The sequence below is a fragment of the Pygocentrus nattereri genome, chromosome 7 (genome assembly GCF_015220715.1).
Source record: "Pygocentrus nattereri isolate fPygNat1 chromosome 7, fPygNat1.pri, whole genome shotgun sequence".
NCBI classification, from domain to species: domain Eukaryota; kingdom Metazoa; phylum Chordata; class Actinopteri; order Characiformes; family Serrasalmidae; genus Pygocentrus; species Pygocentrus nattereri.
The window spans coordinates 10,031,991-10,275,783 of record NC_051217.1 but is presented as its reverse complement, the minus strand read 5'-3'; the positions used below and the strand labels follow the sequence as shown (position 1 = coordinate 10,275,783).

General features: G+C 40.9%; 12 protein-coding genes across 32 annotated transcripts in view; 8 read left to right on the top strand and 4 right to left on the bottom strand.

The window, feature by feature from the left end:
- The first annotated feature begins 1,636 nt into the window (after nt 1–1,636).
- arsa (arylsulfatase A) lies at nt 1,637–8,590 on the top strand. The gene is made up of 8 exons (XM_017719842.2): nt 1,637–2,131; nt 3,104–3,344; nt 3,564–3,782; nt 5,774–5,943; nt 7,280–7,404; nt 7,493–7,620; nt 7,733–7,835; nt 7,975–8,590. The coding sequence occupies exons 1-8, from the start codon at nt 1,911–1,913 to the stop codon at nt 8,283–8,285; spliced, it is 1,518 nt and encodes a 505-aa protein (XP_017575331.1). The 5' UTR covers nt 1,637–1,910; the 3' UTR covers nt 8,286–8,590.
- A 772-nt stretch (nt 8,591–9,362) lies between these two features.
- Nucleotides 9,363–112,261, bottom strand: mapk8ip2 (mitogen-activated protein kinase 8 interacting protein 2). Of its 2 annotated transcripts, none has more exons than XM_017719975.2 (13): nt 111,792–112,261; nt 33,308–33,413; nt 19,897–20,133; nt 19,685–19,763; nt 19,088–19,282; nt 16,209–18,557; nt 15,770–15,845; nt 15,380–15,552; nt 14,825–14,934; nt 14,586–14,708; nt 14,403–14,473; nt 13,913–14,011; nt 9,363–12,406 (listed from the first exon to the last, which is right to left on the bottom strand). In XM_017719975.2, exons 1-13 carry the CDS (start codon nt 111,854–111,856, stop codon nt 12,334–12,336), a joined length of 3,756 nt encoding a protein of 1,251 aa, XP_017575464.1. In that variant the 5' UTR covers nt 111,857–112,261; the 3' UTR covers nt 9,363–12,333. The 2 variants fall into 2 exon arrangements, with proteins under 2 accessions (XP_017575464.1, XP_017575545.1); XM_017720056.2 differs by having other exon boundaries at nt 19,190–19,282.
- Nucleotides 36,767–42,956, top strand: LOC108440932 (gastricsin-like). The gene is made up of 9 exons (XM_037540268.1): nt 36,767–36,853; nt 38,087–38,231; nt 38,625–38,742; nt 38,910–39,028; nt 39,158–39,357; nt 39,575–39,691; nt 39,909–40,062; nt 41,936–42,031; nt 42,701–42,956. Exons 1-9 carry the CDS (start codon nt 36,798–36,800, stop codon nt 42,854–42,856), a joined length of 1,161 nt encoding a protein of 386 aa, XP_037396165.1. The 5' UTR covers nt 36,767–36,797; the 3' UTR covers nt 42,857–42,956.
- LOC119263749 (gastricsin-like) lies at nt 58,856–65,304 on the top strand. The gene is made up of 9 exons (XM_037540266.1): nt 58,856–58,942; nt 60,205–60,349; nt 60,819–60,936; nt 61,104–61,222; nt 61,349–61,548; nt 61,760–61,876; nt 62,101–62,254; nt 64,103–64,198; nt 64,864–65,304. Exons 1-9 carry the CDS (start codon nt 58,887–58,889, stop codon nt 65,020–65,022), a joined length of 1,164 nt encoding a protein of 387 aa, XP_037396163.1. The 5' UTR covers nt 58,856–58,886; the 3' UTR covers nt 65,023–65,304.
- LOC108441008 (gastricsin-like) lies at nt 85,180–89,835 on the top strand. The gene is made up of 9 exons (XM_017720298.2): nt 85,180–85,266; nt 86,359–86,503; nt 86,973–87,090; nt 87,258–87,376; nt 87,503–87,702; nt 87,889–88,005; nt 88,229–88,382; nt 88,694–88,789; nt 89,441–89,835. The coding sequence occupies exons 1-9, from the start codon at nt 85,211–85,213 to the stop codon at nt 89,597–89,599; spliced, it is 1,164 nt and encodes a 387-aa protein (XP_017575787.1). The 5' UTR covers nt 85,180–85,210; the 3' UTR covers nt 89,600–89,835.
- A 2,391-nt stretch (nt 112,262–114,652) lies between the features above and the next one.
- chkb (choline kinase beta) lies at nt 114,653–124,526 on the top strand. The gene is made up of 11 exons (XM_017720425.2): nt 114,653–115,303; nt 115,867–115,975; nt 116,081–116,194; nt 116,689–116,822; nt 117,074–117,178; nt 118,436–118,494; nt 119,457–119,544; nt 119,664–119,772; nt 121,001–121,095; nt 121,255–121,336; nt 122,359–124,526. Exons 1-11 carry the CDS (start codon nt 114,822–114,824, stop codon nt 122,413–122,415), a joined length of 1,434 nt encoding a protein of 477 aa, XP_017575914.2. The 5' UTR covers nt 114,653–114,821; the 3' UTR covers nt 122,416–124,526.
- A 205-nt stretch (nt 124,527–124,731) lies between these two features.
- Nucleotides 124,732–128,833, top strand: LOC108424236 (kelch repeat and BTB domain-containing protein 11). Of its 2 annotated transcripts, XM_037539883.1 has the most exons (5): nt 124,732–125,395; nt 125,613–125,801; nt 125,898–126,332; nt 127,156–127,455; nt 128,371–128,833. In XM_037539883.1, exons 1-4 carry the CDS (start codon nt 125,105–125,107, stop codon nt 127,366–127,368), a joined length of 1,128 nt encoding a protein of 375 aa, XP_037395780.1. In that variant the 5' UTR covers nt 124,732–125,104; the 3' UTR covers nt 127,369–127,455; nt 128,371–128,833. The 2 variants fall into 2 exon arrangements, with proteins under 2 accessions (XP_037395780.1, XP_037395779.1); XM_037539882.1 differs by having other exon boundaries at nt 125,613–126,332.
- Nucleotides 128,834–132,489: 3,656 nt separating this feature from the next.
- On the top strand, nt 132,490–145,470 carry cpt1b (carnitine palmitoyltransferase 1B (muscle)). Its single transcript, XM_017720548.2, has 19 exons — nt 132,490–132,880; nt 134,172–134,320; nt 134,747–134,886; nt 135,640–135,811; nt 135,932–136,033; nt 136,431–136,568; nt 136,652–136,729; nt 137,379–137,486; nt 137,923–138,007; nt 140,227–140,422; nt 140,632–140,817; nt 141,033–141,138; nt 142,532–142,648; nt 142,754–142,918; nt 143,017–143,151; nt 143,535–143,687; nt 143,772–143,885; nt 144,087–144,179; nt 144,648–145,470. The coding sequence occupies exons 2-19, from the start codon at nt 134,180–134,182 to the stop codon at nt 144,729–144,731; spliced, it is 2,313 nt and encodes a 770-aa protein (XP_017576037.1). The 5' UTR covers nt 132,490–132,880; nt 134,172–134,179; the 3' UTR covers nt 144,732–145,470.
- Nucleotides 145,471–145,961: 491 nt separating this feature from the next.
- sephs1 (selenophosphate synthetase 1) lies at nt 145,962–152,603 on the bottom strand. Of its 2 annotated transcripts, none has more exons than XM_017720664.2 (9): nt 152,325–152,603; nt 150,532–150,761; nt 150,248–150,351; nt 149,224–149,331; nt 148,862–149,016; nt 148,663–148,753; nt 148,036–148,135; nt 147,718–147,930; nt 145,962–147,105 (listed from the first exon to the last, which is right to left on the bottom strand). In XM_017720664.2, the coding sequence occupies exons 2-9, from the start codon at nt 150,722–150,724 to the stop codon at nt 146,891–146,893; spliced, it is 1,179 nt and encodes a 392-aa protein (XP_017576153.1). In that variant the 5' UTR covers nt 150,725–150,761; nt 152,325–152,603; the 3' UTR covers nt 145,962–146,890. The 2 variants fall into 2 exon arrangements, with proteins under 2 accessions (XP_017576153.1, XP_017576234.1); XM_017720745.2 differs by lacking the exon at nt 152,325–152,603 and adding an exon at nt 151,588–151,859.
- Nucleotides 152,604–156,869: 4,266 nt separating this feature from the next.
- On the bottom strand, nt 156,870–172,820 carry bend7 (BEN domain containing 7). 8 transcript variants are annotated; one of them, XM_037539745.1, is made up of 10 exons: nt 172,758–172,820; nt 171,037–171,111; nt 170,552–170,827; nt 168,886–169,017; nt 163,699–163,997; nt 162,632–162,857; nt 160,707–160,820; nt 160,535–160,591; nt 157,745–157,795; nt 156,870–157,655 (listed from the first exon to the last, which is right to left on the bottom strand). In XM_037539745.1, exons 3-10 carry the CDS (start codon nt 170,805–170,807, stop codon nt 157,606–157,608), a joined length of 1,185 nt encoding a protein of 394 aa, XP_037395642.1. In that variant the 5' UTR covers nt 170,808–170,827; nt 171,037–171,111; nt 172,758–172,820; the 3' UTR covers nt 156,870–157,605. The 8 variants fall into 8 exon arrangements, with proteins under 8 accessions (XP_037395642.1, XP_017576756.1, XP_017576594.1 ...); XM_017721267.2 differs by lacking the exon at nt 172,758–172,820 and adding an exon at nt 172,592–172,735; XM_017721105.1 differs by lacking the exon at nt 172,758–172,820 and adding an exon at nt 172,548–172,734.
- A 1,675-nt stretch (nt 172,821–174,495) lies between these two features.
- On the top strand, nt 174,496–182,581 carry prpf18 (PRP18 pre-mRNA processing factor 18 homolog (yeast)). Of its 2 annotated transcripts, XM_017721465.2 has the most exons (11): nt 174,496–174,657; nt 177,282–177,359; nt 177,684–177,710; nt 178,502–178,606; nt 180,340–180,453; nt 180,548–180,694; nt 180,979–181,047; nt 181,169–181,309; nt 181,394–181,465; nt 182,058–182,213; nt 182,309–182,581. In XM_017721465.2, exons 1-11 carry the CDS (start codon nt 174,592–174,594, stop codon nt 182,387–182,389), a joined length of 1,056 nt encoding a protein of 351 aa, XP_017576954.1. In that variant the 5' UTR covers nt 174,496–174,591; the 3' UTR covers nt 182,390–182,581. The 2 variants fall into 2 exon arrangements, with proteins under 2 accessions (XP_017576954.1, XP_017577033.1); XM_017721544.2 differs by lacking the exon at nt 177,684–177,710 and having other exon boundaries at nt 174,497–174,657; nt 182,309–182,449.
- Nucleotides 182,582–192,292: 9,711 nt separating this feature from the next.
- Nucleotides 192,293–243,793, bottom strand: part of frmd4a (FERM domain containing 4A) — a 175,958-nt gene continuing 124,457 nt past the window's right edge. For 4 of the 10 annotated variants that reach the window (XM_017722136.2, XM_017722217.2, XM_017722050.2 and 1 more), the window contains exons 3-23: nt 230,921–231,015; nt 229,862–229,954; nt 225,106–225,190; nt 223,200–223,256; nt 222,498–222,520; nt 221,662–221,745; nt 221,222–221,287; nt 220,333–220,390; nt 219,896–219,982; nt 210,714–210,790; nt 207,976–208,117; nt 206,688–206,829; nt 202,875–203,008; nt 201,683–201,805; nt 200,416–200,647; nt 199,142–199,198; nt 198,598–198,835; nt 198,198–198,353; nt 196,185–197,032; nt 195,280–195,376; nt 192,295–193,159 (exon numbers count right to left, since the gene is read on the bottom strand). In XM_017722136.2, the coding sequence (XP_017577625.1) occupies nt 193,057–193,159; nt 195,280–195,376; nt 196,185–197,032; nt 198,198–198,353; nt 198,598–198,835; nt 199,142–199,198; nt 200,416–200,647; nt 201,683–201,805; nt 202,875–203,008; nt 206,688–206,829; nt 207,976–208,117; nt 210,714–210,790; nt 219,896–219,982; nt 220,333–220,390; nt 221,222–221,287; nt 221,662–221,745; nt 222,498–222,520; nt 223,200–223,256; nt 225,106–225,190; nt 229,862–229,954; nt 230,921–231,015 (2,997 nt within the window). In that variant the 3' untranslated portion in view covers nt 192,295–193,056. Of the gene's footprint in view, nt 193,160–193,346; nt 193,415–195,279; nt 195,377–196,184; nt 197,033–198,197; nt 198,354–198,597; nt 198,836–199,141; nt 199,199–200,415; nt 200,648–201,682; nt 201,806–202,874; nt 203,009–206,687; nt 206,830–207,975; nt 208,118–210,713; nt 210,791–219,895; nt 219,983–220,332; nt 220,391–221,221; nt 221,288–221,661; nt 221,746–222,497; nt 222,521–223,199; nt 223,257–225,105; nt 225,191–229,861; nt 229,955–230,920; nt 231,016–243,793 lie in introns of all 10 variants that reach the window. The other 6 variants (XM_017721821.2, XM_017721662.2, XM_037539947.1 and 3 more) reach the window with 4 other exon arrangements.

The window sequence follows — 243,793 nt, the reverse complement described above, 5'->3', positions numbered from 1 at the left end:
CATGCATCACATTACTTTTACTTTTAGTGCCAGAATACATACCAAAATGAAAAACAAACCCTCTGCTACATTGTTTTCATGTCACTTGATCTCTTACTGAAAAAACAACACACAAGGATTTACGTTTTAAAAATGAAATGCTGAATTTGTGAGAATTGAATACAACCCACTTTAAAATGTAATGGGGCAAGGCTATATCGCTTTCTACTATGCTGTACAGATCATCCTAATTGAAATGCCAACGTCCCAGTGAAATATATTTGTGTCTTTATTACATTTCAAAGCAGGTTGTATTCAATTCTGACACAAATTCAGAATTCGTTTTTAAAAATGCAAATGTTTTACAGTAAAGAGGTCAAGTTATATGAAAACATTTTTTCATTGTGGCACATATTCTGAATGATGGAAAAGCAATGGAAAAGCAATTTGGCACAAATTCCTCTTTATAGTTAACAACTACTAACTGGGGCAGTGTTAATCCAGGACCTGTGTTCCTCCAACCTGTCTGTCTGGTCACAGCCTGTCTTATGGTCACAATTTTACTAACACTGGTGCATGTGTTCTCCTCGTTAGCCAAGAATCAAGTTGGTATAGTGTAGTTTAGGGTAACGTCTCTGCCCTCCATGCTGTAGGCTGGGGTTCTATCCCCGCCTGGGCAAACACCCTACACTATACCAATAAGAGTCCTTGAGCAAGACTCCTAACACCACCTTCACCTACCTGTGTAGAAATGATCAAATTGTAAGTCGCTCTGGGTAAGAGCATCTGCCCAAATGCCGTAAATGTAAGCACCTCCACACGGGACAACAGGACATCACTTTGGACAAAATTATCCTTGGCCTGGTTGGTGAGTATTAAAACATCATTAGTAGCGGTTGCTAATGCTCCAGTACCACTAAAGCTTAGACTTTTTCATCACATCCTCTTAAAACACTCTCCAAACTAAAAAAGCTCACTCTGAAGTCCCGCCCACAGCGTTTGATTGACAGATGCCTTGCTGACAAGGAAAGTGCAACTGCAACCAGGGCTCCAAATAAATTTTCATTTGGGCCGAGCTGGAGGGCAACGATGAGGAAACGCAGTTACAAACGGCCAACGGTTATTCTGCTTTTCATGCGTCACTAAAGCCAATGAAATGAAATATCAAAGATATGTTTCATATCAACCTTTTCTAGCCATTACACACAGAAATGCAAACACCAATACACACATTGCATTTGAATGTCTTTAATAATGGACCTCTATTTAGCTTTTTCTATTAAAAAAAAAAGCAGATATTTTTTCTGTGCAGTATTTTCAATGTTCTCTAGTGTCAAGTTTACATTTCCTGTTGCATATATATATACATGTTACACAGTCTTGTTCAGCTGTGCACTCCTCATACAGTCTGAATGACAAAGTTCACTTTGACCTTTTTAAATGTGCACTTAAATTTGGACAAAGGATGTGCTGCCAAAGTATAGCTTTAGAGTACAGCTTTAAAATCATGAACACGTTAGTCATCATATAACCCAGAAATGCTGAACATCACAATAGGCCGCTGCTGATACAGACGTGCAGCCTTCTCTACAAAGAAACTACATATCCCATCAACCCTTAAAAATGACCTATGGTGTTTGATCACGCGACTCTTTTCACGTGACTGTAACGAGGAAATAACTTTGATATTTATTGTACATGGCTGTAAATAATCTCATAATGTAATTTATGGAAACTTGATCAGTCCAGAGTTCATTTAGTGCTGATGAAAGCTTTACAATGCATTAGACTCGGCAGTCAGAGCGCAGTAGCGTTACTCGCAGTGCTTCTCGCTTTCGGCCAAGCGTGTAGCCTGTGTCTCAGTTCATGAGGCGCTCCTGTAGTTTTACACTTTATAACCTGGACATTCAAGGAGCTTCTCTGGTCAGAACATGGAGTGGGTGACTGCAGCTCTGCTGGCGCTTCTGGTCCCGGACTGCCTGGCTGCGACTCGGCCGAACTTCGTCCTTCTATTTGCGGATGATTTAGGATACGGAGACCTGGGATTTAGCGGACACCCCAGCTCACTGACCCCTAATTTGGACCGATTGGCCGCAAACGGGCTGCGCTTCACCGACTTTTACGTCACGAGCCCCGTATGCAGCCCCTCCAGGTGTGACGTCGCTTGCAAGTTTTTGAACTGTGATGATGTCAGTGGCCTCAGACTGCAGTTCTGGCCGTTCTATTTACTCTGAATTAGAAGTGATGTAGCCCACCAGTCTGATAGTCTTGAAAGAAAAATTTAAATGAATCAGCTTTCACCCCAAAAGTAGCTCGTCAGCCAATTGGGTCCGAAGGTTGCTTCATTATTCTACCCTGGAACCGTGAGACTGATAGCTAATAAGTGATAGAAGCTTATGGAACCTATTATCAACAAACTGCCTGTTATCACACATTTGTTTTGAACCAAGTCAAGTTGCTTATATGGTTTCTGGCACTGTATCCATACAGCTATACATGAAGAAAAGTACATCTCGCAGCTTAAAACAGAGTGGCAGCATTTTAAAACCTGAATTTGTATTATATATTTGTGCATTTGTGTATAACAGTATACAGTGGGAACGATAAGAGAAATGTGTACAGTGTAAACATATGTATATTGCTCCTGTCAGAAGAAAACCTTGTATCTCCAAAATGGTAACTTTACAGGAGAAGCAAAAAGCCTATTTTACTTTTAATGTAAGTCAGTGGAACCAGACTTTTTTACTAGTAATTCTGGGCAGTTTCTTTTGGTCCATTCCTCAGGAAATTTACACACAATGTAAAGAGTAACATGTACTTTTAAATTATGTCAAAAGCTGAAAAACGACAAAAATGGAGATACAAGGTTATATTCTGACAACAGCGATATGTTGTATGCATATATGTGTACAACCTATGCATATAAACATATAGTGTCAGAGGCCTTTATTTTATGGTTTATATATATATATGTATGTGTGTGTGTGTGTGTGTGTCTGTGTGTGTCCAATGGTCACTTACTCATTCTTTGCTGCTTGTTGTGATATTACGGCCAGTCAGTCTAACAGCCACAAGGTGGCTCCAAACCGTAAACTGACCAAAATCGTTGCTGCTTCTTTTGTAGAGCTTCCCTCTTGACGGGTCGTTATCAGACACGCTCTGGGATCTATCCAGGTGTGCTCTACCCGGGCTCACGTGGTGGGCTCCCACTGAACGAGACCACCATTGCAGAGGTCCTAAAGCCATTGGGTTATGCCACAGCCATAATGGGGAAATGGCATCTTGGGTATGGAGCAAATGGCACTTACCTGCCCACAAGACAAGGCTTTGACCACTACCTTGGCATCCCATACTCTCATGACATGGTAACCTATCTGTCTATCATGATGTGATATCATAATGTATAACTTCTTGGCTAAACATATCTGACTTTTGACTGATGTATCGCTTGGCTTTTTCACAGTTCAGTCTGCGAATAACACATATTGACTGTCATAATATTGAGGCAGTAATCTCTCAAGAGAAAAAGACTATACAGTACAATCAATAGGTTTCTACAGTTTTCTCACCTGATATTTTTAAAGGGTCCCTGTCAGAATCTGACGTGCTTCCCTCCTGATGTGAAGTGTTTTGGCTACTGTGATCAAGGTGTGGTAACAGTGCCTCTGATGTCCTTGGACACCATCATACAGCAGCCTGTAGATTTTGTAAATCTGGACGATGCTTACAGAGATTTTGCCACTCGGTTCATTCGCACAGCAGCTGAGGCACAGCAGCCCTTCTTCCTCTATTATCCGTCTCATGTGAGTAGCAGCCTCGCCTTCAACTGTACATGTCATCTTTTACTATGTTTGCACAATATGAGCAAAATAACATGTTGCAATTTTACTGCTATGTACTACACCATTTCCACAAAAATTGGGACACTGTGCAAAATGGTAATAAAAACAGGATGCAATGATAAGCAAATCATGTAAACCATATTTTAAAGAAAAATACTACGAAGACAACATATTGCAACTGAGAAATGTTATTGTTTTTTGAAAAAAAAGCCCATTTTGAATTTGATGTCAACAACAAAAAAAAAGTTTCCAAAAAAGTTGGGACAGAGGCATGTTTACCCCTGTGTTTCATCACCTCTTCTTTTAACAACACTCTGTACGTTTTTAGTAAAAGTTTTCCGGTTCTCGTTTGATAAAGGATTTCAGCTGCTCAACAGTTCGGGGTCTACTTTGTCATATTTTTCATTTCATAGTGGGCCAGATGTTTTCAGTTATGGCAGGTCTGGACCGCAGGCAGGCCTGTTTAGCATCTCGGCTCTTGTAATACGGAGCCATGCTTTGTAATACATGCAGAATGTGGTTTGACATTGTCTTGCTGAAATAATCAAGAACTTGCCTGAAAAAGACGTCGTCTAGATGGCAGCATATGTTGCCAAAACATGTATAAAAGTGCCTCCACAGATGTGTCACCCATGCCATGTGCAGTAATGCACCCCTATACCATCATGAATACTGGCTTTTGAACTGTACACTGATAACAAGCTGAGTGGTCAAAAGCCCGGGGGACACCACAGTGTCCATGATTTCCAAAAAGAATATTAAATGATGATTCGTCAGACCACAGGACACTTTTCCATTTCAACTCAGTTCATTTTAAATTGGCTCAGGCCCAGAGAAGGTGGCAGCGTTTACGGATCCTTCTGGGTTATCTGTGGATTCTTTTTTGTGTTTTAGAGTTTTAACTTGCATTTGTGGATGCAGCGGCAAACTGTTTTCACAAGCAGTGGTTTTCCATGAAAGTCCATGCAGTGATTTCTACTGCAGAATCATGCCTTCCATAGAGTTTTCTCCAGATTCTCTGAAATCTTTTAATGACATTATGTACCATAGATGATAAAAATCATAAGTTCTTTGCTATTTTATGTTGAGAAACATTATTCTTGAATTGTTGAACTATTTGATCATGCAGTCTTTTAGAGTGGTGAACCCCTCATCTTTACTTCTGAAAGATTCTGAGATGCTCTTTTTATACCCAATCATGTTACTGACCTGTTGCCAATAACCACCAGGTGTTTTTTTTAGCATTGCACAAGTTTACCAGCCAACAGTTTCAACGAACCATTTCAACATTTGATTTGTTGTCTTTGTATTTTCAAGGAATTTTCAGTGAAATATTGGGCTTAAATGATTTGCACATTATTGCATTTTGTATTTATTTACATTTTGCACAGCATTCCGACGCTGGGAAATGGGGAAATGGGGATGTATTACAATTACGATATCTCTTTCAATACGATAATAATGCCTTCATATAACGAGGTTAAAGGTTCACCTGTGTTATTTTGACCAAAACTATATATTTTTATTGGAATGTGCAAGTTCCTTGATATTCCTTGAATAGAAGCTACTCTGGAACAGCTAATATTTTTTAGGTTCCTCTCTGCACAAATTTAACAAATGTGTTATTTATGAAACAGTACCAAACAGTAAAAGTTACAGTCTCAATTGTATTATGTGTTATTATGTAGTATTATGCATCTGATGTGGCATACAAAGTATAGCTAGCAAAAGAAAATACTGCTCACCTTGACAGTTTTACTGCTCACCTTGACAGTTTTACTGCTCATCTTGACAGTTCTACTGCTCATCTTGACAGTTCTACTGTTCATCTTGAAAGTTCTACTGTTCATCTTGACAGTTCTACTGTTCATCTTGAAAGTTCTACAGGTGAAAAAGCTTTATTTACACAAAGTCTATATATCCTCTTCTCTGTCTCGTTCCGTACCCTGTAGCACACTCACTACCCGCAGTTTGCGGGGTGGAAGTCTGTGGGTAGGTCTCTCAGAGGGCCATTTGGGGATTCCCTGCTGGAGTTTGATTCTACTATAGGAGACATTCTACAGACCCTGGATGAAACTGGTGTCCTCAAAAACACACTCGTCTTCTTCACATCTGACAATGGGTAAGAGTGGTACGATAAAACAAGCTATTGAGCTCCATCACTCTTGGTGCATTATGTTTGTTGCTAGCTATTTTTCAAAATTAGTGTCAATCCTGCAAGATATGGAACAAAAACAGATTATGTGCTGAATTTTGTGATTGGGACATGTCTCAAAATATACAATACTGTGCTAATGTCAAAGACCCTTCATTTATTTAATTTCTGGTCAAAATGTCCAAGTACAAGATATTATTTTTTCTGCATAGGGTAAATAAGCAGAAAACATATTTAACTGAAAATTACAGTCAGCATGTAGTGTATACACCCTTTGTCTTTATTTCAACCTAGATTCTTTTTAGGAGACTTGCTTTGTTATTCAAAGAAATCTGAAAGGATTCTATCCCTCCGTAGTTCAGTCTTATGTTGTATTTTCTGATTCTCACAATCCAGGTAATACCAATTACAAATTTAGACTTATCATTCAATAAAATCTTATTCCACATCTCAGATGTCCAGTTTTGATGTTCTAGTGAAGATTTTCTCCTTCTTGAAGACTACACATCCTTTCAGACTCAGTGTTGAGTTGTCCTCTCTCAGCGGAAGGATGGATAGAAACACCTGTGGATGTTTTCAGCCCTGTAGCAAAAGTGGACATTTTTTATTTTGTCTCTCAAAAATTGAGAGGTTTATGTATGATGGTGACAGTTGTTATGGTCTTCCAGGTCTTACATGGATCTGTTTTATAAATCTTTTAATAATTCCCTGGAACTCCAATTTTAGAAACTCCTATTTTTTTTCTTTATTTTCATTTCTCTCTCCCTTTACTCATGCAAGTGGATTATCTTATATCTAATCTGCTCAGAAATATCTCCTGAAAATTAATAGCCTGTAATAACTTGGAAATTGGGGGTTCTCCGGCTTCCTCCCACAGTCCAAAGACATGCAGTCAGGCCAATTGAACATGCTACATTGCCTCTAGGTGTGAGTGTGTGAGTGATTGTTTGGGTGTGTCTGTCTGCCCTGCAATGGACTGGCGACCTGTTCAGGGTGTGTCCTGCCTTCCGCCCAATGACTGCTGGGATAGGCTCCAGCACCCCCCGCAACCCTGAGGGAGAAGCGGCTTGGAAAATGAATGAACTTGGAAATTAAATACATGAAGTGTGATCTCTGACTTGAAACGTGCTATGTTAAAAGAGAATGGGAGAATCCAGGATTTTATCTGAAAAATTAGCAGTATTGATATAATGATAAACAAATTCTATATTGTATACCCCTGTTATATCTGTGTTTTTTCTCTTATGGATTGCTTGATGTCTTTACATGTTTTTAATTCTAAATGTGGTTTTTCCACTCTTAGGCCAGAGCTTATGCGAATGTCTCGTGGAGGAAATTCGGGGTTGCTGAAGTGTGGTAAAGGCACCACATATGAAGGAGGAATGAGGGAACCTGCCATTGCATACTGGCCTGGAGTCATAAAGCCAGGTACAGAAGGTTCACTGGACTAAGCATCATACATGTCTTTTAGAATTTCTGTGACCATTTTGGTGTTGTGTCTGCTCACATTTTCTAGGCGTTACTCATAGCCTGTCCAGTACTCTGGACATCCTGCCTACCTTTGCCAAACTGGCTGGAGCTCCACTGCCCAAAGTTCAACTGGATGGTGTGGAAATGACTGATATTTTGTTCAACCATGGACCAGTAAGGAGAAATGACTTTATAATCCGGTTACTGCGCTGCTCTGAGTATTTGATTTAGACGGCTCATAAAAAGTGATGGGTTTATTGACCTCACCTTGTCCTGTGTGTTTCAGGGAAAGAGGGAAGCTATGTTTTTCTACCCAACTGACCCTAGTGAGAAGTATAGTGTGTTTGCAGTGAGATGGGGAAAATACAAAGCTCACTATTACACACGGGGTAAGTCCTTGCTTAGTTCTGTGATCTACAAAGACCTGAATAAAATGAGTAAGTACTTTAATATATTAATATCTTTTACTCCTTTTAACTAAACTTCCTTATGTCCTTCTCTTTTTATTTTCCTGTCTTTTTCACTTAGGAGCAACGCACAGTGGCACCACTCCAGACAAGGACTGCAGTGTGTTTGCTTTTTTGCGGCAGCATGACCCTCCTCTTCTGTTTGACTTGGAGTCAGACCCTTCTGAGAACTATAACCTGACACTGAAAAATTTCCCGGAGTGGGCCACAGTGCAGAATAAGATCCAGGACCTAAAGGCTGCATTTGAGGCTTCAATGGAGTTTGGGGAGAGCGAGATTGGTAAAGGAACAGACCCTACGCTGGAGCCCTGCTGTAACCCAGAGTGTTCACCTAAACCTAAATGCTGCCAGTGTGGGACAGTGGGGTACTAACAGCTTTTTTATTTTACTCAGTACTGTGAATGTTTTTCTGCTGTGGTCTTTGGTCTGCACAGAAGCCCTCAGGCCTCTTTTACAAGGGAAACAGACGAGAGACACCTTTATATCTTGCAATCACTGCCTCACACATCTCCCATTTGCAATCAGCAGAAACCCTGGTGATCAAATTACCCAGGTTTTAGATTTATTCGGATCTAACAGTGGATGTAATTATTTTTTTAAATTATGGAAATTAATCTGTAACAATAACACCTCAATTTGTAATTATATAATAAAATATGATCTCTGTTTCAGCCATATGTTTTCTTTTTGCTAACTTCTTTTGGTTTGGGTTGTTCCTAAAGCTATAGACCACAGGCAGTCCTCATGGGCCAAAACAATACAGACTTCAGTACACTGCCTCATTAAACACACCTAATTCAGCTCTTTGGCTAATTTGCGAGGCCTTCATGAACTGAATTCAGAGCATTAGTTGAGGGTAAACACTAATCTCTGTAGCCCAGAAGGTATGCCGTTTGACGTGCCTGCTGTAGAGGGTGCACAAAATAATGTAAACACCATCAGTATAACAGTAATAAAACATTGGGGCTGCCCTTTGTCTTTAAAGTAGCTTCACTTCACTTTTTTCCACAGATGGAAAACCCATGAATATTTACTACAGTGAGAATTTACATGAAGATCAGACCACACTGTTTTGTCCTAAAAGGAACAACCTAGAATTGATATTCTATTACAAATACTGTGAGTTTTTTATGTACAGTATTGGTTTAAGTAAGGTTTCACTGTTTTGTGATTATTTGAATCTTTGAAAGTGATCAGTTCATTCCAAGGAGTAGCTCATCCAAATGTTTCTCATTGAGACTTTATAAGTGAACTAAAGGAAAATCAGCAAAACAGAGCTTGTCTACAGTAAAGTAACTGAATTCTGAACAGGCACATGAGCCTATGTTTGCCACTTGGTGTCAACTGAGGGTGCGACCACTGTTTAGAGGCACGTTTTCAGATACTTGTACACCAAAATAAGCAATACAAATGTCCTGCACACACGGACAAACTACACAAACACTTTGATGACATCAAGCATATAGTATTTTATTCATAAGACCAAATCCATGACAAGGCAGTGAATTTTTTTGTTTTTTTGATTTTTGTTTTTACAAGTTTCATTTTTAAAGATACAAGATAGATAAGTTGTCATAATGCTGCTGTTGGTCTTGTTATACAGTGAAGGACTGCATTATGTACTTGAAGTCCAGAGGTTCATATTTATTGTACTCATTTGGCTACCCAAGCTTATGTAATCCAGTTATTAGGTGTTCTGATTCAATACATAAGGGGTTTTGTGGGCAATCCATGATTGTAAAATGCTAAAATGTAGACAAAACTTTTTTTTCTGAGAAATTCATTTCATCTCTGGACGAACATTTATGAAGTAATGTCTTAATGGAAAACAGTCGCAAGTTTGAATCTGGAATTCTGATGAGTATCCTGAAGAATCTGAACAGCCTATGCTCACCTCAGCGATCAATTAGATCAAGCTGATTGTACCGATAATGTCAAGTGTTGGACAGGTAGCATAAATGATTGTGTGAGGTGTTGACGTGTGTATGAATGATACTGCACACAGCTGATTCACAGGCATGTGTCTTAGCACTTACATGTTACTCAGCACACTGTGACGACACATCCAACCACAGATGTACAGCGATGAGAAGCAGTTTAAGGAAGATATACAAATGCTAATTTAAATAAATTTACAATTTTCATTTTTTTAACCCCCGGTTGCGGTTGCCTTTTGGTTGCGATAGGTTATCATTGTCACCATTATTATTTTCTTTAAATTTACATATTTATTTCAGTAACATACTCAACAGAAAGGACACAGCATGGTCATCTCAACTCTAGAGTATTTACAGCAACCTAGCTGAGAGCAAATCACATTGAAAGTCTTAAAACTGCAGCCCTCCCCTACATGTATCATCAGCACAAATGAACACGTAACGATGGATTCGGATTGCAGGGGCAGTCATGTGACTAGGGTGAGCAGGACGTGAGTGGCCTCAACGTTTTATCCACAGCTGTGTTGAAGTCCTGCCTAAAAGATACATAGTTATTATTATCTACCGACACTGGGATAATGAAGCCAGCCTGTTGTAGGCAAATCCTCTGTTAAATAGGAAGCAGGAAAATAGGAAAGCATCAGCACATTGAGAAGCAGTTTGGCTTATTTGTCCATGTACTATCATTCATGACCACTGAGACTATTCACTTCCCATCTGTCCATGCAAGAAATGCAATTTCATTGTTGCAGTTAATGTTCATCTATGACATCAGTTAATGTTCTTTATCATATCAGTAGATGGGTTCTGCAGTACTGCTGTTGTTAAATCATCAAATTATGTGGGACATTAACATTACCAGGCCAGCAGAGGGCTCCCTGCTCTGTAAGAAATGACTCCGTTGTGTATAGCTTAGTGATATTGGAGTCAAGGTTAGGGCAAGGACTAGAGACAATGCCAAGAAGCAGAAAAACACATTTACTCTGTCAGATAAGACTGACGTGGTGCAAAAAGACGAAGTACTGCACTGCCATTGTCCTGTATTTCACTAGAAACATACAGAGTAGCTCATTTTGCACTGCAAAATTCTTGGTAGAATATGCTCTATGTAGTAAGCTTTATTCTATTTTAAACTGAACAGTGCAAGCAGGTTAGGACTGAAATTGTCTGAAATTTCTCATCCTTTCCCTTCATGCCTGGCACTGGTATTTATTCATTCTGATGCATGCCTGCTGCTGCTGCGGCCTAATATTACTCTGCTAAGTATGCTGACTATGAGTGGACCATGACTAGAATATCTAACACAGGCTGTAAAATACTCCTTTCAATATTCTGAAGTGACTTCATGTTCAAAGATGCAAGGACTTAATTTAAACAGATAGTAGATTTTAACTACGCCTTTAATAGACTGACAGTAGATTGCAACTAGGCTTTTGCCATTTGCTGAGTAATTTGTCAAATACGTTCTGCACCCCACTGGCTGTTTACACATCTACCTGTTAGCCTTCAATGCATGGAGGACGGGGGCCTAAGACGCTTAGCAGTGTAAAGCACTGAAGCACAGCCTGAGATTTAGCCTACACAAGAATGGTCAGGGGATGGCCTGCTAAAGTTTGAGTGATTTAGTACAGTTTAGTATCTACAGGACCGTGCATGGTCAACACTACCCGGCTCTCCATTCTCAGGCTAACACACAGGCCTTCCTGGTCACCTGCAATCCTCTCCACTCTTCTGTTTGCTGATGGAGTGTGCTACTTACATACAATAATGTAATGAAGCATCTGTAGTAGTCACCTACTGTCTCTAAATATACAGTATTTACATGATGGTAGAATAAGAATGCACATTAAACCTTCTACTACAGCGAGCAGACATTACATTACTAATCCCTGTTCGTACCGATGCCTGTCCAGTTGTCCATTTCAGTACAAATCGGCATTATTTCGGAATCAAACTAATACATATTTACATACGAAACCCATCCTTCCAAAATGAATTTCAAATTCATCTTTGTTTTCAGTTTTTCCTGTGTGTGTGAGTGTATATGTGTATATATGTGTCTGTGAGCATAACCCTCAAAGCCATGCATTAAAACATGTGAAGTCATATTTTTGTCATTTTTGAATCAGGAGGAAAAAAAAAAGAAGAAAAAAAACCCAATGCATTGGTAATATCTCAACCAAGCCATGTCCCTAGGAACTACATCATACAAAAGTTAAACAAACAGGCAATCCAATTCAAGGATGAGAATAAATAAAAGAGTAAACAAACAGATAGGTAAATAAATGGACGCATCACTAAGATCGAGCCTATGTGTTCTGCTCAGTTCATGTAGAGGCAAAGAGAGAAAAAGAGAGAGTGACAGAGAAAAGTCGAGGCCTATGTTACATCCAGTAGGCCACCAGTCGCCCCCAAGTGGCCGAACCCGAAAACAGACGTCTGTCGTTAAGGACAGTGGTTGCCGTAGTAACCTCTCTCCTCCTCTACTCCAAGTAGATGTCCTCAGTGGGACAGGCATACTCCAGATGCTCCTGATAATATTCCTGAAATGCCCGTCTGCAACAAAATAAAAACACAGCTAGGTCCAGGACAAATTCTCCTTCAATTTCAGCCAAGATCATTAGACATGAATTTTACCAGTTGTTAACACCTGTGTAAATAAATGGTTGAGATGTAAACAAAGTCATTCAGAGTAGTTTAACATGAAATGCTCCGTTCCAGAAACTTGCACAGTGGTGGTGAGAGGAACCAGATGTCTAGAGTTTAACCCCTCTAAAAGCTACCTTACAAAAAATATGACATGAAATGGTTATGAATGTCCTGCCTCATGTCTGGGACACTGTTTTACTGTTTTAGAAATTAAAATGGCTATATTCATTTTGTAAACATTGTGACCTCTGGTTCATATTAGATTAAGTTCCCCACAATTAATTCTTTCACATCAAGCCACTCTTTAAGACTATATATATTTCAATTTAGGAATTATGGTGGATTAAGTTTTCTGTTTCATTCCATTATTTTATGGTCATTTTATGCTTCGGTGGTTTTGGAAAACTGGATGTAATCAAACATAATCAGATATGTCTGGTACTGAATGGGAAAGTTATTATAATCAAAACCTACTTTGCATAATGAACTAGTCATTAACAGTCTTAATGTCATGAATTTTTATAAGTGCACAGTAGCAACCAAAACATTTCCCTGCTGACATTCAAATACATAATATGAAAATATATTGTCTCTTTTAATAACACCCTAACATCCTTTTCTGTAGGAAAATAATCTTCCTGATATGTGATGCTACTCAATAGATGAAACTTTCCAAAATCACAGTTTCTTCCTTTTCCTCTCGACTCTTTGAGAGTAAGTGATATGTCTCTTAATGAGGTCATATTAATGTGACAGGGCTGGGTGTCTTGCACTGATGTTGAGAGGTCATCGCTCATTTTCTGTGCCTATTTCCTATGTTCAGGGATTCAGAGGAATCTTTAATTATTCACAATACAGTCTGCTCTATGGGTCTGTGATGAAGCACAGAGCCATGAGTCTCATTAGCATCCTCCCATCCATCCCTCCCTTTTGCCCTACCTCTCCCATCTCGCTACCTTTTATCCCTCCAAAGTCCCACTATCCAGGCTCTTTCTGCTCTTGTGCTCCTCCTTTCCTCTAAAGTCTTTGTCCTGTCTAGGGCTAGGGAATTTTTTTTTCAATACCAGTATTGATACTTTGATGTCTGTTCTTGCGTTCCACAAGTTCCAGTCACAGCAATGTGACTGCTACTTGAATTTGTACTTGTATCTGTTCAAGTGATTGAAGACATTTACATGCTTATCAGTCTAGATTTAAGAACAAGTATAATTACTTGTTCTATCACTGACGCTAGTAAGATTTACTACTGAAGTATTGAAATTTGGTGCTGAACAACACAGAACTTTTCAACAGTTTGTGGTATTGAAGTACATTATATACTACCATAGTCAAGCCTTCATCCTTAGTCCTGTCCTCCTGTCTGTGTGGCAGGAGTGTTCCAAGAAAACAATACAAAAGGAGCCTTCCACTTACCCCACACACTCAGCTACACGCCTCATAGACTCCTGAGAGACGAACACGTGACAAGCAAATCTGTTCAGCATTGGGTGTTTAGTGATGAAGCCAAAGTAACTGCAGAACAAAAAATAAAAGAGACAAAAAATAGATCATCAGATATAGATAGATATCATATCAATGCTTAGTTGGTAAAGAAGCTTTTTCAGCTGTAATATATTCTGTCTGTGAAAGGTCTGGGGACATCTTGTCTGTTTTAACACTTTCCAAGAACATATAATAAAAAGTTTCAAGCCAAATATGGCTTAAACATCTGAAAGGTTTTGAGTGACCATTGTAAAGAGAAACATTAAGATCTACACAGCTTTCCAGTCCATCATATTCAGTTATTGTAAACTGGCTAATAAAACATGCTCATTTACTAAACATCTTGAACAGCTAGATGTAAAACTAAACAGCTAGAAGTAAACTAATGTTTACTAAAATGTGGATATAACTTTATTTCTACCAGTTGTTTTTTGGATGACATCCACAGAAGGAGATATTCTTCATCTGGAAAAAGTGACTACATCTGTCGAACTGGAACAGCAAAGAGAAGAGAAGCATTACATACCATATAAACACTTTGTATTACCATATTACCATTTTCATAACTTTTCTCCCTCTCTCTAACTCTCTCTCTCTCTCTCACCTCCTCCGACAGGTCATACTCATCATCCAGACTCATGACCAGTTTGACTCCTTGTAAGCTAATCTCCAGTTCACACAGGGATGGGGGACGAAGGTGCACTGTCCTCTTCCTTGCCATTGCAATCTGGAGCACACAGACATAAACCACAGATTTAATTCATTTCAATGTTAACTCTATTAGTGTTAATTGTACAATATCTTCGTTAAGATGATGTGTTAACTTTTTACTGTTTACAACACCTTCTGCATGGCAGCACATAGGATGCCGTTGCCTTGGTGATAAGGCACCTCCACCGAGCCCAGGAACTGCACAGTAAAACTCTCCATCCAGGCTGGGTTTCTCTTCATTGCTATGGAAACAAGGAAGTAGGGATTCCTCAATTACTCTGAGATGCTAAACATAATCAACACAACAAACAAGAACTTCTACACTGCCTCCTTACGTACAGTAAGTGTTTACAGTACATTTACACTACACAGGCAAGTAAGCATGGACCTTGATGTTTTAAATGCCTGAAATAAAAAATGAGACCATTTCCACGTCTGCTCCGTGCATGCCTCCGTGCCACGTACAGCAGTACCATGGTTGCTTCTAAGGTGACATTTTCTCGTTTAAAAACTAGGAAATTACTCTTCTGATGATGACGCTAGAAATACATTTTTAAAGTGCTTCAGGTGGGCTGTTTGATTTTTAAAAAGCTTTAACTTAATTATTCCTTTAACAAAGAAATTTTTGACAACAAACTGAGTTTAGTGCTATCACTAGGATTTGTTGAGTGTCCTATGGGCTCTCACCCATCAGGTCTTTGGTTTGACCGATGACTTCGTGAGCATAGTAGGCAGGAAAGATGCCTCTAGCCCCAGTGCGCATGTTGTAGCCACGGTACCAGTAGTCATCCTCCTCTTCCTCCACAAAAAGTGGGTCATCAACATCTAGTTCCAGTTCATCTGTATGTCTTGGGATAAACCTGTAAGAGTAAAAGTCAGAGCGTGGAAGCAGAGATGACTAATGTGGGTGGGTTTCAGACTGGACACCGTAGAGCAAAGCCTGATCTTTAACCTTTTTTCATTGAGGACCTTTGTTTCTGCCTTATTCTGCTACTTGGTGCTTCTCAGTTTAGAAACTGAAGAAAAGTTGTGCCAAATCAGCACAGAATGAGCTGCATGCCAGGTGGCCAAACTCACCTGAAGACCGCTCTGTGAGTCTGGTCTCTTTCTTCTCCATTTATAGTGCAGGAGAACAAACCAAATGACTCTGTGCCTAAAACAGAAACAAAAAGCAAGTCTTTTCTGAGATGAACTAAAGGTGAATGAGTGTGTTATTGTGCGCTAGAAGCATAAGTAGTTACTTAAACAGAACTTCATTAAACTTCATAAAAGTCCTACTTTGGACAAAGCCACTATTAAATATCTCTTCTGGCATTTTGTCAGGCATATAAATTATGCAATCATCTAAATGCTCAGAAGTCACACTGAAATTAGGCAACAGTGGTAAATGTTTTAGTCAAATATTTTTGGCTTGCTGGGAGTATTTTTTTCCTGTTTTCAAAACATTTGATGGCATTACTGCTAAATTTACATTTGGATTTAATTCTGCATGGATCCGAGTGGACAGATCACTCACTGGAAGATCGCGATGTGCTGTTGACAAACACGTTGAGGAACTTCTTGGAGAATGGTAAGTCTGCCTCAGGCGAGGAGTCTTCTTCGGAGGAGGAGCTTAGTAACAGATCAGGCCGCACTCCTCCCACCGTCTGGTTCCGCTCATACACATCTTCTTCCTCATCGGCTACCTCATCACAGACTGTGGAGAGTCCATCGCTGTCCTCACTAAGCACTGAGGTGCAGCGCTTCAGACTCACCAGTTCCAGTGTAGTATTCTCATCCACCACTAGAGTGTACTTCATTGAGTCATACGCCAAGGAGTCATCTACTGGTTTACTCCCCACTGAGTCAAAGGTGCTTCTCAGGTCCCGAACACTCTCATCGATAGGTGGGGAACTGTCCAGGTAAGTGTCATTTCCATAGGGTGAGGGTGGCTTGTGAAGCCCATCTAGGAAAGGTGAGGCATCCTGATCATCTTCATCATTGTCTGTGGAGTAGGTGAGGCTGAAGCAACGATTGGTCTGCGCTGTGGGAATGTCGAGTGTCAGACTGTTTTTAACTTCTGTGATTTTGTCCAGAGATAGAGGGTCCACCCTTGTCTCCCGTCCTTCATCCTTGTCACTGACAATGCTTTCACTTAGGCTAGGGGAGTCCAGATCCTTCATCCTCTCCATTGTCAAGTCATTATTTGGCTCCTCTTCTTCTTGATTCCGTTGATTTTTCAGCGATTTCTGGGATGTAAATTCATCCTCATTTGTGTTCTTGGGCTGGTACCGCTCTAAGAAGACAGGAGTGATGGTGTCATTTGTAGGGTTGCTCATGTAAAGACACGAGCTGAGTCTCTTGCTGTCTTCTTCCTCTTCTTCTGATCCACCACTGGATTTCCTGTCTTCTTCCTCTCCCTGCACCTGCACCGAGCATTTGGGTAGTTGTTCCAGGCAGCCTTCCTCAGCTTTCTGCGTTTGCATCTTTTGGCCTTCACTCTCGTTAAAGGTATCTGTCTCCAGGTCTGATGAAGGTGAGATGGTGTCAGAGATGGAAGCAGAACGCTTGAGGCACTCCTCTGGACAACTGATTGGGTAGGATCCCTCTGAGATCATCTTGTTGACCAGGTTGCTGAGTAACCATGGAGAATCAGAGTTCTCACTGAGCTCATCCTCTGACTCTGACTCAGAGTCTCCCTCACTGTTCCCATCATAGTCATCAACCGAGGGCATGAGCCTGGGTCCAACAGGCAGGTAGAAAGATCGTTTGAAACTCTCCAGGCTGTGGTCTGGTTCAATCTTCAGTAGTAGTTGCTGGGATGCACTATCCTCGCAGGGCACAGCAGGAGGCAGAGTCTCATCGGGATCTGCTTGGTGCTCATAACCCTGCTCATCATCCACACTCTGCAGCCCCATCAATGCCTGACCATCATCCAGAGGATGGATGTGTGGACTGTGCTCCATTGTTGGTGAAAGGTCCTGTTTAATGGGCTCAGGCTGGCCTAGAAGAAGAGATGCCTTCAGACCCACAATGCCACTGTCCTGCTCAACATCAAGCTCTTGGTCTAGCTCTGGGTCAGAGGTTGGTGAGCTGGCTTCCTCAATGGAGTTGGTCAGATGTGAGGATCTTCCACTGCTAGATTCACTAGTCAAATCCAGTTCAGTCTCTGAGATAGACGAAATCATATTACTGACCAGTGGACCACCACAGGCAAACGCAGCCTCAAGTTCCCCTTCAATATCAGAGTCAGATCCAGGGGAGCTGAGGTCATCACTGTGCCGGTCTGACTCTGCATAGCGCTTAGCATTCATGTCTGCAATGCCAGGGTCAGAAGAAGGAGATGTTGTGTCATTTTCCATAGCAGCAGCAGCAGGCTGATTCTGATGCAAAGCATCTGCTGTATTAACCTCTGATCGACTGGATGACGAATGGCTGGAGACTGAGGCTGGGTCTGCAGGTTCAATGCTGGGAAACTCCACATAGGATAAGCCATCTGGTTCCTTACAGGGCAGATCATAGGTCTCCTTGCTCATGAAGTCAATCTCAAACTCTTTATCCAGCTCCTCATCTGACAGTGGGGTCTCAGCATCATTGCCAAGTGGTGCCGTAGAGGACAGGCACTTACTGGTGCCATCCAGAGTAAGATCATTCTCCAGCTCTGGGTCATCAGCTGTTTCTGTAGTGATCGTGTATGTGTCATTAGGTCTGGGGCGGCACAGTCGGTGTTTAGCATGGCCATTGAGGTCATGGTCGACCTCAGTGTCTGAGCACTGGGAAATGCAGTCTTCACCTGAGGCTACATGTTCCTCAAGAGTTCCTTCAACAGTGGGCCTTACATCAGTGGCCTCAGGGCCAGCAGAGGAATTATGCTGACCAAAGGAACCTTAATACAGAAAAGGAAGAGACAGGAAGAAACAGAAAAAGAGGAAAGAACATGGAATTAGAAATGAACGGAAACATGAAGAGGTCTATATTGGCTGAAACAAACTTTTTTTAATTGAAATGATCTTATTCTATTTGGCTGGTTTATGTAAATAATGCTTGAACGCTTTGAAACATTACGATTTGCCAACGAAGTAAGATAAACACAACTGATAAGTAAAACAAATAAATTACATTAAAAAGTCTATAAATCTTATACCTTTTACAATCTCAAAATGAGAATTAATAGATATATCAGTTAGATTTAAGATGTTTTCAATTGCATATATACTTTTTTTGCAGTGTAAGAGGACAGCTGAATATAATTGGCCTATATATTCTATTGTTGGTAAACCTTTAAAAATATTTTACACACAGAATGAAGATGATGGTGACGACACTTAGAGGAGTAAGTTGACAACTTCACGTTTACAGTTATGACTGTATGTTCATGTTGATGAGCCTCTAGCAACAGGCCCAGACATTTTTTACCGTATTCGGGACGCTCGCGTCTGTTGCCCTCAAAGTCGTACAGCAGTGGCCTGCCAGGTGACTGATTGAGACCACAGTGCCCAGGTGGGTTTGAGGGAGTACCTTTGGCAGAGATTGCGGTGCCAGGAGCCCCTGGGCATGTACCAGTTACATGGGTACCATCTTCAAGGCAAGTATGGGCTGGAGATAAACGACCTGAAGCAAAGGGGAGAAAAGGGGAACAAAATGTCTAACAGCAAAATGTAACTCAAAGAAAGTGGAGAAAAAGAGTATGAGGACATCTTCTTCACTCTTGAGTGCATTTTGAGTCTGAATATTCTGTGCATTATTTTATGCCTACTACTATTTTATGCTACTATGGATATTCCAAAAAAGCCTTACTTGAACTGCCCTTAATTTAATTATGTAACTAGTGCCAATACATGCAATCAATCAAGGCAGTCACTATTAGCAAACAGACCGCAGAAAACAAACAGCTGAAGAGTACAGAAAAAGAAATGAACACAAACAAATGAAGTGTAAATTGCCTGTATTCAGCTCCTGGTCAATTTGCCAGCTAAGATTAGCTTAGCAAAATAAAGCACTAGCAATAGTCACCCTGTGAAGTGGGATTGCGAAGCGAATCCTGCCAGCTTGATTTTCGTGGAGAGACGCTACTGTTGTTGTTCAAGGAGTCCTAGGACATGAAAAAATGACAGAGATAAATGCCTCACATGCGCACATTTCCAGGTAAGTTTAGTTCATTTTAAGTATTTTAAGTACTCATTTATTTGTACTATAATCAGCTAATATACTGTGGGCATACGTACCTGTGAAACTGTGGTGGTCAGGTTGAGAGTTGTGGGACGGCTTTTAAGGGAACCTAAAGTTGGTGAGGGAGGAGGAGATACAGAGGGAGAGGGCGGAGCATCAGGATCTGCCTCTCCTTCCTCTTCATCATCATCATCATCCTCATCTTCATCATCAATCATCTCAAACTCCTGAAAGTCATCTTGGAATGAACACACTGGGTGGTGGAAATCATTCTTCTCCAGAATGAGGGAATCCTGCAGAGACAGAGAGATTCATGTTAAAGTGCTCTTAGCAAAGCTTTGTGGTATGGCACTAAAGCAAACTTCCAGAAAGACGTTTATTCACAGGAGGCTTAGGAGTTCAGGATTTTTCACTCAACTGTCAAACTCTTGCTGTCAAAAGTAAATCCTGGCTATGAAAGAGCCCAGCAAGGTGCTAAAAATTCAGGAATATAGCAAGGCAAGCGCCGAACAGGGTTTTAACAAGTTCTTGGTAAGGTGTATATTAAGTATGGAGATCAAAGAATCAATACTGTGTGTGAGATTGGTGGAATGTGCAAAAGTCTGGGCACTCCTGGACAAAATAAGTTTTGCTGGAGAAAAAATTAAGTTACATTCCCTACAGAGAACAAACGACTACGCATGTACATACTGCATTCATAATTATTGTGTATTTGCTTAATTTAACATATTGGGAATGTGGCACATTTCATATTTTATATTATGCTAGACCTAGCAAATAAATATACACTGTTCAGTAAAATTGTCAGTTACCTGTAGAGGTTGTTTTGTGTATGACTTCAACTTTCCCTTTCATAAAACAGGAAATTTTCTTATTGACCAGTAAACCTTTTCACAAAGATTCTACCAGATCAGAGAAAGCTTATACTTTCTGTCTCTTAAAAGTGGAAAACAGCTCTACAAACTGAGATCTCAGAGTTATAGGGAAACCCAGGTTATGAGCAAAACAAAATATTTGTGGACAGCAAAAATTCCTTTTCATGCTTGAGGAAGCTGTGTAGGAGCTTAAATCATAAATCACTGGGCCAACCTTAAACATCAGCAACTAGAGCAAGGTGCTTGCAAAACAGATTATAACAAAAAAAGGTTAAAAGAAAAAAAGACAAACTGTGGGGAACAGTTGAGGACATAGAGAGAAATGAAAATTACAGAAATGAAAACCCAACCCTGCTCAGAGAAAATGCCTCTGTGCCCACTCTGCATGATTAGAGGCGTTAATCTCTCAGTGCAACTGTCTGAGATATGGGGGGGGATTTGAGTTCTTGCTCTGTCTGGGCATTAGCGCACCCTAAAACTAGATCATCAGATGCTTAACCAATCAGAAGAGCAGGATGCAGATTTGGATATGGGGCTGTTGTCAGAGGCAGGTTAGTGCCCGGTTGTGTGATTTTATGTGAGGAAAATGAAGCATAATTTCATGGATATTGCAGTTAAAAAAAAAACAACAAAAAGAATGAACAGAAATTCCCAATGTGCTGCACATCTTTTCCAGACAAAGATCCAGAGACAGTCTAGAAGCGAATTTAATCCAGACATGACATAAATCCCTAAAAAGTACAAGGTAAGAAAGAGCAAGAGAGAAAGAAAGAAGAGGGAGAGAGAGAGAGAGAGAGAGAGAGAGAGAGAGAGAGAGAGAGAGCTAAGAGACAGCTAAGAGAGAAAATCAATAATAAACCTTCTCAGGTTTTTTATAGATAAGATTTCCAGTAAAATAAATGGCACTCCAAATGTAGGCCTTCTACCTATTTGTAATGCAGGGGCAGAGGCAGGTTGCAAATGCAAAGTAGCTTTATTAGGGCAGTCCAATACTCATAGTCACAGCTGGCAGGGGTCCAAACACAGGCAGGCAAAATAAGAAGTCCATACTCAAAAAAGCAGAGGGGGTCAAAAACCAACACAGAGAAAAAGGTTTGATACTTAGTTAGGAAACAAAAAGATGTTGCCAAAATTGAAACAAACAATGGGGTACATATATATTCAAGACTTAACATCCTAGAAATGAGCTGTAGGTGTGTGAGAGAGAAGGAGAGTGGGCAGAGCCAGGGAGAGTCCAAGTCGAGTCACTCCAGAGGGAGGAGAGACAGGCACTATATTGCGGTATGTATTGCTATACAATTAGAAATTATTATTATTTAAACAAGGAGAATAAATATCATAAATGTTTAATCTTCTGATATTATATAGGACATATACTACATGCCATTTAATATTTAGTTTCTGTTTAATATACAATTTCTGTTTATTTCCTAAGTTTATTCATTTGGAAAAAAAATCAAACATAAAATATAAAAGGTGCCATAACTTTTGCACAGGTCACATTTCCAGTATGTCAAAATCAACAATAATAATAAACAATACTTGCGTATTAAAATTGGCAGAGATGTGAAGAAGATGTATTTACTTATTTTTTACTTTAAAATTAAAAAAAACAAAACATGTAATCTGACTGGGGTGGGGAGGCAAACTTCTACATACAACTACAGATATTACTGTCAGTTGTACTGTATAAAGTGCTTCTCAGTTTGAAAATGCAAATTTCTGCCAACCCAGGATCGCAATGCAGTTTCATTATGCTGCAACTGAGGGGATGAAATGAGTCCCACAGTGCATCAGATGCACACAGCCCTTCCATCAGCAGCACTGCAAGGTCCCAAATCCATAATCAATGCAGTTCCATGACCTGATCAATAACTCTAACCACCAGCAATCTAGCAGGCCAATCACCATCAGCTACTCACACATCAGACAGAGTGAAAAACAGACACCACACACTGCCATACTGTGTGTATCAGCACAGCACTTGTGATGAAGGTTTTCTGCTTGTGTGTTCTCATATTTCCAAGGACGAGGCCTAACCCTGACCAGACCTGCCTTCACTGCTCTGCTGAGAGGCCGAGTCAGCCTTACGCCAGCAAAACTATTCTGCTGACACGGCTGAACTCGAGGGAGAACTCATGAATGAATGCACCCTCTAAACACAGGCTGCATACAAGACGGAGCAGGAGGCCAAGAGGAGAGAGAGAGAGAGAGAGAAAAGCAGAAGACGTGGAGAAAATAGACAAATGGCTGAATAAAGGAAAAAGAAGGGGGAAAAAAGAGAATGACCAAAAACCAGAACAAGAGAATGAAATGTATACAGTATATTCAAATGCCTCTGAAGATAGTGATTAAACTTCACTAATTCTGGAGTGAATAATATTAAAACAATATTTAAAAGAGCAAGTAATTTTTGTTATTATTTTTTCCAGATGCAAAAATCCACACTCTCAAAATCAAAACAACAATAAAAAAAGCATCATGTATTCTTTGTATTGCCTGCATTAAACTACTGTGTAAGTTGCTCCTCCAGTCATGTGCGTGTTTAGTGTATTTCTTTAAAAGAGTCTATTCGAATTGTGGTGAAATTTGAGATTTCACAATGCACTAATACATGTACTAAGGGTTCATAATCAAAATGAAAATGAAACATGCTTTCATACTTTTGCCTCCATGTTAAGACATGCAGATTAGGGCTGTGAAACGAATAATTAATCAGGATTAATAAAATGTTTTATATAGTTAATTGCATTTTAAAAATTGCATTTGTCTTATTCACTCAACCTCTTTTTTATTTAAAAAGCACTGCATTTTGCTATATGAGTGGGCAAAATTAGCTTAATTGGTACACATTTTTTACTTTCAATAATTCAGTAACATTATGTTCACATTAACCGAACATGACAATAAGGTGAACACAGTTTCAATATTCATCAGCAATTCCCAGTGAGAACAACAGTGGCTGCATGTTCCAACTCCTCTTCAAGTGTAGCCTTTTCGCTCACACACAGCATAGTGTGCTAAATTACTGCCATTGCCACATCAGAGCTTCAGATTCAGTGTGCATTGGCGATGAACAAATTCACATTATGGCAGGAGTTGTTAATAACTAAGAGCCCATCAATGGAACCTGCTATTTAAAAGCAGAATCTGAATGAGAAGACTACAGCTGCAGGTTACATCAGACAACACACAGCATGCAAGCAGCTATGCTTCAGGAACTATGGATGGTTTATTGGGCCAAACTAGGAAATGGCATTGAAAAAAGAGAGGCGTTAATCATTTCTCACATTAACATACTAACTTGTTACTTTGACACAGCTAATGTACATACAGACAGACGTATTCATACACAAAACATGCACTTATAGACCTTTTCAGTCTCCCCACTTTCAAACATTTACCTGATTTAATAAACGCACGCACGCACGCACGCACGCACGCACGCACGCACGCACGCACGCACACACACACACTAAAGCAGTATCAGATGACAGTCAAATGCTGCAGTGTGGGCAGAGAGGATGTTCAGTATTGGTAGTGATAAACCATGACTGCTTGCACACTAAATCCACACCCAACGCTCCAGAGGAGAAACTGTTAAGTTTCTTTTGCAGGTAGGAAAGAAGTGTTAAACAGTGGCTGATCCTTGCCATAAAACCCCTAAATATACTCAGCTGAATATTAACATTTAGGAATGCAATGATATAATACTACAAAACTGCCTGTATTCTCAGTGTTTCTGCCTTAACAGCAGGCAGCATTGTGGTTGTGGATGGATACGAATTAGACTGTGACTATCACGAGCCTAGCCTAGATGACACACTAAAGATACTATTGCTGTGGTAGGGTACAGTAGTGTTTTTAGCTACAAACCCAATTCCAACAAAGTTGGAAAAAATGCATGCAAATAAAAACAGAAAAGTGTGATTTCTTCTTTATACATTTATTTTGACCTTTATTTGAAGAAAAACAGTACCAAAACTATATATATATATATATATATATATATATATATATATTATATTATATATATATAATGCTTTGTTTTATCAACTTCATTGTTATTTTGTAGAAATATGCTCATTCTGAAATTGGTGCCTGCAACATGTTCCAAAAAAGTTGGAACAGGGGCAATTTAAGACTAGGAACATTGTGAAATGGTCCAAAACATCTTAAACAGGTAATGCAATGATACCTGGGTATAAAAGTAGCATTGAGAAAAGGCCTAGTCCTTTAGAAGCGAAGGTGGGTTGAGTGTTTGCAACAATTCACCCTCCATAGTGCATAACTTCAAATCTGAAGAAATCTCTCTATGTAAAGAACAAGAGAAGGCTGTGTACGGCTGCACAGCTGAGTACTTGTACAACAGAAGAATGGCAAAAAAAATATTTTTCCCCTCAGTCCCTAAAACTATTATTAAGTGTTGTTAAAAGGAAAGGTGATGTAACACATTAGTAAATATGCTCCTGTCCAAGGAATTAATAAATAATAACCTTAATTTAAGGTTATTATTTTTTAATTGGCAAATGCCACGCAACATATGGCAACACTCCAAGCATGAAATCGTGTTTTGTGAGCACATGACAATTCCTGTAGTTTCTGGTGTGATCAACATGTTTAAAGCAAATAAAAACTGTTGATTAAAAAAATCATTGAAAAGGGACTAAGCCAGTGTGTCCTGTATGAGTGCAAGAGTATTAAAGATTGTCAAGGGTATTTCCTCCTTCACATCCTCACAAGTCTTGAAGATTACGCAATTCATGCAGTTCAGGCTCCATCAGCTGTCTAAGCACTCAGCAAGGGAATTTTACAGGAAAAGTTCCACAAAATATTTCCATATCTTTCCCTCTCATCACAAACATCTACTGTATTGAACTAATTTTGATATTTGAACAACCATAATGAAGGTATTTCTGGTTTTCTGCAGGGAAGGAAAAAGCAATAAAAAAGGTAAAAAAAACACTGACTTTGGCTAAAATGAGCTAAGCCTGCTCGTAGGCTTAGTTTAGATGATGGTACTGGAGGTTAAACAATTGAAAATGTGTTTTATTATTTAAAAACAGCCGTGTGAAAAAGGTAGGTATTCATGTTTTAGACGAGCCAATGAGTTAGTTAGCTAGTAATAAAGCCACAGCAGAGCCAGCTGCACTATTTCTGACTTCTCCGTCACGTCCTAAACAGCGTGTCCTTTACAAGCTGCCCACGTTCAGGCACTGACAAAACTGTCATTTTACAGTCCCATTAAAAACACAAAATTGGTGTTTTCCACAAATTATTCATCAGTTTGTTTTCTTTATCTTCCTGTGAAGGAAAGTAAAGAATAACTGAATACTGATTTCAGTCCTCAAATTCTGGCACCTCAACCAGTTAACAGAGTACCCAGGTCTCCAATACACTATCAGTAATTTTATGAAAACTGCCCATATGAAAATCTGATATATGGCTATATATGGACTTACATAGCTATATATATATATATATATATATATATATATATATATATATATATATATATATATATATATAATTTCATATACATATTCCCATATATCGATTTCCCTTTATCCAAGTTATTATTGCCACACATGGACATACATGCCAACTTATTTATTTATTTATTTTTCACATTTTCAAACATGGGGCATATTTTAGCCAACACACACAAACATGCAGTATACGTAACATATTTAACAATACATAATAGGAAACATTCATATATGGATGACATATATTACTCATATATGCCACTTTCAGGTTACATAATATAAGACTTCTATACATCTTCTTTGATTCTTCCACATAATTCCAAAGTGAAAATTAGTGTAACAGCTACATTACATAACTTACAATTACAAAACATTACATGTCTACATTACAAAAACATGCACCTTGTAAACTATACAATAAACTCAAACTTAAAACATGACTATAAATAAAAATATTATTCCCATGACAAATTTAAATAATTTAGTATATATAAAGTACAGATAACATAGTAATAACTGTACTAGGATGTATTCAACCATGTATCACACATATGTATGATCCATATATACTGCATAGATGTTGAATATTTGATACTTACATATATGTACATAGCATATATCTAAAATATATGCCAGATTCTTTATGATATGTGCACATATATGGCCATATATCAGCTTTCCATCCTCCAAAGTTTAGTAAACTGAATGGAATATCTAATCAGCTGTACCTCAATCTCCATGCACACTTTGCGTGATTCTCCTTCAATATTCAATTCAATGTTCATGTATGATGGAGGTAAAGCATTTTGCAGGCGCAAGGACAATATTAAGGCCTGTATGCCAGTTTCATACATTTCACATGGTCTGTCTTATTAATGCCTGAAACTGGGATAAAATGCTTAGTGTATCTGGCCCTCTGTCTCACGTTGTCTCCCTCCCGCTCTCTCAGGGCAGAGATTTAGAGGGAAGACAGCTCAGCTCCAGCCTTTGATCTCCTATTATGACTGCTTCTTAGATGGACACTAATGCCTCAGATTACACACTGAAAAGCTTATTCCACACTTACACACCCAAACACACACTTTTAAAACAGCTTTACTCACTAGCACACCTCATTGCCCTTACAAAGCCGCTTTAACATTACCATTCAAATCATCTGCTCATGGGTTTCTCCAACTAACATCAGCTTTGAACCATTAAGTCCAAATTTTCAAAAATCCAGTCTCTAAGTACAAGCTCAGCAGGTGATACATATGACAGACTGAATGAATAAATCATGAAAGCACTGACAAAGATGAGCGAGACACAGTGAGAAAGAGAGAGAGTGGAGCTTTAAAGCAAAAAAAAGAACAGCTTCTTGTATTCTTGTCTGCTGCAGAGGGGAGTGGGTAAGTGGCTTTGTGCCATCTCAGTCTAACTTAATTATACTTTAAACATTATTCCAAGACTGTAAGCCCTTATTAACTTGCCTGGCCTTTTGACCCATTGTTCAGCATCACAAACACTAGCTATAACTATAGATGCAGACATGAAATATGAGAAATATACATACACATTTCTGCACAAGAGTCTAGAGCACTGCCCAAGCACAAATCCATCAGACTACTACACCTCGCTCAGGATTAGAACGCATACAAGCATTTGCTACTGTTGGATCTTCAAACACGTATTTTTTACTTTTCTACTGCACTTTCTAAAAGAATAGGATGAATATATGCTCTCACACATTAATATACAGCCATGCCTCCTATATTCACAATTTTTTAGTAAAAACATAGTCACTAACAGAATCAGAGACCATTCACCTTTCCTTTCAATTTTCCAGTCAAAACAGCTATTAAATTAATTTTTTAGGGGATGTTTTAGGGGAAATTACACATAAGATATTTCACTTGCATAAAGAAAAGCAAAGTCAAAAGACAATAAACAGGAGTTTTTTCAAATTTAGTGTCCAGAAAATTATTAAAAGGTATCACCAAAAAAGGCACTCCTAACAACCGTGCAAGACCGGGTAGACCACCAAAACTGTCAGCATCAGATAAACTGTACTTCTTTTATCTTTGAGAGAGGAGAGAAAATCAAGCTCCACTCTTGCTTCAGATCTGAAAAAATCCACAGGTGTCTCTGTCCATCCTTCCACTGTGAGAAGACAACTCAACACTATGAGTCTGAAAGGATGTGTAGCTGCTACTGAGAAAAATACTTACAAAAAAAGAACATCTGAAAATGAAAAGAAAAGCTGATCATGTTCTTAGAATAAGGGACTGATCACCCCAGAGCCCAGACCTCAATATCACCTGAATGTGTTTGGGATTACTTGGATTGTTAAAAGCAGAAAATTCAACTAATTTCTAAGACTGAACTGTGGAAAAATATCCCTGCAAGTTACTTTGTAAAACTGAAAGCAAGCCTGCCAAAGAGAATGGAAGGTGTAGTAAAGGCAAAAGATGGACATATTAAACACCAAAACTACATTACATTCTGTTGTTGAGGCTTCTGTTGATTATATTTTTCTGCTTTCTTCCTGAAGCTAATTTGATGAAAGGTGGTAAAAAACTGGAGTGCTAATAGAGCTGGGAGCTATGGTTAATTATATTTCAATATTACTGCATTTTATTTGGTTTAAAAATGAAAAATCACTCTTTTAAGAATTTTTCAATCAGAACTAAAGTGTGTGATAACTAAACAGCCTTTATTTAATGCAATGAGTTACACTAAATGTTTCCTGTAATAAGAACTAAAATACAGAAAAAAATAAATGACGTTCATCACTAGGAGTTTTTCCATTGACATCTATTTTTTTACTAATGAACAAAAAGAAGGATATAGAGGTATAGAGATGTAGTAGAGATGTAACAACACAACATACACTGTTTTGAATCATTACATCACAGCATATCATATTGTATTTCTTCATATAGATGTCCTGTGAGTAACATGTTAGCTTACACATTAGCTTGTGGCTAGAGTTGTTAATTTCCTTCAGGATCAATAAAGTATCTACAACCTCAATTCCAATGAAGTTGGGATGTTTTGTAAAGCAAATAAAAACAGAATACGATTATTTGCAAATCCTTTTCAACCTATATTCAATTGAATACACTACAAAGACAAGATAGTTAATGTTCAAACGCCACACATTTTCAATGGGAGACAGGTTGTAACACGTGCAGAATGAAATAAGCAGGGAAGCCCCCGAAAAAGACGTTGCTTGGATGGCAGCATATGTTGCTACAAAACCTGTATGTACCTTTCAGCATTAATGGTGCCTTCACAGATGTGCAAGTCCATGCCATGGGCACTAACACACCCCCTACACCATCAGAGATGCTGGCTTTTGAACTTTGCACTGATAACAATCCAGACAGTCCTTTTCCTCTTTGGCCCGGAGGACACGACATCCATGATTTCCAAAAACAATTTGAAATGTGGACTCGTCAGACCACAGGACACTTTTCCACTTTGCGTCAGTCCGTCTCAGATGAGCTCGGGCCCAGAGAAGCCGGCGGCGTTTCTGGGTGTTGTTGATATATGGCTTTCGCTTTGCATGGCAAGAGTTTTAACTTGCACTTGTAGATGGAGCAACAAACTGTGTTCACTGACAGTGGTTTTCTGAAGTGTTCCTGAGCCCATGTGGTAATATCCGTTACAGAATGATGTGGGTTTTTAATGCAGTGCTGCCTGAGGGATCAAAGGTCACTGGCATTCAGTGTTGGTTTTCTGCCTTGCCGCTTACTTGCAGAGATTTCTCCAGATTCTCTGAATCTTTTGGTGATATTATGGACTGTAGATGAACAGGTGTTTTTTGAGCATTCCTCAACTTTCCCAGTCTTTTGTTGCCCCTGTCCCAACTTCTTTGGAACGTGTTGCATGCATCAAATTCAAAATGAGTGAATATTTGCAAAAAACAGTAAAGTTTATCTGTTTGAACATTAAATATATTGTCTTTGTAGTGTATTCAGTTGAATATAGGTTGAAAAGGATTTGTCTATCTATCTATCTATCTATCTATCTATCTATCTATCTATCTATCTATCTATCTATCTATCTATCTATCTATCTATCTAGAACCCAACACTATAGAACCCAAGTTTTGTTTCAGGTATTTTACTTTCATAATAATGAATGCATTACTACTGCAGCATCAGAAAACTAACCGAATACCGAAGTCTTGATATTGCATCAAAAGCTAAATAATGCATTTTGTGCATTGTTACACCCCAAGTACAGAGTCATATTTCCTTTGTACTTGTTTTATGCATTCCTTGTACTATAAAAGACGCTGTCTGAAGTTGTGAAATAGTTGTTTTTTTTTGTATTTTGCATAAATATACTGTGACATCTGTAATGCATTAGACAAATTTGGGTGCTAGATCAAATGAAGTATTTAAAATGCTCATAACCTATATCCATTTATGTATGTGGTTAATATACCAAAAACAGTCAGAATTCAATTTACTAACTTAAAAATAAACAGGCAGTTTTAGTAAATGTCATTCCAATATTACTGCGCATCTATATATGTGCCTTGCATTATAGTCACATTAAATGTCTAAGCAGACACACATATGGCTGATGTGAAATATGAAATATATCTGTTCTGACTGTTTGTCCTGTATTGTGCCTCAATCAAAAAGCAGTCAGGGCGGAAACTTGCCTGATTACTTCAGCATGAATGGGCAGAGATAAACTGATGTAGGTTGTTTGTTCATTTTTGTGACATCACAAAAATGCAGCAAGTTTTCAAAGTGAGGAAAATTCTGTTTACCGTGTTATGGGTGCTTTAAACAAATATTTTGTCAACTAGCGGTTGAGTGTGACTGCTGACTATGAACATGTGCACATTAATTCTTCAATCCATCAATCATATAATCATATCATCAGTCATAATGGTTCAATCACAATAGCCAGTTAAATGAAAATTATGATTTTAAGCAGTTTTCCCAATGTTATGTCAAAATGACTGTGTGTACATATGTGCCTTACATTATGGTCAGATTAAAAGTCTACGCAGACATGCAGCTGTGTTTGGCTGAAGAGACTATTAATGAAGGAAAAACGCTAGCTGTGGATTTTTACCTTAAAGCACTGTTATGCAATACTGGTGCTGAAATGAATCTGTAAAACACAGCTAGTCAGTGTGATGAAAGACGCGGTGAATTGTGAATACAGTTCTCTGTAGCTGCAGTGTCTCCTGGACGTATCAGCTACGCAGCAGAGCTCTGTGCGTGGTGGAGGAGGGTGGGTGAGGGTGGGTGGTGGGATTACTGCTTCTAGATTTAGTGGAATATCAGCTCTGACGCACTGCACAGACCAACCAACCAATCAAATGACCAGTATGCAAACCAACCAATCAACAGCCAGAGTCAACTAATCTATCTGTCCATGAAGTGAACAATCACTGGGGTCAAGACACCACAGTGCGACTTAAAGCCCACAGCCTGAGCAACCATGAGGTTTGAGTCATCACACTTAAGCAGACAAACACTAGCCTCGAGTGAAGAAAATGAGGCAAAACAGTTTCCTAGCTGAGTGAATAAAGATGCTCTGTTGCTTTGTGCTTTTGAGCAAGCAAACATATAAATAGGCATCTACTTAACACTTCAGTGTCTTTTATCACTTCTCTGAAATAAATAACTGATAGAAAGTAGAAAATACAGCACACAGAAAGCTTCAATTCCACATGATGATCCATTTTGCTATGAGCAAAATTTACATGCATGTGTTCCTACAACTCTGGTGGCAGATTTGAATGAGCTAAGGGGGTTACGTCCTGAGTTTTTACTTTGCTTTGTTGTTATTCTCTGTCTTGCTGCATTGCATTATGTTGGCCACACATGGCCGCAATAATCAATTATTCTAAACAGGAGTGATTGTGTAAACATTGGTGCAAGCAAGGTGACATCCATCTTTCAAAAATAATAGGAAAAACAAGGAATAACCCTGGTGACTGGCTGTATATGAGCTGATATATTATGTGCAGTCATCATGTAGCAGTCAGATTTCAATCTGATTAATGAGACTACTAAGTGTAAATGCATGTGATTAAAATCTTATCTAGCTACAATCCAGATATAAGCCAAATAAAATGACCAAGAGTGCATTTCCAAAAAGTGTCATTGAACAACTACCATAGTTAAACGTCTACACTGCAAAAAATATTATCTTGTCAAGTAAAATCTGATTCATTCTAGTCATACCTAATATTTCTTATTCTGACATGGTTGTGCACTTGTTATGAAATTATTTAGGTTGTTTCTAGACATTATTGCCTGCTTTAGGTAATTTTATTACATAAAAGAAAAGAGAAGAGACAAGAAGAGAAGAAGGAAAAAGGGAAGCTGTTCATAGCAGCAGACTTCACTGGGTCACCAGCCCTCTCCACTGCGGCCATGGCACACAGCCACTGCAATAAAACATTTACAACCCCTAGCTAAAATCACACACACACATACACAGAAAAAACCTGCCCAAGCAATATTCCTGAGCACACAGACTTACAGCCAACACATACCCTGCTTTTGTGAACGTATAGTTCTGGGTAAAACAGTGTTTAGCACATTATATGCTCAATCTGCTCTCTAGAAAATTGAAGTGTTTGCTATCAGATAATAATCAGTATGATTCAACCCACCATGGCGAAACAAAGCCTACACATTCCTTGAGCCTCCTTGCATTTCTGCCCTTTTATCTTCACGCTAGGACTGATACACATATGTGCATATTTTAAAGCCTCATCTGAAGAGGTTGTTAAGATGTAAATTACCCCGAATGAGATGCAAGTGAATGGTGCAGAGCACAACACACACTGAGAGAGTAAACAGAAACGCATATAAATTACAGCAAAATTACAGCAATGTGTGCAATTCTCGCAAGATGACTTTAACCCACTGAAGTCTATGTGTATTATTTCTTTATGAATCTTAAGGCTTAGGCAGTAACTCAGTCAGTAACTACTGTGGAATTATTTTGTGTGGTATTATCAGAATGAAAAACAGAAGTTGACAGGCTTAAACAGTACAGACTCTCACCTCCTGTCTACAGACTACAGAACTACAGACTAGAATAGAATAGAATAGAATAGAATAGAGCTGATGTGGTACCTTTTCATAAGGATCAGAGTCGTAGTTGAGGCCAATGCCACAGTCATCTGTGATCTCAGACAGGTCTTCATCATCAAACTCCTCCAGACTGATGTCATGAGCTGGCCTGAGGAAAAAAAGCAAATTAAAAACTTTAGGATTATTTTGAGGATATTCTTTAAAGACTAAGAACATATTCAAATACAATCTGCACAGTTTGGTGCATAACCAACAATTGGTTATTGAAACAGATTTGAAAATTATTTGCATATAATTACATGTGTGCATACCAGAAATAAATGGGATACATTTAATGACAATTCCAATCAATCCAATCCAATTCGATCTCCTAAAGTGCAGTCGTTTTATGTTTCAACATGCTTATGTCTTAACATGGTTGTGCTGTTGGTTTTTTCACTAGCTAGATTAACTTCTCTGATGTTATCTAGCTGCAGAAAGAGTAAAAATATTTTTCTGATAAACTGACATGTTAGCACACTAAAAAGAAAAAGAAAAAAGCTACAATCAGCATCTGACCGTGTAACTGTTAGCTCTAGTGTTAGCTCATCTGAAGAGGCTGCCTCATCCGACACAAAAACCTGCTACTTTTTGTTGGCTATTTTAAAATACTAAAACATATTTACATTTTAGCCTGCTAACACCAAAGCTGTCCTCTAAGAATAGGCCTAAACCCAATGCTAATTTAGTCAATCTGTTTATTAACTTTTACGGACACTTGAATATCAAAATTAGTTGGAATGCACATCTCTAGTGTCTGCTGTCAGGTTAAATCATTTTTTATAGACTAGTCTTCAGGGATTTCAGGGTACTGATGGTTAGCTTGGAGTCTTTTATGGGATATAAAAGGTCAAAAATGTTATGGTAAATTCTAAACAGTATCATTATACTCAGAGGTTGAACTGTAAAAATATTTCAAAGGGGATGGTGGATCAAACTTACAACCTGAGGGGTTGACTATCTCACTGGTTTATACCATATAGTAAAAACAGCTAATCTGCATTTACTAACTCACTGTGAAGTTTGAGTCACTGTTTAATGGACAGGCTAATCCCTGAGATGCTCTGAGAGAGATAGTGTCTGTGTGTATGTCCTGGTGAGGCCCAAGTTGAAATCTGAGCTGTCATGATCTATCAGCTGATGTTCCAGCAGCCTAGCCACATTCAAAGGGACCATGAAACCCCAAACACACACACGCACACACACACACACGGACATTTCAATAGAATACACACATGCACTGCAAAACCAAACAATGCCATGACTAAGACTCTATCTGACAAGCCCACAGTAAATGAATGGCCTGCCCTTGACAGAGTTTACATTCTTCCTCATCTGATGTCAGATATCTATCAGTAGCATTTACAGTAGCTGCAACTCATCCACTGTCCCTGTTAGTGGACAGATATGTGGGTTAGCATGCTGCTAAATGAGGACAACGTCTGTTATGGCTCATCGCAGCAGCAGAACACATTACCCTAAGCCTGAGCTACACTCACTGCTATTACAGAGATGGCACTAGTTCTGCCGTGCCCCACTCAAAAGGAATACTGCAATGCAGCTTTTCAGAGCCAGAAGAAGTCAGTCACAAATCCCTGCAATCTATAGATGGAGAGAGAGAAAGAGCAAAAGAGAGACAGAGAGAGCGAGAGAGCGAGAGAGAGAGAGAGAGAGAGAGAGAGAGAGAGAGAGAGAGAGAATGAGTGAGAGACTTAATCTGGCACTGGTCTTCTTTTGGAAAATCTATGATCTGAATTATTAACTGTATCATAGTCAAGTCACATTGTACATTAAAACCCAGTTTTTATTTATATCAACCCTTTAAGCTGTGTAAACTTGTATATATATATATATATATACACAATATATATATATATATATATATATATATATATATATAATTCAATTAAATGGATATTCAATTGTATGTTTCATATAAGAAATAATAAGCACATTGTGTTTAGACTGAAAACAGAAACTTAACACATTTCAATGAAATGTTCATCCAAAAGCCAAAGAATTTCAAATAGTAGCATTTAGTGTGGAAAGGCATATTGAGTGATTCTCTGCTTGTTTACTGAATGTTTCACATAAAGCTTATTAGTACTACTTACTTTCTTCTTGACCAGTGGTTTAATTATTCCCAATTTTTGTTTTAAAAGATTAGGCATTTTTCTCATAAAATGAGCTCCAATATAAAACACTGTCAGGTGTGAAACAAAACAGTTCTCAGCAAATCTCTGATCTTTTTCAGAGTAAAATCTGGTACAATACACACTTAATTTACTTGCAATATACAGTCTGTATTACTATTATACTGTAATTAGCATCCAATAGCATTTAGTTGATTGAAAAATGTAGTTTACATTAGTAAAGCACCAACCTTGAGCTTCTGGTTTTAAGTTGTGACTGAAAGGTTTTTGATAAGAAAATAAATAGTTATTTTTCCTTTTGCCAAGACATGCAATCATATTTAAACACTGATACAGAGATAGTTGTAACCTTGACAAAGCCCTTATGATAACTGCAGTGGAGATAAGCAAACAATAGGCTGTGCCTATGACGAGCTTTACTAGCTGTACATTTTGCCAGTTGAACCTAAAACTCTTCACTTCATGCAGCAACAAGCAGTTTAATTTCTTGCATGGCCAAAGCCTGTCTGCAGTTTTATTACACACTTTTATAACCATATAGCTCAACAAGTTTGCATTGAAGTTCATGTAGTTGTTGAATAATACGCCTTTTTTTCAAAGCAAGTGAATTCTCTAAATAAAATCAAGCAAAGCAACACTTCAGATGAACAAACGCCACAAACACTTCGAATTCAACTCTGTGCCCTCTGTGTATGTAAAAAAGCTAGGAGTCTCCCGAATGCTAGAGAAGCCGTATGTCTTCTGTATTTCTGTTTGTATCTGTTGCTCAGAAAAAATGCCAGAAAACATCAAACCAGTGTCAGTTCCCTTCCACATCACTGGCATTTCATCAGGGCCATTAACAAATTTCACTCAAACCTCTTTTCTCTCCTACTTTTTTTCATGTTCATTTTCCTGCCACACGAAGAGAAACCGCTATTCACACTCAATTGAATTTATCTACTGGAACCCCAAATAAAGTACACGTTCAAATACTCGGAATATTTATTTTCTAAGAAACGCTATTCCATCACAGTCCTGTCTGATCTTACAGAAGGTTTAGGATGAAACTAATTAGGAAGCATTTGTCTAAGTAGGATCTTTCTTTCATTCTTCTATAGGGTTTTCTCCATTAGTCTGTCCATTTCTTTTTCCATGCCTTATCAGTGTTATCATATGGAAAGCCAGGAGTGCGGCAAGTATGTTCACAGCTTATAGCCATCAAAGTGCTGACTCCGGTAAAAACGTGTGTGCATGTTATAGGGACAGAGAGATATGAGGCCCCTGCTATAAGTATATAAGGGCCTCGGTGTGTTAGGGGCCGGCGTGTTCTTTCAGCTAGACGGAGAACAGAAATCACCATGAAGAGTCTGATCGTCCTCGTGGCGTGCCTCGTCCTCTCAGAGGCCATCATCAGGTAGAGTTACGCTTTCTTGTCTCTCATCCTCTTTTGCTTTAACATTCACTCTCACTCTAAGTCACATTCTAGAGGCAGCATAGGGATAGGAACTTTGTCAGTCATTGCTTTAGGGAAACTTTGGGTGCTGTGGAGCAATGCGGTAAAAGAACCACTTAGATTTCCTAAAGAACCTTTCAATAAATGGTTCTTCATAAAACCATTTTTGTAAGGATGTGAGATCTGAATGTGAAGAACTGCTTACAAGTTTTAAAAAACTCCACATCATGTAATGGTTCTGTACCAATTACAGGCCATTTAGGAGCCACTATTTTAAGACTGTAGCATGCTTTGAACGTGATACAGCTTTACTCACACTTCTCAATTTAGCTGACGGCAGCTACCAAGCTACATATGCTGTCTGTCAGGTTGCAATGCTGCCATGATGTTTGCTGAAAATACGGTATTTTAGAAGACAGCTGTCTTGGGCTACTTTAGAGGTGTAACAGAATTTATTACAGGAGCACTCCAATGCTGATCAAAACTGCTGGCTCGGCGACTGCCTCCTAAATGGAATGTAACTTTAATGTTTATAATGTAACATCAAATGAAAATGTTTCTAAATATTTTATTTACATTTTTTACTTTAAAATGAATTTGGTTTCATTTTTTGCACTACTGCATTAACTGTGTTTATTTACTGAAGCTCTTAATAAAAATCAATTGAAATACTAAAAGGCCTTTCATACAAATATCACAGTTAAATTCTTATTTCATAGTAAGGTGTGTTAAAAGCTGATCCTGCCCAATCTGACAAACCTGATCTGGCATCATTTCAACCATCAACCTTAAAATAAAGTTCTACCTTCTGGGTGCCAGAGTTAACAGAACTGGGTTCATTGAAGCAGCTAACATAATATTCAAATGGCCTTTCCACTTTTTTATATTTTAATGATCAAATTTATCAAATATTATTGATTACAGCTGTAATCAATAGCAGTGAAAAAGTGGGCTATCATGCTGAAACTACCCCACAGGAGCAAATACACAGCTAATTACCTAACATTACCTAATGAAAACGTGAGCTCTTTCAGACTAGACTTGTTACTCTTTCCCCTCCGAAATCCCATCTAGCATTTTCTACCAATATTCATTCTACTCTTGTTCACTCTAGCCTATTTTTATTTTATTTCTGAGTTCAAGTAAAAGTTCCAGTGGTCTCATACGTGAACCAGGCTTTGTTCCTTTCTGAAGGGTTCCCCTGAAGAAGTTTAAGTCAATCAGAGAGACTCTGCGGGAGAAGGGAATCCATCTGCCCTACAGCGATCCCGCCCTCAAATATCAGAGCCCTGAGGTCCTGGCCACCAGCACCATCGAGCCCCTGACCAACTACGCTGATGTAAGTCAAAATACAAACCCTTATTTTTGAAACAATCCACTAGAGGTGTACATTTCTGATCTGACAACAAATTGATTACAATTATTTAAGAATTGTTTCCATGCATCATGAAACCCCAAATTTCACTACAACACCAACTGTTTTGGATTATTTTCAGAATAATTCAGAACATCAAGACTTTTTGGGGGGATTTTTGCATTTGAAAAAAGCCTGAGAATATTATTTTGACCAAAAAAATAAGCATGTGCTCTACTGAATATTATTATAACAATCCATTAGATTGTTACAGCATTCCAAAAGTAGCATTGCCACCTTCTGATCAATGCACTGTGATGCATCAGTACATGCTAAGACAATTACTGTTCAGCTGATCTTTTTCAATGCCTGTTTCAGTCGTCCTACTACGGTGTGATCAGTGTTGGCACTCCGCCCCAGTCCTTCCAAGTTCTGTTTGACACTGGGTCTTCCAACCTGTGGGTTGACTCTGTCTATTGCACCACCCAGGCATGCAGTAAGTCATTCTACATACAACCCCTAACACTGTCTCAAGCACCTTAATGTATTAGACACACTGAGGTACCTGGCATGTGGTACAGTGATACCACCACTGCCAACAGGAAACAGGAGATCTTTGTATTTGAGCAATGAGACTCAGCTACTGTGGCCTTTTCTCCACAGCCACTCATACCCAGTTCAACCCTCAGGAGTCCTCCACCTACCAATCCACCTCCCAAACCTTCTACCTGCCCTATGGAGCTGGATCCCTTAATGGCGAATTTGGATATGACACAGTGACTGTGAGTTTGAAAGCAAATTCAAAGTATATTCTGATGTGTTATGATAATCCCATGCTCCATGGTGTTAGACAAACAAACATAGTTTGTTAGAGATCTCACAATTGTTCAACTTCACTTTGCCTTCATTAGCTGTCTGGCATCACAATCAGCAGCCAAGAGATTGGTCTGAGCACCAGTGAGCCTGGTGAGAACTTCGTGGTGGCTAAGTTTGATGGAATCCTTGGTCTGGCTTACCCATCCCTTGCTGCTGCCAATCAGATGCCCCTTTTTGATACAATGATACAACAGGGTCTCTTGGAGCAAGACTTGTTTGCTGTCTATCTGAGCGCGTGAGTAATACTGGCATAGAGGTTTACAACAAAGATAAACCCACTCCTCAGTATACATTACAACAGGCATTCTGATCAAGCATAATACAGTATACAAACAGCGTTACATACCATTGCATGGAGCTCTGAATAATATGTACTGTCTAACCAAAAGACTATCTAGAATGTTGTTGACATGAGCTTATACTTAAACTGTGCATTGCCTCTCCTTGTGCAGGAATGAGGAATCCGGCAGTGAGGTGGCTTTCGGTGGAGTGGACCAGAACATGTATCAGGGTGAGATCTACTGGACCCCCGTGACTGCTGAGACGTACTGGCAAATTGGCATTCAAGAGTGAGCTCATTTATACCATATTATACTACTTAATGGCCATCTCTTAAACTCTTAAAATAAGGAGGAATACTATTTTAGAGGCTTTTAGAGATGTAAACTACTTCTTAAGCTTTCGTTTCTGTACAGATTTGGTGGAAATAACAGACTATTATTATTTTGCAATTGATCTTTGGGTTCTTGAGCTACAACTCAAAACTATTGACATCCTCTTTACTAGGTTTCTGATTGGAGGACAACAGACTGACTGGTGCTCCCAGTACAGCGGCTGCCAGGCCATTGTGGACACTGGTACCTCTATGCTCACTGCCCCTCAGTCATACCTGTCCAGCCTGATGCAGTCTATTGGAGCACAGGAGAACAGTTATGGAGAGGTAAAGCACAACACTACAGACTCTAAACAGCGATTGATTTAAAAACATTGACAGTCTTATAAAGTAAGACAAGTGTAACTGACATTAAATCACCTACAGTGAGGAAAAAAAGTATTTAGTCAGTCACCAATTGTGCAAGTTCTCCCACTTAAAAAGATGAGAGAGGCCAGTAATTGACATCATAGGTAGACCTCACCTATGAGAGACAAAATGAGGAAAAAAAAAATCAGAAAATCACATTGTCTGATTTTTAAAGAATTTATTTCTTATTAAATGTATTAAATAATGGTGGAAAATAAGTATTTGGTCAACAACAAAAGTTCATCTCAATACTTTGTTATATAGCTTTTGTTGGCAATGACAGAGGTCAAAGGTATGTTGGCCCATTCCTCCATGCAGATCTCCTCTAGAGCAGTGATGTTTTGGGGCTGTCGGTGGGCAACACGGACTCCAAAGGTTTTCTGTGGGGTTGAGATCTGGAGACTGGCTAGGCCACTCCAGGACCTTGAAATCCTTCTTACGAAGCCACTCCTTTGTTGCCCTGGCAGTGTGTTTGGGATCACTGTCATGCTGACAGACCCTGCCACGTTTCATCTTCAATGCCCTTGCTGATGGAAGGAGGTTTGCATTCAAAATCTCACAATACATGGCCCCATTCATTCTTTCATGTACACGGACCAGTCGTCCTGGTCCCTTTGCAGAGAAACAGCCCCAAAGCATGATGTTGCCACCCCCATGCTTCACAGTTGGTATCATGTTCTTTGGATGCAACTCAGCATTCACTCTCCTCCAAACACGACGAGTTGTGTTTGTACCAAACAGTTCTACTTTGGTTTCATCTGACCACATGACATTCTCCCAATACTCTTCCGGAACATCCAAATGCTCTCTAGCAAACTTCAGATGCGTCCGGATATGTACTGGCTTAAGCAGGGGGACACATCTGGCACTGCAAGATCTGAGTCCCTGGTGGCGTAGTGTGTTACTGACAGTAGCCTTTGTAACGTTGGTCCCAGCTTTCTGCAGGTCATTCAATAGGTCCCCCCGTGTGGTTCTGGGATTTCTGCTCACCGTTCTTGTGATCATTTTGACCCCACATGGTGAGATCTTGCGTGGAGCCCCTGATCGAGGGAGATTAGCAGTGGTCTTGTAGGTCTTACATTTTCTGATTATTGCTCCCACAATAGATTTCTTCACACCAAGCTGCTTGCCTATTGCAGATACAGTCTTCTCAGCCTGGTGCAGGTCTACAATCTTGTTTCTTGTGTCCTTCGGCAGCTCTTTGGTCTTCGCCATAGTGGAGTTTGGAGTGTGACTGTTTGAGGTTGTGGGCAGTTGTCTTTTATACAGATAAGGAGGTCAAACAGGTGCCATTAATACAGGTAATGAGTGGAGGACAGAAGAGCTTCTTAAAGAAGAAGTTACAGGTCTGTGACAGCCAGAAATCTTGCTTGTTTGTAGGTGACCAAATACTTATTTTCCACAATGTGATATTCTGAATTTTTTTTCCTCATTTTTTCTCTCATAGTTGAGTTCTACCTATGATGTCAATTACAGGCCTCTCTCATCTTTTTAAGTGGGATAACTTGCACAATTGGTGACTGACTAAATACTTTTTTCCCCCACTGTATGACAACTAATGCATGTAGTAACACTGGTTACTAGCTGCCAGGCTCAAATAGTAAGGATGTATTCTTCAGCTTTAATAAATTCTTCATCTTTAATTTTCAGTTTAGACATTACCAGCTTCTGCTTATACATGCCGTAACAGCTGGTGCTTACTACAGCCAACTGACCTGAAAGCCTACAGAGAATTTCTCTGATCTTCTAATAAATCTCTCACTGTGGGTCTTTCTGAATCTCTCTTTTACAGTATGTTGTGGACTGCAGCACGGCAGCCAATCTCCCCAGTCTGAGCTTCGTCATTAGTGGAACATCATTCACTCTCCCTCCCTCTGCCTACATCCAGGTCATTACATTTGCTAGCTTTTGATATGCTGACCTCTAGAATTGTATGTATTATTACAAATTATTTTCTACTAGGCCTGCAACAAGCAATGCAACACCTCAATGCCTCAACACCACTGTTAACATGCCACCATAATGTTATGTGCATATTCCTGGCTTTTTAAAATATATTTTTATTTCCTTTTATTTTTTCTTGAGAGCACAGCTTAGTAAGGCTGATTTAAAAGCAGAAACAAGTCACTGCATTTGTGCCTCATAACACTGCCAGCTCCTAGCCCATCAGCACAGCCTTTTATAACTGCTGCATGTAGCAAACAGCAGTAGTGGCCTTGTGTGCACCAGTTTTAAGCTTCAAGTCTTTTTTTTTTGCTTGTGGTGAGTGGAATCAAGGTTCTTCAATACCAACTGGCATGTACACACAAAAGCATCATGGAAGCATTCTGCTTTGCCACCATACATTATTGCTCCTGGTATAAATCTAAAAACCTAATGCCTGACCCATTATGGCTTTGATCACCCCAATACACTCAGAAAAACATATAATAACAATTTATCACAATATAGATTTGAGAATCATACTGCCCTCTCCAACTTGCAAAAGCTCTTTAAGGCCACTACATGAAAACGGAACAACAATCCTAAAATCTTGTAATACCTATGTTCACAGGAGACCCAGAGTGGCTACTGCACCGTGGCCATCACCCCCACCTACCTGCCCTCTCAGAATGGCCAGCCCCTCTGGATCTTTGGTGATGTGTTCCTCAGGGTGTACTACTCTGTGTATGACCGTGCCAACAACCAAATGGGCTTTGCCACTGCTGCCTGAACACCATCGCCAATACAACACTCCTAACAGCTCAAAGGCTCCACAGGCTTCACCCACATCTCTAATGGAAGCTACAATCTCACACTTTTCATTGTATTAACATTGGAAGAACTCTGTTGGCAGCCTGTGACTAGCCAATAAAAAGCCTGAGGGTGTTTTTTCTTGAAATCTAATTATTTTTATTAATGACAGTAACAGACAAACACAATTATGAGTCGAAATATATATATTTTTAAAGTCCCCTATTCAGTGTATTGAAACAATATTTCACCCACTGTTTATTGGAGCATTTAGATCAAAATAAAGCAAACAGCAAACAGTCTCCAGTTTTGATGTCATGTACAAGCATTAATGTAACGAATAGTTAATCAGTGTGCTGATCATAGTGTGCTGATTCTAAGCATGTATTGCAGCATTTTATTCCTTCCCTTACATCTGGAGTCTGGCCATTTTAAATAGGCCACAGAATAGCATGGCTTTTCTTGACTGACTATATGTGATCAGAACCAACCAAACCTAGCTTAAATCTGAAAAAGCATCATGAACACAGCCAGCTTCTGCTTTCTTGTCTATTCCTTATTAGTTGAGGCAATTCTGGTAATAAACATTTAAAGGCAATAACCTGACTGGCAAGATTTCAAGAGAATTTAAGGATTTTCAGAGCTGAAGTTCTGTTAGGCTTTGTTCATATGCACTGGAAGATAGAGACATTAAAATCTATCTACCAGTTAATCTGTTATGATTATGACTTTAAGGGAATTGGAGAAGATCATTAGAAACACGGTTGTTACCTAAAAAGCTTCATCACTAAACATAAAAGAAGATTCAGGAAATTCTGTAATGATCAGTTATTACATTCACTATTGCATTACGTATTCTTATTATTACTGTTATTATTAGATCTATTCTCTATGATGAAAGAGAATTCTACAAAATTATTTAATAAAACTTGGTTAACTTGGTACTAAATAGCAACAAAATGGGTTCTACTATTGTGACACAGAGAATCCTTTTGCTGAAACTAGTTTGAAGGGTTCACTACCAGAGAGCACCATAAATATTCATACAGCTTTGCAAGTAAATGTTCTTACTTGAAGGCCTACAGTACTTGAGTTATGAATATAAAATACAGACAGAGAATGCAAAAACTGTAACAGCCAATAGTCTTTTTTAAAGGCTTTAACAATTCTATAAACTCACCAATGGTGTAACAAGAATAATAATGCAGTGCGAATCATTGTGTATATACTGGGTTTATGCTCCAGGCTTGGGTGACCCTTAACATGCCCAAGTGCTTTTCTCAGCCACATTAATATTGCACACGTTCAGCTTAATGTGAAATGTCAAACATACAGCAGTGAAATTCCAAAACGGAGTCAGAGGATTAGAGGATAACAGGATCCTCCATCTTCTCTCTTCATCCGCATCTTCCTAATATCCGATACAGAGCCTCAAATCACAAAGATGAAATTCAAGTTCATCTGTTACCAGCAGTTCCTCTGCAAACTCCACACCACAGACAGGTAACCAATGATATTACACATCGAGGAGCATCAATAATGAATGGTGTTCACACAGAGCAGCTTTAGCCACCACAGCTGTGCTGGAAATTGATTTATGTTCCTGTAGGCCATATCAGTGCATCCCCCTTTCCTGTCTGTTAAAGACGCCTATTTGAAAACAGGGAAAACATAAAAAGATGCACCAAATGATCAAAAAATGTCATAGGAGCCAGAACAAGATGGCTGCCCAAACCCCAGTTCTACACCATAATCCTATGATTATTTTCATTTCCTCCAAAAATGTCATATCTGGTTCATAAAGCAACAGAACTGTTTAGGCCAGACCATAGAGATTCAACATATTACTATTTAGTAATGTAATACAAAAATCTAATCAGCTATAGTGTTGATGATGTGACAATTTCCCCCCTCACACCATAAATTATTCACATTTGGTGGGAAATGAATGTAAGTTGCTGGTTATAAACACTGTAAGTTAGACTCTCTACTTTGAAATGAGTGTACTATTGTGTACACAGAGAAAACATCTGCAGTTCAAGTCAAGTTCACATTTTTTAAATGTGAAAAATGTTCTGCAAGCAAACATACTAACCACATTAGTGCATAGCTAACAAATTAACATTCCTCTAAACATGTTCTAGCACTCGGTTGAAATGTAGAACTTTTGTTTTTGTAGCAAAGTGTCTCAATAAATGTGCTTTCTTTTATTTTCATTTATTTACCTCAATCCCAGCAATGAAAACACACCTAACCTATTCTGTTTGTTGCAATACAAACAGGTACAATTAGCAACATGTGATTCGTCAATACCAATGCTGAAGTCAAGACAAATATGTTTATCAAATCTACAAATAAGGAGTAGAGGCACTTGGATCATGTATGAACTTCAAATGCGGTAAATAATTAAAATTGAGTCATTTTAGCACAGGAGCCCTGCACTGCCTATAAGTTCTGCTTATCTAGAGTACGATAAATATGTAATCAATCCGTAATCAAGACAAAAGTCTCCCAGACAAAATGAGCTACATAACATATACATATACACCAATCAGGCATAACATTATGAGCAGCACCTTGTTTTAGTTCCACTTACTATATATACTATATGCACTTGGTAGTTCTACAATTACAGATTCTGTAATTGTCTGTTTCTCTGCATACTCTGTTAGCCCCCTTTTACCCTCTTCTTTAGTGATCAGGTCCCCCATGGACCCTTAGAGAGTAGGTACTATTTGGCTGGTGGATCATTCTCAGCACTACAGTAACGCTGACGTGGTGGTGGTGGTGTGTTAGTGTGTGTTGTACTGGTACAACTGGATCAGACACAGCAGTGCTGCTGGAGTTTTTAAACACGGGGTCTGCTCACTGTCCACTCTATTAGACACTCCTACCTCGTCCCTCCACCTTGTAGATGTAAAGTCAAAGATGATAGCTCATCTGCTGCTGCACAGTTTGTGTTGGTCATCCTCTAGTCCTTCATCATTGGTCACAGGACACAGGACGCTTTCGCTAGATAATTTTGGTTGGTGGACTATTCTCAGTCTGTACAGTGATACAGACAGTGAGGTATTTAAAAACTCCAGCAGCACCGCTCTGTCTGATCCTCTCACACAAGTGCAACACACACTAACACACCACCATCATGTCGGTGTTACTACAGTGCTGAGAATGATCCACCACCCAAATAGTACTTGCTTGGTGAGGGTCTATGTGGGTCCTGACCACTGAAGAACAGGGTAAAAGGAGGCTAACAAAGTATACAGAGAAACAGATGAACTGCAGTCTGTAATTGTAGAACTATAAGGTGTATCTATATAGTAAGTGACACTGATAAAATGGACATTGCGCACAGAAACAAGGAGATGGATATAATATTATGCCTGATCGGTGTATGATCTCCTGATGTTTTTTCATTACTTGAGAAACAGCCCTAGCCTTTAAAAAATAAGAAGTACATATACTTTTCTCAATCCATCAATGAGTCAATCAATCAATAACGCCCTTCCAGAGAAGATGATGTAGCTTACAGATGAGGTCATTAGTCATGAAACACAATAGCTGTCTTTTGTGGGTCAATATATACAATTCCCTGACCCAAAGCACAACACTAAAAGAAATCAGATTGAAAAAACAGACTTTTTCCCTCTGTGCTGCCCTCTTTGCTAAGATATGTGGGTGTGTTTATTGACATAATGACACTATATTAAGAGAGCAGAGGGGAAGAATCAGCACAAATTCACTTCTCAACCCCACCCTGTCATCACAGTTCCTATGGCAGCCCTGTACTGAATCCTTCTATCCCATCCACCCTTATTACAGAGGGTGTTGCCTGTTCAAGGCTCCAGAGAAGGCTCCAACAGTCATCTGTTGCTGCCATAGCAGCTGGTGCTGTGTGGGGTGTGATGTCACACCATTAGCAGAAACCCCCGCGGGTTTGGCCAGGTTAAGCAGGGTGAGGTAACCTTTACTGTCCTTTATTGCCATTGCCATGACAACTCCACTCTTTTACAGTACAGGCTAATTTGCTGACTCATGGTACTTTTGTCTGAAGATGGCTGTGTTTCAAATCAGCGCTTTCTGAAATTTACTTTGCAGATCTCTGAAATTAGCTTTTGAAGTATTTAGTCTTCGGACCAATCATGTTTTCATTTTACAGATGACCACCAATGGGAGGGGCAGTAGTAGGGGTTCGGTGCTGTGTGGATCGGGCAGTGTCCGAAGGCGTTGGCCTTGGCGTTCTGATCCTCGGTTGCTGAAAGTGGCTTTTGGAACTTGGAACGTTACCTCACTGGCGGGGAAGGAGCCTGAGTTGGTGTGCGAGGTTGAGAGATACCGGCTAGATATAGTCAGGCTCACCTCAACACACAGCTTGGGCTCTGGGTCCAATCTCCTTGAGAGGGGCTGGACTTTATTCTTTTCTGGAGTTGCCCATGGTGAGAGGCGGCGAGCAGGTGTGGGCTTTCTCACAGCCCCTCGACTCGGTGCTTATATTTTGGGGTTTTCTCCGGTGGACGAGAGGGTAGCTTCTCCACACCTTCGGGTTGGGGAACGGGTCCTGACTGCTGTCTGTGCTTATACACCGAACAGCAGTTCAGAGTACCCAGCCATCTTAGAGTCCTTGGGAAGGGTGCTTGAAAGTGCTCCTTCTGGAGACTCTATTGTCCTACTGGGGGACTTCAATGCTCACGTGGGCAATGACAGTGAGACCTGGAGGGGTGTGATTGGGAGGAATGGCCTCTCTGATCTGAACCCGAGTGGTGTTCAGTTTTTGGACTTCTGTGCAAACCACAGTTTGTCCATCACGAACACCATGTTTCAACACAAGGATATTCATAAGTGCACACGGCACCAGGACACCCTAGGCCACAGTGTGGGAGGAGTTTGGTGAGGCCTTGGAAAGTGACTTTAAGTCGGCTCCGAAAAGATTCTGGCAAACTGTCAGGCGACTCAGAAGGGGAAAGCAGTGTGCCACTAGCACTGTATATAGTGGAGATGGTGTGCTGCTGACTTCGACTGAAGACGTCATTGGGCGGTGGAAGGAATACTTTGAGGACCTTCTCAAACCCACCGACACGTTTTCCAGTGAGGAGGCAGAGTCTGGGGACATGGGAATAGGCTTGTCCATTACTGAGGCCGAAGTCGCTAAGGTAGTTAAGAAGCTCCTTGGTGGCAAGGCTCCAGGGGTGGATGAGATCCATCCCGAGTTCCTCAAGGCTCTGGATGTTGTGAGGCTGTCTTGGCTGACACGCCTTTGCAACATTGCATGGACATTGGGGGCGGTGCCACTGGATTGGCAGACTGGGGTGGTGGTGCCTCTTTTTAAAAAAGGGGACCGGAGGGTGTGTTCCAACTACAGGGGAATCACACTCCTCAGCCTCCCAGGTAAGGTCTACGCAGGGGTACTGGAAAAGAGAGTCTGGCTTATAGTCGAACCAGTCTGGCTTATAATCGAATCCAGGAGGAGCAGTGCGGGTTCTGCCCTGGTCGTGGAACACTGGACCAACTCTTCACCCTCTCCAGGATTCTGGAGGGTTCATGGGAGTTTACCAAACCAGTCCACATGTGCTTTGTGGATCTGGAGAAGGCATTCAACTGTGTTACCCAGGGTATTCTGTGGGAGGTGCTTCTGGAGTACGGGGTACATGGCTCTTTGCTACGAGCCATTCAGGCCCTGTACAAACAAAGCTGGAGTTTGGTTCGCATAGCCGGCAGTAAGTCAGACTCGTTCCCAGTGAGAGTTGGACTCCGTCAGGGCTGCCCTTTGTCACCGAGTCTATTCATAATTTTTATGGATAGAATTTATAGGCGCAGTCAGGGGATGGAGGGTGTCTTTTTTTGGTGACCTCAGGGTCACATCGCTGCTGTTTGCAGATGATGTGGTCCTATTGGGGACATCAGGCCGCAAACTTCAGCTTTCTCTGAATGGGTTTGCAGCCAAGTGTGAAGTGGCCGGGATGAGAATCAGTACCTCTAAATCCGAGACCATGGTTCTCCGGCGGAAAAGGGCGGATAGGCTCTTGCCTCAAGTGGAGAAGTTCAAGTATCTCGGGGTCTTGTTCATGAGTGATGGTACAAGGGAGCGGGAGATTGACAGGCGGATTGGTGCTGGGTCAGCAGTGATGCGGGCTCTTTACCAGTCTGTTGTGGTAAAGAAAGAGCTGAGCCATAAGGCAAGGCTCTCGATTTACCGGTCGATCTACGTTCCCACCCTCACCTATGATCATGAGCTTTGGGTAATGACCGAAAGAATAAGATCACGAATACAAGCGGCCGAAATGAGTTTCCTCTGCAGGGTGTCTGGACTCTCCCTTAGAGATAGGGTGAGAAGTTAGGTCATCCGGGAGGGACTCGGAGTAGAGCCGCTGCTTCTTCACGTCGAGAGGTGCCAGCTGAGGTGGTTTGGGCATCTGGTTAGGATGCCTCCTGGACGCCTCCCTCGGGAGGAGACCCCGAGGAAGACCCAGGACACGCTGGCGTGACTATATCGCCCCCCTTGGAGAGCTAGTGGAAGTGGCTGGGGAAAGCGAGGTCTGGCTGGGCCTCATTGCTTAGGATGTTGCCCCCGCGACCCGAACCCCGGAGAAGCGGAAGATAATGGATGAATGGATGGATGAATGAAGACTATTCCTATGCATTGTTGTAGAAACATATTCTAAGAATTCTTCATACCCGTATGAATTGTAAAGCTTTCAGCCGCACAAAAATTCTTCTGATATAGAGTAACTCATGAAAAATGAAGTAATTACAGTTGCATTTCTGAATGTATAGAGAATATAAAGCTTAGTGGATTCACATATACAGTGTATTCTCTGCATTTTTAAAGATAATTCTGCAGGATGACACTCCATCCCACTAGTGTTTGATGTTACCACTTATGCACAACTATTACAGCTCTGAGTCTACCACCTTTGCTTAAAATTCTAGGGGGAAAAACTGCAAATGAGCCAAAACAGTACACTGTCCTTGATTGCATGTTTGCAACAATTGTCTGCCAATCTAAATGTACATCAGTACTTTAAATTGCAGGAACAGGAGTTTTCCCTCTTCCACATTAAATAAAACAGCTAGCTCATTTTCAAAGGCCTGTGTTTGCTGCTGCTGACAAAGTTGGCAGCCAAACAGCAGCAAACACATTTATTTGCTCACAGGGTTTATGGGCATCTGCAGCAGCTTGCTACCGCAGCAGCACACAAACTCAGACCCAGCAAGCAAGCAAGCAAGTGCACTGGATTTGACGAATCTGTATAAATATAACTTCTAATACATGTTTTGATATGAACATGAAATTACATTTGTAATGAATATGTAAGAAACTTAATATTGAGTGCACTGTAAAAAATAATGTGGTATAGTAATTTAAAAAGTAAGTAGCTGCCTTAAACTTTTGATATTAATGAGCTACAAACAAAATGTAAGACACAGATCACTGTTCTACTAACATACTATTTCATGTTTAATTAACTCACCATTTTCAGGCAATCCAGCAAGTCTATTTTTATAGTATGTCTCTCTGTCTGAGCTCAGACTGTGTCTCGATTCACTCGTACAGACGCTGTCAATAACTAAGTCTGCAGAATCAGCTACACTTGTCAATGAGAATGACACACAGCATTGCTTGTCTCTATCAGCTGCCACTAAAATCTGTTCTCATTAGATTTTTTTTTGATTACATGATTGTCACATGACTGCTCTAAATCCATACGCACAGGTTTCTGTGTGTGTAGTCAGAGAGGATGTCTGCTCTAGCATTAAAGGAGAATTACACCTTTTTTTTAATGTCTACATGAGTCAGTCATTCAGGTGTAATGTCAATGTCATTCAGAATGGTCTGACTTTCTTCACAGTGGTGGTGATAGGAACCAGGGTTCACAATGTCTACAACACAAATATAGCCATTTCATTAACTACCTGTCACGATTGGCCCCTCCCAGCCCTGTCCATGTGCATCTGTTTTGGTTTAGCCCCCTCCTTTCGTGACTCCACCCCTGATTGTCTCCACCTGTCTTCCACCTGTCCCTCGTTTTCCAGGTGTATTTAAGCCCTGTGTTCGCACCTTGTGTTTGCTGGTCTTTGTGCTGATCTTTGTTGTTGGTGTTATATGCAGGGGTGATAGTGGGAAAAAATTCCTGAGCCTGAACTTTTTTTCTCTGCTCAGGAGGTGAGCAGGGTGGGGGTGCTATGTATGCACACACTTAACACATAACTTGTTGGCCCCTGGGCGCAGATATACGTCTATGTATAACCCTGATCTTCATTACTGTCAAAGAATTTCTGCTTTTGAATTAGTCCCTTCAATGATAGATTGTGTTGAATTTTATTGAAATACATGAACAACATTCAGACATGAGGTAAACAAACCCAATATAAGCCTATATTTCAGAAGCTTGTGCAGATTACCAGAACTCTTGGGACTAGCAGGCCTGTTCAGGAATCCATACCTGTTTTTAACTAGTCACATACCTTATTGCTTCTATAGCACAGGAGACTGCAGATACTACAGCCATACCAAGAACGGTCAGCAGGTGGCAATAACAATACTCCAAAGTAAACTAGGAATTGATTAGTAGCCTAACCATTGACTAAATGACATGAACAAGGACACACTCATTTCTTTTAAAAATATAATAGCAAACTATGCACCATTTATTTTAAATATTTTGAAACAGTTACAGTGCAACAAACTCATAAATAATACTACAGCCCTAAAATTACTATTCAGTTCCATTTTCCCCTTAATATAGGCTTAATATAGTTGTGTTCCATGGCTGAGTTTATACGTTTCGTGTTGACAGTGGAAAAAAATTCGCACGTGTATTTCCCGGGATTTCCTACTGAATCTATCAATTTGTTTGGTCAAAGCAAGTCCCGCCCCCCTGTTTCTGACTGGCTTAATGGCTAGTAGGCTAGGCCTTGGTGTTGGTTACAGTGAAACCTGCGCATGTCAGCGCATGTCAGATCAAGAGAAGTGTCAGATCCTATGGTCAGATCACGAGGCCAGGGGTCGGCAACCCGCGGCTCTTTGATCCCTCTGATGCAGCTCAGCTTTTGAAAATAATTAATTTAATTAACGTATATTATTTTTGAGACTTAAAAAATGTTCGGGCGGAATATCACAAACGTCCGGTATTTAGTTTCGGTTCGCTTGACTGACATGTCGGCGTCGTCACCCCCTGCAATTTGCATATCACCACAACCACTCAACAGACCACGCCATCTCCACCACACTCTACCTGGTTATCTCCCACCTAGACAATAAAGACACCTACGTCAGAATGCTGTTCAACAACTTCAGTTCAACGTTCAACACCACCACTCCTCAGCAGCTCATTGGAAAACTGAGCCTGCTGGGTCTGAACACTCAGTCCACTGCTGTTCACTCTACTGACTCAAGACTGTACTGCAAAGCACAGCTCAAACAACATCATCAAGTTTGCTGATGACACGACTGTGGTGGGTCTGATCAGCAAGAACAACGAGTCAGCATACAGAGAGGAGGTGCAGTGGCTAACGGACTGGTGCGGAGCCAACAACCTGTCTCTGAATGTAAACAAAACTAAGGAGATGGTAGTTGACTTCTGAAGAGCGCGAAGTGACCACCCCCCACTGGACATCACTGGCTCTGCTAGAAATCGTCAGGAGCACCAAGTTCCTCGGTGTCCACATCACAGATAACCTCACCTGGTCCCTCAACACCAACTCCATAGCCAAGAGAACCCAGCAGTGCCTCTACTTCCTGCGGAGACTGAAGAAGGCTCATCTCCCCCCTCCCATCCTCACCATGTTCTACAGGGGGACTGTGGAGAGCCTCCTGAGCAGCTGCATCATCACTTGGTTTGGGAATTGCACCGCCTCAGACCGCAAGACCCTACAGCGTATAGTGAGGACAGCTGAGAAGATCATCGGGGTCTCTCTCCCCTTCATCATGGACGTCTACACCACACGTTGTATCCAGAAAGCCACTAACATTGTGGACGACCCCATCCATCCCTCACACAGACTTTTTTCACTGCTGCCGTCTGGCAGAAGGTACAGGAGCATCCGTGCCACCACTGCGAGACTCTACAACAGTTTTATTCCTCAAGCAATCAGGTTTTTAAACTCACATAGACTGAGCTAACCCCCCAACCCCCCACACACATACTCCACACACAGAACTCTTCGATGCTCTACTTGCACTATCTGAAACGTTGCTGCTACACTGTGTTTTCACTGTTTTACTCTGGTTTTTTCTACCTCACTAACTGCTGTATTTATGTCTGTCATCTGACTGCATGACTCACAGATCACAGCATGTTAATATCTCTGCACCTTATTCCACTACCTCATGTCCAGAATGAGTGGTGTGTCGGTGCGGCACTGTCCTGTCCATTTACTGTGTCTAATGTCTGTTTAATTTATCGTATTTATTGTTTCTAGTTGAATTTTTTCTTTGCACACGATGTCTGCACGTTCGCACTTTGTACTTTTTGTGCCTTGTTGCACCGTGATGTTCCTGGAGGAACGTAATTTCACTCCACTGTGTACTTGTACATAGATGGAATGACCATAAAAGCCTCTTGACGTGACTTGACTTGAGTGGTGTGAGACTGCACTAAATGTTTACATGTTTACAATGTTTGATTACTGCTTGTATGTTTGACCAAGCTACTTATTTATTTGCAGTTTCAGCTGCTAGATTTTGAATTACTGTTTACACTAAATATTTAAAAAATAAGATTGATTTTGATTGAAATAAGATTTTGTTCATGTGTTTGACAAAGTGAAGCTACTTATTTTTTTGTTTTGGCTAATAAAATATATTAAAATAAATAAAATGTAAGAAATTGGACTACTTTTTTATTTTGAATGCTGTGTCAAGGGCCTGCACAATTGTTTATTATTTTAGTAACAAACGAATAGCAATTTAGTACATTTATATCTGTGTTAATTTGTTATATTTTGTTTTACAAAGTTGGTAAAGTAATGTTTAAGTCTCTCCCACATGGTGAGGTAAACGGTTTATTAATTCAACAATAGTATTGGATCGGTATCGGGTATCGACCGATATGCAAAGTTTATGTATCGTATCGGAACTGAAAAAGTCAGATTGCTGCATCTCTACTTCAAACTATCATTGAGAAGGTTAACTGGTAGTTGCTTAAAGCATATACACTTAAAAGACAGATAAATCACCTCTTATGTGAACTGAACTCAATATAAACATATCACTGCTGTTGGAACAAAACTTTGCATCTCCTTTTTTGTTGTTTTCCAGTTTTTGTACATAATTTGAAAATACCTTTTGTCCTTTACATTGTGTCAAACTGAAATAAAAGTTCCCATGTGGCTATGATTTGATTTTGGTCAGGCCACCACCCTCAGATTCCACACACACCATTCAACCACAACCTAAACAGGTTTAGAAGGTGTTTTGCGCAGAAACACAAATGATTCCTTCAATCTCTCATGCCCTTTCAAACCTCAGGACTTCCTCATTAACTCACGGTAAACAACCACGTAAATCATGTTAAACATGATATACATAAAATCAACTTCTCAGCAAAATTAATTTCTGCATTTCATTTAAGCTTCTTATTCTGAAGTGCCTGTGGGGGAGGGGAGTAGCTGCCCTCAAAACGTCATATAAAATGCAACAGGACTGAAAAGGACGACCATAGGGGTTTACACAGCGAACAGATCTGACAATGGAACTAACGGAATTAAATCAATCACAACACAAACGCCCTGTATATGAAATATTTAATGGAACTGACTGCATTAGACTATCAGAGTTCTGGTGACTGAATTTCTAGATGTGCGCATGCACACACACACACACACACACACACATCATTATGTAAGGAAGATTATGGCCCAGCCAAAGCTTTCATCTTTTCCTGAGTGCATGTGCACCAACATACTGTGTGTTGTCATGTGTGCTGAATGTCTACAGTATCATTGATCTATAGGCTGGATTTGTAGCTTTGAGTCAAAACACCACGATCCTGTGGGACATTGACAAAGCTTCATATTTCACTTGTCACAATGTGGCAAAAGTATAACATCACAAGACTTTTCAGTTTCAACTTTTCAATAGATTTCAACTTGCACCAGTAGTGCCACATTTAAAAAACACTGTCGAGAACAATGAACTGCACTGTACTACATTTAATTAAACACGACTGACTATGCTTTCTTTGTAATGAAACATGCAGTAGTTACTGGCAATATCCACAATACATTGAGAAACACACAGTGATGTAATGTAGTGTAACTGTCCACAATGCATGTGATCAGCACATCATACAGAAGCACCGCACATCTCCTAACCTCCCATCTATTTAATCTGATCTGTACTTATTAACTGCATTTTTCCTTTAGAACAAAACCTTCTATCTACAAAATGACAACTATGCAGAAGAAGAAACAAAAACTTTTTGTCACTTAATGTAAAAAGTATTTTTTAATCATTTCTATTGTTCAGTTTATTATGGAATTCAAAGGAGAACTAGTGGCACCAAATGATACAAATAAAATTAAAAAAAAAATTAAAAAACATATGAGCAGTGCACTGTGTCATCATCAACTGTCATTACTGTAGAGAACAAGAACATGAGGTCCAAAAACCTGCAAAGGAAACATAAAGGTGGCGAAATTGCAAAAGAAAAGCAAGCATGGTTGTGTTTTTCACTTTCTATGTTTATATCCTCAGAGTGCACTTGACCAACTCTCAGACAGAGGCTAAAAGCACATCTACCATTATTTTAGAGACTGCGGGGAGGGAAGATGGGCAGGAAGGAGGGGAGAGGGTTCTTTAAGCCTTCTATTGTGCTATTAATTGGAGAAAGGTAGATGCTCTTGCTGAAAGACATGAAGACTCTCTGAATTTTTTAGTAAATAAATTAAGAAAAGACAGTTATTCGTCCAGCCCTTTATGAACTGGCTGTAACCACACAGCACTGCCGCAGACATGATGTCCCTCCATAGACATCTAACAGACGTCTGTCAACTAACCACCACAATGCTGTGAGAATAATAGCAGCTGCAATCACCAGTATAGTGGGCAGTATACTGGAATAATGAGGTATAAAATCATAACGCAATTCTGAGGAATTAAATCCAATTTTTACTGTAACATTATATTGAGCGTCATAAATTCATTTCTTCATGGCTCACCACAGAATACAGTCGTTCATATTTTATTTTAGAAAATGAAAATGTGAAATCATGCTGCTTGTAGCAATTTCAAAAACTTGCTTTGAGAACCAGGCCAAGAGTTCACACACCACCTCTTCATTTGTGGAGCTTGGGACGTTTAACAAATTACTCCTTCCTTATCACTCACACAGACTTCTTACAATTTAATAATTATTCTGTTTGATGTAGATCAATTCACCTTTAATACCTACTATCAAAATAAGTGGGTGACATTTACTTCCTTCACTGATTTATTCTTCATTATGAAACATTATCTATTTGTCTAGAAGAGAGGTCTTCAAATCCAGACCCTAAATCCAGTTTCCAGTTCGAGATTTTGTAAGCATTGTTAAGTCTGACACTACATGGCCAATCAGTTGCATTAACATACATTGACAGTTCAGTTAAATCCAGGGTGGGAAACTGGATTTAGGGTCTGAATTTGAAGACCTCTGGTCTAGAATACGTCCATTTTATTACCTCTGTTGGGCCAGGGGTCTTTTTTAAAATACTGTGCATATAAAATTACCTAATCTCACAAAAAATGTACTTGTCAAGGATTCTGAAAGATTTTGGGGCTTTTCTTTAGTGACCCTTCTTTCAAAGAAAAAAGCAGAACAATACTAAGCAATGGACCGCAAATATGCCTGTTCTGCCTTGCCTTGATTTCCTGCTGTTTCTTTTATTAAGTCTTTTTTTGTTTCCTTTAGTGCTTCACATGTCTCTTCTTATGCCTGGACCACCAGACTGGTTCCGGACCTTGACCAGATGCATTAACTAAACAGCTGGGCTACATTTAGCACAAAAACTAATTTTTAAAAGCGAGGCATTGTATGAGGCGGTACAACATATATACATACATTCATACACACACACACACACAGTCCCTCTCACACACAAACACACTTCATTCTAATACTCATATCCTAAAGCATTAAGGAAAGCACAACAGAGCCCATTATTTCTGCATCCTCAGAGAGAGAGAGAGAGAGAGAGAGAGAGAGAGAGAGAGAGAGAGAGAGAGAGAGAGAGAGAGAATGAGTGAGAGACTTAATCTGGCACTGGTCTTGTTTTGGAAAATCTAAGATCTGACGTATTAACTGTATCATAGTCAAGTCACATTGTACATTAAAACCCATGTTTTTATTAATATCAACCCTTTAAACTGTGTAAACTTGTATATATCTAAAAATATAATAATTATATAATTCAATTAAATGGATATTCAATTGTATGTTCTATATAAGAAATAATAAGCACATTGTGTTTAGACTGAAAACAGAAATTTAACACATTTCAATGAAATGATCATCCAAAAGCCAAAGAATTTCAAATAGTAGCATTTAGTGTGGAAAGGCATATTGAGTGATTCTCTGCTTGTTTACTGAATGTTTCACATAAAGCTTATTATACTAACTTTCTTCTTGACCAGTGGTTTAATTATTCGCAATTTTTGTTTTAAAAGATTAGGCATTTTTCTCATAAAATGAGCTCCAACATAAAACAAACACTGTCAGATGTGAAACAAAACAGTCCTCAGCAAATCTCTGATCTTTTTCAGAGTAAAATCTGGTACAATACACACTTAATTTACTTGCAATATACAGTCTGTATTATTATTATACTGTAATTAGCATCCAATAGCATTTAGTTGATTGAAAAAATTATTTTACATTAGTAAAGCACCAACCTTGAGCTTCTGGTTTTAAGTTGTTTGTGACTGAAAGGTTTTTGATAAGAAAAAAAATATTTATTTTTCCTTTTGCCAAGACATGCAATCATATTTAAGCAATGATACAGAGATCATTGTAACCTTGACGAAGCCCTTATGATAACTGCAGTGGAGATAAGCAAACAATTATTTTCCACTGAGATATGTGGCAACATAAAAATATTAGGAACAGCTGTGCCTATGACGAGCTTTACTAGCTGTAGATTTTGCCAATTGAACCTAAAACTTCACTTCATGCAGCAACAAGCAGTTTAATTTCTGCAGTTTTATTACACACTTTTATAACCATATAGATCAACCAGTAGGCATTGAAGTTCATGTAGTTGATGAATAATATGCCTTTTTTTCAAAGCAAGTGAATTCTCTGATTAAAATCAAGCAAAGCAACACTTCAGATGAACAAACGCCACAAACACTTCGAATTCAACTCTGTGCCCTCTGTGTATGTAAAAAAGCTAGGAGTCTCCCGAATGCTAGAGAAGCCGTATGTCTTCTGTATTTCTGTTTGTATCTGTTGCTCAGAAACAATGCCAGAAAACATCAAACCAGTGTCAGTTCCCTTCCACATCACTGGCATTTCATCAGTGCCATTAACAAATTTCACTCAAACCTCTTTTCTCTCCTACTTTTTTTCTGACATGTGCATTTTCCTGCCACACCAAGAGAAACCGCTATTCACACTCAATTGAATTTATCTACTGGAACCCCAAATAAAGTACACGTTCAAATACTCGGAATATTTATTTTCTAAGAAACGCTATTCCATCACAGTCCTGTCTGATCTTACAGAAGGTTTAGGATGAAACTAATTAGGAAGCATTTGTCAAAGTAGGATCTTTCATTCTTCTTTAGGGTTTTCTCCATTAGTCTGTCCATTTCTTTTTCCATGCCTTATCAGTGTTATCATGTGGAAAGCCAGGACTGCGGCAAGTGTGTTCACAGCTTATACCCATCAGAGAACAAAGTGCTGGCTCCGGTAAAAATGAGTGTGTGTGTTATAGGGACAGAGAGATATGAGGCCCCTGCTATAAGTATATAAGGGCCTCGGTGTGTTAGGGGCCGGCGTGTTCTTTCAGCTAGACGGAGAACAGAAATCACCATGAAGAGTCTGATCGTCCTCGTGGCGTGCCTCGTCCTCTCAGAGGCCATCATCAGGTAGAGTTACGCTTTCTTGTCTCTCATCCTCTTTTGCTTTAACATTCACTCTCACTCTAAGTCACATTCTAGAGGCAGCATAGGGATAGGAACTTTGTCAGTCATTGCTTTAGGGAAACTTTGGGTGCTGTGGAGCAATGCGGTAAAAGAACCACTTAGATTTCCTAAAGAACCTTTCAATAAATGGTTCTTCATAAAACCATTTTTGTAAGGATGTGAGATCTGAATGTGAAGAACTGTTTACAAGTTTTAAAAAACTCCACATCATGTAATGGTTCTGTACCAATTACAGGCCATTTAGGAGCCACTATTTTAAGACTGTAGCATGCTTTGAACGTGATACAGCTTTACTCACACTTCTCAATTTAGCTGACGGCAGCTACCAAGCTACATATGCTGTCTGTCAGGTTGCAATGCTGCCATGATGTTTGCTGAAAATACGGTATTTTAGAAGACAGCTGTCTTGGGCTACTTTAGAGGTGTAACAGAATTTATTACAGGAGCACTCCAATGCTGATCAAAACTGCTGGCTCGGCGACTGCCTCCTAAATGGAATGTAACTATAATGTTTATAATGTAACACCAAATGAAAATGTTTCTAAATATTTTATTTGCATTTTTTACTTTAAAATGAATTTGGTTTCATTTTTTGCACTACTGCATTAACTGTGTTTATTTACTGAAGTTCTTAATAAAAATCAATTGAAATACTAAAAGGCAATTCATACAAATATCACAGTTAAATTCTTATTTCATAGTAAGGTGTGTTAAAAGCTGATCCTGCCAAATCTGGCAAACCTGATCTGGCATCATTTCAACCATCACCCTTAAAATGAAGTTGTTCATTCTCAGCAATAAATGAAAACAGAGAGCCTTCTGGGTGCCAGAGTTAACAGAACTGGGTTCATTGAAGCAGCTAACGTAATATTCAAATGGCCTTTCCACTTTTTTATATTTTAATGATCAAATTTATCAAATATTTTTGATTACAGCTGTAATCAATAGCAGTGAAAAAGTGGGCTATCATGCTGAAACTACCCCACAGGAGCAAATACACAGCTAATTACCTAACATTACCTAATGAAAACGTGAGCTCTTTCAGACTAGACTTGTTACTCTTTCCCCTCCGAAATCCCATCTAGCATTTTCTACCAATATTCATTCTACTCTTGTTCACTCTAGCCTATTTTTATTTTATTTCTGAGTTCAAGTAAAAGTTCCAGTGGTCTCATACGTGAACCAGGCTTTGTTCCTTTCTGAAGGGTTCCCCTGAAGAAGTTTAAGTCAATCAGAGAGACTCTGCGGGAGAAGGGAATCCATCTGCCCTACAGCGATCCCGCCCTCAAATATCAGAGCCCTGAGGTCCTGGCCACCAGCACCATCGAGCCCCTGACCAACTACGCTGATGTAAGTCAAAATACAAACCCTTATTTCTGAAACAATCCACTAGAGGTGTACATTTCTGATCTGACAACAAATTGATTACAATTATTTAAGAATTGTTTCCATGCATCATGAAACCCCAAATTTCACTACAACACCAACTGTTTTGGATTAATTATTTTCAGAATTATTATTTTTTAATTATGCTAAACTACAGTCATAATTATAGCACTATTCAAATGTTATGAAATATGGGCAATAAAAACACTACACCAAGACTTTTTGGGGGGATTTTTGCATTTGAAATAGCCTGAGAATATTATTTTGACCAAAAAAATAAGCATGTGCTCTACTGAATATTATTATAACAATCCATTAGATTGTTACAGCATTCCAAAAGTAGCATTGCCAACTTCTGATCAATGCACTGTGATGCATCAGTACATGCTAAGACAATTACTGTTCAGCTGATCTTTTTCAATGCCTGTTTCAGTCGTCCTACTACGGTGTGATCAGTGTTGGCACTCCGCCCCAGTCCTTCCAAGTTCTGTTTGACACTGGGTCTTCCAATCTGTGGGTTGATTCTGTCTATTGCACCACCCAGGCATGCAGTAAGTCATTCTACATACAACCACTAACACTGTCTCAAGCACCTTAATGTATTAGACACACTGAGGTACCTGGCATGTGGTATAGTGATACCACCACTGCCAACAGGAAACAGGAGATCTTTGTATTTGAGCAATGAGACTCAGGTACTGTGGCATTTTCTCCACAGCCACTCATACCCAGTTCAACCCTCAGGAGTCCTCCACCTACCAATCCACCTCCCAAACCTTCGACTTGTACTATGGAGCTGGATCCCTCACTGGCGACTTTGGATATGACACAGTGACTGTGAGTTTGAAAGCAAATTCAAAGTATATTCTGATGTGTTATGATAATCCCATGCTCCATGGTGTTAGACAAACCATAGTTTGTTAGAGATCTCACAATTGTTCAACTTCACTTTGCCTTCATTAGCTGTCTGGCATCACGATCAGCAGCCAAGAGATTGGTCTGAGCACCAGTGAGCCTGGTGAGAACTTCGTGGAGGCTCAGTTTGATGGAATCCTTGGTCTGGCTTACCCATCCCTTGCTGTTGGCAATCAGACGCCGCTTTTTGATACACTGATACAACAGGGTCTCTTGGAGCAAGACTTGTTTGCTGTCTATCTGAGCGCGTGAGTAATACTGGCATAGAGGTTTACAACAAAGATAAACCCACTCCTCAGTATACATTACAACAGGCATTCTGATCAAGCATAATACAGTACACAAACAGCGTTACATACCATTGCATGGAGCTCTGAATAATATGTACTGTCTAACCAAAAGATTATTTAGAATGTTGTTGACATGAGCTTAAACTGTGCATTGCCTCTCCTTGTGCAGGAATGAGGAATCCGGCAGTGAGGTGGCTTTCGGTGGAGTGGACCAGAACATGTATCAGGGTGAGATCTACTGGACCCCCGTGACTGCTGAGACGTACTGGCAAATTGGCATTCAAGAGTGAGCTCATTTATACCATATTATACTACTTAATGGCCATCTCTTAAACTCTTAAAATAAGGAGGAATACTATTTTAGAGGCTTGTAGAGATGTAAACTACTTCTTAAGCTTTCGTTTCTGTACAGATTTGGTGGAAATAACAGACTATTATGTTGCATTTTTTTGCAATTGGTCTTTGGGTTCTTGAGCTACAACTCAAAACTATTGACATCCTCTTTACTAGGTTTCTGATTGGAGGACAACAGACTGACTGGTGCTCCCAGTACAGCGGCTGCCAGGCCATTGTGGACACTGGTACCTCTACGCTCACTGCCCCTCAGTCATACCTGTCCAGCCTGTTGCAGTCTATTGGAGCACAGGAGAACAGTTATGGAGAGGTAAAGCACAACACTACAGACTCTAAGCAGCGATTGAGTTAAAAACAATGACAAACAGTCTTATAAAGTAAGACAAGTGTAACTGACATTAAATCACCTACAGTGAGGAAAAAAAGTATTTACTCAGTCACCAATTGTGCAAGTTCTCCCACTTAACAAGATGAGAGAGGCCTGTAATTGACATCATAGGTAGATTTTTTTAAAGAATTTAAAGAATTGATTTTTTAAGAATTTATTTGCAAATAATGGTGGAAAATAAGTACTTGGTCAATAACAAAAGTTCATCTCAATACTTTGTTATATATCCTTTGTTGGCAATGACAGGAGTTTTCTGTAAGTCTTTACAAGGTTGGCACACACCGTTGCTGGTATGTTGACCCATTCCTCCATGCAGATCTCCTCTAGAGCAGTGATGTTTTGGGGCTGTCGGCGGGCAACACGGACTCCAAAGGTTTTCTATGGGGTTGAGATCTGGAGACTGGCTAGGCCACTCCAGGACCTTGAAATCCTTCTTACGAAGCCACTCCTTTGTTGCCCTGGCAGTGTGTTTGGGATCACTGTCATGCTGACAGACCCTGCCACGTTTCATCTTCAATGCCCTTGCTGATGGAAGGAGGTTTGCATTCAAAATCTCACAATACATGGCCCCATTCATTCGTCCTGGTCCCTTTGCAGAGAAACAGCCCCAAAGCATCATGTTGCCACCCCCATGCTTCACAGTTGGTATCATGTTCTTTGGATGCAACTCATGCATTCACTCTCCTCCAAACACGACGAGTTGTGTTTGTACCAAACAGTTCTACTTTGGTTTCATCTGACCACATGACATTCTCCCAATACTCTTCCGGAACATCCAAATGCTCTCTAGCAAACTTCAGATGCGCCCGGATATGTACTGGCTTAAGCAGGGGGACACATCTGGCACTGCAAGATCTGAGTCCCTGGCGGCGTAGTGTGTTACTGACAGTAGCCTTTGTAACGTTGGTCCCAGCTTTCTGCAGGTCATTCAATAGGTCCCCCCGTGTGGTTCTGGGATTTCTGCTCACCGTTCTTGTGATCATTTTGACCCTACATGGTGAGATCTTGCGTGGAGCCCCTGATCGAGGGAGATTAGCAGTGGTCTTGTAGGTCTTACATTTTCTGATTATTGCTTCCATAATAGATTTCTTCACACCAAGCTGCTTGCCTATTGCAGATACAGTCTTCCCAGCCTGGTGCAGGTCTACAATCTTGTTTCTTGTGTCCTTCGGCAGCTCTTTTGTCTTCGCCATAGTGGAGTTTGGAGTGTGACTGTTTGAGGTTGTGGGCAGTTGTCTTTTATACAGATAAGAAGGTCAAACAGGTGCCATTAATACAGGTAATGAGTGGAGGACAGAAGAGCTTCTTAAAGAAGAAGTTACAGGTCTGTGACAGCCAGAAATCTTGCTTGTTTGTAGGTGACCAAATACTTATTTTCCACAATGTGATATTCTGAATTTTTTTTCCTCATTTTGTCTCTCATAGTTGAGTTCTACCTATGATGTCAATTACAGGCCTCGCTCATCTTTTTAAGTGGGAGAACTTGCACAATTGGTGACTGACTAAATACTTTTTTTCCCCACTGTATGACAACTAATGCATGTAGTAACACTGGTTACTAGCTGCCAGGCTCAAATAGTAAGAATGTATTCTTCAGCTTTAATAAATTCTTCATCTTTAATTTTCAGTATAGACATTACCAGCTTCTGCTTATACATGCCGTAACAGCTGGTGCTTACTACAGCCAACTGACCTGAAAGCCTACAGAGAATTTCTCTGATCTTCTAATAAATCTCTCACTGTGGGTCTTTCTGAATCTCTCTTTTACAGTATGTTGTGGACTGCAGCACGGCAGACAATCTCCCCAGTCTGAGCTTCGTCATTAGTGGAACATCATTCACTCTCCCTCCCTCTGCCTACATCCAGGTCATTACATTTGCTAGCTTTTGATATGCTGACCTCTAGAATTGTATGTATTATTAAAATTATTTTCTACTAGGGCTGCAACAAGCAATGCAACACCTCGATGCCTCAACACCACTGTTAACATGCCACCATAATGTTATGTGCATATTCCTGGCTTTTTAAAATATATTTTTATTTCCTTTTATTTTTTCTTGAGAGCACAGCTTAGTAAGGCTGATTTAAAAGCAGAAACAAGTCACTGCATTTGTGCCCTATAACACTGCCAGCTCCTAGCCCATCAGCACAGCCTTTTATAACTGCTGCATGTAGCAAACAGCAGTAGTGGCCTTGTGTGCACCAGTTTTAAGCTTCAAGTCATTTTTTATCGCTTGTGGTGAGTGGAATCAAGGTTCTTAAATACCAACTGGCATGTACACACAAAAGCATCATGGAAGCATTCTGCTTTGCCACCATACATTATTGCTCCTGGTATAAATCTAAAAACCTAATGCCTGACCCATTATGGCTTTGATCACCCCAATACACTCAGAAAAACATATAATAGCAATTTATCACAATATAGATTTGAGAATCATACTGCCCTCTCCAACTTGCAACAGCTCTTTTAGGCCACTACACGAAAACGGAACAACAATCATAAAATCTTGTAATACCTATGTTCACAGGAGACCCAGAGTGGCTACTGCACCGTGGCCATCGCCCCCACCTACCTGCCCTCTCAGAATGGCCAGCCCCTCTGGATCTTTGGTGATGTGTTCCTCAGGGTGTACTACTCTGTGTATGACCGTGCCAACAACCAAATGGGCTTTGCCACTGCTGCCTGAACACCATCGCCAATACAACACTCCTAACAGCTCAAAGGCTCCACAGGCTTCACCCACATCTCTAATGGAAGCTATAATCTCACACTTTTCATTGTATTAACATTGGAAGAACTCTGAGGGTGTTTTTTCTTGAAATCTAATTATTTTTATTAATGACAGTAACAGACAAACACAATTATGAGTCGAAATATATATATTTTTAAAGTCCCCTATTCAGTGTATTGAAACAATATTTCACCCACTGTTTATTGGAGCATTTAGATCAAAATAAAGCAAAACAGCAAACAGTCTCCAGTTTTGATGTCATGTACAAGCATTAATGTAACGAATAGTTAATCAGTGTGCTGATCATAGTGTGCTGATTCTAAGCATGTATTGCAGAATTTTAATCCTTCCCTTACATCTGGAGCCTGGCCGTTTTAAATAGGCCACAGAATAGCATGGCTTTTCTTGACTGACTATGTGTGATCAGAACCAACCAAACCTAGCTTAAATCTGAAAAAGCATCATGAACACAGTCAGCGTCTGCTTTCTTGTCTATTCCTTATTAGTTGAGGCAATTCTGGTAATAAACATTTAAAGGCAATAACCTGACTGGCAAGATTTCAAGAGAATTTAAGGATTTTCATAGCTGAAGTTCTGTTAGGCTGATGATCAGTTATTACATTCACTATTGCATTACGTATTCTTATTATTACTGTTATTATTAGATCTATTCTCTATGATGAAAGAGAATTCTACAAAATTATTTAATAAAACTTGGTTAACTTGGTACTAAATAGCAACAAATAGGGTTCTACTATTGTGACACAGAGAATCCTTTTGCTGAAACTAGTTTGAAGGGTTCACTACCAGAGAGCACCATAAATATTCATACAGCTTTGCAACTAAATGTTCTTACTTGAACATTCTTACTACAGTACTTGAGTTATGAATATAAAATACAGACAGAGAATGCAAAAACTGTAACCGCCAATAGTCTTTTTTTAACGCTTTAACAATTCTATAAACTCACCAAAGGTGTAACAAGAATAATAATGCAGTGCGAATCATTGTGTATATACTGGGTTTATGCTCCAGGGTTGGGTGACCCTAAACATGCCCAAGTGCTTTTCTCAGCCACATTAATATTGCACACGTTCAGCTTAATGTGAAATGTCAAACATGCAGCAGTGAAATTCCCAAACTGAGTCAGAGGATTAGAGGATAACAGGATCCTCCATCTTCTCTCTTCATCCGCATCAACGTCCTCCAGGTCATTCCCGGGGACCCCAAGCCGCTCCCAGGCCAACTTGGAGACATAATCCCTCCAGCAGGTCCTAGGGCGACCCCAGGGTCTTGTCCCGGTAGGCCACCGGGATGCGTCCAGGGGGCATCCGTATTAGATGCCCGAACCACCTCAGCTGGCCCCTCTCAATGCGGAGGAGTAGCGGCTCTACTCTGAGCTCCTTCCGGATGACCAAGCTCCTCACTCTATCGCATAGCGTGTAGCCCGCTACCTGATGAAGAAAGCTTATTTCCGCCGCTTATATTCGTGAACTCGTTCCTTCGGTCATTACCCACAGCTCATGACCATAGGTGAGGGCTGGGATGTAGATCGACCGGTAAACAGAGAGCTTCGCCATTTGGCTCAACTCGCTCTTCACCTTACCTGGAGTAGGCATACCATCCTTTTCCGGGCCAAGACCATGGACTCAGACTTGGAGGTGCTGATCCGCATACCAACTGCTTCACACTCAGCTGCAAATCGCTCCAGCGAGCGCTGGAGGCATCCATGTGATTCCGCCAAAAGAACAACATCATCTGCAAATAGCAGAGATGCCACCCTCCGGCCTCCACACATAATGCCCTCCTGACCCTGGCTACGCCCTGACACTCTGTCCATGAATATCACGAACAAGAGTGGAGACAGAGCACAACCCTGGCGAAGTCCAACGGTAACACTGAAAGAGTCTGACTTAATGCTCAGTATACGGACACAGCTCTCAGTCCTGGAGTACAGAGATTGGACAGCCCAGAGTAGTAGTCCCGGCACCCCATACTCCCAGAGCATACTGGGTTGGCAAACTCCCATGCCCCCTCAACAATCTGGGAGAGGGTGAAAAGCTGATCCATTGTTCCACGGCCGGGACGGAAACCACATTGTTCCTCCTCAATCTGAGGTTCAACTATCGGTCGGAGTCTCCTTTCCAGCACCTTTGCATAGACTTTCCCAGGGAGGCTGAGCTGTGCGATACCCCGATATATGGCACACACCCTCCGGTCCCCCTTTTTAAAAATAGGGACCACCATCCCAGTCTGCCAGTCCAAGGGTACTGTTCCCGAGGTCCATGCTATATTGCAGAGGCGTGTTAGCCATGACAGCCCCACAATATCCAGAGCCTTAAGCAATTCTGGACGAATCTCATCCACCCCCAGTGCCTTGCCACTGAGGAGCTTACCAACTACCTCAGTGACCTCCACCAAGGAAATGGAACTTGCCACCCCAGAAGCCTCTGGCCTTGACTCCCGTGAGGGAGGCACATCTCCCGGATTAAGAAGTTCCTCAAAGTGCTCCTTCCACCGACCGACAATATCCTCATTCGACGTCAGAGTTTCTCCACCCTTGCCGAATACAGCTCGGGCGCAGCCACCCCGACCCCTCCTGAGTCGCCGGACAGTTCCTCTTTGAGGCCGAATGAAAGTCTTTTTCCAAGGCCTCACCAAACTCCTCTCATGCCCTGGATTTTGCTTCTGCCACCGTTGCAGCTGCCACCTTTTTTGTCTGTCGGTACCTATCTGCTGAATCAGGAGTCCTTCGGGCCATCCAGTCCCTAAAGGCCTCTTTCTTCAGCTTGACGGCCTCCATTCAGACTCCATGTCCCCTACCTCCTCCGGGACGTGAGAAAACTCTCCCGGAGGTGGGAGTTGAAATCATTCCGAACAGGGGCCTGTGTAAGTCGTTCCCAGCACACCCTCACTATTCGCTTGGGCCTACTGGATCTGACCATCAGTCTTCCCTGCCATCTGATCCAACTCACCACCAGATGGTGATCAGTTGACAGCTCAGCACCTCTCTTCACCCTAGTGTCCAGAACATATGGTCCCAAGTCAGATGAAACGACAACAAAGTCGGTCATTGACCTTTGGCCCAAAGAGCTCTGGTACCATGTACACTGATGAACATCCTTGTGTTCGAACTTGGTGTTCATTATGGATAATCCATGCCTGGCACAGAACTCCAATAACAATTCACCATTCGGGTTTAGATCGGGCAGGCCGTTCTTCCCAATCACGCCTCTCCAGGTCTCCCAGTCATTGCCAACATGAGCATTGAAGTCTCCCAGTAGATCTATGGAGTCTGTAGGCGGGACCCTTTCCAGAACCCCGCCCACTCGCTCCAAGAAGGCCGAATACTCTGATCTGTTGTTCATACGCACAGACAGCAGTCAAAGTTTTCCTCTCTGCGATTTCAATTCACAATGAGGCAAACCTCTCGTCCACCGGGACAAACTAGAACTGTCTGGTCACCAGCCGGGGACTTGTGAGTATCCCCACACCCGCCTGGTGCCTCTCACCCTGTGCATCCCCTGAGAAGGAGAGAGACCAACCCCTATCCAGGAGTTTGGTTCCAGAGCCGACACTCCAACACTGTGGGTGGAGGTGAGCCCAACTATATCTAGTTGGTACCTCTCAACCTCCTGCACAAGTTCCGGCTCCTTCCCCCCCCAGTGAGGTTACATTCCATGTGCCAAGAGCTAGTTTCTGCTGCAGGGGCCTAGGCCACCTAGGGCCTCCCCGCAATCTCCCACTGCCAATATGGCACTGCACCGCTCACCCATGCTAGACCTTGTGGGTGGTGGGCCCACATGGCCTCCCCACGTTGCCTCTTCGGGCTGAGCCCGGTCGGATTACGTGCGCTCGCTGTGGAACACTACCCCCAGGCCTGGCTCCAGGTGTAGGTCCCGGTGACCCTTTCCCAGGCAGGGTACACGATTTTTTGTGCACAATATGCATGGAGATAAACTGAGAATGATCCACCACCCAAATAGTACTTGCTTGATGAGGGTCTATGTAGGTCCATGAGGGAAAAAGGAGGCTAATAAAGTATGCAGAGAAACAGATCAGTCTGTAATTGACAAGAGCAGTCTTGTAATTGTAGAACTATAAGGTGTATCTATATAGTAAGTGAAGCTGATAAAATAGACATTGCGCACAGGAGGTGGAGGTGGTTATAATATTATGCCTGATCGGTGTATGATCTCCTGATGTTTTTTCATTACTTGAGAAACAGCCCTAGCCTTTAAAAAATAAGAAATACATATAATTTTCTCAATCCATCAATGAGTCAATCAATCAATAACACCCTTCCAGAGAAGATGATGTAGCTTACAGATGAGGTCATTAGTCATGAAACACAATAGCTGTCTTTTGTGGGTCAATATATACAATTCACTGACCCAAAGCACAACACTAAAAGAAATCAGATTGAAAAAATGTACTTTTTCCCTCTGTGCTGCCCTATTTGCAAAGATCTGTGGGTGTGTTTATTGACATAATGACACTATATTATATTATATATTATATTATATATTATATACTAACAGAGCAGAGGGGAAGAATCAGCACAAATTCACTCCTCAACCCCACCCTGTCATCACAGTTCCTATGGCAGCCCTGTACTGAATCCTTCTATCCCATCCACCCTTATTACAGAGGGTGTTGCCTGTTCAAGGCTCCAGAGAGGCACATCAGCTGCCAGTCATCTGCTGTTGCCATAGCAGCTGGTGCTGTGTGGGGTGTGATGTCACACCATTAGCAGAATCCCCCGCGGGTTTGGCCAGGTTAGGCAGGGTGAGGTAACCTTTACTGTCCTTTATTGCCATTGCCATGACAACGCCACCCTTTTACAGTACAGGCTAATTTGCTGACTCATGGTACTTTTGTCTGAAGATGGCTGTGTTTCAAATCAGCACTTTCTGAAATTTACTTTGCAGATCTCTGAAATTAGCTTTTGAAGTATTTAGTCTTCGGACCAATCATGTTTTCATTTTACAGATGATCACATATACATTATCCTACTCTCTTAACTATCTTTATTAATCCCACTCTCAAGTGTCTTTCCTGAAGAGTAAAAGAGAGATGGGCAGAGAGTGAGAGCAAGAAAGAGATAGAAAGATAGCAAGAGAGAGGGGAGCGAGAGAGAAGGCAAGGAAGACAGAGAGAGAGAGAGAGAGAGAGAGAGAGAAACAGAGAGAGAGAGAGAGAGAGAGAGAGAGAGAGAGAGAGAGAGAGAGTGAGAGAGACAGAAGCACCTAAAATGAAGTGAGACTGGCCAGGGCTTCCCCGACCCTCTCCCTCTCCTCTAAAATGTCGGTGGGTATGTTTGTTAAATAAATATTCCACGACAGTGACAGTAATGAAGAAAAGCTGAATATATCCAGTATGTGTCAACACATTCACCCTCACACACACACACACACACCACACACACACACAGCTTGCAGACTAGTGGTGCACTGCATGTGTCTGCATAAATTATGAAAAGGTGGGCAAGAAGAAGGGATGGGTAGATGATGAGAGTGACAGAAAGATGAAGAAAGCAGATAAAAGGCAGGGCCGATGAAAGATGAACACAAGATGCTCTAACACACTAAATACAGTTGTTACAAAATACCAAAATTAACATTTTACAACATTTTAACTGAAAATTAAATGACCATTTCAGATATTTATGTATTTGTATAGACATCTATATTTTAGACGTCAGACGCAAATTTGGATAAAGTTTGCTGCTACTTCTTTGAATTATGAATTATGATCTTTCTAAAAACTTGCTTCTAATCTTCAGTACTCAGACTGAAAAATACACAAGATGGCTTTAGTTACAGACAACGTCCCTAAAGAACCAAGGAAAGCTTTCTGGAATACACCAGCATATCTCCAATACTTTCTACTAACCAAAGTCACAATATAAATAACATTGTTTAATTTTTAATGGGCTAAACTGTCTTTTAACTTTAAGTGAAAACTTTGTTTGTAATTTAATAGATAAAAGATAAAATTTAAAATATAAAAATCATGCTACATAAAATTAAGAGTAATCTAGCATAATGCAACATGCATAGTCGTGCTATGGCTTTTGGTATTTTTTGGTATTCATTTTTTTACATCACAAAATTGCAACAGTGCTGCTCTTACCGCGCTGCCTGGCTTGGATGAAATCCAGACATTAGGATGTAACATTTGGTTTTCATGTGATATGTGCTCATTTTTGGCCTTAGCAATTTCTCAATCTATTTTCAAATGTGCACTAAATTCAGATCTCCAGTGCAGCATGACTCCCATCATTGCTACAACAAGGTGATATCGCAGTGTGTGGCAGAGACAAGTTGGTTTGTACCAGAGAAGCAGAGTCTAGCTCTAGTCTACTAGTGTGTAATGGTGGTTGTCCACTAGGCAGTGTAGAATGGTATAGTTATAAATCCGTTATCATTCATTTTGTTGTCATTTCCACTACCATGTGAACTGGACTGCTGAATTTGGCTGCTCTTCAAGCCGGGTTCCAAGTAGGGCTACACGATACTTATATAAAATGCAATGTTTCACAAGCTGTCGGATATTTGAGTGGAAGCGATTTTGGATGTGTAAACAGAAACTTAACTAACTTCTGCTTTTAGAAAATAGCAACATATAAAATTAGAAAAGCACTAGAGTTGGGTGATTTGACAGAAATATATTATTGCGATACTTTCAGAAATTTTCAGGATTCACAATATGTTACTATTTACATGTTAATATTAGTTGGAACTGAGAAAAAAGAACCATTAGTGCTACATCAAAAAAAAAATACTGTGAAAAATATTATATAATTTATATTCAATATTTGGCAAACTGTTGCACTAAATTCAGTTAAACAGGACTCATTTTGCTCTCTTTATAATAAAACATGCAGGTGATCAGTGTTCTACAAGTACTGACAATATCTACAATATTTTCAGAAAAGCATATTGGATTGTATTGTGACATAGTTAAATATGATAAAGACATAAACCTTCCAGGCTTTTAGCACATCAACTAAGGAGACGAGCAGCCTCTCGTATAATTCCTAAAGTGATGGATTCAGGAGGTACACCTTCCTCAGATTCTCTGTCAATCAACCAACTTTTCAAAGCATATTATTCAGACCTATATAAATCTGAATCTCTTTCGGATGATTCAGTAATGTCAGCATTCTTTAATGAGCTTGAGTTTCCAACAGTTGACCACGCATTGGCACAGGAGCTTGAGTCTCCTTTGACTTTGGATGAAATCCAAGCGGCCATTAAAACTATGCAAACTAACAAGGCACCAGGCCCGGATGGATTTCCGCACGAATTTTTCAAAAAATTTGAGAAAAAGCTTGGGCCTCTCGTTCTGGCAGTTTTTGAGATGACGCTGGGGGTTGGGTCACTGCCACAGTCTATGACACAAGCTTCAATATCTTTGTTATTGAAAAAAGACAAGGACCCTACATCTTGTGCTTCCTACAGGCCTCTGTCGCTATTAAACACAAATATGATAAAGACATATGTTGTCATATTTCCCAGCCCTAATACTAACAGCTACAGAATTGCAAGCATAGTGTTTGTGCACTAAAAGGCTCAGAAATAGTCAGTATTACCCCAACAGCTTTTTTATAGGCCCACAAGAATACATATTTTGGTTTACCTATTTATTTTTGCTTTGTTATCAAATACGCATGTTATGACAGTAGAAATTACTCCCTCCCACATTTAAAACACAATACTGGCTGTGAGAACAGTCTAAATGTTTAATTGGCTGTTTAGCCTAATGGTTAAGTCACTCTTCTCCCACGTGAGAGAGCAAGGATTCAATCCCAGCACAGAGAACCACTCATTAGACTTCTAACAGTTTGTGCCAGCAATGTAATGACATCTCCACTGGCACTGCGAGTGTGAGGTAGTTTGATCAGTCCATCATCTGTTCTACTCTCATGAAGTGTTTATCGAGGAAACTCATATCACAATAAAAATACAATCTATCATAAAGTCTGCATTTACCAAGTGATGGTAAATGCACTCAGGTAATGGACCAGGGTACAAACATGCCTGGAACATGACTACAACATACAAACATGACTAGCTTTACTGTACTGCCCGGTGGTAGAACACCATTAGTTAGTCCACAGCAGGCTTTGGTTCTTAAAAAAACAAAGTCTTTCAGCAAACTGAAATATTAGTTTGGGATGGTTTGTTGGGGTTGTTTGAGTGTTGAAAAGTTGTGTAAGTCAAGCATGGTCTTTACTGTTTAACATCCAGCAAGCTCTTCCCCACTGGATGCTTACAGAAATAAACAGTCCATTTCTTGTGGTATTCCTCTAAAAGCAAACTATGAGGCTTTCTTATAGACCTCCCAGTTTAAACAGTGTTTTTGCGTCTGGTGGCCAGGCATTTACTCATGGTGCCCGGCCGGGCCCAGCCCGAAGGAGATGCATGAGTCCCCCCTCCCATCGACCCACCCAATGGGAGGGGCAGTAGTTGGGGTTCGGTGTTGTGTGGATCCCTGGTGGATCCTGTGTTCTGATCCTCGGTTGCTGAAACTGGCTTTTGGAACTTGGAACGTTAACTCACTGGCGGGGAAGGAGCCTGAGTTGGTGAGCAAGGTTGAGAGATACTGGCTAGATATAGTCAGGCTCACCTCAACACACAGCTTGGGCTCTGGGTCCAATCTCCTTGAGAGGGGCTGGACTTTATTCTTTTCTGGAGTTGCCCATGGTGAGAGGCGGCGAGCAGGTGTGGGCTTTCTCACAGCCCCTCGACTCGGTGCCTATATGTTGGGGTTTTCTCCAGTGGATGAGAGGGTAGCTTCCCCACGCCTTCGGGTTGGGGAACGGGTCCTGACTGCTGTCTGTGCTTATACACCGAACAGCAGTTCAGAGTACCCAGCCATCTTAGAGTCCTTGGGAAGGGTGCTTGAATGTGCTCCTTCTGGAGACTCTATTGTCCTACTGGGGGACTTCAATGCTCACGTGGGCAATGACAGTGAGACCTGGAGGGGTGTGATTGGGAGGAATGGCCTCTCTGATCTGAACCCGCGTGGTGTTCAGTTTTTGGACTTCTGTGCAAACCACAGTTTGTCCATCACGAACACCATGTTTCAACACAAGGATATTCATAAGTGCACACGGCACCAGGACACCCTAAGCCGCAGTGTGGGAGGAGTTTGGTGAGGCCTTGGAAAGTGACTTTAAGTCGGCTCCGAAAAGATTCTTGCAAACCGTCAGGCGACTCAGAAGGGGAAAGCAGTGTGCAACTAGCACTGTATATAGTGGAGATGGTGTGCTGCTGACTTCGACTGAAGACGTCATTGGGTGGTGGAAGGAATACTTTAAAAAAGGGGACCGGAGGGTGTGTTCCAACTACAGGGGAATCACACTCCTCACCCTCCCTGGTAAGGTCTACGCAGGGGTAATGGAGAAGAGAGTCTGGCTTATAGTCGAACCTCAGATCCAGGAGGAGCAGTGCGGGTTCTGCCCTGGTCGTGGAACACTGGACCAACTCTTCACCCTCTCCAGGATTCTGGAGGGTTCATGGGAGTTTGCCCAACCAGTCCACATGTGCTTTGTGGATCTGGAGAAGGCATTTGACTGCGTTACCCAGGGTATTCTGTGGGAGGTGCTTCGGGAGTACGGGGTACATGGCTCTTTGCTACGAGCCATTCAGGCCCTGTACAAACAAAGCTGGAGTTTGGTTCGCATAGCCGGCAGTAAGTCAGACTCGTTCCCAGTGAGAGTTGGACTCCGTCAGGGCTGCCCTTTGTCACCGATTCTATTCATAATTTTTATGGATAGAATTTCTAGGCGCAGTCAGGGGATGGAGGGTGTCCTTTTTGGTGACCTCAGGGTCACATCGCTGCTGTTTGCAGATGATGTGGTCCTATTGGGGACATCAGGCCGCAAACTTCAGCTTTCTCTGAATGGGTTTGCAGCCAAGTGTGAAGCGGCCGGGATGAGAATCAGTACCTCCAATCTAAGTAAATCTATAAATCCAAGACCATGGTTCTCAGGCAAAAAAGGGCGGAGAGCCCTCTCTGGGTCTGGGATAGGCTCTTGCCTCAAGTGGAGAAGTTCAAGTATCTTGGGGTCTTGCTCATGAGTGAAAGTACAAGAGAGTGGGAGATTGACAGGCGGATTGGTGCTGGGTCAGCAGTGATGCGAGCTCTTTACCGGTCTGTTGTGGTAAAGAAAGAGCTGAGCCATAAGGCAAGGCTCTCGATTTACCAGTCGATCTACGTTCCCACCCTCACCTATGACCATGAGCTTTGGGTAACGACCAAAAGAATAAGATCACGAATACAAGCGGCCGAAATGAGTTTCCTCCGCAGGGTGTCTGGACTCTCCCTTAGAGATAGGGTGAGAAGTTCGGTCATCCGGGAGGGACTCGGAGTAGAGCCGCTGCTTCTTCACGTCGAGAGGAGCCAGCTGAGGTGGTTTGGGCATCTGGTTAGGATGCCTCCTGGACGCCTCCCTCGCTACATCGCCCAGCTGGCCTGGGAGCGCCTTGGAATCCCCCTTGGAGAGCTAGTGGAAGTGGCTGGGGAAAGCGAGGTCTGGGCCTCATTGCTTAGGATGTTGCCCCCGCGACCCGAAACCCGGAGAAGCGGAAGATGATGGATGGATGGATGGATGAAGACTATTCCTATGCATTGTTGTAGAAACATATACTAAGAATTCTTCAGACCCGTATGAATTGTAAAGCATTCAGCCGCACAAAAATTCTTCTGATATAGAGTAACTCATGATAAATGAAGTAATTACAGTTGCACTTTCTGAATGTATAGAGAATATAAAGCTTAGTGGATTCACATGTACAGTGTATTCTGTGCATTTTTAAAGATAATTCTGCAGGATGACACTCCATCCCACTAGTGTTTGATGTAACCACTTATGCACAACTATTACAGCTTTGAGTCTACCACCTGTGCTTAAAAATTCTAGGGGGAAAAACTGCAAATGAGCCAAAACAGTACACTGTCCTTTTGTTGATTGCATGTTTGCAACAATGTCAGAACAATTGTCTGCCAATCTAAATGTACATCAGTACTTTAAATTGCGGGAACAGGAGTTTTGCCTCTTCCACATTAAATAAAACAGCTAGCTCATTTTCAAAGGCCTGTGTTTGCTGCTGCTGACAAAGTTGGCAGCCAAACAGCAGCAAACACATTTATTTGCTCACAGGGTTTATGGGCATCTGCAGCAGCTTGCTACCGCAGCAGCACACAAACTCAGACCCAGCAAGCAAGCAAGCAAGTGCACTGGATTTGACGAATCTGTATAAATATAACTTCTAATACATGTTTTGATGTGAACATGAAATTACATTTGTAATGAAATATGTAAGAAACTTAATATTGAATGCACTGTAAAAAAAATAATCTGGTATAGTAATTTAAAAAGTAAGTAGCTGCCTTAAACTTTTGATATTAATGAACTACAAACAAAATGTAAGACACAGATCACTGTTCTACTAACATACTATTTCATGTTTAATTAACTCACCATTTTCAGGCAATCCAGCAAGTCTATTTTTATAGTATGTCTCTCTGTCTGAGCTCAGACTGTGTCTCGACTCACTCGTACAGACGCTGTCAATAACTAAGTCTGCAGAATCAGCTACACTTGTCAATGAGAATGACACACAGCATTGCTTGTCTCTATCAGCTGCCACTAAAATCTGTTCTCATTAGATTTTTTTTTTGATTACATGATTGTCACATGACTGCTCTAAATCCATACGCACAGGTTTCTGTGTGTGTAGTCAGAGATGATGTCTGCTCTAGCATTAAAGGAGAATTACACCTTTTTTTTTTAATGTTTACATGAGTCAGTCACTCAGGTGTAATGTCAATGTCATTCAGAATGGTCTGACTTTCTTCACAGTGGTGGTGATAGGAACCAGGGTTCACAATGTCTACAACACAAATATAGCCATTTCATTAACTACCTGTCACGATTGGCCCCTCCCAGTCCTGTCCATGTGCGTCTGTTTTGGTTTAGCCCCCTCCTTTTGTGACTCCGCCCCTGATTGTCTCCACCTGTTTTCCACCTGTCCCTCGTTTTCCATGTGTATCTAAGCCCTGTGTTCGCCGCTTGTGTTTGCTGGTCTTTGTGCTGATCTTTGTTGTTGGTGTTATATGCTGTATTGGATGGTCTGTTTGTTCTATTCTGCTTGTCCTGTTGTATTCTGGTTCATGTCATGTCTGCCCCCCCCGATCTATCTGTGTTGGTCACCTGACTTTGGACCGTTATGACCCTGATTTTGGATTTGCCCTTAATAAATCTCACTTGTCTCCGCGCATGCGTCCGCCTCCTCGCTCCCCTTTACACTACCCAAAAAGACGAGTAAATCTGGAAAAAAGAATTCTATTTCTATAGGCTCTATTTTGCATTACAATGCCCTTCATGTACCTCTCTACCTTGCATGGGTTTAAAAAAATAAACATCATGCCAAAAACATAAAGCAAGACTATGATTAAACACTGTCTGACATAAGGCAGTATACATAAACATTTCATGAAAAAACTTTTTGTGAGGGAGCTCTTAGAGAAATCAAACGCTTTAGATGTCTGGTTCCTTTCACCACCAAAAGTTCTGATGTGGTCAACAACTCTGATGTAGTAAGTTTCTGTAGAATTAAGCATTTCACATTCAGTGATTTTACAGCAGACTGATTAGACTAGCTAAAAAAGTACCATCATGCTAATAGGTGGCTACTACATTCCATTCATGGTGAGCAACGTTAACATGTATGGCTGAATTATCCTACAGTCTTTGAAGATGAAGGTTTTTGTCACCAGCTTGAACACCTGGAACTGTGCGGACACATATGAGAACAGTTAAAAGATGTCAAAATAATGAGCTTCACAACAGATATCTGGAGCACTGCAGTCGTTCCAACGTGCTTCAAGTCCACCATCATCATCCCTGTGCTGAAGAAGTCTCCAGTACCGTCCCGTTGCGCTCACTCCCATCATCAAGTGCTTCGAGAGGCTTGTCATGAGGCACATTAAAGACCAGGTTCCTCCTTCACTGGACCCACTGCAATTTGCATATCACCCCAACCACTCAACAGACCACGCCATCTCCACCACACTCTACCTGGCTATCTCCCACCTAGACAATAAAGACACCTACGTCAGAATGCTGTTCATAGATTTCAGTTCAGCGTTCAACACCATCACTCCTCAGCAGCTGGGCCTGAACACTTCCCTCTGTAAATGGATCCTGGATTTCCTATCTGAGAGACCTCAGTTATTCAGGATAGGAAATAACATCTCCAGCGCCACCACACTGAGCACCGGTGCCCCTCAGGGCTGTGTGCTCAGTCCACTGCTGTTCACTCTACTGACTCAAGACTGTACTGCAAAGTACAGCTCAAACAACATCAAGTTTGCTGATGACACGACTGTGGTGGGTCTGATCAGCAAGAACAACGAGTCAGCATACAGAGAGGAGGTGCAGTGGCTAACGGACTGGTGCGGAGCCAACAACCTGTCTCTGAATGTAAACAAAACTAAGGAGATGGTAGTTGACTTCTGAAGAGCGCGAGGTGACCACCCCCCACTGGACATCACTGGCTCTGCTAGAAATCGTCAGGAGCACCAAGTTCCTCAGTGTCGACATCAGAGATAACCTCACCTGATCCCTCAACACCAACTCCATAGCCAAGAGAACCCAGCAGCGCTTCTACTTCCTGTGGAGACTGAAGAAGGCTCATCTCCCCCCTCCCATCCTCACCATGTTCTACAGGGGGACTGTGGAGAGCCTCCTGAGCAGCTGCATCATCGCTTGGTTTGGGAATTGCACCGCCTCAGACCGCAAGACCCTACAGCGTATAGTGAGGACAGCTGAGAAGATCATCAGGGTCTCTCTCCCCTTCACCATGGATGTCTACACCACACGTTGTATCCAGAAAGCCACTAACATTGTGGACGACCCCATCCATCCCTCACACGGACTTTTTTCACTGCTGCCATCTGGCAGAAGGTACCGGAGCATCCGTGCCACCACTACGAGACTCTACAACAGTTTTATTCCTCAAGCAATCAGGTTTTTAAACTCACAAGGACTGAGCTAACCCCCCAACCCCCCACACACATACTCTTCGATGCTCTACTTGCACTATCTGGAACGTTGCTGCTACTGTGTTTTCACTGTTTTACTCTGGTTTTTTCTACCTCAGTAACTGCTGTGTTTATGTCTGTCATCTGACTGCTTGACTCACAGATCACAGCATGTTAATATCTCTGCACCTTATTCCACTACCTCATGTCCAGAATGAGTGGTGTGTCGGTGCGGCACTGTCCTGTCCATTTACTGTGTCTAATGTCTGTTTAATTTATCGTATTTATTGTTTCTAGTTGAATTTTTTCTTTGCACACGATGTCTGCACGTTCGCACTTTGTATTTTTTCTTCCTCATTGCACCGTGTTGTTCCTGGAGGAACGTAATTTCACTCCACTGTGTACTTGTACATAGATGGAATGACCATAAAAGCCTCTTGACATAACTTGACTTGAGTGGTGTGAGACTGCACTAAATATTTAAATGTTTACATGTTTACAATGTTTGATTACTGCTTGTATGTTTGACCAAGCTACTTATTTATTTGCAGGTTCAGCTGCTAGATTTTGAATTACTGTTTACACTAAATATTTAAAAAATAAGATTGATTTTGATTGAAATAAGATTTTGTTCATGTGTTTGACAAAGTGAAGCTACTTATTTTTTTGTTTTGGCTTATACATTTTATTTATTTTAATATATTTTAAGAAGTTTGATTACTTTTTATTTTGAATTTGAATGCTGTGTCAAGGGCCTGCACAATTGTTTATTATTTTAGTAACAAATGAATAGCAATTTAGTACATTTATATTAATTTGTTATATTTTGTTTTACAAATATAGTAAAGTAATGTTTAAGTCTCTCCCACATGGTGAGGTAAACGGTTTATTAATTCAACAATAGTATTGGATCGGTATCGGGTATCGACCGATATGCAAAGTTTATGTATCGTATCGGAACTGAAAAAGTCGGATTGCTGCATCTCTACTTCAAACTATCATTGAGAAGGTTAACTGGTAGTTGCTTAAAGCATATACAATTAAAAGACAGATAAATCACCTCTTATGTGAACTGAACTCAATATAAACATATCACTGCTGTTGGAACAAAACTTTGCATCTCCTTTTTTGTTGTTTTCCAGTTTTTGTACATAATTTGAAAATACCTTTTGTCCTTTACATTGTGTCAAACTGTCATGATGACTGGGCCAAAAGAAACTGCTCAGAAATGTACCTGATTCCATTGAATTACATTAAAAGTAAAGTAGGTTTTTTCCTTCTCCTGCCCATCCCTAAGCAAGGTGGAGCAGGGTCTGTCTGATCACTCAGTTTAAAATCCTTATTCTTTACCTCTCTTTATTTTCTACCATCACAATCACACACAACAATTCTCCAAGATGATATAATATGTCATCTGACTAAACGGAGTGACATTTTGTGAAGGTGAATCATTCACCTCCATTCAGGTTGTTGTCACAAGAAACACACTTCAGGGTGTAAGGTGGAGAATCCAGCAGCAAAATTCTGCTTGAAAAAAATGAATCAGATAAAACAGCGGCTGGCTGTGCTCTGTATGAGAAATAAAAGTCCCCATGTGGCTATGATTTGATTTTGGTCAGGCCACCACCCTCAGATTCCACACACACCATTCAACCACGACCTAAACAGGTTTAGAAGGTGTTTTGCACAGAAACACAAATGATTCCTTCAATCTCTCATGCCCTTTCAAACCTCAGGACTTCCTCATTAACTCACGGTAAACAACCACGTAAATCATGTTAAACATGATCTACATAAAATCAACTTCTCAGCAAAATGAATTTCTGCATTTCATTTAAGCTTCTTGTTCTGAAGTGCCTGTGGGGGAGGGGAGTAGCTGCCCTCAAAACGTCATATAAAAAGCAACAGGACTGAAAAGGACGACCATAGGGGTTTACACAGCGAACAGATCTGACAATGGAACTAACGGAATTAAATCAATCACAACACAAACGCCCTGTATATGAAATATTTAATGGAACTGACTGCATTAGACTATCAGAGTTCTGGTGACTGAATTTCTAGATGTGCGCACACACACACACACACACACATCATTATGTAAGGAAGATTATGGCCCAGCCAAAGCTTTCATCTTTTCCTGAGTGCATGTGCACCAACATACTGTGTGTTGTCATGTGTGCTGAATGTCTACAGTATCATTGATCTATAGGCTGGATTTGTAGCTTTGAGTCAAAACACCACGATCCTGTGGGACATTGACAAAGCTTCATATTTCACTTGTCACAATGTGGCAAAAGTATAACATCACAAGACTTTTCAGTTTCAACTTTTCAATAGATTTCAACTTGCACCAGTAGTGCCACATTTAAAAAACACTGTCGAGAACAATGAACTGCACTGTACTACATTTAATTAAACACGACTGACTATGCTTTCTTTGTAATGAAACATGCAGTAGTTACTGGCAATATCCACAATACATTGAGAAACACACAGTGATGTAATGTAGTGTAACTGTCCACAATGCATGTGATCAGCACATCATACAGAAGCACCGCACATCTCCTAACCTCCCATCTATTTAATCTGATCTGTACTTATTAACTGCATTTTTCCTTTAGAACAAAACCTTCTATCTACAAAATGACAACTATGCAGAAGAAGAAACAAAAACTTTTTGTCACTTAATGTAAAAAGTATTTTTTAATCATTTCTATTGTTCAGTTTATCATGGAATTCCTACACAATGCAAAGGAGAACTAGTGGCACCAAATGATACAAATAAAATTAAAAAAAATAAAATAAAAAAACATATGAGCAGTGCACTGTGTCATCATCAGCTATCATTACTGTAGAGAACAGGAACATGAGGTCCAAAAACCTGCAAAGGAAACATAAAGGTGGCGAAATTGCAAAAGAAAAGCAAGCATGGTTGTGTTTTTCACTATGTTTATATCCTCAGAGTGCACTTGACCAACTCTCAGACAGAGGCTAAAAGCACATCTACCATTATTTGAGAGACTGCGGGGAGGGAAGATGGGCTGGAGGGGGGCTTCCTTAAGCCTTCTATTGTGCTATTAATTGGAGAAAGGTGGATGCTCTTGCTGAAAGACGTGATGAGTCTCTGAATTTTTTAGTAAATAAATTAAGAAAAGACAGTTATTCGTCCAGCCCTTTATGAACTGGCTGTAACCACACAGCACTGCCGCAGACATGATGTCCCTCCATAGACATCTAACAGACGTCTGTCGACTAACCACCACAATGCCGTGCGAATAATAGCAGCTGCAATCACCAGTATAGTGGGCAGTATACTGGAATAATGAGGTATAATATCATAACGCAATTCTGAGGAATTAAATCCAATTTTTACTGTAACATTATATTGAGCGTCATTATTTCATTTCTTCATGGCTCACCACAGAATACAGTCATTCATATTTTATTTTAGAAAATGAAAATGTGAAATCATGCTGCTTGTAGCAATTTCAAAAACTTGCTTTGAGAACCAGGCCAAGAGTTCACACACCACCTCTTCATTTGTGGAGCTTGGGACGTTTAACAAATTACTCCTTCCTTATCACTCACACAGACTTCTTACAATTTAATAATTATTCTGTTTGATGTAGATCAATTCACCTTTAATACCTACTATCAAAATAATCTCAGTTTAGCATAATGTATGTGCTCCAGTGGGTGACATTTACTTCCTTCACTGATTTATTCTTCATTATAAAACATTATCTATTTGTCTAGAAGAGAGGTCTTCAAATCCAGACCCTAAATCCAGTTTCCAGTTCGAGATTTTGTAAGCATTGTTAAGTCTGACACTACATGGCCAATCAGTTGCATTAACATACATTGACAGTTCAGTTAAATCCAGGGTGGGAAACTGGATTTAGGGTCTGAATTTGAAAACCTCTGGTCTAGAATACGTCCATTTTATCACCTCTGTTGGGCCAGGGGTCTTTTTTAAAATACTGTGCATAGAAAATGACCTAATCTCACCAAAAATAACAAAAAAAAAAATATATATATATATATATATATATATACACACACACAAACTTGTCAAGGATTCTGAAAGATTTTGGGGCTTTTCTTTAGTGACCCTTCTTTCAAAGAAAAAATACTACACTATACTACACTATACAGAACAATACTAAGCAATGGACCGCAAATATGCCTGTTCTGCCTTGCCTTGATTTCCTGCTGATTCTTTTATTAAGTCTTTTTTTGTTTCATTTAGTGCTTCACATGTCTCTTCTTATGCCTGGACCACCAGACTGGTTCCGGACCTTGACCAGATGCATTAACTAAACCCGGCTGGGCTACATTTAGCACAAAAACTAATTTTTAAAAGTGAGGCATTGTATGAGGCGGTACAACATACATACACACACACACACACACACACACACACACACACACACACACACACACACACACACTTCATTCTAATACTCATATCCTAAAGCATTAGGGAAAGCACAACAGAGCCCATTATTTCTGCCTCCTCAGAGAGAGAGAGAGAGAGAGAGAGAGAGAGAGAGAGAGAGAGAGAGAGAGAGAGAGAGACAGAGAGAGAGAGAGAAAATGAGTGAGAGACTTAATCTGGCACTGGTCTTGTTTTGGAAAATCTACGATCTGAAGTATTAACTGTATCATAGTCAAGTCACATTGTACATTAAAACCCATGTTTTTATTAATATCAACCCTTTAAACTGTGTAAACTTGTATATATCTAAAAATATAATTAATATACAATTCAATTAAATGGATATTCAATTGTATGTTCTATATAAGAAATAATAAGCACATTGTGTTTAGACTGAAAACAGAAATTTAACACATTTCAATGAAATGATCATCCAAAAGCCAAAGAATTTCAAATAGTAGCATTTAGTGTGGAAAGGCATATTGAGTGATTCTCTGCTTGTTTATTGAATGTTTCACATAAAGCTTATTATACTACTTACTTTCTTCTTGACCAGTGGTTTAATTATTCCCAATTTTTGTTTTAAAAGATTAGGCATTTTTCTCATAAAATGAGCTCCAACATAAAACACTGTCAGGTGTGAAACAAAACAGTTCTCAGCAAATCTCTGATCTTTTTCAGAGTAAAATCTGGTACAATACACACTTAATTTACTTGCAATATACAGTCTGTATTATTATTATACTGTAATTAGCATCCAATAGCATTTAGTTGACTGAAAAATGTATTTTACATTAGTAAAGCACCAACCTTGAGCTTCTGGTTTTAAGTTGTTTGTGACTGAAAGGTTTTTGATAAGAAAAAAAATATTTATTTTTCCTTTTGCCAAGACATGCAATCATATTTAAGCAATGATACAGAGATCATTGTAACCTTGACGAAGCCCTTATGATAACTGCAGTGGAGATAAGCAAACAATTATTTTCCACTGAGATATGTGGCAACATAAAAATATTAGGAACAGCTGTGCCTATGACGAGCTTTACTAGCTGTAGATTTTGCCAGTTGAACCTAAAACTCTTCACTTCATGCAGCTACAAGCAGTTTAATTTCTTGCATGGCCAAAGCCTGTCTGCAGTTTTATTACACATCTTATAAACATCTAGCTCAACCAGTAGGCATTGAAGTTCATGTAGTTGTTGAATAATATGCCTTTTTTTTCAAAGCAAGTGAATTCTCTGATTAAAATCAAGCAAAGAAACACTTCAGATGAACAAACGCCACAAACACTTCGAATTTCGCTATTCCATCACAGTCCTGTCTGATCTTACAGAAGGTTTAGGATGAAACTAATTAGGAAGCATTTGTCTAAGTAGGATCTTTCATTCTTCTTTAGGGTTTTCTCCATTAGTCTGTCCATTTCTTTTTTACATGCCTTATCAGTGTTATCATCTGGAAAGCCAGGACTGCGGCAAGTGTGTTCACAGCTTATACCCATCAGAGAACAAAGTGCTGGCTCCGGTAAAAATGAGTGTGTGTGTTATAGGGACAGAGAGATATGAGGCCCCTGCTATGAGTATATAAGGGCCTCGGTGTGTTAGGGGCCGGCGTGTTCTTTCAGCTAGACGGAGAACAGAAATCACCATGAAGAGTCTGATCGTCCTCGTGGCGTGCCTCGTCCTCTCAGAGGCCATCATCAGGTAACAGAGTTACGCTTTCTTGTCTCTCATCCTCTTTAGCTTTAATATTCACTCTCACTCCGAGTTACATTCTAGAGGCAGCATAGGGATAGGAACTTTGTCAGTCATGGAGCAATGCGGTAAAAGAACCACTTAGATTTCCTAAAGAACCTTTCAATAAATGGTTCTTCATAAAACCATTTTTGTAAGGATGTGAGATCTGAATGTGAAGAACTGTTTACAAGTTTTAAAAAAACTCCACATCATGTAATCGTTCTTTACCAATTACAGGCCATTTAGGAGCCACTATTTTAAGAGTGTAGCATGCTTTGAACGTGAATTTATTACAGGAGCACTCCAATGCTGATCAAAACTGCTGGCTCGGCGACTGCCTCCTAAATGGAATGTAACTATAATGTTTATAATGTAACATCAAATGAAAATGTTTCTAAATATTTTATTTACATTTTTTACTTTAAAATGAATTTGGTTTCATTTTTTTGCACTATTGCATTAACTGTGTTTATTTACTGAAGTTCTTAATAAAAATCAATTGAAATACTAAAAGGCCTTTCATACAAATATCACAGTTAAATTCTTATTTCATAGTAAGGTGCGTTACAAGCTGATCCTGCCAAATCTGACAAACCTGATCTGGCACCTTTTCAACCATCACCCTTAAAATAAAGTTGTTCATTCTCAGCAATAAATGAAAACAGAGAGCCTTCTGGGTGCCAGAGTTAACAGAACTGGGTTCATTGAAGCAGCTAACATAATATTCAAATGGCCTTTCCACTTTTTTATATTTTAATGATCAAATTTATCAAATATTATTGATTACAGCTGTAATCAATAGCAGTGAAAAAGTGGGCTATCATGCTGAAACTACCCCACAGGAGCAAATACACAGCTAATTACCTAACATTACCTAATGAAAACGTGAGCTCTTTCAGACTAGATTTGTTACTCTTTCCCCTCCGAAATCCCATCTAGCATTTTCTACCAATATTCATACTACTCTTGTTCACTCTAGCCTATTTTTATTTTATTTCTGAGTTTAAGTAAAAGTTCCAGTGGTCTCATACGTGAACCAGGCTTTGTTCCTTTCTGAAGGGTTCCCCTGAAGAAGTTTAAGTCAATCAGAGAGACTCTGCGGGAGAAGGGAATCCATCTGCCCTACAGCGATCCCGCCCTCAAATATCAGAGCCCTGAGGTCCTGGCCACCAGCACCATCGAGCCCCTGACCAACTACGCTGATGTAAGTCAAAATACAAACCCTTATTTCTGAAACAATCCACTAGAGGTGTACATTTCTGATCTGACAACAAATTGATTACAATTATTTAAGAATTGTTTCCATGCATCATGAAACCCCAAATTTCACTACAACACCAACTGTTTTGGATTAATTCTTTTCAGAATTATTATTTTTTAATTATGCTAAACTACAGTCATAATTATAGCACTATTCAAATGTTATGAAATATGGGCAATAAAAACACTACACCAAGACTTTTTGGGGGGATTTTTGCATTTGAAATAGCCTGAGAATATTATTTTGACCAAAAAAATAAGCATGTGCTCTACTGAATATTATTATAACAATCCATTAGATTGTTACAGCATTCCAAAAGTAGCATTGCCACCTTCTGATCAATGCACTGTGATGCATCAGTACATGCTAAGACAATTACTGTTCAGCTGATCTTTTTCAATGCCTGTTTCAGTCGTCCTACTACGGTGTGATCAGTGTTGGCACTCCGCCCCAGTCCTTCCAAGTTCTGTTTGACACTGGGTCTTCCAATCTGTGGGTTAACTCTGTCTATTGCACCACCCAGGCATGCAGTAAGTCATTCTACATACAACCCCTAACACTGTCTCAAGCACCTTAATGTATTAGACACACTGAGGTACCTGGCATGTGGTACAGTGATACCACCACTGCCAACAGGAAACAGGAGATATTTGTATTTGAGCAATGAGACTCAGCTACTGTGGCCTTTTCTCCACAGCCACTCATACCCAGTTCAACCCTCAGGAGTCCTCCACCTACCAATCCACCTCCCAAAAATTCTACCTGCTCTATGGAGCTGGATCCCTCGAAGGCGTATTTGGATATGACACAGTGACTGTGAGTTTGCCATCAAATTCAAAGTATATTCTGATGTGTTATGATAATCCCATGCTCCATGGTGTTAGACAAACCATAGATTGTTAGAGATCTCACAATTGTTCAACTTCACTTTGCCTTCATTAGCTGTCTGGCATCACAATCAGCAGCCAAGAGATTGGTCTGAGCACCAGTGAGCCTGGTGAGACCTTCATGGTGACTCAGTTTGATGGAATCCTTGGTCTGGCTTACCCATCCCTTTCTGTCGGCAATCAGACGCCCCTTTTTGATACAATGATACAACAGGGTCTCTTGGAGCAAGACTTGTTTGCTGTCTATCTGAGCGCGTGAGTAATACTGGCATAGAGGTTTACAACAAAGATAAACCCACTCCTCAGTATACATTACAACAGGCATTCTGATCAAGCATAATACAGTACACAAACAGCGTTACATACCATTGCATGGAGCTCTGAATAATATGTACTGTCTAACCAATGAGCTTAAACTGTGCATTGCCTCTCCTTGTGCAGGAATGAGGAATCCGGCAGTGAGGTGGCTTTCGGTGGAGTGGACCAGAACATGTATCAGGGTGAGATCTACTGGACCCCCGTGACTGCTGAGATGTACTGGCAAATTGGCATTCAAGAGTGAGCTCATTTATACCATATTATACTACTTAATGGCCATCTCTTAAACTCTTAAAATAAGGAGGAATACTATTTTAGAGGCTTTTAGAGATGTAAACTACTTCTTAAGCTTTCGTTTCTGTACAGATTTGGTGGAAATAACAGACTATTATGTTGCATTTTTTGCAATTGGTCTTTGGGTTCTTGAGCTACAACTCAAAACTATTGACATCCTCTGTACTAGGTTTCTGATTGGAGGACAACAGACTGACTGGTGCTCCCAGTACAGCGGCTGCCAGGCCATTGTGGACACTGGTACCCCTGCGCTCACTGTCCCTCAGTCATACCTGTCCAGCCTGATGCAGTCTATTGGAGCACAGGAGAACAGTTATGGAGAGGTAAAGCACAACACTACAGACTCTAAACAGCGACTGACTTAAAAACATTGACAAACAGTCTTATAAAGTAAGACAAGTGTAACTGACATTAAATAACTAATGACATAACTAATGCATGTAGTAACATTGGTTACTAGCTGCCAGGCTCAAATAGTAAGAATGTATTATTCAGTTTTAATAAATTCTTCATCTTTAATTTCAGTATAGACATTACCAGCTTCTGCTTATACTGACCTGAAAGCCTACAGAGAATTTCTCTGATCTTCTAATAAATCTCTCACTGTGGGTCTTTCTGAATCTCTCTTTTACAGTATGTTGTGGACTGCAGCACGGCAGCCAATCTCCCCAGTCTGAGCTTCGTCATTAGTGGAACATCATTCACTCTCCCTCCCTCTGCCTACATCCAGGTCATTACATTTGCTAGCTTTTGATATGCTGACCTCTAGAATTGTATGTATTATTACAAATTATTTTCTACTAGGGCTGCAACAAGCAATGCAACACCTCGATGCCTCAACACCACTGTTAACATGCCACCATAATGTTATGTGCATATTCCTGGCTTTTTAAAATATATTTTTATTTCTTTTTATTTTTTCTTAAGAGCACAGCTTAGTAAGGCTGATTTAAAACCAGAAACAAGTCACTGCATTTGTGCCTCATAACACTGCCAGCTCCTAGCCCATCAGCACAGCCTTTTATAACTGCTGCATGTAGCAAACAGCAGTAGTGGCCTTGCGTGCACCAGTTTTAAGCTTTAAGTCATTTTTTTCTGCTTGTGGTGAGTGGAATGCCCCTCAAGGTTCTTAAATACCGACTGGCATGGAAGCATTCTGCTTTGCCACCATACATTATTGCTCCTGGTATAAATCTAAAAACCTAATGCCTGACCCATTATGGCTTTGATCACCCCAATACACTCAGAAAAACATATAATAACAATTTATCACAATATAGATTTGAGAATCATACTGCCCTCTCCAACTTGCAACAGCTTTTAGGCCACTACATGAAAACTGAATAACAATCCTAAAATCTTGTAATACCTATGTTCACAGGAGACCCAGAGTGACTACTGCTTCGTGGCCATCACCCCCACCAACCTGCCCTCTCAGAATGGCCAGCCCCTCTGGATCTTTGGTGATGTGTTCCTCAGGGTGTACTACTCTGTGTATGACCGTGCCAACAACCAAATGGGCTTTGCCACTGCTGCCTGAACACCATCGCCAATACAACACTCCTAACAGCTCAAAGGCTCCACAGGCTTCACCCACATCTCTAATGGAAGCTACAATCTCACACTTTTCATTGCATTAACATTGGAAGAACTCTGTTGGCAGCCTGTGACTAGCCAATAAAAAGCCTGAGGGTGTTTTTTCTTGAAATCTAATTATTTTTATTAATGACAGTAACAGACAAACACAATTATGAGTCGAAATGTATATTTTTTTAAAGTCCCCTATTCAGTGTATTGAAACAATATTTCACCCACTGTTTATTGGAGTATTTAGATAAAAATAAAAAAGCAAACAGCAAACAGTCTCCAGTTTTGATGTCATGTACAAGCATTAATGTAACGAATAGTTAATCAGTGTGCTGATCATAGTGTGCTGATTCTAAGCATGTATTGCAGCATTTTAATCCTTCCCTTACATCTGGAGTCTGGCCATTTTAAATAGGCCACAGAATAGCATGGCTTTTCTTGACTGACTATATGTGATCAGAACCAACCAAACCTAGCTTAAATCTGAAAAAGCATCATGAACACAGCCAGCGTCTGCTTTCTTGTCTATTCCTTATTAGTTGAGGCAATTCTGGTAATAAACATTTAAAGGCAATAAGCTGACTGGCAAGATTTCAAGAAAATTTAAGGATTTTCAGAGCTGAAGTTCTGTTAGGCTTTGTTCATATGCACTGGAAGATAGAGACATTAAAATCTATCTACCAGTTAATCTGTTATGATTATGACTTTAAGGGAATTGGAGAAGACCATTAGAAACACGGTTGTTACCTAAAAAGCTTCATCACTAAACATAAAAGAAGATTCAGGATTCTGGAAATGATGGTTACGGTTATGGTTATGATGATCAGTTATTACATTCACTATTGCATTATGTATTCTTATTATTACTGTTATTATTAGATCTATTCTCTATGATGAAAGAGAATTCTACAAAATTATTTAATAAAACTTGGTTAACTTGGGACGGCACGGTGGCGTGGTGGGTAGCGCTGTCGCCTCACAGCGAGGAGGGCCTGGGTTCGATTCCCCGGCCGAGCGGCCAGGGTCCTCTCTGTGTGGAGTTTGCATGTTCTCCCTGTGTCTGCGTGGGTTTCCTCCGGGTTCTCCGGTTTCCTCCCACAGTCCAAAGACATGCAGTCAGGCCAATTGGTCATGCTAAATTACCCCAGTGTGTGAGTGACTGTCTGTTTCTGTCTGTCTGCCCTGCGATGGACTGGCGACCTGTCCAGGGTGTATCCTGCCTTCCGCCCGAAGACTGCTGGGATAGGCTCCAGCATCCCCCCGCGACCCTGACGGAGAAGCGGCTTAGAAAATGGATGGATGGATGGATGGATGGTTAACTTGGTACTAAATAGCAACAAATAGGGTTCTACTATTGTGACACAGAGAATCCTTTTGCTGAAACTAGTTTGAAGGGTTCACTACCAGAGAGCACCATAAATATTCATACAGCTTTGCAAGTAAATGATCTTACTTGAAGGCCTACAGTACTTGAGTTATGAATATAAAATACAGACAGAGAATGCAAAAACTGTAACCGCCAATAGTCTTTTTTTAATGCTTTAACAATTCTATAAACTCACCAAAGGTGTAACAAGAATAATAATGCAGGGCGAATCATTGTGTATATACTGGGTTTATGCTCCAGGCTTGGGGGACCCTTAACATGCCCAAGTGCTTTTCTCAGCCACATTAATATTGCACACGTTCAGTTTAATGTGAAATATCAAACATGCAGCAGTGAAATTCCCAAACTGAGTCAGAGGATTAGAGGATAACAGGATCCTCCATCTTCTCTCTTCATCCGCATCTTCCTAATATCCTGTGTTACTACAGTGCTGAGAATGATCCATCCATCCATCCATCCATCATCGTTGACCGCTAGTCCAGACAGGGTCGCGGTAGCAGTTGGGAGAGCAGAGAATCCCAGATGACCCTGTCCCCCGCAACGTCCTTCAGCTCATTCCCGGGGACCCCAAGCCGCTCCCAGGCCAACTTGGAGACATAATCCCTCCAGCGAGTCCTAGGGCGACCCCGGGGTCTTGTCCCGGTAGGCCGTGCCTGGAACACCCCCACCGGCAGGCGTCCAGGGGGCATCCGGATCAGATGCCCGAACCACCTCAGCTTGCTCCTCTCAATGCGGAGGAGTAGCGGCTCTACTCTGAGCTCCTTCCGGATGACCGAGCTCCTCACTCTATCGCATAGCGTGTAGCCCGCCACCTGATGAAGAAAGCTTATTTCCGCCGCTTATATTCGCGATCTCGTTCTTTCGGTCATTACCCACAGCTCATGACCATAGGTGAGGGCTGGGATGTAGATCGACCGGTAAACAGAGAGCTTCGCCATTTGGCTCAACTCCCTCTTCACCTTACCTGGAGTGGACATGCTATCCTTTTCCGGCCCAAGACCATGGACTCAGACTTGGAGGTGCTGATCCGCATACCAACCGCTTCACACGCAAACCGCACCAGCGAGCACTGGAAGCATCCATGTGATTCCGCCAAATAACAACATCATCTGCAAATAGCAGAGACGCCACCCTCCGGCCTCCACACATAATGCCCTCCTGACCCCGGCTACGCCCTGACACTCTGTCCATGAATATCACGAACAAGAGTGGAGACAGAGCACAACCCTGGCGAAGTCCAACGGTAACACTGAAAGAGTCTGACTTAATGCTCAGTATACGGACACAGCTCTCACTCCTGGAGTACAGAGATTGGATAGCCCGGAGTAGTAGCCCCGGCACCCCATACTCCTGGAGCATACTGGGTTGGCAAACTCCCCTGCCCCCTCAACAATCTGTGAGAGGGTCAAAAGCTGATCCATTGTTCCACGGCCGGGACGGAAACCACATTGTTCCTCCTCAATTTGCGGTTCAACTATCGGTCGGAGTCTCCTTTCCAGCACCTTTGCATGACTTTCCCAGGGAGAATGAGCAGTGTGATACCCCGATATATGGCACACACCCTCCGGTCCCCCTTTTTAAAAATAGGGACCACCATCCCAGTCTGCCAGTCCAAGGGTAATGTTCCCGAGGTCCATGCTATATTGCAGAGGCGTGTTAGTGTTAGTGTTAAAAAGTTCCTCAAAGTGCTCCTTCCACCGACCGACAATATCCTCATTTGAAGTCAGGGTTTCTCCACCCTTGCCGAATACAGCTCGGGCGCAGCCACCCCGACCCCTCCTGAGTCGCCGGACAGTTGTCCAGAACCTCTTTGAGGCAGAACGAAAGTCTTTTTCCAAGGCCTCACCAAATCCTCCCATGCCCTGGATTTTGCTTCTGCCACCGTTGCAGCTGCCACCTTTTTTGCCTGTCGGTACCTATCTGCTGAGTCGGGAGTCCTTTGGGCCATCCAGTCCCTAAAGGCCTCTTTCTTCAGCTTGACGGCCTCCCTCACCACCGGTGTCCACCAGGAGGTTCTTCAGTTACCGCCCCGACAGGCACCCACAATCTTTTGGCCACAGCTACGCCTGGCAGCTTCCACAATAGAGGTTTTGAACAGGGTCCATTCAGACTCCATGTCCCCTACCTCCTCTGGGACGTGAGAAAACTCTCCCGGAGGTGGGAGTTGAAATCATTCCGAACAGGGGTCTGTGAAAGTCGTTCCCAGCACACCCTCACTATTCGCTTGGGCCTACTGGATCTGACCATCAGTCTTCCCTGCCATCTGATCCAACTCACCAACATTACAGATGGTGATCAGTTGACAGCTCAGCACCTCTCTTCACCCTAGTGTCCAGACGTTATGGACAACCCATGCCTGGCACAGAACTCCAATAACAATTCATCATTCGGGTTTAGATCGGGCAGGCCGTTCTTCCCAATCACGCCTCTCCAGGTCTCCCAGTCATTGCCAACGTAAGCATTGAAGTCTCCCAGTAGACCCCGCCTACTCGCTCCAAGAAGGCCGAATACTCTGATCCGTTGTTTGGTGCATACGCACAGACAACAGTCAAAGTTTTCCTCTCTGCGATTTTAATTCGCATTGTGGTGACCCTCTCGTTCACCGGGACAAACTCCAACTGCCTGGTCACCAGCCGGGACTTGGTTCCAGAGCCGACACTGTGGGTGGAGGTGAGCCCAACTATATCTAGTTGGTACCTCTCAACCTCCTGCACAAGTTCCGGCTCCTTCCCCCCCCAGTGAGGTTACATTCCATGTGCCAAGAGCTAGTTTCTGCTGCAGGGGCCTAGGCCACCTAGGGCCTCCCCGCAATCTCCCACTGCCAATATGGCACTGCACTGCTCCCCCATGCTGGACCTTGTGGGTGGTGGGCCCACATGGCCTCCCCATGTTGCCTCTTCCGGCAGAGCCCGGTCGGATTATGTGCGCTCGCTGTGGAACACTACCCCCAGGCCTGGCTCCAGGTGTAGGTCCCGGTGACCCTTTCCCAGGCAGGGTACACGATTTTTTGTGCACAATATGCATGGAGATAAACTGAGAATGATCCACCACCCAAATAGTACTTGCTTGGTGAGGGTCTATGTGGGTCCATGAGGGAAAAAGGAGGCTAATAAAGTATAAAGAGAAACAGATGAACTGCAGTCTGTAATTGTAGAACTATAAGGTGTATCTATATAGTAAGTGAAGCTAATAAAATGGACATTGCGCACAGAAATAAGGAGGTGGTTATAATATTATGCCTGATCGGTGTATGATCTCCTGATGTTTTTTCATTACTTGAGAAACAGCTCTAGCCTTTAAAAAATAAGAAGTACATATAATTTTCTGAATCCATCAATGAGTCAATCAATCAATAACGCCCTTCTAGAGAAGATGATATAGCTTAGAGATGAGGTCATTATTCATGAAACACAATAGCTGTCTTTTGTGGGTCAATATATACAATTCCCTGACCCAAAGCACAACACTAAAAGAAATCAGATTGAAAAAACATACTTTTTCCCTCTGTGCTGCCCTCTTTGCAAAGATCTGTGGGTGTGTTTAATGACATAATGACACTATATTTTATTATATATTATGTTATATTATATATTATATACTAACACAGCAGAGGGGAAGAATCAGCACAAATTCACTCCTCAACCCCACCCTGTCATCACAGTTCCTATGGCAGCCCTGTACTGAATCCTTCTATCCCATCCACCCTTATTACAGAGGGTGTTGCCTGTTCAAGGCTCCAGAGAGGCACATCAGCTGCCAGTCATCTGCTGTTGCCATAGCAGCTGGTGCTGTGTGGGGTGTGATGTCACACCATTAGCAGAATCCCCCGCGGGTTTGGCCAGGTTAGGCAGGGTGAGGTAACCTTTACTGTCCTTTTTTGCCATTGCCATGACAACGCCACGCTTTTACAGTACACGCTAATTTGCTGACTCATGGTACTTTTGTCTGAAGATGGCTGTGTTTCAAATCAGCGCTTTCTGAAATTTACTTTGCAGATCTCTGAAATTAGCTTTTGAAGTATTTAGTCTTCGGACCAATCATGTTTTCATTTTACAGATGACCACATATACATTATCCTACTCTCTTAACTATCTTTATTAATCCCACTCTCAAGTGTCTTTCCTGAAGAGTAAAAGAGAGATGGGCAGAAAGTGAGAGCAAGAAAGAGATAGAAAGATAGCAAGAGAGAGGGGAGCGAGAGAGAAGGCAAGGAAGACAGAGAGAGACGGGGGAGACAGAGAAAGAGAGAGAGACAGAAGCACCTAAAATGAAGTGAGACTGGCCAGGGTTTCCCCGACCCTCTCCCTGCACCCCTCCTTTATTCCTTTCTTCTTTCCCTCTAAAATGTCGGTGGGTATGTTTGTTAAATAAATATTCCACGACAGTGACAGTAATGAAGAAAAGCTGAATATATCCAGTATGTGTCAACACATTCACCCTCACACACACACACACACACACACCACACACACACACAGCTTGCAGACTAGTGGTGCACTGCATGTGTCTGCATAAATTATGAAAAGGTGGGCAAGAAGAAGGGATGGGTAGATGATGAGAGTGACAGAAAGATGAAGAAAGCAGATAAAAGGCAGGGCCGATGAAAGATGAACACAAGATGCTCTAACACACTAAATACAGTTGTTACAAAATACCAAAATGAACATTTTACAACATTTTAACTGAAATTTAAATGACCATCTCAGACATTTATGTATTTGTATAGACATCTATATTTTAGACGTCAGACGCAAATTTGGATAAAAATGTGAAATTCACAATTTCAGTTTGCTGCTACTTCTTCGAATTATGATCTTTCTAAAAACATGCTTCTAATCTTCAGTACTCAGATTGAAAAATACACAAGATGGCTTTAGTTACAGACAATGTCCCTAAAGAACCAAGGAAAGCTTTCTGGAATACACCATATACACATGCATATCTCCAATACTTTTTACTAACCAAAGTCACAATATAAATAACATTGTTTAATTTTTAATGGGCTAAACTGTCTTTTAACTTTCTTATGTGAAAACTTTGTTTGTAATTTAATTGATGAAAGATCCATTTTAAAAGATAAAAATCATGCTACATAAAATTAAGAGTAATCTAGCACAATGCAACATGCATAATCATGCTATGGCTTTTTGGTATTTTTTGGTATTCATTTTTTTACATCACAAAATTGCAACAGTGCTGCTCTTACCGCGCTGCCTGGCTTGGATGAAATGTAACATTTGACTTTCATGTGATATGTGCTCATTTTTTGCCTTAGCAATCATTCATTTTGTTGTCATTTCCACTACCATGTGAACTGGACTGCTGAATTTGGCTGCTCTTCAAGTCAGGTTCCAAGTAGGGCTACACAATACTTATATAAAATGCAATTGTTTCACAAAGCTGTCGGATATTTGACTGGAAGCGATTTTGGATGTGTAAACAGAAACTTAACTAACTTCTGCTTTTAGGAAATAGCAATATATAAAATTAGAAAAGCACTAGAACTGAGAAAAAAGAACCAGTAGTGCTAAATCAAAAAAAAAAAACAAACTGTGAAATATATTGTATAATTTATATTCAATATTTGGCAAACTGTTGCACTAAATTCAGTTAAACAGGACTCATTTTGCTCTCTTTATAATAAAACATGCAGGTGATCAGTGTTCTACAAGTACGGACAATATCTACAATATTTTCAGAAAAGCATATTGGATTGTATTGTGATATAGTTAAACATGATAAAGACATATGTTGTCATATTTCCCAGCCCTAATACTAACAGCTACAGAATTGCAAGCATAGTTTTTGTGCACTAAAAGGAAATAGTCAGCATTACCCCCACAGCTTTTTTATAGGCCCATAAGAATACATATTTTGGTTTACCTATTTATTTTTGCCTTGTTATCAAATACGGTTGTTATGACAGTAGAAATTACTGCCTCCCACATTTAAAACACAATACTGGCTGTGAGAACAGTCTAAAATGTTTAATTGGCTGTTTAGCCTAATGGTTAAGTCACTCTTCTCCCACGTGAGAGAGCAAGGATTCAATCCCAGCACAGAGAACCACTCATTAGACTTCTAACAGTTTGTGCCAGCAATGTAATGACATCTCCACTGGCACTGCGAGTGTGAGGTAGTTTGATCAGTCCATCATCTGTTCTACTCTCATGAAGTGTTTATCGAGGAAACTCATATCACAATAAAAATACAATCTATCATAAAGTCTGCATTTACCAAGTGATGGTAAATGCACTCAGGTAATAGACCAGGGTACAAACATGCCTGGAATCTGACTAGCTTTACTGTACTGCCCAGTGGTAAAACACCATTAGTTAGTCCACAGCAGGCTTTGGTTCTTAAACAAATAAAGTCTGTCAGCAAACTGAAACATTAGTTTGGGATGGTTTGTTGGGGTTGTTTGAGTGTTGAAAAGTTGTGCAAGTCAAGCATGGTCTTTACTGTTTAACATCCAGCAAGCTCTTCCCCACTGGATGCTTACAGACATAAACAGTCCATTTCTTGTGGTATTCCTCTAAAAGCAAACTATTAGGCTTTGTTACAGACCTCACAGTTTAAACAGTGTTTAGTTGGTTTAAAGAACAATGAACACTATTCCTATGCATTGTTGTAGAAACATATTCTGTTATGTATATGTTTGATGTTACCACTTATGCACAACTATTACAGCTCTGAGTCTACCTGTGCTTAAAATTCTAGGGGGAAAAACTGCAAATGAGCCAAAACAGTACACTGTCCTTTTGCTGATTGCATGTTTGCAACAATTGTCTGCCAATCTAAATGTACATCAGTACTTTAAATTGCGGGAACAGGAGTTTTCCCTCTTCCACATTAAATAAAACAGCTAGCTCATTTTCAAAGGCCTGTGTTTGCTGCTGCTGACAAAGTTGGCAGCCAAACAGCAGCAAACACATTTATTTGCTCACAGGGTTTATGGGCATCTGCAGCAGCTTGCTACCGCAGCAGCACACAAACTCAGACCCAGCAAGCAAGCAAGCAAGTGCACTGGATTTGACGAATCTGTATAAATATAACTTCTAATACATGTTTTGATATGAACATGAAATTACATTTGTAATGAAATATGTAAGAAACTGTAAAAAAATAATCTAGTATATTATTTTAAAAAGTAAGTAGCTGCCTTAAACTTTTGATATTAATGAGGATCAAACAAAATGTAAGACACAGATCACTGTTCTACTAACATACTATTTCATGTTTAATTAACTCACCATTTTCAGGCAATCCAGCAAGTCTATTTTTATAGTATGTCTCTCTGTCTGAGCTCAGACTGTGTCTCGACTCACTCGTACAGACGCTGTCAATAACTAAGTCTACAGAATCAGCTACACTTGTCAATGAGAATGACACACAGCATTGCTTGTCTCTATCAGCTGCCACTAAAATCTGTTCTCATTAGATTTTTTTTGATTACATGATTGTCACATGACTGCTCTAAATCCATACGCACAGGTTTCTGTGTGTGTAGTCAGAGAGGATGTCTGCTCTAGCATTAAAGGAGAATTACACCTCTTTTTTTTATGTCTACATGAGTCAGTCATTCAGGTGTAATGTCAATGTCATTCAGAATGGTCTGACTTTCTTCACAGTGGTGTTGATAGGAACCAGGGTTCACAATGTCTACAACACAAATATAGCCATTTCATTAACTACCTGTCACGATTGGCCCCTCCCAGTCCTGTCCATGTGCGTCTGTCTTGGTTTAGCCCCCTCCTTTTGTGACTCCGCCCCTGATTGTCTCCACCTGTTTTCCACCTGTCCCTCGTTTTCCAATTTAAGCCCTGTGTTTGCCCCTTGTGTTTGCTGGTTTTTGTGCTGATGTTATATGCTGTATTGGATGTTCTGTTTGTTCTATTCTGCTTGTCCTGTTGTATTCTGGTTCATGTCATGTCTGCCCCCACGATCCGTGTTGGCTATCTGACTTTGGACCGTTATGACCCTGATTTTGGATTTGCCCTTAATAAATCTCACTTGTCTCCGTGCATGCGTCCGCCTCCTCGCTCAACGCGTCTTCTGCGTTGTAATATGTAATGGTGATAATGGTACCATTGTGGTAAATCTGAAAAAAAAAATCTATTTCTATAGGCTCTATTTTGCATTACAGTGCCCTTCATGTACCTCTCTGCCTTTACAGCAGACTCATCAGACTACCTAGAAAAGTACCATCATGCTAATAGGAGGCTACTACATTAAATTCATGGTGAGCAATGTTAGCATGTATGGCTGAATTATCCTACAGTCTTTGAAGATGAAGGTTTTTTTGCCGGCTTGAACACCTGGAACTGTGCGGACACATATCAGAATAGTTAAAAGACATCAAAGTAATGAGCTTCACGACAGATTTCTGGAGCTCAAACATGTGACCTATGTCACTTTTAATCTTAACTGCCCACTGGTTAGACTTGAGTTTTACTCCTCACAGTTCGATGCTCTAAGCAAAAAACTTTCACAGATCACACACCAGCGACTCGATTTCGACTGCCATCAGGCAAATGCTTGATCAGTGGCATATTGCCTTGAACAAAGGGCACGTAATTCTGAGGGACAATGCTAGCAACGTGAAAAAGGCAATGGACAACATGGGAGTGCGTAGCTCAGGCTGCTTTGCTCACACATTGCAGCTCGTAATTAACGAGGGACTACTGTCACAACGCAGTGTGAGTGATGCCATTGAAAGCGGCAGGCAGATTGTGGGACATTTTAAACATTCTCCACTCGCATATTCATGGCTACATGATATCCAGCTCCAGATGCAAATGCAACCTAAATGCCTGCAACAAGAAATCAAGACAAGATGGAATAGCACCTACTTTATGATAGTCTTCTGGAACAGAAGCGAGGCCTTTGTGCTAACGTTGCTGACCATGACCTGCCAGCTAACCAGTGGGCCTTACTAAAAAAAACTAACACTGTTCTAGCACCATTTGAAGAGCTGACTAGGAAAGTAAGCTCCTCCACCTCCTCCACCACTGATGCCATTAGTATTAGAAAATATGACAGATTATATATCCTTTTTATATATATATATATCGTTTTTTTGTGTCTATATTACTTTGACCAGCCTTAAGTTTTATTGTTACTTACAAGAATTTAGTGTCACAATGAGGTGTGAATTTTAACCAGTGTTTTAAATATTTAACTTATGTTTTATTTCTGTGTCAGATATTTTGCAAGTGCAGAGTCTGCAAAGCATGCAAAAGATGCACTAACAAAGGACTTCAGAGCCACCAGAAAAGTCCCCTCGGGTGCAAGCAGAAGCAGCGCCACACAAGAGCAGTTTTATGAAAGAATATGACCAAATTCTGGAGGAGCGTGAGGATCCTGGTGCAGCAAGCAGCTCAAGCCCTGCTGTTGATCTGCATAGATTTTTTACTGAGAAAACGATCGCTGCCTCAGACAGTTCATACCACTACTGGAGAGTCAACAAAGATGGGTTACCTTGTCTTGCTGCCACTGCCACAAAATACCTCTGTGCCCCTGCACTAGTGTAGAAAGTGAGAGACTATTCAGCACAGTTTCCAACATTGTGGATGAGAAAAGAAACAGACTTACAGCTGAGAGAGCAGACATGCTTGTTTTCATGAGAAAGAACATACCACTGCTGCTTAAGTGAGCATTCAGGGCAACCACAGGCTGCGACTTTACACAAAAGTCCCCGGCGCATACAGGGCCGAGCCCCGCCACCACTACGGCTACTCGGACCACATCTCTGTGATGCTCATTCCAGCATACAGGCCGCTCATCAGACATGCCGAACCAGACCAGAAGCAAGTGAGAACCTGGCCGCCCGGAGCTATCTCTGCTCGTCAGGAATGTTTTGAGCACACTAACTGGGAGATGTTCAGAGTAGCAGCAACTATTGGTGACTCCATCAACCTGGAGGAGTACACAGAATCAGTGACTGGCTACATCAGCAAGTGCATTGATGATGTTACTGTCTACAAACCTGTCTCAACTCACCCCAACCAGAAACCATGGATGACTGCAGAGGTGCACATGCTGCTGAGAACCCGCGACAAGGCTTTCAAGTCAAGGGACAAAGCAAGCCTCAGGGTGGCAAGACCCAAGCTCTCCCAGGCCATCAAAGAGGCTAAGCATGCCTACTCAAAGAAAATCCATGATCATTTTCAAAACACTGCTGACACATGGCGCATGCGGCAGGGCATCCAGGCCATCACCAACTACAAGTCACCTCCACCTGCTTGTGACAGTGATGCCTCCCTTCCAGACATGCTTAACAAATTCTATTCTCAGTTTAAGGCACAGAACGGCACGATGGTGAAGAAAACCACACCTCCTCAAACTGAACAGGTACTGTGTCTGTCCACTGCTGATGTGCGGAGAACTCTACACAGAGTCAACCCACGAAAAGCACCAGGATCCGACAGCATACCAGGCAGAGTGCTCAGAGAATGCACCGAACAGCTGGCTGATGTTCTCACGGACATATTCAACATCTCTCTGAGCACGGCAGTTGTTCCAACGTACTTCAAGTCCACCATCATCATCCCTGTGCCGAAGAAGTCTCCAGTGTTCTGCCTCAATGAGTACTGTCCCGTTGCGCTCACTCCCATCATCAAGTGCTTCGAGAGGCTTGTCATGAGGCACATTAAAGACCAGGTTCCTCCTTCACTGGACCCACTGCAATTTGCATATCACCCCAACCATTCAACAGACCACGCCTCTCCACCACACTCTACCTGGCTATCTCCCACCTAGACAATAAAGACACCTACGTCAGAATGCTGTTCATAGACTTCAGTTCAGCGTTCAACACAATCACTCCTCAGCAGCTCGTTGGAAAAGTGCCCCTCAGGGCTGTGTGCTCAGTCCACTGCTGTTCACTCTACTGACTCAAGACAGCTCAAACAACATCATCAAGTTTGCTAATGACACGATTGTGGTGGGTCTGATCAGCAAGAACAACGAGTCAGCATACAGAGAGGAGGTGCAGTGGCTAACAGACTGGTGCGGAGCCAACAACCTGTCTCTGAATGTAAACAAAACTAAGGAGATGGTAGTTGACTTCTGAAGAGCGTGAGGTGACCACCCCCCACTAGACATCACTGGCTCTGCTGTAGAAATCGTCAGGAGCACCAAGTTCCTCGGTGTCCACATCAGAGATAACCTCACTTGGTCCCTCAACACCAACTCCATAGCCAAGAGAACCCAGCAGCGACTCTACTTCCTGTGGAGACTGAAGAAGGCTCATCTCCCCCCTCCCATCCTCACCATGTTCTACAGGGGGACTGTGGAGAGCCTCCTGAGCAGCTGCATCATCGCTTGGTTTGGGAATTGCACCGCCTCAGACCGCAAGACCCTACAGCGTATAGTGAGGACAGCTGAGAAGATCATCGGGGTCTCTCTCCCCTTCATCATGGACGTCTACACCACACGTTGTATCCAGAAAGCCACTAACATTGTGGACGACCCCATCTATCCCTCATACAGACTTTTTTCACTGCTGCCGTCTGGCAGAAGGTACCGGAGCATCCGTGCCACCACTGCGAGACTCTACAACAGTTTTATTCCTCAAGCAATCAGGTTTTTAAACTCACAACGACTGAGCTAACCCCCCAACCCCCCACACACACAACTCTTCGATGCTCTACTTGCATCTGGAACGTTGCTGCTACACTGTGTTTTCACTGTTTTACTCTGTTTTTTTCTACCTCACTAACTGCTGTATTTATGTCTGTCATCTGACTGCATGACTCACAGATCACAGCATGTTAATATCTCTGCACCTTATTCCACTACCTCATGTCCAGAATGAGTGCTATGTCGGTGCCGCACTGTCCTGTCCATTTACTGTGTCTAATGTCTGTTTAATTTATCGTATTTATTGTTTCTAGTTGAATTTTTTCTTTGCACACGATGTCTGCACGTTCGCACTTTGTACTTTTTGTGCCTTGTTGCACCGTGATGTTCCTGGAGGAACGTAATTTCACTCCACTGTGTACTTGTACATAGATGGAATGACCATAAAAGTCTCTTGATGTGACTTGACTTGAGTGGTGTGAGACTGCACTAAATGTTTACATGTTTACAATGTTTGATTACTGCTTGTATGTTTGACCAAGCTACTTATTTATGTGCAGGTTCAGCTGCTAGACTTTGAATTACTGTTTACACTAAATATTTAAAAAAAATAAGATTGATTACTTTTTTTGTTCATGTGTTTGACAAAGTGAAGCTACTTATTTTTTTTGTTTTGGCTTATACATTTTATTTATTTTAATATATTTTAAGAAGTTTGATTACTTTTTATTTTGATTTTGAATGCTGTGTCAAGGGCCTGCACAATTGTTTATTTTAGTGACAAATTAATAGCAATTTAGTACATTTATATCTATGTGTTAATTTGTTATATTTTGCTTTACAAAGTTGGTAAAGTAATGTTTAAGTCTCTCCCACATGGTGAGGTATTCATTTTATTAATTCAACAATAGTATCGGATCGGTATCGGTTATCGACTGATATGCAAAGTTTATGTATCGTATCGGAACTGAAAAAGTCAGATTGCTACATCTCTGCTTCAAACTATCATGGAGAAGGTTAATTGGTAGTCGCTTAAAGCATATACACTTAAAAGACAGATAAATCACCTCTTTTGTGAACTGCATTCAATATAAACATATCACTGCTGTTGGAACAAAACTTTGCATCTCCTTTTTTGTTGTTTTCCAGTTTTTGTACATAATTTGAAAATACCTTTTGTCCTTTACATTGTATCAAACTGTCATGATGAATGGGCCAAAAGAAACTGCTCAGAAATGTACCTGGTTCCATTGACTAACATTAAAAGTAAAGTAGGTTTTTTCCTTCTCCTATAAAGTTACCATTTTGGAGATACAAGAATTTTCAAATATCTCAAATTTTCAAATAGTGAAAAAGGTTCAGATGCCCATCTCTAAGCAAGGTGGAGCAGGATCTGTCTGATCACTCAGTTTAAAATCTTTATTCTTTACCTCTCTTTATTTTCTATCATCACAGTCAGCATCCTAAGCAATGAGGCCCAGACCTCCCATTCCCCAGCCACTTACACTAGCTCCCTGGGGGGGGGATTCCGAGGCGCTCCCAGGCCAGCTGGGCGATATAGTCATGCCAGCGTGTCCTGGGTCTTCCCCGGGGTCTCCTCCCGGGTGGACTTGCCTGTGACACCTCCCAATTGAGGCGTCCAGGAGGCATCCTAACCAGATGCCCAAACCACCTCAGCTGGCTCCTCTCGACGTGGAGAAGCAGCGGCTCTACTCCGAGTCCCTCCCGGATGACCGGACTTCTCACCCTATCTCTAAGGGAGACAGACACCCTGTGGAGGAAACTCATTTCGTCCGCTAGTATTCGCGATCCCATTCTTTCGGTCATTACCCAAAGTTCATGACCATAGGTGAGGGTGGGAACGTAGATCGACCGGTAAATCAAGAGCCTTGCCTTATGGCTCAGCTCTTTCTTTACCACAACAGACTGGTAAAGAGCCCGCATCACTGCTGACCCAGCACCAATCCGCCTGTCAATCTCCCGCTCCCTTTTACCATCACTCGTGAACAAGACCCCGAGATACTTAAACTCCTCCACTTGAGGCAAGAGCTCATCCCCGACCCAGAGAGGGCTCTCCACCCTTTCCCGCCTGAGAACCATGGCCTCGGATTTGGAGGTACTGATTCTCATCCCGGCCGCTTCACACTCGGCTGCAAACCTATCCAGCGAAAGCTGAAGTTCACGGCCTGATGTCCCCAATAGGACCACATCAAGTGCAAACAGCAGCGATGTGACCTTGAGGTCACCAAATCAGACACCCTCCATCCCCTGACTGCGCCTAGAAATTCTATCCATAAAAATTATGAATAGAATCGGTGACAAAGGGCAGCCCTGACGGAGTCCAACTTACTGCCGGCCATGCGAACCAAACTCCTGCTTTGTTTGTACAGGGCCTGAATGGCTCGTAGCAAAGAGCCATGTACCCTGTACTCCCGAAGCACCTCCCACAGAATACCTCGGGGAACACAGTCGAATGCCTTCTCCAGATCCACAAAGCACATGTGGACTGGTTGGGCAAACTCCCATGAAACCTCCAGAATCCTGGAGAGGGTGAAGAGTTGGTCCAGTGTTCCACGACCAGGGCGAATCCCGCACTGCTCCTCCTGAATCTGAGGTTCGACTATAAGCCAGACTCTCTTCTCCAGTACCCCTGCATAGACCTTACCAGGGAGGCTGAGGAGTTTGATTCCCCTGTAATTGTAATTTTAAAAAGAGGCACCACCACCCCTGCCAATCCAGTGGCACCGCCCCCAATGTCCACACAATGTTGAAAAGGCGTTTCAGCCAAGACAGCTCCACAACATCCAGAGCCTTGAGGAACTCTGGATGGATCTCATCCACCCCTGGAGCCTTGCCACCAAGGAGCTTTTTAACTACTTTAGCGACTTCGGCCTCAGTAATGGACAACCCTATTCCCGTGTCCCCAGACTCAGCCTCCTCACTGGAGAATGTGTCGGTGGGATTGAGAAGGTCCTCGAAGTATTCCTTCCACCGCCCAATGACGTCTTCAGTCGAAGTCAGCAGCACACCATCTCCACTATATACAGTGCTAGTGGCACACTGCTTTCACCTTCTGAGTCGCCTGACAGTTTGCCAGAATCTTTTCGGAGCCGACTTAAACTCACTTTCCAAGGCCTCACCAAACTCTTCCCACACCCGGGTTTTTGCCTTGGCGACGACTGAAGCCGCAGATCGCTTGGCCTGTCGATACCTGCCAGCTGCCTCTGGTGACCTGCAGGCCAACCATGCCCGGTAGGACTCCTTCTTCAGCTTGACGGCATCTCTCACCTGGGGTGTCCACCACCGGGTTCGAGGATTACCGCCCCGACAGGCACCAACTACCTTGCGACCACAGCTACAGTCAGCCGCTTCAACAATGGAGGAGCGGAACATGGCCCATTCTGAGTCAATGTCCCTCACCTCCCCCGATATCTGGTCAAAGTTCTTATGGAGGTGTGAGTTGAAGATCAATTTGACAGGTTCTTCTGCCAGACGTTCCCAGCAAACCCTCACTATACGTTTGGGTTTGTCTGGTCTGACCGGCATCTTCCCCCACCACCTGATCCAACTCACCACCAGGTGGTGATCAGTTGACAGCTCAGCTTCTCTCTTTACCCGAGTGTCCAAAACACATAGCCGCAAGTCCGATGACACGACTACAAAGTGAATCATTGAACTGCGGCCTAGGGTGTCCTGGTGCCATGTGCACTTATGGACATCCTTATGTTCAAACATGGTGTTTTGACAAACTGTGGTTTGTACAGAAGTCCAAAAACTGAACACCACTCGGGTTCAGATCAGAGAGGCCATTCCTCCCAATCACACCCCTCCAGGTCTCACGGTCATTGCCCACGTGAGCACTGAAGTCCCCCAGTAGGACAATAGATTCTCCAGGAGGAGCACTTTCAAGCACCCTTCCCAAGGACTCTAGGAAGGCTGGGTACTCTGAACTGCTGTTTGGTGCATAAGCACAGACAACAGTCAGGACCCGTTCCCCAACCCGAAGGCGTAGGGAAGCTACCCTCTCGTCCTCCGGAGAAAACCCCAACATACAGGCACCGAGTCGAGGGGCTATGAGAGAGCCCACACCTGCCCGCCGCCTCTCACCATGGGCAACTCCAGAAAAGAATAAAGTCCAGCCCCTCTCAAGGAGATTGGACCCAGAGCCCAAGCTGTGTGTTTAGGTGAGCCCGATTATATCTAGCCAGTATCTCTCAACCTCGCGCACCAACTCAGGCTCCTTCCCCGCCAGTGAGGTAACGTTCCAAGTCCCAAAAGCCACTTTCAGCAACCGAGGATCAGAACGCCAAGGCCCACGCCTTCGGACACTGCCGGATCCACAATGCACCGAACCCCTACTACTGCCCCTCCCATCAGTGGTGGGTCGATGGTAGGGGGGACTCCTGTAGCTCCTTCGGGCTGAGCCCGGCCGGGCACCATGAGTAAATGCCTGGCCACCAGATGCTCGCTGGCGAGCCCCTCCCCCAGGCCTGGCTCCGGGCAGGGTACACAGGTCCTGTTTTCATGTTTTTATAAGGGTAATTATGGATCACACTTTGTCTGGCCTGTCACCTAGGACCAGTTTGCCCTGGGAGACCCTACCAGGAGCTTTTGCTTTGCATTGAATTAATGATCCTAGGAGCATGTCAAACATGATATACATAAAATCAACTTCTCAGCAAAATGAATTTCTGCATTTCATTTAAGCTTCTTATTCTTAAGTGCCTGTGGGGGAGGGGAGTAGCTGCCCTCAAAATGTCATATAAAATGCAACAGGACTGAAAAGGACGACCATAGGGGTTTACACAGCAAACAGATCTGACAATGGAACTAACGGAATTAAATCAATCACAACACAAACGCCCTGTATATGAAATATTTAATGGACCTGACTGCATTAGACTATCAGAGTTCTGGTGACTGAATTTCTAGATGTGCGCATACACACACACACACACACACACACACATCATTATGTAAGGAAGATTATGGCCCAGCCAAAGCTTTCATCTTTTCCTGAGTGCATGTGCACCAACATACTGTGTGTTGTCATGTGTGCTGAATGTCTACAGTATCATTGATCTATAGGCTGGATTTGTAGCTTTGAGTCAAAACACCACGATCCTGTGGGACATTGACAAAGCTTCATATTTCACTTGTCACAATGTGGCAAAAGTATAACATCACAAGACTTTTCAGTTTCAACTTTTCAATAGATTTCAACTTGCACCAGTAGTGCCACATTTAAAAGACACTGAACTGAATTTAAAAGAACGATGAACTGCACTGTACTACATTTAATTAAACACGACTGACTATGCTTTCTTTCTAATGAAACATGCAGTAGTTACTGGCAATATCCAAAATACATTGAGAAACACACAGTGATGTAATGTAGTGTAACTGTCCACAATGCATGTGATCAGCACATCATACAGAAGCACCGCACATCTCCTAACCTCCCATCTATTTAATCTGATCTGTACTTATTAACTGCTTTTTACCTTTAGAACAAAACCTTCTATCTACAAAATGACAACTATGCAGAAGAAGAAAAAAAAACTTTTTGTCACTTAATGTAAAAAGTATTTTTTAATCATTTCTATTGTTCAGTTTATCATGGAATTCCTACACAATGCAAAGAAGAACTAGTGGCACCAAATGATACAAATAAAATTAAAAAAAATAAAAATAAAAAAACATATGAGCAGTGCACTGTGTCATGATCAACTGTCATTACTGTAGAGAACAGGAACATGAGGTCCAAAAACCTGCAAAGGAAACATAAAGGTGGCGAAATTGCAAAAGAAAAGCAAGCATGGTTGTGTTTTTCACTATGTTTATATCCTCAGAGTGCACTTGACCAACTCTCAGACAGGGGCTAAAAGCACATCTACCATTATTTGAGAGACTGCGGGGAGGGAAGATGGGCAGGAAGGAGGGGAGAGGGTTCTTTAAGCCTTCTATTGTGCTATTAATTGGAGAAAGGTAGATGCTCTTGCTGAAAGACGTGATGAGTCTCTGAATTTTTTAGCCCTTTATGAACTGGCTGTAACCACACAGCACTGCCGCAGACATGATGTCCCTCCATAGACGTCTGTCGACTAACCACCACAATGCTGTGCGAATAATAGCAGCTGCAATCACCAGTATAGTGGGCAGTATACTGGAATAATGAGGTATAAAATCATAACTCAGTTCTAAGGAATTAAATCCAATTTTTACTGTAACATTATATTGAGCGTCATTATTTCATTTCTTCATGGCTCACCACAGAATATAGTCGTTCATATTTTATTTTAGAAAATGAAAATGTGAAATCATGCTGCTTGTAGCAATTTCAAAAACGCTTTGAGAACCAGGCCTTTACCAAGAGTTCACACACCACCTCTTCATTTGTGGAGTTTGGGACGTTTAACAAATTACTCCTTCCTTATCACTCACACAGACTTCAATGAGTGACATTTACTTCCTTCATTGATTTATTCTCCATTATAAAACATTATCTATTTGTCATGTGATTATTTCTGTGTGGTTATTACCATTTTGGCATTGCGCTTATTTGACTAGAAGAGAGGTCTTCAAATCCAGACCCTAAATCCAGTTTCCAGTCCGAGATTTTGTAAGCATTGTTAAGTCTGACACTACATGGCCAATCAGTTGCATTAACATACATTGACAGTTCAGTTAAATCCAGGGTGGGAAACTGGATTTAGGGTCTGAATTTGAAGACCTCTGGTCTAGAATACGTCCATTTTATTACCTCTGTTGGGCCAGGGGTCTTTTTTAAAATACTGTGCATATAAAATTACCTAATCTCACAAAAAAAAAAATACTTGTCAAGGATTCTGAAAGATTTTGGGGCTTTTCTTTAGTGACCCTTCTTTCAAAGAAAAAAGCAGAACAATACTAAGCAATGGACCGCAAATATGCCTGTTCTGCCTTGCCTTGATTTCCTGCTGTTTATTTTATTAAGTCTTTTTTTGTTTCATTTAGTGCTTCACATGTCTCTTCTTATGCCTGGACCACCAGACTGGTTCCGGACCTTGACCAGATGCATTAACTAAACCCGGCTGGGCTACATTTAGCACAAAAACAAATTTTTTAAAAGTGAGGCATTGTATGAGGCGGTACAACATACATACACACACACACACACAGTCCCTCTCACACACAAACACACTCCATTCTAATACTCATATCCTAAAGCATTAGGGAAAGCACAACAGAGCCCATTATTTCTGCCTCCTCAGACAGAGGGCTGATGGAAAGAGAAGAGGAGGATATGGATTTGGATTTCCATCATAAAGAAAAAGATGACAAAGCAAGGGAGGCTTTCTAGAGTTAAAAATACGCAATCAGAGGAAATCAACAACAGAAATACAAAAGACAGAAAGGGAGGGATGCACCTGAGTGGCAGGAAATGAATGAGATTTATCATACAGAGAGAACAAAAATATTAAAATCAGGCTAAAGCAGGTGAGTAAGAGAGGAACATGGAACTGAAGAAAGGGAAAGAATGAATAAGGCAGAGGAACAGTGAGGGAGCGTAGTACCTTACAAAGGCCTTTTAGATCACTATATTGATTACACACCACTTGCTTTCTTGGGTGGCCTTCTCATCCACGGCCTACTTACTCATCCTGCAGTAGTCATTAATGTTTCTCTCTGATTTCCAGACCCTGCTCATGTGGTCATGCCTATCATACTCAACTGACTGGCAGACTGTTGTTTGAATCTGAAGGTCACAGTGGAAGTTATTAGCTTTGCTCTCTGAACGCCGGAGAGGTCATGAATTTGCACAGTACTTTTTAGAAAAGCTACAATTTAGTAAAGGTTTAGGTTTAGGCTATTATGAGTCATTGCCGTCCAAACTAAATGTCCATTTTTGTCATTTGTTACTTTTCTACATAACTTGAAAACCACTGCATTCACAAATGAACTAATAGAAATGCTACAAAATGTTTTTTCCTCTACTGTACCATTTTGGAGATATGAGGCTTTGCTCCTACAGTCATATGTTTGGGCACGCCTGGTCAAATATGTTTTTTCATTTTGCTAAGAGAAGATAAAGTATCCTCTGCAGAAAACACACTTTTGCACATTTTAAAGCTCAAATAATCCATAAAATATGGCCCATGCAAAAGTCACGTTTTCCAAACAAATAGAAGCTGTGCACTAATAATTGCTTAAAAATGCCATATTTAAGCTTGTTCCCCGTGAACGATGTTTGACCAGAGTTGTTCAAAGTTTTGCATTCGACTGGATGGAAAATATGCATGTTCTACACGTCCGAACAGTGTAGAAAAACGAAAGCATGTATACATATCAAACAGACGTTACATCCATATCCACACATGGACATGCACAAAAGGATAGACTAAAACAGGAGCCCCTCCCAACAGGAAAAGGAAACCTCATTGGCCAATTCTGGACCGTACGAGGCCTTCCACACATTAACCGAGAGAGAGAGAGAGAGACGGAGAGCCACAGGTCTAGGGAGCTTCGAGGAAATGCCCTGGACGCCTCTGCCCACACAGTGAATTACACCTCTCTAATGAAGAGTGTCCAAACACTCAGTGAGGCTTAACTCTTCACTGTGAGGCTAAGCCTATCAGACTCATCAAATGTATGCAGCCCAGCCTCTGCTTCAGGCAGAGCCATAAGTGATAGCTCAAATATTATCATCAGATCATTCCCTCACTCCTTCACGTGGAACAGAAGACCCTCTGTGATGAAATGGGGCTGTATGTGACTAAAGATTGTGTCTGCGGTGTGCATCACTGCCCTGCAGGGCGTGGGCCTTTCCTTATGGGAACTGACTACTGAGCCTGCGCCAGGGAACGAAGGGACGTTCACCAAAAAAAATCAATCCTCCTTCATCTTCATATTCCATCCTGTTACATCCGCCACCAGCTTAAACCCACTCAAGGACATTTACAATCGCCCAGCAGAGGCCAGGCAGAGCACAGCAGTTAAAGGTGCGAGCAGCCTGGAGACCATAATAAACATGCACGGTCTTACTGAAAGCCTCTGCAGCAGAAGCGCTGCTGACACTTCCCTACGGCTGAACGGGCTACAGCAGGCAGCTCGGGGTGGGAGGGGAGGCGTTTGAAGAGTGGAGAAGAGGGATGGAGGAATGGAGAGAGAGGGGGGGGGATGCTGGCCGTCTTACCTGCAGCCCGGAGGAGAGAGGGAGTGGAAGGTGGAGAGAGAAAACATCTCCGCTCTGTCCGCCATCTTCTTCCACCGAGGACTCTCTAAGCAGCGACTGCAGGGGCGGTCTGAGCGCAGCCCATTCACAGACGGTGGGGAGGTAGATAAACACGACCAAGTCTCTCTCTCTCTCTCTCTCTCTCTCTCTCTCTCTCAGTCTGTCTCTCTCTCTTTCTCTCAATGCAGATGCTTAGTGGCCTCGTTCTCCCTGGATCACGCGCACGCGCTCCCTGCCATCAGATCTGATCCAAAAGCCAGAAGAGAAGAGCAGAAGCGGAGAGAGAGGCGACGAGGAGGAGGATGATGGTGTGTCTGTGAGGATCACCTCCCTTTTCCTTCGAGTCCTGCCATCCACACGCGCTGACAGAGCAGGGGATGCTCGGCGCAGGCTGAGCTAATGCCAGCGGTTGTGATGGGAGGGAGGGAGGGAGGGAGGGGCAGACGTAACGGTGCTGTCTCCCCTCCCCCGTTCTGGTTACCCCACCCGTATTCCGACAAGCCCCGCCCACGCGCACTGGGATTGGCCAGCAGTGTCGCACGTCCTGCCATGGGATTGGTTGGCAGGCGGATCGACAGACGGTTTGGGCTACAAACAGAATTGCTACTACTTATTTACTCAGATACATGAACGTAAGCATCGTTTTGATGGATTTGAATGAAAATCAAATCTCGATTTTTGTACATGCAGCAACATTTTAGTCAAATAGGCTGCATTTATTTCCTGGGGCCTTTTTGGGTTTCATTTAATAAAGTTCCGTACTGTGTTTCTTTGCTTTTGGCTTTCAGTTTTAAACTTTTGCAAATTATTTTAGGTCAAAAGTGTCCCCATAAGAGAAGAATAGCACCTAACAAACTTGCTGATAGTCTGAACTATTTTCATAGCAAAGAGAGTTCTACATTCACAACCAGCACAAACCTCTGGCCCATGGTCGGCCCACTTCTGGATATGAAATCTGACCCAGCTCTGGCAGCCGGAATCGAGCCAGTTCCAAAATGAGTGACAGACATTTGCCATTCGGCCCGGATCCGGCAACCAGAACATAGCCAGAACAATCAAAATTAGCCTATATGCCAAAAACTATTATAATAGACCATTAAAAGGTTCTTTAAAGGACTCGAGCACCCGTGAAGTACCCCTTTTTATTAAGAGCGAGTAGCTTCTGACGAGTTCTACTTCGGTTCTATAGGGAACTAAGCACTTAAATGTTTAGCTGGTGTTTTTTTTTATTTTATTTATTTATTTTTTTCATTGTAGCAACGTTTTTGCACATTTATGCTTCAGGGTGGTTTTAGGCTAATCTGCCCATCTGACAGACACCTCTGTACCAGCGCAGAAGGCGAGGCTTGTCTGAATACGGGTGGGGGAAAATTACAGCACGCCTTTGGAAAGGACTGACAGATGGGTCTCCGTCCCCACCGCGGATGCGTAAGATGCTGCTGCGTGTGGGCAGAGCGTGAAAAGCACTGCAGTTTCAGAGGAAGATCTCACTGCCAATCAGATCAGTGACGATGTAATAAGATTTGTCATGTCTAAGGCTCAGTCTCAAATGGCACCCTACTAACTACACAGCCTAGTGCACTACATGGGTCAACAAAGCATGGCTTCCACACCCAAATAGTACACTATATGTTCACTAGGGAGCCATTTGGGATTCAGCCCAAGATATTTAGCAGACTATTATGATTGCAGAGATGCTGATGAAATTCACAGACCTTGGGTTACAGCAGCCCTGCTGTGGAGCTGCTCTTTGTTGCCTAAAAAGTAAAAGGCTAAACCATAATCACTGTCCCCATAATCTCAGATGGGCACCGTAGAGGAGCTGTTCAGTCTCCGTGGTGCTGAAAGCTCATGGCTGGGGAAGCAGAGGAGTGGAGCCCCCTGCTGTGTGGACGGTGATGATGGCGGTCATGGTGATGATGCACTGAGTGAGCGAAGAGCAAGAGAACAAGGTGTTCCTCCAAATGAACTGAAGGTCGTCCGAGGCCACGACATCTCCTGTGTGAGCAATTGTGTGTGTGTGTGTGTGTGTGTGTGTGTGTGTGTGTGTGTGTGTGTGTGTGTGTGTTTGTGTGTGAAGCACTCCCAGGTTGTAATGTCACCTTGAAGCCTTTGAAATCTGGTTGGACTCTAAACAATTTTCTAGAATCTTCTAGAATCCGTGAAAAGTCCACTTAACGTAGAATCTCACAGTCACAGATCCTTAAACACTAAACATGACTTAAGAGGCAAAATTACAAAACGCATTACAAACATAAATTAAAAACCTATAAAACAAACAAAAAAAAAACCCAGAAGAAAAACACTTCCATATTAAAACGCACAATTAAAAAAAAATGAAAATCTTTTATTTTATCTTGTATTTTTTATAAAGCACAAAGCGCATTGAGATGCTATAAAATAATTTTCATTTACACCAATGAGTTTTTATGTTCGATCCTTTTTAATACTAATAATAACAGCAATAATATGATTATTAGTAATATTAGTATTAGTGTTATTATATTAATTATCAAACCTAAATTTTCTATTTTCTATAACTTTTTCAAACTGAAGATGTAAGTGCTCCTCTACCTCTACCTAGACCCAGTCTAGATGAACTGGAATCGGTAATTAAATAACTGGATTGAATAATTTGATTTTTATTTTAATAAGCAGCTTCCCCACAAACCATTAGCTGCAGTCCCAACAGACCAATCATCAACTTTGGTATTAAGAGGCGGAGCTTCCCCATCTTTCGTATCCAATGAATCACCAATATGCTCAGCAACGTCATCGTGCGCGTGTTGTGATTGGCTGAGCTGCGTGTCTGTTATTTACAGTCAAAATCTGATGACATGACAACGGCTGACGACCACGCAACGCGGAAACGAGTGAGGGGGGATTTGCCATAATGGCAGTTTTGGGTGTGTAAATAGTGCTTTTTTGCGAACCGGAGGAAGAGCGGCGTCCTGCGTGGCAGAACCGAGGAAAGTGCGTTATGAACGTGTCATGCGGCGAGTGGCCGACTCTTTACTCATAATCCGCCGTCAGCTCGTCCTGTGTGCCGGGCGGACTGTGCCTCCCTGTTGTTTCCGCTCTAGTCGACTCTGGACTCGTGTCGCACTTCCAGGTCGAAATCCAGCGAGCGGAGCCTCGTCCCGGTTTTTTGAGAGGACTTTAGCCGGGAAAGACGCCATGCAGGCGGGCCACAGGTTTGCTGAAAGCGCCCCGGGCCATGATGGAGCTGTGCACGTTAGGGGTCCTCTGGGTACAGACGGGGTGGAGAGAGTAGCCGAGGAGGAGAATCTGAGAGTAGCGGCTCTCCGCGGGGCTAACGGGGACGAGGACTCAGAAGCGGAGTCGTACCGTGATGGACGTACCGGGGAGGTAGACCAGGAGACCAAGGGTCGAGCCTACGCCTGGTGCCGAGACTTCCTGTCCGGTTCGTGGAAGAGCATCTCAGAGGCGGACTTTCAGATCAGCATCGTGAGGTGGGAACAAAAGGGTGGAAGGGAACACCCAGAAAGATTTAGGGGGTCTGGAGTTACACAGGGCCTTGGAACATGGCATGGATTAAAGATGTTATTTTTAGTTATTATCTTACTTGTGTTTAAGACTTAAGACCGTTTATCAGCATCCAGAAAACACTAACTACATCTGGAGAAATCTAATATCTAATATATTTATAGAATAAATAAAGGCATTAATAAATGAGAAAATGCAAAAGTTACCGCGTGTGTTTAATGTGCATGTGCATCATTTCTTGATGTGCTTTCTTTCTTCTTTTTTTTGGAAGCACATAATCATCAGTGATGTCTTTATAAGATAGATTTGTATCAGTATCTTGGTTAACATGAGGAAACATAAAAAAAAAAAAAACCCTAAATAGAAAATAAATATTGGATCCTGTGGTGGATCAGGGCCTAAATGACTGCTTGTGCTGTTTATAGCAAACTTTTCTAAGGATAACAGCATTTCAATTGGTTGCCTTGCTTCAGTCGCCGTGACAAAAATGCATGCTCAATATGGGTTCCTGTGTTTTGTGTGTTGACAGTGGAGGACTCAGCAATCTGCTCTACAAGTGCAGCTTGCCTGATCACGTTCAGCCGGTTGGGGTTGAGCCTTCACGCGTGCTGCTCCGCATCTATGGGGCCATTTTGCAGGTAACTTTACACTGTACTTCTGGATGTAGAGCTTTGTGACAGATACAATGTCATGCCTGTTTGGTGTGTGTGTGTGTGTGTGTGTATGTGTGTGTGTGTGTGTAGGGAGTGGACTCATTGGTCTCAGAGAGTGTGATGTTTGCCATTTTAGCAGAGCGAGAGCTGGGTCCTCGTCTCTACGGCATCTTCCCAGAGGGCCGTTTGGAGCAGTATCTTCCTGTGAGTCTGCTCTTGCACAAAGAACAGGGAACACATGCTTCTTTACCTTTAAAGAAGCTATACATCTCATTAATATACATAACTCTGTATATCACTAAAGGGACTTTAGGCATTGACAGCTAGAGGGACAGCTATAGCAACAGGAAATAAATGTAACGTTTAGCCTACTCACCTGATCTAATGTAAATATAGTTATATTTTGTCACACAAGAAAAACAGTAAATTAATTCATTTAGACTTCATCTTTTAGCGACTACAGCAAACTGGTGTGTCTACTGTAGTAGAAACAGGCTGTCAAATTTATATTTGCATGTATAGAACTCTACAGGTGTTTTCCCAGCTGCCTTAGCCATCACTACAGCCGTTGTTGCTTAAAGTTCCTAATGTAAACCTAATGTAAAAGCATGATGTGGTTGAATATATAAAATGTATAAGAGGGATTTTCTAGACTAATCTTATCTGAGTATTAACTCTAGTTCATGTCTGTGGTCCAGAGTAAGCGCTTGCATACAGAGCACCTGCAGGATCCAGCCATTTCAGCTGAAATAGCCTGTAAGATGGCACGATTCCACCGTATGGTCATGCCCTTCAATAAGGAGCCTAGATGGCTGTTTGGAACTATCGACAGGTAAAAAGCTTTGCACAAATTAATAAAGTTTGCTTTTATGTCATGAAAGTAGCACGCTACAGTAGCAGGCTTTTAAACACTGCATTCTACAGATAAAACTTTGGACCATGTCTAGTGATTTTATTTATGAAAGCATTGATCATTGGCTGTACTTTTCTTACTTCACTATCTTTAGCATGCTACATGTTTGTAATGGTGCCCTGGCCTGGAACAGAATGTGAAAAGGCTATTTCTGTCCTCCTACTCTTCAGGTACATGGAACAAATAATGAATATTAAATTTGTACGTGAAGCTCACATCAAGAAGTTCAAGAAGCTGATGAAGTATGACCTTCCCGCTGAGCTAGCAAGTCTAAGGTGAGAAAAGGAAATGTAGTGAATAGCTAACAGTTATTGCATTACTTTCCTTATGATAACAATGAGTTTGAGTGCTTTTCTTTTTTGTGATTGATTTTTTTCATTGATTTGCAAAACCATTGCTACTGTCTAGTATCCAGACACCTCTGCCAATGAATACAATTTTTGAGCAATGTATTAGCAGTAATCCAGATTCCAGCTTTGCTGAGCCTTCTGGCTTAATAACATTAAAAGACTGAACTGGTTTGAGGTTTAAACAGCATTCTGAGTACATTAGATAACTTGTGTGGCACAGTGTGATAGACAGATTATGATAAGTGATCTTATCATCTAGTTTACGCAACAATTTAGTTCAAGGTCTATGAATGCGAAAGACCAGGGCTTGTATGTGCACACACGTGCATTCTGCACATGCTCAGCCTTCTCAGTCAATCACTTGCATGTACACATGGCTATATAAGCCTTACCCTGAAAGGCAGTATGGTGCTTCTAGGTTCACACAACATATGCCCGAGAGTATCTCTCCTAGCGTTTAGTGTCACCTTGGAACCTTTGAAATTTCAAAGAATCTTTGATCATTTAGAAAAGGTCACTGGCAAAACTCCACATCTCTCCAAAGATCTTTAAAAACTCATTGTTGTAAACAGTTGCATACCCTCTACCTGTGTGGTTTCTCACGATTTTCTGAAATATTTTGGAATTTCAGAAAACATAACTGCTTTTTATCTAGGCTTCTGCTTCAGCATTGTGAGTATTCTGGTTTTCCACTGTCTTGAGCACTAAACCAAGCGCAACGTCATGACAGCTGGGTTGACAGTCCTGAAAGTGGAGTACTAAAATCTGTTAATCGTGTAACATACTTTTTTTGTGGACAGCAACAATATCACCAAAATGGCAAAAGTACAGGAGAAGGCATAAAACATTCTTTGTTTTTAATATAAGATAATGTAAAGCAATTTTATTACAATTTTGTAGCAAATGACATTGAAAAAATAAAAATAAGGGGGATTGAATTGAACTGTAAGTGAGTATTAATTTAAAATTACATAAGACAAAATAATGCAAATGCATCTATGGCAGCAATAATATGACACATTGTGCCTCTCTCTCTCTCTCTCTCTCTCTCTCTCTCTCTTTCTCTCTCTTTCTCTCTTTCTCTCTCTCTCTCTCTCTCTCTCTCTCTCTCTCTCTCTCTCTCTCTCTCTCTCTCTCTCTCTCTCTCTCTCTCTCTCTCTCTCTCTCTCTCTCTAATTTTAGAGCACTGCTGGCAGCAACTCCGTCACCCGTGGTGTTCTGTCACAATGATGTACAGGAAGGTGAGTGTCCCTCTCACATTCACTAGCGCCCACATACACATACTAAGTACAAGAGTGTTTGTAGTACCATTGAAAAGATAAGTCAGTGTTTTAGGTAAAATTAATCTCATTTGGTTGCAAATTAATGTATAAAATTATTGTAACATGCTAGTCATATGCATCTTCAGATCATTTGTAGGAAACCGATAATCAGGGAAAGACAATGTTGGATGTTTCTAGAATGATGAACAGAGCTGTAGACCATTCTGACTGAAAAACCTGCAGCACATTGAGAATTAAGTTATAATAATGTTGATATCCAGAATGTGTCATGTTTCAGAAGTGGAGATCAAATCTCGAGAAAGATAACTTGATAGAAAGTGATCTTGTTATTCCCAAAACACATGAAATATTAATGCATGCAGATAAAAAAATAAAAAAAATCCTTTTGGTGCATTGTTTATAATATTTAAATTGCATGTTGTTATGAAATACAAAACGACAGTACGACAAGTGATTATTTCTCTAATTGAAAAAAAGTTAAAACACATAAGCACATCAGTGGAGAATGTGCTGTAGATGGTTCTGTATAGCACCAAAAAGGGTTCTTGTATTGTTCCAAGCTTGACATAGTAACAATAGAAAACTCCTTTTTGGTGCTATATAGAACTCGTTGTAACACATTTTTAATCAATCTGAAGAAGCTTTCATGATTCAAAGAACCCCCTTAAACATGCAAAGGAGTCTTCTGTTTATGGTTCTATGTAGAACCATTCTCTTTACTAAAGAACCCTTGAAGAACTATCTTTTTTAAGTGTGTGCTATATGATGGGTGTACTTGATGCTCAGGGTTGTATTTAATATCATACATCAGCACCATGTGTTCAAAAAACATATCAGCCTCTGACAACAGCCCTCATTTATAAAGCGAAGTTGTTTCATACATGACTGCTCAAGCACTGGGTGTGGTCTCATTCCTTTAGGGAATATCTTGATGTTGGATGGCAGAGATCGGAATTCATCTGATAAGCTGATGCTCATAGACTTTGAGTACAGCAGCTACAATTACAGGTGAAATTAACTAGAGGAGCAAAATGTGTGCAATATATTATTAAACGCATTGCAACCAGACATACCCTTCAAGCATTTGACCCTTTGACTCTAACACTACCTATTTATGATTCATACAGGGGGTTTGACTTTGGGAATCATTTCTGTGAGTGGGTGTATGACTACACTCATGACCAGTGGCCCTTTTTTAAGGCAAATCTGGACAACTACCCAAACAGGCAACAGCAGGTGAGTCACTGGCATCGTCAGCACAGCAATCATTTCCAAAAATCATTTTAATTTGTGTCCTAATTTTTTGAGATTACTCAAAACTAATTTTAGGGTTAGCTGTTTTGGCATAATGCATGTCATTCTAATTCAGCAGTGCATTTTGCATGTCACTGTAATTCGGCAGTACATCATGAGTGAAAAAGGTTCTGTAAAGATGACTCAGAATGATAAACAGATGAGATGCTGCTTGTGAATAAGAATTCAAGATCAATGCAACAGCATTAGGCATTTCTATAGTTGCAAATTTGTGTGCTAAATATGTAACTGAATTAAAAATAAATCACTGATTTTCACTGAGGTTCATATTACTGTGAATGATTTGCAAAAGCAGTGACGTTCATGTAGTATCCTCTCTATGAATAATAATGCCATCTAATGGAGGCAAGTGATATAGCAATCATTAAACCGTTCATCTGGTCCCTGACATCTGTTACATCTGTTAGCAGCACTTCTGAGAAATATGGAACAGGTTTACAAAAAAATTTGGGAAGCGCTTTACTGGAACTCTGCTACATAACATTTAACACAAGATTCATTCTGATGCAGATTGTATTCAGTAATATAACAGTGTCATGTTGTTACTGGTCAAGTAAAGTGTTACTGAAATCTTTAATGTTGAGCATTTTCTCTTTGCTATTTTGATCATAGAAACAGAACACAGAGCTACTTAAGAAATTTTGTTTCTATTGTCTGTTACCACCATTGGTTTTCTTTTTCTTTGATTAGATTAGGTTATTTTTTATCAGTACACTGGTACCAGCTGCCTTCTGTTATGTTTCGTTATGACCGGGCAAAATTGAAACACATTGACAAGTCATGACTTTTTTTCTTTTTTTTTATGCACAAAAAAACTATCCACCTCAAGTGAGCATACAAACCTTTATGCAAAACTTGGTAATTCTGTGTGACATTTTCTGTTTATATCAAGTTATTTTTTTATTCAGTATGCCAAAATGTGCTTAACAATTGACGGAACATTGACGGAAACCTAGAAACTGTCCATACTGCTTTGCATGATATGAAACATGATATGTATTGGGATCTCTTGACATTAGTGTCTGTACTAATGAGCGTTTACTAAACATCATTGATCTGGGAAGAAGCTCAGCCCTTTGAGTGAATCATACCACCCTGAGGTGTCTGTCTCAACATTCCTCTGAACATGGTCTTTCTGTTTGACTTTTAGCTGCACTTCATCAGACACTACCTGGTAGAGAGTGAAGATACTGCACTTGAAGACCGGGCGAAGGTTGAGGAGGAGATGATTGTTGAAGCAAACAGGTATGTATTCGATTTTGGCACTGTCTGATAAATCTATAAACACCCCTGCTGTTCTTTCCACTCCCTTCTTGTTTTAAAATGGAATTTACTATAGATGCACTGATTATGGTGATGGTATATGTCATGCTGTCACACTTATACTTCTATTAATGTACACAGGTATGCCCTTGCCTCACATTTCTTGTGGGGTGTATGGTCAATTATTCAAGCTAGGCTCTCCAAGATTGAGTTTGGATACATGGTGAGTTATTTGTTGAGGTTTTTGTTGTTTTTGTTTTGTTTTTAAGCTCAGCCTTTTGTAAATAGAATTCTACTTAGAATAAGGATTCAGTCTTTTGACCACATGAACAATGATAATTCCAATTAACTTAATTCCAATTCCCACTAACCAAATGCTTTCACAGTCAGGAATTCCAGAAACATTCCTCTGTAAATAAATCAAGATTTTAATACAAACCAACCCTGAATACAAACAAATCCTGACTTTTTGTAATGCGGTCAAAACGTGAAGAGACAGTTTAATGTGCAAGTCAAGTCAGAGAGAGGGGGCACCTAGCAGACAGGGTCTAGCAAAGAAACCCATCAGTCACTGGCCTCTAAAGAGAACAACTCTTTTTCAAAAATTATTTTGTTAGTTATTGGCTGAGATGTGAATAAAGTCATACAGGATGGCTTGATGTGAAATGTATTATAGATATTGTAGAGAAAGTTCAAGTAAGACTTTCTTTATAATTTAGGTGATGAGAGCAAAGAGTCACAATATCTACAGAACAAATAAAGCAATTTTATTTTCTGTCCCAAATGACCATTAAATGTACACTTATCTTCTGAGTTTTGATATGTAATGGTAAAAAAAAAACTGGTAAAGCCAAAAATAAGTTTTCTTTGGCTGCCCTTTTACCTTATAAGGCACTACATGTACCTATATGTCCTGAATGTATTTAAAAAAATAGGTCAATAACAAAGGTATTAGTCAGTGAATTCTGAACCATGCCATGTAATTGCTTTCTGTGAAGTCACTTTTGGAAGCATTAAATGCTTTGGACGTCCGGTTCCTATCACCACCACCACACAACAATTCTGATGGAGTTTTTCTAGAATGGCACGTTTTCACAACAAACCATGAAATTCAATTTTGTTTTCATTATATGAAAAAATCTTCAGTGGAATTCCTCTTTAAAAATATTTGTCCATAAATTTTGCTGTGGATCATATGATCACCGAAACATCCCTCAGAACTAACCTCTCTTTGTTTGTCTTCAGGATTATGCTCAGCACAGATTTGATTCCTACTTCAAGCAGAAAAAACTCTTCGCCTGAACCAAGTTTTCCAGAAGGACCAATGCTCTAATGGAGTGCCTCTCATACTTCTCATGCCTCTCTGTTTATTTCCCTTTTTGTCTTTCCTTTCTTACTCCAGTCCAGTAGGCACAATGCAAGCAGAAGTGAATGCCACAAACGGTTCCTGTGTTGAATGTGGGTTAAAGTGATGTTGTACTGATAATTTAATTTAAACATTTCCTATTGCAATTAATTTACTTTTTTAATGAGCACAGATCTCTGTGTACCACAGCCTTGGCGGTCACTGTAAATATGCTGTGGTGTAATCTAGCTTACACATTTGACCCAAAACTAAGCACTTGTCATCTTATGTGAATGCAAAATCTCTAAAATATTTTTGTAATTTACTGTATATTTACTTGAATACTTTTGAGCATAAGTGTTATGTGTATTTGTGTTTTTTTTTTTCCCCAATTGCATCCGTCCAAACTGTCCTTCCATACTAGGCTTGGAATGTATCTTCCAGTTTTATGCCCTGCTGTGGGCTGCCTTTTCCTCACTTTCCTCTCTGAACCTAAGATACACACTGCTGTAGTTGTGGACCATGCATACATTTCTTACTTCAGTTAGCATATATTTAACTGGATACCTTGAGAAAGAAGCACAGTACTACAATTGCCTCTTTGTCAAAAATGTTAATTTGCCTCATTTGGCCTTTTTTGCTGTATTTGACTGTTCATGTCTTTTGTAGCATTAAAGAGCTATTTAGGATTTTCTGAAACAAAACTGCTGTGGGACTGGCAGTTAACTTGGTTTACAAGAAGTAGAGAGAAAACATCCATATGGTACATAGTAGCCTTTTGGGGCTGTATACAGTAAAGAAAGCTGAAGTAGTAGTGGAAATTGACCCTGGTGGACCTGTAAAACAGCTGCGGTTGGACCGGAAATACCACTTTTACTCTTGCAGATGTGTGTACCAGATCAAAACTTCATGGTTTTGCCTAAAACACACAGTTGACTCACCACAAGAACATAAGAAAGACTGAAGGCATGTAGTATGAGAATGTTTTGTATACTGTTAACACTTGTGGAACTTGAATGAATGGTTAAAAACTTTCTTTTTTTTTTTTTTTTTACAATAATTCCTCTTTAATGCCTTTAACATAATAGAATGGCTTATCTGCTTGTCATGTATGAGAAGCCTGTGTTATTTTAGACAGCTAGTGCAGGATTAGATAGTATCCAACTTCTTACTCATGATGTTAGCAAGCATTTAAACATTTGACTTTGTGTGGTCTGTGTTTATTTATTGACCTCTTTTAATTGCTCAAAGCGGAGCACTCTGAAAACCAAATGTGAAAGCCATTGAATAACATTCAACCAAAAATACAAACTTGACCTTGATCAAAGGATGTTTAAAGGTGCAATTATGAAGTTTTCCTTCCTCTCAGTATCACATGCTTGTTTTAAAGGATTTTTAGTGGAAGTTAGACTGGAAATAGTTTGTGCACCCCTGGTCAAATTACATGTATTACTGATTTTGAAAATATGTTAGTATGTCTTCAAATCCCAATTTCTGTTTATTTACTGATGTTAACAGATTTGGGCTAAAATAAAAACTGCAAAGGTAATGGCTTATTTAATATTTTATGACATTGTTTTAAATGTGTTAAACTCTACTTGAAACTATACACTATCATTTGCAGAATTATGAAATATTTAAATTTGTTCCCTGCAGAGGATGTGCAAACTTATCTTTGCTTAGAACATCAACACACCAGGGGTGGTCAGACTTTTGCATTCGGATGTATAATATGATCTACTGAGATCAAATTCATATTAGGCGTGTTCAGCCTTGCTGATACTCTCAATGGACCCCTTTTTTAACCGACATAACGTCTGCAGTGCATCCATAAATATGACACTGTTTTGATCTCTCCCATCATTCAAATGTCATGGATGGTGGGAAGAGACCATATGAGTATCGGATTAGGTCCAGTTGTTGAAATGCTTTGTGTCCACTGTCCATTACAAAATGTTTTGCTTTGCCATGTCTGGATTCAGTTGTTAGTATCCTCATGTTTTGTCTGTTGTATGCACCCTGTGTACTCATGAAACAGCAGCCATTAATAAATAAATAAATAACCTAACTTTTTGTATAATTGACACATTTGTACTTTAAACATTTCACCTTGCAACCCAAACCATGTGTACCTATGCAATAAAAACACAGTACAGTCAATATACTCCTAAAGACATCTGAACTATGCAGTTCATCAGAATCCAATAACATACCGGCACAGCGATCTTCAAAATAGAACATAATGAGTATAATCTTTCCTACCATCGTTCAGCATTGCAGCAGTTTAGTGTCTGGTGATTCAGCATGGCTGTACTGTGTCCTGTTTCATTCCAATGCCGTGGTCACTAGATGCCCTAAAATAGCTCTGCTCTTCCTGTTTCTGCTCCACAGCAGACCGACTCCATACTGAGCTGTTTGTGCCTAATGGAAAGAAGCCTTCAAAACAAAGAGGCCTGCTTTGAGAGACAGACCGCGGGGCTGAAGTGATCTACTAGCCAGAGACTGAATAAGGTGACCTGAGCTCAGAGCAATAGCAGGGCTTCACATTTGTTAGCTTTGGCCAATGAATCATTTTCAGTTTTTCAAGTGTTGTCAAATATATGGTCAAAATCTAGTGCAACTGTGCTCTGCAGTGGATCAAGAGGTATGGATGCACTCTTGCAGGCTGTATCAACATTGTTACTCTGTCTAGGCTCATGGGTAAAGTACAGCATAGCCTATATTCAGAAGAGTTTAGGGTTTGAGGGTGGTTTAGCCTGGGTTAAGTGGACTTTGGCCTGGTTTGGAGTGTGGGGTCCCTCTAATGTTGATCCAATGAGACGTGAGATCAATGGCAGCCAATCAGAGGCATGGAGAACCGACCAGGAGTCCAGGACGTATCGTAACCATGGTAATGGACCAATGGTTGCTGTGCAGACCAGCACGCACATTTTCTATGTGAGTTCTATATACACACTACAGGGGGCACTTTGACGGTATTTATCATTATCATCATAAATTACATCACATTATGCTTTTTCTGAAAATGTTGTGGATATCATCAGTACTTAAAGAGCATTGACCAGCTTCACATTTCACTACATAGCATAAATAGTCCTGTTTTACTGGATTTGGTGCTGAGAGTGAATGTTTGTCATGTTTCTTCCTGTGCCAGGTTGACCTAGAAAGGCTAGCAGACTGTAGTGAGTATTTCAGGGCTTTGTCTCACTCCTGCATGAAAGAAACAGAAGAGCATCTAGTGAACCTGGCCCACGTGCCCTCCAGGGCGTTCCACAGCCTCCTGCAGTTCTGCTTTCTGAATAGATTCATTGTACCAGAGAACCAAATTGAGGAGCACTTGCGGGTGAGCACCTATCTGTTGGTCCCAGGCTTTACTAGTCGCTTGCTGAGGGCCCTCTTAGAGACCCTCACGGAGCACTCTTGCCTGGCTTATCTGCAGTTGGCTGAGGAGCTGTGCAGTGTTGAACTCCAGGAGACTGTGCTGACCTACCTGAGCAAGAACCTTCTGGAGCTTCCTAGCCTGAGCAGAAACATGGAACTGCACCTACAGCAGGAGCTTCTGCAGATGCGGTCACGGAGCACCCCACGGCTGTGCTGCCTGAGGAAAGAGAACCTGATCTCACGAGACAACCAGGAAACGAACACTGCGAGGAGGCTTTTCAGACTGGAAGAGGAGGATGGGACATGGAGTTCTATTACAGAGCTGCCCTTCAGTGCAGATAAGTGGTGCTTCACCACAGCTGTCCTCTTTAACTATCTTTACCTCATTGGGGGCTTTCGGCACCGCACAAAGAGGGGGTATGAGTTTAAGATGGCATCCTTTCGTTATAATCCCTTGACAGATCAATGGGTGCCAACAGCTCCTCTCATAAAGGTATGTAGTTAATTATGATCAAAAGAGCATTTATTCTATAATATGGGGGTTCTTGTCCTGGAGGCCCAGTGTCCAATAATCATTAATAAACATAAAAATGAATGCAAAAAATAACAAATACACAACTAAGGGTGATTATCAGTGTTTTGGAGGTCATCCTCTAGCCTTGATGACCACCTCACACTATTTGTTACGCTTTTATAATGTTGCGTTTTGTTGTTGTTTTAATCTAAATAATAGCTTACACTCTTAATTGATGTCTGCAGATCATCTAGAGTGGTTGTATTTTTCTTAACACATTTCCCAATGTAGTCCCATAAGAATGTGCTCCTCCCCAAACCTCTCCCTCACTTTATGAATGGTACAGCATCATAGACTGTCTTCTTGGAATAGCCTGTCATTTTGCTACATATAGTGAACAGGAGGCGTACAGTACAGGTGCAGGTAGAGTAATTAACAGTCATTTTAACAGGGAATTAAATAAACAAAAGTCGGTCTCTAACTTTCTCATAGTACTGTAGATCCCTTCAAAAACAGTCACTAACAGTCACTAAACACTGGAGCAATTATAATGTGCATTTGTGTTTCCACTTCTTTTTGACCTCCAGTGTATTTTTCTGTGTACTGAAGCAGTTGTATTTACTCTGTAAAGGCAACATGACCGTTTGTAACCGGCTTCATGACAACTGCATAAACATAACCTTTAGCCCATTTAATATCATGGTTACAAAATGATGTTGATTCTCATGATGCACTGATAACTAGCCTGGAAAACGCACGTGCTAATATGGATGAGTGGTCTGGTGTGTGTGGTTTCTCTCAGCACAGACGTCACTTCAGTGCAGCAGTGTGTGAAGGCCATATCTACGCTGTGGGGGGTTGGTATCTGGACTCCCTAGTGACCCCGGACTCCACCACAGGAGTGTATACAGCTGTGGAGAGATATGACCCCTGGGCAGACTGCTGGGCTTTCGTCTCTTCTCTTCCCCTAACAGACTTCCAGTTCACTCTTTCCCTCTCTCACGACTCCCCCTGACCACCAGCCTTGGAACCTGTCTCTATGTGCTAGGGAACATCCAGAGAACTGGGGAGAAACTGGTGCTACGTTATGATACAACCCAAGGTGTGGCAAATGGACTATTTTCTACTGGTCTTTTTGAGTGCAGTTTCATCTAAAAGTGCGACACATCTAAATGAATATAAGCTATATGCCCAAAAGTTTGTAGGCGCTTAGTTTCTACTGAAAGGTTGTCCCCCTTTGCTGCAGTAATAGCCTCTATTGTTCTGGGTAAGTTTTCCACCACGTCAGGGGTATACAACTCCGGTCCTGCAGAGCCAGTGTCCAGCAAAGTTTGTTGGTTTCCCTACTCAATCACACCCACTAAACCTACCAATTAACAGAGGAGCTGAAGGAGGTGTGTTTAAACAGCAAGATTACAAAACTGTACTGGACACTGGCCCTCCAGGACTGGAGTTATGCACCCCTGCACTACATATTGGAATATTGCTATGAGGATTTGATTGCTTCCAGAGAGCATTAGTGAGGTCAGGAACTGATGATTAATTCTGGATTACAAACGTCACTCCAGCTCATCCCAAAGGTATTGGATGGAGCTCCATCACTCCAGAGAACAAAGTTCCACAGCTCCACAGCCCAATGCTTTATGCCCCTCTAGATGGTCTAACTGTTTAGCAGTGGGCATGGTGACTTTAAGCTCATGTGCAGCTGTTCCAGAGTGTCCAATTCTATTGGCAATGCTTCTCTATGGAGATTACACAAGCCATGCATGCTCAGCTGAACACGTCAGAAAGGGGTGCACCTTGAAGTAGCTGAATTCACTATTTAGATGGTGTGTCTGGATACTTTTTGACAAATGTTGTCTGTTTTTTCATGATCGTAAAGATATCTTGATATAAGTACTCATGCATAAATGCTTCAAATTTATTTTAGTAGTGAAGTTTAGTTCGTTTAGTATTGAAGTTTTGACTGGTACTGTGCTTTACAACACCCCTCTCTCTTTCGTTCACTCTATCTCAGATTGCTGGAGTGAGTTATACCCCACCCTCACCCGTGCCAGTGCTGATATCCCCATCCTCCACTTCCTGGGATCCACTGACAGGTTGATCGTGATCGGTGGAAACAATTTTGAAACTGTGGTGACGTCCTTTTGCGTGGACACTCAGAAGTGGGGTCAGATCAGAAGCATGGAGAAGACGGCTTTGATCGGTCAAGGCACAGTGTTCAACAATGAGGTTTACATGTCAGGAAATCAGGAGGACATTATTTTTCGGCTGAACGTTCACTCTCTGTCTCTCTCTCTGCTCCCCCCACTCCCCATCTCCACCTGCTATGAGAGCTTTTTTCACCTCTGCTTCTGAAACATGTACTATATTCATTGTCAGCACCTTACAGGGACAGAATAAAGGCGCATACAGGCAGTGTTGGACAGTAACTAAGTAAATGTAATTCGTTACTGTACTTAAGTAATTTTTTCATGTATCTGTACTTTACTTAAGTATTTTGGGTGACTTTTTACTTTCACTCCACTACATTTCAAAGTCTAATATCTGACTTTTTACTCCACTACATTTTGAGAAATCTGTCATTCCTTTTGTTTCAAAACAAACGTGTCAAAACAAAAGAAGTGCAAAGCAAGAACACCAATCAGGGCACAGCGGTCACTCTGTTCTGAGCTTGTTTTGACCTGTTGGTCATACCGACCCAGTGCAGCACACGGTTCAACATCAGTGCAGCAGTGTAAAGTTTTGGAAGCACATACGTGACCTAAATGATGAACTAACCTAACTTTGTGTAAATAGACCACAATATAGAAATATGTCCACATGTGCAGTCGTGACTGGCGTGTTTCTTTTTTTCTGAATTCAAACACTTTCATTTTATGGTAAATTAGTTTGGGTTAGTTTATGTTTATGAACAGAGACCTACAGATCAACATTGCAAAGGAAAACTTATTTATGATCCTGAGTTTAAAACCAGTTTTTATTCAACCTTTAACTAATTTACTAACCTTTAACTAAATTTATCTTAAACTGAAACTTTGCTTGTTTGTAAAAAGTGATTTCAGAGCCACTCGGTTCTCCCTGATGGAAACTGTTTACCTTCAGTGTTTTGTGCTTATGATCATTTTAATAGACGTCAGCGTCACTAATTAATGACGTTCTATTAAAAGACTGGTTTACCAAGAGAGACACTGGAGGATTTTCACCTAAAATGAGTTCATGAATCGAGTCTTGTTATAAAAATGATAACAGGACATTAGAGCCAGAATTAATCTTTTAGTACTTTTACTTTCAATACTTAAGTACATTTGAAGCCAAATACTTTTGTACTTTTACTCAAGTGGAGGTCTAGAGTAAGGACTTCTACTTTTACTGGAGCAGTATTTTAACTTGGGTATCTCTACTTTAACTCAAGTACATGATCTGTGTACTTCGTCCACCTCTGCATACAGGTATGATGTAATGCATAGGTTGTTTATTAAATATATTCTCGACTGTGAGAAAACTTAAAATGCTGATCTACCTAATAAACTTTAGCTGCTGAATAAAAATGTTGTTTTGGTCGTCTTTGGCTCTTGGTTCTACACTCAATGTTCAGCTCCCCTGACCACATAAACGGCTCTTCCACTGCGTGATACGGCTCGACTCCACATTACTCGCGTTTGGTCCCAGCTGCGTCGTTTCCGCCATAAAATAGCCCCTCAGAGCTGGTCGGCATAGCGACGCTGCAGGAAACTGCCTTGACATGAAGGAGACGTAATTTGTTCAGATGAGGCTGATGGCAGCAAGTCAAAATACTGCTGAAAACAGGAGAGTTTGGAAAATACCACATCAGAGTTCAGACGACGAGACGATTGTCGTTGCTAAGAGGCGACGTAAGAGGATACGCTAGCCTGGTAACTAACGTTAGAGGCGATACCAGAGCCTGTTTAATGGAAGTCTGGCTATTTACTGTTTCCCTCGTTACACAAAAAACATGACTGCAAAACGCCAGAGTGAATCCTCAGTGAATGGGGTATAAATTGTGTTAAACGGCTAAACACACACCCACACTTAAACATGTTAGCTAGCTAGTTAGCTAACTAAGCCGTTTATCCTTCTGGGTCGCAGGAACGGCTAAAAGCTCAAATTTAAAATAGTTTATCATCATTTGACCAATACTTAAATTTTTGATAGTAGAATGACTTATTTCACTAGAAAACAAAGAAAACTTGCATGTATATTTTCTTTTCTCTACAGCAAAGAGGCTTTGATGAGTAGGACCCTAACATTACAGCTACTGAGTGCGGATTGGTTGGTGAGCGGAGCGGCTCATCGGCAGTTCGTGCTCACTGGCTGTGTTTACATGCAAAGATTTTTGCCAATCCTATTGAATACAATCGGATTGCAGATTCAGACTGCGGTGTTTATGCTCACTCTGTTCAACAATCTGATGAAAATCTTCGTTTACGTGCCCACTACAAGTAATCCGATGCGGGATGACGCGCATGCGTAGTGTACCGCTTAGAATAAACGTTACCATGACAGCGAACATCACGTGAGGTCCAGTCGGCGTGAGATGAGTTTCCAGTTGGCGCGTTTGTGTTTTTAATGGCTTTAAAATGATGTCAAGAGGAACATGTCGTGTTCTGAGACACATAAGCTGGACGTCCGTCTCACCGCCGTCTTTTAAAGCTCAGAGTATAAACTCCGTCTCTTCTGCAGTCCAGTTTCTGCTCCGCCATGCTGAACGGTAATCGGATTCAGGCGTTTACACGGCTGTTATTCTTCTATTTAACGGATGATTTAGAGGTTTACCCACCTCGTTCAATCGGACAGAAATTGTTTTCCGATTGGCTTCAATCAGATTAGTCTATTCCGAATGAGCTGTTTACATGGACGTATTCTATTCCGATTGAGCTATTAGTCGGATTATTAACGGATTATCAGGCTGCATGTAAACGCGGCTACTGATGCTGTGAATGTAGGTGAGGTGCCAGTTTAACCTCCTGTAACTCGAGTTCAAAAGCACTTAAAATATAACATGGGTGTTAAAATGTTTTATGCTGTTCTGTGTTCAAGAAAGAAATGCATTATATTACATTCAAATGTTTAAGCATTTACAAACTATGATTTTGCTCAGATGCTCCATATTAACACATTCATTTTCGGTAGCACCCTCTAGCGTTTGAGAAACATGGAAACATTACAGAGGGGCAGTTCTCCTCACTACAAGTTGTCTGGTAATACCAGGTACCAGATTTTGCTAATGTAAAACAAAATATTAGAGTCGAGTCGAGGTAGAACCATGCAGTGGAAACTACTTTGTAGTTCTACAATATCGTCCATCTGTAGTTCGGGGGCAGTCATGGGCTGGAGGCTAGGGAACCAACCCTGTGATTGCAAGGTCACCAGTTCGATCCCCCAAGCCAACAGTACGTGACTGAAGTCTCCTTGAGCAAGCCACCTAACCCCCAGCTCCTCCCTGGGCAGTGTGGATAGGGCTGCCCACCGCTCCAGGCAAGTGTCTACTGTCTCTGACTTTACATCTACAAGGTGGGTCAACAAGGTAGGTCTGTCGGCGTGGACAGCAAGTTGACACAGTGTTTAAAAGCTCCAGCAGCACTGTTTTGTATGATCTACTCATACCAAAACAACACTCTAATATAATACCACCGCATCAGTGTTACTGCACTGCTGCGAATGATTTACCACCCAAATAATACCTGCTTTGTGGTGGTTCTGTGGAGGTCCTGATCACTGAAGAACAGGGTGAAAGGGGGCTTACAAAGTATACAGAGAAACACATCTGTAATTGTAGACCTAGAAAGTGCACCTTTATGGTAAGTGGAGACAATAAATGGATAGAAAGTGTAGATACAAGGAGATGTGCTTAATGAAGTAGCTGGTTGGTGTACAGGCTGTGTGTGTGCAATCAAATGATTGTGTCAGCAATGGGTGCACCTTAAAGTAGCCGAAAACATGTGTGGACTTTTGTAATAGTGTAATAGAACTCATAATGTCTGTCAACACTCTCTTCTTCCAACCATACTCAACAGTCAGTTTCCAAGAATGACCGCAGGCGTCACAATGGTAACGGACGCCCATTACATAATGCGCTCATAAGCCACATTTAGTGCACAACGCAGGAGATATGGGAACTGTTCCGAACATACACTAAGAAATCCTCCAGTGCTTTCCTCCTTTTTTAGCTCTTTGCAGCAAGATTGTTGATATTTGGGCCACTAGACTAGCCTGAGCCAGAGCGGTGTCCAGTTACACACTCACACATACACGCTGAGAGGGAGATCAACACACAGCAGGAGAAAGCTAGAAACAGAGAACGTGGGAGAGAAGAGAGTGTGCATGTAAGACTGATTTCCACCTACAGTTTACTTGAGCAGAGTCGTGCGAAGGGCAGCACTGTCAGACTGAGCTCCACAGCTGTCTCTGCAGAAGGAGTTCCCACTGACCCTGGGTGGAATCTGGACGTCTCCAGTCATTCTGTTTCACTATATCAGCATAAGACCACACTGCTACAAGAACAGGTACAGTAACATTGTTTGTCTTTCTATAAAATAATAAATATTGTGATATTTATGTCTGTGTCAGTTATGACTTAACAAGATCCCTGCTTGCTTATTTCCTAAGGTCCATTGAGGTTTATTTGTTGTACTATTATCTATATTAACACACTTGATTCTCAGTGGTTTATGGTAAGCATATGGTATAGTGTAGTACAGTATTCTATGGTATGTATTTGAAGGGTTTCCTTCTAAAATGCATTATAGATTATAAAATGCATTATCCTTTAAAGAATTTATTATTATATTTTCTAATATATTTATAATATATTTTCATTATATACATTATATATATTATTTGGAGTGGACTTTACACAAAAAAATCAGTGCTATGTTATGATTAATACTACCTTGTTTTACATTATATGTCAGTGTTTATTATTTTCAAAAACTTGATATATCCAAAATTGTTAATGAGAATACATAATTTTGTAATAAAACTCTTCATGTAATATTTTACACTGTATAACAGTGATAAAAAAGATACACCTTTCTGTGGTTAATTGTAAGCTGTTCTCCTGCAGACTGACTGTAATGTAAGTTTGATTTGCGCATAGCCTGCTTACTCATGGCTTCATTGATAATTAGTGACAATACATTTATAATAATATTTTCCATCAGTAGTGAACAGCTACCATTTTGTTCTGTGACGTTGCCGGCGTCAACCTTCACGCACTAACGCATGCCTCTCCAGCAGTCCTCCTGGCTATTTTCTGCTTGCTCAACTTTGCCCCAGTTGGTATGCCTCCAGTCATATGACATGGAAAAAGAAACTCAAGCATTACACTGTCACTGGTACAACCTATGAGGACAACAATACCTGACTGAGTAACCTATGACCTATAAATCAGTCATGAAGGGACTGCTCACATTAATATAAACTTGTTGGTGGCAATAACACAAAAATGTTTAAAAAGTTCAAAAGAAATATTTTCTTTGTAGATTCATGGCCATCATTTTTGGCCATTCCAAAATAAACACAGACATTTTAAACATTTAAAAGACATTTTATATATTATTATTGATGTTTGTAATGGACATTAACATAAATTTTACCTCAGCAGCACTTTCACTAAAGAGCCTTGGGGTAAAGTGTATGCACAATAAGCAAGTGAACTAAAACTAGAGACTTATTTTTTAAAATCCCAGAAGTCATTAGGCATAAAGGCCTTGAAGGCCCTGAGAGTTCCACACCGTTATGAACCTATGAAACACTCATATCACCTTTTTCTGACCTGCTGTTCTGTTCCCTCAGCGTGTGTGATGGCAGAGGCCCACCAGGCGGTGGCCTTCCAGTTCACCGTCACCCCGGAGGGCATCAAATTACAGCTGAGCCGCGAAGTGCTCAAACACATCTACCTGTCTGGAGTGACAACATGGAGAAAACGTGCCATTCAGTTCAAAGTGAGTGGACATGGTATTAGCTCCTAATAATGTGGATAAAATGGTTTACAATAATCTAAATAAAATGCATTAATAGCGTTACTAACTGGTAATAAGAACAACAACAGTAACAATATAAAATCTAATTAGGCATCTACAAGAAAAAAAGTAAAAGTATCACTTAAATGATAGAAACGTTGTAGTATATGTGAACAATACTGATATTACTACAAGACAAATATTTAAGCTATTCTATAGTAATATCATAGGATGAAAAATACTGTATTAAACACACATACCATACGGTACATCCTGCATTCTTGTAGTTGATTGAGTAACATATATTTCCTAGATTAAAACTGTAGATGTTTTCTTAATTGGACATAATGGAATGCTGTACTGGTTATATTGTACTAACAGTTTTCTGATTATTTCTGTTTCGAGTAGAATGGCATCCTCACAGAGGTCTATCCTGCAAGTCCCTCCAGCTGGTTATTCATGGTTATCGCAATAATGAGCTCAATGTATGCCAGAGTAGACCCCTCCATGGGTATGATTGACAGCATCAAGAAAGTTTTACCTGTGAGGTCTGTATATTAGTATCATAAACATAGAAACACTTTAAAGCCATAATTACCATCTTGTAAATATAGTACATTCCCACAGTTTATCAAAGATTACATTAGATTATAGGTGCCTAAATGGATAATTATGTTAGGCGCCAGCACACCAGCAAACATGCAAACAGAAATACATTAATGATAGCTTTCGTGCTATTTTTTCTGTTGACATTATGTTGTTGAATTATAAGCACAGTCTATGGCTTTGAGAATGGCTGCCCAGCCCACTTGTTTCAGTGTTATATAAAACAGATTATTTTGTTGTGAAATATAATAGTGGCTTTACCTTACATGTAATAACATACTGTTGCTGTATTTGTACTTTTTTGCCATCATTTGAACACAGACGCTGTTCTTTACATTGTGATAAACGTCATGATGAACAGACCAATAGAAACACTCCAGAAAATCCCCACTTTATAATAACTTACATTAACGCTTAAAATGTTTTTGCATTCTTTTGTAAACTTGCTATTTTAGAGCTACTTTTTTGGACAGCGACAACATGCGTTTTTTGAGTAGCCTGTAATACAACTGAATTCATCTGTTTTACATTGGAATGTCAGGTACAAATCGTTCTTATCTGGCATGATGTTGGGGATCTAAACCATAAGGTTTTTTTAGCTTAGATGAGCTTTACATCTGAGACATTTTACATGATTTCTTTCATACTGAGTCAATATTTTCTAATACCATTTCTTGATATTTGCTTCTCCGTAGTGACTACCTAACAGTTCAGACTCAGACGGTGTTGAGTGCTATCCTGTTTGCCACAGCCCTGTGGCTGTCCCTGATTCTGCTGCTGCGCTACACTCTGAAAGCTCTGCTCTCCTACCATGGTTGGATCTTTGAGCCACATGGCAAAATGAGCGCCTCCACCAAGCTCTGGATGGTAGGGTACACATAGTCAGACATAGAGGCATGGAGAGGGAGAACGACCACCGAAAGACTTTCTATTCATTGTTTGAAGCAGTTTGCAGATGCCTGATTCAGAGCATGTTTCTTGTTTTAGAGTCTAGTGAAGATGTTTTCAGGTCGTCGGCCTTTGCTCTACAGTTTTCAGGCTGCTTTACCCAGACTGCCTGTGCCCAACATTGATGACACCATCCAAAGGGTGAGAGGCTCCTCTTAGTCCAGAGATGGGGACAAGAAATAATACCTTTAGACAGTGCATTTTTAAAAGAAATCAATAGTACAGAGGTTTCTCTTTATTCCAGACATAGACAATCAACCAAGGCGTTTTTGGTTTCCAAAGTTTGCTTTAATAGTTTTGTCCTGGAGCTATGAGGCGGCTAATGTAGCTAACAAGTAATGAAAGCTTGCCTCACAAACTTGCATGCAAATTGCATTTGGAGATGATCATAATCTTGCCTCAAACTGCAAAGTTGTTAAGTAATTCCAAACTGACTTGCTTTTGGTTTCTGATGCTGTATGACAGGCTGTTATCTGTAAAAGTGAGCTATTGTTTAAAATATAGGCCACATCTGTCTTTGTATATATTACTCGTTCAGTATCTTGAGTCAGTGCGACCCCTACTGGATGATGACCAATACAAACAGATGGAAATTGTGGCCACTGAGTTCAAAAAGGACCAAGCCCCCAAACTGCAAAAATACCTTCTGGTGAAATCCTGGTGGGCCAATAATTATGTAAGTAAATCTAAAAATAGGCTTTCCCATTTTAACTAAGCTCATGTGTGTAGGTGCTTAAACTGTACTGTGTCTGTGTAAAGGTGAGCGACTGGTGGGAAGAATACATCTATCTGAAAGGACGAGGCCCTATCATGGTGAACAGCAACTTCTACACCATGGTGAGGACAACAAGGGTGACTACACCACAATTCATGCTGTTTTACTGAGGCACAAAATAGAACAACCAATCAGAACAGAGCTCATTTATCTTATATCAGTCTTAAAGGCACAGTAAGAAAAAGCCTGTTTAATAAGGAATAGAGAAGTTGGAGTACGGTCATGTACAAATTACTTGTGACTATTTTGGTACTTAAACCACACAAATGTTAGAAGTGGACCTCAAAGGAAAAAAATAGTGCAGAAAAGTGTAGGATATGGACGATAAGCAGTGAAGTGTATATTTATCTTTTTATGAAGCTGAATATATGTTTGCTGCTAAAAAGGCAAAAACAGAGTGTAGCAACTAAATGTGCAGGTTAGGAACTTCTTTTAGCCTAGACAGCTACGTTAGTAGTAGAAGTGAATGTACTTTGATTGCAGGTCATGTTGAGTTATTTACTTAATTCTCAGATTATTTGCTTTGTCTAATACCAATGCAAAGGCTTTTAAATATATTTGTTCGATTTGTTGTGGTTTTAACTGTAGATATCACAGTGAATGGTTTCAGGATATTAGCCTTGATATAACTAGTTTTGTCCATAATATTTTGGCCTTATATGAAAAAAAATAAATAAATAAAAAGCTAACAGTTTCGTCTGTCTTTCTCAGGACATGCTGTATACAATTCCCACCCACAGACAGGCAGCACGAGCAGGAAATGTGGTCCACGCCATCCTGCAGTACCGCCGTAAGCTAGAGCGAGGAGAGCATGCCCCGGTACACACAAATACCCCAAATACTGCAGCTTACATCTGAGAACAAAGACTAGAGTTTTCTGTCATTTTGCTATACATTTAAAGTGAAATCATATGATTGCATCACTGATTTTCACACTGAATTTGTTACATGTATAATCACTGTATAAGACTTTCTTTTGTTTTGTTTTTTAATGACAAAGACCAAAAAAGCTACATTTTAGAGGATGTCTTTTCTTTCCACAAAACTGTACACATACAATAATCCCAGATCATAATAAAACATCAACTCTACTACTTAAAAACATAAAAATGGTACTGAGTGAAAGTTTAGAACCAGCACTTGAGTGTGATAAAATGAGGAGCAAAATAATTAACAAAAAATTACAGTATGCTTTTGTTATTGTCACTGATACCATTATTGTTTATATTTGCCTGACTTCATTTTGTCTTCACAGATGAGAGCTCTGGGGGTGGTACCTATGTGCTCCTATCAGTATGAGAGAATGTTCAACACGACTCGGATCCCTGGCCTTGAGACAGGTAATGACCTGGATGTTTATATCTATGTACAAAAGAACTGAATGAGAAAGCTGATACAATTAGATGCTCCATTTTACAGCATAATGGCTGATCATTACTTTCCTTGTTGATATGGAAATCTGATCACTGACATAAAAAAAATAAGCAGAGTTCAAACATGGTAATTGTATACAACATAAGGACATAAGGACAACACTTCTCACCACTCTAAATGTGCAGTTGATCAGAGGTGGACTCATAATTAGTAAAATGGGCGGTATCCCAAGAACCCCCTGGTGGACAACAGTGGTGAAGGAGGCCGTCAAGCTGAAGAAAGAGGCATTTGGGACTGGATGGCCAGAAGGACTCCCATCCCATCGCAGATAGGTACCAACAGGCGAAAAAGGTGGCAGTCACAACGGTGCGCCCAAGCTGTATTCGGCAAGGGTGGAGAAACTCTGACTTCAAGTGAGGATATTGTCAGTCAGTGGAAGGAGCACTTTGAAGAACTCCTTAATCCGGGAGACATGCCTCCCTCACGGGAGTCAGGGCCAGAGGCCTCTGGCATGTCAAGCTACATTTCCTTGGTGGAGGTCACTGAGGTAGTTGAGATTCGTCCAGAGATGCTTATGGCTCTGGATGTTGTGGGGCTGATGTGGCTGACGTGCCTCTGCAAAATTGCATGGACCTCAGGAACAGTACCCTTGGACTGGCAAACCGGGGTTTTGGTCCCCATTTTTAAAAAAGGGGGACTGGAGGGTGTGTGCCAACTATTGGGGGATCACACTGCTCAGCCTCAGAAAGTCTATGCCTAGGTGCTGGAAAGGAGACTTCGACCGATAGTTGAACCTCAGATTGAGGAGGAACAATGCAGATTCTGTCCCAGCCGTGGAACAATGGACCAGCTTTTTACCCTCTCGCGGATTGTTGAGGGGGCATGGGAGTTTGCCAACCCAGTCTACATGTGTTTTGTGGATTTGGAGAAGGCTTGTGACCGTGTTCCCTGAGATATCTTGGGGAAGGTCCTCAGGGAGTATGGGGTACCGGGGCTACTACTCCGGGTCATTCGATCTCTGTGCTCCCAGAGTGAGAGCTGTGTTTGTATACTCTGCATTAAGTTGGACCCTTTCAGTATTAGTGTTGTGCTCCAGCAGGGTTGTGCCCTGTCTCCACTCCTGTTTGTGATATTTGCGGACAGGGTGTCAGGGCATAGCCAGGGTCAGGAGGGCATCATGTGTGGAGGCCGGAGCGTGGCTCTTTGCAGATGATGTTCTTTTGGCTGAATCACATGGATGCCTCCAGCGCTACCTGGAGCAGTTTGCAGCAGAGTGTGAAGCCGTTGGTATGCGGATCAGCACCTCCAAATCTGAGTCCATGGTCTTAGCCCGGAAAAGGGTGGCATGCCCACTCCAGGTAAGGGGAAAGGACTTGCCCCAGGTGGAGGAGTTTAAGTATCTCGGGGTCTTGTTCACGAGTGATGGGAAGAGGGATCGTGAGATCGGCCGCAGGCCGGGACAGGCGGCAGCAGTAATGCGGTCACTGTACCGGACTGTAGTGGTGAAGAGGGAGCTGAGCCATAAGGCAAAGCTCTCTGTTTACCAGTCGGTCTACATCCTGACCCTCACCTATGGTCATGAGCTGTGGGTAATGACCGAAAGAATGAGATCACGAATACAAGTGGCAGAAATGAGCTTTCTTCGCAGGGTGGCGGGCTACACTCTATATGATAGGGTGAGGAGCTCGGCCATCCAGGAGGAGCTCGGAGTAGGGCTGCTACTCCTCCGCATTGAGAAGAGCCAGCTGAGGTGGTTCAGGCGTCTGATTTGGATGAACCCTGGACACCTCCCGGTGGGGGTGTATCAGGCACGGCCTGGAGGGATTACATCTCCAAGTTGGCCTGGGAGTGGCTTGGGGTCCCTGGGAATGAGCTGGAGGAAGTTGCGGGGGACAGGGTCATCTGGGATTCTCTGCTACCACGACCCTACCTGGACTAAGCGGTTAACGACGATGATGATGAATTAGTAAAATGAATAATGGTAAGAGGGATGAAGACCAATAGTGCGGATCAGTTGAATGTGTAGATACAGTATAACTGAATGGTCACTGAAATAATACTCATGTAAGTTACATGGTAAAACTTTATGAACACTATGGGTCAGGGCAGTGTCTGTGGCCTTTACTGATTATATCTGGGCAAACCACTGCATGATACAGAAGCTGAGTAACTATTTTGTGTTTAGATTATATCCAACATCTGAGGAACAGGAAGCATCTTGTTGTTTACCACCAAGGACGCTTCTTTAAGGTGTGGCTGTACTACGGTGGTCGCCATCTCTTGCCTTCAGAACTGGAGCAGCAGTTTCAGCGCATCCTCAATGACACTACGGAGCCTCAGCCTGGCGAACTCAAACTGGCCTCACTCACAGCCGGGAACAGGTGAACACAATACACATAATCAATAGCCATATATATGTAATAATAATATATTTTTAATATCAACAGTCAATAGTATTGCTGTGAGCAAAAGATTCTTCTGAATCATTTTGTGTACTATTTGTCTTTTGATATTTTTGGGATATTGCACTCAATTAAACTATGCCAGCATGCAATTTTTTTCGTATTTTAACCTTCTTTGAAATTGCTAGAGTTCCCTGGGCCAAAGCAAGACAGAAATATTTCAATGATGGGGTCAACAAGATGTCTTTAGATGTCATAGAGACAGCTGCCTTTTTCCTGACCCTGGATAATGAGGTACATGGATATGACCCTGAAAGGCCAAGGACGATGGATCTCTATGCCAAATCCCTACTGCATGGAACGTGCTACGACAGGTATGGGGGAGTTTGCAGAATTGCTTTTCGTGTGTCGTTGGAGCCGAGTCATTAAGAATAGAATTACTGTAGTTGTGTAAAGAGGCACCTGCAGTCTGCTTATTGCAACACATCAAGCAAAAGAGAATATATCTTTAGATGCATAGAATGACTCATCACAATCCAATGTGCACACTCTCTTACTGTTAATCTCTCTCACTGTGCTCTTTTATCAGGTGGTTTGATAAATCTTTCAATCTAATTGTCTACAAGAATGGTAAAATAGGTGTGAATACAGAGCATTCATGGGCAGATGCCCCAATCATCGGACACATGTGGGAGGTAAGCAAGGACCGTATAACTATGAGTAATCTGATTTATTAAATAGATAATTTCATAAGGATTCTAAAAGCTGATTGGCTGAGCCATATTTGATATATGGCTCAATATGAGCCATATATCAAATATGATCAATATGATATGCTCACATATGATCACAAACATAATTTTAATTTTGTATTAATATACCAGTGTTCATAGAATAATAATTGTATTGTTTGGCATTAGTTAATGCTGGGTATCGGTACTTTTCGGTACTGATACCAATATCGTAACTTTGATATTGATTCATAAATGATACTTATACCGATGCCTTCTTTTAACTTACAGACAAAAGGTGGGTGTGGCTTAAACCTGAACTGATTGTGAATTGCTGGAAATGGGTGTATTTACTGTGCACAGACTAATCAAGAAGCATGGACATTAAGAAAATCCACACAGAATGAAATTTAGACAGCAAGTCCATTATAGTTTGGAGCAAGCATGCTTTTTTGTCTCACAGGTGCTGATATGTCTGACTTAGATATGAAATTTTGATATTTAATTTACTATTAAATATCTTTTTTTTTCAATAATCAAGAATAAGTAAATACTTTGATCAGTACCATAAAAGTATTGAAGTTCAATATCTGGCCCTAGCAGCCCTAGCCTACTAGTAACAAAATACACTACATGGCCAAAAGTTTGTGGACACCATACCTATATGAGCTTGTTGGACATCCCATTTCAAAATCATGCACATTAAAATGGAGTTTACCCCCCTTTGCTGAAGGCAGGATTGTGGAGTATGTCTATGGGAATTGGTGCCAAATTCAGTCAAAAGACCATTGCCTTCACACATTCCTCCACACAAATCTTGTGAAATCTCGCCAAACCAGGTCATGCAAAACTCGTCCTCAGACTAGCCACAAAATTGGAAGCATATAATTGTCTAAAATGTCTTTGTATGCTGTACATTATCCTTCACTGGAACTAAGGGGTCTGACTCAAACCTTGAAAAACAGCCCCAGACCATTATTCTTCCTCCACCAAACTTTTACTATTGGCACTAGGCATTCCAGTTGGTAGCCATCTCTTGGCATCCACCAAACCCTGGGCGACCAACTCTCTAAGTTCATGACACTGAGCTCTTCAGTATGACCCATTCTACTGTGAGAGTTTGCCTATGTATATTGCATGGATATGAGCTTGATTTTATACACCTGTTGGCAATGGCTGTGGCTGAAACACCTGAACTTAATGATTAAAAGGAACGGCTACATAGTTTTTACCCCTATAGTGTAAATTAGAAGTTTTGTTGCCATTATTTATTTCTTACACATCCATGTAAATTTTCACATCATGCCAAATTATATCCATTGATAGTTGACACAAATATTGTCTGTGTTACCTCCAGGACATTTTGGCTACAGATGTCTTCCATTTGGGTTACACTGAGGAAGGCCACTGCAAAGGAGACATCAATAAAGGTCTGACTTTTCCGAGTAGGCTACAGTGGGACATTCCAAAAGCGGTATGATTTACAAACTGCAGTGTTGGTGTTAAAGGAAGTGGGTTAAAAGTAATGGTTTCACTTGTACTTGCTGTAGCATATGACCCTTCTCTCTCTTCACCTCAGTGTCAGGAGATTATTGAAGGCTCTTATGCAATAGCAAAGGAGCTGGCTGACGATGTGGATTTCTATTGCTGTGTGTTTGATGAATTTGGGAAAGGCCTGATCAAGAAATCCAGAACAAGCCCTGACGCCTTCATCCAAATAGCACTACAGCTTGCTCACTTCAGGGTATGGAAAATACTCACTAACATACATATTCTTCAGTAGCCTATCTTTGTATTGTTAACAGTTACTGGTGTTTTTTCTCTGCGTTGTGTTTGGAGTAGGACAAAGGTGAATTTTGTCTCACTTATGAGTCCTCGATGACACGTATGTTCCGGGAAGGACGGACAGAGACAGTTCGTTCCTGCACCATCGAATCTACAGCTTTTGTTCGGTCCATGGAGGACGAGGCCTGTACGGTAAGAGCAGACTCTGAGGTCATGGGTGGGATTTATAGGCCTACCTGACATGGAGAACCAATATTTTATTGAGTTTAAATAAGGCAAGCCCAAATGTTTTGTTCTCAGCAGCCAAAGCACAGTTTTCATAGTGGGCAAGGGGCCAAGGAAAAGAATTGAGCACCTGAGTGATGTTTTGTTATTAAAATACTTCAAAAATATATTTGGGTAGAGAAAATGTACCCTAAAAAACACCTTAGCCTAATAATTTTGAACCTTAGTCCCTGAGCAAGTACAGAAAAGACAGTAACACTGATCAAGAAATACAAAACAGTAATGATGCATACAATAACACAAACCTATATAAAATAGAGCATGATGGGAGCTCTTGACATAATTGACAGAACGAGCAACGGCTGGCCCTGTTCCGGAGATCCGCAGAAAAACACCAGAACATGTATCGTCTGGCCATGACTGGAGCCGGCATTGACCGCCATCTCTTCTGCCTCTACATCGTTTCCAAACTACTGGACATTGAATCCCCCTTTCTCAAACAGGTATGAGCAATCAGATGTAAAACAGATTTGATATGGCATCAAACTAAAAGAGCTGAAGGCTAAACATGAATGTATGTCCACCAGGTTCTTTCAGAGCCTTGGCGTCTCTCCACGAGTCAGACTCCCCAGCATCAGCTCAACCTTGTTGATACGCAGAAATTCCCTAAATATGTAGGAGCTGGAGGAGGCTTTGGCCCTGTGAGTGGGCACTGACGACAACTATACACTCTGCTCCTCAGGCAAAACAAGACATTAACGCTTATAATTGCATGCAGTACATAAGTATCCAGTGTTCTTCAGTTACAACTACATCATATTGTAGCCTGCAGGTTCACTGTGAATTTGCTGAAGCTTTACTTTACCTGGAACTTTCACTTCATTCTGACTATTTGCTTGCAGGTTGCTGATGATGGTTATGGAGTTTCTTATAATGTTGTTGGGGAGAATCTCATCACATTCCACATCTCCAGCAAGTACTCATCCCCAGAAACGGTAAGACACACTCACACACAAACGCACAGGTCTAATGTGACATCTCTCTATGAAAACTGCCAGAGCTCCAGGGCTACCACTAAAACAGAAATGTAGCAGTTTTATATTTTGTTTACATATGATCTATATAATGCTCAGGGATGGTAAATTCATTTATTTTAACCACATGGAGAGAAAAAAGATGGCGAGTCTTAAGGACTAAGGTGAAACATACAGTTGTAACCAAAAGTTGCAACCACTGGTAAAATTACAGCTTTTGTATTCGTAAGAACTTTGTAGTTCAAGCATATCATCGGCTCCATACTTTCACTTTTAATTGGGCAGGATTTTAACATACTCACACTTTCATTTAAGTACAGTTTCTCTGTACTTAGTATTCCTAACACTGGTAATCAGCTACATCTTTTAAAAGATATTAAGCAAAAAAATTCTGCTCCTGGATCATTTCATCTGTCTCTCTGTCCACAGGACTCACATCGCTTTGGGCAGAACATCAGACAGGCCATGCTGGACATTAAAGCACTGTTCAACCAGAAGCAGAAGGCAAATTAACTACCAACAGCATAAAGTGAAGACATCACAACACACAAACCATATATGGCTGGCCAGCTGCACGGCTTAGAGCTTACAGGACAATCACAGAACATAGAGAACCTGTAAAAATCTGTACAGTTATTATATACATTTCTTTTTAATTCTGTTCAATGTAATTAATCTGTTTTAATTCACTGCTTTTTCAATGAAGAAATAACACAAACTGCAGAATATTAAGAAAAAGCTAAATTCAGGTATATTTTTAAGAAAAATCGTTAAAATTCTATAAATGTACGCAATGTAACATACTTGTAGAGAAACAGTGTACAGTGTACAATTGTAAATACTGGCTTTAATGCACTTTAAGCATGTTGATTTCCTTTGAAGGTTACTGGTTTAGATGGTTTGGGGGTGTGGAGGAATGTCCACCTAGCATATTTATGCATATTCCATTAAATTATTTGACATTTTGTTCATCTGTGTAACACAAAGCTTACAGAGGTAATTTAACTGATTTTTCAAAAAACCTACAGTCAAACCAATAAGATGTAAATAAGTCATTCAGAGGGCTAAGAGGTGAAATGCTCTTATTATGAATTATTCATAATAGTGGTAACCAAATGTCTCAAGCATTTAATGCCTTCAAGACTTACTTCATGGAAAGTTATGGCAAACAGTTACAAATATACATACAAGCTGTTTTGTGACAAAGGTTTGGCCTAAAATGTATCTTTAAAATACATGCAGTGTGTTGTAAGACAGACTCGTATTGTGTGCACTGTTGTCATCATGACCAGCGGTTCCTATATCTACCGTTGTAAAGAAATCCGAGTCAGTTCTTTAACGCTCAGAATGACTGTTTACATCTAAACAACTGAAATGTAGACATTCTGGTTTAACTGATCTGAGCCTACACTACACTACACTACACTACACTACACTACACTGCATTTATCTGGAATTGTCAGTGCCACCTATTTCTCACCGTAAGTGCTCAGAATTTTTTTATTGGTTGAAGCCTCTCAATATAATGTAACAGAGCATTAAGAGTCCTAAAACAAAAAGCAATATTTACAAATATTCTGGGTATAAATAATAAAAAAATTAATTATATGATCGAAGACTATGCTAAAACAAAGTCGGCCTTTGCTCATTCAAACCCCAAAGAGAATCTCCAGCTCTAGACAAGCACACACCATTATGGGTCCTGTCATCACATGCAAACAAAGGCACATGTTTCCCAAGAAATTAAAAAAAGATCAGATTTATTCAGGGGGCATAAAGGCATATGTCACCATTAGTGAATAAGACAGAGAAAAAGAGAGAGAAAGATGGAGAGAGATAATCATAGGGTCTTCATAGGAGAATATAAAAACTTAACTCTATCACAGAGAAGAATCTAATGAAGTCTATATGAAACCGTGAATATCATACAATATATAAACTGCATCTCAGCTGTTTACATTCTCCGACAAATATCAACAGACTGCCATTTAAGGTAGACGTGGTACACTTTAAAGAATATGTGGTCTTAATTATTATTTCAGAGGTATTACTTCTGATTAATTTAGTCTATTCAAAACCATGAAAGGGTCACTTTATTTGATTGGTTGAGGGGAATATAATACAAAATTCAAAGTAAAAAAAAAGAAAGAAAAACTTAAGTTTACTCACATCTTCTTTTCATCAGTTTGTTTTTAGCAGTGAGCTGAAGGCATCGGTTACAGTCTGAACTACTGCTAGGCTGAGCGAAGGACCAAAACATTGCGTGTTGCTACAACATATGAGCACACTAGAGATTCTTATATTAGTGAGTCTGTGTACAGGTGGAGTTTTGGGAGTCAGGGGGCACAATTCGCTTTGAAGAGGAACAGAAGATTCACAATGAATCAACAGTATCAGATTATCGTCATACTCTTCATTTACTGTAGAAGCTGCCTCACAGCTACATACTTCTGCAGCTTTTTATAACAGAAAACTATAGACACAAAAATCAAAGGTTTTTTTTTTTCTTTTTTATCATTTGTTCTTTTTTTTAAGATTTCTTTTAACTTTTGAACATGTCCATGGGGTGCCATATCTGCCATAAGGCCACAGTGGGCAGGTGGCGTGTGTATCTACTCTTGTGGTGGTGCTAGAGTAAGCTAACTGTTCAGGCCAGGAAAACTGGATCGGGTTTAGGACGTAGTTCCTGGGGTGGTGTTGACGTTCTGTGTGGCCACCTGTGGCGCGACCTCGATGATGCGGGGTTTATCGATGATGCGAGCTGTGCGGTTGCCTTTCTCTACGATGCCTATGATCCATGCCTGGTGGCCCTCGCCGTATTTGGGAGACTTGATCTCAGCACAAAAACGAGCAGCCTGCTCCCGGGGAAGACAGATCAGCAAGCCTCCTGCAAAAAATGCCAGAGAGAAAATTTGTATAACAGTGCACAGCACAAATGTTCACAAATTTATACTGCCAAACACTGTACAGTCTGCAAGTACAAGTATGTTTTATTCATTTGAATACAACGTAAGGCTGCAATTCCTCCTGTTTAATTTTCAGTTCACTATGAATTTTGGTAACTCCACAAGCAAAGTCTGCTCAAGCCTGCATCCCAAGCCACCCTACCCTACTGGAAGGTGGCAAAAAGTCTGCCTTATCCCCCTTATGAATAAATGTCAGAATTAGACAGCCTGAGCCACCTGTGGATTTCTCGTTAGCATGCGTCCTAAATCTATGTTTCTAATAGATTTAGAAACAACTAATGAATGAGCTCTGACAGGACAAACTTGGAGGAAACCACAGAAGGCATAATGACTTGACTAGTCGATTAACTGAATGCTAGTAGTTAGATCAATTGTCACAGAAATAATTGTTAATTGCATCCCAATTGCTTTTTGTTCCCAAATGTTAAGTAAAGCGTTTCAGCATCTCTTCCATAAGGAAGTACCAAGATAAATCAAAATGCCTGACTGGCAGGGAGCTCTATGTTATTCCACTGGAAAGCTGAGTCTCTCACCTGAAGTCTCAGGGCAGGTGCCATGCATGAGGCCAAACATGTTCCCACAGGCTTTGCTGACCGCAGCCATCTTAGCAAGGACAGGCAGGTTGTGAATGACAAAGGAGACCTCGCTGCGCTGCTGCCGAGCAAGATTCTGTGCATGTCCCAAAATCCCAAAGCCTGTGATGTCGGTGGCAGCGTGCGCATTGAAAGTGTGCATCAGGCCTGCCGCTAAAGACAGAGACATCAGGAGGGGGATGAGTGTGGAGATGTGTGTGTATACAGATCTGGGGCCACATGTGCCTATATTGTTATTTGTAAGTGTCAAGAACTAACCTGTTCTGTTGAGTCTGGCCATGTTCAACATGGCCTCCTGATAGGCTAGCTCCACGTCCTCTTGGGTCACCACTAACTTTATCTTGTTCCATTTCTCTGGCTGAGAGGAAGGAGGAGAGGAAAAAATAACATTTAAACCATATAATCAAAGTAAATATTAATCTGAATATGAATTAGACCACACACAATACGAGTATGTGCTATTTTATACTAGATTTGATTCATTCTATTCTTCCTCCCTCAGATTCCTGATCTAGGATTTTCTGCTGGTATCAGTCACATAGAAACAGATATTCCACTTCTATTTCAGACTTATATATGACTGCATTCAGCAGAATGTGTACAGTATACATACATTTTTATGGCATTTGTAACTATCTCCAAATAAACTTGTCATTTTTACAGAATGCTAATACAGCTAGATTTAGTCTCAAATTCTACATTTTATAAATGTGTGTATATCAATATCAGCATTAACAGACATGTACATGAAAGTATCATATATCGTCCCAGAAATCTCATGTCATTGTAAATACTGTTTAAAGGATGATGCTGATGCTGTACTTTTGGTGCTATATTGGCCCTATTCTGACCGTACTTTTATCAAAATAAAGGAGACAGACTCACGATGTCCAGCCACTGATGTACCACTACTGCCACCTGAGTTCCCAGAGGTTTGGTAAGAACCAGCACGTCCCCTGGCACCGCATTATCTGGCCTTTAGCACACAGAAGTGCACACAGTCATAGACAAACAGATTATTAAAGGAATGATGAGTGCACAAAGTACAAAAAGCAACATATGTGAGATCAACAAACATGCTTACATGATGAACTCATTTGGCTGGCACACTGTTGTGGCAACACCCCCCAGTACAATCCAGGGGTTCACAACAGTTTGACCACCAGTCACTGAGGTGCCAGCCTCTTCTGATGCATCTTTGAAACCCTGGATTATCAGCGGCATCACTTTGTCCCGCTCCTACATATACGTTAATACAAATGAAAGCATACAAATTAGAAGGCTCATTTCTCAAAGCAATTACAATTTTTCCTGTGTCAAAGTCCTCCAACTATTACGCTATATCACACAATACAGAGTGAAGAGGCTTGACCTTGTATTTATGGACAGAATTATTAGAAAAAGCTGTCATTTTCAAACATTCACTGGCATTTTTAACAGTCTCACCTTTTCTGAAAGCTTGTTACTAACACCCAACAGCATCAACAAGTTATCACACTCAGTCACTCCCATGGCATACAGGTCACTCAAGACGTTGGCACACGCAATTCTGCCCTAGAAAAGCAAATACAGGCTAAATTAATTATTCATTATAAATTAATTATATGTACTTTGCAGTTCTCAGTAGGCTAAAGGCTAAGGATGGGCAATTTATTCAAATTTGTGAGGCATTATTTGAAAACTATTTGCATACTACAGCCTCACACAAGAAGACTCCTAAGGATACACTGGCTGCATCAGATGGACGGGACTAGAGACAGCGATGCTACTCAGCATCTTACAATTACTGTGCTGTATTAACTCAGACCCAAAATACATACTAATTTAGGTGACATACAGCTTAACAATTATCTAGAAAATCTAGTCTTTAAGATAGACAAGCAAATACAAACCGTCTTGTTTTCACCTCACTTAACATTACTAGCACAGTCACATTATATCTTTTAGCTCAAAAACAGAGAGCATGTGAAGTGTTAGTAAATAAATGATATCAAATGTTTAGTTACATTATACTCTGTGAGAGTAGAGTATAAAATGAACTTGAGCTTCTTGTACATGTGCCCTTTTTTTCAATGCTTCTTATGTGCTACAGCTGCACTTTGTACTATATGCTACTCTGTGCCAAGGACTCTCGGGTGGCATGAATAAAAGCTTCTTGTGCACTGTGTGGCAGAGGGCTGTAGTAATCTTTCTCTGATTCATTCTTTGGACTATTCACTTTTTATACTTTCATGACTACATGAATATTCAAAGACACAGACATCACTACTAATAGCTGACTAAGGCTGAGTCACATGGAAGCAGTAGCAAGTTATAAAACTACAGTGTTTGTTTACATAGTGTTTCATTGAAAACGGATTAAAAACATGAATTCGCATTTCTAATTAGTAAAATCTCTGCATAAATAACATGGTACACATCCTATTAGCGTGATGCATGATGCAATGTACTGATCTTAAAACATATTTACCATCATGTATGGGTCATCCACTATAGGGTAGATGTAATCTGTGGTCTGCACTAGTGAAAGGCCACCATGTCTTAGGGGAATCACACAGGTGTCCATGCCGATGCCTGCATAACAGACAAGACTTACATTACATTTAATGGCCAAACAAACCACCCATATACATTATGATTCATCCTCACCCAAAACAAAGCAGACTGTGTAAACAAATCTAGCTTGTGTTACCACAGTGACAGAAGACAGTGACTATCCTAATATGCTTGTGAATGGATTATATAGTTACAAACCCAGTCTGGGCATAACTGCCCCAAGGAACTGCTCATCTTCCTGATAATGGTTCTCCTGCAAAGACTCTAGGAGTTTCTGAAGTACATCCTGAGGGACTTTGCAGCCGGTGCCTTTGAGCTCTGTGAACCGTGTTAGCCTGAAGCTCTTATCCAAGTCGTAACTCTCTGGGTTAAAAGCCTCCCGCACTGACATGATTTAGAAATTACCAGACCCTACACCAGTCAACACACTGTGAAAGAGAAAGAGAGATTTTTTTTTGGTTTTTTATCAAAATTGCAATTGGACAAAGTACAATTTTCAAACTGGCAGAAGTTGACCATTTTATTTGTATCCTTCTACATCCTTTTATGAGTGAGAACATTTAACACAGAACTCTGAACACTGGTCTTAATTCCTGGATATACTTATAGACATACATATGTGTGTGTATTATCAATCTACACACATACGTGTGTGTGTGTAATATATATATATATATATATATATATATATATATATATATATATATATATAAAAATAAATATATATATATATATATATATATATATATATATATATATATATATATATATATATATATATATATAAATAAATAAATAAATAAATACACACACACTTTTCACAGCAGCATTTTTAAAAAAAGAAAATGTACAAGTTTAAATGCAAGAATATATCATATTCTATCATATATATCATGTAAGCTCGCTTTAGAGGAGTAACTCAGGTCAGTCATCCTCCCCTTTAAAACGGCGCGCGCAGTTCGCGCTCTTCAGTCACTGGGTTCTAAACTCCCAGCTGGTTTAACGCCATTACATTTTATACATAAAGCCACGCAGGCTTAACCGCAGCCTTCAGCGAGGACCAAAAACAAACGTATCGATTCGCTTCACTACGTGCACAATGACAGAACGTGAGTGCAGGTTAAGCGCTGAAAGTGGCTGAACTGCAGCATCCTGCTGAGGCTAGGCCTGAGTTACCCAGCGTTACCGTCTCCCACAGCTCTGTGGACCATCTAGGTTACGGCTCCACGAAAACAGCTGTAAAAAGTTACTAACGGTATGCAGAGGAGTCCTTCAACTTCGGCACCGCACATTTACAGCCACGTTGCGGCGCATAAGTGAGCTGATGCGGGGTAAAAAATAAAAAGTTTAAGAGTGGGCGGTGTTGGTTATGTAGCTGCAGCTGTTTGCAAGCCACTGCTCAGCCAGTCTGTCCAAACGCGTTAAGTCTGCTAACGTTATACTGCAGCAGGAATAGCGCTCTCTGCTACGCGAAGCTGAACTCGGACTCTTATTAGACTTTCCCCGTTCCACCTTAAATGGCGCAGCAGTTCCATTCTGGCGCCTGAAGCGCGCCAGGGGCCAGAATGGAACTGCTGCACCATTTAAGGTGGAACGGGAAAATTCGGACAAGAAGCTGGCGAATAGAAAACCAACTTTTGAGTCTCTACTAAACCACACCTCGCACATGCACAAACACGAGATGTGGAACATGCGCTTCGCCGCTGAGAGAGGGAAATGTGTTCGTTTTTGTGCAGGCCAGTTGAAGTGTTTATAAAATGTCGGCGGTGGAAAAAATTAACCCTTTCAGCGCCCCGCGCCATGAGAGGTGTGCTGCAACTACTCATAAAAAAACAGCACAAAGACACCACTGTGCACCTTTGGCGCTCACTCGGCCCGCTAAGACTTATAAAGCCGCGGGTAAAGGAGCTCTCGTCGTACTTTAAGCACTGTGGCACAGTTGTATTCCCGCACCATTTCCCCTTTAACTGAGCAGCTCTCCTTCTCCTTACCGGTTTCGCTTTAGCGGCGCCTCCCGATACAAGCAAAGCCACAGGCCCACAATCCACAGCGAGCGCCCCGGCCGCCCTCACAGAGCGCCTGACTGAAACACAGAACCGCGCACCGCGCGTTTCTCTCCGGATGACAGGAAGATCCAGGCGCGGGGAGCCAGGTTCAGCACAGAAGCAGAAATGCACCTTTTTAAAAGTGGGTTTAAGCAGGGGGTCGGTGGCACGGAGGCTGATTTGCCAACAAATGGTGTCGATCACAAAGGGTCCTGATTTGGCGCTGTGGCGCGATTACCTCCCCTTTAAAGAGGCTCAACAGACAGTAGGGATGGACGATACCAATCATTTAGTTTACCATCTGATACCAAACTCCGATACTAAAACGCTTTTAAAAGTCTTCGGCAGCTCGTCAAAAGCTGCAAATGTAGCGATCACACAAGTTACATTTCAACCCCGTTCGTGTTAAATAGACTACCTGTTCAGTGGCATTAAAGGGGAGCTCCACCAAAATTCTCCATCATCAAATGGTTGATATGTAAACAAAGTAATTTAGAGCAGCTTGGTGTAAAATGCTCCATTCTACAATAACATTACATTTACATTTATGACATTTGGCTGAAGCTCTTAGCCAGAGCGACTTACAATTTGATCATTTTAACAAAGGTAAATTCTACAGTTCTACACATGCTACAGTCAGAATTGTTCAGTCATGGTCATAGGAACCAGACGTCGGCCTCTAAAAGCTCCCTCTCAGAAAGTTATTACAGTAAATTGTAAATACTCAGCTTGGTGTTTGAGGCATTGCTTTTCTGTCTCTCTCTATGTATAAATATAAATATAGCCAAAATAATATTCACTCACCCATCCAAATCATGGAAATCAGGTGTTCCAATCATTTCCATGGCCACAGGTGTATAAAACCAAGTACCTAGGTCTGCAGACTGCTTCTACAAACATTTATGAAAAAAAGGGATGTCCAGTCATGAAATTTCCTCGCTACTAAATAAGGCACAGTCAACGGTCAGCAGTATTATAACAAAGTGGAAGCGATTGGAAATGACAGCAACTCAGCCACGAAGTGATAGGCCACGTAAAATGACAGAGTGGGGTCAGTAGATGCTGAGGCACATGGTGCACAGAGGTTGCAAACTTTCTGCAAAGTCAATCACTACAGACCTCCAAACTTCATGTGGCCTTCAGATTAGCTCAAGAACAGCGTAGATAGCTTCATGGAATGGGCTTCAATGGCCGAGCAGCTGCACCCAAGCCTTACATCACCAAGTGCAATGCAGTGGTGTAAAGCGCCACCACTGGACTCTAGAGCAGTGGAAACATGTTGTCTGGAGTAACGAATCACGCTTCTCCATCTGGTAATCCAATGGATGAGTCTGGGTTTGGTGGTTGCCAGGAGAACGGTACTTGTCTGACTGCACTGTGCCAAGTGCCATTATGGTGTGGGGTTGTTGGGCTTCCCGTGAAAGGAACTCATAATGCTTCAGCAGACCAAGAGATTTTGGACAATTTCATGCTCCCAACTTTGTGGGAACAGTTTGGGGACCTTCCTGTTCCAACATGACTGCGCACTAGTGCACAAAGCAAGGTCCATAAAGACATGGATGAGCGAGTTTGCTGTGCAAGAACTTGACTGGCCTGCACAGAGTCCTGACCTCAACCCGATAGAACACATTTGGGATGAATTAGAGTGGAGACTGTGAGCCAGGACTTCTCATCCAACATCAGTGTCTGACCTCACAAATGCGCTTCTGGAAGAATGGTCAAAAAATGCCATAAACACACTCCTAAACCTTGTGGTAAGCCTTCCAGAAAAGCTGAAGCTCTTATAGCTACAAAGGGCAGGCCGACAACATATTAAACCCTATGGATTAAGAATACAATGCCACTTAAGTTCATATGCATGTGCAGGCAGATGAGCAAATACTTTTGGCAATATTGTAAGCAACATGGTCACATGTTGTCATTTTGGGTGAAGAAGGTGCCTTTTTGGCATGGCATTACCACCTCCAGCTTCAGGGGTGAGCTATGAGCTGTTTTGACTCCTTGAGGCAGGAACAAGTATAAAGGTTAGAGAAACAGGAAGTAGGGAATAGTTGTTTAGATTCCAACACTTCATGCAGTGTTCAATCGTCTCCTTTTCCAGGAAAGTTGTGTTTCTTACGCTGGTGTGAGAATTGTTTTGTGTTTTCTTTTGTTCGAACCAGTTTCATGTATTTAGGATGAAATGTGTTGTTTTTTTGTAGTAGCTGTTAGCATACTATACTAACTCCATGCTTTGTTTAAATGCCCCATTGCTGTTGTTTGGTCTGCTCATTAGAGTTACTGGTATGTTTATTAGGAGGAGACCTTATACCACCCATCAGTTTGCTACTGGGCAAGGCAATACTCTTCTTCTGTTTGAACATACCACTACAGACTGCACAAGAAAACATCTGTGGGCAACAGTTTTCATCTTCCTGGGGATTATACATTTCTCCAGTCATTCCTTTTCATCTTCCTCTCTTTCGCTTTCTTCCATCATTGGATCAACACTGGTGAGACTGTTCCTTATTTAAAGCTAATTTGTACAGTTGTAAAGCTGGACTCAAGGATTTGGGACTATTTTTGTATTTGTTGGTTGTTTGTATGTCTGGTAAATCACATTTAATACAGTTTGGGTTTTTTGGACACATACGTATGATTGAGTGCTCAATTCTTGTCTCGTTGCTGTAGAATTTATTAATGTTATTCTGACTATTATCCGGTTTCTTTAGGCATACACATTTCTCCATAGGCCAGTAGGTGCAGGTTACCCTCATTATATATAAATATATATACACACACACATTTTTACACTCGCTGGCCACTTTATTAGGTACAGTTCAGTTGCTTGTTGAAACAAATAGCTAATCAGCCAGTCACATGGCCACACCTCTCCATTTAGGCATGTAGAGGTGTTCAAGACATCTTGCTGAAGTGCAGACCGAGCGTCAGAAAGGGGAAGAAAGGTGATTTAAGTGACTATGAACGTGGCATGGTTGTTGGTGCCAGACGGGCTGGTCTGAGTATTTCAGAAACTGCTGATCTACTGGGATTTTCATGCACAACCATCTCTGGGGTTTATCCCCCAGATTTATTCTGGGGAAATATCCAGTGAGCGATAGTTGTATGGACGAAAATGCCTTGGTGATGTGAGAGGTCAGAGGAGAATGGGCAGACTGGTTCGAGATGATAGAAAGGCAACAGTAACTCAACTAACCAACCAAAATCTCTGAGGAATGTTTCCAACACCTTGTTATCTCACAAAAGTGAGTACATACCTCATGGGACAACACTATATAAATAAAACTTGGATATAGCTAGTATAGTCATTGTACAGCTTGTATAGCAGTATAGACTTACTGGCCTCTGAAAATAACTCAACACACAGCCACTAATGTCTAAATAGTTGGCAACACAAGTGAATAGACCTCACAGTGAACATGTCCAAATTGTGTCGTTGTCCCTCCCTGGTGTCATGTGACTCATTAGTTCCAGGTGAATGGGGAGCAGGGCTGTTAAATTTGGTGTTTTGGGTACAATTCTCTCATACTGGCCACTGGATATCCAACACGGCACCTCATGGCAAAGAACTCTCTGAGGTGGCCAAGGTCATACAGCCATTTTCCAGGACAGGTTCCACTCGGAACAGGTCTTGCCAGGGTCGACCAAAGAAGTTGAGTCCACATGTTCAGCATCATATCCAGAGGTTGGCTTCAAAAGTAAATGCATGAGTGCTACCAGTATTGTTGTAGAGGTTGAAAAACTGGGACATCAGCCTGTCAGTGCTCAGACCATACGCTGCACAATGCATCAACTCCGTCTCCATGTCGTCTCAGAAGGAAGCCTCTTCTGAAGCTGACGCACAAGAAAGTCCGCAAACGGTTTGCTGAAGACAAGCCGTTCAAGAACATGGATTACTGGAACCATGTCCTGTGGTCTGACGACACCAAGATAAACGTGTTTCACTCAGATGGTGTCCAGCATGTGTGACTGTACCCTGGTGAGCAGTACCAAGACAACTGTCTCTTGCTTACAGTCAAGCATGGTGGTGGTAGCATCGTGGTCTGGAGCTACGAGTGCTGCCGGCACTGGGGAGCTGCGGTTCATTGAGGGAAACATGAATTCCAACATGTACTGTGACATTCTGAAGCAGAGCACGATCCCTGCCCTTTGGAAACTGTGCCGCATAGCAGTTTCCCAACTCGATAATGACCCCAAACACACCTCCAAGATAACAACTGTCTTGCTGAGGAAGCTGAAGGTAAAGGTGATGGACTGGCCAAGTATGTCTCCAGACCTAAACCCAATTCAGCACCCGTGGGTGGGGCATCCTCAAGCGGAAGGTGTTGTCTAACATCCACCAGCTCCGTGAGGTCATCACGAAGGAGTGGAAGAGGATTCCAGTAGCAACCTGTGCAGCTCAGGTGAAATCTATGCCTAAGAGGGTTAAGGCAGTGCTAGATAATAATGGTCTACATTTATGTAAGCTATAATAAGACACGCTGTGAAAGATTACTTTAGGTTGAGTTTTTAGTTTAAACAATCAACATAGACAATCTGTGCATACAGTACAATAATCAGTCAAGAACCATTAGCCAGTGAGGTAAAAATCCATGTGACCTACACGTGGGACACAGACATATCCTCTTATACAGAGAGAAGTTTAAGCACATTATAATCAACTTATACGGTTACAACACTGATACATTGATTACAATGCAAGGAGAATAACATTAAATACTGCCTATGTGGAAAATGGCACTATATATTATGTTAAACTTTGGAGTAAATGTCCATCAGTATGCTGTTGGAGAGGACCCTCTTGATATGGCAGAACGAATTAAAGGCACACAATCATATTTTCTCAACATGAGAGCTCCACTTTGTTTTATGAAGCACTTGGAATGAGGTTAAAGAAGTACAAATACACATTACTTATATTTAGCTATCAAACAACAACAATCCATGTCATTCACACAAGTCTTAAACCACCAAACAAAATAGGAAGCGTCTGTAACGAAACATAAAAATACTTTTTTCAACAGTGTATATAGAGCAGTAAGGGAGGTTTCTGTTGTTAGGTGAGCAAGCTCAGTCAGTCCATACTGATCATCTTCTTCTACCTAATTTGTCCAGCCCTTGCATCAAGAGAGTCAAAAATACTGTAGACCTTACTGGTTCATGGCACAATCTGAACTGTTTTAACTCCATGAGGAAAAAAGGACTTTCTGAAGCTGAGGAGAGAACTTTAAGCATTTTCTTCAGCAGTTTCACAACTTTTTTGCACATAAACAGCACCTACAGCAAAAAGGAGAAAGAATATATGTGAACACATTGTTCATACACTAGCTATATATCAAAGAAAATACACATTATAGCTTTGTTACCATTTAAGCTCATCCCATTTTCCCCATTCTCAGGAGTTAGTTGCAATTCTTCTGGCATAAAACATAAAAAGAAATCATAAGACCAGAAATTTACTTTTGGAATGACAGGCTTTTTTTAATTTAACAAAACAAAAGCAGGAGCACACATGATCAGCAGTTGGAAGAGTGACACAGACTGTTCAGACACAGAATCAGGTGTGCTCCAGCTTGTTCTGGAATGAAAATCTGCAGCCACACCAGCCTTTGTAGATACGAATGGACATCTTGGTTTAGCTAGATGGCACCATTTCCCTTAAAACTCCAGGTATCCTTAACTCCTCCTTTCTCATTTCCTCCCTCTTGTGAGTATACACCACGTTTGAAACAAATAGGTGGAATAAGAGTGTTTTTTCTTATTATTTTCACCTCACTGTAATCATTTGTTTACTTTATCTGCCTACTCCCTTATATCAACAGTTTATAGGCAGACTCTATAATTTGTCAATCTAATGTGAAGATTGCTGGACAGTTGGGAAGAGTGCATTCAGACAGAAACATGTGACTAATTATAGAGAAGACAAGAACAGAAAAACTTTGAAGAGCTTTAAGTCCATTAGCTGACAATCTTACACGAGCCTTTATGAGGGCCAAGTTGACTGATGGACTGTCAAAGACTTGAGAACATTATAAAGATTGTTGGGACATGACGAAACATTACTAAGGAGCACTAATACTAACTGAAAATATTACATTTTTTATTTTTTTTATTTGTTCTGTAAGATTGTGAAAATGGAAAAATTGTCTGTTGTGGTATAAAAAACCCAACCTGAGTCCAAAAGGAGTTTTGCCAGTTTATTGGAAAAAACGCTGGACAAAACAGTTATGATAATGGAAATATGACAAATATAAATCAAGACAGCAAAATCATGCTAAATATGAAAAATTTAAGAAAAATGAAATAAAATGGAAAAAATAGGCTTGAGAGCCTTTAGGGCACCCATCACCCCAGTAAACCTGAGCGTGGACTCGGGTTTGCTCTTTCTCCCATCTCCCAAGACAAAGAGTTCCCGCTTATCTCTCCAAGTCTCGACTCTCCGTGCTCCTACCCGAACTAACTCTTAAGGTTTGACCAAAAGAATTTATAACAACCCTGCATATATGAAGTGACACTTTTCCCAGCAATCAGCATTAGCCAGAGAGACAAGAACTCATTGTCCGGGCCTACAGAGATGAACGACCCAACTGCACACTTAGGAAACATACATTGTAATACACCCAAGAACATTGTAATACCTGATTTTTATACTACCTAAAGCTAAAGATGTGTAATTAATTGAGGTGAAAGAGGTGTGTGTGGGTGTGTATATGATGCGCAGAATTAATAGATGTGTGTGTGTGTGTGTGTGTGTGTGTGTGTGTGTGTGTGTGTGTGTGTGTGTGTGTGTGTTGTGATGTCCAGACTTAATGGAGCCTAAAGCTGTACGTGACATCTTCCCGTTCCCTTGATAGAAACAGCTTTGAACATCGTAAATATAGCCTCCAGGCACAGAAACCTCTAATCTAACTAATAACCCCCGCCAGACAGACCCTCATAGTCAATAAACATCAAAATGTCATCAATTGAAGTGATAGTCGCCCCTCTAATCAATGTGTGGGTAGGTTTTCACGTAGGTATGTGTGTGTGTGTGAATGAGTATGGGTGCATAGAGCCTGACTCTGATAGCTTCCCACGAGCCAGACAACCTTGACACATAAGCTCTGGGCACAAAAGAACATCTCCACACTGGCATATATTTCTGATTCTTTTAAAATATCATTAAATAACCTATAGTTGGAAAAGCAAGATCCCCCCAAAAAATATATAGTTTAGTGGTCAAGATCCCCAGATCGCTTACAGTTCCCTGCAGAGGACATATTGTAATTAGAATGTGCAATTTAGGTAAATAAAGCTGAAAATCACACGCACACATTTTCTAATCCGCTTATCCTTCTGGGCTGCGGGGGGAGCTGGAACCTATCCCAGCAGTCATTGGGTGGAAGGCAGGAAACACCCTGGACAGGTCACCAGTCCATTGCAGGGCAGGTGAAAATGACGGTGCATAAAAAAAACCTTGAAACTTTTTTCAAAATTTCCGCATTCTTTTCAAGAAAAAGTCATTTAAAGTGGTCTGATGTGAAATGCACCATGGGTGTGCTGGTAATAGGAACCAGTTCAGTGTCTTTTAAAGCTATCTTTAGATAGCTATTACATGAAATGGCTATAAACATGTTGCCTGATGCATGAGAAATTGTTTTACAATGGTTTTGAGCTTTAAACAGTCCTTAGATAAAATTTATTTTTTCAGATTTATCATTATTTTACCATTATTAACATTACATATACAAATCAAAAGGCACATCTTCACTGGTCAATTTGGATTGCAGACATGGCCACCCCTGGTATCGATCACCCAACTTTTCTGAGTCAGTAAGTTTCTCTAGAATATAACTTTTTTTCATCAAGCCACTCTAAATGCTTTTATTTACATATGAAACATTGAATTATGCAGACATTTTGTCCCAAAATGTGGCCAGAAGTCAAAGTCTTTACCTCGCATGCTGTTCTCAGCACCATTTTTTATTATGCCTGTTCTGCTGTGTTCCTTCCTCCTGATTCTTCTGGTTGAAGTATCAACTTAAACACTAGATTGACAAATTCTTAAGTCTGTTTAAATAAGGGAGCAGTTAGTGATATAAGCGGTGTGGGCTGAGGCTAACTAAAGAAACCTAAGTGCTCTTAATTAGAGGGATACTGTCTGTGTGCTTTTGTACCTGTTGTATCTGTACGTGTCCTGTTGAGGATCTCATCACAGTCTGTACTTGTCTCTGCTGTACAACCATACACACACAACAGCAAATGTAAATACACTATAATAAACATTTACTAGGTATTTTGCTTTAATGTTAGTACTTGTACCACATACATGGGTACATTTCCACTGACCTCTTTTTAAGCGTCGTCGAGCCAGTTTGATCTGGTCTTGGAGGATCTGGACCCAGTCTCGTGGACCAGGCAGCTTCTCAATTCTGTTAGCAGTGCAGTACTTTTCGGTGAACACTGCATTCAGACACAAACAGCTGTAACATTCGTGTTTAACCATCAAACTAAATAAAGCTGTCATCTTGAAGAAATCTACAGGTCCATATAGATTTCTGTTCACAAGCAAAACCATTTTGAATGCAATTATTTTAACATCTTAAACATCCTGAGACAGCACAACTCACAATATAGTGTTTTAATTTCAGAGAAACTGAAAAACATACAAATGACTTCCACTGTAACTTTCTGTTGTGGCAGAAACGTTTAGTAGGGGCTCCATATGGAACAAATCCTAATGTTGCAAATAATAATCATTTTGTTTAATTCTAATTATTACTGTTATAATAAGACATATTTTCATCTTTTTCCATCTTTCCTGGCAGTTTTAAAAGAGTATTTTTTTGTTGTACTTTGTTTCATTTATGTTTGTGTGTTTATGTAAAAACAGTCCATTCTTTTCCACATGGCCATTTTCCAACCTCTCTTAATCCTTCAAGACAGGCTGTTTTTGTAACTGTGCCCTTAAGATTCATATATGGAAATGAGCTCTGTTCCCTCTGTATTTTGCCTCGCTTAAAAAGATGCCTATGCTGAAACAATGATGCAATGATGTGCATATCAGTTGATTTAAATTTAAATGTAATTTAAAATAGTACAAATAAAACAGTAAATCTTAAAATTGACACACACACACACACACACACATATATATATATATATATATAATTGATATAAGTATATGCCCATTTGGAATTTGACACCAGCAACAGGTTTCAAAAAATTTGGGCAGGGGCAACAAAAGACTGGTTAAGTTGTGTAATGAAAAAAACAACACCTGGTGGAACACCTGGCAACAGTTCAGTATCATGACTGGGTAGATGGGGACTGGTTCACCACTCTGAAAGACTGCATGGGCAAAGAGTGTAACAATTCAAGAATAACATTTTTCAATGTAAAATAGCAAACTTATGTATTTTATAATCTACAGGAAATTATAGAAAATCTCTGTATGCCAGGGACAAAGGCAAAAATCAATACTGGGTGGCAATAATCTTTAAGGCCCTCAGGCAGCACTGTAATAAAAATGGCATTAAAATCACTGCATGTGCTCAGAAACACTTTTGAAAGTCAGAGTCTGTGAAAACAGTTCATCACTGCACCCACAAATGTTAAAATCTCTACCATGCAAAGACGAAACCATATTTCGGGATTCAAAACATGCCTTCTCTGGGCTTCATTAAAGATGGACTGAGCTAATGTGGAAAAGTGTCTTGTGGTCAGACGGATCAAAATTTGAGATTCTGTTTGGAAATCGCGAAAGCTGCATCCTCTGGGTTAAAGAGGAGAGAGACCATCTGACTTGTTATTAGTGCACAGTTCAAAAGCCAGCATCCGTGATGGTGTGGGGGTGAATTAGTGCACATGGCATGGGTGACTTGCACATGAGTGAACGCACAATTAATGCTGAATTATATAAAGGCTTTGGAGCAACACATGCTGCCATCCTGACGTCTTTTTCAGAGAAGGCCTTGCTTATTTCATTAAGACAATGCCAAACCAAGTTCTGCAGATATTACAACAGTATGGTTCTGTAGTAAAAGAGTCCGGAAGCTAAACTGCAGTCTAAAACTGTCACCATGCAACACAATGTCAAACATGCCCTCGTCCCAAATTTTAAAAAAAAATGTGTTACTGGCATCAAATTCAAAATGAGAATTATTTTTCAGAAAATATTTTTCAAAGAACAAAACAATTTCTCGGTTTCAACATCTGATGTTGTCTTTGAGCTTGTCTTTATAAAGCTACTTTATTAGTTGATGTCCACTCACCTTTGATGGCTCCCACTATGTTCTGGTCAAGTCCTTTCCTATGGTCATTCAAGCCTCTCTTCCTCTTACCATTGGGGAGGGAGTTAGCCAGTGTAGCATCATCGAAAAAGGCACACACCAGCTTCCTGAAGAGCAGACTGCCTGAGCGTGTGTAGTTCAGCAGGATGGAGTCCAACTGTGCCTTTGGGATGAACACCTCATAATCCTCCGCCAACTGCACCTCTGGCTGGGAGAGACAGACGGCTGAGATATTAATAAACCTCAATCTAATGCACACACACACAGACATGTCCCAAAACAAACACTCACACCCATACAAATACATAATCCTCAGCCTTTCACCTCTGACTGAGAGAGACAGATGGTGGAAAAAAAAAAAAAAAAAAAAAAAAATCAATACATGGTACAGAAACGCCTACAGCCTTAAAAAATGATTCTTCACTACAGGCAGTGGTTAGATACAAGACTGAACACTTAAATGACCATTTGAATGCATGGTTAAATGGTTCTTCTTTATGATGGAAGTTCTGTCATGTAAGCTTGTTTAAGGATGGATCTATATAGCATCACAAAGGGTTCTGCTATTGATTCAAGTTAAAAGCCTCTGTAAATGCCCATGTGTTTGGGTATAATTGGTAAAACTACATGTTTTGTTGATTTTCCGAGGGGAAAATTTCTCAATAGGGAACACACTTCTGCAAATGTGAATGCTGAACAGATATTTATCAACTTTCTTCCCCAATATTTTATATTCAGCAAATAAATGGAAAATATGAATAAATATGCCATTTTACATTGGTTCCCTATAGAAGACATGTAATTAGATATGCAATTAGATTTAACCAGAGTGTCTACATTTTTGCCTAAGACTTTATGGCACAATAACCTGAAAGACAGCAAGAGATACATTTTTACACATCAAGTAGAACTACACTACAGGCCAAAGATTTAGAAGCACTTCTCACTTAGTTATCACTATTGTCGATAATGTAATTTATTGACGATAGAATAATCTTAATGAATAAAAAAAAACATACACACACACACACACACACATATTTCTATACCTCTGTGCAGTTTTGTCCTCTGTTCAGACTATACTGGGCTGATGGTTTGAGGTTAGGGAAAGATATGTTAGGTGTAGTAGGAGATGACGGCATGGCCATCTCACTCAACGGTTTTTCTTTTTGACAAGTCTCCTCAAGGGGTTCAGCCACATGGGGCAGGTATATGGGCGTGGCAGTTTTTGTGGTTGGAGTTAAAGATGTCACTCTAAGGACAGCCCTCCTCTTACGTGGCCTCTTCCTGGGAAGGGAGAAATAAGTGGAGCAGGTGTTTCCCACAGTACACTGTTTCTCGTGGTTCCCTGAGGGTGAGAAAACACAGATAACAGTTGTTTGGATCTATAATTATGTAAATGGAAGTACCATAAACTAGACACCAGAAGGTAGATCAAGATGTATTATTCAATATTTTGCTCCAAAAAGTTACAACAATAATATTATGTATTTATTAATTTATGGGCATTTCTTAATAAATGATAAGCCTGGGATTAACATTTAAAATATGGGGCATTCTGAATGTTGGGTTTAGTATAGATTTATTCTCAGCTGTTTTACAGCTCTCTCAGTCATTATGGAATCATCTACAGCAAAATTATCTTATTTCTCATGTGCTGGCAGAGATAATTTGAGACTTATGACCTAAACAACAGCTTACAGATCAGATCGTCCATTTAAGTCCAATCACAGAAACCAAACTAATAATGTAATAAATAAATAAAATCTTGAAGACAATACAGACCTAGCAACCAATCTTAACTATTCATTCTATTTTTTTCTAAGCAAATGTAAGTACATTTGGAAGCAAATTTCTCTGCCTCTTCTTGATCTTATATGAAATAGTCTACATGTTCACTTATTGGATGCTGAATGAGGTGAAGCAGTGATCTATTTTTCTCTTTTTTTAATATTATTTCAAATGTTATTTTTCTACATTTGTTTGAATGCATTGTTGATATTAGGGCTGTTGTAGTTGGAAATTACATTGCTGTGCTGAAGATTTCCAAGCAGAATGGTGGCCAATTAAGCTGAATGTTTCTGCAGTCCAATTTTATGCCAGCCACTTGTGAGCAGACAAAGGCAAACCATTGACAAAGCTGTGTTAATATTGTTTACTGTTTGAAAACATTTAATTTTTTTCTTTTCTTTTTAATTTTATTGAGCGAGTTATTTTTTCACTGATTATAATTATTTAAAGTGCCATTACTGAGCTTCTAAGACTTGTGATGTCTGGAGAGGCCTAAAAGACATCACTGGTTTCAACCAACGCAGCTCTATTCCAGCAGTGGGAAAACGTGAATGGGCAAATGAGTTAAAACAGTTCTTTGTGCGGCTTGACAATGGTTCCTCTTCTGCTCCATTGTGTCTCCTACGCAGATTAACACTCCCACACAACTACACCACGGGCCATCCACAGCCTCATCTTCCTCCGCCACAGCCATTCACACCTGCGACCATCAGCAACCACTATCTGCAAAGGACACCTCTCACCCCCAACCCCTACCTACCACCGTGGCGGAAGGGCTTGTGTGGTCTAGGGATCTTCAGAGCTAAGTTGTCGGGAGCAATATACTCCTGGTAGGGTCTCCGAGGGCAAACAGGTCTGGAGTGAAGACCCAGACTAACACAATCCAAAAAACCCACCATGAAAAACGGGCACAGAACACCATGTACCCTGCCCGGGATAGTCACCAGGACCCTCCCATGGAGCCAGGCCTGGGGGTAGTGTCCCCCAGCGAGTGCCTGGTGGCCGGGCAGCCCACGTAACCCGGCCGGACTCAGCCTGAAGAGGCAACGTGGGGGGACCATGTGGGTCCACCACCCACAAGGTCCAGCATGGGGGAGCAGTGCAGTGCTGCACAGGCAGTGGGAGATTGCAGGGGGGCCCCTTGGCGGCAGAAACTGGCTCTTGGCACGTGGAATGTACTCTCACTGGGGGGCGAAGGAGCCGGAGCTTGTGCAGTAGGTTGATATAGTTGGGCTCACCTCCACCCACAGTGTCGGCTCTGGAACCAAACTCCTTGATAGGGGTTGGTCACTCTCCTATTCAGGGGTTGCACAGGGTGAGAGGCACCGGGCAGGAGTGGGGATACTTGTGAGTCCCCGGCTGGTGGCCGTGCAGTTGGAGTTTGTCCCAGTGGACGAGAGGGTTGCCTCAATGCGAATTAAAATTGCAGAGAGGAAAACTCTGACTGTTGTGTGTGCTTATGCACCAAACAACAGGTCAGAGTATTCGGCCTTCTTGGAGTGAATGGGCGGGGTTCTGGAAAGGGTCCCACATACAGACTCCATAGTATTACTGGGGGACTTCAATGCTCATGTTGGCAGTGACTAGGACATTTGGAGAGGCGTGATTGGGAAGAAAGGCCTGCCCGATCTAAACCCAAATGGAAATTTGTTATTGGACTTCTGTGCCAGGCATGGATTGTCCATAACGAACACCAAGTTCAAACACAAGGATGTTCATAAGTGTACATGGTACCAGAGCTTCTTGGGTCAGAGGTCAATGATCCACTTTGTTGTCGTTTCATCTGACTTGGGACTGTATGTTCTGAACACTCTGGTAAAGAGAGGTGCTGTCAACTGATCACCATCTGGTGGTAAGTTGGATCAGATGGCAAGGAACACTGATGGTCAGACCCAGTAGGCCCAAGTGAATAGTGAGGGTGGGCTGACAATGACTGTCGGAGGCCCCTGTTCGGAATGATTTCAACTCCCACCTCCAGGAGAGCTTTTCTCATGTCCCGGGGGAGGTAGGGGACATGGAGTCTGATTGGACCTGTTCAAAACCTCCACTGTGGGAGCTGCCAGGCATAGCTGTGGCCAAAAGCTTGTGGGTGCCTGTCAAGGCGGTAACCCAAGAACCCCCTGGTGGACACCAGTGGTGAGGGAGGCCGTCAAGATGAAGATAGAGGCCTTTAGGGACTGGATGGCCACAGGACACCCAACTCAGCAGAGAGGTACCAACAGGCGAAAAATGTGACAGCCGCAATGGTGGCAGAAGCAAAATCTAAGGCGTGGGAGGAGTTTGGTGAAGCCATGGAAAAAGACTTTCAGTCGGCTTCAAGGAGGTTCTGGGCAACTGTCCGGCGACTCAGGAGTGGTCAGGGCTGCGCCCAAGCTGTATTTGGCAAGGGTGGAGAAACTCTGACTTCAAATAAGGATATTGTCGGTCGGTGGAAGGAGCACTTTGAAGAACTCCTTAATCCGGGAGACATGCCTCCCTTACAGGAGTCAGAGTTGGAGGCCTCTGGTGTGTCAAGCTCCATTTCATTGGTGGAGGTCACTGAGGTAGTTGGCAAGCTCTTCAGTGGCAAGGCACTGGGGGTGAATGAGATTCATCCGGAGATGCTTAAGGCTCTGGGTATTGTGGGGCTGTCGTGGCTGACGCCCCTTTACAATATTGCATGGACCTCAGGAACAGTACCCTTGGACTGGCAGACTGGGGTGGTGGTCCTCATTTTTAAAAAAGGGGACTGGAGGATGTGTGCCAACTATTGGGATATCACACTGCTCAGCCTCCCTGGGAAAGTCTATGCCAAGGTGCTGGAAAGGAGACCCCGACCGATAGCTGAACCTCAGATTGAACAATGCGGATTCTGTCCTGGCTGTGGAACAATGGACCAGCTTTTTACCCTCTCGCGGATTGTTGAGGGGGCATTTGAGTTGCCAACCCAGTCTACATGCGTTTTGTGGATTTGGAGAAGGCTTACGACCGGGTTCCCCGAGATATCTTGTCGGAGGTCCTCTGGGAGTATGGGGAACCGGGGCTACTACTCCAGGCCATTAGATCTCTGTACTCCCAGAGTGAGAGCTGTGTTCGTATACTCTGCATTAAGTTGGACCCTTTCAATATTAGCGTTGGGCTCCAGCAGGGTTGTGCCCTGTCTCCACTCCTATTCATGATATTCACGGACAGGGTGACAAGACGTAGCCAAGGTCAGGAGGGTATTATGTGTGGAGGCCGGAGGGTGGCGTCTCTGCTCTTTGCAGACGATGTTGTCCTTTTGGCTGAATCACATGGTTGCTTCCAGTGCTCACTGGAGCAGTTTGCAGTCCTCGGCCTTAGCCCGGGGTGGCATGCCCACTCCAGGTAAGGGGAAAGGACTTGCCCCAGGTGGAGGAGTTTAAGTATCTCTGGGTCTTGTTCACGAGTGATGGGAAGAGGGATCATGAGATCGGCCGCAGGCTGGGACAGGCGGCAGCAGTAAAGACCGTACCGGACTGTAATGGTGAAGAGGGAGCTGAGCCATAAGGCAAAGCTCTCTGTTTATCGGTCAGTCTACATCACAACCCTCACCTATGGTCATGAGATGTGGGTAATGACCGAAAGAATGAGATTGCGAATACAAGTGGTGGAAATGAGCTTTCTTTGCAGGGTGGCGGGCTACGCTCTATTTGATAGGGTGAGGAGCTCTGCCATCCCGGAGGAGCTCGGAGTAGAGCTGCTACTCCTAAGCGTTGAGAGGAGCCAGCTGAGGTGGTTCGGGCATCTGATTTGGATGACCCCTGGATGCCTCCCGGTGCGGGTATCTTAGGACCCACTGGAGGGATTACATCTCCAAGTTGACCTGGGAGTGGTTTGAGGTCCCTGGGAATGAGCTGGAGAAAGTTGCAGGGGACAGGTCGTCTGGGATTCTCAGCTCTCCAAACTGCTACTGCGATCCTATCTGGATTAAGCGGTCAACGACGATGATGATGATGCAGTGGTAAAGTACGTATTATAATTAATATATTTAGTTTATTTATATTCAACATTTCTCATATTATTTTATTGAAAACAGTGATCCCAAACTTTTAATGTGTGTTAGCACATTTCTGCAACAGCAGTGGACACCTAACTGATTCGCTATTTCTTTTGCTCCAACAGAGGTGCACTGCATCATCATGTGATTCTCATGTTCCCAAAGGTTAAAATTAGGAATGTTCAAGGAATTAAGAACTACACAATGTAAGGAAGGTCTATATTTATATTTATTTTATAGAGCGCTATACTTAACTTTAGAGAAACTATACATCACTGCAACGAATGGAATATTTTGGAAAAGCATTTTTGGTTAAATATGACATTTTGACTGTTGGCAAAAACGACTTGCCAAATATGTTTAACTCACCGATTACTTCCAGTTTTTGGCCTGTGTCTTGTGCATTGAGAGTGTATGTGTATTTGGCCAGTGGAGGGTAATGTTCTACCTCGCTGAGTCTGCATCAGTTTTCTCATTGTGCGTAACTCCAGCAGAATGGCCTGCAGGGTGCTTTTGCAGTTGCACATGCAGCAACTGGATTCGTTTGGCATGGCTGCGGGCACAGGGGGTCGAGCCAAGTCTGAAACAGGATAAAGACACACTATAGTCAGCACACACACTTGTGATGAGGTCAAACTCTCATGAGAACTACGACCACTAGACAATGAGTTCCTTACTTGTTTGTGTGTGTGTGTGGTTTGTGAGAAAGACAGTGTGTTTCTTTCATTATCTAAGGCAGTCTAGACAGCCTAGACACTGTTTTTAAGCTGAGCGTCTGCAGCGCCAGACATAGAATCCCTCTCTCTTTCTCCTTCTCTCTCTCTCAATTGTCATATTTGGGACTAATTCCTTCGCCTCTGGCATGCATCTTGCTGGATGTAAAATGCACTTCCTCCCTTCATCTTCTGCAGTAGAATCACTAGTGCTGAAGGGCACATAACAAAAACCAAATTGTCCTTTTTTTTAATGAAAAACTTTGAATAACTATGTAAATACTGTTAAGTTCCAAACGTATATTCACTTAAGAGTCCATATTATGTTTTAAATTCAGCATGGTTGTAATGTTACATAACCCAGAAGGATAAGCAGTTTACTATAAAAAGTTTACATAAAAATGACTGCACATTCAGCCTACATTCAGACTACTCTTTCATGTAGAAGCAAGGTGCAAAATACAGGGGGTCCTGTGGGGTCCAGGACCCCTTAATGAACTTGCTGGATGCCCTGACTATCTTAAAATCCCTGAAAATAAACTTAATATGATGTCATGCTGTCAGGGAAAATTAGGCAATCAAATGCAAATTCAGGGAATTGTCATTGTTCAGCTGCTTCAAGCTTTTGTCTTTGGTATTCTTAACCAACTAGAGATGCAGCACTACTCTGCCTCAGGATGGAGCAATAGGAAATTGATTAATGCAACTGGTCCTTCACAGCTGCTGTAACTGTGTCTGCGATACCTCCAAAAAACTTTACAATATGCCAGAGCACGTTTTTACATCTGAAAACATACACGAGGTCTGTGGAAAGACTGAAGTATTACTCATTTCTTAAACCAAAGACAGAAGATGTGCAAGATCTCAACTGATGTGTGGAAGACCACATTACCAAACTAGAAAAGACCATTTCCAAAAGAAGAACTGCTAAACCAAACATTTTATTGCCACTGAAGCATCAGTGTCGCTATGGCGAGTAAATTAGCAGCCAGCCAACACTGGAGTAGCCAGTGAACACAGGAGTCCCCAAATACTAGTGGCTATTCTGCACACTGTGTAGAAGGGGTAAGGAATGCTTTTACTTCAAATTTGGTTATTTTGTAGCACCTGCTCAAACAACCTGTCAGAGCAGAAAATCAGCATGTTTTTCAAGGAAATCACAATAACACAAACACAAATAAAACCCAAACGCTATAAATAAACTTCGAGGGAAAACAAAATTCTACAAGAAAAACATGCATCCAGGTTAAGTGTAATTATACATAGGAGACCTACATTAATGTATGGTCATTTCCTGTATACTGGTAATTCTACAAGAGAGATTGATGAAAAACATGGTCAAATAGGGTAGGACCACAATACAACAGAAGCATATCCCTCTACTAGGCCACTGAGACTCACTTTTGCTTTTGGAGTTGTTAAGCATCTTCTGGGTTTTGGAGCGGGTGTCGTACTGGCTTTGGGACATGGGGGCTCCGGGGCTCCAGCAGTGCTGGGGCTCTTCAAGAGTTTGGTTCTGAGGTAAAACAAAGCTCAGAGCCTCTTCCTGGGGTTCCTCTTTGACGGCTTCACCCTCTCTCTCCACTCGCTGATACGCTCGCCCTGCCTTGTCATTCAACAGCCGCATCATGCCTGTGATCTGCCTTTTAATTTCCATCCCCTCCTCACCTAGCCAGGCTGAAAGAGACAGGATTAACACTGCAGAGCTATGCAGACAGCTGTATGAAGTAATTCTCACACAGAATTAAAAGTAGCTACCCAAAACCAACTTGAGTTTTGTGTGTGATTTATTTTGGTTTTGTGATCAAATTTTAAAGCCCAAAGTAACAGCAGCAATGCAGCCACCATCACTAACGAAGCAGAATTAAAGCACAGGCCATCAATACCTTCATTCTCAGAAGTGTCCTGTGGTTCACTGTCTGTATCGTTGTGCTCTGGACTGTCAAATACAGGCCCATAGTCTGAGGAAAAAAAAACATAAAATATGACATTTTCAGTAAAAAGGTTTAGTAAAGACTACGTTTAACGTCCAGACCTGTTGACCTTGCTTATTTAGAGAAAAATACTGTCTGAACACTAACGGCATTTTTTAAACCTTACCAACGGTTAACTGGTCGTTCACGGCCGCGACGTCACAAGTTCGAGACAGTTTATTGAACCGACTCTTTCGAACTGTCCGTTTCAATTAATTCAACGATTCATTTATTTACAAGCCAAATCAACGTGATTATCACGTACTCTACACTGCTACCGAAGCCACTCATTTTATCAGACGTCAATTCATATTACGTACGACACAAACATCGAAACAGAAATCTCCATATGGAACTCTGTTCCACTGATTCATTGATAAGAACCGACTCTAAAGAAGGACTCGTTCACTCGCGCGCACCTGTAGACAGCCGTGTGAGCTCGACGGCGAGATGATAACGGAACCATCCGGAGAGTCACATAACCTCAGCCATACAGGCGCGGCGGCGTGTTTGCAGTTATGAATCGATCTGAGCGAACTAAACGTGGCTTTCCAGCTAAAGACGCTTCGGCTGGTTAGAATATAAACGAGACGACGGAGGCGAGGCGAGCGCGCGCAGCAGACAACAGAAAACACTTCAGACGTGTTTTTAGAGGGGGGGGGGGATAAGGGGCACTAACCACACAGTTGCATGTGTGAATCTCTCACGAGGCTGAAGTTGGTTTCATGCGCCATTTAAGGTTTAACGGGAGAATTCGAACAAGAAGCTGACTTCAGCTTCGTCTCTCTCTCTGTCTTGCTCTCTCTCTCGCTCTCTCTCCTATTGTCTGCTTGGTGCTGGCTGGCTGGCTGACTGAGCCCCTGCGGGGCTTACAAAACGCCTTACCTTGTTCACTGATCAGTTTAAAGCTCTGTGATTTCCTGCTCCGTCTCCTCTCTCTAAACTCCATTTTACCGGAGAGAGGGAGAGCGGACTGTGCTGGAGTCGCCCTGCTCAGCAGCAGCAGCAGCAGCCCTGCAGGGACGGAGCGCGGTCCGTCTCTTTAATCAGTAAAAACTCATCACGCCTTCAGTCCTCGAGCAGCCAGATATTTTCCTCTCCCTCCTGTCTGACCGCAGCTCCGGACCTCGCCTCGCGCAGCCCGTTAGAAAGGCGTGTGTGCCGGGGGCATCGCGGAGGACGCGCTGGCGTCCATTCAGGGCCGCTCGTTTGTGATGTAAATAAATAAATCAGTTAATTCTTTAAAAAAATCGTCACATCTAGTCCTTTGCGCCACCTGATGGTAGCTAATATTTTGTGGGGCTCAAATATGAATGTCCAGGCGGAAGCTGGCGGACAGAAGCGCAGGAGGCTGGCAGCGTCACTTCACTCACTCACTGCGATAAACTTTCTGTTAAGCCTGACTTCGATTCACATGAACTCACACATGTCGACCACCTCAGGGCGGTTCCTTTCACAGCTGGGTTACCTAGGCCAACAGTGGGAACAGCAGGAGTGCTGCACTGTCTTAGTGAAAAACACGTAAAAAACCAGCGGCGATTTTAACTCGTGCGCTGTGTAGAGTAAACGCCACCTGTGACATAGAAAGCCTCTGAAACAAGTCAAACCAAATCACAACTGACAGCTAATCTAACCTCGATCTAACCGGTGGAACTGTTTTTCCAGCTGTTTTCTATCAGCGTGGCCGGACCGAGTTGAGCTACTAACACTAGAGGGATTATCTGTCAGTCAGCGTGCTTTAACTTAGGCACATGTGACGTCATACTTTTTCGCATGGAATTACAGATTGAACCACTAGAGAGCGACAGCGCGCTCTGCGGGTCTCTCTCTGCTAGTCTCTCTCTCTCTCTCTCTCTCTCTCTCTCTCTCCCTTCGTGAATATTATACACACACACACACTCACCGGCCACTTTGTTAGGTACACCTGTTCAGCTGCTTGTCAACACAAATAGCTAATCAGCCAATCACATCGCTGCAACTCACTGCATTTAAGCATGTAGAGGCGGTCACGCCATCTTGCTGAAGTGCAGACCGAGCATCAGAATGGGGAAGAAAGGTGATTTAAGTGACTTTAAACGTGGCATGGTTGTTGGTGCCAGACGGGCTGGTCTGAGTATTTCAGAAACTGCTGATCTACTGGGATTTTCACGCTCAACCCTCTCTGGGGTTTACAGAGAATGGTCTGAAAAAGAGGAAATATCCAGTGAGTGGCAGTTGTGTGGATGAAAATGCCTTGTTGATGTGAGAGGTCAGAGGAGAATGGTCAGACTGGTTCGAGATGATGGAAAGGCAACAGTAACTCAAATAACCACTTGTTACAACCAAGGAATGCAGAATACCATCTCTGAATGCACAACACGTCGAACCTTGAAGAAGATGGGCTACAGCAGCAGAAGACCACACTGGGTGCCACTCCTGTCAGCTAAGAACAGGAAACTGAGACTACAGTTTGCACGGCCTCACTCAAATTGGACAGCAGAAGATTGGAAAAATGTTGTCTGGTCTGATGAGTCTTGATTTCAGCTGCGACATTCAGATGGTAGGGTCAGAATTTGGCGTAAACAACATGAACGCATGGATCCATCCTGCGTTGTATCAACGGTTCAGGCTGGTGGTGGTAGTGGTGGTGGTGTAATGGTGTGGGGGATATTTTCTTGGCACGCTTTGGGGCCCCTTAGTACCAACTGAGCATTGTTTAAATGCCGCAGCCTACCTGAGTATTGTTACTGACCATGTCCATCATTTTATGACCACAGTGTACCCATCTTCTGATGGCTACTTCCAGCATGATAAAGCACCAAGTCACAAAGTTCAAACTGTCATCTCAAAATGGTTTCTTGAACATGACAATGAGTTCACTGTGCTCCAATGGCCTCCAGTCACCAGATCTCAGTCCAATGGAGCACCTTTGGGATGTGGTGGAAGGAGATTCGCATCATAGATGTGCAGCCAACAAATCTGCAGCAACTGCGTGATGCTATCATGTCAATATGGACCAAAAGGAATGTTTCAAACACCTTATTGAAAATATGTCATGAAGAATTAAGGCAGTTCTGAAGGCAAAATGGAGTCCAACCTTTTACTAGCAAGGTGTACCTAATAAATGTACAAGTACACAGTGGGGCAGAATTGCGTTCATCCAGGCACAAGATGCAAGACTTAATTTTGCTTTATTTTGACGATCGTCTTGACATTACATGAGAGTGCTGACCTTTTTAAAAATATACTTATTTAATGGATGGAATATAATAGCAGGAAACGTGAAAGTCAGGTCTATATTACTTGGTGCTTAGACACGTGACAGTCTTAGCCAACCGCCCAGCAGAGGGCGCTACAGCCACTCTTCACGCCTAAAAGGAAGAACCCTGAGCGGAACTTCCCAGCAACAACTTCCTGCTGGTTGAGAGGGTCTGTTTACAGTGTCGGAGGGGGTCTCGTCTCGTCTAACAGTTTTGGAGAATAACAGCGATGGATATTCTGAAAGCGGAGATCGCGAGGAAGAGAAAACTGATAGAAGACAAAGAACTTGTGGACGTGAGTGCAGGATAACACTGAAGCGTCTTCCTCCTGTTTGCCTGCCGCGCGGCGGCTGCGCTCCAATCCGCGCTCTAACAGGAGCGCGTTAGTGTTGAACTGTAGTAATCGCCGTGTTTCTGATACCAAACCTCGGATACCGCTGTAGCGCCGTGTGCAGCAGAAGGCGATGCGTGTAGCGTTACCTGGAAGGTAGAAAAGTACTGTAAACCGTTCCGATGCGCCGCAGTTCGGAGCGAGGCGGACTTTCCGCTCTCAGAAGACCGTTCACGTTTACTCAGACAACCGGGAAAGAAACCACGAGTGTGCGTTTAGAAAGTCCGCCTCGCTTCTTTCCGTTCCACCTTAAATGGTGCAGCAGTTACATTCTGGCGGACGCTAACGCTAATTAGCTAGTGGCCAACTGATCTGGTGAACTAGCTTTCAGTGCTTTTTGGAAATCCCTATTTAACTCGGCAGAGGTGGACGAAGTACAGAAATCATGTAAATCAAAAACATGAAATCAAAATCCTCCAGTGTCTCTCTTGGTAAACCAGTCTTTTAATAGAACGTCATTAATTAGTGACGCTGATGTTTACATTTACGGCATTTTGCTGACGCTCTTATCCAAAGCGACTTACAATTTGAGCATTTTTACACTGTTAGGCCAAGGTGGTGTTAGGAGTCTTGCCCAAGGACCCTTATTGGTATAGTGTAGGGTGATTGCCCTGGTGGGGGATTGAACCCCGGTCTAAAGCGTAGAAGGCAAAGGTGGTTAACACCTTGGGCAAGACTCCTAATACTACCTTGGCCTACCTGTGTAAAAATAATCAAACCTAACCAACCACGACTGTCTGTCTATTAAAATGATCATGAGCACAAAACACTGGAGGCAAAGAGTTTCCATTAGCTTGGTTTGTCCAATAGGTCAAAACAAAGTGGAGCTGTGCCCTGATTGGTGTTTTTGCTCTGCAATTCTTACATTTTGACATGTGGCATTTTTATACACACAAAAACCAAAAGGAACGACAATTTGCGAAATGTAGTTTAGTAAAAAGTATATTTGACTTTGAAATGTAGTGGAGTGAACTTGAAAAAGCCGCCCAGAATGGAAAAGCTTCAGTAAAGTACAGATACACAAAAAACTACTTAAATGCAGTAACGAATTACATTTACTAAGGTACTGTCCACCACTGATACTCGGCTAGCTGGGCAGAATCTCAACCTAAAACAGGCGCCTCTATCTTACTTTGAGCCTCGCAACCATAGACTTATAGTTAATGTGTACATACACGGTGCTTTTGTCACTTCAGGCAGTTGATGTGATACATCAATGCATCCGCTGCATTGCTCCGGGAAAGGCTGGTCTGTAAACTCATACAAGTGAATGGGATCGCTGCCGTTTTCTGAATAAAAAGCATTATAACGTTTGTTTCTCAACCGATTCCAGTGAGTCGTTTTTATATTCAGGGGTTTATGATCTACATGGAATACAAAATAGTTTTGTCTCAACTTACTCAGAATCTCATTAGTTATAATCTCTCCTGAAGAGAGGAGCGTATTTCAGCATTAGGAACTGACTGTTGGGGAAAATAATTAATAGTCATAGGGAACTGTAAAACTCCTTACGTTTATCATGCATGAATTCTGTCTATTTTCCTAGGTTTATACTCTTCGGACGAGACTGAAGATGGCTTCTTATTCAACTTTTTGTTCTACCATAAATAATGCAGCAGTCACTTAGATGGTGTGCTAAGGCCAGAATGTAACTGGAGTGCCATTTAAGATGGAACGGGAGATGTGAATAAGAAGCTGGTGAATACGAAGCCAGTTTCAGCTTAATTTTTCTGTCTGTATCCCCATCATTTTAGGTTTTCTTGCACTCTAGGTCAGAATACAGTTCACTCACTAAGAAATACTAATAAATAGCTAGGTTAGCTAACCTAGTGCATCATAAGTACCAATTGACTCACTAGCTGAAACAAACATTCCCTTAAGGCTAACACGTTTGGGAAATCGTCAGTGTGAGAAAAGTTAACTGGTTAGCCAGCTAACCACAGTCAGATTCAAATGTAAGTCACTCAATTACAGGCAACTTAGTTTATATTATATTAGTTTATAGTTTATATTATATTATATTTATATTAGCCCTGCGATGGACTGGCGACCTGTCCAGGGTGTATCCTGCTTTCTGCCCGATGACTGCTGGGATAGGCTCCAGCCAGTTTCATCTTAATTTTTCTGTCTGTATCCCCATCATTTTAGGTTTTAGTAGTATTATAATGAAGCGGAATCGAGATTATATTACACCCTATGGATTAAGAATGGGATCACTCAAGTTCATATGCATGTGAAGGCAGACTGGCAAATACTTTCAGCAATATAGTGTATGTTTAAATCTCTGCAACCAGTCACAACACAGAGAGGTAAACAGATTTCTCATACAGGAAGATTTTAGCTTGGGAAAATATTACTGTGAAAGTGTTGGTTGGTCTGTGTTTTAAGGCCTTTCACTTTGGGTCTCTACTGAGAGGGAAAACAAAATAGTAGCTTCATAAAGATGTGTTCTGTTAGCGAGGCTTATCAACAACCCCCTGCTTATCCAATAGTTCATGTAGTAACATTAACTGTTATGACGTTTCCAGGATTCAAAGAAGTACTTCAAACAAGCTGAGCTTGCCCGAAAGGAGGAGGAAGAATACTACAGAAGATGTGGTTACAAGGTTAGTTATGACTTGGCATTTCTGCTTTCTTACTAAACTCTCCCAGACAATCACCAATAATGATGAATTAGATGTGAAGTCTGACCAAACAATGAGCCAGAGATGGACATCCTGAGCACACAGACTATAATGAGTTGACTGTGTTCACTTATCTACTCTGTGTTCAGTCACATTTTTCTCCTTTACAGCTCTTCCAATATCATGCAGCATGTTTTCCCCTTTCTCTTTTCAACACTTTTCTCTTGATCTACATGAGTGTCTCCTGCGTGTCTGAGCTCATCTTCCTTTTCCCGCTCTCTTTGTGTCCTGTGTGTGAGTGTGCAGGTTGCTCATGAACAGCCTGTGACTCAGGTAGGGTGCAGACAGGCAGCGGCTGCTTCTGTATGCGACAGAATGCATGCCTCCACTCGAATGCCATTTTTGGACTTGAGCATGAAGAAAGAGTAGACTTTGTTTAATTTTGTTCATGTTTGCTTTATTTAGTTATCTTTGCTTTCAGTGTCACACAAACCGATGGCAGCACTCTCTTGAAAACAGCAGCTACATTTGCTGTTTTGAGTAGTGTATTGGAATAAGGACATCTGTATTTCAGAGTGTTCTTGAGCAAAGTTACCTGTCCACATGTACGGAAGATAAGACTGCTGTCTGGTTTGTGTCATTCATTTTGTTTAAATTATTAAGTTTTGAGTCAGTGGTGCATGTGCTGAGGACATGCATGGTATGTCAGACATATGTAATCCAATAGCAATAGGCCAGTAGCATACTTTATACCAGCCACAGCATCACAGTGTGGCTGACCCGTATATTCATATTACTGCAGATATGCCACTGCTTTAGCAATTGATGTTTTGATACAAAGTGTGTTTCTTTTTCCTTTGTCAAATCCTTCGCATTGTGATGAGCACTGTTCATGTTTTCAAAATAAGATGGTTTTTGTGTCAATGTGCATGGTCATACAAAAGGCTAACTAGCCAGCATCTTTTACCATAGCTACTCTTGTCAACAAGGACCTGTTGCTGTTTTTGCGTCTTCTGAGATACCCAACATCATGAGGTTTTAATTGTAATTTATACTGTGACAAATAGCATGAGAAGAAGTTTTATTAGTCATTTGTCCAATCTTATTCTTTTCTATGTCTATAGATGGACAAAAAGGAGGAGGAGGTCACCCCGTCCACTTCATCCAACCCTGTGTTAGAATTGGAGCTCACAGAGGAGAAGTTACCAATGACTTTGTCTCGACAGGAAGTAAGTACAACTATCACTGTCCTCTCTTGGCCTGCTCTGTGTATTGTGAATTGCAGGGGTGTGCAGAATGAGGGAAACGGGATATAAAATGCTCAGACTTATTGGCCATTTTATGAGGTAACCTTACCATGCAGGTGCACTCTGTAGGTTTTGCAGTCGCTCACTGTAGCCATTTGTAGCACCATTTATCTGCAACCCCTCTACTCATTCATCAATAGAAATGGGCTGTCAGAGTCACTGCTGACCAGATATTTCTTGGGTGGTGAACGATTCTCTGCACAGCAGTGATACCAGAATGGTCATGGTGTGTTAGTGTGCCTTGGTATAAATGTATTTTTATTTATTTATTTATTTTTGCTAGGAATGTATTAGGTGTAGTTTAGTGAGTGGACGATTCTCCACATGTCCAGCCAATGGTGTTCTGTGCTCAGACACTGACCGTCGATGAAGTGCTAGAGAATGACTTGATACTAGGGATGCAAGAAGGTTTTGGCCAAAGAAAATTGTCTGAAGTGCCACTATAGACAAAGAAGACCAAAAAAGCAAAAGATTTACACAAGTGTCAAAATCTAACCCTAAACAAATATTCTGAATTATAATGAAAATGAGAGTTTGTGATTAAAACGGATTCCTTTTGCTCATGTTCTAATGGAGCAGCAGCATATCAACAGTAAAACCTGGTCCACTGCAGCTGCGTTCAGCACAGGACGTGCTTTTTAACATTTGCTGTTTAAATTAAGTTCTTTAATGGCTCACAAATAGTACAGAGTAAAGGCCTTTGCACACTGAATGCAATGTGAAAATAAAGTACAAAAATGTGAAATATTCAGGTGACAAAAAATGGGCAGAATATCTATCAAAAAACCTACATTGGCAGAATATATAACTATAAGGAAAAAGGTCTTTTGCTCCTCACAAAACAGGCAAACTGTGACGGATACTGTGCAGGATAATTTCCACTTTGGAAAAGTGAAAGGAGAACAAAGTTTCTCCACTTTATTTCAAGAGCTACAAATTTGAGGCCTTTCACGCGCAGCTGGGATCTAAGCTGAGTTTGAGCAGATTAGAGGTGTAGCTCCAAACTAGCTGAAGCTATTTAGGACCAGTCTTTTGCTCTCAGCAGAAAGGACAAATGGCTACTGTCAGTTTTGGAAAAGTGAAAGTAGCGTAAGTACCATAATCACTTAATTCAGAAGCTGAAACCTAGAGTTTTTCCACATTTAACTTAATATTTTTAGCTCAGTTTAAGCTGCTTTTGGGGATTCTGATCTTTCTGATGTTGTGTAAAAAATGATTTGCTCGAACACAGCTGCTCCATGATCTTGGTTGTTGTCATGCCATCAGGAGAGGCGACTTTAATTGGTCCGTAAACTTATGTTGCCAGCAAAAGTTAACTGTCAGCTACACGTGTTCAAATTAATTTACTGTCATCCAAATAAATCACACCAATAATGTGGTGTTACTGTTTTGTACACCCCAGTATTTGGTTTGTTATTAATATTATAATCTATTTGATGATAAAGTAAATCAACATGAGTGTATTTGAGTTTACAGAAAATATGTATGAAGTAGATTTTACAAATTAATGTTCACTGTCCATAAATAAAAGCTATTTTGTCTAATTACCTCTTTTTTGAGTCTTGCAGCGTAAGAGAACTCTCTCAAGCTGTTTCCATCCACTGCTCTTTGGGTATATGATTTGTTCATCCTGTATAACCTTTGGCTGTCTACAGGTAATTCGGCGTCTGAGGGAGCGCGGAGAGCCAATCCGTCTGTTTGGAGAGACCGATTATGACGCCTTCCAGAGACTCCGAAAGATTGAGATCTTAGCACCAGAAGTCAACAAGGCAAGAGATCACCTTTTAACTTAAACAGCTCCTTCAGAGACGGCGTTAATATTAAATTGGATGTCTTAAGACTGACTGACTGTTTTGTGTATAGGGCTTGAGGAATGATTTGAAGGCTGCTATGGATAAGATTGATCAGCAGTACCTGAATGAGATTGTGGGTGGACAGGAGGCAGGAGATCTGGACACGCAGCATGATCTGAAAGTGCATGAGGAAAACACCACCATCGAGGAGTTGGAGGTAAGCACAGCAGTGAAGTGATTTTTAACACTGTGAACTGGATGATGGAGTATGAACTTAAGATGGGATCCAGCAGGTGGTGCTGTGGTGTAACTCCTGAAAATGTGCAGTTACATTTCAGTATAAAACTGCATTCCAGTATCAATTCTGAACATCATTTGGTATCTTTATGCCTTGTTTTCAACTTAACTTTGATCATTAATTAATTAAAATTTATTTTCATATATTGTGATATTGTTAGATTTTGATGTCACTTACGTTTTGTCTTGTTTTAACTCTTGCAGGCTCTTGGGGCGTCTCTGGGCACTGGAGATGACGTAAGGGACATGGACATCATAGACAAAGTGCTGCGGGTATGGTATACCGCATGAGTGGTTGAGGACAAATGTGTACCAGCACATTTATGGGCTGTAATGGAAGTTTGTTAGATATGAATTATACGGCTAGTTGTTGTGTTTTTGTTTGCATATGCAGTTCTTACTGGGTGTGTGGGCCAAGGACCTAAATGGCAGAGAAGACCATGTAAAGCGCAGTGTGCAAGGAAAGTTGGCCAGTGCCACACAAAAACAGACAGAATCTTACCTCAAGCCTCTCTTCAGAAAACTACGCAAGAAGGTACATCATTTTTATGTTGTGTCCTCTAAGATTATGAGCGATGGAGTTCACTGTGCTTAATTTTTGTTCCTCTTGTTTTTTTAGAACTTGCCTGCAGACATTAAGGAATCTATTACTGACATAATCAAGTTTATGCTGGAGAGAGAATATGTAAAGGTAGGTGTGGTACTGTTTGTGAGAATTGGATTGATCTTAAATAGTTCTTAAGGAAGTTCTTTGTGTAGGATTAAGCAGTTGTAGGGTGGAAAAAAAAGTGAGCTTTACAGGTTTCAGATTTTATCTATTTTGTATTATTTGCTCAAATAACATGCCTTTCACAAAACAGAAAACTTGTTAATTGAACACTTGGGTAGCAAGAAGGGTTATATGTGACTGTTACGACTAAACAGGTGCAACTGCGAAGTGCTTTTATTTCTCATAACCTGTTATTGTTTGAATGACTCAAATTAAACAAACTCAGATGTATTTCAAAGCAGGATTTCTCAGCCAAATAACTTGGGTTCAGAGATGAGCACTGTCCAACAGGAATGTCCCTCAGCTCTTTTCCTATTTGATAGGCTTGTATTTAGGCTTACGGTATCTGGCTAAATTTAGAAATCCTGAACAGTTTCCAACACACATTGAGTTGTTTTAAGGCATGCTGTAATTCTAATTAGCCCATTCTTAATGATCTTCATCATAAGTCTTAATGATTGCATTTGAGTATACTGGGATAAAGTAGAACCTAATGTGTATTCTTTGCGGACAGGCAAATGACGCATACCTACAGATGGCGATAGGGAATGCTCCATGGCCTATCGGTGTAACCATGGTGGGCATTCACGCTCGTACTGGCCGAGAGAAGATCTTCTCCAAACACGTTGCTCACGTTCTCAACGATGAAACCCAGAGAAAGTACATTCAGGTTAGTACTTGATGGATTAGTGTCCAAGTTTATGCTTTGATGGTGTCAGTATGTCATGTTGACATGTTTCCTTCTCTCTTTCTCCCCTTCTCCAGGGTCTGAAGAGGTTAATGACAATCTGTCAAAAGCATTTCCCCACAGACCCTTCAAAATGTGTGGAATACAACGCCCTCTAACTATCCCCCTCTACCTTTTTATTTTGTAAATAATTTATCTTTTGCAAATATTAGTGTTAAAATAAAAACTTTTAAATGAGAATGAAAACTCCTATTTTTCTTAGCTTACAGAATATAAGGAGCATTTACTGGGTTGAACTCTTTCATCCTGGGTTTGTGTCTATTCAATACAGTTTTACAAATACTACTGTACAAAAGTCAGAGACCAGCCTTTGTTGTCAGATTATCAGTACAGCCTTAAATCATAAATAATAGTTTTTTCAGGAAATATTACTGAGGAGATTGCATGTAAGATAATCAACTTGTAATCAACATAAAGGGTAAAAGTCAAAGGAAAATAAGTGGTTGGTGTTTCCAAAACTGAGTGATTGATTTCTTTTTAGGAATATAGAAAAAAATGGGACTCCAAACAACTGAGACCTGGTAGACCACCACACTCGTACAGCATCAGATAAACAGTTCTTAAAGCTTTTATCTTTATGAAGAAATCCACTCTTGCTTCAGACCTGAAAAAAGAACATTTGCAAAACAGTTGAGCTGCTGGGGTTCTCAGAACAATGTACTGGAGTGTGCTTGGGAGTAGTTTGCCTGAGAGAAGCAAAAAAAAATGTAATCAACATCTAAGACTGAACTTTGAAGTTGTGGAAAAATACATCCTCACTGATTTCTTTGAAAAACAAAGCAAATATCTTGAAGAAAATGTAAGGCACAGCAAAGGCAAAAAAAATCAAGTTGTTGAGGCTTATGTGTAATTTTCATCTATAAAATGTTTTCTGCTTTTTGTGATGCTGAAAAATGAATAATTTGTGCTAAATGGGTCTTTGACTGTATTTTAAATGTAACGAGTGCCTTTGCCTTTTCGCAGTACTGCTTATCCATTGATATGTTTTTACCGTAAGCCCAAAGATTCTCTGATTGTTACTGTATCACCTCTTCAGGATAATGTTGCTTCAGTGGAGTTAGCACCGAGAAATGCAATACAGTCCATTTATGGGCGAAAGCCCTTAAGAGCCCCTGACCTCTGCTGACTCATTCACGTTTGCTCTAAAGACTGCTTTTTTTTTTTTCTTTTTTTTTTTTAAATTTCTGGCATTCCTGAGCAATTTTCCCACAATGGGACAGGAAGTGCCAAGTCACAGTCTTCCTGTGACTTCCTGGTCTTGGGACAACAGACTCAGATGATGAACAACAGAAACCCTGTTACAAACCCTTTTATATTTCTGTGATGAATTTTATCAGGTCAGCAGATCACACAGTCAATCCCGTGCACGTTGTAATACATTAGCTCCAAATACAGACTACAGGCAGCAACACCTTTAACCTGCAGACTGGACTGTGTAGTACAAAAGCTGAAGATTTTGCATTAATCATTTCTTTTATTAGATGAGTTCTTTAGCAGTGTTTCTCAGCTCTTCTGGAGGCCCAGGGTTCTGGTTAACGAAGCAGGACTTCTTGCTTAGCCAGCTAACTTTTAGCTTCGTGTATTCTAACCCTGGATTTTCTGTCTGATTAGTTTTTATAAAGCTAAAACCGACAATGGCGTTAATGACGTTTATGTCCGACAATTGTTTGTGATGTCCGACAATTGTTATTGCACAGGAAGCAAATCTACATGAATATTAATGTTCATCAAATATCACTCTAATAAGCAGAAGCTACTTGCTTCAATTAGCTATTTACCACAAACGTCACACTAAATACCTGCTAACCGTCAAATTTATGATTCAGCTATAATGATTGTGACCAGTGCAGGCACACGTTGAACCCTTCAGTGTAGGAGGTTTTAATCATAGTTTGAATATTTTAATATTTGCATTATATTTAATATTTTGTAGTAAACTACCTGTCAGACTTTGTGACTCAAACAAGCACTTAATTCTTGGAAGACCACATTCAAGCATAATCTCCTCCCCAATTCATGCATGATCATCATATTTCTGATCTAACTGACATTGAATGGAGTTAATATTTCTATGAAATATATTTAAGGTAATTGTGGTTAGTCTAGAACTTTTTGGAAGCGCACTAAAGCCAAACTGCTGTCGGTACTTTCAGTTAAATGGGTCAATATTTTTTAATAAGAAATGCACAATGACCTTATCAAGAAGGCTGTAACTTCAGGACATGACAGTATGCCTAGGATATTAGAGGTGAAGGTTTTTATACCTATGTAAAGATAAGTAGACTGCATCACTCGCTTTTCTTGACCTCATAAAGTGAGAGAATGTTAGAATTCTACACACCTATTACCCCTGGAATGTTTTGTTATGGTGTATGTTCTTTTTGTAAAAAGATGATGAGATTATCCAACATTTTATAGCTATCCCCACTCAGAAAACTTTGTATAGAGACAGTTCCAGCTCCAGCATCCCCCGCGACCCTGACGGAGAAGCGGCTTGGAGAATGGATGGATGGATGGATGGCATGCCACAATATTATGTTGTCTAGAAAAATGTCAGTCATAAAGTCTGAATTTCTGGCAAAGTTCAGACTTTGTTGTAATATAATGTCCCTACTTCTATAGAAAATATGTTAAGGCCATTAAATAGTAAGGCTGCTAACACATACAGCATGCTTAATACAATTATAAATAAAGTATACTTTCTGATTTTTTAACAGTATACATGTATGATGTAATCTCTGTTGCCGATTTTTAATGTATGCCAATGTTTATTCATTAATAATACATTGGTTCATTAATAATATTATTAGAAAACAGTTTCAGTATCTAAACCTGGGTTAACAGAGAGAGTTTTTAACTGCCTTTGTAAAACAAGGTAACCACAGTTCCATTTGTAAGGACTGATGAAGCTGAACTTAGGAACACTGGTTTACTAAGAACATGTGCTTTCCTGCTCCCAACACACCTGATCCATATAGTCAGGTCATTAACAGCCACTGCTGAGTTGAAGTGGGTGTGGTCGAGCAGACAGAACAGTAAAATGTGCAGGAGGTAAATGTCCTCCAGAACCAGGGCTGCTGTAGAGAACAAAACTCTCACCATTAGGTCCAACGCTGGTTCTTCTATAGGCCTCCATCTTCCAGCCAGATGCTCTTAAATTATTAACAGTCCTGCGTCTCTGTCATTTTACACACACGTCCAGAGGCCCAGATGTCATGACCTTCCTCCTGGCTGAGCTTCAGCAGATCTCTCCGAGGGTCCGAGAGAAAGCCCAGACTTCAGCTCACAGCAGCCCCTGCAGGAGTTTCCATGGTGATCAGAGGCCGGCGCCTCTAAACACTGTGCTGTGAAACTCTCACATCGGAGGAGGGAAAAAAAAATACACTCTCACACACGGACACATCCCCTCATTCCCTGAGAAAGCATCCTTACACACTTACACTGCGTTCTCACGGCATGTGGGAATTACACATACACACACTTTCACTGCATGAGGGAATAACAACTTCCAGCTGCTGTCGAAGGCCGGAACGAAACACTGAGCAGTGCCCCAGACCCTGCAGGGTTGCTACGGTAACATTGTTCAGGAAGAACTAGGCTTTATTAGTAAGGAGCAGAGTGTGCGTGCAGAGAGTAGCTGACTGGATGAGCTGAGTTTTGGAGGCTAACCATGAGTCATGCATGCTGATTATCCTTTGGCTGTGATTCTTTCTGACTGTCAGCCTCTAGAAAAATCAATGTTCCAAATGACCAAAGTGATGGAGAGACCCCCCCCCCCCCACCCCCACCCAATATGTTAAATTCAGCAAATTAACAGTGATTGTGCATTAAAATGTGCAGAAGTGTGGCCCCCATAGAGGATGTGTATGTATTTTCCTCATTTGATCAGGGGCGCATAAGTACTGTACCAGCCAGAGTCTCAAACACCACACTTCGGCTGACGTCCAAACCAACAGTGGTCAGACCTTCCAGTGTTTACTCTTCTATGTTTTTCTGTTGTCAAGGGAAACCCTGAGCCATTGTCTGGGACGCAAACATCCTTCAGGAAGTCCAGTTCACACAAACACCCAACAGAGGATGACGAGATGTTTGTTGAACCAAAGAACAAGTGTGAAGAAAGAACAGACTCAGAAGGCTCATTGCATAACTGAGTGACGCAGGAAGTGGTGCAGAGCTGAGCGGAATCCCACTGAGTAGTTAGAGCTGCTGACCACCATTGTCTTCATAATGACACTCACACCTGCAGGGATGACAAAGCCACAGTGAATTCACATGGATGCTGACTGTTCCCCATAGTTGCTGATAAGAGTTTCAGGGGAAACCAGACTTAACTATGTAACTAATATCTAACTGAGCTAAGACGTTTCCTTACTTTTTTAAAATTGTAGAGTTTGATGTATTGTGCAAAGATTTGTTAACACTTCAAAACATGCTTGTGATAACACCAAAACCGGGGGGTGTCACTTTTTGTAGGTCACTGTTCACATTTAAGTGAGTGTGTGACACTGACCATGTTAAGGCCTTTGTAGACAAAGATCAGTGTCTTCCCTCCACTGAAGCCCACATTCACACAACTCAAACGTGAAATAGAAAGGAGCAAAACAAGAGCCATTTCTACTAGTGGTCAGTGGACCCCACTGTATATGGCCTGCACATCGCTGCTGTCGGAACAAAAGCTCCTATCTCCCAAATAACTTTACAGGAGAAGGAAAAACACACTTTCCTTTTAATGTAAGTCAATGGAACCAGGCTTTTTGCAGAGCAATTTTGGGCCGTTTCTTTTGGTCCTTTCATCGCACATTTTACACACAATTTAAAGGGCAACAGACATGTTGTTCACATTATGTCAAAACACTGAAAAGCAACAAAAAAGGAGATACAAGGTTACAGTCATATGCAGAAGTCTGAACATGAAAATAATATATCCTCTACAGGGAAGCTTTATATGGGATTGTGCTGATTTTTCAATTTTAAGAACGTCCTTATGAGGATTTATAGTATGTTGTTTCAGTTGAGTGTAAGCAAATGATGAGTAAACAAAGGTGACATCAAAAACTACTGAACACAGTCACTGTCAAATTTAGGCTCAGCCTAAAGTGAGCTGATAAGTGTATTTAGTGAGCAGCCCAGTGAGAGAAGGAGTGAAATTGTGGATTTTGGCAGTGCTTCTGTTCAACAGCTGCAGGCGACACACACACACACAGGCTGGATTACTAAGCGAGTAGGCAGAGCAAATATCCTGGGGCCCCAGACCGTTAAGCAGTCGCAAAAATCAGGCTTTCAGTATTTTGTTCTTACATTTAAAGTGCTTTAGTCTCAGCCTGCTAAGAAGACGCTGATCCACAGTGTAAGCTGATATAATTAACTCAGCCAGTTTCTGTTGACCACTGGCTCTTACCTTGTGACACTGGAGGTAAACACTAGCACTGCAGCGACATCCTCCTCACTGCATGTGTAAATTATACTGAACTACTTAAGTCTTCTGCACTACTAATCCATGAATGTACACCTGCTGCCTAAATTCAAATTAGTCAAAGTTAAGGTTACAAAATGAAATCCTCACAGAGAGTCATACCATGTTGCTTCCTTTTAGCAAAATGTTTAACTTTAGCAGATGCACATACCAGCTTCTCTCTACAGAAGAATTCATTACATATTCATATGCAGAATTTCTGAAATTAATATTCATGAAGAATGCAATTTCAATATGACCTTAGGGAACATACTGAAGAGGGTGAAGAACACAAGTAATCACTGTCAGCTTCCTCTCAGTGTCCTGCTCTGAATAATAATGAAAGTTATGCATTAAGTATTCATAGTATTCTCGTCTTCAGCAGCATGCGCAGGGCTAATTATATTTTTTCATGGGGTCTAACGATGACTTCAGCAAAAACAAGAAAGTGAAACATTCAAAAATGTCACACTTCAGTTTAGAGAACATTCAGCAATAATTTATTTTTCATAATCTCAAGAACCACCACATTTCTCATCTGGAAAATTCAGTATCAGTTGCCAACAACACGGTTTTTGAAAAATGTAAAGTTACTATACAAATTCTTAATAGAAAAAGAATAAATTAACTGTGGAATCTGGTTACTTTCCCCAACAATTCCACATCTTTTTTCTACAACACCGTTATAATGTGTCCGGTTATGTTTGAACTGAACTCCATAAACTTATGAAACATGCTCTATTGTCAGGATGAGGGAGTGAGCGACACAGTTTAGTAACTAGCATCCTTCATTTTGCACAACTTGTATTAAAACTATTGACAACAGTTAGGAAAAGTCTACAGCTAGGAAACAATGCAGTAACTGGTCATCCTGTAGCACCTGAAAGGGTCATTACTATGTCCCAACTTGGTGAGAAATAAAATGAAAACAAATACACATTGGTAAAAAAAAAGAAAGCATCTGAACATGTTTTTTTTTCTTTTAAAATAACCCAGACAGGTTTCCATAGTCTTTTCCATATATGTTGATAAATGTGTTAGTTTACTCTTTTGTTATAAAAGGTTTAGGTTTGTTGTTAAATACAGGTAGGAATGAGTGGAGGAGGACAGAATACACTTTTCTCATTTTGGAGTTGGTGGATAACCACAAGGCCTGAACTACAGCATTGGAGGGAATAGGAATGAGCTTTCATCAGGTGACTGAGGGATTTCTTGACCTTGAGTTTCTATCAATTTGCTTTAAAAGGATGCACAGTGGAGGTTGAGCATGCAAGGTAAACAGGGCCTTAATCCAATTAGCCTCCGGGACCATCATTCTGAGTTTAATACTGTTTCATATGAACTCAGATGTGGAAGAGAGGCAGTTTATGGAGACAGAATTACACTGCATTGGGAAATGGACTGGATTTGATTCCATAGTCATACAAATAACACGTGTTGCAACTGATGTTCCACTGTAGGCGTTATGGAAATATTACCATGTTGCTGATATTAACACATAAACAAAGGTCTGTTGGCATGTACATAAGAGGAATGGAAATAAACCTTTTTTTTTTTTTTCAAAAATAAAGATTGTGTGCTTTTAAATATCTATTTACCAAAGTCACTGCTGTGTCCATGTGTAGTAGTATGTCTGTGTGAGCGCTGGGATTTGTTTTGACCATGCAGAGTGTGGTATAAAAGTGGTTGTTGCTTTATGGCTTGGCGTGTTTCCCCGTCACAGGGAGACAGACTGGGGGAGAAAGGGCACCAGCGGTTTCAGTTAAAATCTCGCTGACTGCGTGACGTTAGAAAAACAGCACAAACACCCTGTATTCATCTCAGCTTTCTCAGAGCCTGAAGTAAGCTTAGGGTAACACACTTCATCATGACTGCAAATGGAGGTTTTTCTGCTTTCTGAAAACTGAGGTCCAACCGTCTGTACTTTGTTCTTATATTGGAATGCTTCTGAACTTCGTAGGCAATGGCAGAGAGGTAAGATCAATTAGAGATAAAACTGTTGGTCAGTGTTCGTATTTGTGGAAGGTGTGCCCCTTTATGTTGTGCTCTTACAACTTCATTCTGTGGCTTTACTAGTATTAACAGTACAGTTTGGACTGTATACTGTTCCAGAATTCAGAATGGCAGTAAATAAAAGACAAGAAATCCATCAGAAAGGCCCTGTTCAGATCTCCAAATCAGAAGTTTGCCCCCCCAAAAACAAGCTTTCTATCATCACTGATGGCAGGTTATGAAGAGGAGGGTTTTGGACTTGCAAGTTTTAAAGGCTGTAATTACAGCACTGATACCAGGCTCACAGCAAGGCATTGTGGGATTCTACTTAATTTGTATACAGTACTGGCTCAGAGCACCATAGTGGCTGGCAGGCTGCCGTAGCTAAAAGTACACTGGTTGCTGCCTGAGGGAGAAAGCGGCGCATACAGTACTTCAAAGATTAGTGTCTACTGTAAGATAAGGTCAGTGTAATGCTCAGCTAACCTCCAGCTAACATATGGGTTTCCCAAAACAAAGACCACTGTAAAGTAGCAGACTGAGCACTCTGAACACTCTCTCTCCGTTATGCTGATCTCAGGACTATGATGGTTTTTGGGAAACTGCACCCTGCTTATGTTACAGCTGTAACCTCAAGCTAAAGTTCAGCTAACGGTTTATTCAAACCAAAAACTCAGACAAATGAACTGTCACATGATGGAAAATAATAAACAAATAAACGTAGAGACCACAAGCCCCAAAATCATTTCACTTAAGAACTTATACTAATGACCACGGATTCCTCTGCTAATAATTGGGAATCCATTCATACACAGGCCTGCAATGACAACCCATATTTGGAAACAAATTAACACTGTGTGATCAGCTACTTGCCCAAATGGTGTGCTCAAGCTAATTCTGCTGATCCACAGACAAACTAGATTGGTTACCAGTTATTGAAATATGATTGATGAATCACAAATAAATGTGGCTTCATTCACAGTAATGCACTGAATTTACTGGACTGAAATGTGTACATTATTCCCACATCAATAAATTTAACAGTGCTGTGCAAGAGCAGACTCCACCTTTCGTGTATTCCACTTCTAATCAAAACAGTCATTAAGTACGTTATTCATTTTTCAGGAGATGTTTCTGTGGAGATTAGATGTGAAATGATCCACTTGCATAAGGAAGAGGAAAGTCAAGGAAAAAAAGTGAAAAAACAGGCATTAACAATACTGGCACTCAAAAAAAAAAAAAAATTAAATGTAGAGAAAAGTGTGACTGACAAAAGTAAACAAACGGGACAAGAAGAAAAAAAATCTGCATTATGTGTTTAGGATTACTTGGACTATGAAATGAAGAAAATGCAACCAATGTCTGAAACTGAACTTTGAAGGTGTGGAAAAATATTCCTGTAGATTGAAAATACTGACATAGTGTTCAATTGTTGAGATTTCTGTGTAATTATGTTTTGTATTTTTCTGCTAAATATGTTTTCTGCTTTTTTCCTGACACTCATAAATGAATAACTTGCATTTAATGGCTGTTTTGACTGGAAAATAAATCATCATGTGTCTCTGAGTTTTGCACAGTACTGCATCACCACATTTGGCTCTCAACTGACTTACCCATGGCAATTATTATTTCATTAATGTATATTTTCTTCATGTGTAAATGATCAATACACTTCAGTGCATTGCATTTTTCAGTGTATTTTTACACATTACTCATAATTGAAGTGTGACTGAACCAGTTACAGTTGTCAATGAAGTGCTAGGTGTGGCTAGCCTTATACATTGTTGTTGAGTATTACTCACTCCAGGGGAATCTTAAATTTTCCTGACAGGGCGATTTTTAATGGAACAATACAGAGAATGTTGTTTTTTTAGATGGTATGCATCTGAGGTGGTGCTGCTGCTGTCGTCTGTGGTCTACAAAGGTATATATAAAGGTATATATATATATATATATATATATATATATATATATATATATATATATATATATACACACACACACACACACAGCGGGTGAAATAAGTACTGAACACATCACCAATTTCTAAGTAAATATATTTCTAAAGGTGCTATTGACATGAAATTCTCTTCAGATGTTGGTAACAACCCATCCAATTCACACCTGCAAAGAAATCAAACCATAGATGTCCATAAATGATGTGTAATGATGAGAAATGACACAGGGAAAAAGTATTGAATGCACTTACTGAAATTGATTTAATACTTTGCACAAAAGCCTTTGTTGGTGATGACAGCTTCAAGACGCCTCCTGTACGGAGAAAGTAGTCGCATGCATTGCTCAGGATTGCTTTCTAATTACTGATAGATTTCAGCTGGTGTCATGCCTTTCCATGACTTTTTGCACCCTCTTTTTCTTCATGTGTTCAATACTTTTTCCCTGTGTCATTTCTCCTTATTACACATAACTTAATTTATGGACATCTATGGTTTGATTTCTTTGCGAGTCTGGATTGGATGGGTTGTTACCGATATCTGGTGAGAATTTCACGTCAATAGCACCTTTAGAAATATATTTGCTTAGAAAATTGGTGATGTGTTCAATACTTATTTCACCTGCTGTGTGTGTGTGTGCATATATATATATATATATATAAAATTTTTACAGAACATTATAAAATGAAAACCAGAATGTCCATAGGCAGAAGCGAGGGCTTAAGGTTCACTCTTGTAGACTGTGTGTGTGGGGCTTGTGATTTATTGTATTTACTTTGATGGAACAGAGCATATGAAGCTCTGCGAACAAGATGAATGACAGCAGCAACGTATTTCTCAGGGATGCGTGTGATAGAGAGGGAGCGGTCTGAACTCTCTATCTTCAGTGCAGAATTACACATATACACCACAGCATGGGACAGACGTGTGTTTGAGTATGCAAATGTGGGGGAGTTCTTCACTAAAATGCAGACACGTACATATACACATATCTCCAAAACAGAGAGGCCACATGCCATGTGCATCACTCCAGCGACGGGATCAGATGATGAGTGTTTTTTATTGTGCATACGGAGCAATTGGCTGGCAGCTAACTGGGTCACAGTTCAAAGTTCGAAAGGTAAGCAGTGGGAGAACGATCAGAAAGGTCAACTTTCGGTCACTTTAGTCCAGTTCAGTCTGACCCCTGTAATCCTAGAGTCCAGAGCCACTGTACCGCTGGATATACACAGAGAGGGGGGGTTAGGGTATTGGCTCCAGCTGTAGGTTTGTCTTAGATGTGTTGAGGTTGAGCCCATGGACAGAACTGCCTGGAGGACACTGTTCCATGGACAGAAGGATGGACAAAGGAGGACTAAGGATGGGTTTAGACGAGTGTTCCTGGCTTGGCCTTCTCGTGTCCATACCACTGCACATCTGCTAGCTCAGAGCACAGGGGACTGCTCAGGAAACAGCTATCGCTGAACGATCTGTGATGAAGCACATGCAAACAACATTATGGTCCTTTGTTGCCTCTGTGATAACAACATTGTAATAAATTAGATCTCAAGACAAAGGAATTTATACAGCAAAACAGGCAGAATCAACATGCACAGAGACAGAATGAGAAACAGACAAAGAGACTGAAAGAGAGACAGAGAGTGAGAGAGAGTGTACCTCTCTACTGGTCAGTGCTTTGGTGAGAGGGAGAACGGTCTTCAGTAGGAGAGTTTTCAGCTGTATCACTGCCCCAAAGAAAAACACCACACACACCCAGACCACATATAGCAGTCAAGCAGAAGTTGGTTAGAGAAAAGGGGAGTAGAGAGAAAGAGAGAGAGAGAGAGAGAGAGAGAGAGAGAGAGAGGTTAGCAGCTATATGAACAGTGACAGCAGTTAGCAGTTGAAAGAGAAGCAGTGTAGGCTAAGCAGGAGTCACAAAAGTGCTGTTATTGAATTTAATAGTAGTTAGTCGCCAGCACAGAAGAGCTTTAAAGAAGTTCTTAAGTACATAAAAAGCTATAAAGCACACCACAGAGCCAAGAAGCACATCTATACATCTAAAAGCCAGTGTCTCATCACTGTTTCTACTGCTTTAACTCTGACCAGCCCACCACACAAAGTGAATAATTTGGCAAAATTATATCCAAGAAACATTTGGTAGCCTGTGTTCATGTCTTTAGTTTTGCACTTTAACTACAAGGCTAATGTAGAGAACAATTAATGAAAGCGTAATCAATAAGGAAACCACACCACTGCATTATGCAAACCAAATGCCTAAATCATCACACACACACACACATCTGTGTAATCTCAGATCGACTTGTGTATGTGGACACTGTTTGACAGTCAACCATGAAAATGGACAAAAGTATGTTGCTGTTTGCTCTTCAAACAGTAGTAGTAGCCATCATGAGGCTTGAATTTTATCCTCTCTGTTGTTCAAATTTGGCTGACTGATCATTTGGAGAAGAGAAAAAAAGGTTTTTTAACCAAACTATTTTTAAAAAGGGAATTTCACCAATTCAGTAAAACCTCTGCATAATTTAATGATGAGATGTGAACTAAATCATTCACAGTGGTTTGATGTGAAATGGTGTGCTGTAGAGAATAGGTACCAACTCTTCAAACTGGTGGTGATAGGAACCAGAGGTTGTGATGTCTACAACACAAATATAGCTGCTTTATTTACTATTCACAAGGATCTCTGAACCTCCATGTGTCTTCTGAGTTTTTATATGTAATTTTATATGTAATCATAATACTGAAAAAAAGTCTCCTATTTTGTCCCATAACAACCTGCATGTACACCTCTGCATTAAGGATATATTTACTCCATATCGTAAAACTACTGTGAAACAACGGCTCAGGGATCAGAGAGCATATGTGTAACCATTTAAAATAATAAGCTTTTGCTAAGTAGCTTTTAGTGTCATTAAAACAGACATCTGCTTATTTATCACCAACAATGATATAATCTGACTTGGTAGCTTTCTCTAGAACAGAGCATTTCATATCAAACCACTCTGAAAGACTTTGTTTACATCTTAAATATTTAAGTGCGCATAAATTGTAGAAAATTGGTGAAAGATTACTGATGGATTTACTTACAGGTGTTCTGCACAGAGAATGACACAAAACATTCCCGTTTCAAGCTGATAGGCTGGCCACAGTTTAGGTTTATAAGTAACTAGATGGATTAGCCTCTCACCTGTTGCATCCTAACATCTCTAATAACACTTTACCTCAGCCAAGCATAAGCACACTACAGTAATCAGTTACTATAAAGAGTTTAGGTCCTCTGCTTGGGCAGGACTTTATACTACAGCTATTGTTGAGCATTTGGAGCCGCCAAGTCCATCACACTGGAGGGTCATACTTATCATGAAAGACTGGCGACTGTTGTTTAGTTTTTAGCACTAAATCTTCAGGATCAAAGCAACTAAATGTTTCATTTTGATTAAAATAATAAACATATAAAATGACTAACAGAAATTTGAATGACCAATTCACTGCATTAAATGAAAAAAGACTAAAGTTAGACAACAAATTAAGTTTTTGCAAATATCCTGTTTAAACTACACACTACACACAAGAGGGCTGTTCTTACCCGCTCTGCCAGTTGAGTATGTGCTGGGGGCTGCAGGGGGGAGTGGCTGCAGACTCACTGCATGGAGTTCCACTTCTCTGGCTGTGTGGAGAGGCAGCTAGAAACACATCCACACAGGGTTATTACACACTTGTGTGCACACACAAGCAGTCACAGATAAAATGACTGTCACACATAAAATGAGCTTTTAACTGACACTTCAGTGTGGCACAGTTTTTACACCCAGGTGTTTCTGCCAGCCAATGAGGGGCAATTATTTCACTCCCCTCAACATACACACACAGTGCAGACCACCCTGACAGCACCCACTCACATAGGAATGCACTTAGCTGAACTGTTGTAACAGGACTGACCACCTACATTAAATCAACACAAGTTGTGACCCCACCCCTAATCCACCCCCGAGATGAATACGTATTTACACTCACTCCACTCCATTATAAAGTGGGTATTTGATGGACTTAAATGAAAAATAAAGCACTGCAGTAAGAGAAGAACAATGCTATTACCTGGCACACGTAAGATTTAAGGTTCAATTCCCTGTTCCCTTTTACCAATAAAAGTTCTTGAAACTCATTCTCCAGTTACGGTAAATTACTCTGGACAGATGTGAATTCAATTTAGGAGACCTAGGCCTCCAGATAGGAATGGAGCCCTTATTATATGCATATATTATACATTATTATATTAATTATATCTAATTTACTATTGTGTAGTACTAAATCATTTCACTAGCTAACAAAAATGTTTTTCTCCATGTTCTATGGCTTGCCTAATTGTGCCAGCCCTTCTTTACACAATTCACATGTGTAATCACATAGCAACATGAAATAATCCACTGCAGCCTTGAAAGGCCGCTGACAGGACTGAAAATAATAATTATAAATGAAAATAAATGTTCTCACCTGGTGAGCCCTTCACAAGTGTCCCAACTCTCCCTCCACGGCCATCTGACGCGTTGGAGCTGGTGTGTGTGACGCGTGAGTGTTCCTTCAGCGATCCAGACGAGCGCTGGTACCAGCACCTGAGCTCCTCAGACACAGCTGCTCTCCCCCCTCCCCCTCCTCCCCCCTCTCTCCCCAGAGACGGAGTCCTGACTATTTGAGACCTAGAGGGGGTGAGCCGCCCACTGCCACTGCCCCCTTCACCATCCTCACCGGATCCCCAGCCTTCCTTGTAGAGGCCGCCGGCCGTGTATGAGTTGGAGGTTTTAAACTGGGCTTTCACGCTGTAGTGACCCTCCTGGTCGTTCTCTAGGCTGCGCACCACCACGGCTCCAGGGCTGCTGCTCTCTGTATACAGTGGGTACTCCTTGATACGGTACTGTGAGGATGGCTGGCTCTGGCTGTGCAGATAAACGCCCTGGTGGCCACCACATACCCCACCGCTGCCGTGGGTGCTGCCTCCGCCGTTTCGGGCGGCCAGGTTAGGCATGCTGCCCGAGCTGGAAGCTCCCAGGTGGCCGGCGGACTTGTGACGCTGCCGCTGCCTTTGCCGGGCTTTAGACGGCGAGTCCTCGGCCAGTGTGCAGTAGTTGGGGTTGGAGCCAGATGAAGGGTAATAGTGCTCCGAGCTCGAATGGCTGGTGCAGGAGGAGCAGTCATCAGGGGCGACTGAGCCGTTGCTCCCTGTTCGCTGAGGTCCCGACAAGAAGAGGTCTGGGCTGAGCCCTGCCTCTGACTCTGCCTCCATGTTCAGCAGCTTCCCCTGAGACTCCAGACTGGAGCTCCGGCCACGGAAGGGCTGCGATAGGCTGAGAGAGAAAAAAAAGACAAGAATTAAGAACCATTTGGCACTGTGTTTTGCACACTGTGAAATTAGACCTAATCTATCCGTGCAGTGAAACACCCACATACATGCACACTAGTGAACACACACATTAGGGGGCAATGAGCACACGTGCCCGGAGCACTGGCCAGCCCTATCCACAGTGCCCAGGGAGCAATTGGGGTTTGGTGCCTTGCTCACGGACACTTAAGTCATGGACTGTCAGCCGAGGGGAACGAACCAGCAACCTTCCGGTTCCAGGGCAGGTTCCCTAACCTCCAGCCCATGACTGCCCCCACAAGGTATGGTTATAAACTGTGTGGACAGTGGCAGATGAAAATCAATCACATTGAAAGGTTCAAGTGACACAACTGCGATTTTTTTATATGGATCTGATTATTATAAAGCTGTGTGGACACAATTTTATGTGTGGAGACAAATCTGAGCTTTTCAAATTAGATCTGAACCACTTTCATATATAGCCTTAGACTGTGTATAATTTGTCACCATGCAACCTAATGAGAATGGTTAGATCGGAGTTCATAGGTTTGTTTCCCACTGCGTATGCACCATCATTCAGTGTTAATGTGGCAGTAGCAGCTAACTTGCAGTTAGTGCCAGTAACCGCTGCAAAAAGTTGACCCTATTTAGCCTTCGTCATGCTCTAATAATAACCAGCTGAGAGCTGTCCAGAGAAAATTGTCTTTGTTTACGAAAGGTTAGTGTTGCTGGTTAGCACATTCAATGTTAACGTAGCTTGTAATTTCAGGGTGCATGTTCATTCACACTAAAAGACACGAGTTATAAACACAAACGTGAAACATCAATGCAGAAAGATCAGATTTGAGCAAATAATCAGAATTGAGCAATGAGGCTTGTAATGTGAAAAAATATTACCAATGTAATTTTCAAAATAAACTACAGATAAAAATATGGAAGAAAGCAGTCATTTCAAAATTTTCCAAAAATATTTTACAATTATATCAATTTGCCAACAACTTTGAGCTTTGAGGAACATCTGAAAGGGAGAATTAGGTGATGTATATTTGCTTTTCTGTCCATTGACTCTTGAATAAATATAAAATTTGCCTAGTTAGTTGCTTCCAAACTTGTGGCCTGTTGTGTATAACTGTGCCTTTCTGTGTGTGCACCTGGCTGAGTGGACGTAGCTCCTGGTCCTCAGGTCAGGAGTGGAGGGCATGCTGGATTGGCTGTTCCAGTGGGGCAGGGTGCGCACTGGACTGTTCTGCAGAGAGTTACTCCCTCCAGCCTCACAGCTGCCTGTGCTGGGGAACCGTCTGTGACTACTGCACACAGAAAAAAGAGCAAGAAACTGAATCAGAGCCAGTTCTTGAAAAACCAATGCATATTATAAGTCTCCCCTGACAACTAAACAACATTATACAATACACAGAGATAAGTGCATACCTCAGTTAATAAATACAAAATTGCTATATTAATTATTCACTATATTATACATCACTTCTGCAGTTGTTATGACAGTCGTAACCATAACTGCAGAAGAGCTTCTTATGCCTCAGTGCTCCACACCTGGAGTGAGATGAACGTTTCTTCACCCTCTCATAGGGTTCATCCAGTGAGCTCTCGCTCCACATGCGAGGTTTAATAGGGGACTTGTCGTAATCACTGCGCTGGTAGTGAAGGTGCCTTAGTCCTTCCAGAGACTGTGGGGGAGGGGGCCTGCTATGAGAGGGCGGTCGAGGAGGAAGGCCTTTATGTGGGGATGCAACTGGAGAGAAGGTGGGGGTCCCCGTGACCTGGGGGTCATCTGAAAAATACAGTGCGGCAAAAAGAAAGAAAGCACAACAACTGTAATAAAATATCTCCTCGTCTACTCAAACAAATGTTTAGAATAAGCATTTCTGACAGAATTTCAATGAGTAAACTACAGCATGGATTTGTTATTGCTGATGGTAACTGTAAAGGTTTCAGACAAAAGAAGTAGCTATAAATATAGTGGCACACAGTGTGGCAGAAGATAAGACAGAGTGGTTGTGTGAAGAGGCTGCAGAGGTCATGACAGAGGTGTGTGTGCAGTGCAGTGTGTAACTCTAGTAGAGCATGGAGAACTTACCATCATCTAGCACCAGTGCGTCAGATAGGGAGCTGTCCTCTGAGCCGATATTAGCTTCTGCAGGAGAGACAGAACACTTTCAGCATTGTTCAGCACATTCTCACCTTTCCATATAGTTCAGGTAGGCTGCTAATGATTAGGCTGTCTTTATTCCGGTACCCCAGGGGTTACCACACGTGTTTGTATTAAATGAATTTCACACCCTATTCTGACCTCAGTGGAGGTCACACACATGCTGTTTTACAGCTCTGAGTGCTGAGCTGTGGGAGGCCTTCCACAGGGCAGGACTTCATTAACTCACCTAATGATGCTTCATAGACTCACCAAACAGTACACTCACACACAAAATCAGTACAGTTCATAACCTCATCTTCACCCCAGCATATCCATCACATACAGGGGTGCACAATATATAACCTGCTGATACACTATTCACAAATTATTATTATTGATAGTAGTAGTAGCAGTTTTAGTATGATATTGTCTGTCATTGCATTATGAGTTATTGGTACTGGGATTACAGATGGTATGTACAACACATACAGTCCTGCTTAAATGTGGCAGAATTAAGATGTTAGCAGTGTAGGTCTTTGACAATTTCACCTGTTTGCAACTCATGTACAGCTACGGTACAAAAAGCAGGAGATGCACTAAATACTTTAAATACCTCTAATTAGTTAATTAAAAATGTATGATTCCAGTGATCTATATAGTCAAACTAGGGGTACACAAACAATTTTGTTTTTAAAAACACATTTTTTAACCTTACACTGTACTTTGTTACTAAAATGCTTCATAAATACAAGTTTAAAAGGAATATAATTTGGTGAGAGAGTAAAATTAGTAACTTTCTGGTAGGGCAGATTAAGTGTTCTTACAGGCTAACTTTGGCCTGTGGGCCATACTTTGGGCAGCCCTGGCTGGAGTTTTAATCCCCCCCTCTACTCTGACAGCACTTCATATATGTATTAAAGTACAAAATGCAAAATGCAAAAAAAAAAAAAAAAAAAAAAATATATATATATATATATACACACATATACACACACACACACACATACACACGTATCTATATCTACCAGTACTGGCCACTGCAAGGTGTTAATTATCTGTACTGTTATCAATCCAGATATTACGTCAGTGCAGTTCTAATCCCAAAATGTTTTTTGCATTAAAAATTTAATTAATAATGTGTAGATCTGCAACTTCACTTATGTTTTATTGATAATTCTGTGTGTGCTTGTCTTGCAATGTGTGTGAATGTATTTTCCTACCCTCTATGATGAGCGAAGCTCTCTGGGTGGGTTTCTTTCCAGAGCGGACACGGTACTCATTGATGGCGTTCTCAATGTCCTGTAGTTTCTTCAGTGCGTTGAGGTATGAGGTCTTCCTCTGCTTCTTCAGCTTCTTACTGCTTACATGAGGATCACTTGCTAAGCGCCGCGCTGCCTCCGTTATCTGAGACTGGATAGCGAATTCCCTCTCCAAACGCTCCAGCTCTTCCTCCTAACACGCGCATACAAAAACACAGCCAGATAAGAACACACATTAGCACACTGATCACCATGAAAAAGACAGTGAAGTGGGCCAAAACAAATATAGTTTTTTTACTGTATTCTAACATTCAGCCAAGACACATTTTCAGACAACACAGCTTCAGGAATTGAGCACACCACATCATTACTCACATACACACTCAGGCACCTCACTGTCTAGCATTGTTTCAAAGGGAAGGAAACAGAGATATTGTGCTGCTATATCGACGGCTTTGATAAACTGTACAGCCTAATCATACCTGCATATTATTTTTAGCCACTCTCATTTTCTCTCTCTTCACACATATACTCAGTCAATCTTTCTGTGCTCTTCATGCACAACTTTGTAACTTTGCTCTTCTGGCTTAGAATCAGCACACACTATCACCACTTGCTCTGAATCATGCCAAACTGGGGACTGGTGCTATTTATAGAGGCATACATACACCAAGCTCTGGAAAGTCTGATTCTGGTATAAACAGAAGATTATAAAAGGAGATATTTATGCAGCATCTACTGTAATCAGCAGTGCATGAGTAAAGTTACTCCTCCATTCTAAAAGTGGCTGTTGGGAACTGTCCCAGAGATGGGGACCCGAGTCAGTGAAATGAACTCGAAAACTGACTGAATTAGAAGCACCAATCTTAATGCAGTTAAATAAGTCAAACCTTTTGTTTTCAATTGGTGTGATTTTCGCCAAACAGTCATGTGCAGTGCTGGGGTATAAGGGCACTGCATTATGAGTACTGTAGTGATTTTGCATTGTAACCTTGGCAATTGTAGACACTACCACAAAGCAAAATGTTTCTTCTTTTTTTCTTGGCACTCTCGTTTTTTTTTTCCTAGTAAGTGAACAAAATTCACAACTCATAGATTAGGGGCTGACCTCATACTCGCAGCAAGTGACTTATGAACATCTCTGTTGAGTCCTGGTCTCTCTCTCTCTCTGTCTCTCTCTCTCTCTCTGCAGATGGCAGAGACATTCTGAGGACAGAGAATAACTCACCTCTCCTTTGGGAAGGATTTTCTGTTCGTCCAGTTTGAAGGCAGTGCCGATTTTGCGTCGTACTGTGGGCGGCTCCTCTCCTGGGTCTAGAGGATACTCTTTAGGGAGCTTCCCAGTCAGCTCCTGAGACAACACACACATAAACACTCTCTCACTTCTGCTGCATGCATGGAGGTTTATGGTTATCAGTGTAATGAGGTACTATTATGTTAAAGCTCGCTGAAAAATCCAGTCTATACAATTTCCCAATTTTATGGGTAAAGGTATGGATACTAAACATACACATAAAAACGGAACATAGTATGTTACACAGCTAAATACGTTACAGGCATGAAGCCTGAATTTTGTCCATTTCTCTGAGTGTTTTTATAGATAAGTCATTCAGCATCAGACACCAAATACGTCCATTTAAAATTACTTCACAACTCAAAAAAGTTGGGCTCCCGAGTGGTGCAACCGTCTAAGCATGGGCCCTATCATCAGGAGATCGCAAGTTCGATCCCTGGTGATGCTACAGCCATCCGTAGCCGGGTCCAAGACAGCACAATTGGCCTCGCTCTCTCTGGGTGGGTAGGACGGCATCTTCTCCACCATCAGTGAAAGCGATGCTAGTGAGCACAGGTGTCTGTTAGCTGTTGTAACAGATCTGGCGGTTGGCGCTTTCCTCTGAGCATGTTCAGCTGTCTGGTGACGTTGCATGAGTGGCAGTTCAAAAAGAAGCAGGGGCTGGTTTCACAGGTCTCAGAGGAAGCCTGTGTTAGCCTTCACCCTCCTAGCATTGACAGCATAGTGTGATTGGGGGAGTCCTAACTAGCGGGTGTAATTGGAAACAACTAAATTGGGTAAAAAAAACACAACTTAACAAAGATTAAGGAAAGTGTGTTAAGATGTAGGAATGTAGCTTGCACAGTGCTATTATATTTTGTGTATATATCCTTAATTATTTGTTAGCTACATTAGCATCATAGCTCCATTGCCTCTAAAGAAGCAAACTTCAGAGACCAAACATGTTTTGGCTGATGATCCACATCTGAGGTAAGGATGAAATCTCAGTACATTGGATTTTTGACGGACTATTGTTTATTCTGAATTACAGGTCATTGGGTGAAAGTCTGCTACTAGAGTTAGTTTGTGTGAAGATAAGATGGAAGATAAGTGTGTCAGTGTAAAGATGTATGAGTACGGGTCTCACCGCTTCTCTGATGCAGATGCTCTTGAGCTCCTCTATCCTCTGCCGCAGAGTCTCCTCCAGGGCCTCCTGTCTAGCCCTCAAAGCAGCTAACATGTCCTTTTTAGCGGTCTGAGAACTGTCTGATTCCTGAGAACCTAAACACACACAAACAATAAACATCAATCAGTTCCATGCTGCAGGTCCGACGTACACACTCTATCCTGGGTAGAGAACAAGTCTATGAGAGAGAGAGAGCGAGCCAGAGAAACATAAAGGTCAAAGATAGGGAACATTCTAAAGGGCAAACAATCTTAACAACTGCAGACAAGTCCTGAACAATGAGCTTGACCTTTTGTCGAAGAAAGTGTGTGCATGTGTATGTGTGGCCACTCTTCCACCAGCGTTTAATGGACACACTGTACGTATGAATGTGTGCAAGCATGTTTCCGGACTGAATGGGATGAAGGGCAACATTGTTTAACAAAGGCCTCATGTGGGCCAGAGCAGAGAGCACAGCGTTATTTAGTGTGTGTGTGTGTGTATATGTGTATGTGCTTGTGTGTGTACACCTGTTCTAACAGCCCAGAAGTTCACAAGGAAGTGAAAGGAATGTTCAGATAACTTTGGCCTTAGCTGCTTTTTTTTTTTAAAGAAGGGTAAAGTGGTTCCTCTGAGACACGTGAAGTCCCATCAGATCTTTTTAAATGCTGTTAACGCAGTAGCATTGGACAGCTCAGCAGCTGGAGAGGGAGGACCACCCAACACACTCACAGAGAGTGAGGCCAGTCACACTCTCCCCGACTCCCAGGCACTGATGGCTGTGGCATCGCCCATCAACCAGTTTTCTAGTGTCAAACCAGCATGCAGCAGATCCAATCTCTCACCTGCCACATTGGGACGTATGCTCAGAGGTGCTCAAAGATGTCTGGTTTTGAGTCTCTACATTTCAAATTCAAAAATGTATTTCCAAACTGCACTTAATCCTAACCTGGCTGCTTTTGGATTTGTGGGAGAGAACACTTCACAAATCAAATTGTTAAGATTAAAAATCCTTAAATATTGTTGAACTGGAAGCAAGTGAAACTCCTGACTCACAAAATACAGATCCGACACATAATGCAGCAACTTCAATTCACTAGACAAACTAAGACAGATCATCAGTGGAACTTCAGAAGTTCTTTAAACTGTCCCTTGCTTATAAGCATGCCAGGCAGCAATTCTCCTGAATCATAAACTAAAACATTTCACTGTACAGACTATGTATAAAACCTCAGAGCTGTTGCTTTTTTTGTGAAGTTTTTTATTTTGCAGTTTTTTTATTCCTTTGAAATTTTAACACAACGCAAAGGGTGTACTATGTGGAAAAAAATGTATATAAATGCATTCTACCTTTTATGGCAAGAAACAGAATGCATTATTTTCTATTTTGCCATTATAAAATATGCATTATCCTTAGCAATCTGCTAATTAGTCAACAGCAATTCATTGATAAGGTACACTAAAATCAATGACTTCTTTTAATTAAGTACTTGTAATTCTGCATCTCCACAGTGTGAGGTGTCAAAGCTTTTGGTTCTGTCTGAAGCTGTCATGTGTGACAGACGATTTCCTGCTCTTCACATGAGCAGACTTGCTGACCAGCTTTCCACAGCTGTGTATGTAAGTGTGTGAGGGATGGTGAAGGTCGCAGGGTCATCTTTTAAGTCTGTGGTCAACGTTTAGGGTCAATAGAGCAGTCGGGGCATGAGTGTGTGTTTGTATGTGGAGGGACCAGTAGACAAGGGAGGTGTCTGAGAATTAGTGTTGGGTCAACTTAAAAATGAGTGGACATGACCTGGGTCACTACAGCCCAGACAAAATGGTTTGTGTGTGTATGCTTGTATGTAGCTGAGTGACTTTGTTTCTGACCTGCTAAAATTCTTGTGCAGCTTTAATCTAAAGTATGTTCTCCAATCTTCAGGAAATGTAAATTAATGCCCCAGTTCCCAAAGCCAAAGGCTCATAAATCATCCTTGAAAACTCAGAAGCTGCAGGGTGTTCCCACAGACTTCCAGAAGTGAAAAAAGAAATCTGTAGTTCTAAGGCTTTCATGAGTGTCAACGAGAGAGGTGAACACTTATAGAGTTTCCACTGAGCTGGATGGGAATCCAATTTTCTGGAAGTTAAAGAAAAGAAGCAGTTAGGCTTCAATTCTCCTCTATGGAAACATTTAAACTGAATGAGAGAGATTTTTTCCCTCTGTCTTCCACTCTCTGTGTATATACTCCCTATATATGTGTGTGCTGAAATACACAGACAAATACACAAAGGCTATGGCTGGGTGGAGTACACTAGAGCTATAGAACCATGTCCTTTAGTGAACTTTCAAAGCAAAAACAGTGTGTGTGTGTGTGTGGGTGTGGGTGCCTGTGTAAAAGTAAGAAAGACCCTGCCCCTCCCAACCATACACACGGACACAGCCTAATTCTGTCAGTGGAACAGAGGGGCATTGTTCTGGAAAGTAAAGACAAAGCTGGCAGCCTCCTCCACCCTTAAATGGTGGAGGAGGCTCACTCCCTCCCTCTATCCATCTCTTCTAAATCTGTCCATCCTTACCAGCACTAAATACAGAGGAGGGGCCTCCAGCCCCCAGAGCATTGAAGTAGGCCTGGGGATAGCTGGGATTACAGCACCTGAGGGATTACCATAAAGTATAAAGTATTGATGGTTGCTGCAGTAGAAAGCGTTCTTTGGAACAATGCCAGAGAATAACTACTTTTAGTTCCGTAAAGAACCTTTTTTAGGGTTTGGTGATATTATATCATGATAGTCAAAGACATAATAGACATTACAATATTTTGCTTTTATGAGCAATATGTTTATGGTTTGATAAATTGGAATAGAATTAATATTTTAGAATATTTTAGAATACTATCTAAAACTGCAGAGAAAAATGGGCATCATTCACTAACTGCTCTTAAGAAGAACTCTCTCCTTAAAACCAACTTACACAGATTCTGACATTTACTCAAATTTTCTTATTTGGGATTTGTTCTTAGGTAAGAACAGAATCTACATACACTAAAGAGCACAAAAGTGCGATCAATTCTGCCGTGTAAGAACACATCATTAACCTGATGTAGACTTTTTCATAGGACTGTTCTCAGCAACACATTCAAGAAAAACAGGACAACATTGGTGAATTATCTTTGCTCAGTGCTAGACATACTGGCTGTATTAAACTCAATTAAATGGCACTAATAACATCTCCTTGTAATTAAACATACAATTAGATATTTGCACTACTCACAGAAAAGCATATTGCTATATAATTTATCATGATAGCAATAAAATATCACTATATTGCTCACCTCTACTTTTATTTGAATGGTTTCAATTGACGTTTTAAGAACCAAACATTAGTAGGACTGTTTTCTATGCTTTAAGCACATAGACTGCATGCTCCAATTAGCAGGACGGTGCTAATGAACTTCAGCATGGCAGTCAGAATAACCCTCAACATCAGTGACCTCATCTCTCACGTCTCGCTCCACATACGCCCAGTAATGAAAGAATGACTCCCTACTTCTATCGCTCACTCTCTCTCTCTCTCACTCTCTCTCTCTCTCTCTCTGCTTGACACTCTCCCTGGATGTGAAACCACTGCAAGCAGCCAGAAACAACAGCACAAGGAGTTGTTCAAAATTTCACAAACACATGCACACTAACATACCCCTACACATGCTTGGCACTCCCACCACCACCCCACCCACCCACCCTCTCCATAACAACTGCCTTCAGGCACAAGCTGATATGAATTCTGTGTGTGTGTATAGACTTTGTGTGTATACTAACCTGAGGACAGAAGGCTTCCGCTGCTACCGCTGATGATTTTGCCCTTGCTGCCCATGTTGGCAAGTTTAGAGGTCTTTAGAGTGCCCGTCTCAGTGAGGTCAATAGCTATCTCATTCAGACTGCGGGCTGCGTGGATCTTCGACTGAGTAAGGAGGAGAGATAAAAAAAGGGAGGGAGACAGACAGTACAAGAGAGAGAGAGAAAGAGAGGGAAAGAGAGAGACAGTGAATGTGCAAGCCAGCTGCGTATAGTGTGCGACAGGATTTTCCGAGAGATGAACATTCCACAGCTTTTAAAAGTGTAATTCAATCCTCATACTCACTCTGAGCAAAGTCATACACCAGTATGTGTGTACTAGTGTGTGTGTGTATACTCATAACTGCTGAAGTCTCTACATATCTGCAGTCTAGACAAACGGAGGAAGCAAATGAAAACATTCTGATTGTGACCGAAATGGATCCCAATTTGCATTTTAGGGCAGTATTACATATGTCAGCTATTTTTATCGTAGTGCTTGAATCTTAAAACAAAACCTTGAGTGCCTTTAAGGGGTTATTATTACAATAACCCACAATGCGCTTATAACTTCTAATGGTGTTCACTGAGTCCCTGAAAATAAACGTTATCACACTCTTTTGAGTCTCTGCCAAAAAAAACAGAAGCACTGTACATTTTAAAACAAAGACCCTAGCGTGTTTACTGCCTGCTGCTCATAATGTAGGAAAATCACTGAATGATAGGTGCGCAGTAGTAGACCAACAAATGCATGTGTGGCTTATTCAAGTTTTGTAGATTTTCCATCGGTCCATGTCCCCTGCACTTTTCAAAACATTAGCCAATGTCTTCAGCTACAATTAAGAGGCCAACTTCAGCCTTCTTCATGCAGCTGCTGTTATTTTGTTGTATTTGTGTGACTGGTGAAGACGGACACAAGTTGATAATGGGGGACTGCCTGAACTAATTTCCATCCATCCATCCATTTTCCAAGCCGCTTCTCCGTCAGGGTCGCGGGGGGATGCTGGAGCCTATCCCAGCAGTCTTCGGGCGGAAGGCAGGATACACCCTGGACAGGTCGCCAGTCCATCGCAGGGCGCCTGAACTAATTTATCGATCCATATGTTTCTTTTTACTGCTATTTAGTAAACTGAGTAGGCCACTCCTATATGGCACAGTACTAATGAGGAAGTGGGGATGCATCTCGGTCACAGTCTCTGACTGCAGAGACAGTCTTTCAGTGGATTGTAGACACACGTGATGCAACTTCTCCCAAACAAGTAAACACACATACCTTGCTCTGTTTGCGGTCCAGGTAGAACTGGTGCTGGCTGATGGCCATGGCCCAGATGGATTTGATGAGGGCAGGGCAGGCGTACCAGGTGTGCACGGCGATGCCACTGTGCCCAAATGTCCTTCGCGTGACCGACGCCCTGCAGTTGGAGCAAACACAAACCGACTTTATATTCACTGAATGCTATTACACTGCACCAGCCACTCTAATTTAGATCTGAACAAAACTCACTCATTTCCACTGTACTGTAACTACGATATGAGCCATCTTGTATCCACTGAATAAAACTAATGATTAATACTGACCATACAGTCCAGCCTGTTTATGACTCTTAAAAGTACCAATTCACCTTGCATTGTGTTTATTATGAGTTGCAAGCACCAAACCATGGTGGCATCTGGTTAACCCTTAGAAATCACAGTTATTGCCAGGAGTAGCTTTACAAAGTTGAACATTTCTGTTGAAAGAGCAGATTCTAACAGAAGAGGAGACACTTTATTATAACTTAAATTTGATGAAAAGCCATTGTTGTTGTCTAATTCGCAAGAAGCGCATTTCCTTTACATTTTTTGTCTTTTTTGTACTTTTGTCAATGTTTTTGTAATTTCTTGACAGAAAAGTTCAGAACTGAACAACACAGCAAGTAAACTGAATGTAACCATAATTCATTATGTAACTGCCTATGCAATACATGATGCAATTATGCAATAACAAGTGAACAATTGTGTAATGACAAAGATTATAGCGTTCTAAGGGTTAACAAACTACAGAATCAATCCCTGGCAACCACTGTGTACTTAACACTAAATTACTAGCACTAAATTACTAATCACCAATCAAGTCAACAGAGTCTTAACTCAAATCTCCTAAACGGTCTGAGCAGCAGTAGATTATTTGGGCCTAAAAAGAAAGAGCAGTAGGGAAGTAACCACTGTACCACACACAGCGCAGCCCACATGCCCACACCATTTACAGTGTGGTGCAGACCTACATGTGGGTGGGTGTGTGTTTTGTGTCAAAGATGGTCCTCCTCCTGTCTGTTGTTACATGAAGTTTAAAAAAAGACTGAAGCACTCTATAAATATTCTGCACACATAAGTACATTCTCAGAGCCAAGATAAACAACCAAGCCCCTGCCTCCTGCTCTTATCAATAACCTGTTCTCCTGTAACTCTACCCAGAGCAAGATAATTACCACTGCAATAGTAACGCATATATAAAGAGTAAGAAAAAGCCTTGTCTGCGGAATTCTTCTTTAAACCATATGCACAAAAAATCATTGTACAAACTTAATTAAATTATGCCCCACATTTCCATTCAATCAGAATAGAGGCAAAATAGAGTCGGTAACTTCAACACAGAAGGTGCCCATATTCAACATGTTTTCGGTTTGCAAGTCAAACAATCCCATTGGTTAATTGGTGCTTTCTAATTACTGATCTCCTTTTTCATTTAGTGTCCGGTCCCAGACATAAGCTGTGCTTTCTCACACTCGCCTTCCTGCTGTAGCCGTGGTTGTTTGAACACTGTGTCTGAGGCGGTTTATCTGTCAGCATCTCCGGCTGTGTGCTGTAGCTTTTGGCACAGTTTGCTTTCCTAGAGACTAACCAGTCCCCATACAGTGATGAGCTCATATAAGCCAGAATGAACCCAAATGCTTCAACTCAATCTCTCTACTCAGAGAGAGGCAGGTAGGGAAAGAGAGAGAGAGAGAGAGAGAGAGAGAGAGAGAGAGAGAGAGAGAAAGGTATAGAGAAAAGAAAGAGAAAGTAAAAAAAGGAATGAATGGGGAGATGGTGATGGAGAAAGGGGCAAAGACAAAAAGAAGGGAAAGAAATGTGGGATGTCTGTATAGAGAGAGAAGCAGACAGACAGAAAGAAGAGATAGAAGAAGAGTGACAGAGGAGAGAGGAAAAAAGAAAGCATAGAGAGAAGAAGTGAGAGAAAAAGAAACCACAGGAGGACAAAGAAACAAAAAGAGAGATGGAGGAAGAGAAAGGCAGAAAGAGGGATGGAGAGAGAGAGAGTTGACAAAAGCAAAAAAGGCAGGAGGAAAGATGGGAAAGGGAGAGAGGTACAGAGAGAGAGAGAGAGAGAGAGAGAGAGATAGGGAGAAGTATAGAGAGAGAGCACTCATGCTGTTTTCATACATTCCTGTTGTGATCCTATATTCTTTTTTTCCGATTTACATCCAGTGGACACAGGAAACACAGGAAGTTAAGGATGTCTATTAAATAACAAACAGCTGAACATAAACAAGCCACTGAATAACCTCCAGCAGAGATGTTCACCCACCAAACAAGTTCAGAAGTTCAAACACAGGCATGTGTAACATTCTTCTCCCAATATCTTTTACACATTGAGCAACGATTAGATTATAGAGTTACCATTCTAATAACTGACCACGACTGAACTGAATAGCACGGCTGGCTCTGCTACTAACTTTTGGATATTTGGCATACACTCTGTATGATTTTAAAAGCTAAGAAGGCCTTGAGGGAATCTGAAGTTTCTGAGAACTTACTGCAAGTGAATAACGTTATAAACCTCACACTACAAAATTTCACCCATCACCATAACAAAAACAGAGCCAAGAAAGCTAAGACAGATTCATTTATATAAAATGAATAAATGTACTGCACACATCCTACTGTGACTGTGGTGTAGTGATTTACTGTGTGCTTTGATGTCAGGAACTGAGATCACGTATATGTATGCTGTCTGTAATATAAATTTACCTTCTAGGGTCATGAACTTCCACTGAGAACTTCTTTTCTCTGAAGTACAGATTCTCCAGCTGCCTCCATTGAAACACCTGAGAAAAGTAAAAAATGACTTGAGAATGTTTCCACAGCTTTCATCCAGAGATTCGCCAGCATTTCTTGACTCTTCAGCTTATAATCTCCATCCACGTTGGAAGACAGTGTCCACACACACACCACCACCAAGTAGGGACTGAGTACTAATCCACAACACAGGCCACAACCAGAATGCTCTTCTCTTTGTCTTTTTAAAACTGCTCTTTAGACTCCTGAGAACACTGCTGCTGTATGTGTGTGTATGTAAGAGTGCTGCACTCTGCTCTGTGTGTGTGTTAGAAGGAGAGTGTGTTTGGAAGGAGAATGAGCAAGAGAGGGAGGAGTTAGCCCCCTCCCCGGCCCCCTCCTTCCCTCTGGGACACACACTTCCTGCTCCCACCATGGCCTGTGTGTAGGCGGGGTCTGCGGAGAGTTCAGCGTGACGTGGGTATGTGTGTCCAGATTGTACTCTCCAGCTTTGTTCAAACCCCCCCAAACTTTCCTCTTCATTCACTCATAAAGCCAAGTTCTGTTTCTCATTACACACACACATAATAGGGTTTGGTATATTACACACACACACACACACACACACACACACACACACACACACACACACACACACACACACACACGTAGAACTCCTGCAGCCATCAGCTGAATAGATGAGACATAGAGAAAGAAAAAGAAGAACGGGGAGAAAACACAAGTCCCCATTAAATAGATCTTTACTAGAACAACTCCATGCTCTTATAGAGCTCGGTTTCCCTCTTTGTAAGTAGACTGATTTTGCTCTTGAAATGACTGATGCATCTAATCTTGGGTCAAGTCAAGAATTCAATCAATAAAACAATGTTCCTCTACACTTTCTCTTTTTGTGTCAGAAAAACTACAGAGAGAGGACTAACACTCCAGTAAACTAACCTAGAAAGCACAACAGAGCAAGGTTATCTGCCTGCCAGACATCTGTCTGTCTGTCCATCCATTTGAACATTCAACCGGCCGTTCATTCCGTCTTTTTTCAGACATTGCCATATACAAGTCAGATAATGTTTCAGTGAATCCTGCATATGTAGAGACCATTTCACTCGTTTCTCTCTGTTAATGCTGTTGTGTGTAGTTCAGGATGAGCGCCGTAGCAGACTGGGAGTCTTGAACTGGAGCCTGTCGATCATGCATGCTCATCAGAGTATTAGAACCACCCCCAGGCAGTTCTCAGATAGTACTAACAAATCTAACAAATGACACCAATGTTTTGAACATTTATCTTGTTTATATCTTGTTACTGATCTACCTTGTTTTTATTCATTCAAACTTGAAACACTCAATTTTAGTTTCACACAAATGTTTAACTGTGTTCTCTAGGACTTTAAGGCCCAGTCACACTACACCTTTGTCAATGAAATTTTGCAAAAGAAATTAGTTCTGCTTTGGCGGAATTTCCCATAATTAGCAGTTTTACAATGCCAACTTCCTGAGCTGACAAATTTTGACCTGGCCCAACTTTGAAATGCATTCTTGATCAATAGCGCTACTGCTTTGGCTGTGTTAACCTCTCAAGGGACGGCCCCTCTTACAGCAGCACTGAAGATCCAAAAAGTTGGAAATGCTAATTTTTTAGCAGTGTATAAGCACAACTCTTCTTACATTGCTCCCCCATTAGCTATGAATAAACACACACAAAAGAGGAAAACTGTATTTGATGGCAGAACTATCTTCACTTTTGTGATTTGATTTTACTATTTATGTTAGGGCGAGTTAGCCAGTTTGCTAACTGCTGGGTTAGCTCCTTGGCTAAACACAGCTGCACGTGCCAACCACAGCAGATTTTTTTTGCTACATATTGTGCTCATGAGACATAATTATCTAATATAATTATGCTTACTTTTGTGTTTTTAAATGTCTATGGTTTGGGAGATGGCTAGCTTGCTAACTGCACCAAAATCAATCTGGACAAGCTTTTGACATGTGCGTTTTGCAAGGCCACAGAAACTGTGGCTTTAGACTAAACGTCAGGAAGTCTGCTACAGAAAACACACACAACCTGTGGAATAAGCATATAATATGGTAAAATTCTGAATCACTGTTTCTTAATGGATCTCTGAATCATTATCATCCTCTATTTAGCAATAAAGTATATTTCAACAGCCATTGGAGTGTTATAAAGCAGCGCATTAGTGGCAAAAACACACACACAATAAAAGTGAGAGAGGGATTAAAAAGAAAAAAGTGCGAATAAAGGGAAAGGGGAAAAGAGGAGAAAAAGCAGAGAGAGTGTGGAGGGAGGGAGTTGGCTTTGAAAAGCTTAAGAATTTTAACAGCCTGGGAAAACAATGGACAGATGAGGGAAGTAGGGAGGAAGGGTACAATGTCAGACACATACCACATACACACACACACACACATACCACATACACACACACACACACACACACACACACACACACAAATGTGTTCCCCCATACATCATTCAGATGCTGGTGCTAAACTGCAGAGCAGATAGATGGTGCTGTTTAAAGTTAATGTGTTCAGCCTTCTGAGGGGCCATGACGCTCTCCAGGGACGAAGAACAAATTTGACCTCAACACTTTCTCACCAGCTTTCATCTAGCAGATTCTATCACTCATACTGCTTTCCCTCAGAGAGAGAGGGACAGAGTCTAGAAGTCTGAATGATCCGTGACATCTAAACACTTTCAGACTCTTAGTTCTAGCAGTGGCCAATGAGGCGAAGAGGCATTAGTGATGCCAAAGAACATTCTGTGTACAACAAGGTGGGTCATGGGATTCAATTATTGTTCTGGTTGAACACAAATCTAATGTTTATGTGTGCATGCACATGCATTCTCAAAAGGCATGCACAGACTGTAATGCCCCTCATTACTGTAAATACAGTCAGAAGTGAAAGTAAAGTAAAAGTAAAGAGTTTGGGCCCACACCAAATCCAGTCCAGCTATAAACCTAAGGCATTAGGGAAAAAACATATTAGACAATGTGACAATATATATATATATATATATATATATATATATATATATATATATATGAATGATTTTCGACAAATTAAAGAAGACCAATTATGTTTTCTTGGACGTGTGGCATCCTTAGAATTCAACCTTGAAATTTTTTGACAATGGAGAGAAATATATATATATATATATATAAGGTACCCCATGTGGGAGCTCCATCTAATTCTCTTTTTGCTAGTTTGACCTACATGTAGCTGTACAATGAGAAGAGTCTGTATGACTGTAAGAGGGAAGAGAACTATTAAGAACTTCAACTCTGGAGCTCTGACAGGTTCCTGCTTTAAACTAGCAGGCTGGAACCCCCTTGATGAACAGAGGAAGTACTGAGAGACAGAACTGAGTGACAGGGAGGAGATGGGGTGCGAAAACTTCATTACAGGAAACATAAGACTGAAAGCGTAGTTTAAAGGACATAAAGTTAGAAGGAGAAAGAGCAAATTGGCCACCCCACAGTGCTCTGTCAGAAGCAGTTTCACATACTGCATATTGTCTTCATGTGTTAGCCACTTAGACACTTTCTTACACGACTATTGTTATGTGACATACATTTTGCCTGAAGATCATGGCTAAAGATAGTACCGTGCTCCAGAGCGGAAGAGTGAAAGACAATGTCTGGCCTTTCAGTATGTTTCTGCTGACTAGAAGTATGGAGCCAAGAGTCTGCCAGCAATGCTCTACATAAATGTCATGGGTGTGTCATTATTATGACTATCATACACTATTACTAACTTTCACAGAACACACCCACCATGGATTCGGGTCATACAATGAGTCTCCATACCAAGACACTCTCTGGAGGAATTGTGAATTAGTGCGCACACACACACACACACACACACAGACACACACACACACATACATACAATCTGCAGGAAGGGTGAGTGTGTGCTGTGCTCAGACAGTGTGAGTTGTGATGAGTGTTGTTGAGAATGAAGACAGACCAGGGCAGAGGTCAGTCCAACGCCAGACAGGACACACACACACACACACACATATAAACACTCACCACTGACTCACTAAGGGAAATAATTAAGCTCAAGGTCAGAGCATGTGAAATGTCGTGCAGTACATTCAAAATGAACTTCATTAGTGATTGTCTCCACAGATGATGCGTTGAATTTAAATGTGTAAATCATTGACACATCAATACTAGGAATGTGCCAATACCACCTTTTCCCTTCCAATACTGATACCTACTCCTTAGGTATTTGCCAACCCTAAGTCTATAAAACCTAACTACTTGATAATTGCCTATTAATCCTGATACTTATTTCGCCTCCCTTCAAATGTGTTTAAACACACACACATATACATACATATACATACACACACTATATATCCAAGGCCTGGCTCACAGTCTCTGCTCTAATTCATCCCAAAGGTGTTCTATCAGGTTGAGGTCAGGACTCTGTGCAGGCCAGTCAAGTTCTTGCACACCAAACTTGCTCATCCATGTCTTTATGGATGTTGCTTTGTGCACTGGTGCGCAGGGGCCATCTCCAAACTGTTCCCACAAAGTTGGGAGCATGAAATTGTCCAAAATCTCTTGGTCTGCTGAAGTATTAAGAGTTCCTTTCACTGGAACCTAGGCCGAGCCCAACTCCTGAAAAACAACTCCACACCATAATCCTCCTTCCACCAAACTTTACACTTGGCACAATGCAGTCAGACAAGTACTGTTCTCCTGGCAACTGCCAAACCCAGACTCATCCATCAGGTTGCCAGATGGCAGAACTTTACACCACTGCATTCGACACTTTGCATTGCGCTCGGTGATGTAAGGCTTAGATGCAGCTGCTTGGCCATGGAAACCCATTCCATGAAGCTCTCTATGATGTTCTTGAGCTAATCTGAAGGCCACATGAAGTTTGGAGGTATGTAGTGAATTCAATGATTTGGATGGGTGAGTGAATAGTATATATATATATATATATATATATATATATATATATATATATATATATATATATATATGTGTATACACACACACATACACACACACAGAGTTGAGCTTTCATCATTTAGGTTTAAGCAAACAGCACGTTTACTCAGACGCGTCATGGTACAACATCAACATTTCTAACTGCTGTGATGATCAGTGGTAACGCTTGTTCATTTAAGCTCGAGCTGCGCCTGTAGTCAGCTGAGAGTTACTAGTGGTGACAGCTAGAAAGCACAAACACTTCAGGATTCAGGATTGCAATTTAATTATTGCATACAAGAAAAGACAATTAAATTGTAAATCGTAGTTATTTATTTGGCAATTATTCATCTGCTAAATTTCCATGATTGTAACAGACGTATGTACATCACTCATTTTGTGTAAACTAAACCTGCTCTATTAGTGAGCAATTTGAACCACAATTCTTTGCAAAGTTCCTGAGTGAATCATATTAATGTGTCCAATAGACACTCAAGGGGCTCCCCAACTTTGTCAGACTACTTAACACTTCCAGTATGCAGTGATTCATGTAGGCAACATGCAGTTCTTCTAGTGTCTGCAGCTTGAGTTCTTGTTGCTGACTTTGGCCTGTGGGCTGAAGGGTGTGTTTCTTTGTGTGTGTGCAGGAGGGGATTTTAGAGCGGAGAACAACTGGGGTATCAAGCCCTCACATAAACGTATCGACTCTTAAGTTTTACACATCTCTCCAAATAGTAAACAGCCTGTGCTCACAAACACAAAAACCCTGCACATTAACTAACACACGGGCACGCAGTTATTACAGCATAACATCAGGAAGGGGTTAAATCTCATTAAATAAACCAAACCGCTACCTCAGTTTGCAACTGGCTGTGGCTTACTTAACTGAATCCCCTGCCTTCACACAGCTCACTATGGGTGGTTAACAACCCATAACCATTAACATATGTGAAGAAAATGGTAATTTACTGAAACATTCATATATATGTGTGGGTTTGCAGGGTTCAGAGTACTTCCACATCATCATCTGAAGAAGGGAACAGCACTGGTTGGACTAACAATCATAAACAAACAGGACAAAGACTCCCCAGACCCATCTAGCCATGGCTAAACACACAGCACTGACCATGAGTTTGGATTTCTTTAAGGGAAGATATTGCTCTGAAGAACAATGGATCTGCTTCTGGCTCACTGCGCTCTCAGAGGCTGTGTGTGTTTGGCGGTTAGGGGAGGATTTCTCTAAGCTATGCCAAACCACTGGAGAGCGCTTTGAAGATCCGAGAGCTGGTAAACTTGCTGCTGATGCTGCTGAGGTTGGGATATGGCTAATAACACACTGTAGCAGGAATGAAGCATGGTCGTCTGCAGATTCACAGAGCAGGCTGTGTAAGCAAGTACAATGTCCATCAAAAGTTCAGGGACACCTAGCTTTTGGAAAAGGTTGTGATAACTGAGTGCTTAACATTCTGAGTAGAAAGCTAAGTAAAAAACAAATAATAATAGTCCTTCATCAGCAACATCGGCATGCACACCTTTCAAGTGTTGCCACCAACTCTGAGCCAAATATGTGCTTTTAACAATAGATTGAAAACAAATCTTCAGGCAAAATCTGCTACTAATACCATAGAAAACACTAATGAAAACGAAGCTGTCGCAAATTATATACAACGTCTAACTACATAGCTGTATATGTTAATGAAATATTTACTAAATTGTCTACTAAATTGAAAAGTCTTGAAAATCAAACATTACTTGAAACATTTTACAGGAAAGCAAAGCTTCTCAAAACCTTTGACAGGTAGTGTAATTACTGTAGGTGTAAAATGCAGAACATGTTCCACTTGGCTGGTCTATAGACTAAAACAATAAAAATAAACAAAACTAAAACAAAACAGGCTGTTTTTGTTACTGTGCCTTTAAGACTGATGATCTAATATGTAAAAGACCTCTGTCCTGATTGGCTATCCTGTAATCTGTATTTGGCAGTTCAGGCCAAAACACATCTTATACCTTTAACATGAGTGGGCAGGGCTGAATGGGTGTGGGCTAAATAGGTGGATATCTATGAATGGACAGTTTTTTGTGACATCCCAAAAATGATAAATTCAGACCAAGTAGCTTAGTTTCCACATGTGGTCTGTAAAGACAGGGGAATGAATAGCATGTTTTGAAGCTTTAATAGTGTTTACACACTGATGAACTCTGTGAGAAAAAAAAGTGAGAAAAAAAATCAGGTGATCATGTGTGCAGAACATGTTCTATAAAGTTTTCTGTCCCTGCTTACAGTACTGCACAGTGGAACTGCACACTGGAGAGAGATCAAATAGGTGGGGGGGGGGAAGTAAAGCTCGACTATTAATGATTAGGGGAAAAACTCACCTCTATTATGTGAACCGATTTTTCAGCATCAAGAGATGATTGTGCGTTTTGCTTCGCTTGCACCCTTGGTATAAAATTTCTGCAAACACTTCTCTTTTTCTTTTCCTTTCTGCTTTTTCTCCTCTCCTTTCCTGTCTCCGCTCTCTCTCCTTTTTCTCTCCATGTAACAGATCTCTCTAAATAGGCCTGTCCATTTGCCCTCATGCTTGGCTGGATGAAACTGGGCTTTGAACACTATTTTTAGCGTGCGGTTTTGGAGAAAAGTGCATAAACACATTTTTCCACCACCACCACACACAAACTCTGTAAATCCTCCCTCTCTGCTGCAGTGAGCTTCAGAAGGAGCAGGAGTCACAGTGAAACCAAACCAACAAACATACACACACACACACGCAAACAGAAATGTAGGGGTGAGCGTATGATTTACAGGCACCATCTGTCTGAGAGTTTGTGTTTCTCTGTCTCATGTTCCAGCCCACCTTGCCCAAGGGTCAACACAGAGGTCATTACCTCTAGCGGTCAGGCAAAGAGCTGAGGTTATGACACCCCAAGGGCTCAGCTCATGACTAGTCGTGGGTGATGTCATATGATGTGATGTACTCAGTCCATTAAATACACTGACACGCACACGAACAGACAACGCTGACATAGTCAACATTTTCAGCAGTGCTGAGAGTTTCGAGAGAGAAGTGAAGATTTTGATTTCTTAAGTAAAGACAGGTGCTTTCATTTCCCAGAATGCCTTGACAGCACTTCTCCCCAGCCAGAAGAGGTTCATAAAAAAAAAAACACACATTTACAGAAATAGGGCTGTCACTATCAATTACATTAGTGATTGAGTAATTTATTAATTCTGATAACTAATTGAGTTTTTAAAAAGACCAAACTATAAAAAATATAAAAACAACGCATAGCCTTTCAAAGATTCCAACAGCTTATCTAGATAAATCAGGATGCTTTTAAGCTTCCGTTATAAAGACAATGTGGCCAAAAATGCATAAAGACATGGGTGTGCCTAAAGGTTCTGTTTTTTGTAGGACAGACCAGGTACAGAAAGTAAAATCTGCATTATTATCAGGCAAACTGCTCAATAAACACTTCTGGTTAACTTCTTCTTCTTCTTCTTTCGGCTGCTTCTTCTTTGATCTGCCACAGCGGATCATCTGCCTCCATCTTGCCCTATCCACTGCCTCCTCTACTTTTACACCAACCATCTCCATGTCCACCTTCACTACATCCATAAACCTTCTCTGAGGTCTACCTCTTCTCCTTCTACCCAGCAGCTCCATCTCCAACATTCTTTGACCAATACTTCTGGTTAACTAAGATCTATTTATTTTTTAATCAAGTAATCAAGTTTAAGCAATTATTCACATCCTTAGGCTGTGGTCACATCGCACTGTCGCTGCACTTTTTTCTTTACTAGAGTGGAGAAAAACTCTGATGTAATGTGACTTTGGGGGCAATGTTGATGTCAGCTAGTTTACTTTAGTTAGTCAACTTTTTTGTTTGCTTGTTTCTTGTGTACTAGGCAGCTCACCTGGACAAACTCAGTGTGAAGCAAAATTAATTGCTACCAGAAGTGAATTTAGTTTTCGAATATTCTGCATCTTTTCACATTCAAGTAATTCACATTCACATTTCGCCAGGCAGATTTACTTGCATTCCATGCGGCTGGACCACAAAATATGCTGCGACATATCATGACACTTTATTTAAGGGTAGCAAACTCAGAGGAGAAAAAAACAAATGATAAGATGAGCTGAAAATTAAACAGAGTAAGAGATTTCTTACCTTCCTGGGTTTCACTTTGTCCTGATAGTCATACTGAAAGATGCCCTTATAACTTAATCCCAACCACCATGGGATCCCCTGCTTGTCCTGAGAGAGTGAGAGAGAGAGCAAGAGAGAGAGAAAGAGAGAGAGCGTGTGAGCAAGGTGAAGGAAAGAGAGACATAGAGAGGTACAGAGAGAGACAGAGAGAAAGGGGAGGGTGGCAAAAACTACATGTCAGTATTTAATGGCAGAAACATCAAACAGAAAGGCCAACATTATCACCGAACACCTTCACCCAGACATGAAACATGTGTGCAAAACAGGGTCATGAAAAATGATGTGTAAGGGCGTGATGGAGAGCAGAGTGAGTGTGTATGCATGTGTGTATACGTGTGTGTAAACTGAGGCTAATGTTGATAAATTTACATACACTTATGAGGCAGAAAGAGACCCACCTTAACCGCATAGTAATGCACTCCATATGTAGGCAGTGACTCCACTATGCTCATATAACTGAGACAAAGAGAAAGAGAAACAATGAGGTATTAGGCATGAGTCCCTACATATTCCAGCACAACTGCCCTGAACCTGAAAAAATTACCATCACATCAAAACCTTGTAACTCTATTTTTCAGTATTAATTTTGCAGATTGTATATCTGTATATGATTATGCAGTCATATCATGACATATGGACCTATAGAGCTGATCCAACCACCATGCACCGACTCATGAGGGCAACAGTAATTAGTTAATCTAGACAGGCATACAATAAAATAAAAAAAATAGCGGGATTTGTACCACTTTTTGAGCACAACTACAAGAATGTACCATATTGAAAGGTAACATTCGCAAGCAAAAAGACAAATAACTGTTAAGCCCCTATTCTCAGAGTAAAAGTGATGCACGGCAGTGTGGGAAAATCTTAAATGGGTGTGTAAAATTGCAGAGAAGGACGCAGTGCATTGATAAAGCTGATATGTGCACTCATAAGTATTTTACAATGGCTTCAAACATTGCTTTGCCAAACAGACTTCAAAACCTGAACTACTGACTTTGTAACTGATATTTAGATGAGTTGCATCCTTTATGTTAGGCTTGCTGGCTAGTGATAAATAGCAGACAAATGACGGTTGACCATGGGCCAAAGAATTTTCCAAAATCTGCATCCCAAATTATTGTATATCAGTATCAAGTATCAGACAGAATTCTCAAATGGTTTTTCAATGCAAACTGAAACATTCTTCTTCTGCTCATTCAACCACCGCTTGTCATATTTAATTTTCCATAAAGTACTTTTTATTTAAACAGTTAGTCTTGTTGCTATTCATTTATTCTTTCTTACTTGACAATAGCCTGGCCCCTGGACTGCCCACTCAGCTTCTTATAGTGCTCAATGACTCGGTCCTCACTGTAAAAACACACATACAAATGCATTGGGGTTACAGATGACAGTTTTGTGGCAGGAGGATCATGAGAACATGGCTGTCAGCCTGTCTGAATTCCACAGCAGGGAGAAACAGCATACAGATGCTGGAAAGAGAAGTGAAACCAGATACCAGGAATGGAGATAAGTTCAATAGCACAAAGAGCTGTCTGTAAGTCTGCACAGTGTGTGAGTACGAGCATATAAAAATGTCATTTTCATCAGGGATTCTGACACAGAATAGCAGCAGAGCATCAGCATTTGCAAGTCTTATCTGAGCTAAATCATGCCGCACAGTTATTGCAGGAACACAATGCTTCATGAGTTACCCTCTGCATGTGTGTGTATCTGTATCTCACCAGTAAGCGAGAGACGGGTGCTCTTTCAGTGCCTGTGTAGGCAGGGCAGGCAGCTTCTTTAGGTCAGAGCGTGTGGCGTCATTACTGTAATAAAAAAATCCAAATGACCCATTATAACCATTTCCACAACACACTGCATATCACACAAAACACATGATCCAACATGACTTCTTCACAGTTCCTACAATGCACTGAGTATTCAGTGACTCTCAGACTAAGGGGCAACAGTAAGCAGTAACCTGATCACATGTGTAACTATAAACCAAATCTAATGCACAAACAAACCAGTTACAATTGCAGAAGTGCTACAGTTAAACCTCTTCCCCTGTGGAGAGTCCCTACTAAACACAAGCAAAGCCCTCAGATATGAAGCAGAGGAAAGACGAGAGAAACAAATGGGAAAGAAAAGGAGTGGATCAACATGTACATAATAACATGTAATATCTGTACTATGCAAAGGAAAGTAGGGGATGTATGAAATGTGAATGTATGAGATGGAGGACCACAGCAGGACACGGTGAGAAAAATACAGAAAGATAGCGAGCGAGAGAGAGAGAGAGAGAGAGAGAGAGAGAGAGAGAGACAGAGGGTCAGTGTGTGTAACGTAACACTGTTTATTCTCTGCATTCCATTTCCTCCCATCTGTGTCTGTTCCCAGGACTCCCGCCCCCAGCCTCATTCATTCACTGATCTCTCGCTCTCTTGCTCTCTCTCTGTCTCTCAGGGGTGGGAAGGGGGCCTGTGTTTACTCTGCAGTGACACTCCGATACAGACTTTTGATTCTACGATAGTGAGTGCATGCTATTTAAGGTCATTCATAAAGACACAGTCTTTACCTTGTGAAGTCTCCTTTGGCTTCCTGAAAGACAGACAGGTGAGAAATGACAAAAATCTAATTAGTGCTTAGTAGGAACTAAACAGTCATAAGTTCACACACATTGTGTATGTGAGTGAGAGGTCTGCACAGGCATGAATGTGAAGCCCAAACCTGACCCAAAACTGAAACTCTTGAGATCCAATCCAACCAGGTCTGAAACCCAACTTTAACCCAGTCATACTAACAAAGATGGATTATCTTAGACATTGGTTTACGATACTTTACTTTATTGTTAAATGCTTGAGTTGATCAGCAGAATAAATTTTACACACTTCTCTGAAAGCTGACCTTTTAGCTGTAGTGACACTGACTTGGATAGCAGCTGCTGCAGAATGGCCACTTCCATAGTAAATTTGTAGCTGAAAAGATGACGTGACAGTCCTCTTACTGCCATACCTCAATAAACTATCACAAGACCTACACTGTATGTGACCACTGTACGTGTTCTCTTTATCTGATGTAATGTCCAGGTTATAATGTTTCCACAATGAAGATCATTTGATTTGGAATTTAATACAGTTCCCCTTTAACATGACTTTTTTTTGTTTACAACAGTTTACTAAGACTGGGTTTGGTGTACACATACTGGATTATACTAGAGACAAAATATGTAAAAACATGTATCAGTTCATATAACATGACCACACATGCACAGCCTTACCTGCAATATGTAGGAGGCCAATTCAAATACTACTTCACTGTCCACCTCTATGAGCTCCTATGAGAGAGAATAATGTGAAATATGTGTGAATAATATGTCAGCATGGAGGACTGGATGATATGCAGTACCTTCAATTTAAATACTTTATGGCCAAATCCACCTCCAGGTTATGAGGAATCTGCTATGATGCGGTCTAGACTCAAGATACAATGGGCCAGTAAAGCTTAGTAAATATTATACAGCAGCATTATTTAAGACGTTTTTGTTAAAATCATAGGTGTCAGGTTGGATTTTGCAAGATTTTTCGGGCCATGTCATATGTCTTTGATTATTAACATCACGCACACATGCTCAGAAAGTAGGTCCGGCTTAAAGTTTACATCTCAAATGCAAAATGAACATTATACCGATGAAGCTATGATGACAGCAGATCATTCACTTATATCCTTGGAGGAAATGGAAAACATAATATGGCAATACTCATGGATATCAATATTTTCTTACACCCCTAGAAGGGAGTGGCACCTTCAACAGCTTATCCTGCTTCCTATTGTTTATCTTCTGATGCTGTTTACCTGTTTATGGGCTTACTTCACCATCTACCTCTGTTTACTGTTATGCTGAGTAATCATACACATACACACACACAAACACACATCAGGGGGCGTTGATCACTGCACCTCACTCCTCATGCCAGAAACAATGGAGTTAACTCCATCACCACAGGGGGTCAGAAATGTCAGGAATGCCATGTGAAACTTTGCCTCGCTGCGTCTTAATCACTTCAGTTTAGAGCTCTGCAGCATCACACGGAGCGTGACGATTTGTAGCGAGGCAAAATCTCAGCCAGATTTCAACTTCACAAAAGTTCAAAAACACATTTTGTCAATCAGGCAACAGCATGAGCGGCAAACATAACTTTTCTCTGAGGGTAGAGAGGCGCAACAGGAGCTCCCTTTCTCTTCTTTGAGTCCATGGCAGTTTAGCCAGATTAAGAAAATATCCGGTTTTATACACATAAGTATTGCCGAAGATTTGGAATTTCAACTGGATGTTCGATTGAGAAAGCAACTTGCTCAAGCAGGTAAATTGCTTGTAAGAGCTAACTTATTCGTTTGTGTGGACAACTGGAACATTCTGAAAATTCTAAAAACATAAACCAAATAAGTATGTGTTTAGTCTCATTGTAAGCCTCCGTGCATCAGTAGCATAACAGATTGTTTACTGTTCTACATATGCACAATAAGGTTCCTTCATTTCCGTAACGACACAGAAATGCTCACCAGAGGCCAGCAGAGAGATCCAGCATGGCAGCACTGAGAAAGAAAAACTGCTAGTGGACACAACCAGTGTGTGTCAAATCCAATCCCCTGTTCCATTCTATTTAAATTTACTCATCTCACAGCAAAGTGGTAGTTTCCTGCAGTCTGACAACTCAAACATATCTAACTATTTAGTCAGCCATCCTAAAATGCTGAAAAGATCTGAGCACACATGTTAAATGAAATATCTTTGGGCAAGTTTAGCTCTACACCAAGGTATCTTTTGAGGTAAACTGTAAAGCTTTCATGAAAAGTGTTTCAGCTTCACAGGACTTCTTATCCCCCTCCAGTTTTACCCTGGGGCTTTTACTCAAACTGCCCTCTAGCGGCAGAACAAAAACACTGCAAGAGCCTTCATTCATGTGCCTACAATAAAGTCAACCAAGCCAAAATACACACTTGCTATTTCAAATCTTGGCCCGTGTACTGCCTAATACACTATACTTGATGAGAGATAACCTATAAATCCAAGACTATTACACACTGTAAAAACAAACTAAAGTTTAAATTAGTAAATGAGTCCACAAAACAGAATATGTCCCATTATGTACAAAAGAGGGCTTAGAAATAGAGATTATAAATACCTTATAAATGCAGGACTTGGCATTGAGAAAAAACAGCTCAATGGTGGCATTGTCCTTCAAGTAAGAGATGCTCTCTATATAAAACCTGTAAAGAGAAAAGACACAAACATAAAGGTTAGATACCACGAAGCAAAATGAAATCATGTAAGAATGTCAATATTTATTAACATTTTGAAATTGAGACCGGTGCTACAGCTTTCCTGTGCAGTGTCCACATTAACCACTAGGGGTCACAACTCTCACTTTTTCAAAAAGTAGAGGTGTAGAAATGTGACAATGTTTTATAATCAATATTTCGCTGCTGTTGGAACAAAACCTCCAATAAGGCAACTTTACAGGACAAAGAAAAATATTAACTTTTAACTGAAGTAAATATTTTTCCTCAAGTAATTTTGGACCATTTTCATTGGTCCAATTATCATGAAAGTTTGACACATAATGAAGGGCAACTGCCTTTTTCAAATTGTGTCAAAAAAATGAACAACAAAAATAGAGACATAAGCTTTTGTCCCTACATGTCGTTAATGTCCTATTCTTGTTCTTCAGGTTAGTTACCTCAAAGAACAAGGACAAACAACAAAGTGAAAAAAATGGAAGTATCAGGTAATTAACTAGTGGTAAAAAGGGAGGATCTGTTAGCATCCACTCCATTCATGCATAACCTGATCTCATACACACAATCAACACACACACATTATCTAAGCTGCTTATCCTCCAGGGCCGTGGAAAGTGCTGGAGTCTATTCCTGCAGTCACTGGGGAGAAGACAGGAAACACCCTGGACGTCTCCAGTCCATCACAGGGCAGACACACAGTCATATACATTCACACACACCTAACAGCAATTTAGCATCTCCAGTTAACCTCACTGCATGCCTTTGGACAGTGGGAGGAAACCCATGCAGACATGGGGAGATGATGCAAACTCAAAAAAGGACCCTGCTGTGAGGCAACAGCGCTACCCACTGTGCCACCCTAATCTGATTACTAAACCACTAAACCATTCTATATTCATATGCTTACACATACACATTCACAATCCTGTTACCAGTGTAATACAAATGTATGTTCTTGTATACATTTCCAGTTTGTGAAAACAGCAAAACGACAAACACAAATATAGACATTACAGACGCAGTGGCCTTAAAACACAGTGGACACGCAGAAACATGAAAACACTAGAATACAAAATCCTTGAAGCATTAAGTAAATAGGGTGGCTGAGGACACTGAAGCTTTTAATTAGAAGAGTAAGCTAGAGAGAGAGAGAGAGAGAGAGAGAGAGAGAGAGAGATGATTAAAAGTGTATTGGCAGCTGGTTTAATTGCAGATGTGAGTGAGAAGGAAACAGAGTCTTTTACACGCATCAAAGACTTAAGCTCCTCTCAATCAATATCCCAATCAAGAGCGGAGACCAGGATTACACCATAGAGCACTCACACATTTCTACATGTACGTTGCGTTTGCAGGAACCACTTTAGATGTCTGCTCTTACATTTAAAACAAGCTAAGAGAATAAATAGACCATCACAGTACTGATATTAGGGGTGTTATCAGCCCATCCATTTCAATTCATGATACTGGGTTCATGATTTGGTATTCTCATGATTTTTGAACAAAATCTGAATTAAGATTAAAAATGATGGCAATAATCATGTTGTTACACAACTTACTAACAACACATCTGCGAGGCAGGACTGTTGAAGTAACTCCTTAGTGCTGATAATTTACAAATCTTGGTGTTCAAACAATGCAGTATCATTAGATGGCATAATTAATAGAATGTCCATTCTAGACGATGCACATTGTGACATTTTTACATCGTGATATCACAATGTCATGACGCACTGTTACAACTCCAACTGACATTCAAACTCAATCACTGAATGTTGCATTGTGTACTGTGAACATCCTGACTAACCACAGATGTATTTTGGGAATTCGAATGAATCAAACCATTCACACGATCCAACAATAATTTAAAAATTATTAATAATTTCAAATAGTTGTGCAGGACAATCTTTAACCACGTCAGATAATATTCCAAATGCAGGATAATCCCAATTTGTAATGGTAATTATCCATTTCATACAGTCCTGGACAGGCCAGTGCTTGGTGATTGTTAACCAAGTTACAGCTGCAACAGTGCTTTGTGTCTAATTTAAAAACTTGTCATTCAATTATTAATTTGTTTCATGCAAACTATAGGAAGGTGTCTGTATTCCCACTCATGAACAGAACGGAACTTTTAGGCATGTTGATGTGATGCAATATCCTAAATGTACACCATATTTATTATACCCAACATAGATGAGACCCTTGTAGAAACACTGCATTGGTTAAACACAACTGGTGCTGCAGGCAGATATCGTGCCTAAACAAAATGCCACATATGTGGTACAGTGTACATTTTAAGACATCATCACATCACAAAATTAGTGCCAGGTTTCAGATATCAGACAAAACAGCTTCAAGTTTTGGGAATAGTCGCATGAGTAGAAATACGTCTCAGCTCTCGGACATCAGGTAAAATGGCTCCAGAGTAGAAGGTATCAGGCGAAGCTAAACAGCCTCGTAAGAACAGACGTGCAAATGTCCAAGTTTGTGTGGATATTTGTGCAATTTTGTTCTTTATTACTAGTTTAATGACAGGTTAATGTCCAAGTTAGGAAAATACTAGAACTAAAACCTTTTTCTCTTATTATGTCATTTTATTTGACGAAGATTAAGCATCACTCTACATGCTATCACTGTGCTTACCCCCATGTCTGCTTTAGTGCCAGGGTCTCAAAATTAGAAAAATGTTGCTATTATTATTTTATGAGAATACTATCAGACATACAAACCCACATCTACACTGTTTCATTGTTTATCATGATTATTTTCCACTGTTACTTGAAAAGGAGGACTCTGTGACCAGCACAGGCCCAGTCCTAGCTCTTTATTCAGCTCCACAAACATTAATATCCTGTGTCTGTTTACCTCTTAATATGAAATTGTGTTTGAGATTGGCTCTAACTACACGCAGGGACTAGAATTGCACAGCAATGCTAAAGTACCAGCTGCTAAACCCTCTGAGTATGACTGCACTTACATAAACACAAGCGAAAATATAAAGCTGGCATCAGGTGTATGTGTGTGAATGTGGGCACTCTACACAATGAAAACAATAAAAGCCCAAGAGGAGCCGGCATACACTGAATGCAAATACACATCCACCCACCCACACTCACACACACTTGGCAAAGTCTGTCAACAGCTATAATATATTTATGATACGTGCAATTACACTGTTCAGCATCAGATATGCTTTGAATAAAAAATATAAAATAATAAAAAAAAATGCATAAAGCTCATTAACACATTGCTGCATGGTCTTTATAAGCAATGAATACAGTCAAATCGAAACACTGCCATTGACATGACACTGAGATTAATGAAGGTGTTAATGAAAGAAACAGCAGCTCATGATTGGCTGATGGCTCCCATGGCGACCAGTTAACTCCAAGGGTCAAAGTCATTTTATAGGCGCTCATGTTTTGAGTCTGTCGTAATTGACCCTGTTAATTTGTGATAACAAAAACACGCACATGCGCACACACTCGCACACACACTCGCACACTAGCACACACATGCCCCAGTGGACCACTTCACTGTCAGAGTGTGAAGTGTTTCCACTCAACTGCATATCATCTTATGCCAATTAACTAAAACGTACTTGCTGTGCAATTTGTGTGCTTTTCTTACACGCATACACCCCACACCTCTCAGAGCTGTCAGACTACAAGAAACAGGATTTTTTAGTGTTTGTTTAAGGAGCAGAATATAACAGCTGTGTTGGTTGCAGGAACAAGCTGAAAGCTGCTGTTATCACTGTCATCAGATATATCAACATTGGTATAATGCTTTTCAATCAATGAGGGCTGGGTTTCAAACAGCATCTTAGTGCCAAGATCATCATTAAATGGTACAGCAAGCATCTCATTAAGTACTGTCTCCACCAGTTAAATTGATATGAGCACTACGTAGCCTTTGGGAAACTGGGCCCAGGTTGTTTGGTCAGAGCTTACTGTTGTGTAACTGTGTGTGAGAATAAAGGCCATTGTTTTTAATGCGCACACCGACACTGACATCTGACTACAGCTCCTCAATTTCTCAGAGCACCATGGTGTGCCCATCTCTTACTTAACATTAATCCAGCCAATTTACGAGTGGAACCAGAGTCTATGAGTTGGAACCAGTAGGATCAAGGATAATGACCACTGAAGTAGAGTTTAAAAATAAGCCTAAGCTTTTATAGGCAATTATTGCAATGCATTCTATGTAGTAAAGTAGTGCACTCTGTAGCTACACCAAGATGCTACGCGCCACATCAGGTGTGATGTAAACAGTATTTTTAAGGCTGTTTTTTGGAACGGGTATTCAGTTATTCATAGGTAAACGTGTTTTGATGTGTTCAAATGTGATTTTTTAATGTGGAAATTGTAGACAATAGGTATGATATGAAGAAAGCTGCAATTATGCTGCCTGTCTTGCATCAGCACAGCCCCCGATGTCGACAGAGGTTAATTCTTTTCATAGTATGTAACATAACAGCAGAGTAATAGGGAAAATATTTTTATTTGATTATAGTAATTAAAAATATCAGATTCGATTTCTATACCTCCTCCGACATGACCACTAGCAGTCCTCCTGAAAGAGGTTAACAAGGAATGAATTGTATGTGTGCTCATATGAATGCGTTACAGGTGTACTCACCTAACACAGAAGTAGAGGACGATGGGGCCGGATTTCTTGGGGAATTCGTGTTCCAGAACACGTCTGTCCAACTGCAGCCAGCTGAAGTGGCCCCTATAGAGCAGACAAGACACAGAAGATGAGCTGAGCTCTACACTGAGCCCACAACATCACCTTATTAAATAAAACACAAAAAAAACATATTCTGCAATTTAAGTGACGGTAATTAAGACAAGCAAACATCAATTACTATCATTATGCCATTATGTGTATTCATTTAAAAACCGGCACTGAGCAATTAGACCTCCAATAGCAATTATATACTCAGTGAATGGGAAAGTGAGAGCCAGAGGCTGAGAGAGTGTCAGTATGTGTGTGTTTGACAGTGAGACAAAAAACAGCAGAGGAAGCAGCAGTGACTTTATTAGCATGTCCCTGGCGGCATGCCCTCTCAGAAAAGGAGGTTTGTTCTGCAGGGAGGGTCAAAGGTTGCTTGACTATATTTCAAAATGTTTCAAAACTACAAATACCACTAGTCCCCTAGAGTGAGCCTACATGGTTGCATAGCCTGCAGAAAGTGTGTGGGTGGCTTTGCATGTGTAGTTTATTTGTATATATGCATGTGTGTGCGTGTTTGTGTGTGTGTGTATGTGTACGTGTACATGTAGGTGTATAAATACATCTAGAAAATGTCACACAGCAGTAAGCCAGTTTGGTTGAGTTACATACAAGAGATAAGAAAGAGTGTGGGGAGGGTTAAGGGCATATAAACTGAGCCCAGAATAGTTCTGAGGCATTTTAATATATTAAGATCTTCACATCTTTGAAGGAGGGACCAAAATGATTCTATCTCTGCCATCTTTTCCCCTTTGATGTTCAAAAGAATACTCCACTGTTTTTAACTAAATGTCTACAGTACCTGTGGCATCTTTAGTATATGGTCAATTACCATGGACAATAGGGGTGTAACAATGCACTGTGACATTGTGCTATCATAATGCTAACTGTCAAAAAAGGAGATACAAGGTTTTGTTCCAACAGAGACGATATGCCATATTAGGCTATCTAGGACAAACTCACGTGTCATCTGTGTAGGCGATTCCAAAATACTCCTTCTCCTTCAGATTGAAGTGGGATGCTACCAGGTCCAGGAGATCCTTTGCCATCAGTTTGGGCTGAGTGAGAGAATGAGAGAGAGAGAGAGAGAGAGAGAGAGAGAGAGAGAGAAGAGAAAAAGAGAAAGAGAGGTTACACTACTACTACTTCTGAACCAAAATATATTTATCCCAACCGGGCCCAACATTTTGCAGGAACAGCCAGAAAAATCGCACACAAGCAATTTTGCAGAGTTGAGACACTAGAAGACTAAATGTACAGTTTCCATACACACACACACACACACACACACACACACACACAGCATTTTAGAAGCATAATCTGTTGTCACAGTTTCTGCAAGCTAGCATTCCTGTCTTTGTGTATGTGTGTGCTTGTGTGAGAGTGAGTGAGTGAGTGAGTGAGTGAGTGAGTGAGTGAGTGAGTGAGTGAGTGAGTGAGTGAGTGTGTGTGTGGTTAACCATAGATGTGTCACCTGCACTGTGTTCAGAAACTGATATCAACAGAAACCCACATCCCAGTTTATTCAACAAAAATGTTTACTAACACAACCAGTAGACCTCACAGCAAAATCCAAACATTACCAAAAGCCTGGCTGCTTCAGACTCAGTCTGGAACATCAAACACATTATGGAACTTCAAACTCACTCTGGAACATCAAACACATCATGGAACATCAAACACATTGTGGGGCATCACACCGATTTTACAACACCAAACTCATTCACATTATGGTGCATCAAACTCCTTCTAGAACACCACACTGATTTTACAACACCAAACTCATTCACATTATGGTGCATCAAACTCCTTCTAGAACACCACACTGATTTTACAACACCAAACTCATTCACATTATGGTGCATCAAACTCCTTCTAGAACACCACACTGATTTTACAACACCAAACTCATTCACATTATGGTGCATCAAACTCCTTCTAGAACACCACACTGATTTTACAACACCAAACTCATTCACATTATGGTGCATCAAACTCCTTCTAGAACACCACACTGATTTTACAACACCAAACTCATTCACATTATGGTGCATCAAACTCCTTCTAGAACACCACACTGATTTTACAACACCAAACTCATTCACATTATGGTGCATCAAACTCCTTCTAGAACACCACACTGATTTTACAACACCAAACTCATTCACATTATGGTGCATCAAACTCCTTCTAGAACACCACACTGATTTTACAACACCAAACTCATTCACATTATGGTGCATCAAACTCCTTCTAGAACACCACACTGATTTTACAACACCAAACTCATTCACATTATGGTGCATCAAACTCCTTCTAGAACACCACACTGATTTTACAACACCAAACTCATTCACATTATGGTGCATCAAACTCCTTCTAGAACACCACACTGATTTTACAACACCAAACTCATTCACATTATGGTGCATCAAACTCCTTCTAGAACACCACACTGATTTTACAACACCAAACTCATTCACATTATGGTGCATCAAACTCATTCTAGAAGTAAGTAAGTAAGTAAGTAAACATTTATTTATATAGCACTTTTCTAAGCACAGCTACAAAGTGCTTCACAAACAACAAGTACTAAAAATAGAATGATAAAACAAAACAGATACATATAACTATAAAAACAGTACAGCTACATTCATAAACAACATAAAACTGACATAAAACCATAAAAACAATGCAGCACTATCCAATAAATAACAAAAGCATCACCTGTGACCAAAAGCTAATGAATAGAGATGCGTTTTGAGTCTTCCTTTAAAAATGTCCTTTGATTCAGCTAGTCTAACATCCAAAGGCAGAGCATTCCACAACTTGGGGGCATACACGGAAAAAGCACAATCTCCCTTTCGTTTCCGTTTTGTCCTAGGGACCACTAAGAGCCCCTGACTAGATGACCTTAGTGATCTGGTACTAGGATACGGTGATAATAATTCTGAAATATATTTTGGCACATCACCGTGCACCGCCTGGTATGTTAAAACCAAACCAAACACCACACTGATTTTACAACACCAAACTCATTCACATTATGGTGCATCAAACTCCTTCTAGAACACCACACTGATTTTACAACACCAAACTCATTCACATTATGGTGCATCAAACTCATTCTAGAACACCACACTGATTTTACAACACCAAACTCATTCACATTATGGTGCATCAAACTCCTTCTAGAACACCACACTGATTTTACAACACCAAACTCATTCACATTATGTTGCATCAAACTCCTTCTAGAACACCACACTGATTTTACAACACCAAACTCATTCACATTATGGTGCATCAAACTCCTTCTAGAACACCACACTGATTTTACAACACCAAACTCATTCACATTATGGTGCATCAAACTCCTTCTAGAACACCACACTGATTTTACAACACCAAACTCATTCACATTATGGTGCATCAAACTCCTTCTAGAACACCACACTGATTTTACAACACCAAACTCATTCACATTATGGTGCATCAAACTCCTTCTAGAACACCACACTGATTTTACAACACCAAACTCATTCACATTATGGTGCATCAAACTCATTCTAGAACACCACACTGATTTTACAACACCAAACTCATTCACATTATGGTGCATCAAACTCCTTCTAGAACACCACACTGATTTTACAACACCAAACTCATTCACATTATGGTGCATCAAACTCCTTCTAGAACACCACACTGATTTTACAACACCAAACTCATTCACATTATGGTGCATCAAACTCCTTCTAGAACACCACACTGATTTTACAACACCAAACTCATTCACATTATGGTGCATCAAACTCCTTCTAGAACACCACACTGATTTTACAACACCAAACTCATTCACATTATGGTGCATCAAACTCCTTCTAGAACACCACACTGATTTTACAACACCAAACTCATTCACATTATGGTGCATCAAACTCCTTCTAGAACACCACACTGATTTTACAACACCAAACTCATTCACATTATGGTGCATCAAACTCCTTCTAGAACACCACACTGATTTTACAACACCAAACTCATTCACATTATGGTGCATCAAACTCATTCTAGAACACCACACTGATTTTTAACACCAAACTCAATCTGGAACATTAAACATCAAAACTTATGGAGCATCATAAGTATTCTGCAACATCATAACTGTTCTAGATCATCAGACCTGTTCTGGAGCTGTATTTTTTTAACGCATTGTGTGAAAATTTTTTGATGAACGCATCCAAGAAAATTCTCCAAAACTGCTTGGAATAAAATCATTTTACATTAAAGTATATTCAGCCCTCTCTTGTGAAGTTACTATTTTGGAGATACTTGTTTTTCTTTGGACAGTGGCGATTTGCAGCTTAATACTAGGCTTCTGCACTTGTGTTTTCTCTCTGTTATTCACTGCAACATGGATTGTCTACCCGTGCCCTAAACATGTATAAACCAAGCCATGCTGTGTGTGTCTGTGTGCCATGTGTTGTCCACAGGCCTGTATTTAAATGCTCTAATTATTGTTTCTGTTCCACACAGGCCGCTTTCAATTAACTCCACACACACCCACATACGTATACACATATGCTACACACACTCACGCACAAAATAATCATTTAAGAGAGCCAGCATGCCCACACACACTAAAAATAACCCACAGAAATCTGGAACAAATATACAATTATAGCATCTGCCAACAAAGAAGGAAAATAGAAAGAAAGAAAGAATATGAGTGAAGAGAGAGAGAGAGAGAGAGAGAAAGAGAGAGAGAGAGAGAAGTTGAGATAGTGTTGAGATACAAGAGAAAGAGTAATCATTTTCTCTCTTTATTACGATTTGTGTATGTAAGGCTTGGACATTAAGCCCCCATAAGTTAATTGGCGCAAAATTATTGATAAATATCAATTTTGATAACATTTTAAAAGTTATTTTAAAGAACACACATTTAGGCTCCTGAGTGGTGCAACCATCTAAGCATTGTCCCTAACATCAGGAGATCCCTGGTGATGCTACTGCCATCCGTAGCCAGGAGTCCAAGAGAGCACAATTGGCCTCGCTCTCTCTGGGTGGGTAGGATGGCCCCCTTCTCCTCCCATCACTCAATGTGATGCTAGTTAGCGCAGGCGTCTGTTAGCTGACGTAGCAGATCTGGCGGTTGGCGCTTTCCTCCGAGCGCGTTTGGCTGTCCAATGATGTTGTGTGAGCAGCAGTTCGAAAAAAAAAAAGCAGTCGCTTCAGAAGAAGCCTGTGCTAGCCTTCACTCTCCTAGCGTTAATGGCATCATGTGATTGGGGGATTCCTAACTATTGGGTGGAATTGGAGATGATTCAATTGGGGAGAAAAATTAGGTTAAAAAAAAAAAACACACATTTTATGGTTCTGGCTATAACGCCTTAGACATGACTAAAACTTACATTTTACCTATTTATATTGTGGTTGTTATCAATTATTAGCAATGAATTACATGGTCTCAGCTTTATGTCTGCACTAGACTTTTACTACATTCAGTTGCACTTCTGAGTGGACAATACAGTTTCCATATTTCTGTGCTGTAATATCACAAAAAGAGAAACATACATAGAAACATCACATTTGACAGACAGGAATGTTCACGGATGCCAGAGGGTTAAAATTAAGTAGTAACATCATGAGTACAATATTTGGGTCCTCCCATACCATGACTGACTACATTGGACAACAATATAAAGTTCTGCAACTGCTAATGTCGGATCAAATCTCCTTTAATGAGTCAATCAAATGCGTAATTGCCAAATGTTCCCAATAATTCAAAAGAATGTTCTTAAACTGTTTTATGAGTCTGTTTGTATCAGACTCTTAGCACATGTGGAATAGACAGTTCACTTCCTCAATTAGCTGGTGCATGTCTGTGTGTGTGTGTATGTGGGTGTGTGACTGAGGAAGTGGTTTTAATGTAACCGCAGCTCCCAATCACTGACTGCTTGTGGCGATGTGTGTGTATGTGTGGTTGAGAGAATGAAAAGACACTAAGCTAATACATACCAAGCTACAAATGTCACCGAATGATGTTCTGAATAACTTGATTCAAATGTGTACATCATTTCCACTTGATAAAAATTGTATTTAGTTACTACCAAAAAGAAGCAACCGAAAAACAAAGCTGCAGTAATACATGTGGAAATTATACACAACTGAATTAACGAATGAAATGCATCACTTATTTTAGTACATATAAATAAATGTTTGGTCACCCCTGGCCAAATGACATATTTTGTTGATTTAGGAAGAGAACATAAACGAATAAAACCTCTGCAGCAAACTTTATAACTGAACATGCTGAACATCCTACAACTGTTAATACACTGTTATTTTATATTTAAAAAACCTAAAAAAATAGAAAAAAATATGTGCCATGGGCAAATGTTTGAACACCCTTCCAGTTGCAAGTCTTAGACCTTAAGTATCTAGTTAGGCTATATTAGACTTGACAAGACTGGTTGGGCAGGTCAAGAACTGTCATTAGAAACTGTCAGTTGATAATTTCAGGACATAAATTGCCCGACTTTTCAAACCTTGTGCTAACACTCCAAACAATGGGTTGCTCCAAGCAGCTGCCTGTGGAACTAAACCCTACAAAGCAGGGGAAGGCTATAAATAGATATCAAAGTGCTTCCAGCTTGCAATTTCCACTGTCCGAAATGTCATTAAGAAATGGTAATTAAGGGTAACTGTGGAAGTCAAGGCAAGATCTGGAAAACAAAACAAAAAAACCTCTCAGATAAAACTGCTCTCAGGCTGGCCAGAAAAGCATAGAAAAATCCCTATAAGACAACAAAGGCCCTACACAAAGGTTTGGCTGACACAGGAGTGGTGGTGCATTGCTCAGAGTTGCTTCCACAAACATGACGTGCGCGAATCAGTCATTAGAAAGAAAGCATTACCTGCATTTCTTCAGGAACAAAAATGTGAACAAACTCATGAAGTAAAAACTGAACTCTTTGGCCACAATCACTAAAGGCATGACTGGAGGAAAATGGAGCAGCAGTTGATGAAAAGAACACCTTGCCAACGATTAAGCTTTAAAGTGAATCTGGGTTATGTGGCAGCCAATGGCACATGTAACACTAGGTAGTAGATGGAAGAATGGATTCCACTAAATGTTAGTTAACTTTTGTATACGCCACAGTTATTATTTTATTTTTTCTGTTTAATTGCATGAGTTAGTTAAATATTTTCATATTTATATTGAATGTTTTCAGAATTTCATTATCAGATGTTTTTTTTTTACATTTTCCTGAAGAGGCTGTGTTTTCTTTTCACTTCAAAAATCAACAAAAACTGTAATTTGGCCAGGGATGCCCAAACTTTTGCATACAATATATAATGACTGTGTATATGTATGTGCGTATGTATGAATGTATGTATCTATCCATGTTAATACAACGAATTTACTTTTTTCAAATGTGTACAAAATGTTCACTTAAATATACCAACAGAAATATTGTCAAAAGTAATAACCTGAAAAACAGAACTGTGTTAGTGGTATTATTTTATTATATTTATATAGTGACATATTTTATTAATGTGGAAGTATTCTAGGGGTGGGTTATATGGCAAAAATATAACATCACTATACTTCAACATAGCTTCATGACATTCCATTTTTCTTTGAAAAGCTGAATCAAACAAAAAAACAAATAATAACTTATGTACAGTGACAATTTCTTATGAGAATTATAAATATCATCATATTGCCGACTCCTAAAATGTGCACATTAAAACTGGGCAGCACTTTTTCAGTACACCAGCATGTCATCCTTTTTTCTCCCTGACTTTATTTCTCTCTCCCTCTCTCAAATTGAAGGAGACAGTTACTGATAGCATGTGTGTTAATAGTATCCGCGATGTACAGATGAACATGATTATGAGGTATTAATATCCTGCTACTGTGATTAGAGGAACCTGAGCAAGTCTGTGTGTGTAATCTTGTAATAGCTTTACTCTGAGCAGGTGGAGGTCTCATCCCTGATTGCAACAGACTGGGCAGACTTTGATCACACACAAGACAAGCTTGTGGATAGCGAGGAAGTTTAGAGTGCATCATACAATTGATGTATATGTGGGCATGCAGGAGAAATATCCGGAGTGCCATGATTTAATAACATAGAGATGTGGGTGCTCCGATAGCAATTACAGACACCCAAGATAGTGATGACATACTGGAGGGTTATGCAACATCATTTTCTCATTTCTTCGACAGCAGTGTCAAGGGCTGTCATCAGATATGAAGAATTCTGCTTACTGCCAAACTGACAAGCTAGCATCTGGACCTGGATTATAGAGTTCATGCCCAAAGAACCCTACGTGCAGCACTAGATGGCTGTCAAGTCATCTAACCTAAAGCATGGTTTAGTTCTATATTAATTATTCCTAACTTGTAGCTCATTGGAGGAGATATTATGCCAAAAGTATATATTCTATATTTTCAACTGACACCATGTTTGTGTTTGAAAGTAGAACAGTATTTATTATTAATTTGAATGTAATGAAAAGCTGTTGTGTGTACAGTCATATTGCATCATGTAAACCAAAATGTAAAACATCCTTTAAGAATTTAAATCAAGTGTAAAAGTAATTCACTGCATCAGCCACAACACAATTAAATGTGCCAATGCATAAAATAATGTGGATACGCTCATTGTATTGGCAAAACAGGTATAGATTGTATAGAAAATAATCACAATTTAAATCACTGTTAGTAATTTGACATTCTTCCCAAATCATTCAGACCTATGGCATACATTTTGATACACTATAATATGTGTAACATTGTTACAATCCTAGTAATTACATTTAAACAGTGGTTAATAAAGAGTTCACTGCATCAAATTTGATACCTAAGTGTACCCTCAATCCAGTGCTGTGGTTCCCAACCCACACGCCTAGGGACCTAGCAGCACATTTTTGTTTTTGCTTTGCATTTTACCTAATCTAGGTGCTTGGGCTTCCTAAACCTGGGGCTAGGTTGAACTGGGTCTGCAATGTCTTGTTAATTACACCTGAGAAAGATGACACTTACAGACAATGAGAGGGAACATAAAACACTTCAGGACTTCAAGACAGGACACGAGACAAACACATATTCCAGATATAGCTAGGAGTTTACCTCAGACCTGCACCCTAATACAGGCCACCATTAGTCCAAATTATAGCATGTGAAAATTATAGCCTGCTAAAGAAACTTAGGAGAGACTGGCTTGCCTGGAGAGATCACACAAACACAGTATAACATCTCACTCAAAATCCACAGCCAGATATAACCACAAAAAAACTCATACACCCTTGCTGAATGGAAGTGATGTTCCAGTAAGCCTTGTAGTATCTATCTAGCTATATATATATTCTACTGTCGTCACTCTTAAATGTTTTATAACCTCAAGCTACTTTTAATATTAGACAAACATATCCCAAGTAAAATTAAAATGCTGTTTTCAAGTGATGATTTCATTTATTTAAGGAAAAATGTTGTTCAGCCCTACCTGGCCCTATGTGAAAAATTAACTGTCCCCTAAGCTACTAAAATCAACCATTTAACCAAATTCAAATGAATACTGGGTTAAATTTCAATTGAATTTAAACATTATTTAAATAGAACCTGTCTGGTAATGGGAAGCAGACTAGAAGGTCTCAAAAAGCAACACATAGTGCCAAAAAGACTCAAATACAGATGTGAAATGAAACCGTCACTGAAATCTACTCGTCTGGAAAGGGTTACAAAGCCATTGCTAAGGCTCTGGGACTCCAGCGAACCACAGAGAAATTATCCCCAAATAGAGAAACTCTGAAGAGTGGTGAACCTTCCCAGAAAATTTTACCAAAAGGGCACACTGATGGCTCATCCAGGAGGTGACAAAAGAACCCAGATGAAAATCTAAAGAACTGCAGGCCTCATTTGCATCATTTAAGGTCAATTTACACAATTAGTAAACAATAAACACAGTAAAAAAGACAATGGGCAAAAATGGCATCCATGGTTAAGTTGCAAGGCACAAACCACTGCTGACCAAAGAACACACTGATCTCACATTTGCCAAAAAACATCTAGATGTCCCCAAGACTTTTGGTATCATTCTGTTCTTCTTGACTGAGGAGTCACAGGTGGAACTTTTTGGAAGATGTGGGTCTCAATACATCTGGTGTAAAGCTAACATCCCATTCCACCATATGAACATCATATCAACACTCAAACATGGTGGTGGTAGTGTGATGGTCTGGAGCTGCTTTGTTTTAGCAGGACCTGGATGACTTCTCATAACTGATCGAACCATTAATTATTCTCTCTTTTAGAAAATCCTGAAGGAGAATATCTACCCGTCAGTTTGTGATCTAAAGCTCAACCGCAATTGGGTTAAGCACAAGGACACACTCTAATATAACTTCTATTTCATTGTGCATCCTGACTATTTATCATGAATGACTCTAATAGCACTGCATAGCTAAGCGCAATTCAACACTCAGGCACATAAAAATCTCTGTAAGTCTCTACTATCAATAAAGGACTGCAGCCCAGTCTATCCACGATTAGCTCTCCAGAACTGCAGGGCAGACTATTCAGGACAGACGCTTTTGCTGCAGAGTCGAAGACCATCCACTATAAAATGTCAAGAGTGGCAGGGTGTCTAATGAGGCGAGAAAGAGCAGAAGGAAGAGGAAGCAGTCAAATGAGACTCCAGAGAGAAGCAGCCAATCAGTAGAACTGGCAGCTTGTGTGTGTGTGTGTGTGTTAGTCTCACCTTACACTGAATATGTTTACCTAGACCTACTGCCCCTACAAACTTGCTTTACATTTGATTGCAATCAGTCACATTGGTGAGGTCAGATACTGATGTTGGATGATCAATTCTGGATCAAAAATGCCACTCTAACTCATCTCAAAGGTGTTGGATGAAGCTCCATCACTCTGGAAAACACAGTTCCACTGCACCCAGTGCTGGGCAACTTTATACGTCTAGCACAATGGTTCTGAAATCGGTCCTCATGGACACACAGATGATCCATAATTTGCTCTATTTCTATGTGCTGTGAGTAATCTTAGGCTCAAGTGTGGCTGCTCCAGAGCATCCCATTCTATGGGCAATCCTTCTATGTATATACAAGCTGTGTGCCTGCTATTGAACACTTGTGTCAGCAATGGGCAGACCTTAATTAGTGGAACCTGTGACTGTTATAAAAACACATTATGCAGAGATTCTACCTTCAATATTGACTAAGCAAATGATTATTCAAACTTGTACAGCCGTAAAAAGATGTAGCATAGTCAGACGTGTAGCACAATCAAAGTGTAATTGGCAGCAACTGCACAGTGCAACTGAAGTGGACTGAGACATCTTTGCAGAACGCAGCTGGAACTGAGGCTGGCTCTCACTGCAGCCCTGGATGAGCCTCATTGCTTTGCTGCTGTTGACATTATTAAGTTATGTGAATATCCTGCATCTGCAGGCCTCACAGGACCCTCAGAAATCCCCTGTCCAGAAACAGAGGAAGAGGCGTTCCTCAAGGAACTCACAGAGAAACCTGGAACATTAGTATCCCCAGCGGCCTGATTAACCTGGCTGCTACTTTCTATGGCATTTCCAGCCAGGCAGGGAGACAGAAAGAGAGAGAGAGAGAAAAAGGAACAAGGTCAGAAGAGGAGAGAGTCGAGACAGGATAGAGGGCTTAAGTAAATGTCATTTAAATAAGCACCACGGCTAAAGCCTGTGCCTGCTTTGCTTAGTCAATACTGACTACAATTAAACTGTGGACACAGACTGGCTGCATCTCTCTCAGGACACAACTCCATAAAGAATCAGGGGGAAAGTGAGAGGAAGCAGACAGAGACAGATGCTGAAATGTTAATGTTCCTGGTCATTTATGGTGCATAAAGGAAGGCCTATGTCAGGAAATATCACAGATGTTGTTCTCAAAGGGGGCTAAAACTGAAGCGGGGTTGGCAAAAAAATATAACTAACAACTCTGTACATTATAAAATCTCAAAAATTTCACCATGATTCATTCAGACTATGTTGGTATGATTCAGAATAATATTTAAAAATACACAGAATACATAAATAAATTAAAAAATAATTATCCAGGATTTTTTTCTTACTCATGTTTGAAATAACCAGTGAATAGTATCTAGACTGAAAATATGAATGCATGCATGACTGAATTATTATTGATAGAATTGATCATTTTTCAGCATCGATGCAGCTGATACAACGGTGCACTGTCACACTCCGACTTCATAACATCTCCTATGATTTTTCTCTCATGCTCAGTTCACTCAGTTCATCTTCTTCTGCTCCTTTTTTTGTCACTTTAGCCATTTCAACTTTTAAAAGGTTCTCTATTCTCTAAATCTTTCTGCTCATCAGACCAAAACCAGAGCCCAAATCAAACTCAGTCATCCAGCACTTCAACACTTCAAAGAGAGCGACTGAAAAGAAAGATGGAAGAAGAGAATTGGGAAAAGGGGCCAAGATATTATATGATATATCTACAAAGATGGAAGAATGATTTCATGAGTTTAAATCAGATTGGAGAATAGAGGGATCAGCTCAGCTTAACTAATCATATCTGACAGAAGTGTGTGTGTGAGAGAAAAAGAACAGAGAAAGAGGGAGAGAGAGAGATACGATGAGAGGGACAGAATAAACTGACGAAGAGACTGTGAATATGTTTACTTCTCTCCATGTAGAAAAACTGTTTGTCTCATAAATGAGGATTTCCTGAGTGTGTGTGTGTGTGTGTGTGTATGTCTGTGTGTTGGGGGTGAGGACAGTAAGAGGAAAGAGCACTCGTTAAAGAGACTGAGCAGTGCTGAAGAGATGTTTATGTTTTCGTGCTGCTCTCAAGACCTCAGAGCCTGAAGCATTTGTGTTGTTATGGAAACAGAGCTCATCCTGACAGAGTCTGTCTCCTGACTGAATTTTAGTGGGTGGGCCAGAGGAGAGCAAAGTGTTCTGATTGGTCCTTAGGTCAACAAGGGAGATGCTGACTGGGGTTGTTATGGAAACACATGTGGCAGAATAACTGCTGAAGATGCTGCAGTTTAACAGGCCTGACAGCGCTCTGCTCATACTGCAGTGCACACACACACACATACTGCAGTGTATAGGTCCATGGAAATGCAGAGTGACACAATTATTGTTGGCACAGTATCCTAGATTTAAAATGAAAATTGCAGAAGTGCTTTGTTTGTAGAGTCCCAATCAGACACAGTAGCCACAAGCAAGCATGCTGCTAGTCACAATACAAGGATATGATATGATACGATATGATACACGGTGTTACAATACAACACGCTGTGATACAAACTGATATGATGTATAGTTACATCCCTAGTAACTATATTTATATTGGGTGAATTACATTGTGCCCCATATCAGTGCACTCAAGTAACTGAACAAATGAACTTGATCTTAAATAAAAACGTGTGTATTAATCCTTTGTGTGTAATCCTATGTGTAATTTCCATGGATATCACTAGACGCTGTGCATCTTCCCTAGAGATGCTTCAGTTTTCAGTTTTCCTTTGAATTATCCTCATAATCGCTGTCTGGTTTTAAATCCAGTGTCACTGCCCAATTACTTACAAACTGCATTGAACAAAAAATGCAACAGAGAGTTCAAGAGGAGATTATGAAATAAAAACTTTAATCTCCCTTTCCCTCTCTCTCTCTCTCTCTCTCTCTCTCTCTCACACACACATTCACACTAGTATTCACACACACATGCATAAAAAGAAACCCCCCCTCTCTCCAGCAGATGGTAATTAACTCTCAGAGGAGTAGTGAGGATTTCCCTTTTCAGACA

Coding starts and splice junctions, on each gene's coding strand:
- cpt1b (XM_017720548.2), top strand. CDS start 134,180: ATGGCAGAGGCCCACCAGGCGGTGGCCTTCCAGTTCACCGTCACCCCG. Junction 143,152..143,534: donor TGGAGGACGAGGCCTGTACG/GTAAGAGCAGAC, acceptor CATAATTGACAG/AACGAGCAACGGCTGGCCCT. Junction 143,688..143,771: donor AATCCCCCTTTCTCAAACAG/GTATGAGCAATC, acceptor TATGTCCACCAG/GTTCTTTCAGAGCCTTGGCG.
- arsa (XM_017719842.2), top strand. CDS start 1,911: ATGGAGTGGGTGACTGCAGCTCTGCTGGCGCTTCTGGTCCCGGACTGC. Junction 7,405..7,492: donor GCCTGGAGTCATAAAGCCAG/GTACAGAAGGTT, acceptor CACATTTTCTAG/GCGTTACTCATAGCCTGTCC. Junction 7,621..7,732: donor TTTTGTTCAACCATGGACCA/GTAAGGAGAAAT, acceptor TGTGTGTTTCAG/GGAAAGAGGGAAGCTATGTT.
- sephs1 (XM_017720664.2), bottom strand. CDS start 150,724: ATGTCAGTGCGGGAGGCTTTTAACCCAGAGAGTTACGACTTGGATAAG. Junction 148,136..148,662: donor TACATCAGTGGCTGGACATC/GTGAGTCTGTCT, acceptor CCTTCCTCTCAG/CCAGAGAAATGGAACAAGAT. Junction 147,931..148,035: donor GGCCAGACTCAACAGAACAG/GTTAGTTCTTGA, acceptor CTCTGTCTTTAG/CGGCAGGCCTGATGCACACT.
- LOC108441008 (XM_017720298.2), top strand. CDS start 85,211: ATGAAGAGTCTGATCGTCCTCGTGGCGTGCCTCGTCCTCTCAGAGGCC. Junction 87,377..87,502: donor TTGGATATGACACAGTGACT/GTGAGTTTGCCA, acceptor TGCCTTCATTAG/CTGTCTGGCATCACAATCAG. Junction 88,790..89,440: donor CTCCCTCTGCCTACATCCAG/GTCATTACATTT, acceptor CTATGTTCACAG/GAGACCCAGAGTGACTACTG.
- prpf18 (XM_017721465.2), top strand. CDS start 174,592: ATGGATATTCTGAAAGCGGAGATCGCGAGGAAGAGAAAACTGATAGAA. Junction 177,711..178,501: donor ATGAACAGCCTGTGACTCAG/GTAGGGTGCAGA, acceptor CTATGTCTATAG/ATGGACAAAAAGGAGGAGGA. Junction 181,466..182,057: donor TGGAGAGAGAATATGTAAAG/GTAGGTGTGGTA, acceptor CTTTGCGGACAG/GCAAATGACGCATACCTACA.
- chkb (XM_017720425.2), top strand. CDS start 114,822: ATGCGGCGAGTGGCCGACTCTTTACTCATAATCCGCCGTCAGCTCGTC. Junction 121,096..121,254: donor ATGATTGTTGAAGCAAACAG/GTATGTATTCGA, acceptor TAATGTACACAG/GTATGCCCTTGCCTCACATT. Junction 121,337..122,358: donor AGATTGAGTTTGGATACATG/GTGAGTTATTTG, acceptor GTTTGTCTTCAG/GATTATGCTCAGCACAGATT.
- LOC119263749 (XM_037540266.1), top strand. CDS start 58,887: ATGAAGAGTCTGATCGTCCTCGTGGCGTGCCTCGTCCTCTCAGAGGCC. Junction 58,943..60,204: donor CTCTCAGAGGCCATCATCAG/GTAGAGTTACGC, acceptor TCCTTTCTGAAG/GGTTCCCCTGAAGAAGTTTA. Junction 60,937..61,103: donor TTGCACCACCCAGGCATGCA/GTAAGTCATTCT, acceptor TTTTCTCCACAG/CCACTCATACCCAGTTCAAC.
- mapk8ip2 (XM_017719975.2), bottom strand. CDS start 111,856: ATGGCGGACAGAGCGGAGATGTTTTCTCTCTCCACCTTCCACTCCCTC. Junction 15,553..15,769: donor ACTCACAGAGCGGTCTTCAG/GTGAGTTTGGCC, acceptor TTACTCTTACAG/GTTTATCCCAAGACATACAG. Junction 14,012..14,402: donor TGTCATCCAAAAAACAACTG/GTAGAAATAAAG, acceptor TTTGTTCTGCAG/TTACTTTGGCTTCATCACTA.
- bend7 (XM_017720944.2), bottom strand. CDS start 172,072: ATGGAGTTTAGAGAGAGGAGACGGAGCAGGAAATCACAGAGCTTTAAA. Junction 170,828..171,036: donor GGACACTTCTGAGAATGAAG/GTATTGATGGCC, acceptor TGTCTCTTTCAG/CCTGGCTAGGTGAGGAGGGG. Junction 163,998..168,885: donor ACTGATGCAGACTCAGCGAG/GTAGAACATTAC, acceptor TCTCACCCTCAG/GGAACCACGAGAAACAGTGT.
- LOC108440932 (XM_037540268.1), top strand. CDS start 36,798: ATGAAGAGTCTGATCGTCCTCGTGGCGTGCCTCGTCCTCTCAGAGGCC. Junction 38,743..38,909: donor TTGCACCACCCAGGCATGCA/GTAAGTCATTCT, acceptor TTTTCTCCACAG/CCACTCATACCCAGTTCAAC. Junction 39,692..39,908: donor TGGCAAATTGGCATTCAAGA/GTGAGCTCATTT, acceptor CCTCTTTACTAG/GTTTCTGATTGGAGGACAAC.
- LOC108424236 (XM_037539882.1), top strand. CDS start 125,105: ATGGATGCACTCTTGCAGGCTGTATCAACATTGTTACTCTGTCTAGGC. Junction 125,396..125,612: donor CCAGCACGCACATTTTCTAT/GTGAGTTCTATA, acceptor TTCCTGTGCCAG/GTTGACCTAGAAAGGCTAGC. Junction 126,333..127,155: donor CAACAGCTCCTCTCATAAAG/GTATGTAGTTAA, acceptor GGTTTCTCTCAG/CACAGACGTCACTTCAGTGC.